Source organism: Bubalus bubalis, chromosome 16 (genome assembly GCF_019923935.1).
Source record: "Bubalus bubalis isolate 160015118507 breed Murrah chromosome 16, NDDB_SH_1, whole genome shotgun sequence".
In the NCBI taxonomy this organism is placed as follows: Eukaryota; Metazoa; Chordata; class Mammalia; order Artiodactyla; family Bovidae; genus Bubalus; species Bubalus bubalis.
Genome location: NC_059172.1, coordinates 78,596,220 through 78,884,577, shown reverse-complemented (window position 1 = coordinate 78,884,577; position 288,358 = coordinate 78,596,220). Strand labels below are relative to the sequence as shown.

General features: G+C 38.3%; 3 protein-coding genes and 1 non-coding gene across 12 annotated transcripts; 1 reads left to right on the top strand and 3 right to left on the bottom strand.

Annotated features, from left to right (window-relative positions):
• Nucleotides 1-4,189: 4,189 nt before the first annotated feature.
• CFAP300 (cilia and flagella associated protein 300) lies at nucleotides 4,190-32,553 on the bottom strand. Of its 3 annotated transcripts, XM_006044796.4 has the most exons (7): nucleotides 32,359-32,543; nucleotides 32,073-32,154; nucleotides 18,322-18,397; nucleotides 15,467-15,633; nucleotides 11,700-11,872; nucleotides 5,916-5,982; nucleotides 4,190-4,857 (listed from the first exon to the last, which is right to left on the bottom strand). In XM_006044796.4, the coding sequence occupies exons 1-7, from the start codon at nucleotides 32,466-32,468 to the stop codon at nucleotides 4,729-4,731; spliced, it is 804 nt and encodes a 267-aa protein (XP_006044858.1). In that variant the 5' UTR covers nucleotides 32,469-32,543; the 3' UTR covers nucleotides 4,190-4,728. The 3 variants fall into 3 exon arrangements, with proteins under 3 accessions (XP_006044858.1, XP_006044857.2, XP_025122780.1); XM_006044795.4 differs by lacking the exon at nucleotides 5,916-5,982 and having other exon boundaries at nucleotides 32,359-32,548; XM_025266995.3 differs by lacking the exons at nucleotides 5,916-5,982; nucleotides 11,700-11,872 and having other exon boundaries at nucleotides 32,359-32,553.
• A 48,854-nt stretch (nucleotides 32,554-81,407) lies between these two features.
• CEP126 (centrosomal protein 126) lies at nucleotides 81,408-212,823 on the bottom strand. Of its 5 annotated transcripts, none has more exons than XR_006640104.1 (11): nucleotides 212,441-212,821; nucleotides 205,229-205,348; nucleotides 173,761-173,906; nucleotides 162,660-162,771; nucleotides 145,555-145,750; nucleotides 136,298-138,440; nucleotides 124,052-124,164; nucleotides 120,665-120,740; nucleotides 118,902-119,111; nucleotides 91,354-91,532; nucleotides 81,408-81,633 (listed from the first exon to the last, which is right to left on the bottom strand). XR_006640104.1 is itself a non-coding variant. In XM_045163016.1 (11 exons), exons 1-10 carry the CDS (start codon nucleotides 212,566-212,568, stop codon nucleotides 112,502-112,504), a joined length of 3,297 nt encoding a protein of 1,098 aa, XP_045018951.1. In that variant the 5' UTR covers nucleotides 212,569-212,820; the 3' UTR covers nucleotides 106,122-106,519; nucleotides 112,491-112,501. The 5 variants fall into 5 exon arrangements, 4 of the variants coding, with proteins under 4 accessions (XP_045018952.1, XP_045018951.1, XP_045018953.1 ...); XM_045163016.1 differs by lacking the exons at nucleotides 81,408-81,633; nucleotides 91,354-91,532 and adding exons at nucleotides 106,122-106,519; nucleotides 112,491-112,554 and having other exon boundaries at nucleotides 212,441-212,820; XM_045163017.1 differs by lacking the exon at nucleotides 91,354-91,532.
• Nucleotides 101,790-101,939, bottom strand: LOC112579739. The gene has a single exon (XR_003104075.1). It is a non-coding gene; the product is annotated as a small nucleolar RNA SNORA57 (small nucleolar RNA).
• ANGPTL5 (angiopoietin like 5) lies at nucleotides 211,967-238,172 on the top strand. Of its 3 annotated transcripts, XM_044929803.2 has the most exons (9): nucleotides 211,967-212,442; nucleotides 221,178-221,368; nucleotides 223,284-223,428; nucleotides 225,111-225,214; nucleotides 226,134-226,227; nucleotides 229,689-229,789; nucleotides 232,829-232,949; nucleotides 235,201-235,386; nucleotides 237,621-238,172. In XM_044929803.2, the coding sequence occupies exons 2-9, from the start codon at nucleotides 221,273-221,275 to the stop codon at nucleotides 237,938-237,940; spliced, it is 1,167 nt and encodes a 388-aa protein (XP_044785738.1). In that variant the 5' UTR covers nucleotides 211,967-212,442; nucleotides 221,178-221,272; the 3' UTR covers nucleotides 237,941-238,172. The 3 variants fall into 3 exon arrangements, with proteins under 3 accessions (XP_044785738.1, XP_044785739.1, XP_006051514.2); XM_006051452.4 differs by lacking the exon at nucleotides 211,967-212,442 and having other exon boundaries at nucleotides 220,988-221,368; XM_044929804.2 differs by lacking the exons at nucleotides 211,967-212,442; nucleotides 225,111-225,214; nucleotides 226,134-226,227 and having other exon boundaries at nucleotides 220,987-221,368.
• Nucleotides 238,173-288,358: the final 50,186 nt, after the last annotated feature.

Genomic DNA, 288,358 nt, shown 5'->3' with positions numbered 1-288,358 from the left:
TGGCAGAAAGTGAAGAGGAACTCAAAAGCCTCTTGATGAAAGTGAAAGTGGAGAGTGAAAAAGTTGGCTTAAAGCTCAACATTCAGAAAACTAAAATCATGACATCCGGTCCCATCACTTCATGGCAAATAGATGGGGAAACAGTGGAAACAGTGTCAGACTTTATTTTTTTGGGCTCCAAAATCACTGCAGATGGTGACTGCAGCCAGGAAATTAAAAGATGCTTACTCCTTGGAAGGAAAGTTATGACCAACCTAGATAGCATATTCAAAAGCAGAGACATTACTTTGCCAACAAAGGTCCGTCTAGTCAAGGCTATGGTTTTTTCTGTGGTCATGTATGGATGTGAGAGTTGGACTGTGAAGAAGGCTGAGCACCGAAGAATTGATGCTTTTGAACTGTGGTGTTGGAGAAGACTCTTGAGAGTCCCTTGGACTGCAAGGAGATCCAACCAGTCCATTCTGAAAGAGATCAGCCCTGGGATTTCTTTGAAGGAATGATGCTAAAGCTGAAACTCCAGTACTTTGGCCACCTCATGCGAAGAGTTGACTCATTGGAAAAGACTCTGATGCTGGGAGGGATTTGGGGCAGGAGGAGAAGGGGACGAGAGGATGAGATGGCTGGATGGCATCACTGACTCGATGGATGTGAGTCTGAGTGAACTCCGGGAGTTCTTGATGGACAGCGAAGCCTGGCGTGCTGCGATTCATGGGGTCGCAAAGAGTCGGACATGACTGAGCGACTGAACTGAACTGAATGCAGCTTTTACTGTAAAAGACACATACTTCTCTGTCTTTAATTCTTTCATGTATTTTTTTTTTTTAAACTAGAGAAGTAGAGAGCAGTTGCCCAGCCATGGATTTGCCCACCAGAATGAATATATATTATCAAGGAAATATACATAACTCAATGTTCCACCTCATAAAAAAGTCAGAACAATTAAAATAATAATTAACATTTCATACAGATTGAAAATAATAAAAATTATGTGTGTCATTTCTCCAACAAAACTTTAAGCCTTTGGAGAGTAACTGGGTATTTCTCTCATTGCTCCTCACAAATGTTATGGGTTCTAGAATGTAAACTCACCAGTATAGACATTTTTGTCTTTTTTGTTTATCGCTCTATCTGTAGTACCTAGAAGGGCCCATCCGGTGCATAGTAAGTAACCAATAAATATTTGTGAAAGAATGAAGGATATTAGTTCTTAACAAACATTTGCTGATTGACTGGATGACTGAAAAGCCTTCAGTCAGTTTTCAGCAACTTCAGACCTAGGTTTTTAAAGTTGTAAGGAGCAAAGTTGGTTGAGCATGGGCTGGGGCAGGCAGAATGAGCGATTTCCCCTCTCTGACTATAGCTTCCTGACACAGTTCCCACTTCCCAGTTCTTAGTGCTTCAACTACCCAACACTTCATAATTCACTCAGGGGCTAAGTTTTAGGGCCCATGGTTAATTTTTCCTAATGAGCTACTCTATTGTCATGTACTTTATGACACTCAGAAAGGTCTCTATTGTTATTAACTCAGATCACTCAATTTTGTGTTTCAACAATTATTATAATCTTCTATTTAACCTTTGGACATTGAACTTTCTTCATGCCAATTTATAACTGACGGACTAATCTTTCCAGAGTACCACTTTCATAATCCTACTACCCTGCTCAAAGGTCTTTCATGACTTCTATACATCACCTACTTAAAAGATTTAAATTTCTTAGCTTTGTACCCATAGCCTTCAGTGACCAGGACCCCATTCCCTTGTCTTCCCTGTGTTATTACCCAGAACTCCTGGACAGAACTCCTCAGTCCCAGTTAGTCCAGATGTACTTACGTCCTCTTCAAATCACCTTGTTTTTCTATGTCTCTTTATTTATTTGCTTGCTCATGGGTCTTAAGAGTCCCAAGTTCTCTGTTTTTCAGCCTAGGGCCCTTTTTTGAACATCCAAATTATAATTCTGTGAGCCTTCTCTCTTTAAGTTACTTTCAGAATTTCTGAAGAATGCTCTCAAATTCTGGAAAACCATTCTGTTGTTGCTTGCCACTATGGTTTTTTTTTTTCACCCCAGAAAAATCCTCCACCCTCAGCTGATCACAGTTGACTCTTTCAAAGCTGGCTTTCACAGGCTGTTACTGTTCTCCAGGGACAATTTTGTCCCCGGCATGTTCCCAGGCTGCATATCTAATCCCACACAGTACAGCTAAATCCAAATTATAGTAGTTTGCAAAATCTTACAAAAGGCTTGGGAACAGTGAGAGGAAATACTGCATTATTGATACTCCTGGTCCTTACTCGCCCACCCTTCACCCCCCTCACACCACACCTGCAGTCACACTTCAAGAGCCAGCTTCTCTCCAGCAAGTGGACTCAATCAGGAAACAGATATTGAGTGTCAGTTAAGTACCAGGCAGTGTGCTACACGTTGGGGATGAACCAGATAGACACAGTTCCTGTTTTCAAGACAGATAGTAAATAAATTATTACAAATAATTGGGAAAATAATTCTAAGTATGCAAAATGCTGCCAAAGAAATCCCTGGAGTACAATTTTAAGTCCTCTACATTCTCCAGGGGCCCCGGGGTAGGGGGGCCAAATTAGTAATGGTATAATCTGTAGAAAAGCAATTCTGACCTTAAGGAAGATAGTATTTTACATTATGCAAACAATTTAGTGCCTAGTTTTTTTTATTTCCTCCATGGAGAATGAAAAGAGCCAAAATGCAAGAACACTTAAACTATGTTCTTGGTACCATTCTAAGCCCAATATATATTAATTTATATAATTTTGACAATAACCAATGAAGGGAGTCCTACTCTTTTCCCCATTTCCCAGATAAGACAACTAAGGCACAGAAAGATTGTAACTAGCTCAAAGTCACACAGCAGGTAATGGCAGAATTAAGAATCCAGGCAATCCGACTGCCAGCCCAAATTCTTTATTACTGGGCTATTACACCTCTCAATACAGAGAATTTGCATAATCTTTTCTCAACAGTGCATTCCTGTCTTCTGCCTCTGCATGTGCCCCCCAGGGCCAGGCTTAGAGCGCCCCGCCACATCACGCTTCTCCACCAACTGCACTGTTTCTCCTAGTTGCTGACAGCCCACGAGTTCCTCTACAGAAGCCAGAGGAGACCCTTCCTAGGTCTAGTTCACAGGGCTCACTCATCTCTGAATTCGTGTACAATCACTGTGCACAGATACACTCTTACAGATTATGTTCTCTACTAGGTTTACAGCAAGTGTATGTTTCCCCAAAGTAAAGAGCACAGTGCCCTGTACAGAACTGGTACTCAGAAATATTAAGAGAGGGTCCCTGGGTTGTAGGGGTCTGTATGATAGGCAGCAAAGTCAGTGGCAAATGGACAGTTTAGTTCTTGATTTTATGTTTTTTATGATTTTTTTTTACAGAAGTCTATGGATATTAAGACCATACCTGGAAAATACTCTTTCAATAAACATTTAACATACCAAAGCATTGTGCCAAGTATTAGAAGTAAAACTGACTTTCTTTCCTGAACTGTATACCTAAATTGCCGGCTGCCTTCCAGGTACAACCACAGGTTCAAATCCAAGACTATTATCCTGATCCCTGCAACTCAGAAACACATATTCCAAATGGCTCTTCCAAGGTTTCAGCACTTCTTGCAGGCTCTCCATCATCATCTTTGGGGTACATGTCAATCATTAAAAAGATCAAAGTTATATATTCATTGTATGATGGTAATGAGGGGCTTCCCTAATAGCTCTAGTTGGTAAAGAATCAGCCTGCAATGCAGGACACCCTGGTTCAATTCCTGGGTCAGGAAGATCTGCTGGAGAAGAGCTAGGCTACCCACTCCGTTCTTCTTGGGTTTCCCTGGTGTCTCAGCTGGTAAAGAATCTGCCTGCAATGTGGGATACCTAGGTTCAATCCCTGAGTTGGGAAGATCCCCTGGAGAAGGGAAAGGGTATCCACTCCTGTATTCTGGCCTGGAGAATTCCATGGACTTTATATAGTTCATGGGGTCACAAAGAGTTGGGCATGACTGAGCGACTTTCACTTTCAATGAGGGGACAGTACTAGACACCCTGTACTTTACTCATCTGCCAACTTAATAATACCATGAGGGCAACTCTCTTTGTTTATACAGCTCTTGAATTAGTGGTGGGGCAGCTCCAATTTTATTACATAATAAAAGAGTTTTCAATTATGCTCAGAACATTATTTTTTTTATTGAGAATTTAAGTGGGACAAATGAAACACAGGAATTGTTATGCTTTTCACAGTTCCAGAAACAAATCTTCATGCAATGAAGAAACATAATTAAATGAAACTTAAATTTTAAAAGCTAACGATTCACTTTAATGATTCATGGTTAGACATGTTTTCCCCCACAATTTCAATCCAGAATTAATTGGCTTCTAAAATAAAATACATGGAATATTGAAGACTCACTTGAAACTTAATGCAACAAATATGAACAAGATTTTTAGTTCTTTGTGACTTTCTGTAAAAATTCCATAACTGTATTGGTGTAGATTACATTAGAGATAAAATTTGGTTCCTGTGTTGGTATTCTACAAAAATTTAAAGAAAGGCATCTTGGTATTTGTTTTCTTCTGCTCTGCACAGGTTCTTTACATTTTACTTGAATTAACTTGCAGGGTAAATGTTTATATGTAAATCAGTGTTAAAATAAAAAATTGGTAAAGAAAAAACAGTAAGTATAGATAACCTGAAAAAATATTAAGACACTTCCCCCACGCCATAACAGTGATATAAAACATGAACATGACGCTTGATAGGATCCACAATGAAGTAAGAAAATGTCTGTTCATGACTCTTTGTTGAAGGGTAGCACACACCAACAGAATCCTGAAAAAGATAAACTTATTTAATATACAGCTACATTTAAATAATAAATACATTTAGCTATTATGTATTTTCTATTAAAATACCATGAAACACATATCAAATCTTTGACAATCAGTTGGACAGCACAGTCTACTATGCCAACAATACATATATACTATACACACATGCGTACTTGACCTTAAGGAATTTATAATCCAGAGGAAACTCTATCTTTTAAAAAAGTGCTAATATAGAAAAAATAGTTTTGTATTTTTCTTCTATCTTTGCTTTTGTTAGAACATAGTCTGTACATACTATTTGGGCTGGGACTATGTTTCTTTTGTTTAACCCTGGACCCTAGCCCAGCACAGTAGCTGATGCACAGTAGGAATTTTAAAAATAATTATTCAGTGATTGAATAGTTACAAATTGCTTCATATGTATAATAATATTTTGTGCAATGCTAAAATTCAAGTATCAGATTCTGTGATATAAAAACATTTATGTCATTCTTACTTATTTGTCCTATAAATTATGGTTTGACAAGTTTAAGGAACTGTGTTCTACCTCATCTGAGCTACAGATTTAGCTCTAAAAGAAGTAACTATTATTAGGCATGGATAACAGAAAAGCTGGGGGGAAAAGTTCATCCCGTTCTCCAAATAAAGCATAGCTCATCAACTTTTAATTTAAGAGAAAACTATTAAGTTTATGTTAACTATGTTCTGTGCATACATGTATGAAGTAAAAAAGTAAAAGTGTTAAGTCATTCAGTCACGTCCAGCTCTTTGGAAGACCCCATGGACTGTAGCCCACCAAGCTCCTCTGCCCATGGAATTCTCCTGGCAAGAATACTGGAGTAGGTAGCCATTCCCTTCTCTAGGAGATGTTCCCAATCCAGGGACTGAACCTGGGTCTCCTGCATTGCAGGCTTATGCTTTACTGCCTTAGCCACCAAGGAAGTGTATACATGTATATGTTCTATTAACCATGTCTCTCCTAGTTGCTAACTCCAGTTACAACAATCCTTTTAATAACAAGTAATTAAATTGGCTGCAAATTTCCCCCTCAACACTTACATATGCTGTAACTTTAAAAATAGAAGAGGTAATTTGTATTTTCTTGGTTTGAGGATTCTTCCGAACACTAAAATAGGGGGGAAAAGGGAACATTTTAAAATTCAGCAAACACTAGCAAAATATATTTAAGATACTGATCCCTTTTAGTACTTGGGTGTCCTCGTTCACATATAACATGGAAATATAAAATATCTAATTAAGTAGTTTGAAAAGGACAGCATCTGTGGTTTCAGCAAGGTTGACCGAATTGAAATTGCAGAAAATGGAATTTTTCAGTTAGAGGGTTTGAGGTCAGTTTGAGACTCAGATGATAAAAGCAGTCTCAGGCCAGAGACAATTATTGACAAACAAGAATAGGTTAAAGTTAGACTCAATGGTAAACAGCTGAAAGGGGTAGATAAAAGCATACTAAAGACTTAAACAGCCTGAACATAAATGCCAGTTCTGTCACCAATTTGTTATCCTACTTTAAGCAAGATTAACCTTTTTGAACATCAGTTTCCTCATATGTGAACTCATGATATAGTTCCTTTTAGGATTATATGAAAATTAGGTGGAATAATATCTATGAAAACTATTTGTTAAATCATGTATTGCTAAATTAAAATCACTTTCTCTCCTAGCTCTCTTTCACTTATTCTCCCCACAAAAGATAATCGTTAGTAACATGTAGTATGGAAGCAAACTGAGGATTGGGGAAATAAATGACTTAAAATATATATAAATAAATACACATTAAATTTATAATGCTTTACAATCTGCAAAAAACCTTTTTATACCTTACTTCACATAAAGATCACACAACTCAGTGAGGTAGGCATCATTTTGCCAATTTAATAGACAATAGAACTAGAGAAGTTAAATGATATATTTAAGACATTCCAACTAAAAGTGACATTTCTGGAAATAGAATGTAGGTGATAAGGAGTCCAGTTTTCTTTCTCTACATTTCACCTGTTTATCCTATACTTATGCTATAAATTCATATGCATCAAAGGTATTGTTCATGTGTTATGTGTGTAGTTTAAATTTAAAGGAAGGGAACCCTCTTCACTTTGTCAGGTGAGATTACTGCTTTCCCTTCACTATGTATGTAAAAAAAATGGGGGAAAAGAGAGACAAGCAGGAAGAAGGGGGACTCTGGGGGACGGTATGCATGTACATGTGTGTTTGAGCTTGGGTACCTGTTGGAGGTGGCCCCACATAGATCATTTCAGGGTTTAGGGTTCAAGATTCTTAGGGAGTTATCATCTCAAAAACATTTCACTAAGATTTAAACCCAGGAATCATGCAATTATATTGATTTCTATCTATTTCTGTAACATGAATTGAGGTCATCTTCTTTCATTTCTTTTTTTTTTTTCTTCTTTTTTCTTTCATTTCTAATGCCTAAGATACACTGCTTGAAAGTTGGAGACTACATTTAAAACTTCTTGCTTATCATAGGGAAGACTATAACCACTACATATAAAACATTTATATATACCTATATGAACACCCAGATTAAAATACAGAACCTATCTATAGTTATATATAATTTTAAATCTTGATCTGGAGGTGGTTATTTGGGTATAAACATATATAAAAATTCACTGAGCTTATGTGTACTATGATTTGTTGAGATTACTGTATGCAAATTACTCCTTAGTTTAGAAAAGTCTAAAAAAAAAAGAACCCTTGTAAATGTTTGTGCTTATCAGATGAACTCGGAGGGAAATTTAGTATTTGATACCACCTATATAATCACTTAACACCTACAAACACGTACCATAGATGTCTTACTTTTAAAAAGAAACTGCATTGGTACATTAATAAAAGTTGGTTCTTAATAGATATATTATTCCACTTTACTACCTCTGATCCTGTATTACTGTTACTTTAAAGTATCTCTAAGACAATTTGTCTAATTTTTTATAAATCAAGCAAAGTACAGTATTATCTGTCCTATATCTCATAAGAAAAAAAGAAAAGGAAATGTAAAGTGATATTCATTTGTGCCCTGGGGTGTTCTACTAACAATTGCATTGTATCAGATTTTTAGCACTCACTAAGTCACTCTCCAAAAACTGGTTCCAAATCGGGAAAGGAGTACGTCAAGGTTGTATATTGTCACTCTGCTTATTTAACTTATATACAGAGTATATCATGAGAAACGCTGGGCTGGATGAATCACAAGCTGGGATCAAGACTGCCGGGGGAAATATCAATAACCTCAGATATGCAGATGACACCACCCTTATGGCAGAAAGTGAAGAAGAACTAAAGAGCCTCTTGATAAAAGTGAAAGAGGAGAGTGAAAAAGTTGGCTTAAAGCTCAATGGTGTGCTCACTCACCTAGAGCCAGACATTCTGGAATGTGAAGTCAAGTGGGCATTAGAAAGCATCACTACGAACAAAGCTAGTGGAGGTGATGGAATTCCAGTTGAGCTATTTCAAATCCTGAAAGATGATGCTGTGAAAGCACTGCACTCAATATGCCAGCAAATTTGGAAAACTCAGCAGTGGCCACAGGACTGGAAAAGGTCAGTTTTCATTCCAATCCCAAAGAATGCTCAAACTACCACACACGCTAGTAAAGTAATGCTCAAAATTCTCCAAGCCAGGCTTCAGCAATTTGTGAACTGTGAACTGCCAGCTGTTCAAGCTGGTTTTAGAAAAGGCAGAGGAACCAGAGATCAAATTGCCAACATCCGCTGGATCATGGAAAAAGCAAGAGAGTTCCAGAAAAACATCTATTTCTGCTTTCTTGACTATGCCAAAGCCTTTGACTGTGTGGATCACAATCAACGTGGAAAATTCTGAAAGAGATGGGAATACCAGACCACCTGACCTGCCTCTTGAGAAACCTATATGCAGGTCAGGAAGCAACAGTTAGAACTGGACATGGAACAACAGACTGGTTCCAAACAGGAAAAGGAGTAGTATGTCAAGGCTGTATATTGTCACCCTGCTTATTTAACTTATATGCAGAGTACATCATGAGAAATGCTGGACTGGAAGAAACACAAGCTGGAATCAAGATTGCTGGGAGAAATATCAATAACCTCAGATATGCAGATGACACCACCCTTATGACAGAAAGTGAAGAGGAACTAAAAAGCCTCTTGAGGAAAGTGAAAGAGGAGAGTGAAAAAGTTGGCTTAAAGCTCAACATTCAGAAAACTAAAATCATGGCATCTGGTCCCATCACTTAATGGCAAATAGAATAGATGGGGAAAGAGTGGAAACAGTGTCAGACTTTATTTTTTGGAGCTCCAAAATCACTGCAGATGGTTACTGCAGCCAGGAAATTAAAAGATGCTTACTCCTTGGAAGGAAAGTTATGACCAACCTAGATAGCATATTCAAAAGCAGAGACATTACTTTGCCAACAAAGGTTCGTCTAGTCAAGGCTATGGTTTTTCCAGTGGTCATGTACGGATGTGAGAGTTGGACTGTGAAGAAAGCTGAGCGCCGAAGAATTGATGCTTTTGAACTGTGGTGTTGGAGAAGACTCTTGAGAGTCCCTTGGACTGCAAGGAGATCCAACCAGTCCATTCTGAAAGAGATCAGTCCTGGGTGTTCATTGGAAGGACTGATGTTGAAGCTGAAACTCTAATACTCTGGTGACCTGATGTGAAGAACTGACTCATTTGTACAGACCCTGATGCTGGGAAAGATTGAAGGTGGAAGGAGAAGGGGACAACAGAGGATGAGATGGTTGGATGGCATCACCAACTGGATGGACGAGTTTGGGTACACTCCAGGAGTTGGTGAGTGACAGGGAAGCCTGGTGTGCTGCAGTCCACGGGGTTGCAAAGAGTCGGATCTGACTGAGCAACTGGACTGAACTGAAGTCACTCTCCAGGTACCATGGTTTTTAAGGATATTGGAACATAATTTCCACATAGTTCTTTTAAAAAATATGATTAGGTAATTCCCTCATGATCCAGTGGTTAAAACTTGGCACTTTCACTGCCAGGGCTCCTTGTTGGATCCTTGGCTGGGGAACTAAGCTCCTGCAACCCTCATAGCACAGCCAAAAAAAAAATTGGATGTTAACAGTATGATTATATTAATGGTTTAGAAATAAAATAATATGATTGATTTCTTATCAATATCATTTGTGCTAATTTCTAAGGATTTGTCCCATATTGATTCTAAATGTCATGGTGTACAGACCATTCTAGCTAACTCTGCTCCTTTTAAGAAACAATAATCCTATTGCTTAATAAGCATCAGAAGGCCATAATCTAAGCTGCTGCTGCTGCTGCTAAGTTGCTTCAGTCGTGTCCGACTCTATGAGACCCCATAGATGGCAGTCCACCAGGCTCCCCCGTCCCTGGGATTCTCTAGGCAAGAACACTGGAGTGGGTTGCCATTTCCTTCTCCAATGCATGAAAGTGAAAAGTGAAAGTAAAGTCGCTCAGTCGTGTCTGACTCTTAGCGACCCCATGGAGTGCAGCCCCCCAGGCTCCTCTGTCCATGGGATTTCCCAGGAAAGAGTACTGAGTGGAGTGCCATTGACTTCTCCTAAACCAGTTCAAATCATAAATCTGGGGGAGATATATAGTTGGGGAACCTCTCCAAAAAATCTGACAAGAGTGTGTTTAATGTCTAAAATAGTAAAGACAGAGGCACTATTAGTGCGTATAGAATTATTTCTAAGACATTTTTGAAATGTAATGAAACAATTGATCATTTACTCTGATAAAATGATTCTAAAGTATTGCCTATGTGATTTAAAGAAGCCATAATCCTTGAAAATAAGGCATTTCCCAAAACATTTAAAAGATGTCTATTATAGGATTTATATTAATAATTAATATAACTATGGATGAGGGATAAAATACCTTAAGAATGTTTTTATCTTGATGTAGGTATGTGCATGCTGCTTCTGAAACTGTTTCTGTAATTTCTAATAATCTTTATGAATTGACACAATAAGTGTTTCATAAAAATCAGAAACAGATTATAGAAATATTTTTGTTTTTAAAACTGTATCAGAAATAAACTCAGTAGAGTAACTGAGCCCTGCAGTTTGTTGTACAGCTGTATGACACGTGTAATGGTTATGAGAATCAAGATGTTGAGGATAGTAAAGTAATAAGAGTCTAATAGGAGGCTAGTTCTACTGTTTGCCTATTAAAGTAAAAATCTGCAACCAAACTCTGGGAACCTTTGCTTTTACTTTTTCCTATCCTGTTTGCCTATGAACATGATCCAATATCTTCATCATTGAAAAACCCAACCATAGAATGTTCACTCAAATTAAAATAAATCAAAGTTCTTATCCTCACATGATCTTCAAAAGGAAAAAAAGCCCTAGTCCAATACCAAAAACAAACCTAGGATTAATTTTGAAAAGATAAACACCTTGGTGAAAATTCTTCCCCCTTCCTTAGAACAAAGGTAATTTTTTTACTATTATTTATTAGTAATAGTCAAGCAAATTCAAACATCCTGAGGGATCTCATGTCTCCTTGAGATTTAAAAGGAGGCCTGGGGGGAAAAGGGAGACCTGGAAGACAGCAGTTGCCAGTAAGGGATAGAGTGAGTGACAGGCCTGGCTGAGGAAAGGTCAAGAGGCAGAAGACAGAACTGAGGACCAAAACAGGGTCAGGGAGATGAAATGTTCTAGTTTGGAAGTGAAGGAGGAGGCTCTGAGGAGAGAGCCAGAGAAGTGCTATTTTTGTTCACTTTGGTTATTAATAGATCCACAAATGGAGGCTGGGTAATCTCACCAGAGTTAAACAATTTCCTCTGCTCTTCAGAGATTTACATATTGTAACAGAGCAACATTACCTCACTAGATCCTTATAGATAAGCTTTGTTGTTTCCAGATATGGATTAATTACATCTTCATATTGACAAAGGGCTCCACCAAGGCAAAGATGTTTGAAAAGACAAAACAGGAACTCTTCTCTCTCTGGTTGGCTGAATACTTCATATTTTTCTGAGTCTTCCACTAGCAAAACCTATATAAGATGATAAAATTCATCTTAATGTAACATAATTCGAGGTTCTAATTTTTATGCTTTCAAAAGTTTCAATTTATATGTTTAAAAGTGACTTTAGACCTATTTTAAGAACCAATCCCGAGGCCATGGAGAAGGAGATCTGTAAGACCTGTGCTTATTTCCCCTCCATTAGGTAATAACACTCAGTGGAAGGAATAAATCTAAACCTAAGCCTTCTCTTCTGTTGCTCTGTTCTAGTTTAATCTTGAGTAATTTCGTGCTACTGCAATTTTAGTCTTGAGTCACTGTGAATCTCATTTGGAAACAATGGGAGTATAAATAAATGGAGAAACTTCTCCATCATAGTTTTTGCTTCCACCAAGAAACTAAACAAAAATGTTCATTTTCTAAGCCCTCTCATGGTGTTCGGATTACTACTTTCCTTATGCCTGCAGTTACTCCATTTTGAACTATTCTGGTAGCTGGAGCCTCATAATCACCTCTCTTTTTTTCCTGCTCTCCTCTAATAATATCACCTTACACATCACCAACCTACATGGACTCTTGCTCTCTTGAGCCCTTGCTACCTCTTTCGGAAAACAGTTGGCTAGCTCTGATGTGGAGGATTTTCTTACACCTTTGTGCATTACCGACGTTGCTTAATTTGTTGACTGCGGTGGATATAAACAGGTGATGAATGTACACTATAAAATATATTCCTTTTTATTGAATTGCTTATACACCACTTACTTGAAAAAAAGAATGTGAACTAAGCTAACAATAAAATATATATACACTAAGATAAAAATAATAAGAAACAAAAGAATGTAACCAAGACATAAATTGGGAAGAGAAAATAAATACATAGAAGGAACTCTAGATGGAGAAAAGCTATAAAAATTGTGTGTAACATTTAATACTGCGATACAGGTAAAGGAGGGACAAATGAGTCATATAACAATCACAGTCTAGCAGTAAGAAGCACATTTTTATTAGGAAAATTGATTAAACTTAACCATTTTATTTACCTTAATCTCAAATGAAAATCACTCCAAGGTCATTACATAAAGAGGCATTTAAAAGTAATAAACTTTATGGTACTGTCTGTATATAATTTACTTATAATGACTTGATGAAAGCCAAAGTATATAGAGTAAAAGATAGGTGAGGGCTTCCCCGATGGCTCAGTGGTGAAGAATCCACCTGCCAATGCAGGAGACATGAGTTTGATCCCTGGTCTGGGACAGTCCCACATGCTGCAGAGCGACTAAGCCCGCGCGCCACATCTACTGAGCCTGTGTTCTAGAGCCCAGGAGCCACAACCACAACTAGCTGCTGCAAATACTGAGGCCCACACACCCTAGAACCCACGTTCCACCACAAGAGAAAGCCTACATACTGTACCCAGAGAGTAGCCCCTGCTTGCTGCAAGTAGAGAAAAGCCCACCCCGCAACGAAGATGCAGCACAGCTATTAAAAATAATATTAATAGTAATAAAAAAAGATAGTTGAGAGGAAGTGGGCCACAGTTTATTATTCTGTGTGCTTCATGTAACACTTGCACATCTCCCCTCCATCTCTTCCTCCCTCTCGATAAGGAAATGATGTGATACTAAAACTCAGGTTTGCAGCTCCTTAAAGCTCTGGCCCTTAAAGAACAGTTCATACATTTCTAACACAAGGACTCTCATATACTGAACTGATTAGGCTGTGCAATTAAAAGACTGCAATAGAAAAATTTTGTAGTGAATGTTAAAACAATAATGCTTTATGTCTGAGCTCCCTGTTCACATACAGATCTGTTCAGTTGTGTAGCCCTCCAAGAGTAGATATGCAATAGTTAGTAAGTCCAACTTCTGAGCCCCAGTCAGGAAGGATACTATGATCAGTTCTTACCTGAGAGCTGGCCTACAGAATCTGTATTGCTACACAGTGGGAGGGACCTTTCCAGTTCAGGCTAAAGCTAGAAGCAATTTTGGCACCCTACTCCAGTACTCCTGCCTGGAAAATCTCATGGACGGAGGAGCCTGGTAGGCTGCAGTCCATGGGGTCGCTAAGAGTCGGACACGACTGAGCGACTTCACTTTTACTTTTCACTTTCATACACTGGAGGAGGAAATGGCAACCCACTCCAGTGTTCTTGCCTGGAGAATCCCAGGGACAGGGGAGCCTGGTGGGCTGCCATCTATGGGGTCGCGCAGAGTCGGACACGACTGAAGCGACTTAGCAGCAGCAGCATTTATATATATATTTTTAGCCAGAAAGCAACAAAGTTAAATAAAGCCTTCTCTGTTGCCACAGAATGGCAAAGAACACAAGAGCAAAACATAGAGGCAAGCAGCAAAAAACATGGAGCCCCAATACTTCCTGAATAGAGGCGCTATTCACCACAATAAATAAAACAGGCAGCAACAGGTGGTTTTGCAGAGTATTCTGTTGAAAACTAAACCCTTTTAAAAAGTCCATTGCTGAGGCTCTCTCTATAGAGGTGAGGGCATAGGAGTGAGAGTTCTTTTAGGTACTGTTCTAGTGAAGATCAATATATAGACTGGTGGGATGCCCTCTGGTCTCCTTCAGATAAGCTTTCTGTGTCCAGAATGGTATAGGAGTGGCTTCCCTAGTTCATTTTTATCTGGATTTGTAATATATTAGATTTGTACATCTCTCTTAATGTAGAATAATAATAATAATTAGTAGTAGTAGTAGTTAATATTATTGAAAGATTACTAAGCGCTGGGCATTGTACAAAGCATTTTAAATGCATTATCTAACAAAATTCTTACATTATTCTGATTTCATATAAGAAATTGAAGCTTAGAGAGGTTAAGTATGACCAGGATTAAGTGGCACAGCCTGAATTGGAACCTACATCTACTTGATAGCCCTAAATTTTTACCACCTTTAAATAATAATAATTCATTTCAACAGGATTTCATAAAATGCTTTCTCAACTCACTTTCTCAACAATTTTAGGAAGAGAGTAGAATGGGCATTTTAATTTCCATAGTGTATAGATAAGATCTTGAGGCTCAAGATACAGAATGACTTGCCTAAGGTTATTATTCTCTTGTAAATAAGTCAGGAATTAGGTGAATAATCCATGTCTTCTGATGTCAAGTTTAGTACACCTCTCATTAAAACAAAAATTAGCTTGGTTAATCAAATAGCTTTTTGATCTCAGCAATGAGACTGACAGATTATTTCACTCCAGGGATGTTTTTAAATACTCATTTCATATGTTAAGGGAAAATTTGAAAGAAAAATAGTCATCAATTTAATAGGTCAGTGTTTCTTGAGCTCAGGGTTTACTGACATTATGGGCCAGATAACTTTGTTTTGGGGACTGTCCTGTGCATTGGTTAATGTTTAACATCATCCCTGGTCTCTACCCGTTAGATATCAGTAAAACCCCACTGAGAACTAATGAAATATACAAATGAACAAGTTGATAAGAAAAGTGCCATTCAATAAGACACCTATGTGCAATGATTATTACTGATCATTATTCATTGATAAGAGGTATTTTATGGGTTTTAGGCAGGCAGAAGTTTTTGACATTAAGCATTTCCTGAGATGAAATTCTATCGTGAAAATTTTAAATTCTGTACTTACTTTTCGTAACTCATCAGAAATAAGGAAGGGATCACAAAAAGAATCTAGACATTTAACAATATATCCATTGTCTCGTACAATAGCTTCATCATATAACCGATTAAAAAATGACATTGAAAGCTGTGTGCAAGGAACGTTTATAGCTTCAACTTTTTTCACTTCAGTTCCTGAATAAAGAGATATAAAATTAATATAGTATTCTCAATTACTTCCAAAACAAATATCACTATGCAGAGATTCTAAGAATTAATAAAAAATGACATATGTTTTGATATATTTAAAAGACACATTAGTTTAGGGGTTTTATTAAATTCTTATTTTGCAGGTTATTTTTATTAATTATTAAAAATTTATAACAAAATTTCACCATTTCAGGCCTAGATGAAGAATATGTAAATTAGAAAATATCAGTACTTGAAAATGAAATACATTTATTGAGTAGTAGGAGGTTCTTAGATCACTTTTAATGAATGATATCAGAACTACCTGTAAAAACATAGAAATTGCTTCATATGATTTTGGATTTGTATTATGTTTAAGGCTTTATAATTCATAATACGAAAATTTCAATCAATGTAACAAGTGTGTTTCTAAAGTCATTGAGGGTGTTTTGAAAATATTTCTCTCCATTAAAAAATTTCCTCCTCTGATCTCACTGATATTGTTTATTACAAAAAAAGTTTTCTCCAAGCCAAGGTAAATTTTGAACCAGGTCCTACTCAAGTTATTACAAGTATGGAATTAGAGAAATTTGAAATCTATTGATCTAATCTGGTATTCTATTTTTCTCTTTCAGCTCTAGTTCTTCCCCCTTCCAAACCTGCACTCCCTCCCTGACATTTCCAGAATGTGTCTTTCAGGAATGTATTTTCTGTTAGTAGAGGTTCTATTAAGTGATAGAAAGATATAAAGATTAAGGTGAATACTTTTATTATTGCCTCAGTGAATCACTCAGTCAGTTTCTCTCTTTTGCGCACCTACATATGAACACGCACTCACTCAGATATAAAGGGATGGGGTTCTCCTTCTGCAAAGTTCTAGGAAGACTGCAGACAGACGTGGTATGTCCTCTCCCCAATACATTTGCTGGATCTCTGATCTGAGAAGCAGTTTGAGCTTGAGAAGAGTAATATTGGTGATTATTTGCAATTTCTCTCTCTTGTCCACCCAGAGTCCTGGCTAGGCACTATTGCTCTCGTTCTGATCCTGAGCTGGGCTAGTGTGGAGGAAAGAAGACTGTCTGGAGCCAAGAACTTGTGTGTGAGTCATTCAGCTGTGTCTGACTCTTTGTGACCCCATGGACACAAGGCTTCTCCAGTGGCTCAGATGGTAAAAAACTGGGTTTGCCTCAGTTATTTCAAAAGCTATGCTGCTAAGAAAAGCTCCTTTTGTTTCAGAGGCAAAATTCTCTGGGGGATTAAAGTGAAAAGAAGATCCTGGAAAGTGATAAAGTAGGTCTGAGCAATATTGGAAAACCAAAGAACAAGAGCAGTATAAAACCAGACAATCTTTGAGCATGAGTCGGTGGCCAGAGGATGAGGGACTGATACTGGGCAACTTGCCACTTTAATAAACCTACCCTGGATCTGATGTGAGGAGTGGCAGGAGGGTATGGATGGTGAGAGAATGTAATTAAATTCAAACCACTTAGTCTGAGACACAGAAATAGCATTTGCTATGGACTGAATTGTGTCCCTCCAAAACTCATAATGTTAAAACCCTGTCCCCAAAAGTGATGGTAGTTTAAGATGGAGCCTTTGGAGAAAGTAATGAGGTCACGGTGGGTTAGGAGGACCTCAACATATGAAGTTTGAAGGGACACATTTCAGTCCATAGGCTTCTGCCCTTGTCCCCCTCCCAAATTTATTTTATCCTGACAACCTCAAAAGTCTCAATTCATTCCGGCATCAACTAAAAAGTTTAAAGTCCAAAGAGCCATCTAAATATCATCTAAATCAGATATGGGTTGAGACTCGAGGTATAATTTGTCCTGAGGCAAAATTCCGCTCCAGCTATGAACCTGTGAGAGGAGACGTTACAGGCTTCCAGAATACAATGGTGAGACAGGCATAGGACAGACATTTGTAGTCCAAAAGGGAGAAATAGGGAAGAAGAAAAAGGTGATGCTCCCAAGCCAGTCTAAAACTTGACAAGGCAAATTTCACTGGACCAGAGAGGATTACTCTTGAGGAAAAGCCTCAAGAGTAATCCTCTCTGGTCCAATGCTCTGCCTGCCAGACCTACTGGATGGGGGGTGGCCCCGTGTTTCTCCCTCTGAGGGAGTGTGTCATTGAAACTGAGGGGTGGCCCTGATGATTTCTGAATTGCCTTCTCAGTCCTTCTTCTCTTTGCTTGCAGCTATGGGCCGCCCCAAATAAGATTTCACCCAAGCACCCTCGTGTTAGTGGACTCTTACCTGACCCTCTTCCCTTGGGTGGAATTGACCACTCCCCTCCTTTTGCTCCCATTGCTATGGGATATACCAGAGATATATTACTGCATATATCTTCAAACATATCAATGAGTTCCTTGAGTACAGGTTTTCTCTTATTCTAATTTCTCTTATTTCTCATTCCCTGCATCTGTCAGAGTTCATGGATGGTGCACAATAAATACTTTCCAAATGAATGTAAAGAGAGAAAAATTGCTCTTATGTGCTAAGCCAGGATATGTATAGTGGACCCTTTGGGGGAAGATGTATGGCAGGCCTGGCACAGACGATTATTTTGACCTTGATGTTATCAAACGTGAGTCACTATTCATAATTTGTATTTTAATAATGAAAATTCCTGAAGTGAAATTTTGTTATAATAGTAAAACAGTAATATGAAGAGATGAAAATAAATTTTGTTTACCTAATGTAAGCCACTCTCCAGAATATTCTGAAAGTAATTTCAAATTGGGAATAACATTTGGATCTTTGAAAAAGGCCTAAAATACAAATTTGAGGGGAACAAAGTTAGTTACATTATTATCAACAATAATAAGAATTAACTTTTAAAATAACTATAGTAGAATCTTATTTAAGTTGGGGAAGGGAAATCTTTAATTGGTAAAATATCTAAGTAATTAATGTGTCATAAAGAAATGAAGTTTTGTTACCTTCACTTTAGAACAGTATTAACAATAATGTCCAAGTAGCTACTTTTGGAACTTAATAAATAGAAAGTTATGATTTATAGTGAAAAATAGGAAGTTAAATAATGTTTGGAAATTTTGTTTTCTTTTAACCTCGTTCTCTCAATTAACTGACTTAGTAATCATTACTCCCACTCTCCCTACCTCCCAAATCTAAAAAGTAAAGCGAAAGTGAAAGTTGCTTAGTCATGTCCAACTCTTTGTGACCCATAGACTGTAGCCTGCCAGGCTCCACTGTAGCCTGCCAGGCTCCTCTGTAGCCTGCCAGGCTCATCTGTCCATGGAATTCTCCCGACAAGAATACTGGAGTGGGTAGCCATTGGCTTCCCTGGTGGCTCAGACAATAAAAAATCTGCCTGCAATGCAGGAGACTAGGGTTTGATCTTGGTGTCAGGAGAAAGGAATGGCTACCTACTCCAGTATTCTTGCCTGGAGAATTCCATGGACAGAGGAGCCTGGCAAGCTACACAGTTCATGTGGTCACAAAGAGTTGGACTTGACTGAGAGACTAACTAAATCTAAACCTAATTGTCAATTTAATTCTATCCAAGGGGCACACAGAAAAGTGACAGATTTTGCTTTTTAAAAATGAAAACTTTCTGTATAGCAAAAGAAGGAAAAGTAGCCATGAGTTTTATTTTTAGGCACTTAGCAGCTGACTCTGGGCAAAAAGATCTGAAGAGAAACTTGTTACAAGTATCTCAGGCAGTCCACATAATTTTCAGGAGATACAGAGAATCAGGCTAAGGCACTGGGAATAATACAGAATCATATGTAGAGCAGCCCTGATGAGGAAACAGTCTCCCTTGCTACAGCCTCGCCAAGCACTAAAAAATGCTATCATGATCCCTTCTTCACCAAGGCCACTGCTGTGCCAGGACTGCCCTGCCTGAAAGCTGGATGCCTCGGCCACCAACCCTTAGGGTTCTGTGTACAGAATCTTTCCTGAAGTTGCTCACTTTTTTTTGGTAGTAAATTTATTTATTTTAATTGGAGGCTAATTACTTTACAATATTGTAGCAGTTTTGCCATACATTGACATGAATCCACCACGGGTGTACATGTGTTCCCCATCCTGAACCCCCCTCCCACCTCCCTCAGTTGCTCACTTTTGAAAAACTGGTTTTGTACTGATGAGTCATTAGTAACACTAGATCCTAGGTTTGCACTTGGAGTGCAAAAAGAGGCAAGTATTACAAAATGAAATAAACCATCAACAAAATGAAAAGGCAACCCATTGAAAGGGAGAAGATATTTGCAAGTCATACACCTGATAAGGGGTTAATCCAAACTATATAAGGAACTCAGTTCAAATAATTAAAACTCATAACTCAATAACAAAAAAACTAAAAATATGATTTAAAAAATGGGCCGAGAGTCTGAATAGACATTTTTCCAAACAAGACATGAAAAGATGCCCAAACTAATGATCAGGGAAATGCAAATCAACCCACAATGAGGTATCACTTCACATCTATTGGAAGTGCTATCAACAGTAAGACAAGAAATAACTAGCATTAGCAAAGATGTGAAGAAAAGGGAATCCTCACGCACTGCTGGTGGGGATGTGAATTGATGCAGCCATTATGGAGAATAGTATGGAGCTTCCTCAAAACACAAGAAGTAGAATTAACATATTACCCAGCAACTCCACCTCTGAGTATTTATTCAAAGAATATGAAAGCTCTAATTCAAAAAGCTATATGCACCCTATGTTCACTGGAGCATTATTTACCAAGAATCAAGATATGGAAACAACCTAAATAACTTACATGTCCATATATGGATGGATGGATAAAGCAGCCATGTTTATATATATATATATATATATATATATATATATGATGGAATATCAGTCATAAAAAGATTGAAATCTTGCCATTTGTGACTACATGGAAGGACCTTGAAGCTATTACACTAAATTAGTGTAATAAGTCAGACAGAGAAAGACAAATACTCTATGGTTTCACTTATATGTGGAATCTAAAAAACAGAATAAATGAACAAACCAAACCAAGAAAGTGAGCTTCCCAGATGGCTCATTGGTAAAGAATCAGCCTGCAATGCAGGAGACATAGGAGACAGGGGTTCGATCCCTAGGTCAGGAAAATACCCTAGAGGAGGAAATGGCAACCCACTCCAGTATTCTTGCCTAGAATATCCATGGACAGAGGAGCCTGGTGGGTTACAGACCAAAGGGGCACAAAGAGTCTGACATGAGTCACTGACTGAGTGAGTGAATACAAACCAAACCAACAGATACAGAGAACACATTGGTTGTTGCCACAGAGAAGGGCTGCGAGGTAGATGAAATGGGTGAAGGAGGTGAACAGGTACAAATTTCCCATTATAAGATAAGTTAGTTATAGGGTATGCAATGAATAGCACAGTGACTATAATTAATGTATTGCATATTTGAAAGTTCTAAGTGAATAAATCTTAAAAGTTCTCATCACAAGAAAAAAGAAATGTAACTCTGCATGGTGACAAAAGATAATTAGCCTTACTATGGTGACCATTTTGCAGTATGTGAATTGCAGTATATTATACACCTGAAACTAGTATCGTATGTCAGTTAGGCACGATCACTCACTCAGTTGTGTCTGACTTTTTGTGACCCCATGGACTGTAGCCCTCCAGGCTCCTCTGTTCATGGACTTTTCCAGCAAAGAATACTGGAGCATGTTGCTAGTTCCTTCTCCAGGGGATCTTCCTGACCCATGGATCGAATGCATGTCTCTTGAATCTCCTGCCGTGGGAGGCAGATTCTTTACCACTGAGCCACCTGGGAAGCCCATGACAATTATTCCTAAAAAAAAAAAAAAGCAAATGTTTTGGATTCTGCTTTGGACTTCCTAAAAAATGAAGGGTGAAAATCACTCCAAATCACATGTATGTTCAAAAAATATTGGGCAGTCAGAAAACATAATGATGCCCAGGATGAGCAATAAAAGAAAAACAACAGATTGGTAAGAAATATTTGCAACAAATATGATTTTTAAAGAGAGGGAGACTGATATCCCTACTGGCTTAAAAAAGCCCAACATTTATGATAAGAAAAACTGACAACCTGATTTAAACACAGCCAAAAGATAACAAAAAGCCATGTAAAAAAATACAAATAGCCAACAAACTTATGAAAAGATGCTCAACTTTAAGAGCAGTGAGAAAAATAAAAACAAAAGCCAGAAGATATCATTTTTACCTACTATATTGGCAAGATTTAAAAAGACTAGTAACTTTTGGTAGGAGTACCAGAAAATATGCACTCTTACATACTGCTGGTAGAAGTGTGAATCTTTTACATGTTTCAATGCCATTCTCCCAAATCTTCCCACCCTCTCCCTCTCCCACAGTGTCCATAAGACTGTTCTATACATCAGTGTCTCTTTTGCTGTCTCGTACACAGGGTTAATATCATATATGAAACGAGTTGCCAGTCCAGGTTCGATGCACGATACTGGATGCTTGGGGCTAGTGCACTGGGATGACCCAGAGGGATGGTATGGGGAGGGAGGAGGGAGGAGGGTTCAGGGTGGGGAACACATGTATACCTGTGGCGGATTCATTTTGATATTTGGCAAAACTAATACAATTATGTAAAGTTTAAAAATAAAATAAAATTAAAAAAAAAAAGAAGTGTGAATCTTTATAACTTTATATCCAAGGAGAATTGGATATTATCTTTAACATTAAAAACATGTAACTTATGACCCAACAAATTCAACTTTTGGGTACGTTATACAAAAATTAAACCATCAGTAGGTAAAATTTATGTACACGGAATTTTTTAATAGTATTATCTGTAGTGTTAATACCTGAAAATTTCAATGCCCATCAGTAGATTGACTGAATAAAATGGCTGAACAATAATAAAATAAAACGGCTGAATACAGCTACACCAGATGGCATGCAGTTATTGAAAAGAAAGTAACAGAATAGAATGTAAGCTCCAGAAGCTTGTTTTTCTTATTCACTGTTACATTGCCAGGACCTGGCATATAGCAGTTACTCAATTTACTGTTTTGACTTTGGAAGAAAGCTGTTAAGTATTTTGAGTAAAAAGAGTAGTTTAAGAGTAATATATATGAAAAAAAACAAAAATCTTTACACAAACATAAAGAAAAGTATGGAAGAATATATACCAAACCGTTGCCAATAGTCACCTAAGAAGTGATAGTTGTAGGCTTGTGGGAAGAGACGGGTTGAGAGGGTTGGATTTGATTGGGGTATTAGATTGCTGACTCTGTGAATTGTTCTTTGCTGTTCAGATTATTTCAATAAACAATTCTCTTATTGCGACACTTTCTTTAAGCTAGTGCTCTATTTTCTTAAGTAGTTTCTTGAAAGAGGAGTCTATCTTGTTTCACTTCTCTGTCTTCCAGTTATTCTTCTATATCTGGCTCCTGCTCCTAACACTCAACTGAAAGTATCCTAATTCCCAAAATCAAATGGACATAGTCCCACCCTCATAGAATCAACAGACTGAAAGGAGAGATGTTAAGATATTAATGCAGCATGAATGTTATGAAAAAATACAGGGTGCTAATATTGAAGTATATAGTAAGCAGACAGACTCTAACAGCTGTGGGATGAAAGCTTAATGCAGAAAGAACATTTAGGTTCCGATCTAAAAGCTGAGTAGGAGTCAGCTGGAAAAAAGGTCTACTGGTAAATGCTTAATAACTGAAACCCCTTCCTCCCCACAAAGCCCTGATTTGTAGCATTTGATGATTTCCAGGGTGGATTTCAAATTGCCAACAGTTTAACAGCCAGCAAAGATTCCTGAACATTTAGCAGTTGAGCTGTCCTGAGCTGGTTCCAGCATGACACTGGAAAGACTATCTTTTTAGGGTGGAGAAAATGGCGAGTTTAAAATCTTTAAGGTGAGAATGGAGGGGACATCCCATTGAAGAAAAATAATGAGGTTCATGGGACTTCTCTGGCAGTCCAATCATTAGCCGAGCAGTGCTGCCAAAAAAAAAAAAAAAGTAACAAGGTTCAGTGTGACCAGAGTCGATGGGCCAATGGGTCTGATGAAGTTGGGGAGTTAAACTGAACTTTGGAGGTCAAAAGTCAAAAATTTTTATCTTAATCTCACACTGCTCTCGATTGATCAGTATTTTGAGCTAAGGGCAGTTGGAAGACAATGAAGAGATTTAAACAAAGGAAAGATGTGATTCGAGTCATATTTTTAAAAGTTCATTCCTTCTGTGGTATGGAGAATGAAGTGAGGGGCTGTAAAGAGACTGGTTAAGAGAGACGGGACGGTACTGCTGTAATCCAGGAAGGTCTGATGTTCACATGTCAAAATGATAGCAAGTGGGGAGGGAGAGAAGTGGATGGAGTCCATGAATATTTAGAAGAAAGGGACAAGATGACTCCCCAAATTTTTGCATGAAAAATCAGGCAGAATGAATGTCATTTAATGAGAGGCAACAGTGGAGAGGACCAGGTATGTGGGTGAAGATTAGTACAACATTCAGCAAGTACTCATGAACAATGTCTACATTATGCCAAGCAAGACAAAGTCCCTGGTCCCATGGTGTTTACATTCAAATGGTGGAAATTAAAGACAACACCTTACAGGTATCATATATGTCTAACTACAAAAATATCTTACTCAGAAAAAAGGAAGTTACCTTATAACTTTAAAAAGTCAAATAAGGAGTATTTGTGCAACTATTTTAATTCATATAACACACATTTTAAAAAGATATGTAAGCTGGAATCAATCCCAATTAATACTGGTTTTGAATGCTTTTTAGAAGTCTTCTGAAAGAATCACAAAAGGGGAAATTTAATTCAGATTTAGTAATTATACCTGGGGGGAATCCACTTACATTTTAAATGTCACTATGAATGGAAGTAGGTTAAGTGGCCTGCGGTGAATTGGCCTGGAGCCAATGGAAGTAAGTCTTCACAAAAGGTCCAGTGATAACAAAGATACTGATATAAATGCAGGAGGAGAAGGGGAACAACAGAGGACAAGATGGTTGCATGGTATCACCAACTCGATGAACATGAGTTTGAGCAAGCTCCAGGAGTTGGTGATGGACAGGGAAGCCTGGCATGCTGCAGTCCATGGGGTCACAGAGTTGGACACGACTGAGCAGCTGAACAACAACAATAACAAAAGGCCCCTCAAATAAAGCAATAGTTGTTATGGAAATTATAATTATACATCTGAAGAATGAATTTTCTTAAAAAACACAAGAACAGCCTGACTTAATAGGTACAAATGTTATTTTGGGTTTGTTATAGAATTTCCAGTGAGGCATTAGAAGGGATTCTCTGAATCTCGGATAGCTTTAAGAAAGCTGACATGTTTTGGAATTTTTTATTCCCAACTAGGAGTGATAACAAAGATACTGATATAAACAGTATGAACATGTATGAAAAGGCAATGAACCATGAACAGTATGAAAGGCAAAAAGATAGGCTACTGAAAGATAAACTCCCCAGGTTGGTAGGTATCCAATATGCTACTGGAGAAGAGTAAAGAAATAACTCTAAAAAGAATGAAAGGATGGAGCCAAAGCAAAAATAACACCCAGTTGTGGATATGACTGGTGATAGAAGTAAAGTTTGATGCTGTAAAGAGCAATACTGCATAGGAACCTGCAAGGTTAGATCCATGAATCAAGGCAAATGGGAAGTGGTTAAACAGGAGATGGCAAGAGAGAACATTGACATTTTAGGAATTAGTGAACTAAAATGAACTGGAATGGGCAAATTTAACTCAGATGACCATTATATCTACTACTGTGGGCAAGAATCCCTTAGAAGAAATGGAGTAGCCATCATAGTCAACAAGAGTCAGAAATGCAGTACTTGGATGCAATCTCAAAAACGACAGAATGACCTCTGTTTGTTTCCCAGGCAAACCATTCAATATCACAGTAATCCAAGTCTATGCCTCAACCAGTAATGCTGAAGAAGCTGAAGTTGAACAGTTCTATGAAGACCTACAAGACCTTCTAACACCTACAAGACCTACAAGACCTAACTAACACCCAAAGATGTCCTTTTCATTTAGGGGACTGGATTGCAAAAGTAGGATATCAAGAGAAACGTGGAGTAACAGGCAAATTTGGCCTTGGAGTGAAGAATGAAGCAGGGCAAAGGCTAATAGGGTTTTGCCAAAAGAACGTACTGGTCATAGCAAACACCTTCTTCCATCAACACAAGAGAAGACTCTACACATGGACATCACCAGATGGTCAATACCTAAATCAGATTGATTATATTCTTTGCAGCCAAACATGGAGAAGCTCTATACAGTCAGCAAAAACAAGACTGGGAGTTGACTGTGGCTCAGATCATGAACTCCTTATTGCCAAATTCAGATTTAAATTGAAAAAAGTAGGGAAAACCGCTAGACCATTCAGGTATGACCTAAATCAAATCCCTTATGATCATACAGTGGAAGTGACAAATAGATTCAAGGGATTAGATCTGATAGAGTGCCTGAAGAACTATGATGGAGGTTTGTGACACTGTACAGGAGGAAGGGATCAAGACCATCCCCAAGAAAAAGAAATGCAAAAAGGCAAAATGGTTGTCTGAGGAAGCCTTACTCTTCTGTGAAAAGAAGAAAAGTGAAAGGCAAAGGAGAAAAGGAAAGATATACCCTTTGGATGTAGAGTTCCAAAGAATAGCAAGGAGAGATAAGAAAGGCTTCCTCAGTGATCAATGTAAAGAAATAGAGGAAAACAATAAAATGGGAAAGACTAGAGTTCTCTTCAAGAAAATTAGACATCAAGGGAACATTTCATGCAAAGGTGGGCTCAATAAAGGACAGAAATGATATGGACCTACCAGAAGCAGACGATATTAAGAAGAGGTGGCAAGAATACACAGAAGAACTATACAAAAAAGGTCTTCATGACCCAGATAATCACGAAAGTATGATCACTCACCTAGAGCCAGACATCCTGGAATGCAAAGTCAAGTGGGCTTTAGGAAGCATTGCTACAAACAAAGCTAGTGGAGGTGATAGAATTCCAGTTGAGCTATTTCAAATCCTAAAAGATGATGCTGTGCAAGTGCTGCACTCAGTATGCCAGCATATTTGGAAAACTCAGCAGTGGCCACAGGACCTGAAAAGGTCAGTTTTCATTCCAATCCCAAACAAGGCAATGCCAAAGAATGCTCAAACTACTGCACAATTTCACTCATCTCACACAGTAGGAAAGTAATGCTCAAAATTCTCCAAGCCAGGCTTTAACAGTACGTGAACCGTGAACTTCCAGATGTTCAAGCTGGATTTAGAAAAGGCAGAGGGACCAGAGAGCAATTGCCAACATCCGCTAGATCATGGAAAAAGCAAGAGAGTTCCAGAAAAACATCTGCTTCATTCACTACACCAATGCCTTTGACTGTGTGGATCACAACAAACTGTGGAAAATTCTTCAAGAGATGAGAGTATCAGACCACCTGACCTGCCTCTTGAGAAATCTGTATGCAGGTCAGGAAGCAACAGTTAGAACTGGACATGGAACAACAGACTGGTTTCAAATCAGGAAAGGAGTACATCAAGGCTGTATATTGTCACCCTGCTTATTTAACTTATATGCAGAGTACATCATGAGAGAACTAAGATCATGGCATCTGGTCCCATCACTTCATGGCAAATAGATGGGGAAACAGTGACAGACTTTATTTTTTTAGGCTCCAAAATCAGTGCAGATGGTGACTACAGCCATGCAATTAAAAGACACTTGGTTCTTGGAAGAAAAGTTATGACCAACCTAGACAGCATATTAAAAAGCAAAGACATTACTTTGCCAACAAAGGTCCGTTTAGTCAAAGCTATGGTTTTTCCAGTAGTCATGTATGGATGTAAGAGTTGGACTAAAAATGTGAGAGTAGAAACATATTTCTAAATTAACATTTGATATAACAATGGTTTAAATGTATGTTTGTTAGATGACACACATTTGAAATATAAGTAGATGTCTGACTCAGTCATGTATCTGGCAGACTGCTGATTTCTGATCCAATATCATATCTCTCCTTCCTTAAGGAATCTCAATTTTATTTGAAACAGCAATGTGCTCAGCTAAACGTCTACAATTCCTAGCAATCTCTGTGGCAAGTGATCCTGAGATATATGCAGAGTCTGGTCATGAGATACAAGCAGAAGCTATGTGCAGACCTTCAGGAAGCTCTGTAAACTGAGGAGCTCCCCTGCAGTAAATTTGGAGGGTTCCTGTCATCTCTAATCCATGCTGAGAATGCCAGTATTATATTCTAAGCACAGAGCTCTCTTGAGACTCAGTGAGATCTTATATTCAACTATCTAGGATACTGCCACTTGGATACACCTCAAATTTAGGGTGCCTGAAACTGAAATCATTTTCATTATTTATTCTTTTCCATTTTCTATACATTTAAATCTTCCACTCTAGTCAACCAAATAAAAAACTCGGTCATCCTCCATTTCATCCTTTGCCTGTCAGTTATCTTATCATTCCTTGAGTACTACCTGTCTCATAAACATCTCTTCAGGCAATCTCAGTGCTTCTGTCTTAATTCAGGGCACCACCATATACGGTCTGGAAGATAAGTTTCCAATTTAGTCTGTTTCCAGACTCAGTTCTAACAATCCACCCCCTATACTTCTGCCAGGTGATCTCATTACTTTAAATTTTACTGTTTTGCTGAAAACCTTTCAGCAGCTCTTCAGCTACATAAAGACCAAACTCCTTTGCATGGCACAGGAAGTCTTAAAAAGTATTGTCCCACCCACCTGTTTAACAATACCCCTCTCTGCCTACCTGACAAATTCCTATTCATCTTTCAGGCCAGAGTTCAAGTGCCCTGTCTTTTGGAAGGGCACTTTTTTAACCTTTTTTAAGGTTAACTTTTTAACCTTTTTAACCCTTGGGTTAAAAACCTTTTTAAACCATCCTTTAACCACCTCAGTCAAAAATGACCACTTTCTCTTTTGTGCCACCGCAGTACCTTGTGCATTTTATATTATACAGCTTCTCATTCTACAATGCACTTTTTGGTCTGTTTCCCTCTTTAACTGTGTCCTGCTCATCTGTACAGACTAAGGAACTAAAGAAATATTTGCTGGATGAATATTTCCTTCTTTCCATCCACTTACTACCTTACAAACTTCTGAAACCTAATTTGTTTCTAAATTTTAAGGGAAAATTCAAAATCTGGAATCCTACTTTAAGCAGCACTCTTTGCTCAGTTATGGGTTTTGTAGTCAAAATGACATGGAAGTTGGAGCCAAAAGGTCTAGGTTTTGCTATTTGCTGGGCAAGCTTGCACAAATTATTTAGCCATTCTGAGCTTCAGTTTCCTCATCTGTAAGCTGCTGCTGCTAAGTCACTTCAGTCGTGTCCGACTCTGTGTGACCCCATAGACGGCAGCCCACCAGCCTCCCCCTTCCCTGGGATTCTCCAGGCAAGAACACTGGAGTGGGCTGCCATCTCCTTCTCCAATGCATGAAAGTGAAAAGTGAGACTGAAGTGGCTCAGTCGTGTCTGACTCTTAGCGATCCCGTGGACTGCAGCCCACCAGGCTCCTCTGTCCATGGGATTTTCCAGGTAAGAGTACTGGAGTGGGGTGCCATTGCCTAAAGTGGGGGCCAAAACACCAAATCTACCAGATTGTTGTAAAGATTAGTGATAAATGGATAAAAAGTGCTGAAAGCTAAATCTGGCACATAGGAGTCATTACTGCTTTGGGAAAACATTTTGCAAAGTAGTATATAAATGTTAGTAACAATAACAGCACTTATTATGAGCCAGGCATTTTGCTAAATATTTTTATATTTCATTCAATCTTCATAATAATCTCAATATATATTCAGCATTATTTTCATTTTCAGAAAGTACTTGTGTTAAGCACTGTGACAATTTTGTAGGAAAGCAAAGGTTGAAGAACCTTAAATAACTTGCCCAATGTCATACAGCCAGTAAGCAGCAGAGTTGGACAGACAGCTATCTAGAGGTCAAATGAAGGGAGGATCCGGCTTCTGTAGTGTCTTAAGCATGTACAATTTTAGGGGTTCTAAGAATATACAAGGTCTTTCCTTGGGGCTCAGCTAGCAAAGACTCTGCCTGCAATGCGGGAGACCTAGGTTTGATCACTGGGTGGGGAAGATCCCCTGGACAAGGGAAAGGCTACTCACGGTTCTGGCCTGGAGAATTCCATGGGTCCATGGGGTTGCAAAGAGTCAGACACGACTGAGCGACCTTCACTAAGAACACAAAACATTTAATTTTGAAAAATTCCCAAAACATATGACCATGTGAGTATGCTGCTGGAGTAGCTCAGAGTTCCTTGGAAGGGGATTCTGAGTGAGGAGCTTGAGCTGGTGAGGGGCCTGAAGATTCAGTAGCTTCAGGGTAAATCCCCTTCTGGAGGCCATGCTCTCAGCCACAATGCTTTTTCTCCAAATTAGTTACATGAGTAAAATTAATGATTGTATGAATACACTTCTTTATATTAAAATATGAGAATACTGCCTACTCATCAGAAAAAAAAATTAGGATAAACATGAAGATATTGAAAATTAGTTTGAAAAAACTGCCTATTACAGAAATTTATTGTGCTTTATGGATTAATATTGATTCTGTTGAAGATCTCTGTGTCTACTGAACAAAGCAAATTAATTCTACACTCTGTCTATGAAATTTTTCTGATACCAATGCCCCTCCATTGAGTGATCTTTTTCCTTGTGCCTAGGGCACCTTATACAGCCTTCAATATAGCAATTATTTTGTCTTGTAGAGAATTTTCTACACTTCTAGCTTCCAAACCTATACACATGACTTACAAGCTGGGATCAAATCTCTTTTTGTCTTTTTAACACCTCCCACCAGGGATACAGTAAGTATTCGAAAAATATTTGTTGAATAAATGACTTATATTAAAATTTTTACAGCACTCTAAAATTCAGTTAATTAAAATCCTGATGATCTTAAAAAAAAATTCGTTTGAGAGCCAGTCCTGGCATAAATGAAACACATCAAAAACTATAAAAATCTAGCTGAATGAGAAATGTCATTAATATTATAATCAGTAGCATATTATATTAACATTATAACAATCTGAGGTAAAGAGAAATAGACTTTAAATAATCTACCCTCATTTTAGAGTTGAATAGTATTCCCTCAGCCTCCTGCCCAAAATTCACGTCCTTGGGGCCTTGGAAAGTGACCTTAGTTGGAAACAGGGTTGTTGTGGATACAATTAGTTAAAATGAGATTATACTGGAATAAGGTGGGCCCTTAATTCAATATGGCTGGTGTTCTTTTAAAAGAAGCGACACAGCTAGGAGGGAGATAAGGAAGGAGAGCTAAGGGACTTTGACAGGAGTAGAGATTCACGTTTTGGAGCTGCAAGCCAAAGAATGCCAAGGATTGCTGGCAACCATGAGAAGCTAGGAAAAAGATGAGGAAGGATTCCTCTCTACAGATTTCAGGGAGAGCAAAACCCTGTTAAGCACTTGGTTTTGGATATCCACCCTCCAAAACTGTAAGATAATACATTTCTCTTGTTTTAAGCCACCCAGTTTGTGGTACTTCTCTACAGCATCCCTTGAAAACTAATACACCCTCATAGTAAATATTTTGGTTTATTAATTAGATTAGTATTTTGTTCACTGCACTATCACTCTGTATGAGATGATCTGATTTTTTTAATGTATTGGCAGTCTTGCCAGGAGTCGGTAAGATCCTTGAAAGCCAGGCTCCTGTCTTCTTCCTTCTGGCATACCCACTACTTGACAGAATTTCTAGCACACGGTAGGCCCTGAGGAAGTGTTTATGAATGAGTGAATAAACTGTTCCAACTATACACTACAGTCAATGCCTGAGGACATGAACGGCAAAGATAATATCACAAACAATAAAAGTATTTTTCCATTTAACTGAGGACTAAAAAACCCCTGGGATTTTAAATAACGTGAATGAAATACAGTGAACACACCAGAATCTGTACTTTGAAATACGTTTTTCCCCCTTTCAAAGCAGCCACCTCTACCAGCTAAAGATTTATTTCAATAACTTAGTCACTGCTTAAAACTTTTTCTGGAATTCTTCATGTGGAACTGCTAATAGAGCCTCTTCTCACAGGGTAGATTTAATTTTGAGAAACTACCAAAAGTAATTTGAAGCTAAGCCTAGTAAATAAAGCTGGTGATAAAGCTGGATAAGATTTAAAAATGAGGTGTGCCTACTAAAAAAGAGACCGATTTTCCAGGGAGAGACGAACTTTCCAAAATTGAAAAGTTCTTTATGGCGGCATACTGAAGAGCTAATTTATGGTGATGGAAAACATAAAAGTTCCTGTGAAACAATAGATTGGACCGTTTTATTATTCTCAAACTTCAAGAAAACGTCGTCACAGAATAATGCAGTGTTCACCAGAATCTATGCCAAAGTAGAAAAAAAAGTAACATCAGCAGTGGTTCAAGGAACGCTCCGACTTCCATACCAACCATAACGAAATCATCCTTGCGATAAGTCTGAAACGTCTGGTCAAACCCGAACGCCTGCGCCTCGATTCTACCCAGCATAGACCTGGGGCAGAGAAGAGAAGGACGGTCAGCTCGGGGTGGTACCCTCTGGGCAGCACGTTCATCCGTCCCACCCACGGAGCCCGCCCTTCTAGAGGGTAACGCTGCCTCTGGGTTTCACTCAGGACGGGGCCGCCTCGACGCCCGATCCGCGCCTCCACAGCCGAGAAGGCCAAGGGGCATGGAGAAGAGCCCCTCGGCCTCTCACCACTGGCGGAGCCGGCTGGTAGTCTGCGGGGTGCTCAGAGACTGGAAGGTTTTCTGAGGCAGGAATCGGAAGCTATAGACGCCCAAATCACTCGGCTCCCCGGCCGCCATCTTGGTCCTCACTGCGAGGAGTTGGGGCCGTTTCCCAGGCGACGCGGCGGCCTCGGGTGGACGACGCTGCGGGGGCGGGGCGGGGCCACAGCGGGGCGGGGCCACGGCTCTACTGCGATCAAGGAGTCCGCGGAGCCGGCGGAGGAGGAAACTAGGGGTCTGCGGCAGAGAATTAGCGCCAGTACACACTTGTTGGCTTTAACCGTTAATAATAATTACTCCGCGTGGGTTAATTTCTTAGTTTCAAACCTCTAATCTTAGATTTATAGCCGTCTAAGTTTAGTGACTCAACCATTTGTGAAGAAAAAGTTATTCTGAACTAATTATTTTCAAGAGAGATGTCTGTATAATTACTTGGGAAACTGTTTCACCCTCTGGCTTTTTTTTCCTTTGAACGTTACATCTTAAGGCTAAAAAAATTTTTCCAAATACACTACAGTACGACGTGCTGTTTAATAGAAACATATATTTCTGATTTTGTATTGACAATTGCGTTTCGTATGTGTAGTTTTGTTGTCGTTTTGTTTTGTCTAATAGCTGTGTATCAGAAGGAGCTGAGAAATGGCAGGATGTCGTTCTTTGCCACCTCTTTTCTAACTCCCTTTCCTTTTCCCTTAGTCTTCCATAATCTTGATTATTCCGTTTTCAGCCAACAGCAGTAGGAGAGAGAGGGAAGGAAACGCGCGCACACACACACTATTCGTCTTCATTGTTGACTTGATTGTTTTCATTAACCGTCTTCTTCTAAATATTTATATTAGTCCTTATGTCATGAACATGGTTGAGTTTAAGACTACCATCTTATGTATTATGTTTGTTGTTATGTATTTCTGTTCTTTTTCTCCTTTAATCCAAGAAAGAAGAAATAATATTATTTCATTTTTCTCCTTTTTAGCTTTTTAATTGTATGTTTTAGTGTAGCTTTTAATGATTACTCTAGAGATAAAATATGACTACTTGATTTATTTCATTCCACCTTAAGTCATCAATCACTTTAACCATGTTTCAAACAAGAACCTTACAACAGGTAAAAATCGATTCACTTTTTACCTTTTGTTTGTTGCGGGGGATCAATATTTTACTTCTACAAAATGTCCAAAACACATTATTTTGTTACTGTTATTTTAAGCAGTGGATATAATTTCATACTTACTAGTATATTTAGCAGAGAAGGCAATGGCACCCCACTCCAGTACTCTTGCCTGGAAAATCCCATGGGCGGAGGAGCCTGGTAGGCTGCAGTCCATGGGGTCGCTGAGGCTCGGACATGACTGAGCGACTTCACTTTCCACTTTCATGCCCTGCAGAAGGAAATGGCAACCCACTCCAGGGTGCTTGCCTGGAGAATCCCAGGGACGGGGGAGCCTGGTGGGCTGCCGTCTATGGGGTCACACAGAGTCGGACACGACTGAAGTGACTTAGCAGTAGCAGTAGCAGTATATTTACCCTTTGCATTTGTCTTATTCCTTCTAGCAGTTCTGAATTTATAATATGGGATTTTCATTGAAATTGAACATCTTCCTTTAGTATTTCTTTTAATTCAAGTCTTCTGATAAGTAAATTTCTCAGTTTGTTGTCTGAAAGTGTCCTTATCTTTGTGTTTTAGTGATATCTTACATCAGGCTGCGCAGAATTCTAAGTTGACAATTATTTTTCTCAGCACTTTAAATATGTATTCTATTGCCTTCTGGATTCCAAATTTTTGTTGTAAAGTCAACCATTTGCTCCTTTCAAAGCCACGTGTCTTTTTTTTTGCCTTTAATTTCAGCAGTTTGGCTATTCCCTCTCTCTTTGTGTGTGTGTGTGTGTGTGTGTATCTTGTATATATGTGTTTTTGTGTATGTCTTGTGTTTTCATCCTGTTTGGGATAAGCTTCTTGATTTCTTTCAGTGATCTCTTTTAATCAGTTTTCACCAACTCAGCCGTTCTCTCTTCAAATATTCTACTTTGTCCTTTTCTTTTGGACTCCAATTACATGAATATTAGAACTTTTAACTATTTCCTGTATTTCTCTGTTACATCTTTTCAATTCTTTGTCTCGTCTTGTGCTTCATCTTTTTTACTCTTTATTGATCTGCCTTTGAATTCACTAATCTTTCCTGCTTAATTCTCAAGTTTAGATATTTTATTTTTTATTTCTCAAATGTCCATCTTAATCTTGTTTATTCTATTTAAGTCTCCATTTTTCAGTCATTTAGTACACATTTTTCTTAACAGATTAATTGAAGTTATTTTTAAACCTTTGAGTGCTTCAATAGAAGAATTATTTTTGGATCCACTTCCTCTGCCTGCTTTATTTCTTGAATATAAATCATGTTTCTTTGCCTTCTCACACATTTAACAACTTTTTGTTTTAGATACAACACTGTGTATTTGAAAAGCATAAGAGATTCAGAAGACGTATCTTCCACCAGAAAGTGTTCACTATTTGCTTTAGCCAATAACTTTAATATAATCAGGGATTCGGTGGGTCAAAGCTGAGTTTTAGACTGAACTGCAGTCTTGTCTATTTTGTTTCTATACCTTGAGCAGGGCTGATTGAAATTCTAATAGATCCTTATCTTCTGTGCCCCCCAAAATGAGAACATTCAGGTCTTCTTTTCAGAGGTATTGAACTTGCATTTCAGCTTCCTACATTCTTGAGCACTGAAATCTAGCCAATGTCTTGACGGGGATACTGAATGTGTGTTTGAGACAGGCCCCAGCTCTTCACTAAGACTTTGTTTTCTAAGCACCAGGAAATTATGGAAAATCTCACTGTGCTTTAAAAGTTTCTGCAGAGCAACTCCACATCCTACACAATAGTGCCCAAACTCAGCAAATTTACTTTGGGAGTATAGCCATGTTCAACCCTTAAAATTTCCTTGCATGACTACCAAAAGTCATTCAGTCTTAACTTTGCATCAGTCAGTCAGTGAGTCAGTTCAGTCACTCAGTCATGTCCGACTCTTTGCAACCCCATGAACCACAGCATGCCAGGCCTCCCTGTCTATCACCAACTCCTGGAGTCCACCCAAACCCATTTCCATTGAGTTGGTGATGCCATCCAACCATCTTATCCTCTGTCATCCCCTTCTCCTCCTGCCCTTAATCTTTGCATATCAGTCACTAAATGAGACTTTTGAAAACCTCAACTCATCTTGGAAGGGTTTTCTAGGGGAGGTATCAGAATGCAGATTCCTTGATTTCACCACCAGAGACTGAGATTCCTCAACTATTGGATGGTGCGTAGGAATTTTATTTTTAATATGCACTTTGGATAAATTTGATGCAGATTTTCCATACTATTCAATGAGAAAAGCTTTCCAACACATTCTTTAAAATCTATATTACATATCATCTCATGAAGAAATTTAATACTTCTGTCTGACTTTGTATAGATTTGGTTCTTTCTAGACAATCAAGTTCAACTGGAATTCCATCACCTCCAACAACTTTGTTCATAGTGATGCTTTCTAAGGCCCACTTGACTTCACATTCCAGGATGTCTGGCTCTAGGTCAGTGATCACACCATTGTGATTATCTGGGTCATGAAGATCTTTTTTGTACAGTTCTTCTGTGTATTCTTGCCACCTCTTCTTAATATCTTCTGCTTCTGTTAGGTCCATAACAGTTCTGTTCTTTATTGAGCCCATCTTTGCATGAAGTGTTCCCTTGGTATCTCCTAATTTTCTTGAAAAGATCGCTAGTCTTTCCCATTCTGTTATTTTCCTCTATTTCTTTGCATTGATCACTGAGGAAGGCTTTCTTATCTCTTCTTGCTATTCTTTGGAACTCTGCATTCAGATGCTTATATCTTTCCTTTTCTCCTTTGCTTTTCGTTTCTCTTCTTTTCACAGCTATTTGTAAGGCCTCCCCAGACAACCATTTTGCTTTTTTTCATTTCTTTTCCATGGGGATGGTCTTGATGCCTGTCTCCTGTACAATGTCACGAACCTCAGTCCATAGTTCATCAGGCACTCTGTCTATCAGATCTAGGCCCTTAAATCTATTTCTCACGTCCACTGTATAATCATAAGGGATTTGATTTAGGTCATACCTGAATGGTCTAGTGGTTTTCCCTATTTTCTTCAATTTAAGTCTGAATTTGGCAAAAAGGAGTTCATGATCTGAGCCACAGTCAGCTCCCAGTCTTGTTTTTGCTGACTGTATAGAGCTTCTCCGTGTTTGGCTGCAAAGAATATAATCAATCTGATTTTGGTGTTGACCATCTGGTGATGTCCATGTGTAGAGTCTTCTCTTGTGTTGTTGGAAGAGGGTGTTTATTATGATCAGTGTGTTCTCTTGGCAAAACTCTATTAGCCTTTTCCCCACTTCATTCCGTATTCCAGGACCAAAGTTGCCTGTTACTCCAGGTGTTTTTTGACTTCCTACTTTTGCATTCCAGTCCCCCTATAATGAAAAGGACATCTTTTGGGGGTGTTAGTTCTAAAAGGTCTTGTAGGTCTTCATAGAACCGTTCAGCTTCTTCAGCGTTACTGGTTGGGGCATAGACTTGGATTACTGTGATATTGAATGGCTTGCCTTGGAAACAAACAGAGATCATTCTGTCGTTTTTGAGATTGCATCCAAGGACTGCATTTTGGACTCTTTTGTTGACCATGATGGCTACTCCATTTCTTCTAAGGGATTCCTACCCACAGTAGTAGATATAATGGTTATCTGAGTTAAATTCACCCATTCCAGTCCATTTTAGTTCACTGATTCCTAGAATGTCGATGATCACTCTTGCCATCTCCTGTTGGACTACTTCCAATTTGCCTTGATTCACGGATCTAACGTTGGAGGTTCCTGTGCAATATTGCTCTTTACAGAATCAGATCTTGCTTCTATCACCAGTCACGTCCACAGCTGGGTATTGTTTTTGCTTTGGCTCCATCTCTTCATTCTTTCTGGAGTTATTTCTCCACTGATCTCGAGTAGCATATTGGGCACCTACCGACCTGGGGAGTTCCTCTTTCAGTATCCTATCATTTTGCCTTTTCATACTGTTCATGGGGTTCTCAAGGCAAGAATACTGAAGTGGTTTGCCATTCCCTTCTCCAGTGGACCACATTCTGTCAGACCTCTCCACCATGACCTGCCTGTCTTGGGTGGTCCCACGGGCATGGCTTAGTTTCATTGAATTAGACAAGGCTGTGGTCCGCGTGATTAGATTGATTAGTTTTCTGTGATTATGGTTTGTGTATCTGCCCTCAGCAGTGGCCACAGGACTGGAAAAGGTTAGTTTTCATTCCAATCCCAAAGGAAGGCAATGCCAAAGAATGCTCAAACTACCACACAATTGCACTCATCTCACATGCTAGTAAAGTAATGCTCAAAATTCTCCAAGCCAGGCTTTAGCAATATGTGAACTGTGAACTTCCTGATGTTCAAGCTGGTTTTAGAAAAGGCAGAGGAACCAGAGATCAAATTGCCAACATCTGCTGGATCATGGAAAAAGCAAGAGAGTTCCAGAAAAACATCTATTTCTGCTTTCTTGACTATGCCAAAGCCTTTGACTGCGTGGATCACAATAAACTGTGGAAAATTCTGAAAGAGATGGGAATACCAGACCACCTGACCTGCCTCTTGAGAAACCTATATGCAGGTCAGGAAGCAACAGTTAGAACTGGACATGGAACAACAGACTGGTTCCAAATAGGAAAAGGAGTACGTCAAGGCTGTATATTGTCACCCTGCTTATTTAACTTCTATGCAGAGTATATCATGAGATACGCTGGGCTGGAAGAAGCACAAGCTGGAATCAATATTGCCAGGAGAAATATCAATAACCTCAGATATGCAGATGACACCACCCTTATGGCAGAAAGTGAAGAGGAACTCAAAAGCCTCTTGATGAAAGTGAAAATGGAGAGTGAAAAAGTTGGCTTAAAGCTCAACATTCAGAAAACGAAGATCATGGCATGGGGTCCCATCACTTCATGGGAAATAGATGGGGAAACAGTGGAAACAGTGTCAGACTTTATTTTTTTGGGGTCCAAAATCACTGCAGATGGTGACTGCAGCCAGGAAATTAAAAGATGCTTACTCCTTGGAAGGAAAGTTATGACCAACCTAGATAGCATATTGAAAAGCAGAGACATCACTTTGCCAACAAAGGTCTGTCTAGTCAAGGCTATGGTTTTTCCAGTGGTCATGTATGGATGTGAGAGTTGGACTGTGAAGAAAGCTGAGCACCGAAGAATTGATGCTTTTGAACTGTGGTGTTGGAGAAGACTCTTGAGAGTCCGTTGGACTGCAAGGAGATCCAACCAGTCCATTCTGAAGGAGATTAGTCCTGGGTGTTCATTGGAAAGACTGATGCTAAAGCTGAAACTCCAATATTTTGGCCACCTCATGTGAAGAGTTGACTCATTGGAAAAGACTCTGATGATGGGAGGATTGGGAACAGGAGGGGAAGGGGACGACAGAGGATGAGATGGCTGGATGACATCACCGACTCGATGGTCATGAGTTTGAGTGAATTCCGAGAGTTGTTGATGGACAGGGAGCCCTGGCGTGCTGCGATACATGAGGTCGCAAAGAGTCGGACAGAACTGAGAGACTGAACTGAGGCAATCAAGTATTTGATCATATACTATTTTGAATGTTTATGTTTCTGATTGTTTGGAAACTTGTTTCCCTAGAGATTCCATACTATTCAGTATGGAATTTGACATTTTATAGAAACATGTTCCATAGGACCTAAGCCTGTGTATTTGTTTAGTTAATTTTTTTCTAGATTTTTCTAGCTTCATTGAGGTATAACCAACTTATAAGGAACTGCACATGTTTAAAGTGTAAAATGTGATGAGATTTGATATATGTGATCTTGGTGTTTTTTAAAAAGCCCTCAAATAAAAGTAAAGATATACTTATTTTGAATTTAGGATACTAATTTAAAAACTTCTTTGCTTAGTTTTGTATTACTCAAAAGTAAATCATTTTTACTTGTGTTGTTGATGAAATTCATCCTCTTTTTTTCAACCCTGTAATCAGTGATTATACTTTGCCCGTATAGTCTTAAGTTCAGTATTTACTTGGAAATTGATAGTTTTCTAGTTGTTATTTGTTACTTAAATGTGCATGATTGGTGTATGTTCTATACAACCTTTATTAATTCAATCTTGAGAGTAGTTTTTTATTTTTATTTCCCCATCACCTGGTCTTCCGTGATGGCTCAGCAGGTTAAAAAAAAAAATCTATCTGCAAGGCAAGAGACACTGGAGACTCAGGTTTGATTTTTGATGAAGATCAGGAAGGTCAGGAAGATCCTCTGGAGGAAGAAATGGCAACCCACTCCAGTATTCTTGCCTGGAGGAACTCTGACAGGCTAAGCACAAGCACAATCATCTTTAAGTTTTTTGTTTATTAAAAAATTACACAACATGTTTAACACAGGATAAAAACAAGTAAGCAAAAAGAACAGAAATATCCATGATCCCAGAACTATAATTTTTCAAGTTCATGGAGCAGTGAAAAACATTTTCCATAGGGAGATTTTCCAGAAAAAAAAAGATGTTTTCAGTCTGAATTTCTGTTTTCAGTTTTCAGTCTGACACACTAAGTAGGGAAAACCACTAGACCATTCAGGTATGACCTAAATCAAATCCCTTATGAGTATACAGTGGAAGTGAGAAATAGATTTAAGGGCCTAGATCTGATAGATAGATTGCCTGATGAACTATGGAATGAGGTTCGTGACATTGTACAGGAGACAGGGATCAAGACCATCCCCATAGAAAAGAAATGCAAAAAAGAAAATGGCTGTCTGGGGAGGCCTTACAAATAGCTGTGAAAAGAAGAGAAGCGAAAAGCAAAGGAGAAAAGGAAAGATATAAGCATCAGAATGCAGAGTTCCAAAGAATAGCAAGAAGGGATAAGAAAGCCTTCTTCAGCGATCAATGCAAAGAAATAGAGGAAAATAACAGAATGGGAAAGACTAGAGATCTCTTCAAGAAAATTAGAGATACCAAAAGAATATTTCATGCAAAGATGGGCTCGATAAAGGACAGAAATGGTATGAACCTAACAGAAGCAGAAGATATTAAGAAGAGATGGCAAGAATACACACAAGAAGTGTACAAAAAAGATCTTCATGACCCAGATAATCACAATGGTGTGATCACTGACCTAGAGCCAGATATCCTGGAATGTGAAGTCAAGTGGGCCTTAGAAAGCATCACTACGAACAAAGCTAGTGGAGGTGATGGAATTCCAGTTGAACTATTCCAAATCCTGAAAGATGATGCTGTGAAAGTGCTGCATTCAATATGCCAGCAAATTTGGAAAACTCAGCAGTGGCCACAGGACTGGAAAAGGTCAGTTTTCATTCCAATCCCAAAGAAAGGCAATGCCAAAGAATGCTCCAACTACCGCACAATTGCACTCATCTCACATGCTAGTAAAGTAATGCTCAAAATTCTCCAAGCCAGGCTTCAGCAATATGTGAACTGTGAACTTCCTGATGTTCAAGCTGGTTTTAGAAAAGGCAGAGGAACCAGAGATCAAATTGCCAACATCCGCTGGATCATGGAAAAAGCAAGAGAGTTCCAGAAAAGCATCTATTTCTGCTTTCTTGACTATGCCAAAGCCTTTGACTGTGTGGATCACAATAAACTGTGGAAAATTCTGAAAGAGATGGGAATACCAGACCACCTGACCTGCCTCTTGAGAAATCTGTATGCAGGTCAGGAAGCAACAGTTAGAACTGGACATGGAACAACAGACTGGTTCCAAATAGGAAAAGGAGTTCATCAAGGCTGTATATTGTCACCCTGCTTATTTAACTTATACGCAGAGTACATCCTGAGAAATGCTGGACTGGAAGAAACACAAGCTGGAATCAAAATTGCCGGGAGAAATATCAATAACCTCAGATATGCAGATGACACCATCCTTATGTCAGAAAGTGAAGAGGAACTCAAAAGCCTCTTGATGAAAGTGAAAATGGAGAGTGAAAAAGTTGGCTTAAAGCTCAACATTCAGAAAACGAAGATCATGGCATCCGGTCCTATCACTTCATGGGAAATAGATGGGGAAACAGTGGAAACAGTGTCAGACTTTAGTTTTCTGGGCTCCAAAATCACTACAGATGGTGACTGCAGCCATGAAATTAAAAGATGCTTACTCCTTGGAAGGAAAGTTATGACCAACCTAGATAGCATATTCAAAAGCAGAGACATTACTTTGCCAACTAAGGTCCGTCTAGTCAAGGCTAAGGTTTTTCCTGTGGTCATGTATGGATGTGAGAGTTGGACTGTGAAGAAAGCTGAGCGCCGACGAATTGATGCTTTTGAACTGTGGTGTTGGAGAAGACTCTTGAGAGTCTCTTGGACTGCAAGGAGATCCAACCAGTCCATTCTGAAGGAGATCAGCCCTGGGATTTCTTTGGAAGGAATGATGCTAAAGCTGAAACTCCAGTGTTCTTTGGCCACCTCATGCAAAGTGTTGACTCATTGGAAAAGACCCTGATGCTGGGAGGGATTGGGGGCAGGAGGAGAAGGGGACGACAGAGGATGAGATGGCTGGATGGCATCACTGACTTGATGGACGTGAGTCTCTGTGAACTCCGGGAGTTGGTGATGGACAGGGAGGCCTGGCGTGCTGTGATGGGGTCGCAAAGAGTTGGACACGACTGAGTGACTGATCTGATCTGTTCTGAAGGCGCCTTGGCCAGTCAAGTCTATGTATGAAAAAATCCCTCCCATATTTACAAAACAGTTCTCATATTTAATTTTATGTATGTTTATGGTTTGTTTTTTGTTTATTTTTATTATCAGTTTCGGTATTTTCAAAGTATTGTTACTGATCAGGGTCCCTGGACTCTTTAATCAAAAGAAATTGATAAGAGACCAGACAAGGAATTCAGACAAGGCTTTACTGGGACTCCTGCTGCAGCCCAAGGAGGTAAAAACAAGTAACAGTTTCTCTTGCTCACTCCCTGAGGGGCTGCTAGCTGGTCCCTGAAAAGGGGGGAGGGCGGAGCTGATGGGTTGTTTGGGCCAGAGGGGCTGCTTAGGTGGTCTGCCCACCCACTTGGCGGTGCTGTGTGCAAGGATCATTTACGGTGCCCGGCTTTTGCTCTCTGCACCTCAAAAGTGGAAGCTGGATTTTGGCCTTTTTGTATCTTGTTGTTCATAATATGCCCCAACTGGGACTGGTGCAATTATATTTTCTTTGTATTCTGTTGTTCTAGGAGATGCTTGTATGTGTAAACACTACAGCAAAGGGTCTCAGGCCCCAGGTCCCAACCTGTGTCAGTATAACTGTGTTTAATAGCATGGACAATGAAGTTAGATCAGAAATCTAACTCTAGCTCCGGTGTTTAGGTTTCTTCATCTATAAATTGAACTTTTTTTTTACTTTATGGTATCATCATGAGGATTAAATCAAGTAAGTTGCATGAAGTGCTTATCACAGTGACTGGCACTTAAAATCCCAGTGTGTGGTAGTTGTTAATATTAATGGCTATTTTCACATGGGCTTCTAAGAACAGAATATCAGTATATAGTTTGTATATATAGGAAATAAGATTTGAGTTGATATATTTCAGTTTGTGTCTCTCCCTTAGAGATTCATTGGATTTGTTGTTTTTGTTGTTCAGTCACTAAGTTGTGTATGACGGTTTGTGATCCCATGGACTGCAGCATGCCAGGCTCCATTGTCCTTCACTATCTCCAGAGTTTGCTCAAATTCATGTCCATTGAGTCGGTGATGCTATCTAACCATCTCATCCTCTGCCACCTCTTTCTCCTTTTGCTTTCAGTCTTTTCCAGCATCAGGGTCTTTTTCAATGAGTTGGCTTTTTGCATCAGGTGGTCAAAGTACTGGAGCTTCAGCATCAGTCCTTCCAATGAATATTCAGGTTTGATTTTCGTTAGGATTGACTGGTTTGATCTCCTTGCCATCCAAGGGACTCTCAAGAGTATTCTCCAACACAATTCAAAAGCATCAATTCTTTGGCTCTCAGCCTTCTTTATGGTCCAGCTCTCATATCTGTACATGACTACTAGAAAAACCAAATTATTGTTTTTCTCTCCTTTAGCTGTTTATAGTTTTCCATCAATTGCTATGAATCTCAGTTTGCATCCTTAAAACATGAACTTTGCTTCATTGGATTGTAAATTGTTGCTAAAGTAGTTTAGTTGCTAAGTTCTGTCCGACTCTCGTGACTCCATGGATTGTAGCCTGCCAGCTCCTCTGTCCTTGGGATTCTCTAGGCAAGAATGCTGGAGTGGGTTGCCATTTCCTTTTCCAGGGGATCTTCCTGACCCAGGGATCGAACCCAGGTCTCCTGCATTGCAAGCAGATTCCTTATGGACTGAGCTACAAGGGAAGCCTTATGAATGTGTAATTATTACTGTTGGCTCTCATGCATTCACGTAACTGTAAAAGATTGCTAAGTAAAACATTACCATTGTTCTGATATTTGGTCATTAAGTGAAGTCGCTCAGTCGTGTCTGACTCTTTGTGACCCCATGGACTGTAGCCTACCAGGCTCCTCCACCCATGGGATTTTCCAGGCAAGAGTACTGGAGTGGGTTGCCATTTCCTTTTCCAGGGGATCTTCCCAAACCAGGGATCGAACCCTGGTCTCCCACATTGCAGGCAGACGCTTTAACCTCTGAGCTACCAGGGAAATTAGCTGTTATTATTTGGTCATTCAGTTCAGTTCAGTCGCTCAGTTGTGTCTGACTCTTTGCAACACCATGAATTGCAGCACGCCAGGCCTCCCTGTCCATCACCAACTCCCGGAGTTCACTCAGACTCAAGTCCATCGAGTCAGTGATGCCATCCAGCCATCTCATCCTCTGTCGTCTCCTTCCCCTCCTGCCCCCAATCCCTCCCAGAATCAGAGTCTTTTCCAATGAGTCAACTCTTCGCATGAGGTGGCCAAAGTACTGGAGTTTCAGCTTTAGCGTCATTCCTTCCAAAGAAATCCCAGGGCTGATCTCCTTCAGAATAGACTGGTTGGATCTCCTTGCAGTCCAAGGGACTCTCAAGAGTCTTCTCCAACACCACAGTTCAAAAGCATCAATTCTTCGGTGCTCAGCCTTCTTCACAGTCCAATTCTCACATCCATACATGACCACAGGAAAAACCATAGCCTTGACTAGACGGACCTTAGTTGGCAAAGTAATGTCTCTGCTTTTGAATATGCTATCTAGGTTGGTCATAACTTTCCTTCCAAAGAGTAAGCATCTTTTAATTTCATGGCTGCAGTCACCATCTGCAGTGATTTTGGACCCCAAAAAATAAAGTCTGACACTGTTTCCACTGTTTCCCTATCTATTTCCCATGAAGTGATGGGACCGGATGCCATGATCTTCGTTTTCTCAATGCTGAGCTTTAAGCCAACTTTTTCACTCTCCATTTTCACTTTCATCAAGAGGCTTTTGAGTTCCTCTTCACTTTCTGCCATAAGGGTGGTGTCATCTGCATATCTGAGGTTATTGATATTTCTCCCGGCAATTTTGATTCCAGCTTGTGTTTCTTCCAGTCCAGCGTTTCTCAGGATGTACTCTGCATAGAAGTTAAATAAGCAGGGTGACAATATACAGCCTTGATGAACTCCTTTTCCTATTTGGAACCAGTCTGTTGTTCCATGTCCAGTTCTAACTGTTGCTTCCTGACCTGCATACAGATTTCTCAAGAGGCAGGTCAGGTGGTCTGGTATTCCCATCTCTTTCAGAATTTTCCACAGTTTATTGTGATCCACACAGTCAAAGGCTTTGGCATAGTCAAGAAAGCAGAAATAGATGTTTTTCTGGAACTCTCTTGCTTTTTCCATGATCCAGCAGATGTTGGCAATTTGATCTCTGGTTCCTCTGCCTTTTCTAAAACCAGCTTGAACATCAGGAAGTTCACAGTTCACGTATTGCTGAAGCCTGGCTTGGTGAATTTTGAGCATTACTTTGCTGTGTGTGAGATGAGTGCAATTGTGCGGTAGTTTGAGCATTCTTTGGCATTGCCTTTCTTTGGGATTGGAATGAAAACTGACCTTTTCCAGTCCTGTGGCCACTGCTGAGTTTTCCAAATTTGTTGGCATATTGAGTGCAGCACTTTCACAGCATCATCTTTCAGGATTTGAAATAGCTCAACTGGAATTCCATCACCTCCACTAGCTTTGTTCATAGTGATGCTTTCTAGGCCCACTTGACTTTACATTCCAGAATGTCTGGCTCTAGATGAATGATCACACCATCATGATTATCTGGGTCATGAAGATCTTTTTTGTACAGTTCTTGTGTGTATTCTTGCCACCTCCTCTTAATATCTTCTGCTTCTGTTAGGTCCATACCATTTCTGTCCTTTATCGAGCCCATCTTTGCATGAAATATTCCCTTGGTATCTCTAATTTTTTTGAAGAGATCTCTAGTCTTTCCCATTCTGTTGTTTTCCTCTATTTCTTTGCATTGATCACTGAGGAAGGCTTTCTTATCTCTTCTTGCTATTCTTTGGAACCCTGCATTCCGATGCTTATATCTTTCCTTTTCTCCTTTGCTTTTCTCTTCTCTTCTTTTCACAGCTATTTGTAAGGCCTCCCCAGACAGCCATTTTCTTTTTTGCATTTCTTTTCCATGGAGATGGTCTTGATCCCTGTCTCCTGTACAATGTCATGAACCTCATACCATAGTTCATCAGGCACACTATCTATCAGATCTAGGCCCTTAAATCTATTTCTCACTTCCACTGTATAATCATAAGGGATTTGATTTAGGTCATACCTGAATGGTCTAGTGGTTTTGCCTACTTTCTTCAATTTAAGTCTGAATTTGGTAATAAGGAGTTCATGATCTGAGCCACAGTCAGCTCTGGTCTTGTTTTTGCTGACTGTATAGAGCTTCTCCATCTTTGGCTGCAAAGAATATAATCAATCTGATTTCGGTGTTGACCGTCTGGTGATGTCCATGTGTAGAGTCTTCTCTTGTGTTGTTGGAAGAAGGTGTTTGCTATGACCAGTGCATTTTCTTGGCAAAAATATTAGTCTTTGCCCTGCTTCATTCTGTATTCCAAGGCCAAATTTGCCTGTTACTCCAGGTGTCTCCTGTCTTCCTACTTTTGCATTCCAGTCCCCTATAATGAAATGGACATCTTTTTTTGGGTGTTAGTTCTGAAAGATCTTGTAGGTCTTCATAGAACTATTCAACTTCAGCTTCTTTAGCATTACTGATCATTGGCTGTTATTATTCTTTCAGGTTTTACATTCTTTCATTTGGCTAGTTTGCACATACCCTGCATATTACTAGGCACTATGAGAGTTCCAAGATATATGAAATATTGATCCTGCCTGCAAAGCTCTTACAAATTAGTTGAAAATTATAGAACAGTCCTTCTCATCTTGTATGCATGTTTAGTTGCTCTGTTATGTCTGACTCTGGAACCATGTGGACTGTAGCCTGCCAAACTCTTCTGTCCATGGGATTTTCCAGGCAAGAACACTGGAGTGGGTTGCCATTTCCTACTCCAGGGGATCTCCTGATCCAGGGATCAAACCCAGGCCTCCTGCATTGCCAGGACAATTTACGACTGAGTCACCTGGGAAGCCCATGTTATCTTGTCTTTCATGTCATAAACTCTGCTTAGTTCCTCTCATTCTTCTAAAATTCAATCTAATCTTCGCATTGATCATTTATCCTCTGTCACTGTTTAAGGTTGCCAAACTGCCAGCTTTTACCTGATAATTTACAATACACATCTATTTGACCTAAAATAAGTCTGACTTAAAAACATTCAATAAATTGAGGAGAGAGCTAATTCTAATATTGGCTTATATCAATGTGTCAAAATAGCACTTATGTTTTTTCTATAATTCTACGTGGTGTGAATTTTCTATGATTCTAATGATGTGAAAAAGATTTATGGAACACAGTTAGTAGCCAAGAATAATATTAAGTTGGTTTAGTGGTTGTGTGTTCCTAATAAATAAGAATAGAATTTTTACTTTGGAGGAATGAAATAGTAACTGTGATCACAACTATTTGAAATTTGAAAAATGTTGTTTATAAATAAGTTACTTTGCTTAGATTAGTGGCTATTCAAAGTCAGTTCATAATAATAAATTCATTTCATCTGTGGCCAAATGAACAAACTAAGCATGATATACTTTTTCATAAAATTAAATCCCTTCATATTAAAGAAGATTCTTTATTTCTAAATTATGCTGTCTTTTTTTTTTTTTGTAATTAAAATCTCCTTTCCTTAGGAAATGGGCTTCCCTGGTGGCTCAGTTGGTAAAGAATCCACCTGCAATGCAGGAGTCCCCGGTTCGATTCCTGGGGCTGGAAGATCTGGTGGAGAAGGGATAGGCTACCCATTCCAGTATTCTTGGGTTTCCCTGGTGGCTCAGCTGGTGAAGAATCTGCCTGCAATACAGGAAACCTGGGTTCGATCCCTGGGTTGGGAAGATCCCCTGGAGAAGGGAAGGATGACCCACTTCAGTATCCTGGCCTGAAGAATCCCATGGACTCTCCATGGGGTTTCAAAGAGTTGGACACAACTGAGCGACTTCCACTTCCTTAGGAAATAGTGATATTAAATAAAATTTCATAACCCTATGTCTATTAGGTTGGTAGAATCTTGCTGCTCAAAGTGTGGTTGATGGTCAAACAGCATTGACATCATTTGTGAGCTTGTAGAAATGCAGTATCTCTGACCCCATCCCAGACCTATGGCATCAGATTCTGCAAGTGGTTCATATACACATTAAATGAGAAATGCTGATCTAGAAATACACATCCATCGGCCCTATCCCCTTTTATTTTCAAGTTATTCTGTCCTTCGTCTACCCATTTGCTCAATTCAGAAACCTAGGCCTTATCTTTGACCCTACCTGTCTCACCCCTCCCCTATCCTCTCCCATGTCAAGCTCATCATTAAATTTCATAATCTTCTAAATATAGAAGATATCCACTTCTCTCTAGTTTCCACTGTTGACACTTCAGTTTAAGCCACCACCATCTTTTTGATTGGATGATGATCAGCAAGGCTTCCTACCTCCTCTCCCTCTTTCACTTCTGCCATCCTGACCTCCATTCTGTACACAGCAGCCAGATTGAGCTTATGAAAATAATAAATCAGATTCTACAACTTCACTGTTGAGAACCTTTAATGGGTTTCCATTCAGTTCAGTCTCTCAGTTATGTCCAACTCTTTGTGACCCCATGGACTTCAGCAAGCTAGGCTTCCCTGTCCATCACCAACTCCTGGAGCTTGCTCAAACTCATGTCCATTGAGTTGGTGATGCCATCCAACTCTCTCATCCTCTGTCGTCCCCTTGTCCTCCTGCCTTCAATCTTCCCCAGCATCAGGGTCTTTTCCAACGAGTTGGCTCTTCGCATCAGGTGGCCAAAATATCGGATCTTCAGCTTCAGCATCAGTCCTTCCAATGAATATTCAGGATTGATTTCCTTTAGGATTGACTGGTTTGATCTCCTTGCAGTCCAAGGGACTCTCAAGAGTCTTCTCTGACACCACAGTTCTGTTGCTCTTAGGTAAAATCCAACTCCTGGTGGTCTATATTCTTCATTTTCAGCCTCATTACTCACCTCCCTCTTCAGCTCCCTACTCAGAGATCATTGGTCTAGAAAAAGCCAAGCTCTTTTCTTGCTCAGGGCCTGGTAAAAAGTATATCCTTTGCTTGGAACACTTTTCTTCCTTTTACTTTCAGCCTAACTACTTCCTATGCATCCTTCACATTTTGAATTATTAATTGCTTCCCTCGAGGGACCTTTCTGACAGCCTGGTTAATATTGGTTTTCCTGGTTATTCACTCATAACACATACTTGTCCCTCATAAGCTTTAAAACAGTGTACAATTATTCAAATATTTGTGTGCTTCCGTGGTTAATGTTTGTCTTCCTCACTAGCTGTAAAAATTCAAGAGGTCAGAGACTGTTCAACACATGTTCTTGGTCACTGGCACACTGAAGGAAATTCCAAAAACATCCATTGAGTAAATGAGTCAGTGATTCTGATTTTACTGAGCTATTTCATGTTACATGGGCTTCCTTGGTGGCTCGGTGGTAAAGAATCCACTTGCCAATGAAGGAAATGGCAACCCCCTCCAGTATTCTTGCCTGGGAAATCCCATGGACAGAGGAGCCTGGACGCCTAAGGTCTGTAGGTTCACAACTTAGCAACTAAAGAACAACAGGAACACCACCATTTCCTATACAAATAAGACAAATAATTTGACTAAGTTGTGTTTTTGTTGTAAGCTTCCTGGATGGCTCAGTGGTAAAGAATCCGCCTGCAGTGCAGTTGACACAGGAGACGCAGGTTCAGTCTGTGGGTTGGGAAGATCCCTTGGAGGAAGAAATGACAACCCACTCCAGTGTTGTTGGCTGGAGAACCCCGTGGACAGAGGAGTTCATAGGGTCACAAAGAGTCTGACACGACAGAGCCTGAGCACACACGAAAGCATTAAGTTTAGCTCCAGGCAGATTTGCTGCCTTCTTCTATCTGTTTAATTTAAAGCAATTTGAGCTCTTACGAATTAAGTCTATTTATAGATAACTTTTTTTAGATGTTTAATTTACAGGTAATTAGTACTGTGGGCTAAGCATAGATTTTTTTAGGTCAAGCTATCTGCTCTTTACTCTGCCACATACTCATCTCTAAGCCTCAGTTTCCTCGTCTGGGTTGTTGCAAGAATACACATGCTATCACAGTGCCTGTGTGTGCTGACTAAGGGAGCATTATCGTTATTTGCTTACTGGCTTTGACTGTGTTTAGCACAGCAGCAGCCTGTAGTTCATCAACTCATGTATCTGCAGCAGTTAAAAGGTCCTGTGGTAAAGGAAAGGGTTAAACCTGACGCCTTCTGTTTCTGGAAGATTTCTGCCTCCAGTAGTGTGGAGGGGGATGGGCAGGGCCCCAGGAAGAGATAAACAAGTTGGGGCTGGAACTTGTCTCTGCTCTGTGACAGGGCCGCTTACTGTCTTTGACGTTAAAGCTTTTCAGGACTGTCAAGAAAAGCAGTTCCTTTGCCTTTCTAATAGTTGGGTACAACTCTTGTTAGTCTTGTTTGGCTTCTATAAAAATATTTTTTATTGCAAAATCCTGGTTTTGGTTGACACTTGTTTAAACAAAATTTATGAAATGGTATATAGTAAGGGACCCTGATTTCTGACTCCAATCAGTCCACCATGCCTCCAGCCCTGCGAAAGGGGTAAGGCCCAGCGAGGGGTGTTACTCTTGCCTTCGATGGAGGAAAACACTAAGAACCGAAGCAGGAAACTGGTGCTCAGAAATGAAGGTTGAGGGGGAGGAGTTGCACTTGATTATTATTTACAGGTTTTTCTTTATGGGTACATCTGTAGATAAACCTCCACTTAGTCCAAGAACTGACTGTTCTGATTGCAGAAAGGGACGCTGAGCTGTTTCACACTAGTTTTGTATTGGGAATGGAATTCTGGTGAGAGATCCTCCGTGTTAACCTGTTAACCATGACCACCCTTCACCCCCAACCGTGTCCTCCCACCTCGATTGCCTTTCCTCACCTCCTGAGATGTTCTGGCTCAATGTGTTGTTTCCTATTTGGAGTTAGGAACATACTTGTGCGGCCCAGTCCATAGCTGTCCCTGCATGCTTCTTCCTGAGTGTAATATTTATCTAGCTTCTCACGCAGGCAGGCCCAGCTCCTCTTTCAAGGCTATAGGGAGTCTTTCATTTGTATGTTGCAAGGTCAGGGAGCTGCAGGAATGGGGTGGGGTGTCTCTCAATCAGAGCAGGTCTCTCTGCAGACCCAAGAAGACAAATTCTCAAGATGTAAAAGGTTATTATTACTATTATTATTTTTTACAAGAGATATGGACTATTGTTGATACTTTAAAGATTGTTGTGGTTTGTAAAACACGGCTCCTCAGAAAGCACAGTGATTTGTTAAGCCAGCTCATCATGTTCTTTTGACACATATTTAAATAATTATTAATGCAGATGATAAGATGAGGTCCTTGAGATGTGCTAGTGTGTACACCAGTCTTTCTTGGCTATAGGGTCACACTGTTTTCTTACCCATGCATTTCTTATCTTTGTAGATCACTGTGAATGCTTTTAAATGATTTGGTTTGAATAAGCTGTAAAGGCAAATGGAGCTGTACATGTGGCTTTTTGATGTTTTTTTTCCTCTGCAACTTCTCCTTCCCCTTACCTTGCACACAGAGTGATGTCTGTAGATTTTCAGGTGTGTCCAGGCCCCAGTGCTGCAAAGGAATAAACATACCTCCTCTCATTCATCCAGTCAACTGAGGTGGTGGATTGCAAGGATTAATGATTTAACACATGGAATGTGCTTAGACCAGTCTTCTGTGCACAGAAAGCTCTCAAGTGTTAGCCATTGTTATTATTTATTGGGTGCCCATTATTTACACAGGGGCTTTCCATGCTTCTTAGAGCCCAGTCTTCTGAAAGTTTACAATATAATAGGAGAGACAGGACATGTGCATAGCAGCTAGAGTTACTGCTTTAAAAAAAAATGTGATCATACCTTTTGTATAAAAATCTTCAAACTCTTTTATCAGGCCTCTAGTCGTCTGTCTGCTTGTACCTACCGACACAGTCATATCTTGTACCAGTTTCTCCTTTGTTCTCTAAACTCTGGCTATATTGGATTATTTCACTTCCTGGAATGCAAACTCCATTAGGAGAAAGAATTTTCTTCTGTTTTTGTTTAGTGATGAAACTCCAGCACCTATGATGTAGTCTGGAACACAGGACGAGATCTATCTTCTATCATTTGTTATTGTTGTTGAAAAAATGTTAGTGTTAGCATTTGCGACTCTCTTGGCTCAGCGGGCAAAGAATCTGCCTGCAATGCAGGAGACAGCAGAGACTTGGGTTCATCTGGGTTGGGAAGATCACCTGGAGGAGGAAATGACAACCTGCTCCAGTATTCTTGTCTGAAGAATCCCATGGACAGAGGAGCCTGGTGGGCTACAGTCCACAGGGTTAAGAAGAGTCAGACATGCCTGAACGACTAAGCACAAGCACTTACTTGAATGCAACCCACTTATCCCCATCACCTTCTTTCACTGAGCTACTCTCTACTTATCCTTTTGGCCTGTGTTTAATATCTCTCCTTTGGAGAGTTGTTCCCTGACACCCTTGTTTGCATTAGATTTTGTGCTACATGCTCAAATTTAATTTTGTGCTACTGTGAACTTTAAAACTTGCAATTGTTTAAAGTATCGAGAGAATCATATCTGTTTTGTTCACTTTGTATCCTCAGGTCCTAGTTTATTGCCCGGGTCATTGAAAGTTCTTAATTATTCAAAGTGAAAATAGCTCTAATAGAAGGTTGTTGTTGTTTAGTTGCTAAGTCATGTCTGACTTTTTTGCAACCCCACGGACTGTGGCCCATGAGGGTCCTCTGTCTAGGCAAGAATACTAGAGTGGGTTGCCGTATCCTTCTCCAGGGGATCTTCCCAACCCAAGGATTGAACCCATAACTCCTGCATTGCAGGCAGATTCTTTACTACTGAGTCATCAGGGAAGTTCCTAATGGAAGGTAGACTAAGATAAACGCTATAGTGCCATAAGAGGAATATAGATAAAGTGCTTGAAATTTAGAGGAGAAAAATATTATTTACAATAATAAGAATCAGGGAATGCTCAAAAGAAGATGTAGTATTAGAGCTAGGCTTAATGGATGGGTAGGATTTGGAGGTGGTGAGAAATGTCCCCCTTGACCATAGCCTGAGCCAGTGTGTGAAATGGTGTAGACACTATGTGTACCACCCAGAGTCCCTTGCGGAACTGAGGCACTCATTGCCCCAAAGAATGGAATTATGATCTTTCTCCAGGAAAGGCCCACAGCTCAAGAGAGCTTCTCCACTCAAGTTTACTTCTCAGGGCAGTCACAATCCAATGCCTGGACAACATTACCCCTTACTTCAATTTGGGACTTCTCATTTGAGTTTCAGAGGTCATTCTAGTTTTTCCTGGAATCTCTGTTGTAACTGTTTCAGAGTTCTAACATCTCTTTCTGTTTTCATCCTGCTTCCTTCACTCCTTTACAGGACAGAACTCCTCGATAAACCTTTTGTGCACAGATCTCTGCCTCAAAGTCTGTTTCCTGTGGACCTCAATCTAAATAAGCAGCAGACATTACAGGAGGATCTAGAAAATGGAAGGTTCCTGCCCACCCCCCCCACCCCCCCACCATTTAAAGCAGTTGAATCTCTTCAACAAAATTCTTGTCTGGAAACATCATCATGTAAATATGGTGAAAGGGGAGTTTCTGTACTTGAAGTGGGAGGGAGTCCTACTGTTTTTGCCTATTTTGGCTCCCTTATTCTGTGCCAAGATAATTCTCAGAGGGCTTTACACACCCACTAGGTCTCATCTAAGTACAGTTCAAAAACCAGTAGGAAAATCACAGAATCCATGGAATAGAGTAGGCGAGAAAACAAGGTCAGGCTGTTGAGTCCTTTGAATGTCAGGACAGGAAATCTGAACATTATTCTGGAGGTGAGGGTAGAATACTGACAGTAGTAAATTCAGGGGCTAACGTGATCAGAACTGCATTGAGGCAAATGGATAAACATAAGGGAAATAAATGAAATCTCTTCCTCACATTATATAGCAATTTCCAGGTAGATTACATACATACATGTAATGAAGTCATAAAATTAGTATAAAATATATAAATGTGTACAGAGTCTTTGGGTTTTCCTTAAAAACATGATACCACAAGAGTTACCTGGGGGGGCATTCTTTTTAAACATGATATTCCAGAAAGAAAAAGATTGACAGATTTAGATGAAAAATTAGAAACATCTGCACATGTAAAACACCCTAATTAAAAACCCCAAATGATAATTGGAAAATATATTTTGAAATAGATTGAGAATTACTATCCTGAATACATAAAAGGCTCATGAAAATCAACTTAACAATAGAAAAATATGTACAAATAATTCACACACACACAAAAATGACCAAAATAAAAAAAATTCTAGTAATCAAAGAAATACATATAAATTGAAATAATGATGTCCCTTTTTTCACTCATCAAACTGGCAAAGTATGGCAGGTACTGTTCTTTGCTTACCCCAAAGCCACCTCCTAGTCTCTTCCTTGCTAACAGAATCATAGCTATGTTTTCAAATTGGGTAGCAGTTTACTGTTCTCAATGAAGGTGGTTCCAGTCCCTGGTTTAGGGGTAAATCTGAGGTCCATTTAGGCTGCTGAAATAGAAGAGTAAATCATCAACCCTGAATATTCATTGGAAGGACTGATGCTGCAGCTGAAGCTCCAATACTTTGGCCACCTGATCTGAAGAGCTTACTCATTGGAAAAGACCCTGATGCTGGGAAAGGAGAAGAAGGGGGTGACAGAGGATGAGATGCCTGGATGACATCACAGACTTGATGGACATGAGTTTGAGCAAGCTAGGGAGATAATGAAGAGCAGGGAAGTTGGGTGCGCTGCAGTCCATGCGGTTGCAAAGAGTCAGACACAACTGAGTGACTGAACAACAACAACTCCTGCATTAGCCTTTTAGCTCTACTTGTTTCTTTTTTTTTCTACTTGCTTCTTTACTTAATCATCCATACAAATATGCACCATTATCTTCCATCCTAAAAACAACATGAAAACAAACCTATAAAAACTTCTTTGGATTCCATATCCCCATCTGGTTCCCATCCCATTTCTTAGCTTCTCTTCACAGCAACACATCTTGAAAACTTGTCTTAGTCACTGTTTAACTTCACATTTTTTCCACCATCTGCTCCAGTTAATGAATCTGTATCAATTCATTAAGATTTATCATCCAGATCATTAGTGACATCCAATGTCTCTAAATCCTACTGTCTTCATTATTCTTTAAAAATATGAATGTATATCATATATGATACATATTATACATATATATATATATATCATATGGGTTTCTCAGGTGGCACTAGTGGTAAAGAATCTGCCTGCCAATGCAGGGGATGTAAGAGACAGGGGTTCAATACTTGGATCGGGAAGATCCCCTGGACGAGGGCACAGCAACCCACTTAAGTATTCTTGCCTGGAGAATCCCATGGACAGAGAAGCCTGGTGGGCTACAGCCTGTAAGATCGAAAGGAGTTGGACACGACTGAAGAGATTTAGCATGTACACATATATATCATATAAATAAATATGTGATTTGGCTGCACTGGGTCTTAGTTGCAGCACAGACTTAGTTGTGGCATGTGGGATCTAGTTCCCTGGCTAGAACTAGAACCTGGGCTCCTTGCTTTGAGAACTTGGAATCTTAGCCACTGGACCATAAGGGAAGTCCCTCTTCTTTATTCTCTTACTTGACCTTTTAGTATCTGCTCACTCCTGATGTCTCTTTCTCTCCGTATGAAGACACCAGTGCTGTGGATTCCAGTTCCACGCTTATGACCTCATTTAACCATAATGACTCCCTTAGAGGGCTTCCCAGGGCTTCCCAGTGGCAAAGAACCCACCTGCCAATGCAGAAAATTTAGGAGACGTGGGTTCAATCCCTGATCAGAAAGCTCCCCTGGAAGAGGGCAAATTCTTGCCTGAAGAATCCCATGGACAGAGGAGCCTGGTTGGCTACAGCCCATAGGGTCGCAAAGAGTCAGACGTGACTGAAGCAACTTAGCACGCTCCATGCATTTCCTTAAAGGCTCTATGGCCAGTTACAATCACACCATGGGTTAGGGCTTCAACCTACGAAATTTGGAGTGGTAGAAACAGTCTTGTATAAAAAAAAAAAAAAAAAGAAAGAAAGTTTTGTACATAAGCAGTTATTTTAGTCTTAAATATCATGTCAACTTAGAATAAAACCCTGACTCTGACCTCTTTGAAATTCCAGACTTGTATCTCCAAATGCCTCCTTAACATCTTGCATGAATGTCTAACAAGCACCTAAATTTAACATGGCCTAAACATGAAGTGACTTAGCAGCAGCAGCAGCAAACGTACATCAAAGCTGTATATTGTCACCCAGCTTATTTAACTTATATGCAGGGTACATGTGAAATGCCAGGCTGAGTGAATCTCAAGCTGGAATCAAGATTGCCAGGAGAAAGACCAAAAACCTCAGATATGCAGATGATTCCACTTTAATGGCAGATAGTGAAGAGGAACTAAAGAGCCTCTTGGTGAAGGAGGAGAGTGAAAAAGCTGGCTTAAAACTCAACATTCAAAAAACGAAGATCATGGCATCCGGTCCTATCACTTCATGACAAATAGGTGGGAAAATGTGGAAACAGTGTCAGATTTAATTTTCTTGGACTCCAGAATCAATGTGGTTGGTAACTGCAGCCATGGAATTAAAAAATGCTTGCTTGGAAGAACAGCTATGACAAACCTAGACAGTGTATTTAAAAGCAGAGACATCATTTTGCCAACCAAGATTCATGTACTCAAAAGCTATGGTTTTTACAGTAGTCATGTACAGATGTGAGAGTTGGACCATAAAGAAGGCTGGTCCAAAGAATTGATGCCAATGAATTGATGCTTTCAAATTGTGGTATTGAAGATTCTTGAGAGTCCCTTGGACTACAAGGAGATCAAACCAGTCAATCCTAAAGGAAATCAACCCTGAATATTCATTGGAAGGACTGATGCTGAGGATAAACGTCCAATACTTTGGCCACCTGATGCAAAGAACTGACACATTGGAAAAGACCCTGATGCTAGGAAAGATTGAAGGCAGGAGGAGAAGGGGTGATAGAGGATGAGATGGTTGGATGGCATCACTGACTCAGTGGACATAAGTTTGAGCAAACTTCAGGAAATAGTGAAGGACAGGGAAGCCTGGCATGCTATAGTTCATGGAGTTGCAAAGAGTCGGACATGACTTAGCGACAGAACAACAACAACAAAGATGCTTTCTCCACCACTTTCTAGTTTTTTCCATCCTATTCAACAACTTCTCCTTCTTTTTTGTAGTTTAAGCTCCCAATATAAGAATTCCTGTCTTTTCCCTATCTTTCACAGCATATCTACTAGGAGTTTCTATCAATTCTACTTGTAAAACATTCCAAATATGCCCATTTCTCTTCCTGTCTCCTATTCCCCTGCCAGTACAAGCTTACATTTTTTTCTCCCTTTGATAAAAGGTTCCTAATTGATCTGATTCTACTTTTGCTTCATAGTAATCCATTCTCATGGCACCTACGTGATCTTGTAAAAAGACCTTGCTACTCTTCTGCTTAAAATCCTCCAATGGATCATAGAACTAAATGTAAAAACAAAATAGACAAAAGATTTGAGTGGGCACTTCACGAAAGATGTTAAAATGAATGGCAAAGAAATGCTCAACATCATTAGATATTAAGGAAATGCCAGTGAAAACTACGATGAGATCTTGTCACTCTTTTACTTAAAACCCTGTAGCATTGGGCCTAAAGGTTAAACAGCAAAAACAAAAGAGCAACAACAGTAGGTCAAATGATTTAAATGGAGACTTCACTTAAGATGATAAAAGGCAAATAAACTCTTGAAAAATGCTCAGCATCGTTAGTCATTAGGGAAATGAGAACCAAAACCAGAGTGAAATCTTGTCATTCCTGTTGCTCAAACCTAGGCCCAGCTTCCATCACTTCTCCCTTGTACTGTAGATAGTCTTCCAGCCGATCTATCTGCTTCCATTTTTGTGCCTCTTATTTCCCTTTATTGCACTTCAAAGATAATGCATTTTTTACAAATTGAAGGTTTGTGGTGACCGTCTGTCAAGTAAGTTTACCTGTGGTATTTTCCAGTGGCATTTGCTTTCTTCCTGTCTCTTTGTCACATTTTGTTAATTCTTACAATATTTCAACCTTTTTCTTATTCTGTATTTGTTATGGTGATTTGTGATCAGTGATCTCTGAAGTTCAGTTCAGTTCAGTTCAGTCACTCAGTCGGGTCCAACTCTTTGCAACCCCATGAATTGCAACACGCCAGGCCTCTCTGACCATCACCAACTCCCGGAGTTCACTCAAACTCACGTCCATCGAGATGGTGATGCCATCCAGCCATCTCATCCTCTGTCATCCCCTTCTCCTCCTGCCCCCAATCCCTCCCAGAATCAGAGTCTTTTCCAATGAGTCAACTCTTCGCATGAGGTGGCCAAAGTACTGGAGTTTCAGCTTTAGCATCATTCCTTCCAATGAACACCCAGGGCTGATCTCCTTCAGAATGGACTGGTTGGATCTCCTTGCAGTCCAAGGGACTCTCAAGAGTCTTCTCCAACACCACAGTTCAAAAGCATCAATTCTTCGGCATTACTATTGTAATTATTTTGGAACACCATAAACCACATCCACCCAAGACCTCAAGCTTAACTGATAAATGTTGTGTGTGTCCTGACTGCTCCACTGACCAGCTGTTGTCTGTCTCTTTCCCTCTCCTCGGGCCTCTATTTCCTGAGATACAACAGTATTGAGATTAGGCCAATTAATAACGATGACCTCCAAGTGGTCAAGTGATAGGAAGAGTTGCATGTCTCTCACTTTAAATCAAAAGCTAGAAATGATTAAGCTTAGAGAGGAAGTGAAGTGAAGTGAAAATTACTCAGTTGTGTCTGACTCTTTGTGACCCCATGCATTGTAGCTAGCCAGGCTCCTCTGTCCATGAATTCTCCAGGTGAGAATACTAGAGTGGGTAGCCTTTCCCTTCTCCAAGGGATCTTCCCAACCCAGGGATGGAACCCAGGTCTCCCATATTGCAGGTGTATTCTTTACCAGTTGAGCCACAAGGGAAGCCCAAGAACACTGGAAAGGGTAGCCTATCCCTTCTCCAGCTGATCTTCCCGACCCAGAAATCAACCTGGGTTCTCCTGCATTGTAGGTGGATCCTTTACCAACTGAGCTATCAGGGAAGCCCTTTAGAGAGGAAGGCATGTCAAAAGCAGAGACAGGCCCAAAGCTAGGCATCTAGCCAAGTTGTGAATGCAAAGGAAAAGTTCTTGAAGGAAATTAAAAGTGCTACTCCAGTGAACACAGGAATGATAAGAAAGCCAAACAACCTTATTGCTGATATGGGAAAAGTTTTAGTGGTCTGGATAGAAGATCAAACCAAACACAACATTCCTTTAAGCCAAAGTCTAATCCTCACTAAGGTCCTAATTCTCTTCAATTCTGTGAAGGCTGTGGAAGGTGAGGAAGCTGCAGAAGAAAAATTTGAAGCTAACAGAAGTTGTTGAGCCTTAAGAAGCCATCTCTATGACCTAAAAGTGCAAGGTGAAGCAGTATAGAACTTGCAGCAAGTTACTGACATCTAGCTAAGGTCGTTAATGAAAGTAGCACCACCAAACAATAGATTTTCAATGTAGACAAAGCAGCCTTATAATGGAAGAAGATGGCATCTTGGACTTTCATAACTAGAGAGGGGGAAATGCTGACTTCAAAAGCTCTGAAGAGCAGGCTGACTCACCTGTTAGGGTCAAATGCAGTTGGTGACTTTAAGTTTGAAGTCAATGCTCCATTTACCATGCCAAAATCCTAGGGCCCTTAAGAATTATGGTAAATTTACTCTGCCTATTCTTTAGAAATGGAATAGCATAGCTTGAGTGTCAGCACATATGTTTACAACTACTTAATTCAATTTTTTAAGCCCACTCTGGAGACCTACAGCTCAGGTTAAAAAAAAAAAAAAAAGAGATTCCTTTCAAAATATAACTTCATTGACAATGCACCTGGTCACCCAAGAGCTCTGATGGACTTGTACAATGAGAATTTTTTTTTTTTTTTCATGCCTGCTAACACAACATGCATCTTGCAACCCGTGGATCAAGAAGTAATTTTGAATTTCAAGTCTTGCTATTTAAAAAATACATTTCATAAGGCTACAGCCACCACAGACAGTGATTTCTCTGAGGGGTCTGGGCAAAGTAAGCTGAAAACCTATTGGAAACCATTCTAGATGCCATTAAGAACATTTGTGAATTGTGAATGGGAAGAGGTCAAAATATCAACATTTACAGGAGTTGGAGAGAAGCTGAATCTAACCCTCATGGATGACTTTGAGGCGCTCAGAACTTCAGGGGAGTAAGTAACTGCAGATGTAATGCAAAAAGCTGAAATTAGAGGTGGAGTCTGAAGATGTGACTGAATTGCTACAGTGAAATGAAAGTGAAAGCTGCTCGGTCGTGTCCGACTCTTTGTGACCCAATGGACTATACAGTCCATGGAATTCTCCAGGTCAGAATACTGGAGTGGGTAGCTGTTCCCTTCTCCAGATCCTGAGGGGATCTTCCCAACCCAGAGACTGAACCCAGGTCTCCTGCATTGCAGGCAGATTCTTCACCAGCCGAGCCACCAGGGAAGCCCTGAATTGCTACAATCTCATGATAAAACAGTGTTCTTGCCTGGAGAATCCCAGGGACGGCGGAGCCTGGTGGGCTGTCGTCTGTGGGGTTGCACAGTCGGACACGACTGAAGCGACTTAGCAGCAGCAGCAGCATAAAACTAGCGTGTGAGAAGTTGTTTCTTATGGATGAACAAAATGGTTTATTTCTCTCTTTTTTATATTTGTTTATTTAGTTGATTATTTTTGGTCGTGGTGGGTCTTTGTGGCGGTGCGTGGGCTTCTCGCTGCAGTGGCTCGTTGCATCGTGGGGCACAGGCTGTAGGAACGCGGCTTCAGTAGCTGTGGTCTGCACTCTAGAGCACCGCTTCAGCGGTTGTGGCACACGGGCTTAGTTGCTCTGCAGCATGTGGGGGTTTTTCCAGACTAGGTGTCAAACCAGTGTCTCTTGAGTTGTAAGGTCGATTCTTAACTACAGGCCCACCAGGGAAGCCCAAAGAAGTGGTTTCTTGAGCTGAAATTTGCTCCCAGGGAAGCTGCTGTGACATGTGTTGAAGTGACAACAAAGCACTGAGAGATTACATGAACCCAGTTGCTAAAGCACTGGCAGGCTTTGAGACCATCAAATCCAATTTTGATGTGGAAAGAAGTTCCACTGTAGGAGAAATGTTATCTAACAACACTACATTTCACAAAGACATTATTTATGAACGGAAGAATCAGTCTATGTGGCAAACTTTATTGTCTTATTTTAAGAAATTGTCACAACCACCTCAAGTTTCAACAAAATACATAAATATCTTACAGAACTCAATATAAAAAAATCAGACAATCCTATTAAAAATGGGCAAAATAGCTCAATAGAGATTTTTCCAAAGAAGATATACGCATATCTAACAGGTACACAAAAAGATGCTCAGCATCACTAATCATTCAGTTCAGTTCAGTTCAGTCAGTCAGTCGTATCCGACTCTTTGCAACCCCATGAATCGCAGCACGCCAGGCCTCCCTGTCCATCGCCAATTCCCGGAGTTCACTCAAACTCACGTCCATCGAGTCAATGAGGCCATCCAGCCATCTCATCCTCTGTCAGCCCCTTCTCCTCCTGCCCCCAATCCCTCCTAGCATCACAGCCTTTTCCAATGAGTCAGCTCTTTGCACGAGGTGGCCAAAGTTTTGGCATAGTCAATAATCACTAATCATTAGGAAAATGCAAATCAAAACCACAATGAGGTATCACCTCACATCTGTTAAAATGGAGATTATCAGAAAGACAAGAAAGGAAAGTATGTGGAGAAATGGAGACACTGTGCATTGTTGATGGGGTCCAATCTGATGCAGTCACTATGGAGAAAGGAACAGAAATTCCTCAAAAAATAAGAAAATAGAACTATCATATGTTCTAGCAATTCCACTCTTGAGTATTTACCTGAAGAAAACAAAAACACTAACTTGAAAAGATGTATGCACCCCTGTGTTCATTGCAGCATTATTTACAGTAGCTGAGATATAGAAATAACCTAAATGTCCATTGGTGGATGAATGGATAAAGCAGTTGTGTGATAAATACACACAAACACACATACACACGTATGTATCTCAGTGAAGTCAATATGCTAAATGAAATAAACTAGAGAAAGACAAATACAGTATGATCTCCTATATATGTGCATACTAACCCCCCTCACCCCCAAGCTCATAGATGCAGAGAACTGTTGGTAAGACGTGAGGGTTAAAAGGCGTAGAAGAAGTGGGTGAACTGGTTTTTTGTTTTTAGTTTAAATAAATTGATTTTTAAAAAAACAGCAAAAAAAAAAAAAAAAAAAGAGAGAGAGAGAGAAAAACAGCTAACTGAAATTAGTACTTCTAGGATACTTGCCAGTCGTCAGTTCCTTTCCTGTATGTGGCTCAAGAAGCAACAGAACCAGACATGGAACAACTGGCTGGTTCAAAACTGGGAAAAGAGCACATCACGTCTGTATACTGTTACCCTGCTTATTTAACTTCTGTGCAGAGTATATCATGCAAAATGCTGACAGAGGATGAGATGGTTAGAGTGCATCACCGACTCAATTGACATAAATTTGGCATACTCAGGGAGATAGCAGAGGAGCCTGGCATGCTACTGTCCATGAGGTCACAAAGAGTTGGATATGACTTAGCAACTGAACAACAAAGTTCCTTTCCTATAGCTAGAGAATAAATAAAGAATTTTGAATCATACATTGTACCACATAAAAATGTGCTTTAAATAGAGCATAGATTTAAATTTAAAATGGTGAAACTTCTGAAAAAAGTTGAGAAATCATCTTTGTTATCTTGGGTTAGGCAAATATTTGTTAGATTGGAGATAAAAAGTATGAATCATGAAAGAAAAAAGTTGATAATTTGGATTTCATTAAAATTAAAAGCTTCTCTTTAAAAGACCTTACACAAAGACTTGTATGTCAATGCTTATAGTAGTTTTATTCATAATAGCTCCAAACTGGAAATAGCACATATGTCTTTTCATTGGTAGGTAAATAACTTGTGGCATGTTCACACAATGGAATACTACTCAGCAACAGAAAGGGAAAAACTACAGATCCAGGCAACAACATGAACGAATCATCACGCTAAGTAAAAGAAGCCAGATGCTAAAAACTGCATACTGTATGCAGGGCTGACTTCAGAGGTGCATGATGTTTGTAGCCACATGGGCTCCATGCTCAGAAGGACCTTGTGTTTGGTTTAATGCTATGTGTTTGCTGCCTTGAAATTCTTATTAATTTTGTAACAAGGGGTCCCACATTTAAATTTTTTTCTGGGCCCTGCAAACTATGTAATTGTTTTCACTGTGTGATTCCATTAGTATGAGATTTTAGGGAAGCTGAAATTCTGGTAACAACAAGTCAGTGGTTAGAAGAGAGGGTATTGATGGCAAAGAGGTGGAGAGAAGCTTTTTGGAGTGATGAAAATGTCTTATATCATAGATTGTGGTGTTCATTACACAATTCTATGTATTTATTAAAACCAGTCAAATTGGAATTTAAAGCTGGGAGTTTTTACTGTTTATGAATTATACTTATTTACAATAACTAAACAACAACAGCACAATCAGTAAAGATCACACTCACATTTTCTATAAAGTAAACTCTGATGGCTTCCCTTCACATTTGGAACAGAACTCTGAACTCTTTTCAATTCTGCAGGGAGATCAGGTCTTCCTAGCCTCTGTCACCTCACCTCCCTTCCCTACTACACTCAGTCACTTGGCCTTCTCCCTGTTTCTTACACAGACTGAGCTTCTTTCTACCTTAGGTCTCTGTACTAGTTTCCCGTGTGACTGTGATTCCTTACCTTCATCTTTGCATGACTGGGTCTTGTCATTTGCTCTCAATGTAAGTCTTCTTCAGTGAGGTCTCCTCTAACCATCCAATTGATAGTAGCCTCAGGGACTCAGTCACATCACCTCATTGAATTCTTTGCCTAGCTCCTATCAACCCCTGACATTCCCAGCTTATCATTTATTTATCTTCTCTGGTGGTTTAGTTCTGTCCCACTCTTGTGATCCCATGGACTGTAGCCCACCAGGCTCCTCTGTCCATGGGATTTTCCAGGCAAGCATACTGGAGTGGTTTGCTCTTTCCTTCTCCAGGGGATCTTCCCAGCCCAGGGACTGAACCCAGGTCTCCTTCATTACAGGCAGATTCTTTCCTGACTGAGCTACCAGAGAAGCCCATTAAGAAGACTGGGAACCTAATCTGTGGCAGTCACCACTCTATCGTTGGTGTCTAGGACAGCACCTGACACGTAGTGTGTGCTCAGAAACATTTGCTGAATGAGAGAGTTGATAAAACATGATATGATAATTTAATGATATTAGAAGGGCTTAAGGGCTTCTTATTACATATTTTCATACTGGTCATGGACAAGAATACTGAAGTGGTTTGCCATTGCCTTCTCCAGTGGACCACCTTTTGTCAGAACTCTCCATCATGACCTGTGCATCTTGAGAGACCCTACATGACATGGCTCATAGTTTCATTGAGTTAGACAAGGCTGTGGTCCATGTGATCAGTTTAGTCAGTTTTCTGTGATTGTGGTTTTCATTCTGTCTACCCTCTGAGGAAAAAGGAAAAGAGGCTTATGGAAGCTTCCTGATGGGAGAAACTGACTGAGGGGGAAACTGGGTCTTGTTCTGATGGGCGGGGCCATGCTCTGTAAATCTGTAATCCAACTTTCTGTTGATGGGCAGGGCTGTGTTCCCTCCCTGTTGTTTGACCTGAGACCAAACTATGGTGGAGGTAATGAAGATAATGGCAACCTCCTTCAAAAGGTCACACGCATGCACTGCCATACTCAGTGCCCCCAACCCTCCAGCAGGCCACTGCTGACCTACGTTTCTGCCAGAGACTCCTGGATACTCATGGGCAAGTCTGGGTCAGTCTCTTGTCAGGTCACTGCTCCTTTCTCCTGGGTCCTTGTGCACACAAGGTTTTGTTTGTGCCCTCCAAGAGTCTGTTTCCCCATGTCACTTAAAGTTGTTACTCTCTTCAAATTAAAGTAAGCCAGTCAACTACAGGGAGGGACCTTGAGACCCAAAAAAAGAGGCAAAAAAGATCTTCATGACACAGATAACCACGATGGTGTGATCACCCACTTAGAGCCAGACATCCTGGAATGTGAAGTCAAGTGGACATTAGGAAGCATCACTATGAACAAACCTAGTGGAAGTGATGGAATTCCAGCTGAGCTATTGAAAATCCTAAAAGATGATGCTGTGAAAGTGCTACATCAATCTGTCAGCAAATTTGGAAAACTTAGCAGTGGCCACAGGACCAGAAAAGGTCAGTTTTCATTCCAATCCCAGGAAAGGCAATGCTAAAGAATATTCAAACTACCACACAGTTGCACTCATCTCACATGCTAGCAAAGTAATGCTCAAAATTCTCCAAGCCAGACTTCAAAGGTATGTGAACTGTGAACTTCCAGATGTTCAAGCTGGATTTAGAAAAAGCAGAGGAACCAGAGATCAAATTGCCAACATCCACTCGATCATTGAAAAAGCACAAGAGTTCCAGAAAAACATCTACTTCTGCTTTATTGACTATGCCAAAGACTGTGTGGATCACAACAAACTGTGGAAAATTCTTCAAGAGATGGAAATACCAGACCACCTGACCTGCCCCTTGAGAAATCCGTATGTAGGTCAAGAAGCAACAGTGAGAACAGGACATGGAAAAACAGACTGGTTCAAAATTGGGAAAGAAGTATAATCAAGGTTGTATATTGCCACCTAGCTGACTGAACTTCTATGCAGAGTACATCATGTGAAATGTTGGGCTGAATGAAGCATAAGCTGAAATCAAGAATGCCAGGAGAAATATCATTAACCTCAGATAGGCAGATGACACCACACTTATGGCACAAAGAAAAGACGAACTAAAGAGCCTCTTGATGAAAGTGAAAGAGGAGAGTGAAAAAGTTGGCTTAAAACTCAACATTCAGAAAACTATGATCATGGCATCTGGTCCCATCACTTCATGGCAAATAGACGGGGAAACAATGGAAACAGTGAGAGACTTTATTTTGGCGGACTCCAAAATCACTGTATATGGTGACTGCAGCCATGAAATTGAAGGATGCTTGCTCCTTGGAAGAAAGTTATGACCAACCTAGACAGCATATTAACAGCAGAGACATTACTTTGCCAACAAAGGTCCATCTAGTCAAAGCTATGGTTTTTCCAGTAGTCATGTATGGATGTGAGAGTAGGACTATAAAGAAAGCTGAGCACTGAAGAACTGATGCTTTTGAACTGTGGTGTTGGAGAAGACTCTTGAGAGCCCTTGTACAGCAGGGAGGTCCAACCGGTCCATCCTAAAGGAAATTGGTTCTGAATATTCATTGGAAAGACTGATGCTGAAGCTGAAACTCCAAAGAGATGGACACAATTGAATGAGTGAACTGAACTGATTACATATTTATGTAAAAAACAGGCAGCAAAGAGAAGTTGTGTAACAATGATCCCTTTATTTACAAAACACAAACATTGTTCAGTCACTCAGTGTGCCCAACTTTTTGAGACCCCATGGACTGCAGCACGCCAGGCCTCCCTGTCCATCACCAACTCCCAGAGCTTACTCAAACTCATGTCTGTTAATTCAGTGACACCATCCAATCTTATCTTCTGTTGCCCTGTTCTTGTCCTGCCTTCAATCTTTCCCAGCATTAGAGTCTTTTCTAATGAGTCAGCTCTTCTCATCTGGTGGCCAAAGTATCTGCATATCTGAGGTTATTGATATTTCTCCTGGCAATCTTGATTTCAGCTTGTGCTTCATTCAGCCCAGCATTTCACATGATGTACTCTGCATAGAAGTTCAATAAGCAGGGTGACAATATACAGCCTTGAAGTACTCCTTTCCTGATTTGGAACAGTATGTTGTTCCATGTTCGGTTCTAATTGTTGCTTTCTGACCTGCATACAGATTCTCAAGAGGCAGATCAGGTGGTCCGGTATTCCCATCTCTTGAAGAATTTTCCACAGTTTGTTGTGATCCACACAGTCTTTGGCATAGTCAATAAAGCAGAAGTAGATGTTTTTCTGGAACTCTTGTGCTTTTTCAATGATCCAATGGATATTGGCAATTTGATCTCTGGTTCCTCTGCCTTTTCTAAATCCAGCATGAACATCTGGAAGTTCACAGTTCATGTACCTTTGAAGCCTCACTTGGAGAGTTTTGAACATTACTTTGCTAGTGTGTGAGATGAGTGCAATTGTGTGGTAGTTTGAGCATTCTTTGTTATTGCCCTTCTTTGGGACTGGATTGAAAACTGACCTTTTCTGGTCCTGTGGCCACTGCTGAGTTTTCCAAATTTGCTGACAGATTGAGTGTAGCACTTTCACAGCATCATCTTTTAGGATTTTCAATAGCTCAGCTAGAATTCCATCACTTCCGCTAGGTTTGTTCATAGTGATGCTTCCTAAGGCCCACTTGACTTTGCATTTCAGGATGTCTGGCTCTAGATGAGTGATCATACCTTCGTGATCATCTGGATCATGAAGATCTTTTTTGTACAGTTCTTCTGTGCATTCTTGCCACCTCTTTTTAATATCTTCTTCCTCTGCTAGATGGATACCACTTCTGTCCTTTATTGTGCCCATCTTTGCATGAAATATTCCCTTGGTAGATCTAATTTTCTTGAAGAGATCTGTAGTCTTTCCCATTCTGTTATTGTCCTCTATTTCTTTGCACTGATCACTGAGGAAGGTTTTCTTATCTCTCCTTGCTATTCTTTGCAACTCTATTCAAATGGATATATCTTCCCCTTTCTCCTCTGTCTTTCGCTTCTCCTCTTTTCTCAGATATTTGTAAGGCCTCCTCAGACAACCATTTTGCCTTTTTGCATTTCTTTTTCTTGGGGATGGTCTTGATCCCTGCCTCCTGTACAATGTCATGAATCTCCATCCATAGTTCTTCAGACACTCTGTCTATCAGATCTAATCCCTTGAAGCAGTTTCTCACTTCCACTGTAAGGGATTTGATTTAGGTCATACCTGAATGGTCTAGTGGTTTTCCCTACTTTCTTCAATTTAAGTCTGAATTTGGCAATAAGGAGTTCATGATCTGAGCCACAGTCAGCTCCCAGTCTTGTTTTTGCTGACCGTATAGAGATTCTCCATATTTGGCTGCAAAGATTATAATCAGTCTTATTTTGGTATTCACCATCTCATGATGTCCATGTGTAGAGTCTTCTCTTGTGTTGTTGGAAAAGGGTGTTTGCTGTGACCAGTGTGTTCTTTTGGCAAAACTCTATTAGCCTTTGCCCTGCTTCATTCTGTACTCCAAGGCTAAATTTGCCTGTTACTCCAGGTATTTCTTGACTTCCTACATGTTTACTGCAGTCATTGATGCTTGCTCCTTGGAAGGAAAGCTACGACAAACCCAGACAGCATTTTCAAAAGCAGAGACATCACTTTGCTGACAATGGTCCACATAGTCAAAGCTATGGTTTTTCCAATAGTCAAGTACAAATGTGAGAACTGGTCCATAAAGAAAGCTGAGCACTGAAGAATTGATGGTTTCAAATTGTGGTGCTGGAGAATACTCTTGAGAGTCCCTTGGACTGAAGGGAGATCAATCCAGTCAACTCTGAGTATTCACTGGAATGACTGTTGCTTAAGCTGAAACTACAATATTTTGGCCATCTGATGTGAAGAGTCCACTCACTGGAAAAGACCGTGATGCTGGAAAAGATTGAGAGCAGGAAGAGAAGGGGATGACAGAGGATGAGATGTTTGGATAGCATCATAGACTTTATGAATATGAGTTTGAGCAAACTCTGGGAGATAGTGAAGGACAGGGAAGCCTGGTGCGATGCAGTTCATGGAGTTGCAAAGACTTGGACATGACTTAGTGACTGAATAACAACAAGAAATAGTGGCTAAGTGGTTTCCCATGTTTCTCAGTAGTAAAGAATCCACTTGCAGTGCAGGGGACACTGGGGATGTGGGTTTGATCTCCATGTCACGAAAATACCCTGGAATAGGAAATGGCAACCCACTCCAGTATTCTTGCCTGAAGAACCCCACAGACAGAGGAGCCTGATGGGCTATAGTCCAAGGGGTGGCAAAGAGCTGGACACAACTGAGTGACTGAGCATGCACTCAGGCATAGTAGCTAAGAGTGTAGGTTCTGAGATCAGATAAGCTGTTGTAGAATCCACACATTCTGTGTGGCTTTGGGCAAGTTTCTTAACTTCTCTATGCTTCACTGTTTCATTTGTTAAAAGGGATAAAATTGTCCCAACCTCATCATAAGGTTTTGAGAGTATTAAATGAAATTATCATGTACTGTGTCTAGCAAAATGCCTGACACATTGTAAGTGTGCAATAAATTGTCCTTAAATTATATAGTCAATTTTAATTGATGTCAATCATAAGTGTCAAGAAATTATAGTATCAATATAGTAACTCATCCAAAAGTTGCCCTTTATGGCATACCACTGTTTATGTCTGAAAAATTATCTAGAGCATCTTAATTTTATGAGGGCTTGACATAAAGTGGGTCTTCAATAAAAGCTGACTGAAAATTTAGTTGGAGCTGTTGACTTAAGAAATACTTAAATTTGAGAGTTATGTATTATTCAGTGGAAATTTTTAGGACTTTAAGCCGGGCAGGCAGAAACTCAAGTAACCCTGAGAAAACTGCTCTAAGGAAATGAAGTGAGGAACCAGGTTATGTAGAAATTTTGCAACAAAGGGTAGGTAATCTGGTCATCAAAAGATTATTGTTAATTAAAGGAAATCAGATATCCCAAGTTAAGGAATGTAGCGCTTTTCTGTGTATGGGAAAATGCAAGAGTCCAGACTCACTGAAATCATTCCTTTCATATGCATCTCAGCTGTCTGGGCCAGTATCCTTTGTGTTTCAGTCCGGAGCTTCCTTTCCTCAGGGCTCACTGTGGGCAGTGGCTGTTAGTCGGATGGCTGCTAGATCGCAGGTATTCGTCTTGTGTTCCTTTGGGGCTCACAGGGTCAGGTTGGAGGGCTGTAATTGCTGATGACATCCTTGTTTATTGACATGGCAGAAAATATTCCATTTCTGTTTCCTCCTCTTGGTCAGGAATTTGACCAACGTTTGGAGACATGTCATTTTTGTCCCATGGCACTGGGAGGCTCATCCCTGATCAGGCAATAATTTTCATTGATAACTCCAGGTGTTAATTCCTGGATTAGGCCCATTGATAAATCATAAAAGATTCTCTGGATCCTCTTTATTCTAACCTACTATGATCCACAAGATATTTCCCTTGTTGCTTCTTCCAGTGCCTAGAATCACACAAATACAGTTACTGATCACACACAGAACTATACATATGATCAACTGTTTCAAGCCACTGAATCATTGCTACATTTGTTGGAGGCCTGCTTACACATTGTGTGTGTTATACACAACAATCATATAAAATAGATATAAGCAATGTTGCTAGTAACATCGACAAAGTTATAGTGGAGCAGACACATGAAGCATAAACAATTTGAAAACAGAACAAATTAAAACAATGATCAGTGTAATTAGTTGTAATCCAGTTGCAGTAAACCATCAATTCACAGGAGAGCCAGCTGGAGAAGCCAAATTCTGGCAGGATCAGGTAGAGAGAAAAAGATAAATGTTTTATCTTTGTTTACAAAGGTATACTTTGTCAGCTTGTAGGTCATAGCATAAGAGAAAAAGGTTTACTGGAAAACAGATTCAAACTAGTATATTTTCAGAAATCAAAGTTATAAATAATATTCAGCAGTTTATTCAGTAATTAATTCCTGTTGGTCTGCATGAGGTAATCAGGTTTTCCATTAGCGTTTGTCATTTGTTACCCAGTTCAGTGGTATTATATAAAGGCTATCAGAAACTTATATTTGTTTAAAAAGTTCTTTTTATGAGACTTCTTGAAAATTTTGTAAAGGCAGTGTAAAGTTATGATAGTCTATAAAGGACAAAACAAAATAACATGGTTAAAGATTTGAGTACAATGCAATTAGCAGGAAACTTGGATATTTCTGTAACATATAACATTTTAGGATAATGACAAATTATGACTGATAACATTGTATCAGGACATATCATATGTTAGGGATTCCATATAAATTTTCCTTCTCCAGGGGATCTTCCCTACCCAGGGATCAAACCCAGGTCTCCTGCATTGTGGGCAGATGCTTTATCCTCTAAGCCACCAGGGAAGCCCGTATCTGTATTAATGACATTTATCCATACTAGTGAAATTGTGTGGTGGGTCTGTGTGCTGCTTGTGAACTTAACTCCTCCAGAGTCATTTCAGCTCATCTTACGTGTCTTGGTTGCTCCCTTTGGCAGTTTAAGACCACCATGGGTGCTTGGATAAATGAATGATCAATTCTTATTTGCGACCTCCGGGTGAGCAAGTGTTTTAATTAATGAGTGGATTTCCCTATGGGACCACTGTGAAGTTCGAAGGGTCAACCTCCATCACTCCTGTAAATGTCTCAGTCAACTGAGAAATCCGTAACTGGCTGGGATTAGTCTTGGCCCTTTTTGTCAGAGCCTAGTTCTCATATAATATCTTCACTTTTGTCCTGACAATTCTATTAAGGAAGCCAAATTAAGGAAAAGTGTCAGATCAGGCTTTTACCTAACCATTCAGCCAAGACCACTCAGTCTCCTATAACTGAGCAAACCTTGGTGCCTTTCAACCAGCCCCTTTCCTCAATGTCTTTCAACTGTGTGGATATTTTATCTTACAACCAAGCCCCACCCAGTATTTTCTCCACTAGGTGAGTATTCTCTGGTATCTTTCAACTGCCTTCCCCCACACTGTCCTTGAGAGGGGCCATGTACCTGCCATACCCCACCAGATAAAACTCAGGATCATTAGTCAGTTCAGGAGACTCACTCAGATTCACGTGGACTCCTGAAGGAGGTGGATAGGTGCAGGAGGCCTCTGCTGCACCAAGGCTCCAGACCCTTGTAGAGTGCAGGTGGAGCACAGAAGTCCTTCTGGGTCCCTTCATCGTCTCCAAAACTGTCGACTTAAAAAAGGGTCACAGCCTTAAAGTTGAGCGTTATCTATTATTCAGTGGAAACTTTTAGACGTCAGGCCTGGGAGGCAGCATCTCAAGCAACCCTGAGGAAACTGCTCTGAGGCGGTGAGGGAGGAACCAGGTAATGGAGAAGTTTTGCAACAAAGGGCAGGTAGTCTGAACGTCAAAAGACTATTGTTAATGAAAGAAAATCAGATATCCCAAGTTAAGGAATGTAGCGCTTTTCTGTGTATGGGAAAATGCAAGAGTCTGGACTCACTGACATCGTTCCTTTCATATGCATCTTAGCTGTCGGGGCCAGTCTCCTGTGTTTTCAGTCCGGAACTTCCTTTCCTCAGGGCTCGCTGTGGGCAGTGGCTGTAGTCTGATGGCTGCTAGATCGCAGGTATTCGTCTTCTTAGGTTCCTTTGAGTCTTACAGGCTCAGGTTGAAGGGCTGTAATTGCTGATGACTGCAACATCCTTATTTACTGATAGGGCAGGGAATATTCCATTTCTGAGAGCTTTCTTGCCTTTCTGTTTATGGGATATGTGATTCTATTTTCAGATCATATATGTTAAATGAACTGTCATTTGAATTATTTTTATTTTATTCCTTTAATCTTAAAAGAGGGCATATCAAAATATTTCAATAACAGAAAGTTTGAAATTTACCTTAAAATATAATTTATTCTGGAAATTGTGGGACAAAAAAGTAATCAGTATTTTTCATAATGAGAAAGTCTTAAAATAGCATACCTGAATATAAATATTTCAGATTATTTTAAGATTTTAATAGGAGCATGGTCATAATACATAGACTTTAATATTGCTATAGCGTTTTTCAGTCATAAGAATAAAAAATAGACTCATGGTCTTGACATATGTATTATCTAGGCTTATTCAGAAGTCTTACCACACTCTTGCCTTCCAAAGACAGGAAATGCTGTGCTTGTACCTTATTCCTTAAAATGATTCTGTTTTTTGTTATATTTTCTCTTAAATTTTTTTCAAAGTGTTTGTGTTTTATTTAATGTTTATTTAGGTACCCAAAATGAAAGGTGAGGTTCCATGAATTATTTAAGAAGTGATCTGACTGAAATAGAATATGTGTCAGTGAAACTCCACGTATGAGAAATACTGTAGCAGATGTTTCTGTCAGGAGATTATCTCCAGTTTATATCAAACTTACAAATATGCCTCAAAAGCTTAAAAAAAACTAATCTTGCCAATTAAACCCCATGAATTTTAGCTTGTTTGTCATGGAAATAAACTGGAAAGTGAGGATATGATCATACTGAAGAGGCTGATTTCATTCTCTCTCATGAAAATGATGCTTTTGGCTCATGATTCATTTGGATGCATGAATTCTTGGCTCCCTGTCCAAGCACTCTTTCCAGGTCTTTTCTTCTAATGCTCTGATAACATCTCTGGGTCTTTGATGGTATTTTTTGCCTTCCCAACTCATTTGGCAAAAAGCCAACTGAAAACTGTACTCACTTCAGGCAATATGCACACTTGAGAAGCAACCTCAGTATTTGCACTGGGGTAGTTCAGCTAGATTCTCCTAGAAATGTGGTATCTGCTTGCTAAATGTGTGACTTTAACAGTTTTTTTTTTTTCCCCCCCAATCCATTTGTTCTTTGCTTTTCTTCTCAGGTCAGGGAGAAAATAGTCTTCTCTTTGTTGATGAAATAGATTTTGTCATAGGTTTTTATTCTAATTCCTGGCCCTTAAAAATATTTAAAAAAATCTTGAACTATTTGAACATTCAGTTCAGTTCAGTTGCTTAGTTGTGTCCGACTCTTTGCGACCCCATGAATCGCAGCACGCCAGGCCTCCCTGTCCATCACCAACTCCCGGAGTTCACTGAGACTCACGTCCATCGAGTCAGTGATGCCATCCAGCCATCTCATCCTCTGTCGTCCCCTTCTCCTCCTGCTCCCAATCCCTCCCAGCATCAGAGTCTTTTCCAATGAGTCAACTCTTCTCATTAGGTGGCCAAAATTTGTGATAATCAATATGTAAAATAAAATATTTTGCATACAAAAATTACACATTCAAATGCATATTACTTATTTGAGACATAAATTTCCATGTGTGATACCATGAGTGAGGATCTTTATAATTTAACATTCATTTATTTAACCATGAAACACATTTGCTGGAATTGTGGCTTCCTGCTTTTCTTCTGTTTATTTTTCTTTCAGTTTTACTATTTTCTGCTGCAGATTTCTTTTCTCGTCTCTTTTTTTGGATTTTTTTTTTATGGTGGTTTTAATTTTACAACAGCTTTATTGAAATATATTCTCATACCATAATACTTGCCCTTATAAAGTATACAGTTCAGTGGTTTTTTAATACCTTCATAGAGTTGTGCAATCATCACCACTATCTAATTTCATAATATTTTCACAATTCCATAAAAAAACTCCATACCCATGAGCAAAAACTCCCTATTTCCTCCTCCACAAGTCTCTGGCAACCACTAAACTATTTTCTGCTTCTGTGGATTTGCCTGTTCTGGACATTTCATATAAATGAATCATACAATATGTGACATTTTTTGACTGACTTTTTTCATTTAGCATGTTTTCAAGATTCACTCATGTTGTAGCATGTGTCAGTACTTCCTTTTTAATCACTGAATAATATTCTACTACATGGATATATTGCATTTTATTGATCCACTCATCAGTTGCTGGACATTTGGGCCCATCAACTTTTTTTAGCTATTATGAATAAGTTGATATGAATATTCATGTACAAGTTTTTAATGTGGAAATATGCTTTCAATTCTCTTGGGTATAGATCTAGACATAATTTCATTACTGTTTTAAATTTTTTTTTTTTTAGGATTTTCTTACTTTTTATTTTTATTTTATTTTTTAACTTTACAATATTGTATTGGTTTTGCCATATATCAACATGAATCCACCACAGGTATACACGTATTCCCCATCCTGAACCCTCCTCCCTCCTCCCTCCCCGTACCATCCCTCTGGGTCGTCCCAGTGCACCAGCTCCAAGCATCCAGTATCATGCATCGAACCTGGACTGGTGACTCTTTTCATATATGATATTATACATGTTTCAATGCCATTCTCCCAAATAATCCCACCCTCTCCCTCTCCCACAGAGTCCAAAAGACTGCTCTATACATCAGTGTCTCTTTTGCCGTCTCGTATACAGGGTTATTGTTACCATCTTTCTGAATTCCATATATATGCGTTAGTATACTGTATTGGTGTTTTACTTTCTGGCTTACTTCACTCTGTATAATAGGCTCCAGTTTGCTGTCTCGTATACAGGGTTATTGTTACCATCTTTCTAAATTCCATATATATGCATTAGTATACTGTATTGGTGTTTTACTTTCTGGCTTACTTCACTCTGTATCATAGGCTCCAGTTTCATCCACCTCATTAGAACTGATTCAAATGTATCCTTTTTAATGGCTGAGTAATACTCCATTGTGTATATATACCACAGCTCTCTTATCCATTCATCTGCTGATGGACATCTAGGTTGATTCCATGTCCTGGCTATTATAAACAGTGCTGTGATGAACATTGGGGTACACATGTCTCTTTCATTTCTGGTTTCCTCAGTGTGTATGCCCAGCAGTGGGATTGCTGGATCATAAGGCAGGTCTATTTCCAGTTTTTTAAGGAATCTCCACACTGTTCTCCATAGTGGCTGTACTAGTTTGCATTCCCACCAACAGTGTAAGAGGGTTCCCTTTTCTCCACACCCTCTCCAGCATTTATTGCTTGCAGACATTTGGATCGCAGCCATTCTGACTGGCATGAAATGGTACTTCATAGCGGTTTTGATTTGCCTTTCTCTGATAATGAGTGATGTTGAGCATCTTTTCATGTGTTTGTGAGCCATCTGTATGTCTGCTTTGGAGAAAAGTCTATTTAGTTCTTTGGCCCATTTTTTGATTGGGTCATTTATTTTTCTGGAGTTGAGCTGTAGGTGTTGCTTGTATATTTTTGAGATTAGTTGTTTGTCTGTTGCTTCATTTGCTATTATTTTCTCCCATTCTGAAGGCTGTCTTTTCACCTTGCTTATAGTTTCCTTTGTTGTGCCAAGCTTTTAAGTTTAATTAGGTCCCATTTGTTTATTTTTGCTTTCATTTCCAATATTCTGGGAGGTGGGTCATAGAGGATCCTGCTGTGATGTATGTCTGAGAGTGTTTTGTCTATGTTCTCCCCTAGGAATTTTATAGTTTCTGGTCTTACATTTAGATCTTTAATCCATTTTGAGTTTAATTAATTTAATTAGAAATAAAATGTTTTTATATTTAATTCATATTTTCAGTTTTTAATGAATTATTTGTTTATTCACATTGTTTATTTTTTATTAATTTCTAATAACTATATATTCTACATATGCAAATTGCTGATTTTTAATTATTATTTTTATTTTAAACTTTACCAAATGTACATATAGCTTAAAAATCTACAAGTGTTGGGGCTTCCCAGGTGGTCTAGTGGTTAAGAACCCACTTGCCAATGCAGAGGACATGTATGGGTTCAATCCCTGGTCCAGGAAGGTTCCACGTGATGTAGGGCAAGTTAGCCCATGAGCCATAACTACTGAGCCTATATGCAGCAAGTACTGAAGCCCACACCTAGAGCCATACTGCAACTACTGAGCTCACATCCTGTGAGTACTGAAGCCAGCATGCCTAGAGCCCATGCTCTATGACAAAAGAAGCCGCTGCAATGAGAAGCCCACACACTGCAACAAAGAGTAGCCCTTACCCGCTGCAACAAGAGAGAGCTATGTATACCAATGAAGACTCAGCACAGTCAAAAATAAATGACGAAAAAGTCTTAAAACATTACAAGCGTTATCATGAAATAATCACCAGCTGTATCTCCATTCTTTCTTCCCGGTGATGATCACTTTTAATTCTTTTAGTTTTTTTTCCTATTAATATTAGTATTTACCTCCATATTTCTTTTTTTTTTTTTTTTTTTTTTTTTTTTAATTTTATTTTATTTTTAAACTTTACATAACTGTATTAGATTTGCCAAATATCAAAATGAATCCGCCACAGGTTTACATGTGTTCCCCATCCTGAACCCTCCTCCCTCCTCCCTCCCCATTCCATCCCTCTGGGTCGTCCCAGTGCACCAGCCCCAAGCATCCAGTATCGTGCATCGAACCTGGACTGGCAACTCATTTCATACATGATATTTTACATGTTTCAATGCCATTCTCCCAAATCTTCCCACCCTCTCCCTCCATATTTCTGAGCAATGAGCTTATGCTGTCATTCTTGATAGTTCAGTTGTGTATGTGATACATTCACCTCCTACTATAGTTCTTGGCCTTCCTTGTCCCTCAGACAGTAAAGAATCTGCCTGCAATGCGGAAGATGTGAGTTTGATCCCTGGGTTGGGAAGATCCCCTAGAGAAGGGAAAGGCTACCCACTCCAGTATTCTTGCCTGGAGATTTCCATGGGCAGAGGAGGCTGATGGGTTATATTCCATGGTGTCACAGAGTTGGATACAACTGAGTGACTAACACTTTAACTTTTTCACTTCATTGTAGTTCTTATAGCATTCTCTACCCTTTTCCACATACCACATTTCCTTTCAACCTGTAAAATATTTACTAATATATTAAATTAATATTTAATAATTGACTATATAAGTAATGGGCTTCCCTTATATAAATAATGGGCTTCCGTTGTGGCTCAGCTGGTAAGGAATCCACCTGCAATGTGGGAGACCTGGGTTTTATCCCTGGGTTGGAAAGATCCCCTGGAGAAGGAAAAGACAACCCACTCCTGTATTCTGGCCTGGAGAATTCCATGGATTGTATAGTCCATGGGGTCACAAAGAGTCGGACATGACTGAGCGACTTTCACATAAATAATTTTTTGCTCTTGTCATATAGTGTCCTATGAACATATTTATTTCTTTTTCGACCTTTTGTTTTGGTTTTTACTAAGAAATCACGATTTTCTGTTTAGCTTTTAATTGCATTTCATGCTCTTCCAGATTGCAGAGTAATAAATAACATCAGAGTAGACTTTCTACCCTTTTAATGTTTTTTGTTGTTGATTTTTTTCCCAGCTGCACTACTTGTGGGGTCTTAGTTCACTGGCTATGAAAACGTGGAGTCCTAACCAGTGGACCTTCAGGGAATTCCCTCCTTTTTATGTTCTTACAGTCATCTCTTCTGCATCTGTCTAAACTATTGCTTTCTAGGCTTGGTGCTCAGCTGGAATCTTCCTTTATCATTATCCTGGGAATTTAAGAAAAAAAATCCTTTTCCTGTGTTGGCTTTGGGTCTTCTAAGAACTAAATGCCAAGATGTGGATAAATGAGCAAGTAATGTATTAATGAAATGCCTCTGAATAGAAACAAGGATATTGGACAGGCTGAGGGAATCTATCAGATCAGAAGACAAGTCTGACCCTCAGGGATGGAGGATTCGATGGAAGGAAGGTTAAATAAGCTTTCGTGTGGCCCATGAGAAGAGTTCTGGGTCTCCCAGGAATAAGCCTTTCTGCGACCCCAAGGACCGTAGCCTACGAGGCTCTTCCTTCCATGGGATTTTCCAGGCAAGAATACTGGAGTGGGTTGCCATTTCCTTCTCCAAGTAATGGAATAATTTGCTGGGACCAGTGTGTGGAAAGCGCAGGCTGGGCTGGGTTTCTGAGCACAGCAGTTAGGACGCTTGGTCAATATTCTCCTATAGTTTGGAGGGTTGCCAGATGCATTCTCGTTGCCACTAAGGCCACCTTGTTTCTTAGTTTTCATATATTTTTTCCCCCTTAGTTTATTCCCTTGTTTTGGTAGATCATATCCTCTAGTTGCTTAAGATCATGGTGCACTAATATCCTGTGCAATATTCCTTAATATTTGGTTTATCCCCCTTTTCTCAGTGTTTATCCCCCTTTTCTCAGTGTTTATCCACTAAAACTGTCCCTCTAGGCAAGGACTGAGGGAATCTTTACAGTATATATTTGCTGGATGTATTGCAGGGTCCTTCTTCCTGGGAACCTAGCTATCTCTTCATTTGGTGGTTCCATACCTGAAAATGGGCTCAGGTCTGGGGACTGAGCAAGGCACTGTGACTCTTTGCTGGGATCACTGTCCTCAGACAGCTGCTCCTCCATTTCTACCTCTGATTGCAGATGTTAAGTCGTACCTTTGCAGGGTGCCTGGGCATTTTGTCCCTAGAAACCTAAATTTCTATTAATTCTCTCTCTGCCAGCTAAGTTCTCTCAGCTGCTACTTTGGCCTTGCTGGTGGTTATGGTAACTGTGGTCCCTTGACTTCTGCAGTTAAGTGCTGCTACCTGGCTCCTCTTATTCCGGGGATTCACCATGTTGTCACCATTAGTGAGCCTGGCTCTGAGCCGTCTTCTCCTACATTTGGGCATGGATTACAGATAACCGGTACTAAAGCTCTTAGTGACAGCACTGGTTTCTGTAAGCAGCAGCACTTACCCCTTGTAATGGACAGGAAGGAAGGGGGCAGGGCACAAGCATGAAGAGGATGCCACAACTATCGAGAAGACCAGGATACAACAAAAACCAGTTAGAATCTACTAGGCCCAAGATGGCTTCCCAGGTGGCACTAGTGGTGAAGAACACGCCCGCCAATGCAGGAGATGGAAGAGTCACAGGTTCCATCCCTGGTTGGGGAAGACCCCCTGGAGGAGGGCATGGCAGTCCATTCCAGTATTCCTACCTGGAGAATCCCAGGGACAGAGGAGCCTGGTGGGCTACAGCCCATAGAGTCACACAGAGTTGGACATGACTGAAATGACTTAGCACGCAGGCCCAAGATGGCAGGAGACTGGACTTCAGGAGACCTGGAGCCTCATTACATGCTCACTGTAATACATCAGCATGCTAACTGACTCACCCACGGGCACCATGACAGTTCTGAGGTCAACCATAAAAGGCCAAAAAGTGGGTGATGGCCCATTTCCTGGAAATCTCCACCCCTTCCCCAAAATAGTTGGATTAAGAATAATCCTCCCACTCATTAGTCTATGAAATTATTCAGTCCATAACATACATTCTGAGAATGGTTATTCTCCCTGAATAAAACTGCTTTTACTTCCTTAAGGCTCGCTCTTGAGTTCTTTCCTGTTCAAAGCCAAGGACCCTGACTTGGTGGCCTGATGGAGGGGCTCACCTAAGACTTGGGACACGATCATCCTTTTTTGCCTCATTTCTCCTATGACAGTAAGCCCCTACTGAGGCTTCTCTACCACAGCCCAATGAATACCCCTCAGAGTTGTCCCCATTTCCTCTCCTGGCTGCTAGGCAGATAACTGTTATTACATCCCAACACAATACAGCTGGGAAGTGCTGGACCTGAGGGTCTGCAAAGCAGCATCTGGTGAGAGAGGTACCAGCATCACCAAGAACTTCAGCGCTGGCTCCTCTCTGTAGTTTGGGGCTGGTGGTAGGACAGTGAGCACAGAATTGGGGGTGTGTTCAGCCTCAATACTGGGGGACATCCACCTAGATGTCCCCATCCCACGTTTCAGGGCTTGGACCTTAGTGTAACAGAGTGTTTAATCATCTCTGTGGCTCCCAGTTGTAAATCTGCAAAGTCCTGTGATTGCTCCTGAGCTGTGTTCTCTGCCACTGCAGGGAGATAAGGATGGCTTTGTAAGAAGTACCACCACAAGCACACGCTGGCTCTCATACTTAGCCTTGAACTTCTCATTAACTGCCTTCAGTTTCTAGTTATCCCTCTGAAGGGCTTCCATTCACTTGTAAAGACTAGCCCCTGTCTTTGCAGGCGCTGGCCCTCTTGTGTCTTTTAAAGGCCTCATTCATTGCATGGGTAAGCTTGATTTTCTACACTGGGTATGTTTCCTCAGGCCATCATCTGTGAAATACTCAGCAGCTGAGACACCGCCTTGTGCCAGGGACGATTTGTGGCCCACATCCCACTGAGGTTGGGGTTTTCCTTGCCGGCCAGTGAGCAATCCACTCTCTGCCCTAGAGGCTGCCTTCTCAGACCATTTGCTAGTACCAACTGTTCAGTTCAGTTGCTCTGAAAAGCAGATACTGTGATGGAGTGGAGATGTACAAGGTTTATTAGGAGGAAACACCTGTGAAGGATAAAGTGAACAAGAGCAGGTGTTAGCTAGGAAACTGTTGACATTATGATGTGGGTCTGACAACTGAAAAAGGAGAGCAGGAAGGAAGCAGCAGCTCAGAGAGTCTTGACCAGGCTGGTGAGCCAGCTGTGAGGAGTCCCCGCTGGCCAGAACGGTCCTCCTTAAGTCCACTCACTATCAGTCACGGTGAGAGGCCTAGGCTGTGAATGTGGTGCTGGATCCTGCAGGTACAACATGTGGAGGCTGTCAGCCAATATCCTCCTGGGGTCAAAGGTGTCTATCTAAAGAAAAACAAATGACGTAAAAGCTGTGAGTCAAGTTTTATTCAGGAACCTTACTGAGGACTATAGCTTGGAAAATAGCCTTCTCAGGAGAGACTGCTCTAAGAGGCAGGGGAGTAGCTAGTTAGTATATATATGAATTTTCTGGCTGGGAAATATTGTAGTCACGTGTGTGTGTGTGTGTGCGTGCGCACGCACACCCACGTGCACTCAGTTGCTAAGTCGTGTTTGACTCTTTCTGACCCTATGGACTGTAGCCCACCAGGCTCCTCTGTCCATGTGATTTCCCAGGCAAGAATACCGGAGTGGGCTACCATTCCCTTCTTCAAAGGATCTTCCCAACCCAGGGGTTGAATCCATGTTTCCTGTGTCTCCTGCATTGACAGGAGAATTCTTTACCACTGAGCCACTTGGGAAGCTCCAAAAAATAACAGATGTCTCAATTTAATGACTAGTGCTTTTCTATTGTAAGAAGATTCAAGATTCTGGGGTCATTTAAATTCTCCCTTAGGTATGCATCTTAACTATCCAGGGGCCCAAATATCCAAAAACACAGAACTTTCATCTTCTTTTCCAATCCTGAATTCCCCTTCGGGTGCACTGTTGCTGTGTTTCATCTTAACCCATTTGTATGATCATGTGTGATTTGTATGATCACATTGCTTTTATTCACAAAGGGAGATCTGAGCAGTGCACACCCCTGAGGGTCACTTCCATCCTCCCCCACTGCTCTGTCATAAATCAAGTTTCTTTGTTTGTATGTGTTTATTTTGTGATTCTCTAATCTGTTCCATTGATTGATTTTATAAGTATATCTGTGCTACTACCACATGATTTTATTTTGTAAGGACTTTCTATTAAGTCTTGTTATTTATAAAGCAAATACATCTGTGTTTTTCTCCGTATAGTGTCTGGGCTATTCTCATTCATTTCCTCACTCACATACATTTTCAGATTAGTTTGCTAAGTTCTAATGTTTTAGCTGGAGTTGCATTCAATAGTTAAGATCAATGGGAAGCATTCTGTGTGACAGTGCATCTTTAAATCCAATGATATGGTATATACTTTCATTTATTTCTTTTAAAATGTCTTTCGATATTATATGTATAAATTTTTCCCAGAAAAGTCTTGCATATCTTTTTAAAGATTCAACATTGATAATTTAAATTTTTGTCCCCTATGTAAATGGTATCTTTTCTTCAAAAAACGTTATATTTTCTGTTTCTTGATGGTGTGTAGTCATGCCTTTCAGAGTTGTCCTACCTTCAGGCAAGGGGGCCTGGCCTTTATACCCCTTATCTACCAATTACTGGCTGAAGACTGCCCTCAGGGACTGGGTGTGACCCTGTGCGGGGAGCCTTTTGGCCTTAGGTCAGTGCCTGGAGAATGACTCAATTGAGCTGCAGACATTGCCACCAGCTGGGCAAATACCACCCTGGCCTGAAGGGGGGTTCTCAGCATTTAAGAGTCACAGAGATGTTCAAGGCCCCTTAGCAGATTGGAGAATTCTCTTTTATTCTTAGGTTTGTTACATGTTCCTGGGTTGGTAAAAGAAGAGGCCCAGCCTACCTGTATGTGTGTGGAATTGGATGTGGGGTCCAGCCATTTTTTAAAAAGGCTTTCTACTCCTCCTTTGTCAGCCTCCCCTTGCCTCGGCTAGCCCAAGCCTCTTCTGTGGTTTTGGCCATGCCTACCTGTATGGTGTGCGGAACTGGATGTGGGGTCCAGCTGTTTTTTAAACAGGCTTTCCCTCCTCCTCTGTCAGCCTCCCCTTGCTTCAGCTAGCCTGAGCCTCTTCTGTGGTTTGCAGGAGAGACGGCTGGCTCTCAGGCTTCTCTGACTGCAGCACAGGGTTTTAGCTTTCCTCCATCATCCAAGTCAGTTCCCACTTGACCTCTGCTTTCTGGCCTTCTAAGGTCTGATGCTGTCTCCTCTGGTCTCTCTTTTTTATTCCTTAATTGTCATTTAAGTTGGGTTCGAAAAGGAGCACAGGTAATTCATGGGTTCAACTGTTCTTGCTGAGAAGCTCTCTCAGTGTACTGATTCAGAGAATTATGAAACAAAGGTAAATTGGGCTGGGACTTCCTTGGTGGTCCAGTGGTTAAGACTCCACACTTCCAGTGCAGGGGGTGTGGGTTTGATCCCTGGTTAGAGAACGAAGATCCCACATGGCTGTGGCAACCAAAAAAAAAAAAAAAAAGAAAGTGGGCAGAGTTTGACATAGGCTGTTTCTTAAGTTTGAAATTACCCCTTTTTTCTTCTCAATCTTTGCTTGTCTAACCCACCCTTCAGGTCTCAGTCACATTCTCCAGGACACGTACTTTCACAGCCCAAGTCTGGGTTATATACTGCTTCTCTGTGTTGCAGTGTAAACTTACTCTTGTTTCCTCCAAATATGAATGGTAATATTGTATTTTTGCCTACCTAGTGTGCACTCTGTAGTGCAATACTAATAGTATTTTACTATACTTTGTTTGAGGCTTCCCTGGTGGTAAAGAATCTGCCTGCAGTGCAGGAGATCCATATTCAATTTCTGGGCCAGGAAGACCCCCTGGAAAAGGGAATGACTATCCAGTATTCTTGCCTGGAGAATTTCATGGACAGAGGAACCTGGCGGACTGCACAGAGTTGAACATGACTGAATGACTAACGCTTTCACTTTTTACATACTTTGTTTTCAAGAGTGCAAACCACAGAATAAAAGTCATTCTGATGTAACCTTTCCAAGGAATTTCTTGGAGAATGTATTCTCATTGATATTCATATATCAGATCAGATCAGATCAGTCGCTCAGTTGTGTCCGACTCTTTGCGACCCCATGAATCGCAGCACGCCAGGCCTCCCTGTCCATCACCAACTCCTGCAGTTCACTCAGACTCACGTCCATCGAGTCAGTGATGCCATCCAGCCATCTCATCCTCTGTCGTCCCCTTCTCCTCTTGCCCCCAATCCCTCCCAGCATCAGAGTCTTTTCCAATGAGTCAACTCTTTGCATGAGGTGGCCAAAGTACTGGAGTTTCAGCTTTAGCTTCATTCCTTCCAAAGAAATCCCAGGGCTGATCTCCTTCAGAATGGACTGGTTGGATCTCCTTGCAGTCCAAGGGACTCTCAGGAGTCTTCTCCAACACCACAGTTCAAAAGCATCAATTCTTCCACGCTCAGCCTTCGTCACAGTCAAACTCTCACATCTATACATGACCACAGGAAAAACCATAGCCTTGACTAGACGAACCTTTGTTGGCAAAGTAATGTCTCTGCTTTTGAATATGCTATCTAGGTTGGTCATAACTTTCCTTCCAAGGAGTAAGCATCTTTTAATTTCATGGCTGCAGTCACCATCTGCAATGATTTTGGAGCCCAGAAAAATAAAGTCTGACACTGTTTCCACTGTTTCCCCATCTATTTCCCATGAAGTGGTGGGACCGGATGCCATGATCTTCGTTTTCTGAATGTTGAGCTTAAGCCAACGTTTTCACTCTCCTCTTTCACTTTCATCAAGAGGCTTTTTAGTTCCTCTTCACCTTCTGCCATAAGGGTGGTGTCTTCTGCATATCTGAGGTTATTGATATTTCTCCCAGCAATCTTGATTCCAGCTTGTGTTTCTTCCAGTCCAGCATTTCTCATGATGTACTCTGCATAGAAGTTAAATAAGCAGGGTGACAATATACAGCCTTGACGAACTCCTTTTCCTATTTGGAACCAGTCTGTTGTTCCACGTCCAGTTCTAACTGTTGCTTCCTGACCTGGATACAAATTGCTCAAGAGGCAGATCAGGTGTTCTGGTATTCCCATCTCTTTCAGAATTTTCCACAGTTTATTGTGATCCACACAGTCAAAGGCTTTGGCATAGTCAATAAAGCAGAATAAAAGCAAATTTATGGTTACTCATCTTCGGATTCTGAAGGTACAGGAGACTTCCTGTTTAACCTGGAAGGTGCTTTTGTGACAAGCAAACTCAACCTGCAATATGGGAAAACTGTCACAGGACCTGTAATTCAGTTTCATAGGAAATTTGGAAAGGCAGGCCTTCAGGGGAATTCTTTAGTTTTTCATGCGTACATTTTTGTCAAAGAAGACGTTCTCATTTGCTGTTAAGTTTTTGACTTACCTGATTTAAAAAAAGCAATAAATGCACAAGGTAGATAGTGTGAAAAATATACTGCTGAGAAACCACTACTGCTAAAGCTTTGTTGCATACATTTCCTGCTTTCATTTCTCCACGTTGGTTTCCTCTCATAGTTAAGACACTGTTTAAGTATAGCTCCCTCTTTTCTCACGTAGCAATGAATCATTGTTTTTTCTCCGTTTCATTAAGTATTCTTTACAAACATGATCTTTATGGTTGTGTAATGGTCATCAGAAGAATGCATGTAATTTAACAATTTTCCTATTTTCATCTAGGGTGTTTTATTACATTTTTTTTGGTAACAATAAACTTTGTTACATATATTTGAATTGCTATTCTTGAGGAAATTTAGTCTTTAACTCTGAAGAGTAAAAGTGGAGAGGCTTTTCATAGACACTTTGAGATAATGCATGTGAAATGTATATAAATTAAAAAACATAATATATTTACCTGGTTTAGCTTTCTATTAGTATTAGTGCATGGAGTAAGAAATGGCAACCCACTCCAGTATTCTTGCCTGGAGAATCCCATGGACAGAGTCTGGAAGGCTACAGTCCATAGGATTGCAAAGAGTCAGACACAACTGAAGTGATTTAGCATGCTTGGAGACTTTTATTTATATTATTTGTATTATTGAGCTTAACTAACTTACTGTTTGGAGAAGAAGGTAGATCATATCTACATTCAGAGTGAATTATATCATTAATCATAGTCTATGATATATATATAAATATGTAAAGTGAAAATAAAGTGTTAGTTGCTTAGTCGTTTCTGACTCTTTGAGATCCCATCAACTGTAGCCCACCAGGCTCCTCTGTCCATGGGATTCTCCAGGCAAGGGTACTGGAGTGGGTAACCATTCCCTTCTCCAGGGGATCTTCCCCATGCAGGGATTGAACCTGGGTCTCCCACGTTGTGGGTAGATCCTTTGCTGTCTGAGCCACCAGGGAACACCAAATATATAAAACAATATATTAAAATGAAATGAATATTGTCAGAGACCACTGATTTTCTTTTTTAAAATTTATTTAGGTGGAGGATAATTGCTTCACAATGGTGTGTTGGTTTTCGCCTGTATACTAGTGCTAATCAGCAATAATGATTATATGTCTCCTCCCTCTTTAGTCTCCCTTCCCCTCATCCCTTCCTTCGAGGATATTATAGACGTGAGGGCTGGGCTCCCTGTGTTTTACAGCAGCTTCCCACTAGCCATCTAGTTTACACGTGGTAGTGTGTGGATGTCAATTCTCCTACCTTCTCTTTCCCCTCCTGTGTCCACAAGTCCATTCTTTACATTTGCATCTCCATTCCTTCCCTGAAATAGGTTCATTAGTACTATTTTTCTAGACTTCATGTATATGCATTAATATACAATATTTTTCTGTTAATTTCTGATTTATTTCACTGTAAAACAGGCTGTAGGTTTAACTATCTCACTAGAACTGACTCAAATTCATTATTTTTTATGGCTGGGTAATATTCTATTGTATATATATACCACATCTTCTTTATCCATTCATCTGTCAATGGACATCTAGGTTGCTTCCATGTCCTGGCTATTGTAAATAGTGCTGCAATGAACATTGGGGTATGTATCTTTTTGAATTGTGGTTTACTCAGGGTTTTGGAGAAGGAAATGGCAACCCACTCCAGTGTTCTTGCCTGGAGAATCCCAGGGACGGGGGAGCCTGGTGGGCTGCCATCTATGGGGTCCCACAGAGTCAGACACGACTGAAGCAACTTAGCAGCAGCAGCAGCAGCAGCAGGGTATATGCCCAGTAGTGGGGCTGCTGGGTCATACAGTAGTTCTATTCCTAGCTTTTAGAACAATCCCTGTACTGTTCTCCACAGTGGCTGCACCAATTTACATTCCCACCAACAGTGTAGGAGGGTTTCCTTTCTTGCACATCTGCTCGGCATTGATTATTTGTAGACTTTTTGATGATGGCCATTCTGACTGGGGTGAGGTGATACCTCATTGTAGTTTTGATTTGCATTTCTCTAATAATGAGCAATGTTGAATATCTTTTCATTTTTCATGTGTTCATTTGCCATTTGTCTGTCTTCTTTGAAGAAATGTCTATGTCTTCTGCCCATTTTTTGATTGTTTTTCTGATATTGAGCTGTATGAGCTGTTTATATAATTAGGAGATTAATCCTTTGTCTGTTGCTTCCTTTGCACTGATTTTCAAACTGAATGGCAAGATATCAGTGAGTGAATGTATATTATTGGTTGTAACTAGCATAGCTTTGTTTTTGAAGTGAGATATGATTGATGGGTCTTCCCTTAGTGGCTCAGTGGTAAAGAATCCGCTTGCAATGCAGGAGACATGGCTTTGATCCCTGGATGGGGAAGATCCCCTGGAGAAGGAAATGGCAACCCACTCCAGTATTCTTTCCTGGGAAATCCCTTGGAGAGAGGAGCCTGGAGGGATAGTCCAAAGTGTTGCATAGAGTTGGCCACAGATGAGCAACAAAACAATTGATGTGTTACATTGTATTACTTTTATGTGTACCAAATAATACATTCATTGCAAAGTGATTACCACAATAAATTTAGTTAACTTTCAAGCAACTTTCAAATTCCTCAAAAAATAAAAAGCAGTACTACCACATAACCAGGCGATTCTATTTCTGGGTATTTATCTGAAGGAAATGAAATCACTATCTCAAAAAGATGTCCAAACTCCCATGTTCATTGCAGCATTATTTTCAATAGCTAAGGCATGAAAGGAGGATCCCATGGACGGAGGAGCCTGGTGGGCTGCAGTCCATGGGGTCGCTAGGAGTCCGACACGACTGAGCAACTTCACTTTCGCCTTTCACTTTCATGCACTGGAGAAGGAAATGGCAACCCACTCCAGTGTTCTTGCCTGGAGAATCCCAGGGACGGGGGAGCCTGGTGGGCTGCCGTCTATGGGGTCACACAGAGTCGGACACAACTGAAGCGACTTAGCAGCAGCAGCAGCAGCAGCAGCAAGGCATGAAAACAACTGCATGTTCTTTTTTAAACTTTTTATTCTGTAGCCAGTTCAATTGCTGTCATCTCCGACTTTTTTCGACCCCGTGGACTGCAGCACGCCAGGCCTCCCTGTCCATTACCATCTCGCAGAGCTTACTCAAACACACGTCCATCCAATCATGGTTGATGCCATCCAACCACCGCATCCTCTTTGTCCCCTTCTCTTGCCTTCAATCTTTTTTTGTAGTGGGGTAGAGCACTTCACTTTCACTTTTCACTTTCATGCATTGGATAAGGAAATGGCAACCCACTCCAGTGTTCTTGCCTGGAGAATCTCAGGGACGGGGGAGCCTGGTGGGCTGCCTGTCTATGGGGTCTCACAGAGTCGGATATGACTGAAGCGACTTAGCCGCAGCAGCAGAGCAAATCCGGGTGAAACTACTGGCATTCATTGTGATAGAAAGCCTATTGTTTCCCAACCACTAGAGGGCAGTATACTACATTAGTTAAAAAAAAAAATCTGACAGTACAGTGGATCTAGTTTTACAACTGATTATGAGAGACATAAAATTACACGTAATTTTGTGTTGAACTATTAATGTATGTGAGAACCTACCACATAGCATACACTGAGATAGGGATAAACTGGTGAATAAGACATGTTCTATAATTTAGTAAGAGGACGAGACAGTTACACACTTTGGTTTGGCTCCTGTCCACCTTTCTAGCTTCATACACTGCCACTCCCCAGCTTGCAACCTGACCTGTGGTTGTGCTCAACTCCTCCTAATGGTCTTGCACATGCTGTTCTCTCTTCCTGAAATACTGTGCTTCTCTCTGCCTGTTGAACCCTAACTTATACCTCAACCTCCAATATCTTGACTTTCCCAGGCAAAGTTAAGTGCAAGCATGTGTTTTCTCCATTTCACTCACTCAACTTTAATCCTCTTAGAGCTGGTGACCTCTTTTCCCTAGGAAACTGAACTACTGGAAGGCAAAAGATGTGTTGTTCATTTTCATTTCTCTATTTGTGTCTGTGACATAGTGCTTAAAATGCACAATAAACGAGCCAAGAAAAGTGCTATGAACAGATGCTGTGAGGAGATAATTTCCTCGTAATCTCTCCATTAGTTCTTCCATCCTCTCCTTCTAACCATGCCACTAAAAAGCATCTATCTAATTTCCATAGCAAACCAGAGAGGCTTTTTTGACTTACTGATGGTTAGGGTGAGTTAGGCTTTGTTAAACAAGGGAAGGGAAGGGAAAAGAATTTTGGAGGAAAATTTAGGTTTCCCTAATATTTCCCCATGACACCCTGGGGGATGATCTTCACTTTAGCAACACACAGCTGAGACTGAATAATCTTTGTTCTTCCATCCCTTTATTAGACTAGCCAAGTAGGCGAAGTGGTTACGTTTGTCATTTGGCTAGCAGTTAACAACCCTGACACTTTAGCATTAAGAAGACAGGGTGCCTAGTACATTCCATTGTGATCTACAAAAGCTGAAGGAATCAGAGTCAAGTTTCAACCTGTTCCAAGTCCTCATATGGCAAATTAAACAGTTCTCCATCCAAGTGGTATTTGTACCTGTTTATAAAAGTTTTTGTTATATGTTCACTTTAGAAGTTTGCAAAAAGATTAAAACATATTTTTAGCTTGCTTACAATCTTGTAGGTATGCCCATACTCAAGTGTGTTAATGTATGCTAGTGTGTGTTAGTTGCTCAGTCGTGTCCAACTCTTTGCAACCTCATGGAGCCCTCCAGGTTCCTCTGCCCATACTCATATCATCTGGGAAATTCTGCTCTGTAGAGAGACCTGGTTGTATATTACAAGCGATAAATGAAGTCTAAAGTCAAATGGACTTTTGTGTGAGTCCTGGATATGTCTTTTTTTTCTAGCTTTGTGAACTTGGGCATGTTTCTCAACCTCACTTCACCTCAGTTCCTTCATTTGAAATATGGACACAGCAGTTCTTCCCTCAGTGGGGTTGCTAGGAGGATTAGACAAAGGTCTACATGTAAAGAGCTTTACACAAGATTTGGCATATTGTGAGCTTTCAGTAGACATTCAGTTCAGTTCATTTCAGTCGCTCAGCCATGTCTGACTCTTTGCGACCCCATGAATTGCAGCACGCCAGGCCTCCCTGTCCATCACCAACTCCCAGAGTTTACTCAAACTCACGTCCATTGAGTCAGTGATGCCATCCAGCCATCTCATCCTCTGTCGTCCCCTTCTCCTCCTGCCCCCAGTCCCTCCCAGCATCAGGGTCTTTTCCAATGAGTCAAACCTTCGCATGAGGTGGCCAAAGTACTGGAGTTTCAGCTTTAGCATTAGCTCTTATTATAAGATGAAGATCTTCAGTGCAAGATAAAATCATTTTTTCTTTGCGAGTTTTTCTTTCTTCTTTTTCAAATAACCAGTGCTTGATGGATTCCCACCACCCCTCATTCCACTGCTATGGCAGTAAGAAGTTTATTTCCCCATTCTGATAAAACATAATCTAATGGGGGCTTGCAAGCATGAGAACCTTGGTGGAGATGAAGTGAAGGCCCTGCTGTGGGTGCTATAGTCGGACTTTGTGGGCCTCAGAAAGTCTCTTCCAATGTTTTCCCACCCAGAGAGCTCTTACCTTGGCTGTCCCTGCAAATGCAGTGAGGCATACAGCCTTGCTATTAAGCATTCTTGAGGCTCTTCTACTACTTTGGCAAGAGTGAGCTTTCTCTTCTTCAGCATCACTGATGTTGGCTTGGAATATGGTTTTCAGAGAGATTGTCTAAATTATCAACTCCTGTGGGTAGGAATGTTGCTCTGTACAATACATATCAAAATGACATATATATTAATACATAAGTATGTGTGTATGTGTGTGTGGTCAGTTGTGTCCAACTCTTTGCCATTTTATGGATTGCAGTCCACTGGGCTCCTCTCTCTATGGGATTTCCCAGACAAGAATACTGGAGTGGTTGCCATTTCCCGACCCAGGGATCGAACCTGCATCCCCTGGGTCTGCTGCACTGCAGGCAGATTCTTTATCCCTGAGCCACTAGGCAAGTTACATACGTAAGTACTTAATATATTTTTAAGCTTACTATTAATTATATGTTTTAATGTTTTATATAACTATAGTGCCATTTGTTCTGAGCCAAAAATGATAGCTCAGTTGGTGAAGAATCCGCCTGCAATGCAGGAGACCCTGGTTTGATTCCTGGGTTGGGAAGATTTGCTGTAGAAGGGGTAGGCTACCCACTCCAGTATTTTGGCCTATGCAGTCCATGGGGTCGCAAAGAATTGGACACCACTGAGCGACTTTCACTTTCATATGGTACAACAAAAATTTTAAAACATTTTAGCCTTTTAATTTTGAGATAATTTTAGACTTACAGAAGAGTGGCCATGACAGTACAGAGAGTTCCTAAATACCCATTACTCAGCTTTCCCTAATGTTAACATCTCATATAACCATGGTGGAGTTATCAAAACTTAGAAACAAACATTTGTACAGTACTATTAACTAAACTACAGATTTCATTAGGATTTCACCATTTCCACCCCCCAGTAATGTCCTTGTTCTGTTTCTGAGTCCCACCCAAGACTTCATGTTACATTCGTTCTGTCCTTTAGTCTTTTCTAATCTGGGACAGTTCGTCAGCCTTTCCTTTCATTTCACAATCTTGGCACTTTTGGAAAATACTGATCAAGCATTTTGTAGAATGTCCTTAATTTGTCTGAGTTTGTGTGATGTTTTTCTCCAGATTATTGAGTTTGTAGAGTTTTGGGAGGAGTGCCACAGAAATGACACACCCTTCTCAGTGCATTAGATAAGGCAGTATAACATGACACTGCCATGCTCTCTTACTAGTCATATTTAGTTATTCACTGAAAGATTTCTCTTAATTGAAAAAGAAAAAATATATGAAACTGAGAAAATCTGATACATGTAAAAATTTATCTATCTATATACTTATACACACAAACACAATGTAGTTTTCTCTAAAAGCATCGGCATTTGTAGGAACACAGACATTGTCATTCTGACTTAAACTAACAAGGTTTTGTTCTTAGAAACAGACCCAGAGGGATGGTATGGGGAGGGAGGAGGGAGGAGGGTTCAGGATGGGGAACACATGTATACCTGTGGCGGATTCATTTCGATATTTGGCAAAACCAATACAATATTGTAAAGTTTAAAAATAAAATAAAAAAAAAATAAAAGGCTATAAAATTAAGAAAAAAAGTTACCTACATATTTCTTTTAAAAAATTATTTTTAATTGAAGGGTAATTGCTTTACAGAATTTTGTTGTTTTCTCTCAAACCTCAACATGAGTCAGCCATAGGTACACATATATCCCCTTCCTTTTGAACCTTCCTCCCATCTCCCTCCCCAGCCCACCCCTGTAGGTTGATACAGAGCCCCTGCTTGAGTTTTCTGAGCCATACAGCAAATTTCCGTTGGCTATCTATTTTACATATGGTAATGTAAGTTTCCATGTTATTCTTTCCTTACATCTCACCCTCTCCTCCCCTCTCTCCATAAGTCTATTCTCTCTGTCTGTTTCTCCACTGCTGCCCTGTAAATAAATTCCTCAGTCCCATTTTTCTAGATTCTGAATATATGCATTAGAATACAATATTTATCTTTTACTTTCTGACTTACTTCACTGTATAATAAGCTCATCAGAACTGGCTCAAATGTGTTCCTTTTTATGGCTGAGTAATATCCTGTTGTGTATATGTACCACTTCTTTATGCATTCATCTGTCAGTGGACATCTAGGTTGCTTCTATGTTCTAGTTATTGTAAATAGTGCTGCAATGAACAATGGGGTACATGTGTCTTTTTCAATTTTGGTTTCCTCAGAGTATATGCCTAGGAGCAGGATTGGTGGGTCATATGGTGGTTTTATTCTTAGTTTTTTAAGGAATCTCCATACCGTCTTCCATACTGGCTGTATCAGTTTACATTCCCACCAACAGTGCAAGAGTGTTCCATTTTCTCCACACCCTCTCCAGCATTTATTGTTTGTAGACTTTTTGAGGATGGCCATTCTGACTGGTGTGAGGAGATATCTCATTGTAGTTTTGATTTGCAATTCTCTAATAATGAGCAATGTTGAGCATCTTTTCATGTGTTTGTTAGCCATCTGTATGTCTTCTTTGGAGAAATGTCTGTTTAGGTCTTTTCCCCACTTTTTGATTGGGTTGTTTGTTTTTCTGGTATTGAGTTGCATGAGATGCTTGTATATTTTGGAAATTAATCCTTTGTCAGTTGTTTCATTTGCTATTATTTTATCCCATTCTGAGGGTTTTTCATCTTGCTTATAGTTTCCTTTGCTGTGCAAAAGCTTTTAAGTTTAATCAGGTCCCACTTGTTTACTTTTGTTTTTATTTCTGTTGCTGTAGGAGGTGGGTCACAGAGGATCTGCTTTGATTTATGTTATCGAGTGTTCTGCCTATGTTTTCCTCTAAGAGTTTTATAGTTTCTTACATTTAGGTCTTTAATCCATTTTGAGTTTGTCTTTGTGTATGGTGTTAGGAAGTGTTCTAATTTCATTCTTTTACATGTAGCTGTCCAGTTTTCCCAGCACCATTTATTGAAGAGGCTCTCTTTGCTCCATTGTATATTCTTGCCTCCTTTGTCAAAAATAAGGTACCCATAGGTGCATGGGTTTGTTTTTGGGCTTTCTATCTCATTCCTTTGGTCTATATGTGTGTTTTTGTGCCAGTACCATACTGTCTTGATGACTGTAGCTTTGTAAGTATAATCTGAAGTTAGGAAGGTTGATTCTTCTTTCTTAAGACTAATTTGGCTATTCGGGATCTTTTGTGTTTCCATATGAATTGTGAATTTTTTTGTTCTAGTTCTGTGAAAAATGCCATTGTTAATTTGATTGGGTTTGCATTGAATCTGTAGATTGTGTTTGGTAGTATAGTCTTTTTCACAATATTGATTCTTCCTACCCAGGAACATGGAATATCTCTCCATCTGTTTATGTCATCTTTGATTTCTTTCATTAGTGTCCTATAATTTTCTGTGTACAGTTCTTTTATCTCCTTAGGTAAGTTTATTTGTAGATATTTAATTGTTTTTGTTGCAATGGTGAATGGGATTGATTAGTTTCTCTTTCAGATTTTTCATCATTAGTACATAGAAATGCAAGTGATATCTGTGTATTGATTTTGTATCTTGCAACTTTGCTAAATTCACTGATTAGCTCTAGTAATTTTTTGATACTATCTTTAGGGTTTTCTATGTACAGTTTCATGTCATCTGCAAACAGTGAGAGCTTTACTTCTTTTCCAATCTGGATTCCTTTTATTTCTTTTTCTTCTCTGATTGCTGTAGCTAGGACTTCCAGAAATATTTTGAATAATAGTGGTGAAAGTGGACACCCTTGTCTTGTTCCTGATCTTAGGGGGAATGCTTTCAGTTTTTCACCATTGAGAATAATGTTTGCTGTAAACTTTTCATGTACAGCCTTTACTATGTTGAGGTAGGTTCCTTCTGTGCTCATTTGTTGAAGAGTTTTAATCATAAATGGGTGCTGAATTTTGTCAAAGGCTTTTTCTGCATCTATTAAGATTATCATATGGTTTTTATATTTCAGTTTGTTAAAATGGTGTAATCACATTGATTGACTTCCATATATTGAAGAATCTTTGCATCCCTGGAATAAACCCAACTTGATCATGGTGTATGAGTTTTTGATGAGTTGCTGAATTCTGTTTGCTGAAATTTTGTTGAGGATTTTACATCTATGTTCATCAGTGATATTGGCCTGTAGCTTTCTTTTTTGTGTTGCCTTTGTCTGGCTTTGGTATCAGAGTGATGGTGGCCTTGCAGAATGAGTTTGGAAGTGTTCCTTCCTCTGCAATTTTTTGCAAGAGTTTTAGAAGAATAGGCATTAGCTCTTCTCTAAATGTTTGATAAAATTCTCCTGTGAAGACATCTGCTCCTGGGCTTGAGATTTTTGATCACAGCTTCAATTTCAATATTTGGGTTGTTCATAATTTCTATTTCTTCCTGGTTCATTCTTGGAAGATTGAACTTTTCTAAGAATCTGCCCATTTCTTCCAGGTTATCCATTTTATTGCCATGTAGTTGTTCATAATATTCTCTTATAATCCTTTGTATTTCGGCACTGTCTGTTGTAACCTCTCCTTTTTCATTTCTAATTTTGTTGATTCTTCTTTTTTTCTTGATGAGTCTGACTAGACGTTTGTCAATTTTATCTTCTCAAAGAATCAGCGTTTAGTTTTATTAATCTTTACTATTGTTTCTTTTTCATTTATTTCTGCTCAGATCTTTATGATTTCTTTCCTTCTGATAATTTCGTTGTTGTTGTTGTTGTTGCTGTTCTTCTTTTTCCAGTTGTTTCAGGTGTAAAGTTAGGTTGTCTATTCAGTGTTTCTCTTATTTTTTGAGGTAGAAACAAGGTAGTTCTTAGAACTGCTTTTGCTGCATCCCATAGGTTTTGAGTCATGTTTTCATTGTCATTTGTTTCTAGAAATTTTTTGATTTCCCTTTTGATTTCTTCAGTAACCTGTTGGTTATTTAGAAACGTATTGTTTAATCTCCATGTGTTTGTGTTTTTTAGTTTTTTTCTTGTAATTGATATTCTAGTCTCCTAGCATTGTGGTCAGAGAAGATGCTTGATATGATTTCAGTTTTCTTAAAATTACTGAGGCTTGATTTGTGACCCAAGATGTGGTCTATCCTGGAGAATGTGCACTTGAGAAGAAGATGTACTCTTCTGCATTTGGAGGGAATGTCCTGAAGATATCAATGAGATCCACCTCATTTAATGTATCATTTAAAACTTGTGTTTCCTTATTAATTTTCTGTTTTGATGATCTGTCCATTGGTGTGAGTGGGGTGTTAAAGTCTCCTACTATTATTGTGTTACTGTCAATTTCTCCTTTTATTTCTGTTCATGTTTGCCTTATGTATTGAAGTGTTCCTATGTTGGGGGCAGAGATATATACAATTGTTATGTCTTCCTCTTGGATTAATCCCTTGATCATCATGTAGTGTCCTTCCTTATCTCTTGTAATCTTCTTGATTTTCAGATCTATTTTGTCTGATATGAGGATTGCTGCTCCAGCTTTCTTTTGCTTCTCATTTGCATGGAATATATTTTTCCATCTTCTCACTTTCAGTCTATATGTGTCTTTAGATCTGAAGTGGGTCTCTTGTAGACAGCACATATATGGGTCTTGTTTTTGTATCCATTCAGCCAGTCTGTGTTTTTTGGTTTTTTATTTTTTTTTATTTTTTATTTTAATTTATTTTTATATATTTTATTTATATATATATATTTATATATTTTAATTTATGTTTAAATTAATTATTGATAGATATGTTCCTATTGCCATTTTCTTAATTGTTTGGGGTTGATTTTGTAGATCTTTTTCTTCTCTTGTATTTCTTGACTATCTAAGTCCCTTTAACATTTGTTGTAAAGCTGGTTTGGTGGTATTGAATACTCTTAACTTTAGCTTGTTTGAAAAGCTTTTTATTTCTCCATCAATTTTGAATGAGATCCTTGCTGGGTACAGTAATCTTGGGCTGTAGATTTTTCCCTTTCAGTACTTTAAATATATCCTGCCATTCCCTTCTGACCTGCAGAGTTTCTGCTGAAAGATCAGCTGTTAAATGTATGGGGTTTTCCTTGTATGTTACTTGTTGTTTTTCCTTTGCTGCTTTTAATATTCTTTCTTTGTGTCTAGTCTTTGTTAGTTTGATTAGTATGTGTCTTGGCATGTTTCTCCTTGGGTTTATTCTGTATGGGATACTTTGCGCCTCTTGAACTTGATTGACTATTTCCTTTTCCATGTTGGGGAAATTTTCAACTATAATCTCTTTAAAAATTTTCTCATATCCTTTCTTTTGCTTTTCTTCTGAGACCCCTATAATTTTAATGTTGGTGCATTTGATATTACCCCAGAGGTCTCTGAGACTATCCTCAGTTCTTTTCATTCTTTTTACTTTATTCTGCTCTTAAGAAGTTATTTTCACCATTTTATCTTCTAGTTCACTGATTCATTCTTCTGCTTCAGATATTCTGCTATCAATTCCTTCTAGAGTATTTTTTAATTTCAGTAATTGTGTTGTTTGTATGTTTATTCTTTAATTTTTCTAGGTTTTTGTTAATTGATTTTTGCATTTTCTCCATTTTATTTTCAAGGTTTTTGATCATTTTTACTATCACTATTCTGATTTCTTTTTCAGGGGGTTTGCCTATTTCCTCTTCATTTATTTGGACTTTTGTGTTTCCAGTTTGTTCATTCATTTGTGTAGTATTTCTCCTTCACTGTCTTTTTCTTTTAAATTTTTTTTTAAACTTATTGTGTTTGAGGTCTCCTTTCCCCAGGCTTCAAGTTTGGATTCTTTCTTCCTTTTGGTTTCTGCTCTCCTAAGGTTGGTCCAGTGGTTTGTGTAAGCTTCATATAGGGTGAGATTTTTGCTGAGTTTTTGTTTGTTTGATTTTCTTCTGATGTGCAAGGCTGAGTGAGGTGGTATCTTGTCTGCTGATGAGTGGGTTTGTATTTTTGTTTTGTTTGTTGTTTAGATGAGGCACCCTGCACAGTGTGCTACTGGTGGCTGGGTGCTGTTGGGTCTTGTATTCAAGTGGTTTCCTTTGTGTAGGTTCTCACTATTTGATACTCCCTAGGGTTAGTTCTCTGGTAATCTAGGGTCTTGGAGTTAGTGCTCCCATTCTGAAGGCTCAGGGCTTGATCTTTCTGTCCATGAGAAGATGAAAGGTAGACTTATTGCTTGAGGTGATGAGGCTGTGAATCTTTGTGGAAGAGTTTCAGTTTTGAGGAATTTGAGGAATAGGAGTGAGAAGAAAGCACTCAGGTGCAATTACACCTCAGTTCTGTAGTCAGTGCCTTGATCCAGAAACTGCACTGGACAGAAGGACTTCACAGAGGGACACTGACCTTGAGGTGACATAAAGGGAAGGGAGATGAGAGTCAGAGAAGGGTTTGGAAAGCAAGAGTATCCTTTATGCAAATCTATATATTTCTTGTGTTGACTGGTGTTAGTGCATTTTACTTCCAACATGGATTTATTTATTTTAAAATTTTTTATTGGAGTATAGTTGGTCTACGATGTAGTGTTCATTTCTGCTGTACAGCAAAGTGAGTCAGTTATATGTATGCATATACCCACTCTTTTAAAGATTCTTTTCCCATGTAGGTCATTACAGAGTACTGAGTAAGGTTCTCTGTGATTCACAGTAGGTCCTTATTTGCTGTTGTTCAATTGCTCAGTCATGTCCAACTCTTTGGGACTCCATGGATTGCAGCACTCCAGGCTTCCCTGTCCTTCACCATCTCCCAGAGTTTGCTCAAACTCATGTCCTCTGAGTTGGTGATGTCATCCAACCATCTCATCCTCTGTTGTCCCCTCCTTCTCCTGCCTTCAGGTCTTTATTAGTTATCTATTTTATATATAATAGCATGTATATGTCAATCTCAATCTCCCAATTTACCCCTCCCACTCTTTCCCCCTAGTAACCACAAGATTGCTTCCTACATCTGTGACTCTATTTCTGTTTTATAAATAAATTCATTTGTGTCATTTTTTTAGATTCCACATATAAGCAGTATCATATGATAGTTGTCTTTATCTGTCTGACTTACATCACTCAGTATGACAAGCTCTAGGTTCATCCATGTTGCTGCAAATAACATTATTTCATTCTTTTTAAAGGCTGAGTAATATTCCACTATATATATATATATATATATATATATATATATATATATACATTCCACTATATATATATTCTTTATCCATTACTCGGTAGATGGACATTTAGGCTGCTTCCATGTCTTGGCTATGGTAAACAGCACTGTAATTAACAGTGGAGTGCATGCATTTTTTATAATTATGGTTTTCTCTGCATATGTGCCAGGAGTGGGATTGCTGGATTATATGACAACTTATTTTCAGTTTTTTTTGAACCTCATAGAGGTTGTACCAATTTACATTCCATCAATAGTGTAGGAGGGTTGCCCTTTCTCCACACCCTCTCTAGCGTTTATTGTTTGTATACTTTTTGATGAATTCAGACTGATGTGAGGTGATAGCTCATTGTAGTTTTGATTTGTATTTCTCTAATTTAGTGATACCTCATGCTAAGAGTTGACTCATTCAAAAAGACTCTGATGCTGGGAGGGATTGGGGGCAGGAGGAAAAGGGGACGACAGAAGATGAGATGGCTGGATGGCATCACCAGCTCGATGGACGTGAGTTTGAGTGAACTCCGAGAGATGGTGATGGACAGGGAGGCCTGGTGTGCTGAGATTCATGGGGTCGCAAAGAGTCGGACATGACTGAGCGACTGAACTGAACTGAATTTAGTGATGTTGAGCATCTTTTCATGTGCTCTGCCAACATGGATTTAAAATGAGGTCATTGGTAATCATCTCTGATGCTAATTTTATTTTAATATTATATATATGTATATATATATATTTCCAGTATTATTTTATTTATGTAAAGGCCCAAAATGGACAAATTAAATCTCTGGTGATAGAAATCAGAATGGCAATTGTCTTCGGGGGTAATGTATAATACTTTGGGGTGCTAGTAATGTTCTATATCTTCATGTAGGTGGTGGTTACATAGGTGTGTCCACTTGATAAAATTTTATCAAGACATAGGACGTATCTATCTATCTATAATTTGTCCCCCCTTTATAATTTTATAATTAAAACATCTATTTAAAAAATTTCCAGACTCATCCTTAGTTCAAATATCCAAATATTTTTCATGCTCTTGGAAGCAAGTATCCTGACACCAGTTTTAAAGATAAACCTAAATTTTTATCAGTTATTAGAAACTCTGTGTCTCACAGATGTGTCTAATTTTTAAAAAAATTTTTTGATATTCTTTGCTTAAGAGATTATTGTACCTTCTGGTAATTTTATAAGTTTATTCACTGAGGAAAGTGGTATTTTCTTTGGTTTCTTCTAAGTTTACCTTCTCAATTTGAAAGAGAATTCTTTTTTTCCCCTAAAAGTTAAAACTCAGTGTTATAAGGCACTTTTCTTACATTATTTGAAATGTATATATTATCACATTCTTACTTAGTGTTCACTTTGGTCGCATGCAAAATACTATTCACTTTCACTTTAATTTGCAAGGAATGTATACTTTTGTCCTTCTACTTTTCTCATTTAATGAAGCCACTCTGGTCTAAAATTATAACATCTCTTTTTGGAGGAGTTAGGGCCAATAATGGGCTTCCCTGGTGGCTCATACAGTAAAGAATCTGCCTGGAATGCTGGAGACCAGGTTCAATACCTGGGTCAGGAAGATCCTCTGGAGAAGGAATGGCTACCCACTCCAGCCATTCCTCCAGCAAGAATGGTTATCAATTCTTGCCTGGAGAATTCATGGGCAGAGGAGCCTGGCAGGCTATAGTCCATGGGGTCACAAAGAGTTGGACATGAGTGAGCGACTGCCACACATACACATACACACAGGGCCAATTCTGCATGGGGATTCTGGTCACATTGCAGTTTCATAAAAGGACAATGTCATAATGTATTAGTAAAGTACAAATCTTGTCCTCCTTTACCAGTTTACTAGTGAGGTTGTTCTGGTCTAGCCTGACTTTGGATTTTTAATTATTTTTAACTATCCCTTGTTTAGAGATATTCTTTGATGTACAAATGAAAGGGATTAAAGTTAGGGATTATTAACTGTGGAGTTGCTTTAGCATGTAGAAGGCTGATGAATACATTTACAGCAACACATAAATATGAATCCTTGTCTTAAAAAATAAAAAACACACCATGTATTCATTTAAGATGTTTGAAATGCTTCACAAACATCATGGCACACCCATCTTGCCTGATTACCCCATGGGAATATAATTTTGTTTTATTTATTTTCCTGTAGAACAGCCTTCATTGTTTGAAATGTGAAGTGGGAGAGGAGAGGCTAGCACAGTTCAGGCTCCCAGGTCGGCTCCACAGACCTGATATCAAAGGAGAACGAATCAGTACCTTGGGGAGGAGCCTGCTGAACCCTGCTGCTCCTTGGAGCCTGATGTCCAGGTGCTCGAGGTTAGTACTCATGGACTGGAAGCCACCGGTACCAAAGGCATGACACAGAGAAGGCCAGAGCCCTTTCTGGACCTCTGCACATGGCCAGGACTGAAGGGAAAGTTGTTTAATGCTATTCTGATTCACAGAGGTGTATTGATGGCATAAAAAAATGTCCAAAATGTTTACTGGTAGAGGCAAGCAACTTTCTATTTTTTAAAATCTGAGCTGTAAATTTTCTGTTACCTTATTAAATTCTACTCTTATACACTCCAAATAAGACTGTACAAAATACTTTTTCTTTCAGTTGGTCATGATCTTGGGTGGGTTTAAGCTGTCTCTGGACTATGGTAACCGAATCAGTTCAGTTTAGTCGCTCAGTTGTGTCCAACTCTTTGCGACCCCTCAGCATGCCAGGTCTCCCTGTCCATCACCAGCTCCCGGAGTCCAGCCAAACCCATGTCCATTGAGTCAGTGATGCCATCCAACCATCTCATCCCTTGTCGTCCCCTTCTCCTCCTGCCTTCAAGCTTTCCCAGCATCAGGGTCTTTTCCAATGAGTCAGCTCTTTTCATCAGGTGGCTAAAGTATTGGAGTTTTAGCTTCAGCATCAGTCCTTCCAATGAATATTCAGGACTGATCTCCTTTAGGATGGACTGGTTGGATCTCCTTGCAGTCCAAGGGACTCTCAAGAGTCTTCTCCAACTCCACAGTTCAAAAGCATCAATTCTTCAGTGCTCAGCTTTCTTTATAGCCCATCTCTCACATCCATACATGACTACTAGAAAAATCATAGCTTTGACTAGATGGACCTTTGTTAGCAAAGTAATGTCTCTGCTGTTTAATATGCTGTCTAGGTTGGTCACAGCTTTTCTTCCAAGGAGAAAGTGTCTTTTAATTTCATGGCTGTAGTTACCATCTGCAGTGATTTTGGAGCCCAAAAATATAAAGTCTCTCATTATTTCCATTTTTTCTCCATCTATTTGCCATGAAGTGATGGGACCAGATGCCACGATCTTCGTTTTCTGAATGTTGAGTTTTAAGCCAACGTTTTCACTCTCCTCTTTCACTTTCATCAAGAAGCTCTTTAATTCTTCAGTTTCTGCCATAAGGGTGGTGTCATCTGCATGTCTGAGATTACTGATATTTCACCCAGCAATCTTGATTCCAGCTTGTACTTCATCTAGCCCAGCATTTCTCATGATGTACTCTGCATATAAGTCAAATAAGCAGGGTGACAATATACAGCCTTGATGTACTCCTTTTCCTATTTGGAATCAGTCTGTTCTTCCATGTCCAGTTCTAACTGTTGCTTCTTGACCTGCATACAAATTTATGAACAGGTGGGTCAGGTGGTCTGGTATTAACATCTCTTTCAGAATTTTCCAGTTTATTGTGATCCACACAGTCAAAGACTTTGGCAAAGTCAAGAAAGCAGAAGTAGGTGTTTTTCTGGAACTCTTGCTTTCTCGATGATCCAACAGATGTTGGCAATATGATCTCTGGTTCCTCTGCCTTTTCTAAATCCAGCTTGAACATCTGGAAGTTCATGCTGTTGAAGCCTGGCTTGGAGAATTTTGAGCATTACTTTGCTAGTGTGTGAGATGAGTGCAATTGTGTGGTAGTTTGAACATTCTTTGACATTGCCCTTTTTGGGATTGGAATGAAAACTGACCTTTTCCATCCTGAGGTCACTGTACCTCATTCACATATGCACCCAAATGTCAGTTTCTCAGAGCCCTTCTCTGAGCACTTTACCTCTCTGTCTAAAATAATACTCCCATCATTCTCTGTCCCTTACCATGCTCTGATTTTCATTCAGTGTTATCTGATATTATAGTATGTTATAACTATCTAATATTATAGTCTTATGTTTTAAAATCTGTAATTCTCACTAAAATTTAAGTTCCATAGTGGCAGACAGTTAGTTTTGCTTTTTATTATATCCGTAGCACACAAAGCAGTACCTAGTACACAGTAGGGGCTCAACAAATTGAACAATTGAATATTCTTTCCTTGTTATTTTGATCTGCCACTATGTACCTTATTTTAATTTCAAAGGGCACAAATTAAGGACAATTTCTACCTTCTAGAATTCTCTTGATCTAGAAGAACAGACATTTATGCACACAAATAATTATAATGCAGGGTACAAATTTATATGTAGTGGAGATTTATAGGTAGTGGAGATGATTACTTGAAAAAATTGGGAAGAAATTTAACCTAAACAGAATTTAAAAGAATGAATTAAAGTTTATCAGCAGATGTAAGTAGAGTGAAAGGGAAGGCATTCCAAGATAGTATCAATGGTATATGTACAGGCAGAGAGGCATGAAATAGCAGGTTGTATTTGAGGGTCTGTAAGCAAGAGAGTTCCAGAAAAACATCTATTTCTCCTTTATTGACTATGCCAAAGCCTTTGACTGTGCAGATCACAATAAACTGTGGAAAATTCTGAAAGAGATGGGAATACCAGACCACCTGACCTGCCTCTTGAGAAACCTATATGCAGGTCAGGAAGCAACAGTTAGAACTGGACATGGAACAACAGACTGGTTCCAAATAGGAAAAGGAGTACATCAAGGCTGTATATTGTCACCCTGTTTATTTAACTTATATGCAGAGTGCATTATGAGAAACGCTGGGCTGGAAGAAGCACAAGCTAGAATCAAGATTGCTGGGAGAAATATCAATAACCTCAGACATGCAGATGACACCACCCTTATGGCAGAAAGTGAAGAGGAACTAAAAAGCCTCTTGATGAAAGTGAAAGAGGAGAGTGAAAAAGTTGGCTTAAAACTCAACATTCAGAAAACGAAGATCGTGGCATCTGGTCCCATCACTTCATGGGAAGTAGATGGGGAAACAGTGGAAACAGTGTCAGACTTTATTTTTTTTGGGCTCCAAAATCACTGCAGATGGTGACTGCAGCCATGAAATTAAAAGACGCTTACTCCTTGGAAGGAAAGTTATGACCAACCTAGATAGCATATTCAAAAGCAGAGACATTACTTTGCCAACAAAGGTCTGTCTAGTCAAGGCTATGATTTTTCCAGTGGTCATGTATGGATGCGAGAGTTGGACTATGAAGAAAGCTGAGCGCTGAAGAACTGATGCTTTTGAACTGTGGTGTTGGAGAAGACTCTTGAGTCTCTTGGACTGCATGGAGATCCAACCAGTCCATTCCAAAGGAGATCAGCCCTGGGTGTTCTTTGGAAGGAATGATGCTGAAGCTGAAACTCCAGTACTTTGGCCACATCATGAGAAGAGTTGACTCATTGGAAAAGACTCTGATTCTGGGAGGGATTGGGGGCAGGAGGAAAAGGGGACGACAGAGGATGAGATGGCAGGATGACATCACCGACTCGATGGACATGAGTTTGAGTGAACTCCAGGAGATGGTGATGGACAGGGAGGCCTGGCTTGCTGTGATTCATGGGGTTGCAAAGAGTTGGACATGACTGAACTATTGAACTGAACTGAAAAATTTCAGTGTGCTGAAATAAGTGGTGTGGTGAGAGAGTTGGTAAAGATGATGCAGGCAAATAGGGAGGACTCAGGATATGAAGAGCCTTATATGCCATGCTCAGGTGTGTAAATTTTCTCTAGCAGCCAGAGAGGAAGCTCTAAAGACATTTAAGTTGGGATTGATATGATTTTCATTCTGGTCACTTCACTCACACTTTAGAAATGCCACTCTAGCAGCCTTATTGGTGCCAGAGGTAAGAGATTCATCTTGAAATACTCCAGATGAGAGGTGATGAGAGCATGAAGGAGAAATACTTGATAAAAGGATGTGTGCTGCTCATGTACTCAGTCGTGGCCGACTCTGTGATCCCATGGACTGTGGCCCACCAGGTTCCTCTGTCCATGGAATTTTCCAGGCAAGAATACTGGAGTGGGTGGCCATTTCCTTCTTCAAAAGGATGTATGAGACTATTATAATTTTATGAAAACAATTTTTTTTATGATCATACAACTTTTGGTTTTGTTTCTATAACTTAAAGAAACAACCTTCTAATATAAATCTAGTTTCACCAATAGACACTCTCATTGGGAAAAGAACATACTGATCAGACAATTTAAGTAATCCAGTTGGGATTGAGGTTTACTTTTGATATTTATCATTTGCCTCATGAGCTTTGCTAGTAAAGCCAATTCTTTAGAGGCTAATCACCCCTTTAAAATGTGATAACTTTAATTTCTGAACATGCAGAATTGAGAATAAGACCCTTTAGTAACATCTCCAAAGTACAGAGATCCTTCAAAGTCTTAAACAAATAGAATTACTATTTATGAGAGGTATTATTAATCATAAACTTTTTACACCATTCTACAAAAACTTAGAATTTATTAGGAATTTCAGCAAAACAAGCTCCTGAACTATAGCTAACACATAATTTGAATAATAAAATATCTTACTTTTAAATACAATGAATTTATTTCCAGTAGCATTCTCATTAAAAACAGTGAAGTATTTTCATTTATTAAAAATGTATTTATCAATAAAATACATAAAGTATTATAAGCATAAATGTAAATCAATTTATCTCCATTGTTCATGTTATTTGATGGTTATAGTATTTTAATAATTAACAGACGCATAAATATATATTTATAGGAGATTCTCAAAAATAATGATTCCATTTAATAACTACTGTTATACTCATCAGTATTTTCTCTGTGATCTGGATCCAACATCAGGAGATGGACTGGTCCTTGGCTGGCTGTTCTGTAACATAATTTCAGAATATATTCTTTTACTGTAGTATTCATAGACTTTAAGGTAAAATCTGTTAGGTGGATCTCCTTACAGATTACAGATTTTAATAAGACTGAACTCATAATTCAATTTCTCAAATGCTACATAAACATCAATCTCAACATGATGACTATCACTTTATATAAGGCATCATACTAATTATAATGGTTCATAATCTTTACTCTTTGCTATTGGCAAGATGTTTACAGGTGCTTTTTAAAAATCATAACCTGCTGTGTAAATGGTCAAAATTTAATAATTTTAGTTTCTACAGGAATCACTTGGAGCCCATATAATACCCCAGGAGTAGTTTAACAATGTTAGGCTAAAGAAGTTCTTGGGAAAGTGATTGTTAAAAATTCATTAATTTTATTTAAAAAGCAGGTAAAATATTCCAAACTGAAAATTCTGCTTCTAAGATTCCTAGTTTTTATATTGAAAAATCATGGGAGGGCCTGGAGGCTGCCCTGCAGTAACCCTTTTATCCTATATTGTTTGCATTTTATCTGTATGTCCGTGTTATAATGCACAGACTTACTTCCTTACTTGAGGAAAGGAAAGTGTTTTCTGCTTTCGAGTCCCAGCCTGACACAGGGTAAGAACTGAGCCTTTATTTGTTCAGTGAATAAAAATAGGCAAATATAATAATTTTTACAAAAAGAAAAAATCAGACTGCTACGGTTTCCAAAAAGAAGAACTTCTAAATTTTGGGTAAAACAAAGTCTGAGCTTGGTAAGCCTATCAGGGGGATGACACTGAAGTCAAGTCTTAAAAGAATAGAGGAGAGAGGAATTTAGGAGCACTCCTGTGAAGCAGTGGGAGCAGTGTGGGCCCGGGATGCTGCAAGAAGTTCCAGGGAGACCTGCTTCTTACTCAAGAGTATGTAAATTATGACCTGTAGAGCAACTGGAGATGAGGGTGAAAAGCTCTTGAGTGTAGTTCTCTGGAGTTTTTTAAAATTACTTTTCATTATCTATTTATTTATTTTTGGGTGCACTGGGTCTTCGTTGCTGCACCGGCTTTTTCTAGCTGCAGCAAACAGTGGCTGCTCTTTGCTGCATTGGGGTGACTTCTCTTGTTGCAGAACACAGGCTCTAGGTGAAGGGGCTTCAGCAGTTGTGGCCCGTGGGCTCTGCAGTTGTGGGTCACAGGCCCTAGACCTAGAGTGCGGGCTCAGTAGTTGTGGTGCATGGGCTTAGCTGCTCTGTGGCATGTGAAATCTTCCTGGGCTGGGGATCGAACCCTGTCCCCTGCACTGGCAGATGGATTCTTATTGAAGGTACCACCAGGGAAGTCTTAATTTTATCTTTCAGGTGATGGGTAACTACTGAGATTGGGTTTTAAGAAAGAGAGTGTTATGTTCCTACTTGGCTCTTTAAAAAGATTACTCTGATGGTGATGGTGTGAAAGACACAGTGGTGAGAGCAAAAAGGGAGGCTGTTGAAATGGTCTAGATGAGACATGGTGAATTCTTTAACTAAGATAATAGTAGAAATGGAGAGGAGTCAACAGATTTGAGATGTACTTTATTATTGGGAGGATTTATTGACTAGGGGTTAAGGGAGAATGAGAAGTCTGGATAAGATATAAATTTCTCTCTGGGAAATTTGGTGGATAATGGTGTCATTGATTGAAATAAGGATTATAAAAGGTAGAACAGATTTTGGGGGGAATATGGGAAAGTGTAAATCCTGACTCATCACTGAGAACTCATCACCAGAACTCATCACAGTTCTGAGAGTTGAGAAAATCACTTAATGTCACCAACTTAGAAGATTAAACAGAAGAGTATCTATGAGACCATTTGGTACAGTGCTTTTCAACGGTAGGAGCCTAGTAAGTGTGAGTTTCCTTTCTTCTACTTATATCTCAAAAATGTTCAGTTGCCACAAAGACTGTATTGATTAAATGTTAACACTCAGGGGCTTCCCAGGTGGTGCACTGGTAAAGAATCCACCTGCCAATGCATGATACAGGTTCGACCCCTAGGTTGGAAGATCCCCTGGAGAAGGAAATGACAACCCATTCCAGTATTCTTGCCTGGAGAATTCCATGGACAGAGGAGCCTGGCGGGCTGCAGTCCATGGGTTTGGAGTTGGACACGACTGAGTGAGTACACAACAACATTAACACTCAGGGACTTCCCAGGTGGTCCGGTGGCTGGGAGCCCACAGGGCTGTGGGTGTGGTCGTGGTCGGGAAACCAAGACCTCAGCTGACAGGACAGCTGAGCCAGTGTGCTGTGGAGCCTGCGCTCTGCAACCAGAGGAGCCTGTGTGCCCACAAATGGAGAAAGCCTGTGCAGCCAAAGCAAGCAAACAGATAAACAACATTCAGTAGAGGCCTTTGGAAGAACGCTAGAAACAGCGGTACTTTTATGGAGCATAAAATCCTTAGAATATTAAAAAAGGTTTCAGGTTCACTGCATTTCATTGAAGTCTGAAAAATGTGGATAATTTATATATTCACAGACCATGAATAAAAAAGCCATATAATCTCCACCAATATTTTCAAGGATTGAGTATGTGCAAATTTCTATGAAGTGGGCAGATAAGTGAAAAAAATCCTCTGAGATCCAAAAAAGATTATTCACTTAGAAAGACAACTAACAAAGCACATATGGAGTATACATGTGTAAAACCAGATATACTGCAGTAATAAGTTCAGAGGAGGCTTAGAGTATCATAGATGGATTGGTCACAGCATGCTTCATGGGAGAAGTAACATTAAACTGCAGCTTAGAGGGTTGTGTCTGAAGAGTAGAGAAAAATATAGTGCAGATAGGAATTGGGCAAGAACGTAAGTAAAGCATGAGAAAAACATGAAAGCAGAGCAGAGCATTGCAAACTTAATTCACATTAAATATATTAAACATATTTGGCTAGAATAGATCGACATTGTACATTGTGGGATTAAAAATTGTTGTTAGAATAATTCATATTTTTTAGAAGAGAAGTTATATTCTGCATGTAAATTTCATGTAAATACTTTTTGGAATGTCACTTTTTTTGGAGATAATTTAAACTAGTAAGATGACCATGTGCATTAGTTGCTCAGTCGTGTCTGACTCTTTGTGATCCCATCGACTGTAGCCCACCAGGCTCCTCTGTCCATGGGATTCTCAAGGCAGGAATACTGGAGTGGGTTGCCATTTCCTTCTCCAGGGGATCTTCCTGACCCAGGGATTGAACCCAGGTCTCCCACATTGCAGGCAGATTCTTTACCGTCTGAACCACCTGGGAAGCCGAGGTGGCAATAATAATAATAGTGCAACTTAACATGTATTTAGCACATGCTATGTTATAGGTTCTGTTCTAAGTGCTTTACATGGGTGATTACCTCACATAATGCTAATCAGTACTCTATGGGGGTGGATACTATTAAAGTGATTATGAGTGTTCAATGAAGGAATACAGGAAAGAGTGGGTTGAATACTTCTCTTCTGAAAAATCTCAGAACAGTACTTGCTCTAAGCAATAGCAGTTGACTGTGCTATGAAAGATACTGAGGTGGCTCTCCTGCTTACAATTATTCCTCTAACCCAAGTATTAAAGTGCCTGAAATCTCACTATTAGAAATCCATTATTGTTCTTTCTAGACAATGGTTTCAAATGATTTAAATGGTTTTATACCTTTCAGAATGATTTTTAAAATTATAAAGTATCTTTTAAAATTCATACTAAACACATTGCTTGCTTGCTTGCTGTTGCTGCGTCGCTTCAGTCGTGTCCGACTCTGTGCGACCCCATGGACTGCAGCCTACCAGGCTTCTCCGTCCATGGGATTCTCCAGGCAAGAACACTGGAGTGGGTTGCCATTTCCTTCTCCAATGCATGAAAGTGGAAAGTGAAAGTGAAGTCGCTCAGTTGTGTCTGACTCAGTGACCCCATGGACTGCAGCCTACCAGGCTCTTCTGTCCATGGGATTTTCCAGGCAAGAGTACTGGAGTGGGTTGCCATTGCCTTCTCCACTAAACACATTAGGAAGAAAAAATACATCAGTTTACTTCTATGCCTGAGATGAGAAACCCAGATCAACACTATCAAGCACTGGTATGGGGGAAACATCCCAAAGGGCAATTGAATGGGGTAAATATGCAAACAGCAACAACAATAAAACCATATATGTGGGGTGGAGGGTGGTGGATTAATATATAAACTTTACTCAAGTTGTGAATTTTCCAGAGAGATATACAACTTCTGGGAATGAAACATCAATTCTCCAATGTTAAACCAATGACATTTGGGTTTTTAGTACTGGGGTACCTGATAGATATTATACAATTAGTGTTGCTAGGTGGAGAAATTTAGTTTCTGAATTAACTACATAATACTTGTACATTGTAAAGCTATAATATAGCATTATAATTTAAAAACAAAATTCTTGTTCATATGGATAGGAAAACATTGGAGATGAATGAAAAACAAAAAAACAATGATAAAAAGCTTATCTGCAATATCTCCAAAATAACAAATACTTTTGAACAAACATTTTTGCCATTTAAAGAGATAGAAATATTTTTTGGAAAAATCTCTATTGACTAGAAATAGGCTATACTACAGGTGTCCTGGTAAATACAATTTTAATGGTCTCTTGAACATACAGAAAGTGTAAGAATATGGTTATATATTGCCTTTTTAGAACTTTAATATTAAATAATTTTACATATATAAAATACAATGAAGATCCAAGAACAAATTTTGAAATCTTTTAAAAGACCAAAGTACATCGAAAGCCCATGCACTTATTCCAAAGGGAGGAACTAAGCTTGGACATCTAAAAGTGTGGACATCTGTTTTTGGGACTATAGATAACAAGCAGTTAAATAGAATTGGGCAAGACACAGGTAGAAATAAGCCCAAGTGATTAAAAGAAAAACAGGCTACAAAAACATAAACTGAGAACTCTGCATTCATAATAACCTGAATAAAAAAATAAGCTGAATCTAATCATGAGAAAACAATCAGACAAATCCAGACTATAGGGTATTCAATATAATCGGTCTGGATGCTTCGCAAGTGTCAATGTAGATGAAAGATTGAAAAAGAGGAGACTTTTCTAGGTTAAAAGATACAACAACCAAATGCAACATTATAATCCTGGGTTAGATCCTGGATCAGAGAAATAAAATAGCCACAGAGAGTTTTTTTTAGACAACTGAAGAACTTTGAATGTGGAATGTGTATCAAATAATATGTGATATTAAATTTCTCGGGTGTGATAATTTTGATGATGTAGGTGAATTTCTGTATGCTGGGGTATTAGAGGGGAAGTATCACCATGTCTACACTTTTAAGCAGTTCATTAAAATATATGTTTGTGTGTGTGTAACTATGCATCTTCTGTCCCATCTACCCTGTCCTATCCAAGTCCACCTATTCTACTTTGCTCTTTCATCTGCCCATCCATCCATACATGAGATAAACCAAAGATGGCAAAATGTCATCAGCTGGTGAATCTAAATGAAGAGTAAAATAACATAAAATAAAAACAGCAGACAGACGGTCAAACAAAAATAAAATGTTCAAATCTCCAGGCAGAATATGGCAAATGAAACCGTATTGATGGAGGAGGGGGATGGAGTAATTTTGATGTCATAACTCTGTGAATTTATACCATTTTCCCTGAGAAAGGAAGGTTGCTGACCGATGTTACTGATGTTAAAATAAGGAAGAGTAACGTGTTTAGAGCGAAAGTTAATGGTTACCATCTGTCAACTGATGAAATGCTCTCAATGTAAAAATCTTTATGTTATGATTTTTTTAAATGAGAGGATACTTGCTTGATTCTAAGAAAACATCTTATAATTAAAAAGTTGATTGGGGAGAAAAGCTTCCTAGAAGTCAATCTCAAGAAAAATTATTACCAATAAAGGATTTTTACATATAAAAACATGATGTTTCCTAAAAAAAGAAAACAAAAAATACTCTGAAAATACTTACCAGAAGTGGTATTATTTGTAAAGTACTTTTGATGATGGATTTTTGCAAATGGTTTCTTGTATATCTGAAATAATTATACCATGATATATAAATAATTTAGTTATATATATTGAAAGGACTGGCTAAAGAATCAAATATTAAATTCTGATGTATCAAAATATTCAAAACTGAATAAGAAACTTTTTTCCTTATTGTCCTCAGAAACAGTTGAGTTAATTTGATTAAAAACTATTATTATACACAAAATTTATGTTCCTAAAAAGACATTCCTAGTACTTTGACTGTTCCATACCAATCTTTATTCAAATGCTAGGTTATTTTTTCTTTAAAAATTTTCTATCTTCTTGTTTTTTTCTTTTTTAATTTTTCTATCTTTTTAAACAAAAAACAAATTTCATTCTTGGAGGATCTCAGGAAAAAGGATGAGATGTTTAGCTACTGAGGTGCAAAAAGTTTAGTAATTTGGTCAGCTCTTGCCTTTTCAATGTTTTTGCTTTTGTCCATATAATAGCAAGGATCTGGACAAAAGAAAAAAATTAAGACAGAATCTTTTATATGAAGCATTTAAGATATGTGGAAGTATCTAAAGGTAAAAAAGAACCCTCCAAAAAAACTGAGTTGATGCTTTTATTCTATATCTGCTTAATTTTTGGAGAAGGAAATGGCAACCCACTTCAGTATTCCTGTCTGGAAAATCCCATGGACAGAGGAGCCTAGTGAGCTATGGTCCATGGGGATGCAAAGAGTTGGACACTACTGAGCACAGCACAGCTGCATAATTTTACCTTAAACCTACAGCTTTAGTTATGTATTGCTTTTGTAGATTCAGTACACTGTCTTTTATTAATGTATTAAGCATTTAATTTTGAAATTAACACAGAGTATGTAAAACATATGTGCATATTTATTCAGTAATAATAAAGCTAATGTCTTGTGTAACTACCTAGACTAAGATATTTGAACATTATCATCACTTTGGAGAAATCCTGGAATACCTCAGATGCTCTGGGGATTGCATTCTCTTCCCTGCTCACAGAGGTAATGCACTAAACTGGCTTTGCTTCTTTATAGATTTAATACATGTATGCATATCCCCCAAATAATTGTCTAGTTTTGCATGTTTCTTTACATAAATGGTATTTCATGAGATTTGCCTTATTTTTGTTCAAAATTACATATTATTTGGATTCATCCATGATGACGTGTGTAGATCTAGTTTTCCATGTGTGTAGCTGTTCATTTTCCTTGTTGAATAGTAATTCAGAACCTGAATATACCACATATATGTGTGTGTGTATATATATATTTTAAAATTTTTGGCTTTTGTTGTTATGATGATCTCTATCCGCTGGAGAAAGGAATGGCAACCCACTTCAGTATTGTTGCCTAGAGAATCCCATGGACAGAGGAATTTAACAGGCTACACTCCATGGGGTTGAAAAGAGTCGGACACAACTAAGCAACTAACACACACACACTACACATACTTATACATGTTTCCTGATACACAGGTGCAGTTTTCTCTAGATATGCACCTAGAAGTAAAATTGCTAGGTTGTAGGGTATGTTCATGTTCAATTTATTACATGCGTAGCAAAACATTTCCTAAAAGATTGCCTCAGTTTACGTTCCCATCAGCATTATCAGAGAGCTCTAATTGCTGTATGTCTTTGCCAACACTTAGCATTGCCATGCTTTTAAACTCCTGTCTTTCTGATGAGTATATAACTGTATCTCATTGTTTTATTTTGCATTACTAAAAATGTTGAATAATCTATTAGTGCTTATTGTCATTTGCATTTTCGTTGTTGAGACGTTCCTGTTCATCTTCCCACACCTATTTTTCTACTAAATTGACTTTTCTTATTGATACATAGAAGTTCTTTATATATTTGAACGATGTATTAAATTTTCTTCTGTTTTGTGGCCTGCCTTTTCATTCTTTTAATGTTCTGATATGAAGAAAAGTTTGTAACTTTAATACAGTAAAATTTATTATCTTTTTCCTCTATGGGTTATGATCCTTGTGCTCTACTTAAGAAATCTTTCCTTGAAATCCTGAGATTACAAATATTTTCTATACTACCTCCTAAAAGCTTTATATATATATTTCATATTTAATCTTTAATCACCTTGTAACTGATTTTTACTTATGTAATAGGAGCTCAATTTAGTTTCTATTTGGTGCCCAATTGTTGCAATATGAAGTGACAAACAACTTATCTCAGAATGACCCCAGAAGTTCTTCATAGCTATTTGGGACCAAAGAATGGGTTCTCATCCTATGTGAAAAGGCTTTACCTAAATCCAATCAGTAGCTCATTCCAGTGAAAAAGGCTGCAGTTTCTCACACTGGGATCTCAATCAGATGTTTGTTAGACTGGTTTATATTGTCCCATGGCTCTTAGATCCTCTGTTCTGGTGTTTTCCTTCAAACGTTTTGGTGTTTCAGTTTGGAAATTTTCTCTCACCTATCTTCAAATTCATAAATTCTTCCCTCAGCTTTGTTGAATCTACTGACAAGTACATAGAATACATTACTAATTTCTGTTACAGTGTTCCTATTTCTCACATTTCTATTTGACCCTTTTGTATGGTTTCCATCTCTCTGATGAAATTCTTATCTGTTCAGGCTTGTAATCTCCCATGTGGCCCACCTTTTCCACTATAACCTTTAACATATTAGTCATAGTTATTTAAAATTATCTATCCAACAGTTTCAACATCTGGGCCATCTGTGTCTCACTCTGTTCATTGCTTTGTCCCTTGACTGTGAGTTTTTTTTCTTGCTTTTTAAGTTTTGACTGAATGCTGAACTTCTTGTTTGAGGTAAATATGTTTGTGCCAGAAAATGGGCATGTCTTTTCTGTTAGACAATTGGTGTGTATGTACGTGTGTGTGCGTGTCGTTAATCAACTCAGTTTGAGTTTTATTGTTGCTATGGTTACCTTCAGTACATCAATGGTTTCAAAATTCTCTAGTGTTATTTTGTGCTTTTTCAGGTGTCCGAGGTTTTTCCCTTAAATTTTCCCCTCTACTTTCAGTTTTTGCCTCCCTGTGTGTCTGCACAGTACCACGAGACTCTCTATGCTCTTGCTTTTCTCCAGCTGATTTCCATTGCTTGTTCTTTGGTACTCGCTGGCGTTGTAGTGGGGGAGTAGTGGAGTTTTTCTGTTTTCTTGTTCCAGGCTTAGTCTTGGGCATGTCCCCTATGCCTCCTCAGTCATTCTGCTCCTCCTTTTCAGGGCAGTCCACTTTGTGCACTGTATCTTTGGAAGGTTTTGTGCAAGAAAATTTTGTGCCCCTTCTCCAATAACATGATACCTCTAATAATATGGGTCTCTGCCTCCTTTTTGCCCCTTCTCCAACAGTAGAAGCCTACTTCTCTTACCTTTCCACTACACCCAGTAAGTCTTCACTTGTGCCCTGGGGGCAATCAGCAAAGTTTGCTGCCTCTATCCCAATACCTCTGTGTGTGTGTGCTGAGTTGCTCAGTTGTGTCCAAATCTTTGCACACCAATGGACTGTAGCCCACCAGGTTCCTCTGCCCATGGAACTTTTCAGACAAGAATACTGGAGTGGGTGCCATTTCCCACTCTAGGGGATCTTCCTGACCCTTCCTGACCCAGGCATCAAATGCACATCTCTTTTGTCTCCTGCTTTGGCAGGTGGATTCTTTACCTCTAGTGCCACCTGGGAAGCCCAGACCTTCATTCTGCAGGAAAGAAGGTTCTGCATGGAGCTTGATACCTTTCCTACTGTGATGGCTGCTCCCCTTCTCCAAGACTGCGCCACTGAGAAAGGATTTCTCTAGTCTCCTGTTCTGCTTTTTTCTTAGGAATACACAGTATAAGTTTATAAAGAAGAATCTGTGAGCTGTGTGAACTCTTGTGTCTGTGACTCCCAGGGGTTTTATATTCCAGTAATAGCCCACATTTATCTGTTAGCAATTTAAACATAATTCCTAACATCAGCTTATATGGAATCTGGCATTGCACCATATTCTGCCACAGCGAGCCAATGGTCATGTTGTCTCTCCTTGGAAGTTCCTGTCTTTCCTTGAATGTCAGGCTACTTGGTTGTGCTGGGATCTCAGCTCTCTAATGGGTTCAAGAAAACCTACGCTTTTGTTGCTTATCTGTTTTTTCTCATTCTTAGTGTGTGATTGATATATTCCAGTTTTCTACATTTTATGCAAATGTGGAATATATACATGCACACAGTAAATACATATATATTTTTATATATATGACATATAAAAAATATTCAGTAGTTCTCAACCATAGGTAATTTTCTTTTTGCCATTCAGAGGACATCTGGCTATGTCTGAAGACACTTATCATGATGGGTACATTCTATGATTTTCGAAGCCAGAGATACTGCTAAGCATGGTACAAGGCACAGGAAAGCCCCCCACAACAAATGATTATCAACCAAAAATGTCTGTAGTGACAAGGTTGAGAGATCTTGATAAATACATACATACAGAAAATATTTTTATTATTGTTCACATCTAAATAGTTTGTAATTTCTATTATAGTTAATTTTCCAGAACATTGGTTTGTTTAGAAATGTTCTTCTTAATGTTATTTTTTGTTACTCATGTTTAGTTCAATTGTATTGTGGTCAGAGGATGTGCACTACTCCAATCCTTTGAAATGTGTCATTGTGTTTTATAGTATAATATTGGTTCCTTTTAATAAATGTTCTAAGTGTGCGCTTACAAAGAATGTGTCCCTTTGATCAAGAATGTTAATCATGTTTGATTCCTAAATATCAATTTTTTCGGTCTATTTGTTCTATCAATTACTGATTGTAATTAATTATAATTAATGTTAAAATATCCCCTAATCATGGCTAAGAAATACTTTATACATTTTGAGGCTATGTTTTTAAATGTTTATACAATGAAAATATTTTATAGATTTTTCCTGTATTAAAACTTTGATCATCATGAAGTCATCTTTTTTTATGTCTAGTAATGTTTTCTGCTTTATAGTCAATTTCATCTGATAATAATTCATCTAAACTAGTTTTCCCCTGTGACCTTAGTAATTAGCACAGACATACTTTATTCATCAACATCTAAAGTTAATTTCTGTCTCTCATGGACAGAGGAGCCTGGTGGGCTGCAGTCCATAGGATTGCTAAGAGTAGGACATGACTGAAGTGACTTAGCAAGCATGTACAAAGTTAATCTCTATCTTTACTCAATTCTATAAGCATACGAGAGTTCTAGTACACTTTAACACCATTTATGTTCTCCAATTTATGTAATATTTTTGATAGGTATTTAAACTCTGTTTTCTCTTTGAATCACGTACTACTTTTTAATTACATTTATTTTTTTTATACAATGTTTGTTCAAATTTACCCTCTCAGACTATCCATCTGAAATCACTTTCGGTTTGCTAAAGTACAATTTTTAGAATTTCCTTTAGTAAGAGACTGTTGTTGACAAAAACCTCTTAAAGAGTTACATAGACATACAGAGGGGTGAAAAAGCTTGCATGTCTTTGCCCCTCATCTGTTTAATTCTGAGACTTGTTAGGCAAGCTTTTTTTTTTTAACCTCTCTCTTTGTCTCTCTGGGAGTGTAAGACTGCATAGGATGTAGCTCCTCGGTAGGCCCAACTTTAGGGTGGGAGGGTCTTCCATGGGACTACTCATCTTTAAGTAGGCTATGGATTTTGTCTTCTGTTCCCATTTTTCCATGAGGCCATGAAAAGCAAAGCTCAATTTCACTCTGTGGGTTAAATGTTCTCAAGAGAAAAGCTAGCAGCAGCACTCTCCTTATCACTCTAGGCTCTTATTTATATTTAGTTCCTGGTCCTGTGAATTTCTGTATTCTCACCATCTTATTGCTATATTTAAGATTTTAAAGTACATAACCCTGAATTTATGGTTGTTTTTGATGGATGGTAAATACAGAGGATGAGATGATTGGATGGGATCACTGACTCAATGGACATGAGTTTGAGCAAACTCAGGAAGACATTGAAGGATGGGAAGGCCTGGCATGCTGAAGTTCATGGGCTGACAAAGAGTTAGACAAGACTTAGTGACTGAATGACAACAATAATCCTGAATTTATGGTTGTTTTAGATGGATGGTAAGTACAGATAACTAGCTTGTCACATTGCTGAAATGGAAGTATATTCACACATTGCCAAAAGACAATTAAGCCTGCCAGTGAAACTGGTATCATTGTAAATGATATGAATACAGTATACTTGAAATAGTATATACATTCAGATAAATTTTAAATTGTTATATACTTGGTTCAAATAGGTGATAATCTGGACACATTTTGCATTTTCATTTTCAATTTTTAAATTAAATTTTAAATAAAAATTGTCTAAGAATAAAATACAAAATTTCCTGTACACAAAAAGTGTTCTTCCATACTTACAGTATAATCTTTCATTGAGATGATCAAGGGACTGTAGGATCTTTTGTTCTTCAGCTGATAGTGCACAGATGTTAAATTGCTGCGTTTTATTTAAAGCCAGATTTGTTTGCTGTAGCTGCTTGCTATTCATGACAGTTAGAATCTCATCCTCAGGCACTGAAGCATTCACTAGATTTTCAGCCATCAAAAATTCAGAAGTACTGCCTGAAACTACAGAAACTTTATATTAACTATTCTTTGATCCCTTTTTGTCTTTGGGATCTGTCGTTATACATAACTGACATGCCTGTATGTATTAATTTCACAAACAGAAACCCAGTAAATCTTTTGTTACTTTGCATTTTATTTATCAGGGTCTTCTATATCTAGCATTTTCCCATCCCTAAGTAAAAAACAGATACTCAAAATGATGGCAGTGAGGTAATAAAAGTTATTAGGTGTTAGTTTAACTAAGGAAAAAATACATTATGTATATGTAGATTATTTCTGTGTTGTTTTTATTATTCATTGGTAGAATAAAGAGATGAAGTAGATTGTCTTATAATAGCAATTATGATGATAAGAGAAAAGGAACTTACAGAAATTTTAGAAAATTAGATGATCAGCTGGACAGAACTGAAAGCTTAGAAACTGACCAAATAAAAGACCATATGACTATAGAAGGATCAAATACTTCAAAGAAGATGAGTCAAATAACTTAGCTTGTTGCTTATAAAATAAGCACTTTGGAGTTTCACTTCACATCATCTATTTAAACAAATTTCAAAGGAATTAAAGAGTTAAGTTTAATGAATCAAATCATTAAAGTAATCTAGAGGGAAAAGAAACATTTCTAACTTTATTCATGGGGAAGTTTCTTTGGTAATGCACAAATCACTAAGACAAAACCAAAAACAAATTTTTTGAGGTTGGTCTTCCCAAATAGATATTAAATTCTGAAGGCCAAGACTTTTTACATGTTTGATTAATTATTATGTATCCAAAATATTTAGTTGCAGGCAGGAAATTAGCTCTCAATAATTATTTGTTAAATGAAAAAATGTAAAGTAAGACTTCTATATGTGAAAATAAAACATAAGTGGAATAAAATGCACATAATAAAGTAGTAAAAACATTTATAACTAGCATAAGGATCAGAATCCTTGATATTTAAAGAGTTTGCAGAAATGAGTGAGAAAATACTAAAACGCCAATATTTATAGGAAAAAAGAATATGAAGAAATAATTCACCAAAATAAATACACATACAGAAACAATTAAGCTTATTATTAGTAAAAGGTACTCAAATAAGAACTAATAACACACCATTTCTCTGTCATATATGCAAATAAGAGATGTGATATTTACCTCAAGTTCACATACACCCCAGAAGAATTTTGAATGATAATACTTTTCATGAAAATGCTACAGGAATATATAAAAAAATGCCACAACAGAATTTATTTCCTTTGACCTAGTACTCATTTAATACACAGAGTTTCATTCAATAAATATTAGTTGGGTGCCAATTAAGCCAGGTATTCTAATTTTAAATAATCAAATAGTCAGGAAAAAATCTGATGTAGAAAGATGTTCAATATATTATTATTTAGAACAAATAAAAACTGGCAACAGTCTAAATGTGCAGGGTGAGGAGAATTCAGGTCCTAATTGGTGGTATAACAGTCATGTGATATGTAAGAACTTTGGAAAATATGTAAGAACAACAAAAAAGAAATCATTGGGAACAAAGCTGAGAAGAAAATGTTTAAACTAAAACATACCTTCTTCAATATTAGAAGTACCCCTTGTAGTTTGTTTTGGCTCACTTGAACTTAGCTGGATACTTTGTCCAAAATTCTATAAAAATACAATATTAAATCAGAATATAATTCCATATTTAAAATTAGTGATATATATTGGCTTAAAAACTTTTATTTGCTGTTTTTATTTTCAATTATCACTATTCATATAATACATATTTCCTTTTTTTTGGAGCAGAAATTAAGAATTACTAAATTAGTCCTTTCTATGGAAACTAAATGGCTTCCCTGATAGCTCAGTAGGTAAAGAATCCACCTGCAGTGCAGGACACCCCTGTTTGATTCCTGGGTCAGGAAGATTTCCTGGAGAAGGGATACACTACCCACTCCAGTATTCTTGGGCTTCCCTTGAGACTCAGCTGGTAAAGAATCTGCCTGCAATGCGGGACACCTAGGTTCGATCCCTGGGTTGGGAAGATGCCCCGGAGAAGGGAAAGGCTACCCACTCTAGTATTCTAGCCTGGAGAATTCCATGGACTGTATAGTCCATGGGGTCCCAAAGAGTCGGACACGACTGAGTAACTTCCACTTTCATGGTAACTAAAGATTAGAAAAATGTTTTATACCAATTTTGGTACATTTTCAGATTACAATATCATCTTGGACATTTGGAAGAGGGAAGTAAGTTGGGTGTTAATCAAAAGGATTAACTAAAGGAAAGGTAAAAAATTACACTAAGGCTGGTTTATCATTGTAAGGGTAGGTGACAATTACTAACTGAAAAGTCTCTGATTGTGGCTTTATGCCAAGGATAAGCAAGCATCTTAGATGACAATACTTAAAAAAGAAACAGCTGCCTCAATGCTGCACAGAACTGGGCAATAAGAAATATCAGAGCACTGGCAACTAGCATTTCCATTCGACACTCATGAGTGATACCAACTCTCCTTCGCTGGATATGGTCTACTTTGATTCTTTACTCTCGTTCTGTTCCACTTTAAGAAATGATTCTTAGATAAAGTTGCCTGGCTATGACTATACCTACCCTTTGTTCAGTCTAATTGGAAGAGTAACTGAGGCAGGTTTCTGCAAAAACCCTGCTTCAACAGCTCTCATAGCCTTGCCTGATCTCCATTATAGACTTGAGACAACCTGGACTGAGACCATGGCACAAAGTGGCAATTGTGCATTTTTTTATCTTTCATTGTGTTGGAGAAGACTCTTGAGAGTCCCTTGGACTGTACGGAGATCCAACCAGTCCATCCTAAAGGAGATCAGTCCTGGGTGTTCATTGGAAGGACTGATGTTGAGGCTGAAACTCCAATATTTTGGCCACCTGATGTGAAGAGCTGACTCATTTGAAAAGACCCTGATGCTGGGAAAGATTGGGGGTAGGAGGAGAAGGGGACGGCAGGGGATGAGATGGTTGGATGTCATCACCGGCTCAATGGACATGAGTTTGAGTAAACTCCGGGAGCTGGTGATGGACAGGGAAGCCTGGCGAGCTGCGGTTCACGGGGTGGCAAAGAGTCGGACACGACTGAGCGACTGAACTGAACTGACCTCTTTTCGATTCTCTCCACACAGAAGTAGTGGTTGGGAAAAATCCAGCGTGATGAAATACATGTCCTAATAACAAGGTGACAAGAGCCAGTGCTATAGAAACTGGATTCTTGTTTACCCTCTTGAGTGAAAACAAAACCAAACTCAAGCCCAAACCAAAAATCAAAACAAAACAATAGGGATGAAAAAAAAGAAACTTCAAAACTTGGTTTTGAGTCAGGAAACACTGACCTATTTTAAAGCTAATGAGATTTTTGTAGATGTATAAGTGGAGTGAGTATGTGAAAGTGGAAGTGGAGCTTCTGGGAAGAACAGAAATGGACTCTAAAGGCAGCAAGATAGAATGCAAAGGAGCAACACACAGGAAAACAGAAAAAGACACAGGAAGATAGAGATGAATTTAGAGAGGACAGTGGTAATGGCATTTAAAATTCAGTTTGTTCATTTTTTGTTATAATAACTATACATTACTTATAAATTTAATATATATTGATAAAAATAAAGAGAAAATAAAGATAAAAAATTTGTTGACTTTAGAGATTTTGAGATGTTTGATATGAACAACATGGAAGGTAAAAAGGAAGGACTTATTAGGTATTATTCTATTTGTAATCAGGAAGTTATATTTATAATTAAGTACTATGTTATTAAACAGTAAAAATGTACTGGTAATGTGACAGCATTATTTACATAAATAAAAAAACTAATGATTTGTTTTGCTAAATCATGATTGATTGTTCTCCATATTAATAACTAGCCATATACAAATTAATAGTTTCTAAAATATTCAAACAATAGGACATTCTACCTTTAACTTGAAATACCAATTTTTCATAAAACATTCTATTTTCAATTCTATTAAAAATCAGAGGTGGTATTTAATGCTCTTCACTCATCCATCTAGGTTTTAAAAAATATTTTAAATACAATCCTTGGATCAAATTACACCTCTAGAAAATGTTGTATTTAGGTCACATTTACTTGGCTCTCACAGAACCACCTCCACTAACTTTTAAATCCACATTATTATGCTTCTGACCTTTACTTGAAGGCCTCTATTTCAAACAGCACAGGAAACTCCTATTTGTTGCTGACTGTTAATAGGGATATAGCTATTATGAACTTCAAGGTCCTGTATAGGAGATCCTCAATGATATAAACAAAGTCATTATTGATATCCCCTGAGAACAATGCAACATTCTATTTTCCTTCTTGGCATGTCTTCCAGGAAGTGCAGGTTCAAGGAGAGCATTTAAACACACTGGAACTATATTAGTCTTTATGATAAGCACATTGCTTTATTTTCAATGGCTCTGGTTTACTTTTCTTTTTTTCCCTTTTTTAATATATAGCTAAATATTAATATTGTTGTGAATAAATTCAGCTTTTCCCCAGAGCTGACTATCAGATCAGATCAGATCAGTCGCTCAGTCGTGTCTGACTCTTTGCAACCCCATGCACTGCAGCACGCCAGGCCTCCCTGTCCATCACCAACTCCCGGTGTTCACTCAGACTCATGTCCATCGAGTCAGTGATGCCATCCAGCCATCTCATCCTCTGTAGTCCCCTTCTCCTCTTGCCCCCAATCCCTCCCAATGATGTGATTTCTTAAGCTTGGTTTAAAATATTCATTAGTAACTGATCATTTAGGCAAACTAGAATATAGCATTTATGTATAGTACAATAAGCTCCTAGCATAGAGAGTTCCAGTGCTTCACAATGGCTTCGGCTATATCATTTATGTTGTGGAACAATTTGCAGGCAGAGCACAGACCTTTAAGAACATTCTGTTTTCCAAGCAACTTTTTACTATTGAATAGAGATGTCTACTAACGCTATACTTACATTCATCTGCTCACTGTACTTTTGTCCTACAGATCCAGGGTTTTGTCTTTTTTGCTCTAAAAGACTTTTGTGCTTATTTTCGACAATTCGTTTTCTTCTTGTAACACTAGAATCTTAAACAAATACCATGACAAAGTCAAAATTTACATGAGTAGACAGTATATATCCATCATAAACTTCAAAGTTACCTTCATACATCACAGAAAACCCTAAGTTTCATTCATTCAGTTGGCAAGCTTTTATTGAACTTCTCTTACATGTACCATGCATGACACAGGTACCATAAAGATTTAAACAACATCTCTGCTTTTGAGGGGTCTATAGTTTAGAGCTGCTGCTAAGTCACTTCAGTCGTGTCCGACTCTGTGCGACCCCACAGATGGCAGCCCACCAGGCTCCCCCGTCCCTGGGATTCTCCAGGCAAGAACACTGGAGTGGGTGGCCATCTCCTTCTCCAATGCATGAAAGTGAAAAGTGAAAGTGAAGTCGCTCAGTTGTGTCTGACTCTTAGCGACCCCATGGACTGCAGCCCACCAGGCTCCTCCGTCCATGGGATTCTCCAGGCAAGAGTACTGGAGTGGGGTGCCATCGCCTTCTCCGTAGTTTAGAGCAGTGACCTCTAAAGTGTTGTGGCAGAACACCAGGAGGATATGCAAAATAAATCACTGTTGCACAGGAAGAACATGTTAAAATTTCATTTTCTATTAACTAACAATTAGAAATTTAAAATTTACTGTGGTAACACGATTGATACTGGCACCCTTGTGAGTTTGCAAGGTAGATGCATATAGTAGGCATACAAGGTATGCACATTGCATACAGTAAACTGTTATCTTGGAGGAAGTGCAGAGGTTCTAAGTGTGTGAGGTTGGCAGTGTTATCTTCATTAGTGTTCTTCTGTGTCCTTCAATGCACTGAATTTCATGTGTGCCCTGGATTTATGGATATCTCATAGTCTCTGAATGAATCCTCACAAAGTAGAAAAGAGGCTAAAATGACTTTTGTAGGGCTTTTATTGTATGTGTAATGTTTTATTATTATTTTACTTATTATTTTCTCTATGACTAATTAAAAACATAGTCTTGCAAAATCATAAAGACAATACTAATAGTGCAAGTGCAGGTGAATAAGAAAGACAGAGCTGATACACATCTTATTCTCATTACAAACTCTTTGCCACATAATAACAATGACAGTATAGTTATATTATAACAAAGGATCATGAATCTAAAAATAGTAAAAAATAACAATAAACCTCACTCTGTGTATTATGCCTTGAGATATCTAAGGATGGTATATAGAATGAAGTCATCATAATTGATAAGACATTTGAAACCATTCAGAAAATTATTAATACTGTATGAGAAATTTTGCATGTTAATACATAAAATATTTTTATAATTATTATTTTAAAATGTATGATTTATAAGATACAAAATATAAAAATTATTTTTAAAGTCTGTATTTCATCCTTGTCTCAGTTAAAAATTTTTTCTATTTCTGGCTAAGGTGCTTAATGTATATATTAGTAGAGTAATATGTGTGTATGTTATGTATGTATGTGATATTTGCTCAACATTTTTGTTAATGGTGGTACAATAAAAACTCTTGCAGTATTCCAGAAGAATGGATATAAATTTAAATGGATTATTACACTAAAGTGAATAAACTGTATGTGAAGTTGTAACAGAATTAAGTGAAAACACAGAGCCTTTTATGAGAATCAAGAAAGCTTTGATAGAGGTTATGTTTAAGCTTGGTCTTAAAGGAGTAGTAGGCCTCCAAGTATAAGGATCTTTGAGTCAAAAGGAACATTATGTTCTAAGTACAAAGTAACAATGATACATAGTTAATAAGATTCTTGGACTGAAAGGTAGAAAATGCAATGAGTGTGTATAAGCACACAAATGTCTTGGGAGTGTATATGGGTGCTTCTGTCATACAGGCTTAGGTAGGAAAAAATATACAAATATTTTTAGCTGAAATTATGTACCAAAAGAACACAGATATTTACGCTACCATAGCTAACTAACTGTATATTTTCTCTATATAACATATATATAATTATATACATACACTATAAGTAAGTAAATATCTATATCTATATAACAACAAAGACAAAAAAGCTTTCAAATTTCAAGAAAGCTGGCTAGTAACTGAGCATCTGACTTTTTAGCGTAAGAAATACTAACATAATTTTAGCTACTGTGTTGAACATTTATAGTTGTCCAGGCCTTGTTCTATACTATAGGCACTATTATCATCACTATTTTTATAGATAAAAAAACTGAGGCACAGGCAAGGGTTAGTAACTTGCTCGAGGTCACAGAGCCAGTAAAGGGCGAAGATGAGATCCAGCTCAAACAGTCTCTAAAATCTAGAATTCTAGCTCTTACTCTCTATGCTAGTAATTTTCATTTTGATTTGACTGTGTCTCATAGAAAGATATCTTCCATTGTAACCTGTGATGCACATATAGTTTTGTGAACCATATTTACTCTTAAAATATACAGTGCCCTCTGGTAGTTTCTATTCTAGAACATTCTACAGTTATATTTCATTAAAAATTTCTGGTTACTACTCATTAACAGATTTATAACCTGCTAATGAGTCATGATCTATAGTTTAAAAAACACTGTATTATGTTTATTCTAATATGGGGATGCTAAATATGTTAAATGCTGCTGCTGCTAAGTCACTTCAGTCGTGTCCGACTCTGTGCGACCCCATAGATGGCAGCCCACCAGGCTCCCCCGTCCCTGGGATTCTCCAGGCAAGAACACTGGAGTGGGTTGCCATTTCCTTCTCCCATGCATGAAAGTGAAGAGTGAAAGTGAAGTCGCTCAGTCGTGTCGGACTTTTAGCAACCCCAGGGACTGCAGCCTACCAGGCTCCTCCGTCCATGGGATTCTCCAGGCAAGAGTACCGGAGTGGGGTGCCATCGCCTTCTCCATGTTAAATGCTAGATATGTTAAATGTTAATAGCTTATAGTGAGATAATTTGGGTACCAATGAAGTTTTAATACTGTTTATTATGCTTGGATTGTCTTCTAAATTTTGAAGAGTCTCCATTTTTCTATTTTTGAACAGCTCTAAAAATATCTTAAATGAAAATTAACTTGGTTACATGACTGCTGTATCAATAATTTTTCTCTTCCTTCAGCCTGTTAATAAATCTTCTGGAGGCAAGATCTACCAATACTTTTGTACTTTCTTGATTTGTAGCATAATTATTTGCTTTTGATTGTTCTTTGTGTAGATGTTCAGTTCTGTGGATTATAGATTGATCCTAAGAACAGATGAAAATATATGCTTAAAACTGTTCATGTTTTGTTCCATTCACATACATGAACTTAAATACTATTTACTAATTAATATAATAGCTGAGAATATAGGTATTTTTGCAAAAATAATATAGTTTGTACTGGCATCTCTAGCCAAATTTCTTGTCTCATATGAAAATTCTAAATATGATAGAATTACTACCAAAACTCAAAATAAAGCTACTAATCTTTAGGAAAGTATTACATATTTTAAAATTTGTAGTATTGTTAATTATAAACAAGGGGAAATTCTGGAGACATTCATGAAATTATAACTTTGGAAGAAATCTTAGATGTTAATTAGTTCAACCTCTTACTCATAAACCTAAATCACTCAGAGGTGGACAATCAACCTGTGCTTGAATGCTTAAGTGGTGGGGAGCCACTTCCCCATGGGGTACCTTCCTCAGTTGTTGGTGGTATTAGCTCAAATTCTTCCTTATGCTGAGCTGAAAGCATTTTTGCACATTTTACCCCTTCACTTAGTTCTGTTTCCTCCTTTTTTTTACATAATAAACCTTCAAACATTTGTACAGAGCCTGTACATGTCTCTCTGGCTTGAGCTCCTTTAAGTGGCCTTCAGACACAACTCCTCCTTCCAGAGTTCTGGCTCACTCCAGTTTGTTTATATGCAGCTCTTAAAATATATAGCCTAAAATAATGTAGACTATCGCAGTACTTCCAAAGATCTGGTTATTATTGCCTAAAATTATATTAAGTTTCTAACAGATATAGTAAAGTTTTCTTTTTTGTTTGTTTAGTTTTGTCTTGATTTTTTCTTTTCTTAAAGAAAAATTGTCAAGATAGATATCTTGCTTCTGTTGTTAAAAAAAAAAGCCAAACTAAATAGAAGCAAAATGCAAAAAAAAAAAAAAAAGACCACACAAATCACAAATTTATGCAGAAAATATATGCAACACATATAACTGATGTAGAATCCTAGAATATATTGATATAAGGAACTTCTATCAATAAGGAAGAAAAACTCAGAACCCAAGAGCAGACATTTCACAAAAAAGGAAATGCAAATTGTGCATAAACATATGAAAAACGCTTAATTCATTAGTAACAATGCAAACTGTTATAATTAGACACCATTTCTCACCCATACTTTTGAAAATATTAAAAAGTTTGACTACTGGAGGTTTAGTGAGCATGTAGTAAAGGCAGTCTCATTTATTGCTTCGGAAAGTAATTTGGCATTACCTGTGGCAGTATACTTAACCTGGGTGAAATACACATACCCAGCAACATGTGTATCAGCAAATGTACAAAACTGTTCCTAGAAGCACTATTCACAAAGGTGAGAAACTGAAAGACCCCAAACGGCCAGGAGTAGGAAAATGAAAAATTTCCATAGACTGTAATATAGCAATTTTAATGAAATGTAATACAAAACAAATACAAATGAAGTGCAGCTAAACTAATCAATAATAATGAATCCAAAACAAAATTAACTGAAAAAAAGAAAATCATAGAAGTATATAGATGAAATGGTTCTATTTATATGAGTTACAAAACTAAAGCAAAACTAATATATTGTTTGAGATATATTTACATATAAAATTATAAAGAAAAGCATGGAATCATTTATACAAGTCTATATAGTGTCATTTTGTAAGAGAGAAAGGGGATGTAATTAAGGAGAGGCATGTGAGATTTCAACAATACCAGTGATTTTCTGTTTTTGAAACTGGGCATTGGGTTCTTTTATTATTAGTCTTTAACTTGTTCTTGTATATTATGTACATTATTTTGTATGTAAGATACACTTCACAATTGAGAGACTTAAAAAAGTATATTGAATGCAGAGAAGGAAGAATAAATTGGAAGATTGGGATGATAAATACACACAACTATATATAAAATAGATAACTGAAAAGGACCTATTGTATAGCACAGGGAACTCTGCTCAATATTTTGTAATGGCCTATGTGGGAAAATAATTTTAAAAGGAGTGAATATATGTATAACAGATTCATTTTGCTATATACCTGAAACTAAAACATTGTAAATCAACCATACTCCAATTAAAAAATTTTAAAAATTGTATTGAATGCATATACATGACTATAGTTATCTCTACATAGTTTTTTAGTTTTGGTTTATCACTTCAACTGGTAAAGATGATTTTAAATCTTCATGCCATTATTCATTTGATTAATGACTTCCTTTGTTACTCTGTACTTTTGACAAACTGTATTAGATGAATGTACTATTTTAAAAATGTGTATCACTGAAAAATTTGTGGTTATTCAGAGTTTTAAAAATTAATTTATACTCTTCAGCTTTAGTGAAATATTGACAATATAACATATCTAAGTTTAAAGTATACAATGTGATTAGTAGGTAACATATATATTTCAAAATAATCACCACGATAAGATTATCTCCATCTTCTTACAGAGAGAGGTATTTTTGTTGTTTTTGTTTTTAATTACAAGCATAATAGCTAAGTAATTAACAGCAGAGATAATAGAGACAGAATGCCTGAATTTTAACCCTGGGTCTGCCATTAGTCCTAGTCATGTGACTTACACAAGTTATTAGCCCTCTCACTGCTTCATTTTCCTCATTTATAAGATGGGAGTATTATTATTTACTCACTAAATTATTGAGAGAATTAAACTTGTTTCCACATGTAAAGTGCTTACAATAGTGACTGGCACATAGTAAATGCTACCTAATTTATATCTAGAATAATTTGCTTCAGTATCTCTAATTACATTTCTGATCTCATGAAAACTAGATTTATTCTACGGTAAGAATAAATTCAGCTGCAATACAAAATTCTGGCTCTGCTTTGAACTACCTGTGTCATCTTGGGGTATATAATCTCATTATGTGTATCAGTTTCCTCATCCATAAAGTATGGGAGCTAAGCTCAATTATATCTTTGATCTTTTCTAGTAATCAAATTTTTGATTCCTTGAAGGTATTTTTAATACTCCCTGGAGAAGAAAACAAAGCATTCTTTTTGAAATCAGATTTCAAAGTATTTAGTATGTCAACATCATTTGGATTTTTAAAAAACTGAAGTACAGCTGACTATAGAAACATGTGCAAATTGTAAGTATTCAGGTAGACACACCCAGATGGCAGACACCCAAGTCAAGAAATAGAACATTACCAGCACTGAAAAAGCTTTCCTTCTTACCTGTTTCCATATAACCCCATCCATGGTTTTACCTATTCTTCAACCTGATAGAAATGGAATATAATATGCATTTTTATGACTGGCTTCTTTTGCAGGATATCCTGATGTGAGATTTAGTCATGTTACTGTTTCTTAGTAGTGGCTGATTCATTTTTTATTATGGTATTACACTGACTGAATAACTTTTACTTTACATATTATAGCACTGAAGAACATTTGAGATCATTCTAGATTATGGCTATAAAACTGCTATGAAAGTTCTGGTACATATCTTCTGTTTTACATATGAATGAATTTCACACACACACACACACATCTGCTGGTCTGGAATTGCTGAGTCATAGGATATGCATATATTCAAATTTAGTATATGTGAGCTTCCAGGCATCACATATCCTTCTTAACAGCACTGTAGCTTAAAAATTTTAGCCCTTCAGATGTAATTTCATCTAATTATTTTAATGTGAATTCTTCTGAGGACTGAGGTTGAAGTCTTTCATACGTTAATTTACTATTTGATAAGCCTACTTTATGAAAAGCTAATTCAAATATACTGCCTTTAAAATAAATTGGTGTGATGGTTTTTTTGATATGTCACCTGTCTACAGTCCCCAGTTGTTCAATTAGGCACTAATGTATTGCTGTGAAGGTATTTTGTAGATATTATTAAAGTCTATTATCAGTTTGCTTTAAGTAATGGAGATTATCTTAGATAACCCATGTGAACTTGAGTAAATGAAGTCAAAGGCCTCAAAGGTAAGTCTTTTTTGAGAGAATACAAAATTCTGCCTGTGAATGGCAAGTTTCATCTATTGATGTGAGTTTCTGCCCTTCTTCCTGACCTGCCCTAAAAATTCTGTACTTGCTTAGATTCCCTGTTCCCCATATTTACGTAAGCCAATCTGTTGCAATAAACAATATATCTTACTGGTTCTGTTTTGTTGGTTCAAACATGACTCATATAACTATGTTGTCTTTTTCTTATTGATCGTAGGAGTTCTTTATGTATTTTGGACATGAACTCTTTGTTGGTATTATGCATTATAAATATCTTCTTTCACTCTACAGTTTAATGGTGTTTTGGATGAAAAAGTTTCAGTCTTATCCTTAATGGTTAGTGCTTTTTATGTCTATATAAAAAATCTCTGCCCATCCCAAAGTCATAAGCACATTCCCTGTATTATCTTCTAGAAGCATTTCTTTTTCACTTTCCATATTCATATATATAGTTCACTTGGAATTGATTTTTGTGTATGGTGTGAGCTAAGAGTCATTTTACTAATTTCATAAAATCATTCAATTGACTCAGTACCATTTAATAAAAAGACAAATACTTTCTCCCTGCTATGCAGTACCATCTTTGCCAAAAATCAAGCATTCAAATATGAGTCTGTTTTTAGACTGTATTTTATTCCACTGATGTAAAACATCTGGTGCAAAAACCATATTGCAGTCAGAAAGAAGAATGTAAATTAAATTACTAATTTTAGAAGTAAGGAAGTTATTGATGTTAACCCAGTCCAAAGTATGACAAAGGGAACGGGTACTTGAGGCAGAAAATCACTAGAAAATCACTAGTACAGAAAATCACTAGAGGTGAGAAAGGATTGAGAGAGATCAGGGTGTTGGATCATTTGCTCACATGAATGCTGAGTCACCAGTATATTGGCAAAGACTTTTCCAATAAAGGAAGACTGTGAACTAGATATCAAAGTCATCTTCAGGGGAAAATGACTTGAAAGGTCAGAAGTTGGTACAGTTGAATGGCTTGGGTTTCATGGAATAGAGTTTTTACTGAAAGTTTTGCTGGAGAGTTTTGGATATGCTAACAGAGAGCAAGACACCATCCATAACTGTCAACTCTGGGTACACTGACTATGAGAATAAAAATGCCCTAGCAAATAGTAGAGTAGAAAAAAATGAATAGATGCTCACTGAACTATAATTCATGGGCTTTCCAGGTGGCACTAGTGGTCAACAACCAGCCTACCAACACAGGAGACATAAGAGATGTGGGTTCGGTCCCTGGGTTGGGAATATCCCCTGGAATAGGAAATGACAACCCGCTCCAGTATTTTTGCCTGGAAAATCCCTGTGGATAGAGATCCTGTGGATAGAAGATCCTGGCAGGCTATAGCCCACAGGGTTGCAGATTCAGATACGAAGTGACTTAGCCCTGAGAACTATAATTCAGTATTAACAAGGGGTTCACTTGAAATGTTTAATATTTAAAACAGTTTTAAAAAATGTTTGAATGACTGAACATACAAAGTTTTGTTAGTATTATATTTTCTAAGTATAACTACAATAATAAGAAGTATAATATCATATATGAAATGAGCCGCCAGTCCAGGTTCGATGCACGATACTGGATGCTTGGGGCTGGTGCACTGGGACGACCCAGAGGGATGGTACGGGGAGGGAGGAGGGAGGAGGGATCAGGATGGGGAACACGTGTATACCTGTGGCAGATTCATGTGGATATATGGCAAAACCAATACAATATTGTAAAGTTAAAAAATAAAAAAAATAAAAAAGAAGTATAGAAATAAACAACAAAACAGCATGGTACTGGCACAGAAACAGACTCGTAGATCAACAGAACAGAACAGAGAGCCCAGAAATAAACCCACCCACTATGGTCAATTAACCTATGACAATTAACCTTTTCTGCTTTTCAATAGAGAAAAGACAGTCTCCTCAATAAGTGGTGCTGGGACAACTGGACTACTAAGTGTAAAAGAATGAAATCAGAATATTCTCTAACACAGTGTACAAAAATAAACTCAAAATGGATTAAAGATCTAAATATGACTGGAAATCATAAACTCCTAGAAGAAAATATAAGTGTAACACTCTTTGACAGAAATCATAGCAATATATTTTTTAAGATTTGTCTCCTAAAGCAAAGGAAATAAGAGAAAAAATAAAGAAAATCCAGTTAAACTTAAAAGCTTTTGTACAGCAAAGGAAACCATCAACTAAACGAAAAGACAACCTCATGAACAGGAGAAAGTACTTGTAAATTATAGGACCAATTGCTGCTGTTGTTCAGTTGCACAGTCATGTCTGACTTTGTGATAAGGGGTTAATATCTAAAATATGTAAACAGCTTGGATAACTCAATAGCAAAAAAGTAAAATAAAATAAATAACCCTAATAAAAAAAAAACACAGGCCAAAGACCTAAATAGACATTTCTCCAAAGAAGACACACAGATGGCTAACAGGCACACGAAAAGATGCTCAGTATCACTAATTTTTAGAGAAATGCAAATCAAAACCACAGTGAGGTATCATACCAGTCAAAGTGTTATCATTAAAAAGTCTACAGATAATAAATTCTGGAGAGGGTGTGGAGAAAAGGAACTCTCCTGTACTGTAGGAATGTAAATTGGTGCAGTCACTATGGAAAAGGGCATGAAGCTTCCTCAACGAACTAAAAATAAGACTACTGTATGACCCAACAATTCCACTCCTTGACATATATATGATGAAAATGAAAACACTAATTTAAAAAGCTATGTGCACCTCAATGTTCATAGCAGCATTATGTGCAATAGCCAGGTTATGGAAGAAATGCAAGTGCCCATCAACAGATGAATGGATAAAGAAGATGTGGTACACACACACACACACACACACACACACACACATACACACACAGAGGAATATTACTCAGCCATAAGAAGAATGAGATTCTGCCATTTGCAATAACATGGACAAACTTAGTATTATGCTTAGTGAATGAGGCAGACAAAGAAAAACACTATTGTTATCACTTTCTTGCGGAATCTAAAAACTAAGACATATGAAAGTATATAACAAAACAGAAATGGACTCACAGTATATAAAACAAGCCAGTGGTTACCAGTGAGAAGTGTGAAGGGGGAACAGGCAAGATAGAGGTATGGAATTAAGAGATACAAACTACTATGTAAAACATAGATAAGCAACAAGGATATATTGTACAGTACAGGAAAATATACCCATTGGCTTTTAATAACTTTAAATGAAGTATAATCTATAAAAATATTAAAGCACTGTGATGTATACTGGAAACTAATATGATATTATAAATCACTATACTTCAATAAAAACAAAACAATGAACAAAAAAGTATGGATATATACAACACTTTCAACATTTCTCTTTAAAAACATGGCTAAAAATATTAAACTTTTCCAGTATTTCTTATACAAAGGCCCCTACTTTGATTATATGTTAGAAAAATATTTGTTTCTCAGATTATATATACAATATATATTTTTTCTTTTTATCAGAGAATGAGAATATAATTTTCATGTTATATTTTTATATTTATGTTATTGGGAAATTATATTTCCTAATGCTTTTCCTGATCATCTCAGACATATGTTTTCTTAATGATTATATTTATTACATAGTTTTAGTAGAATAAGCATGGGACTTGGAATCATAGATATTTGGATGAAAATATTATTTTTGCTATTTATTGATAATAGCTCTTGACTTTTGGCAATTCTATTTCCTTCTTTGCAAAATGAGGTTTTAAAAAATGCATATTTGTTAGGATTGCTGTGAGGTTTAAATGAGATAATATGTATAAAGCACTTATTACTATAATTGGCAAAGAGTAGAAATTCAAAACAGTTAACCATCATAATTTATTCATTATAATTTCCTTTAAAATACCAAATCTACATGATGCTTTCATTTTTTGGAAGTAGTGTGAAAACTACACTGTGAAGTGGCTGGATAAAAATAAAGCAAAACTTTTAGTGAGAGAAATAATATTTAAAAATCTAGTTTAAGACTAGAGTCTTTGCATTTAGCTTCCCATCTGCTAACATGGCCTGTGTCCATTCAGTTTAAGAAAAGTTTGGGTGCTTATTAAGTGCCAGGCATTGTTAAAATCTGGGGATAAGGTAAAGAAGTCAAAAAAATTCCCTTGTTCTTAAAATCTCATGGTCCAATTGAAGAAAGGTGTAAATATTAAATCTAAACTAACTCTCACTTTATATCTTAATATTTATTCATACCTTTGGGAAAAGAAAGAGTTGCTTTTCTGATTTTTTTCTCAAATCTTATGTATTTCTGACTAGTCATCTGATTTCTACTAGTAGAAAAATGTATGGGCCTATAGTCCACTCTTTAGAGGAAAGTAGCTTCATGAAGAGTCAACCAGGCCCACTAAAGGCAATGGCATAACACAGAGAATTAATTTTCAAAAACGTTTAAAGGAATTCTATATTTTTTCCCTTCAATATGAAACCTTCCATACATAGCCAATTAAAACAGAGCTGCCCCTCTTTTGGAAAGATAATTAGAGGGTTAGGCACACCTGTTGTTAGCAAATAACAATTTAACAAATATTTTAAATAAGAATAAAGAAAAGTATTATAATCACATTTATTCACCTGTTTAGAATAATTTAAGCAAATATTTTCCACTGTGCTTACTTTGACAGAAATTTTGACTAACACTGCAGTAATAACAGAATGATATGGGATAAGAATCAAACCACATTTCTTGTCTTCCCTCTTTTAAACTAACAAGTCATGGGAAAAACAGAAGTTAGCAAAAGTTTCTAATTTTAGTTAAGCAAAGGTTGGGTCATTTGCTTAAAAGTGTTAGCTACTAGACAGACAAGGGTACAATATTATTGGTGATGTTATTTCTATAAGGCTGTTATTGTTCAGTTTTAATATATTGTAAGGTACATTATCAAACCACAATAAGAAAAACTTCACATTTTACCTATAAAAATATATAAATTTATTCTTACCAGCAGCCTTTTCATTTTGACCCAGAATATTATGCTGTCTTTTCCACAAGGGAACCAGTTCTTCTCTAGTAGTTTTAAGAGTCACAGAGGGATGACTTTCTTCATATGTTGGACATCTTTGGGGGCAATATAACATCCCATCTTGTGGGGCAACAGTTTGCCTGCCATGTGAATGATTTATTTTCGTTAACGTTTGGCACTCCGAAGAACAATATGGCAGAGCTGGCATCACAGTGACTAAGTCAGAGCAGACATGAGGGAGTGGAAGACTACTTTCTTGATTCCACTGATTCAACTTGTATTCTGTTCGAAGCATATGTTTTGAATTAAAGTAGTTACATGTACTGATGTTTTGAGAATTTTCAGGCATTACAGACTGACACTGAGATGCTTGTATATTTTTACAACTTCTAATATTTAAATGAGATGTAGGAGGAGGATGAGGTACAATTAATTTACCCTGAGCTTGTACAAATGTGTTGGCTTTGCTCGCAGACTGTGGTCGAATAACAGTGCCTTTTCTGTTCATACATACAAAGCCCGACTGGACTTTAGCAGATCTTGTTCTTCTAATGACTTTCGCTTCAGTCCTTTGTGGATTAGTTTTCTGAGTTTTGGAACCACCACTCTTCACAGGGAATATACTTTCCTCCTCTGTGGAGTCTGGCCAGGCTTGTTTAGCAGTGTTATAACCTGAAGGTATAAAACAGTTCAAAGGCACATGGTCTGTTCCAGATCCTCCTAAAGCAGTGACATTTTCAGAGATAAAATCGTCCTTGGGCTCTTTTTTACTAGCAGAATCCACAGCAGAAGCGGGAATACTAGGCATGTTGCTGGAAGCACCACTTTTAGCTCGAATGTGGGATGGCTGAGACCACTGTTGAGATACTCTTTTTCTACTCTTCAGCAAATGACTATCTTCAGCATTTTTCCTTGTATTGCCAGTTTCATCAAACCATCTCAGTTTTTTAATAGTTTTTGGAGTTTCTGCACTTTTCCCTTTTTCTTTTGTTAATTCAATACTATCTCTGATATCTGCTGCTTTTTGATTTCCTAACTTAAAGCCTTGGTTTGTAACCAGTGCCTTAAAATAATCATGCTCGTATTTAGATTCTTTCTTTAAAATACTTTTAAGAAATCTCACACTATTCTTCTCACAAATATTGTATTTCATTTTCTTGTGCTGACTGACTAAGTCACAATTAGAAATTATATTAGATAATGATTTTGATGCTTCAGGTATTTTCTGTTTATCTTCTGAATCAGAGTTGTGAAGTATACAGGCTACTTGAAAATTATCTGAAAATAAAGACAACTCTTCCTCATTACAATTAAAATATTCTGTCTTTTCATCTTTAATGTCTTTCATTTCCCCTAACTTATCAGAACACTGCACTGGGTCAATTTCTTTTATGTGTATACTGCTCTTTGGTAAAGGCCTAGCTGATTGTGTATTCGACGGCAAAACTAAAGGTGTTGCCAAAGGTACAAATGAAGTAGGAATTGAAGTAGTTCTATTTTCTTGAGTCATTTCAGAATATTTCTCTTGGTCTGAAATTATTGTGATTTCTTGGGTTAGAGAATCTGGAGTGGCCCAGGCTTTGCTGAATTTAAATTTTGGGCTCTCAGTAACTAACGGTCTCTCCCTTTTGAATGCTCCAGAAGAGGAGTCAGTTGTCCTTATAACACTAGTTTCAGATGTGTTTTTGCTTTCTTTATCTTGTACAAATATGGATGGGCTATGTAGAATGGCTACTGAATTATTAGCAGTATTTACGGCTCTTTCCTCAGTTCTACTCAGAGCAGATGGATTTTGTTCTTTACTATTAAAACATTTACTTGAATCAGGGAGAACATTAGGTTTACTAAAAATATCTGAGAAAATATTTGGATCATCTATATTTATAAGCCAATTATTTATGTGTTGAGTTTTAGAGAATGACAGTTTATCTTCATCAAAGCAGCTTAGATTAGTTGATTGCAGATTTGCTGATTTGAGAGAAATAGAATTCTGCTGCTGGACTGATGTGGAAGGCTCCTTATTAAGTGTTAAATATATTTCTTCACGTTCCCCAGCCTCAAGACTGTCTATACTTGAGAGGGTTTCAGAATTTATTATCTGATTAACTTCATCACGAAATTTCTGAAAGAAAAAAAAGAACATTGTTTTATAGCTTAGAAATTTTAAGTGTCAACAAAAATGATTCAACATACCACCGTTACTTGGCACATAAAAGAGAGTAATATGACTACAGACAGTATAGGTATATAAATAATCCATATCCCTGGAGCAGTCCTCACAGTGAAAAAGAGGGAGCCAACAAAGACAATAAAACGTATTTGCCTTAGTTTCTTCACCTTAAAGTAACTGCTCAATTATCCTAGCCATTAGTTATAGCTTAGAAAATAATTTTTGCTATTGCTGTTCCATTCAGAGAATAGTTTCCTGAAGGTTTCATAACAGCATGTGAAATTCTGAAAAATAGTTATTTACAAAGGGTATTTTTTTTTCCTGACACTCAGACTGGACTTGAATGAGGCTCTTAAAAGCCCTATGACTCTAATATGACTTTCCTATTGGTAAGGCTATACATTCTTATAAAAGTTAATCTCATGGTCTATAAAAATATAAGATGTTTATGAAAACATGCCTGGATCCTGCTGATTTAATACTTAGATGGAGTGCATGCACTGGTATTATTATTTTTAAATTCCCCAGGGAATTCTAATGTGGATTTAGGACTGAGAACTATTGATTTTAATAGCTCATTTTTGGAGATTTAGCACAGTAATAATTTCCATGAATTCTTTACAGTAAGAGTCTCATCATTACTTCAATGGAATCTAATGGAAATCATCAGTTTTTAATAAAATTTAATGATCACTTCAAAGTATTGTTGTTGTTCAGTCGCTCAGTCATGTCCAACTTTTTGCCGTCCCGTGAACTGCAGCACGCCAGGCCTCCCTGTCCATCACCAACTCCCGGAGTTTGCTCAAACTCATGTCCATTGAGTCGGTGATGCCATCCAACCATCTCGTTCTCTGTTGTCCCTTCCCCTTCTGCCTTTACTCTTTCCCAGCATCAGGTTCTTTTCTAATGAGTCAGTTCTTCGCATCAGGGGCCCAAAGTATTGGAGCTTCAGCTTCAGCACCAGTCCTTCCAAAGAACATACAGGGTTGATTTCCTTAAGGATTGACTGGTTTGATCTCCTTGCAGTCCAAGGGACTCTCAAGAATCTTCTCCAGCACCACAGTTCGAAAGCATTACTACTTCAGGGCTCAGCCTTCTTTGTAATCCAAATCTCACATCATACATGACTACTAGAGAAACCATAGGTTTGATTATATGGACCTTTGCCAGCAAAGTGATGCCTTTGCTTTTTAATACACTATGTAACTTTGTCATAGCTATTCCAAGGTTGTTGTTGTTCAGTCACTTAGTTGTTCCAACTCTGCAACTCCATGGACTGCAGCATGCCAGGCTGCTCTGTCCTTCACCATCTCCTGGCACTTGCTCAAACTCATGTTCATTGAGTCAGTGATGCCATCCAACCATCTTGTCCTCTGTTGTCCCCTTCTCCTCCTACTTTTAATCTTTCCCAGCATCAGGGTCTTTTCTAATGAGTCTGCTCTTTGCATCAGGAGGCCAAAGTATTGGAGCTTCAGTTTTAGTATCAGTCCTTCTAATGAACATTCACAATTGATTTCCTTTAGGATTTCCTGGTTTGATCTCCTTGCAGTCCAAGGAACTCTTAAGAGTCTTCTTCAGCACCAGAGTTTAAAAGCATCAATTCATCGTTCAGCCTTCTTTATGGTTCAACTCTCACAAGCATACATGACTAATGGCAAAACCATAGCTTTGACCAGATGAACCTTAGTTGCCAAAATAATGTCTCTGCTTTTTAATATGCTGCCTAGGTTTGTCATAGGTTTCCTTCCAAAGAGAAAGCATCTTTCAATTTCGTGGCTGCAGTCACCATCTGTAGTGATTTTGGAGCCCAAGAAAATAAAGTCTGTCACTGTTTCCATTGTTTCCCCATCTATTTGCCATGAAGTGATGGGACCGGATGCCATGATCTTCGTTTTTTCAATGTTGCTTTTGAAGCCAGCTTTTTCACTCTCCTCTTTCACCTTCATCGAGAGGCTCTTTAGTTCCTCTTTGTTTTCTGCCATAAGGGTGGTGTCATCTGCACAACTGATTTTATTGATATTTCTCTCAGCAATCTTGATTCCAGCTTCCTCCAGCCCGGCACTTTCAATGATGTACTCTGCACAGAAGTTAAATAAGCAGGGTGACAATATACAGCCTTGACATACTCCTTTCCCAGTTTGGAACCAGTCCTTGTTCCATGTCTGTTTCTAACTGTTACTTCTTGACCTGCAAACAGGTTTCTCAGGAGGCAGGTAAGGTGGTCTGGTATTCCCATCTCTTTCAGAATTTTCCACAGTTTGTTGTGATCTACACAGTCAAAGGCTTTAGTATAGTCAATGAAGCAGAAGTAGATGTTTTTCTGGAATTCTCTTGCTTTTTCTGTGATCGAACAGATGATGGCAATTTGATCCCTGGTTTCTCTGCCTTTTCTAAATCCAGCTCGAACATGAAGTTCTTGGTTCATGTATTGTTGAAGCCAGGCTTCCTTGGAAATTTGTGGTTGCAGTCACCATCTGCAGTGATGGTATAGTCAATGTTTAAAACTATTTCTAATTTCACACATATAACACAGATATTTAAAGAGCATTCATCTGCATAACATATGTAGAAATAAATTCAAGAAGACTTTAATCTGTTAATCTAGTGAAAAAGTTAAGTGAACTCAAAGAAAATTACTTCCCTTAGAATTTTACACAAATTTTAGAAAATTTAAATATTCTGATATTAAACAAAAATTTAGTATTTTTTTTAGCCCTGAAAATAAACTGAGAAACCAATGAAGTCAGTTACAGAGTAAAAATATTTTAGTTTGTATAGTTAGTACTTATTGATATACTACTGTAAATGTTTTGCAAATGGTTTATAAGAGTTTGATATTACTAGCCTTTATTCCCTGCCTGTCACTTCCTTCAACTTAACTTGAACAAAGCAAAGCACAGCTCCTTCAAAGTCTGCTTTTGGAACAGAGTTATTTTAATTGATAATGAGGCTCCTAAAAGCTCTATGACTCTAACAAGAATTTCATTGAGACTGCATCTAATGAGATATAGAAATCTGGATTAGAAGGTCCTTTTAGACATAAGTATGATGTCTGTGGCTTTAACATTTCTCTTTGCCTAGGTCTGTGGTTGCTTCACTTCCCAAAGCACCTAAAAAGAAGTTCAGCAAACTCTTTTTTTTACTCAGAATTTTTCACTAAATCAAACTTTTTTTCACAGAATTTTTCTTATCACTAAAAAAAATGAAACACTGTGATCAGCTTCAAGCTTTGCTTGTAAGTTACTGATATAAATTGTACTAGACTTAACATTGGAGAAGGCAATGGCACCCCACTCCAGTACTCTTGCCTGGAATATCCCATGGACAGAGGAGCCTGGTGGGCTGCAGTCCATGGGGTCGCTAAGAGTCGGACACGACTGAGTGACTTCACTTTCACTTTTCACTTTCATGCCTTGGAGAAGGAAATGGCAACCTACTCCAGAGTTCTTGCCTGGAGAATCCCAGGGATGGGGGAGCCTGGTGGGCTGCCGTCTATAGGGTTGCACAGAATTGGACACGACTGAAGTGACTTAGCAGCAGTAGCAGTAGCAGCAGACTTAACATGCTTTGTCTTTTAATTTTTAAATCAACTCTATTGAGATATACTTATCTACAGTAAAATGCACTCATTTTTTGGTTGTTATTGTATGTTTATGGAGTAAAATTCCATAACATAGAAGTTGGCTTAAAGCTTAACATTCAGAAAACTAAGATCGTGGTATCTGGTCCCATCACTTTATGGCAAATAGATGGGGAAATAGTGAAAACAGCAGCTGACTTTATTTTGGGGGGCTCCAAAATCACTGCAGATGGTGACTGCAGCTGTGAAATTAAAAGATGCTTACTCCTTGGAAGGAAAGTTATGACCAACCTAGACAGAATATTAAAAAGCAGAGACATTACTTTGCCAACAAAAGTCCATCTAGGCAAGGCTATGGTTTTTCCAGTAGTCATGTATGGATGTGAGAGTTGGACTATAAAGAAAGCTGAGCACTGAAGAATTGATGCTTTTGAACTGTGGTGTTGGAGAAGATTCTTGAGAGTCCCTTGGACTGCACGGAGATCCAACCGGTCCATCCTAAAGATCAGTCCTGAGTGTTCATTGGAAGGACTGATGTTGAAGCTGAAACTCCAATACATTGGCCACCTGATGCGAAGAGCTGACTCATTTGAAAAGACCCTGATGCTGGGAAAGATTGAGGGTGGGAAGAGAAGGGGACGACAGAGGATGAGATGGCTGGATGGCATCACTGACTCAATGGACATGAGTTTGGGTAAGCTCTGGGAGTTGGTGATGGACAGGGAGGCCTGGCGTGCTGTGGTCCATGGGGTCGCAGAGAGTCAGACATGACTGAGCGACTGAACTGAATTGAATGGAGTGAAACTAGTAATAATCAAATAATTTATTATTTTTAAATATAAAATGTATTTATTCACATCTTTGAGAAGTTACCATTTCTTCAAAAAATTTATGTACAAAATGCCAAGAAAAATTACAATAGCACCTTATTTCAAACCAAAAATACACACATGATGTATACAAACTTTAAAAAACAAAATACAAGCAATGTGAATCTAGATTATTTCAAAAATATTTCCAATGATATAGCTACAACTTAAATTATGTTAAGAGAAATAAATGACAGTGTTACCTGATATATTTACATATTTTTGTGTTATATTTTTTTGATGTGGACTATTAAAAAAAATCTTTACTGAATTTTACAATATTGTTTTATATTTTAATTTTTTGGCCATGAGGCATGTGGTATCTTAGCTTCCTCACTAGGGATTGAACCTACACTCCTTCATAGGAAGGTGAAGTCTCTATCACTGGACCACCAGGGAGTCCCTAAATTATCATATTTTAAATGTATAGTTTGATAGGTTTTAACAAATTATTTACCCATAACCGTCATCCTGAAATCTTTAAGAACTTTCCATCTGTTGAATGGAGGCGGCAACAGCACCCCACTCCAGTACTCTTGCCTGGAAAATCCCATGGATGGAGGAGCCTGGTAGGCTGCAGTCCATGGGGTCGCTAAGAGTTGGACATGACTGAGCGACTTCACTTTGACTTTTCACTTTCATGCATTTGAGAAGGAAATGGCAACCCACTCCAGTATTCTTGACTACAGAATCCCAGGGATGGGGGAGCCTGGTGGGCTGTCTATGGGGTCGCACAGAGTCAGTCACGACTGAAGCGACTTAGCAGCAGCAGCATCTGTTGAAAGTTCCCTCATGCTTCTTTGTAGTAAATACCTATCCACCACTGACAACTACTAATCTGTTTTTTGTTACTATATATATCTGAGTTTTTATTTGATATCATTTTCATTCTGCCTGAAAGACTTTCCAGAGGATCTTTTATTGCAGATACTGTTGTGTTCAGCTGTTGTTCATTTGAAAATGCCTATTTGGCTTTCATTTTAGAAGGACATTTTAGTTAAATATAGATTATAGGTTGGTAGTTTTTTTTCCTTGTCAGAACTTTGAAAATGTTTCACTGTATTCTGGCCTGAAATTAGTGTGGTTCATCTTACCTTTGTTAACTTGCATGTAATACATCTTTTACTCCCTTTATCTTAATTTAATTTTGATAAGGTTTTTTTGTGATTAGCTGTGTGCACATACATATGAGTGTATACTTACTTATCTTGGAGTCTGTTGAGCTTCTTTAATTTATGGATTTGCAGTTTCATCAAACTTGAAACATTCCCAGCCACTGTTTCTTTAAATGTTCCCTCTCCTCTTTGTGAGATTAATTAAATGTATGTTAGATTTAGATATTGTCCCTCATGTCACTAACTTTTGTTAAATATATTTTTTCCAACTTTTTTCTCCCAATGCTTCAGACTGGATGATTTCTGTCCACTGATCCTTTTGTCTATAGTGCCTTCATTGATAAGTCCAACTAGTATAATTTTAATTTCAGGTAATGTTTTTCAGATCTAGAAATTCTATTTGGTTCCTCCAAAAATTTCATTCTCATTATGTTCACTTTTCTTTAATTCTCTGAACACACTTGTAAAAGTTACTTTAAACTCTTGCCTGATAATTATCTCTGTCATTTATGATTATATTGACTATTTTTTCTCCTGATTATGGGTCCTATAGCTTTCTGCTTTTTCATACCTAGTGAGTTCTGAGTGTTGGACATTATGAACATTATGCTGTATGTCTAAATTTCAGTCTTCTTTAAAAGAGTGTTTCTTTTTTTGACAGGTAGTTAAAATACCTATGGATTTTTTCTGAGGCCTGTCAGGAGGATATGTCCAGGTAAAAAGCCTATGTGATTATAGGGCTTACCTCATTTGTTTCTCTTTATTCAAGACCATCTCTTATACTACCTGTTCTGCACAGTTTAAAAATAACTGTTTCATATATTTTATTCAGAATTACAGTTGTGTGTGGCAGGATGGCACTTCTTCATAGCCAGATGAAGTCTCTTGTTTTGCTTTTCTAGCCTTGCCACAATTGCTCAGTTACTGGATAAACTAGGCCAAGGTTACAAATTTAATCTTGATATCAGCATACTAAGAATCTTATAAATGTGGGCAATTACTCATAAAAAATAAAGTGCATGAACATTTCAGGAAGTTTAGTATGAAATCCATACTCATTTGTAGGAAAAACCAAAGTAAACACCATACTAGAGAGAAGAGAAACACCATTTCTAGCTAATTATGCCATTTATTTATCAAGAACTTAATAGCCACATGTATTATAATTTTCAATTTGTATTTTATAATCCAATCTATAATGATACTTAAGATACATTATACTTTCAAATAACTTTAATATTTTTCAAAAAATAACATTCATAAAGCATATTTTTCTATGTATGAGATGTGGAAAAAGAAGAATAGCAGCAGAGAGAAAATTGGAGCAAAAAGCTAAAAATGCTAAAACCTTCTCTCATTAGTATCTGTGATGAATCTGTGCTGATTCATCCAAACATACCCTTGGCTAGCGTTATATATTTCTTTAGTGGATAACAATGCAAAAATGGGACAGAATTATTGCTAGATATTAAAATATTAATAATGTATTTAGAGTTTCATACTTGCAAACTGCTTAGATGCTGATCTTCTAGGAGTTTCTGCGTTTCCTCCAGTTTAAGCTGGAATGCATCTTTGTTAGTAGTCAAGTTTGCCTTGCTGTTTTCCATTTCTTGACCACAATTGATTTTGGATATGAGATATTTTTGATGCTTATGATCATTTTTTGACAATGATGAAGGCAAGTCATTATCTATAGCTCTGTGAACCACACATAAAAAATGTTTAGTATACTTAAAGTTAACATACAAATGACATATCATGTAATATGTGTTTGTGTGTGTCCAGATAATCATATATAAGGATATTGGAGAAATATATAGATATATTAGAATGGGAATTTAAAGGAATCAATAGTAGAATAAAAATGGATGTAGGATTATAGTGTCAATAAAGCAGTCCATCTTCATGTAGGAATGCCCAATTTTTCATGGCTTTGTTTATTAAATCCTATTCCTCTACTGTTTGGGATAGATATTGAAGTAATTACTATAGATGTACAGAGTCAGTCCTCAGTTCTTTAAGAGCATCCCTATCTGGATAATAATATGCTGCACTACCCTTAGTTCTGAGTTGATACCATAGATGGTGCTATCCCTATAACCCTAAAAGAGTTGGTTGAAGATTCAAGCAGTTAGAAAATATGAAAATTTCTTGTCAGGGTAGACTAGAATTTCCATCTAACTTTATTACGTTTGGAAGCTTGGATTCCATCTAACTTTACTAGGTTTGGAAGATATTAACATATTTTTCTCAGTTGTACCACAAATATAAGCATGGTTTTCATGGCACAGAGGGGGCACCTTTAATGCAGAGTCTATTTTTAGTGTGTTAAAGTGCCACCTCCAAATTATCAGTGGATGATATCATCCTGCTTCAGAATTTTGCATCTTCTGGAAACTTACAGCATGTTACACTTCAGTATATGAACAAAGTGAAAATAAAAAAAAAAAAAAAGGAAAATTTTTTTGGGGTGGGTGAGAGATGAAAGTATATCAAAAGCTGACTGCTATTGCATTAGGTCTGGCAGTATGAATCCCAAGGGTATTTATCCCCAATTCACTTGAATTATCCTCAATTCAATGAGGATTAAAATACTTTGAAAAGTGACTTGTGGCCACATGTGACATATATCTATCTCCAATACCCATATATATCTTTATTTGGACAGACTGGAATAGTCAAAGTCAATGATTACTAGATTCCTGACTATTCTTTTGCAACCACAGAGAGATCAAGGAGAGCAAAAAGGTATCTAAGTTCCTGAACACTGAGATTATGTTTCTCTTACCTATTCCTTCCCTTTCAGTCACCCTTCCCAAATGAAGTATTGCTAAATCTACAAAAATATCTAATAAACTAAATTTATTTACCTTTTAAGTTGTCGTCTCTCAACTTTTTCTTCTCTATTTCTTTCTTGCTTCTCTTGCTTCTCTTCTCTTCTCTACTTTCTTCCCCCAGTGAGGAGGATTGAAGGAATGTATAGGAATAAAAGGAGATGGAGAGGCAGAAAGACAGGAAGAGTGAAGCACAGGGGGAAAGGAAGAAGAAATCATAAAAGAAGAAGAAACAGAAGGAATAGGAGAGGGGAAATCTAAATTTGCTGAAGGCAAATATGGAGAGGGAGATGAATACAAAGGAGAGGAAAAAAGAGGGATAGACAAAAGAGGTAAGAATGGAGAGGTAGTAGGGGAAGGTGAAGGAGAGGAGGAAAGAACAGATGAAGAGGAAGAAAGCTGTAGAGAGGATGAAGAAGAGGATATGGAATTAGAAGGTGAAGACAAAGAGGAGGATGGAGAATTACAGGGAGGCGGATTGGACAGAACTGACACAGATGGATGACCTACAAAGGCCTGGGGAAGATTTGACAATGCTATGGTTTGTGGGACAAATTGCTGGACTGATGGAAAAGGATCTAACTGAGCAGGATGTTCAGGCAATGGAGTGACAGCAGAAAGAGTGGGGACTGTTTGATGAGGGGGATGACTGGCTAAACAGGAAGGCTTCAAAACAGGAAAACCTTCCAAAGGGGTTGGAGGAACAGTCAGTCGAGCTGGAAGGGAACGACGGACAAGGGCAGGCATTAGAGTTGTTGGGGTTGAATGCTGTGCCGGAAGAGTATGTTCGGATCTGAAAGTTTTGTAAAACAACTTGCTCTGTGAGTCTGAATCAGGAATGACTGGTGAACCTCGGGGTGGGTGGGGTAAATGGTCAGGTGGGCCAGAAGGAATTGGGGTTGGTAGATGAGGGAAACTGCCAGGAAAGCTGGAAGTAACTGAGGCTGGTGGGCGAGGAAGATACTTGATCGGGTAGGATGGTAACGGGGCTGGTAAGAAGTTCTTTGGAAGAGCAGAGGGGACAGATGGATGGATAGGCTGGCAGGTGGAAGAAATGGTTGGATAGCTAGGAAGAATTTGGGAATGGTGGGATAGCAATGGGGCTCTGAAGGGAGATAGCTTATTCGGTAAGTGGGGATCAGGTGTGGAGGTAGCTGGACAGGCAGGAATGGATCTGCACAGGTGGAAAAGCATTTGAACAGGAAGTAGAGAGACAGCCTTATTAAGATGGTTTTTCGCTGTATTGGGCTCCCTCTATGTTCATACCATGCTTTGTTCTGAGGGCCCATGCATTACTTCCTTCTGATCAACCAGTGTCCTCTCATGAGTTGAGAAATGTACATAGGTTACTTATTCAGGTTCCCCTTTTCTCATTCCTTGCCCTTTAACAGTATTTTCACCTCTCAGAAGTCTGATAGTCATACACATAATGAATATGGGCTAGAAAATCTGGTTGAAAGTGATGATACAAAGGGCAAATAGAGGTCAAACAGATCACTGCTCAGCTTTGGTCAGATTTCTCAGGGTAGGTAGCCTGTGGTTCAGGATCAACTGTCTCACCACAAATACATGGATATTGGAGATAGATATCTAACAACATTATCTTAAAGTATAAAAATATGGGGAAAATGTAGTTTCTTTTGCTCTATGTGTGCGTCTACCAAAAGGGTCAAGTATATTATCTTTGTGATAAGGATTTGGTTGTGATGGAAGGCTTTTATTTTTATTAGTCATTGCTTATATCTCATTATTTCTTGAAGTAGTTTTTATTTTCATATGGACATAAGTATTTTTCTTGAGGCTTAAGCACTGAATGCCTTCCATTTTTAATACAATTCTTCTCTCCTTTAGATTATCACATTACAGCATCTTAAATTATTTTTATCTACCACTAATATTTTCTACATTAGAACAATCATTTGTGAGTACAGATATATCTCCCCTTCTTTGGAAGGCCCCAGTTTCTTGGTATTACTTTATTGTTTAACACATTTTAGGTTTATATTGTACAGAAAATGTATTTTTAATGTGATAACCACATATAAGTATTTGTAGCCTAATTACATTTTTAATCATAGTACATATAAATATTTCTATGAACTTAACACCTGATCTTTAATATTCCAAGCTTTCACATTTGTAGTACAGCATTTTTATAGTTTATAAAGCATTTGCACATACATGATTTTAATACTGTCAGTTATCTGTGGAGAGCAGCTTAACTTTGTAAGTAAACAAGGGTGTTCTCTCTATAAATTGTATACATTTGTTGTATTCCAAATACATAAAATTTATGTATGTGTATATAGAGATATAGACATCATGAAGTCATAGTAATAATAGCATATTACAACAATAACTGAAAACTTATGTATTCTAGTTTAGAATGGAAATAATTTCTTGTAAAAGAAAATTGGTACAATGGTCCTAGCACAGATTTGGTACAACAATAACTCCATGTTTGTTTGCTACAGTGAAATCAAAGTTGTCTGATGTGTTATCTCTTCTAAGACTTTAAGAAAGTGTATACTGTTGAACAAAAATGTCTATCCTTTTATTCATTGTGCAAAAGAGTTTTTTTGATTGAAAATAGTTGATGTTATCAGGATAATAATACACAGAAAAATAAATCTAGTAGAGCAGAAAACCTGTATATAAAAATGCACATTACTTCCATACTGAATTACTTGAAATTTTTTATTCCTCTAAATTCCCCTGGACCCTAAACCCCCTCTAATTGTCTGTCATCTTCCTTTTTGAGACAAAAATTTCCAGTGAGTACTCTAAAATTACACTGTGTTCACTGCCTCAGCTTCCATTTGTTTCTTAATCTACTGCTGTCTGGCTTCTGTCTCTACCATTCCAATGTACTGCTTTTGCTAGTGATTAACTAATTGACCTAACTGCAAAAAGAGACACTTCTTGACCACTATCTTTCTTGACTTTAATTCCCTCGGTTTTCATATTAGCATATGTTCCTGGATATTTTATAACTTCTCTGGTTGTTCCTCCTCAGGCTCTTTCTTGAGCCCCTCTTTCTTTGCTTGGATATGCTAGATTTTTTGAGAGTTATGCAATCCTCTGCTTGCCTATCCATATTCTCTGTGTAATCTTATTCATATTGTCTGTGTGATCTTATCTGTATCTGTATGTAAGTGAAGGGTTAATCCATCCTCTGTGGACCAATTCAACTCTGGGTTAACTCTTTATCTCTGTCCCCTGGATTATTAGCAGAACTAGGACTGTGTTTCAGGCACACAGATATAAAAAATGACCCTTCATGGATAAACTGTCTGTACTGACAGGACTATGAATAAGTCATAGGAAGGACTTAAAGGAAGGACTGGTAGCAAGCTATAGCTTTGGGTTTCCCCAAGTGTGGTAATTCTTAAAACTGAACATATCGCTTGCATGGAAGCTATTCATATAGTCATTACAAGAAATATTGGCTCCTGTTTAGAACAGAGGATTTCTAACCCAGGTTGTCTGTGCATTGTGTGAAGAGGGGGATAGCAACGATGAGCCCTTTAACTATTTCGCAGCATGCCATGAGGATTCCGCCTACTGAAGAATGTTGCCTGTTGGCATGCAGTGTTTTATGTCTTCTAATTGAGGTCAAACCTGGTCTACTGCAGTCATGAGTTTGAGTGTTCAGCTGAACCAAGACCACCACTAGTGGGTAATAAAGTGTTAGTCACTCAGTTGTGCCTGACTCTTTGTGACCCTGTGCACTATAGTCCACCAGGCTCATCTGTCCATGGAATTCTCCAGGCAAGAACACTGGAGTGGGTTGCCATTCCCTTCTCTAGGGGACCTTCCCAACCCATGGATCAAACCTGTGTATCCTGCACTGCAGGCAAATTCTTTACCATCTGAGCCACCAGGGACTGAACTATGGCTTTAACTTATCCATTCATTGACAACTATCATACCTACATTCATGGCCCAGACATCTTACCGATGAGAAATTGACTCCAGAATAGCTCATAAGTGTCTCAAACTCACAATTTATCATCATCCTTCCAGTTACTCTCTCCCTTAAACCACTTTGTCCTGAACAGCCCTTATTTTGATAAATCGTTTCGCTATCCATTAACTAACCAAATCCATTCTCCACAGTCATTCTTGATTCCTCCCATTCACCTTTTGGTTCTTAAAAAGTTACCAAATCATGTTGATTCTACCTACTAAGTAGCTCTTCATAAGTCATTGTTTTCATTAACTAAACTACCATTTTGTCTGATTTTTCGACCTTTAGTCTTACTATATTCTTCCTCATCCTGACAATATTCATAAAATATAAATGTTATATGCTTGCTTAAAATCTCTCAGTAACTGCTTTTAGGACAAATTCCTTAACAAAGCTCTTCATGTCTTAATTCATGGCTTCCTTTCTAAACAACCTATCTGTCTACAATTTCTCAATGTACACATTAGTCAAAATAAATTACCACAGACTTATAGTTACCAGAAGGGAAGAGATAGATTGGGAGTTTGGGATTGACATGTACACACTGCTATATTTAAAATAGATAACCAACAAAAATCTACTGTATAGCACAGGGAACACTGCTCAATATTCTGTAATAACCTAAATGGGGAAAGAATTTGAAAAATAGATACATGTATATATATATAACTGAATCACTTTGCAATATACCTGAAACTAACACAACACTGTTAATCAACTATGCTCTGATATAAAATAAAAATTAAAATGAACAAAATGAACCACCTCTTTCAGCTCTCTTAATACAGCATGTCCTTTTATACCTTTGTTCTTTTTCACATACTATTTGTTCCATCTTTCCGGAGTTCCCTCTCAATGTCTCTGATAAATATCTTCCTCATTTATTAAGCTTCAGGTCATGTTTATATCCTCTGAGTTTTCATAATGCCAGTGATGTTTCTCTGTTTAAAGTATTTGTTGAATACTTCCAACATGCACAGCACTGAACTAAGCATCATAGGGAATATCTGCATGAGTGAGATTAAGCTATTGTTCTCTACCATATTACAGTTTGGTGGGGCAGGCATAACTACACATAAAAATTGAGCAATAACATATACAATCATGATTTTAAAATTTATTTCTATAGCCTTAAGCTCTTGTTTCATCTTACGTTCAACTGTTTTTATACATTTCTACTTGGATATTTACTCTCTAAATTCAGAAAGCTCAAATGAAGTTTAATAATATCTTGTTAAACCTATACACTTTTATTACATTCTTTATAATTTTTAAAGTCAGGAAATTCCCTCAATGATCAAGATTCAAAATTTCACCCTCTTTTGATTTTTTTACTTCTTTCATTTTCTTTATCCCACCATACACCAAAGCTATAATACAGTCTTTCCACGAAATATTTTTCTTCTGTCTTTCTTTTGTATTTCACTACCACTCTTTTAACATAAGTCCTTTTAAACTCATTGCTTGAATATCTCTTGATTTTCCTGCACTATCCTCTCCATACTCCAATTATTTTTATATCAAGAGATACTTTATTCTATATGAAACTTATCACATTATTCTTATTCTTTAATTTATTCTTTGATGATTTACATTATTACGTTAAATTCATGTACACAGCACCTGATTCAGTATTTTTGCAGGTTATACTCAATTATAGGTTACTGTAAGATAATGGGCATAATTTTCTATACTATACAGTATATTCTTGTTGCTTATCTATTTTATTTTGTTATTATTTTTTTGATTTACACAGCATGCAGGTTCTTAGTTCCCTCACCAGGGATGGAACCTGGGCCCCCTGCAGTTTAAGGGAGTCTTAACCACTGGAATACCAGGGAAGTCCCATTTATCTATTTTATATATAGTAGTTTGTATCTGTTAATCTCATATCTCTAATTTGTCCTTCCCCCTCTCTCTGGCAACCACAAGTTTGTTTCTATATATGTATGTCTGTTTTGCATGTACATTTATATGTATTTTTAGATTCCACATATAAGTGATATCATATAATACCTGCTTTTGTTTGACTTATTTCACTAAGCACTGTATTCTCTAGGTCCATCCATGTTGCTGCAAATGGTAGAATTTTATTCTTCTTTATGGCTGAATAATATTCCACCATTTACATAACACATCTTAATCCAATCATCTGGAAAACTGGGATGCGATTTCTAAGTATTAAACTGAGCTGTTTATGTATTTTGGCTATTAGCCCCTTTTCAGTTATATCATTTACAAATATTTTCTCCAATTTTTAAAAAGTTATCTTTTTGTTGATGGTTTCCTTTGTTGTGCAAAAGCTTTTGCATTTAATTAGATCATATTGTTTTATTTTTGCTCTTATTTCCACTGACTTAAGAGACAGATTCAAAAAAAATTGCTATGATTTATGTCAAAGCGTGTTATGCTTATGTTTTCTTCTAGGAGTTTTATAGTTTCTCATATTACATTTATGTCTTTAATCCATTTGAGTTTTTACTTTTGTACACTGTGTTAGAGAATGCTCTAATTTCATTCTGTTACATGTAGCTGTCCAGTTTTCTGGACAGCTTGTCTTTTCTCTATTGTGTATTCTTGTCACCTTTGTCATAGGTTAATTGACTGTTAAGTGTGTGGGTTTATTACTGGGTTCTCTATTCGGTTTCATTAGTCAATGTGTCTGTTGTGCCAATAACACTACTGTTTTGATTACTGGAGCTTTGTAGTATAGTCAGAAGTCTGAGAGGGTTATATCTCCAGCTTTGTTCTTTATTCTCAGGGTTTGTCATTTCTGGATGTTTTGTGATTCCATATAAATTGTAGTATTATTTGTTTTAGATCTGTGAAAAAATGTTATAGGTATTTTGATAGAGATTGCATTAAATCTGTAGATTGCTTTGGGTAGTATGTCCGTTTTAATGATATTACTCCCTCCAATTCAATAGCATGGAATATCTTTACATTTCTTTGAATCATCTTCAATTTCCTTCATCAGGTTTACAGTTTTCAGAGTACAGGCCTTTTACTCTCTTGGCTAAGTTTACTCCTAGTTATTTTATTTTTTGATGTGATTTTAAACAGGATTGTTTACTTTATATTTCTGATATTTCATTATTAGTGTATAAAAGACAATAGATTTCTGCATATTATTCTTATATCCCACAACCTTGCTAAATTCATTAGTTTCTAATATTAATAGTTCTTGGGTGGAGGCAGAGCGAGTTTTACCTCTTCATCTTCAAATTTGGATTCCTTTTATTGCTGTTTCTGTGGTTAGGAATTCCAACACTATGTTAAATAGAAGCAGTGAAAGTGGACATTCTTGTCTTGTCCTTGATTTTAAAGGAAAATTTAAAAAATTTTCACAATTGAATATGATGTGGGCTATTGGATTTGTCATAAAATGGCCTTCATTATGCTGAGATATGTTCCCTCTATACACACTTTGATGAGGGCTTTTTATCATAAATAGACACTGAATTTTTTCTGTTTTTCTCTTATCTATTGAGACAATCACATAATTTTTCTTTCCTTTTGTTAATATGGTTTATCAAATCGATTGATTTATGTATCTCAAACCATCCTTGTGACCCTGGAATAAATTCAACTTGATCATGATGTATGATTATTTTTACGTATTGTTGGATTTAGTTTGCTAACATTTTGTTGAAGATTTCTGCATCTATATTCATCAAAAATATTGGCCTATAATTTCTTCTTTTTTTGTAGTGTCTTTGCCTCATTTTGGTATCAGGGTAAGGATTGTCTTGTAGGATGAATTTGGGAGTATTCTAATAAACTCTTCAAGTTTATGAAATAGTTTGATTAAGACAGGTATTAATTCTTCTTTATACATTCAGTAGAATTGCCCTACAAAGCTGTCCTGTTCTGAATTTTGTTTGCTGGGCATTTTTCTTTTTTTAAAAATTCAACTTCACGTCTAGTGAATGGTCTTCTGTTCAAATTGTCTATTTCTTCTTGACTGTCTTGGCAGCTGTATGTTTCAAGATATTTGTCCACTTCTTGTAGGCTATCCAATCTGTTGGCATATAAACTGTTCATAGTACTCTCTTATGGTTTTTTTTGTATCTCTGTGGTATTGGTTGTTATTTATCCTCTTTATTTTCTTATTTTATTTGGATCCTCTCTCTTTTCTTCTTGGTGAGCCTGTTTATTTTTCAAAAAACTAGCTCTTGGTTTCGTTCATTTTTTTCTACTGTTTTTTTCTCTCCTAGGAAATGACTTTTTAAAAAATTGAAGCACAGTTGATTTACAATATGGTATTAGGTGTACAGTAAAGTGATTCAGTTATATATATATTTTTTTCAGATTTCTATTATAGATTATTATAGATATTAACTATAGTTCCTTATACTATGCAATAAATCCTTTTTGCTTGTTTATTTTATATATAAGTGGTTTGCATCTGTTAATCCCATAATTTATCCTTCCTTTCCCCTTTGATAACCATAAGTTTGTTTTCAATGCCTGTGAGTTGGTTTCTGTTTTGTATACATCAATAGATTCATTCCTATTATTTTTCAGATTCCACATGTATGTGATATCATTATTTCCTTTCTTCTGCTAACTTTTGACTTTGTTCTTTTTCTAATTCTTTTAGGTGATAGGTTAGGTTGTTTTCAGATTTTTTCTGTATCACATAAATTGGAAAATTTTGCTTCCCATTTCATTTGTTTTGAGATATTTTCTGATTTACTCTTTGATTTATTCGTTACCCTCTTTTTTTTTTCAGTAGCATGTTGTGTAGTCTCCACATGTTTATTCTTTTCTGTTTTTCTTTCTGTAGTTGATTTCTAGTTTCATATCCTTGAGCTTGGAAAAGAAAAAGCTTGATATAATTTCTATCCTCTTAAATTTGTTGAGTCTTGTTTTGAGACCTAGTATGTGATATATGTTAGTTGTTCAGTCATGTCTGACTCTTTGAGACTGGATGGACTGTTACCCACCAGGCTCCCCTGTCCATGGAATTCACCAGGCAAGAATAGTGGAGTAGGTAGTCATTCCCTTAACCAGGAGATCTTCCTTACCCAGGGATCAAACCCGGATCTCCTGCATTGCAGGTGGATTCTGTACAGTCTAAGCCATCAGAGAAGCCCCTTGGACTGCAAAGAGACCAAACCAGTCAATCCTAAAGGAAATCAACCTGGAATATTCATTGGAAGGACTGATGCTGAAGCTACAATACTTTGACCACCTGATGCAAAGAGCTGACTCATTGGAAAAGACCCTGATGCTGGGAAAGAAGAAGGCAAAAGAAGAAGAGGGTGGCAAAGGATGAGATGGTTAGATAGTATCACTGACTCAATAGACATGAATTTGAGCAAACTCCAGGAGATAGTGAAGGACAGGAAAGCCTGGCATGCTGCAGTTCATGGGGTGGCAAAGAATTACTTTACCACAATTGCCTTATTGATTTTCTTTCTGGATGATCTGTTCATTGATATCTGTGGGGTGTTAAAGTCTCCTGTAATTATTGCACTATTGTCAATTTCTCCTTTTATGTTTGTTAGTGTTTATACAGTTAGGTGCTACTGTATTGGGTATGTATATGTTAAACAGTATATATCCTCTTCTTGTACTGATCTCTTTTTATCATTACATAGTACTCTTTTTGTCTTTCATTAAGCCTTTGTTTTGTCATCTCCATTTGCATAAAATATACTTTTCTGTCTCCTCACTTTCAGTTTGTATCTTTTGCCTTAAATGAATCTCTTGTAGGCAGCATATAGAAGGGTCTTTTTAAAAATCCAATTAGCTAGCTGTGTCTTTTGATTGAAGCATTAATCCATTGATATGTAATTTATTAATAGGTATATACTTATTACCAATTTATTACTTGTTTTCCAGTTGTTTTGTCATTTTTCTTTCTTTTTGTCTCTCTCTTTTCCTGGCTTGATGATTTTCTTTTGTAGTATGCTTGAGTTCCATGCTTTTTGATTGTTGTGTATCTATTTGTGGTTACCATGGTGTTCATATACGTTAAACCTTAATTATGTCTACTTGCTTTAAACTCATAGTCATTTAAATTCAAACACATTCTAAGAGATCTACATTTTTTACTACTCTACCCCACATTTTGTATTTCTGATGTAATTATTTATTTATTTTTTGTAGTTACAGTTGTTTTACAACTTTTGTCTTTTAATCTATGTGCTAGCTTATTTCGGAGAAGGCAACGGCACCCCACTCCAGTACTCTTGCCTGGAAAATCCCATGGATGGAGGAGCCTGGTGGGCTACAGTCCATGGGGTCACTAAGAGTCGGACACAACTGAGCGACTTCACTTTGACTTTTCACTTTCCTGCATTGGAGAAGGAAATGGCAACCCACTCCAGTGTTCTTGCCTGGAGAATCCCAGGGATGGGGGAGCCTGGTGGGCTGCCTTCTCTGAGGTAGCACAGAGTCGGACACAACTGAAGCGACTTAGCAGCAGCAGCAGCTAGCTTATTTAAGTGATCTTCAATCCCCACTATACATGTCTTTCCTACTGGGGTTTTCCCTTTCCTATAGATTCTTCTTTTTCATTTTGAGAAGACCCTTCAACATTTCTTTTAGGGTAGGTTTATTATTGCTGAATTCTTTTAGTTTTTGCTTGTCTGAGGAGTTCTTTATCTCATCTTCTATTCTAAATGATAATCTCACTGGGTAGACTATCTCAGGTTGCAAGTTCCTCTACCCTTTTATTTTACTTAACTTTCTGTGTCTCTGACTTTAGGTGAAACAGTTACCTATTACAGTCTTGAAGGGGTGTTCTTATGTGGGTGTGTCCCTATGCAGACTGTGTGTGCCCAATGTATTTGGGGGGAGGGCTGGATTAGATGTGGATGCAAGTCATGTCTTTCCTCATGGTATGCTGGCCTCTACCACATTGGAAAGGGGGTATGGCTGGTAATGGAGGAGTCAGAGTCTGTGCAGGGTGTGGGACAGTACTTTTATGCTCAGTGGCCATCACTGTCCTGTCAGGGGTGAGATCTGCTCCTAAGTGGTGGGAGCAAAAGCCCTCAAATTTGGGTTCAAGCTGGTTCTGCTTCCTTTAAGTGTGTATTTTTCCTTCTCCCTGCACGAGGCAATCCACTCCAGCACTCTTGCCTGGAAAATCCCATGGACTGAGGAGCCTGATAGGCTACAGTTCATGGGGTTGCAAAGAGTCGGACACGACTTCACTTTCACTTTCAAATGCCTTCTATGGAGAAGGCAATGGCACCCCACTCCAGTACTCTTGCCTGGAGAATCCCATGGATGGAGGAGCCTGGTAGGCTACAGTCCATGGGGTCGCTAAGAGTCGGACACGACTAAGTGACTTCACTTTCATTTTTCACTTTCATGCATTGGAGAAGGAAATGGCAACCCACTCCAGTATTCTTGCCTGGAGAATCCCAGGGAGGGGGAGCCTGTTGGGCTGCTGTCTATGGGGTCGCACAGAGTTGGACACGACTGACGTGACTTATCAGCAGCAGCACTAGGCTTGAACATGGCCTAGTGGTTGTGGGAATTCAAGTCTGGGCTATTTCTTGGGTGCTATTTGAGTAAGCACCAGCAATGGACACTGCTCTATCTAGACTACATCCCTGGCCCCCAGGACACCTTTGTATCTTTAGATTGACTCTTTCCCAGGTCCTGAATGCCTGAGATCCAGGGCCAAGCTGTGGCTTGGAGTGAGCAGGGTAACATTCACTTGGCTCAGACTAGGGGGTGTGGCATGGCGGCAGCTACTAGGGTACACCTCTCTCTGCCCTGTCTGGTGGCAAGCTAACACTTGCACTCTCCTCGAGTGGAGTCTAGGCTTCTCTAGCCTTCTCAGTGGTTCTCCAAGCAGCCAAAGGGGCTTGTCTCCTATGTGCAGGACTCTAGGATGGGGATGCCCAGGCTATGGTTGGACTCACTCACTTCTCAGGGTGAGTGTCTGCCTGCATGATCTCCCTTTTCCTTTCAGTCCTCTCCCAGAGGCACAGACCCCTTACCTGATGCTTTCTTCCTATCCTGCCTGATTACACGTGTATCTTACAACCTTGGTTATATAAGGGTCCTTCTGCAAGTTTCCAGTTAGCTTTCCATGAATTGTTCCACATGTGGATGTATTTTTGCATTGTTTATTATGGGAGGTAAGCTCAGGTCCTCTTCAGCTCCCATTTTTTATACTCTACTTCTTACACTTCTGATTGATCAACATTCTTAAACGTTTATGTTTCTTCTCTGCCATAAAGGGCATTTTCATTTTTTCTTATTCTCTCATCTTTTCCTTCTAATCTCTCAAAATAATTTTATTCTTTATTAGATCTGTCTTTTCCTTTTTTTAGAAGTGTTTATTGAATCTGTTACAATATTGCCTCTGTTTTGCTTTTTTTGGCCATGAGGCATGTGGAATCTTAGCTCCTCAACCAGGGATCAAACCTGCACCCTCTGGAAGGCAAAGTCTTAACCAATGGATGACCAGGGAGGGCCCTCCTTTTCTCACTATACAAAACAGTACTATTTTAGTTTAGGTAGTAATGATCTGTCACTTGGATTAGCCCATTAAGTTTTTCTAGTCTTCTTGTTTCCAGTTTCTTTCCATTCTTTTCATTCTCCAACATTCATACCAATTATCTTCCAATATAAAGAGGACTATGTCACTCTGTTTAAAAACCTCCATTGGCTCTCTACTAGTTATAGGGTGAAATAAAAACTTCCTAGCTAGAAATAAAGCATTCACATCTGACCTCAATCTACATTTCTAGATAATCTCTCATCCTACCAGCAACATATACTACAGTCTTGTTACTCTGAACAAATTCTATGTCCTCAGGTGTCTTTGCCTTTTACAACACTGTAGACCTGAACATGCCAGAAATCAACCTGTGCTTATTTAGTAGACAATATGTACTCATCCTTTAAGTCTCCTCTCCAACTTTAAATTTTGTACTTTATCACTTGTGTGTGTATGCTTAGTCACTCAGTTGTGTCCAACTCTTTGTGATCCCATGGACTGTACCCTGCCAGGCTCCTCTGTCCATGGGATCCTCCAGGAAAGAATACTAGAGCAGGTTGCCATTCCCTTCTCCTGGGGATCTTTTGACCCAAAAATCAAACTCGGGTCCTGCATTGAAGGTGGAGTCTTTACTGACTGAGCCACCAGGAAAGCCCTTTATCACTTTGCTAGTATTTCTGTAACTGCCCACATTACACAGTCTTGTTCGAGTCTTACAGTGTAATTACCATTACACAGTATTATAATGTAACTGCAAACACTTATTGGGCAGCGGACCATACTTCATTCATATTATAACTCTAGCTAATCAATGTACAGCATATAATAGGTACTTAAGACTTCACATTTTTATTCTCTACCTTTCTAGACTGCATTTCTGTTACTCATTAGTTTAACATCCATATTTAACAGGATAATATTTCTTCCATCATAAGGGAAAAAGCCATATTCTGGCTCTACATCCCCTTTGGCTACTGTTCTACCACTCTTTTCCTTTCACAGCCAAGCTACAGTTGGTATTTTTTCTTTCTCACTCTGCAGTTTCCTTTTAACTCATTGCAATCTTTTTTCTGTCTCCATCCCTCCACTGAAATTTGACAAAAACTGCCAGAGTGACTTTTCTATTTTGAAATATATGGGACATATTCCCTCTAAGCTGGATATTTTCTCTTTATCACTCCATATTCATTTGCCACACTTATCTCTGCTAGGCAGAGACTGAATGATACCTGCCTTTTGATTTATGGCTGTTTTGACCAATGAAAGGTACTAGCAAGAGATGGGAATGTGACAGAACAAAGCGGTTTTTGATAACCGCTCCTCTGGCTTCCTCTCCGCTTGGCTTGGTTTAGCAGTGGCAATGCTCCTCTGCCTAGTAGCCCTCTCGTACAGCTACAGCTCTTTTCAGTTTAAAGTTTGTTATGATAATACTGAGTTTGCTGTCAGTTTTGGGGTTGCTTCATCATCCTTTGTTGGCATCCTAGTCTCTTTAATAACCTCTTTTCAGTTACCCCTTTTAAATGCTACATGTTTTCTGCCAGTATCCCAACTGGTAAAACTTTTTATATTAATGATTACCTAGAAGCCATTTGATTTCCATAAGCTTTTATTCCCCATGAAAGTCTATACTTGCTTAGTTCCATCTTCTCCCTATATATAGTCTCTACCAACTATTCTGTTCCTATCTGCAGGCTTCTCTTTTTTCACTTCCTTATATATTGCTCTTCTGTAGTGCTCTATCCTAGTTCTGCTGTCATAGTACATACTCTCCACTGCTGACTTCATCCATTGTTTTGGCTTCTAATATCTTAAGTCTAAATCTTTCTCTTGAGCTCCAGACCTATGAATTTTCAGTTACAGATACTGAAATAGTCTGTTTTGTCCTCTTTCAATCAGTTATCCACACTTGTTCACAACAGATTAGAATGATATGTTAAACAGGAAAGAAAAGGGAAAGGGAAGTCGCTCAGTCATGTCCGACTCTTTGCGACCCCATGGACTGCAGCCTACCAGGCTCCTCCGTCCATGGGATTTTCCAGGCAAGAGTACTGGAGTGCGTTGCCATTGCCTTCTCCAGTGGATCTTCCTGACCCAGGGATTGAACTGGGTCTCCTGTATTGTAGGCAGACGCTTTACCGTCTGAGCCACCAGGGAAGTCTAAACAGGAAAAGTTGATCTTATTACCCATCCTTAACCAACTCCTCTTAAAACTCTCAGGATAAAGCTTATATTCCTTAGCATACAGGTGTATTTACTTTTCCAATCTTGTATCTAGTGAAGCTATTGCTATTTTGCATTCTGTTATTCAGCCATACTCTTATTCCTGGAACATATCATTCCTTCTACTACTCTTGGCCTTTCCACACTCTCATCCCTCTGTCTGGAATACCATCTACCCACTTGTTTCATGATTAACTCCTATTTTCTTCAAAGCTTTGCTGAAGATTCTTCTATTCCATGAGGTCTTTCTTGAACTATAATAAAGACTTGAGAGAATGAATTTAATTGTTCTTATATCTGATTAAGGGAACAGTTTGCCACAGGTATTCTAAAAATGGAAATACTTTAATATATACATTATTAACAGTTAAAATATTAACATACTTTACATATGAATTATGTATATATATCTTTATATAAGTAAACATTAAATATTATTATTATTACCCATTTGGTACTGTTCTATAATTTTTAAAGCATTATTTCACTTTCTCCTAGATTATACTCTTGGGATTATATTTTTGAATATCATATTTCTCCATATCCCCTTCACAATGGCTGATCTACTGCTGTGTACATAGTAGGTTCAAGAATCTATAGTAAATAAATGGAAAATACAGGATGTCAGAGGGTACTCTCTAGATGGTTGGTCCATCCTATTGAATCAAGATGATTCATTTAAACTAACCTAGAGAGGAACCAGGGGGCATTGTAGTCGATTTTTAAAAGATATCCATCCAGGAAAGATTTTCAGTGAGGAAAACCCCATTTCTACCATAAAGTTATTCTTTTTATCTAAATTTATATCACTGTTATTCAACTTTTTTTTCCTCTCAGTAAAACCAGTATCACTACTTTTAAATGGTTTTTATTATAGCTCCCATAGAAAATTACTCAACATAGGCAACACTAAAACTAAAGACAAGAAACTAAAATTTTACTTACTCTTGAAGAAATTTATATTACACTCCAATTCAATGTGTGAAAATAAAATAGTATACTATAAAATAGAGGTGAGGAGTAACTGATGAAAAGGCTTGTAAACTCAGCAACTAGAGAGCTATTTAATTACTGTATATTAGTAACTATAAATGATAATCATAAGTTACTTACCTCCAGTTTATTATTGGTCTGTGGGAAGAGGGAATGTTTACTTCTGATTTTAAGTTGGATTCCTGAATTTGTTTGAGGGCATCTTCTAATGGAAGAACTGGTCTTTGAAGAACTAAGGAAATAATAGAGATCATATAGTACAGAATCACTTCAACAATCTCTTTATACATAATTTAATTGGTCAATGATAAAATGCTATCTTAAAACTTTTGTGACAAATTTATTTTGAACAGTATATTTTAAATTTAAACATCTACTTCCCAATAAGAAATAGTTATCTCAAAATTCTCATCACCAATTTTAAGAATACTTATTTGGAAAAATGAAATCTGAGAAATGTCCAGGCTCTTTGATCTGGCATGCTAACCCCATTATATCTAGCCTCATAATTCCATAAATTTCTGACAAAATTTACAAATATCCTTACTAAGAAAAGGGGAAGATATAAAAATAGCAGTTAACATTTATTGAGCATTTATTGTTAAAGACATTATTTCTGAGCACTGTATAAGTTATTAACTACTTTATTCTCACTAAGGCCTTTGAAAGAAAAAGAGCGTTAATCACTAAGTTGTGTTCAGCTCTTCGGAATGCCACGGACTGAAGCATGCCATGCTCCTCTGTCCATGGGATTCTCCAGGCAAGAATACTACAGTGGGTTGACACACTCTTCTCTAGGAGATCTGCCCAACTCAGAGATCGAACCTGGGTCTCCTGCACTTCGGGCAGATTCTTTATTGTTTGAGCCACCAGAGAAGCCCCAATCTCCATTTGCAACTGAGGAGACTGAAACATAGCTAAGTAACTTATTCAGGGTCATACATTATATGGACAGTCATCCACATATCATTCTGTACAACCTCTAATCCAACCCTCACTCCCATAAGTATCCACTTTTCCAAGAATTTCCACTGTGCACTTTGGTACACACCTTCTTGTTCAAGTTGAAACATACCTTCTATTTAAAGGATATTGCTTTCCCACAGCCCTCTTAGGTGGAGATACAAGTAACTACAAAACTGAAGGCCTGGAGATAGGATAGCTGACTTTCTAGCTCTTCGATGATGCTATCAAATTATTTTTTTCTCCTTTCTCCTTAAAAAAAACCCATATCATCATGATTCTGATGTTTGTTATTCACCTTAAAATTTTTAAGCAAAATCAGTATATTATTATGAATAGGTTAGTTCAAACTTGAACTCTAGAGTCAAGTGGTGATTGCATAAAATACTAGTGAAAAATGCCAGTTATGAGATGGTTTGCTGGATATTCTAACCATGAAGGACCAATCCTCTTGAGGTAGAAACTATCAAGCTTTAGATTTTGATTGTTTTTCTAATGAGCATAAGCAATATCACAAATGATTGTTTATTGGTAAAATTAATGGCTACCTGCATAGCCTCATGAATATTAAAAATGAACTTTCTTTGTTGCAATTAAAGATATTCAAGACAGATGGACTTCCCTAAAGTATTTTAATCATTCCCTACCCTTGCATGAACAGAGAATAAGAATCTAGGGAGTCTATACCCTTTACCTTTACAGATGGCATTGAGGTTTGACCTCTAATTAGTCTTGGCTCCAGCTGTTAAATAGGAACATTCTTGATTGTGCAGTACCAGAAGACACATAATTTTGTCTCTAGAATGTGACTGTGTAAGTCTAAATGGATCTTTCACATAAAGTGTAGTCAGAGCACCTAAGATAACATAGAGCTGGGACTTTATTGAACTTAGTGAACAATTACACTGATTATTTTGTGCATGATTTGTTAAAAAAATGTTTAGTTGAGCTAGATGATAGCTTGAGATTTGCTTTAATTAACACTCACCACTTACTATCAAAGAGAATTTAAAAACTACTTTTAAAACTAACTTGGGTCATTTACACTCAGTGCTGTTTATTGTTGCTATTATCTAATGATGTCCTAGTCAGTACCTCCTACTCACTGAGGAATATTCAAGTATACATTTTTTGAATATTTATTGTGTATTAGGGCTTTATTTGGAGAAGGAAATGGCAACCCACTCAAGTATTCTTGCCTGGAGAATCCCAGGGACAGAGGAGCCTAGTGGGCTGCTGTCTATGGGGTCGTACAGAATTGGACACGACTGAAGCGACTTACCAGCTTACCACCAGGGCTTTATTATTCCATTTAAACTACTAGGCTCCTCTTTCTAGCTCTTTTGCCCTGATAGTCTAACTCCAACAATTCTCTGAGTCCGACAATTTTCTGACCTCATTAAAACCCACAATCCATCCCTTTTTCATAGCAAGGGGAAGGATTAGCTATCATGCATTTTGGGTGAACCTTTGGTGTAACTCTAATATTTGAGAATAAACTAAATGAATAGACAATTAAGTAAACAGTTGTTTATCACAGCTTTGTTGTTCTTCATTCATGACAGTAAACTTTCTTAAAATTTTAATTTAATATTTTTTACAGGTAACATATTAATATTTAGAAATTAAAAAATATAATACAAATTTGGAAGTTTTGCTCTAACTGGTATTTGTGTATTCTTTCACTGTTTATGCAGATATAAACATACATAAATATATATTCTATTTTTAAAAGTTGAAGTATAGTTAATTTATAATACTATCTTAGTTTCAGGTATGCAATCAGACATTTTATATTTTTATAGATTATATTTAAAGTTGTTAAAAATAATGGTTATGTTTCTCTGTAAGGTATAATATATCCCTGTTGCTTAACTACTTTATTCATATTAATAGTAGCTTGTGTCTTTTAACCCATATCCCTATTTGTCCCTCTTTTTTCACTCTCTCCACCGGTAATCACTAGTTTGTTCTCTATATCTCTAAGTTGTTTTTTATTTTATTTTATTTTATTTATTTATTTGGGCTGCTGCTGGGTCTTCGTTGCTTTGTGCAGGCTTTCTCTAGCAGTGGTGAGCGGAAGCTACTCTTGGCTGCAGTGTGCAGGCTTACGGCAGTGGCTTCTCCTGTTGCAGAGCACAGGCTCCAGAGTGTGGGCTCAGTAGTTGTGGCATGTGGGCCTAGTTGCTATGTGGCACGTGGAATTTTCCCGGACTAGAGACTGAACCCATGTCCTCTGCACTGACAGGCAGATTGCTAAATGCTGCACCACCAGGGAAGTCTTGTTTGTTTTTTTAAAACATACATTCATTTATTTTTTAAAGATTTTCATATAAGTGATAACATATTTATTTTTAAATGTAAGTTTGTCTATGACATTTTAATAGGCATAACACTAAGTCGATCCACATTGCTGTAAATAGTGGAATTTCATTCTTTTTATGGCCAAGTAATACTCCATTACTGTTCAATATCCCATGAACGATATGAAAAGGCAAAAAGATAGGACACTGAAAGATGAACTTCCCAGGCTGGAGGGTGCCGAACATGCTACTGGAGATCAGTGGGGAAATAATTACAGAAAGAATGAAGAGATGGAGCCAAAGCAAAAACAACACACAGTTGTGGATGTGACTGGTGATGGAAGTAAAAGTCCGATGCCGTAAAGAGCAATATTGCATAGGAACCTGGAATGTTAGGTCCATGAAACAAGGCAAATTGGAACAGTGAACACTGACATTTTAGGAATCAGCAAACTAAAATGGACTGGAATGGGTGAATTTAACTCAGATGACCATTATATCTACTACTGTGGGCAAGAATGCCTTAGAAGAAACAGAGTAGCCATCATAGGCAACAAAAGAGTCCAAAATGCAGTACTTGAATGCAATCTCAAAAATGACAGAACGATCTCTGTTCATTTCCAAGGCAAGCCTTTCAATATTACAGTAATCCAAGTCTATGCCCCAAACAGTAATGGTGAAGAAGCTGAAGTTGAATGGGTCTATGAAGATCTACAAGACCTTCTAGAACTAACACCCCAAAAAGATGCCCCTTTTATTATAGGGGACTGGAATGCAAAAGTAGGAAGTCAAGAAATACCCAGAGTAACAGGCAAATCTGGCCTTGGAGTACACAATGAAACACGGCAAAGGCTAACACAGTTTTGCCAAGAGAACACACTGGTCATAGCAAACACAATTATACAGTGGAAGTGACAAATAGATTCAAGAGATTAGGTCTGATAAACGGAGTTTCTGAAGAACTATGGACAGAGGTTCATGACATTGTAGAGGAGGCAGGGGATCAAGACCATCCCCAAGAAAAAGAAATGCAAAAAGGCAAAATGGTTGTCTGAGGAGGCCTTACAAATAGCTAAGAAAAGAAGAAACGTGAAAGGCAAAGGAGAAAAGGGAAAATATATCCATTTGAATACTGCATTTGAATGCAGAGTTCCAAAGAATAGCAAGGAGAGATAAGAAACCCTTCCTCAGTGATCAGTGCAAAGAAATAGAAGAAAACAATAGAATGGGAAAGACTAGAGATCTCTTCAAGAAAATTAGAGATACCAAGGGAACATTTCATGCAAAGATGGGCTCGATAAAGGACAGAAATGGTATGGACCTTACAGAAGCAGAAGATACTAAGAAGAGGTGGCAAAAATACACAGAAGAACTGTTCAAATGAGATCTTCACAACCCAGATAATCAGGGTGGTGTGATGACTCATCTAGAACCAGATATCCTGGAATGCAAAGTCAAGTGGGCCTTAGGAAGCATCACTATGAACAAAGCTAGTGGAGGTGATGGAATTCCAGTTGAGCTATTTCAAATCCTAAAAGATGACGCTGTGAAAGTGCTGCACTCAATATCCCAGCAAATTTGGAAAACGCAGCAGTGGCCACAGGACTGGAAAAGGTCAGTTTTTATTCCAATCCCAAAGAAAGACAATGCCAAAGAATGTTCAAACTACTGCACGACTGCATTCATCTCACAGGCTACTAAAGTAATGCTCAAAATTCTCCAAGCCAGGCTTTAACAGTATGTGAATCATGAACTTCCAGATGTTCAAGTTGGATCTAGCAAAGGCAGAGGAACCAGAGATCAAATTGCCAACATCTGTTGGATCATGGAAAAAGCAAGAGAGTTCCAGAAAAACATCTACTTTTGATTTATTGACTATGGCAAAGCCCTTGACTGTATGAATCACAACAAACTGTGGAAAATTTTTCAAGAGATCAGAATATCAGACCACCTGATCTGCCTCTTGAGAAATCTGTATTCAGGTCAGGAAGCAACAGTTAGAACTGGACATGGAACAACTGACTGGTTCCAAATAGGAAAAGGAGTACGTCAAGGCTGTATATTGTCACCTTGCTTATTTATTTTATATGCAGAGTACATCATGAGAAACACTGGGCTGAATGAAACACAAGCTGGAATCAAGATTGTCGGGAGAAATATCAATGACCTCAGATATGCAGATGACACCACCCTTATGGCAGAAAGCAAAGAACTAAAGAGCCTCTTGATGAGAGTGAAAGAGGAGAGTGAAAAAGTTGGCTTAAAACTCAACATTAAGGAAACTAAGATCATGGCATCTCATCCCATCACTTCATGGCAAATAGATGGGGAAACAATGGAAACAGTGAGACTTTATTTTTGACTCCAAAATCACTGCAGATGGTGACTGCAGCTGTGAAATTAAAAGACGCTTGGTCCTTGGAAGAAAAGTTATGACCAACCTAGATAGCATATTAAAAAGCAGAGACATTACTTTGCCAACAAAAGGTCCATCTAGTCAAACTATAGTTTTTCCAGTATTCAGGTATGGATGTGAGAGTGGACCACAAAGAAGGCTGAGTGCTGAAGAACTGATGCTTTTGAACTGTGGTGTTGGGGAAGACTCTTGAGAGTCCCTTGGACTGCAAGGAGATCCAACCAGTCCATCCTAAAGGAGATCCTGGGTGTTCTGGGAGTTCATTGGAAGGACTGATGTTGAAGCTGAAACTCCAATACTTTGGCTACCTGATGCGAAGAAATTACTAATTTGAAAAGACCCTGATCCTGGGAAAGATTGAAGGCGGGAGAAGGGGATGACAGAGGATGAGATGGTTGGATGGCATCACCGACTCAATGGACAGAGTTTGAGTAAGCTCTGGGATTTGGTGATGCATAGGGAGGCCTGGCGTGCTGCAATCCATGGGGTCACAAAGAATTCGGACAGGACTGAGCGACTGAACTGAACTGAATATTCCATTATACATATTTTCCTTAATTCAGTTAGTATCTTATCACTATTGCTTTGAATCCTCTGGTAAACTATTTCTGTTTCATTTTTTTTTTCTCTTGCTCTTTCCATTAAGATCAATTCCTCTGTTTTCTCAATTTGCTTAACAGTCTCCATCTCTATGAAATTAGGCGAAACAGTTACCAATTGCTGTCTTGAAGGGGTGTTCTTTTGTGGGAGCAACCCTATACCGCCTGTGTGTCCAATGGTTTTGGTGGGAGAGCTAGATTTGACATGAACACAGGTCACATCTTTTCTCACGCTGTGCTTCCACATTACACAGGGCATGCTTCCATATCACTTTGGAAGGATTGGGGCTGGGGAGGAGAGGCTAGGGCCAGAGCTAGGGCTTCCTCTGTTGTCAGGGACTATCACCACCCTATCAGGTCCAGGGTTGGGTCCCAAGTTCCTGGAATAGAAGCCCCGAGGAGCAGGTCTGAGCTAGTTCAGGTGTGAGCTTTCTCTCTCCCAACATCAGCACTCTGGCCCGAGGTGAGCGGTGCTGGAGCAAGAGCGGCCAGTATGAGCTCCTAGTGTGTGACCAGGTGCAGGTTGCAACAGTTTGGCCACATAGCATTTAGGCTGCTTCTGATGTGCTGCCTGTGCAAGTGCCCATAATGGCTGTCCTTGCCCAAAAGATGCCACTTTGGTTCTGAGCTACCTCTGTGTCTCTTGGCTGAGTTCTTCCTTGGCTGGGGCAACCCTCACTCCAGTATGGAGCTCTGCATACTCCAGAGCAGTTTCAGGAGACCAGCCAGTCAACTGTGCAGTTTCAATCTGTCTTCTCTGCCCTCTTTTGGGAATAAGAGTGCACTCCTTGTGCACTCCTCCCAAGTGGAGTCCAGGCTTCTTGCAGTCCTCCTGTTAGTCCCACCAGCCCTTCAATCAGCCTAGGGGCTCATCTCCCTTGTGCTGGATACGCGGACGGGGGGGTCTAATATGTGGCTTGAACTGTTCACTCACCCAAGAGGATTTCTGCCTGTGTAATCTCCCTTTTCCTTTGGGTATCCCTCCAGACACAGGTCCCCAACTGACTACTTCTCTTTCCTTCCTATCTTATTCTATGAGGATCTTTTTTTTTCAGCCTTAGTTGTATAGGAGTCTTTCTGTCAGTTTCCAGTTAGTTTTCAGCGAGAATTTTTCCATATGTAGATATATTTTTGATGTGTTTGTTGGGGGAGGTGAGTTCCATATCCTCCTATGCCACCATCTTGATCTCCTCTCTTAACATACATTCTAATTTCTTCCTTTTCTTACAAAGAAGTCAGAATACTAAGTATACTCATCTGAACCTTATTTTTATACTTAATAAAAAATATATCCTGGAAATTGTATTAAAAAGCAGAGACATATTTTTCCAACAAAGGTCCATCTAGTCAAAGCCATGGTTTTTCAATGGTCACGTACAGATGTGAGAGCTGGACCATAAAGAAGGCTGGGTGTAAGAACTGATGCTTTTGAACTGTGGTGTTGGAGAAGACTCTTGAGAGTCCCTTGGACTGCAAGGAGATCAAACCAGTCAATCCTAAAGGAAATCAACCCTGAATATTCATTGGAAGGACTGATGCTGAAGCCCCAATAGTGTGGCCACCTGATGTGAAGCGCCGACTCATTGGAAAAGACCCTGATGCTGGGAAAGACTGAGCGCAAGAGAAGGGGGAAACAGAGGATGAGATGGTTGGATGGCATCACTGACTCAACAGACATGAGTTTGAGCAAACTCAGGGAGATAGTAGAGGACAGGGAAGCATGGCATGCTCAGTCCATGGGGTTGCAGAGAGTTGGACACAGTGACTGAACAACAACAAATCCTGGAAATCAGGGATAGATCCGGGTTTTACGAAAGTATAAGGCTTATACAATTTGAGGGCCCAATTAAGAAAAAATAATACAAAATTACTAATACAAAATTAGATGTAGGGACCATGACAGAGAGAGCTCCTGAAACTTGAACCTTATTGACTTCATGGTAAATCTACGTCTGTTGGACATCATTCCATATCAGTCTGTAAACTGTTTCCTCTTCTTTCAATAGCTGCATAATATTCCATTGAGTGAATGTACATGCCATTTGTTTTTACTAACACTTCTGACTCTCTGTACCTAGGCCGTTGGGTAGTCAGCACTCTTTCTGGGTGAAGGATACCCAGGAGGGGTGAGTATTCTGAGGCATTTATCACAACTAAGCACATCCTCTTTCTTAAGAAAAACTACCTTTTCTTTTGCCTCTTATACAATTTCCTTTTATTTCCCATCCTGTTTTCCTGATAACTACTTCTCAAAATCCATTTTCAGTTTTTTTCTACCTATAATAAATGCTAGTGTGCATTTAGGTCTTATTTTTAGGCTCTATCTTCAATCTGTACTCTATATCTAATATTCACCTTATCTTTGCACATGGCTTCCTTTACCAACTACGTATCTTTTCATCAGTGACTCAAATACAATTTCTGTTCTATATCTTTTTCTTAATTTTCAGTTAGACTTTTCTAGTTGTTGACTTGATTTCCTCATTTGCATGAATCAAGGAAGACTCAAAGTCATTGCATTTAAAACTTAACGATCTTTCATACCTCTAACTTAATTCTTTTCCTTTATTTGTAGTCTTGATTAATATCATCATCCAGGAAACTAATTAATTCATTAACAAAAGTAGTTATCGAGTGCTAAATATTTGTGAGGTTTTCTGCTAAGTCCTAGGGGCACTGTTCTCCTAGTCTTTGTTCCAGCACTCTTGATAAATCAGTAACTCAATCTATTGATTATATATCCTGAATATATTACCTCCTATCTCTATATAAAGAGCAGTGCTTTAATTTAGCAACTTAACACTTCTTGCCACAAATACTGAAATAGTCTACTATTAGTCTACTTTAATATATCTCTACTTCAGCTTCCATGTTGTACTGAGAATTATCTTTCTAACAAGCAAATCTAATTTTTAGTAAAGACCCCTCGTTTCCTACCTAATATCCATTTTTCCCTTTGTTCTTTGGTATGTAATGATGATGTGCGTGCAAGCTCAGTTGTGTCTGACTCTTTTGTGACCCCATGGACTATAGCCTGCTAGGCTCCTCTGTCCATGGAATTTTCTAGGCAAGAATACCTGAGTGGGTTGCCATTTCCTACTCAAGGGGATCCTCCTGACCCAGGGATTGAACTCAGGTCTCCTGTATCTCCTGCATTCGCAGACAGATTCTTTACCACTGTGCTACCTGGGAAGCCCTTATTCCTGGGTAGCACACTCTATATTGTTAGGGGTGGCAATATAGCCACAATAAAGATACTAAAATGGTAAACAAGGATTTTGCTACTCTGAACATTAAGTTTAATTTTCATATTCTGTCTATGTTATGTATGTGTTTAAATAAATTATTTACTGTTGAAAATAAAGTTCTAGAATATTGAAAAAAAGTAAATCAATACTTCAATTAAGTACCCCTATATTTTCCAGTCTCCCTTGCAGATGGAGTTGCCAATTAGACATTAATATAAGCAGATAGATGGGGGCTTTTAGGAAAACAGTTTAACAGGAGTTCAGAGGTACACCCTTCTCTCCTTTATATATTCCTTCCTTCCTGTCTACAACGCTGACAACAGTGACACGAGGCTGGAGCTCTAGCTGTTCCCAGGTGACCAATGAAGGTGAAGCTATAAATCATATACTAAGGGTAGCCAAACTGAGACAGGAGTCCGGGTTCCCTGTGGCATTGCATGATCTTCAGACCAGCTCCTGACTGCCTACCTGAGTATTTCACATTATACAAGAGAAAAAGCAACCTCTATCATGTTTAAGCTGTATTAATTTTAGCAGTGTTACCAGTTGCTCTTACTTTCAGTAAGCTCTCTTATTGACATAGTAAAGGCTTGCTTTCCAGTTAAAAATCTTTAAGTGGACCGCATACTGGATAAAGATGAAATTCCTAGCACGGCATCCAAATTTCTTAGAGAATTGTCCCAATTCATTTTTCTAGTCTTGTATCCATTTTTCTTTTCTTTTTTTTTCCTCCATCCTATGCTTTGGATACACTTTGGATTTGCAATTCATAATTTACTTGCAAAAGTTGTTCCTTATGTCTGGGATTTTAAAAACTGCCTCTTTGCTTGGCAAAATGCTTATTCTTTAAGATTCAAATTAAGTCATTTTTTCAGGGATGATAGGCTGCAAGTTCCTATATATGTCCAGTGTTCTTTGTGCTTCACAGTACTTTACACATTCTGCTGCTACAGCAATTAGATTTATTGACATTACTTGTTTACATTACTCTCATCTCCAAAATAAACTGTGAGGTCTTTAACAGCAGAGTACAATTAGATTTTTCTGTATCTTGGCATCTTCGCTTACCCCAGACTGGTGTACAATATAGCAGCACAACATGTGTTTGCTAAATACTCAAAGGTTCTGCTTGTCCTTTTTCTTTCTGAAGCTTTGACATTTTGTTGCTAATTCTGTGTTACTATTTAAGGCATAAAAATGTAGATGTGATACTGAAGAATCAAACATAATCATTTTAAAATTTTTAATTGGCTCCAGTCTTAGATTGTTGGATTATGTACCCTCTTTATGGATCTCTTTATTTTGCTGGTCTCTCATATGTGAATTTGAACAAAAATGTGGACAAAATGCCAAAATGAATCTGATATTAACTTACTACATCTAAATGTTAAATTGTATTTTAATGTTAAGCTATTTACTAAATCAGTTTTAAAAAGACAACACATTGTAAGCCAGTATGAAGTATAATCAAACTTGTATGCTTTTCAAATTTACCAACAGATCCAACAAAATATTAATTCTTCAAATTAAACCTATATCAAATTGCAATTTTCCATTTGGCAAAAGTCTTATTATTCAAAACATATAGGCTGAATTTCCACTTTGTTTCTTAATTTATTTTACTGTCTACTCAAATTGAATGTGATTACAACTTTCGTTTTTATTTTTATATTGCTCTAGAAATTAAGGCACCTGTTCTCCTCCGCTGTGAAAAAGGAATATGAGCACGCTGGAATTTTTCAGTAACTTCTTCAACCTTCTGTTTTCGTTGTTGAAGTATCTGTTCTCTGATTTGGTGTTCTCTTTCTTCTTGTTCTTTTCGTTTTTCTTCAAATGCTCTATATTTAAAACAATGCAGAGAACAGAATTAGGTAGTATATTAAAAAAAAATCTCAACACAGAAATAGTTCTTAAACAATGCATTTATTATATAATAGTGCTTTCATGTTTCAAACATTGAAAATAAAAAAAAGGTTTAATTACTTAGAAAAAACAACTTTTAAGTAAAAAAAAGGCCATTTGTTAACAGTTTAAATATCTTTGCAAGTAGTAATTTCAGAATCTTACCTGGGCCTTTTGCAACTAAAAGAAGGCATGTAATGAACCGCTTTCTAACTTGGGACAGGCCTGCACACACTTCCCATTTTCATTTTCCAAACCCTGCTGTGGAAAAAATCTCTTCTAAAAAGCTACATTATTTTCTGTACTGTGAAGAAAATAAATGATTGGTAAAATAATAAGCCTTGCAAATTATGTAGTAGCCAGGAAGATAATATGTATTTCTCTTTTAGCCAAAAGTTTAAAATTGGCAGTCATGTTAAGTCTGAGTTGTGCTAAAAATTCAGACAATTTACATAAAAATAGTGATTCTCAACTTCTTTTGAAAACAAGGAAGACTTGACAACCCTGGACTCTTTATTCACTTATGGTTAGAAACATCTTCCCATAATTCTTCCCATCCTCTATTTTTCTTTTTTTTTTTTAATAGTTTTTTAATTTTTTAAACAATGGAGGTATAACAGATTTACAGGAGAGTTAGGAAGTACAGAACAAGGTTACATATAATTCCTCTATATACCACAACTGTATTCTTAAGTAGATAAATTAAGATTTTTAGTTGGAGTTTCAATCAAACTCTCAAAAATTACTAGAATGACTATACAGAGAGGTAGAAGGATACAGTAGATCTGCAAAGCACTATGAATCAATTCAGTATAATCAAGATTTATACAATTTTCATACAAATTCTATTCAAGTTCTCATAAACTATAAATTAGGAGACATTGGAACATATACAGAGACATAAAACAAGGTGCAAAAATTTCATGGTCTAAAGGTATTGAAATCGTACAGAGTTTGTTCCCTTATCATTGTAGAATTATACTAGAAATTGTATTTGAAAATAACCAACATATTTTCAAGTGCAATGTGACATTTACCAAGAGAGATCTTTGACTTAGCCACTGAAAACCTCAATAAAGTTAGAAGACTGAAAAAACACAGAGGGTGATTGCATAGAAGACATATTGAAATTAGAAAGTGAAAGTGAAGTCGCTTAGTCATGTCCGACTCTTTGCGACCCCATGGAATGTAGCCTACCAGGATCCTCAGTTCATGGGATTTTCCAGGCAAGAATACTGGGGTGGGTTGCTATTTCCTGTATCAAAATGAAAAATTAATATCAAACACATTTTTAAAAAATCCCGTGGATTTGGAAATTAAATGTCCACTTTTAAATGGTGGGTGTATCTAAGAAGCCATAACAAGGAAAACTAGAAAATATTTGTAATATAATAAAAATGAAAAGAGAATATACTAGAATTTGTTGCATGCAGCTGAAGCTGCTCAATGCAACTAAATACAATGTGGAGTCTTGAATAAGTAATGAAAACAAATAATGGACACTTTCATAAAATTTTGTGAAATCTGAACAAAATCTGTACTTTAGTTAATAATACTGTATCACATGTTAATTTCTTGTTTTTTTTTTCTTTTGTTGTTGTTGTTAACAACATAGTATTCTTTATATCCTCAGAACTGAATTAGAAGTTTCAAGCCTCATTCAATTTTTTTTTAAATTACTAAGATAATAAATTTTCTAGACTATTAGCAGTAATACTAAATGCCAAAATACATGGAACTATATTCAAAGTTTTGAGGGAACATAAATTAGAAATCTAGTATTCTATTCATACTAAGTCAAACAAGTGGAATCAAAATATCATAAATCTTTTAGCTCAGCAAAAATTCATAAATTTTCTAAAAACATATATATCATACACTATATATATATATATATACAAAAGCTTTCCTACTACCTTTGATAAAGGTTTGAGAAAGAACAATAACAACAACAAAAAAAGAGATGGAGAAATTGGAAAACATAAACTAAATGAAATGGGAGCACTAAATATGAAACAGAAAAAGTGAAACAAACTAGATAAAAGTAAAAGGTCATCATATAGTCCAGTTGTTTTTAAACATGCCTTCTCATTAGAAGCACAATTGGAGCTTTGGATAAAAAAGCAATACCTGGACATTTTTATTTTTCAAAATTTCCAAGAGAATTCTGATATGCGTCTGGATTTTAAAAAGTAATTCCAAGTTTTTGTATTAAATGGTAGTTTTAGTGATATAGAATTCTATTACTTTCTACTGACCAATGGTACTGACCATGATCCAATGGGATTAGGCGAATAACAGTTACATAATCACAATAGTAAAAGATGTTTATCAGTTTTCACAATCAATAGCCAGACCAAAAATAAAAGATAACTACAATGGCAAGTCATAATGGAAGCATGATTAACCTAACAATATAAATAGTTACATATAAGTTGGTGGGTTAAGTAGACTGATGTGGTAAGTGAAAGTTCATACATGCACATGTTTTCATTTGCCCATCCAGTTTATGTCTTTTGGTTGGTGGATTTAATCCAATTACATTTAAGGTAATTATCGATACGTATGATCAATCTTATTACTATTTTCTTAATTGCTTTGGGTTTCTTTTTTTTTTTTAATTTTATTTTATTTTTAGACTTTACATAACTGTATTAGTTTTGCCAAATATCTTATAGGTCTTTTCCTACTTTTGTGTTTCCTGCCTCGAGAAGTTCCTTTAGCATTTGTTGTAAAACTTATTTGGTGGTGCTGAATTCTATTAATTTTTGCTTTTGATTTCTGGAAAGTTTTTGATTTCTCTGTCAAATCTAAATGAAAGTCTGCGGGGTAGAGTATTCTTGGTTGTAGGTTCTTCCCTTTCATTGGTTTAAATACATCATGCCATTCCCTTCTGGCTTGTAGATTTTCCGTTGAGCAACCAGCTGATAACCTTTATCATCTTTCCTTTGTTTCTTTTAATGTTTTATCTTTGTCTTTGATTTTCAGCATTTTGATTACTATATGTCTTGGTGTGTTCCTCCTTGGGTTTATCCTACCTGGGACTCCGCACTTCCTGGACCTGACTGACTCTTTCCATGTCAGGTAAGCTTTAAGTCATTATCTCTTCAAATATTTTCTCAGGTCTTTTCTCTCTCTCTTCTCCTTTTAGGACCCCCTATAATGTGAATGCTGTTTAAATAGGACCCCCTATTCATGTTGTGTTTCATGTTGTCCCAGATGTCTCTTGGGCTATCTTCACTTTTCTTCATTCTTTTTTCTATATTCAGTTGTGCTGTAGTGATTTCCACCATTCTGTCCTCCAGGTCACTTATCCGTTTTTCTGCTATTGATTTCTTCTAGTGTATCTGTTTGTTCTTTAGTTTTTCTAGGTCTTTGGTAAACATTTCTTGCATCTTCTCCATTGTTTTCCCAAGATCCTAGATCATCTTTATTATTCATTATTCTGAAGTCTTTTTCTGGAAGGTTGCCTATATCTACTTTATTTGATTGTTTTTCTGGGATTTTATCTTGTCTCTTCATCTGGGACATAAACCTCTGCTTTTTCATTCTGATTAACTTTCTGTAATGTGGCTTCCCCCACCCCCCCCACTGGAAATTACATGTTTATTCTTAGGAAGGTTGCATAAACTGAAACATTAAGTTTCTTTGCTTCTGGTGGTAATGTGGCTTTTGTTCTAGCTGCTGTGGGATTGTGGTTCTTCTTGCTTCTTCTGTCTGCCCCCTGGTGGATGAGACTAAGAAGCTTGTGTAAGCATCTGATGGGAGAGACTTGGGGTGCATAAAAACTGGGTCTTGCTTTGGTGGACAGGCCCATGTTCAGTAAAACTTTAATCCAATTATTTGCTGATGGGTGGGGTTATGCTCCCTCACTGTTAGTTGTTTGTCTTGGGTCTATTGGCTCTACTGGCAACGTCCAAGAGGACTTACACCAAGAAGCATCTTCCAGGACTGCTACTGCTGCTACCACTGCTCCTGTCCCCGTGGTGAGCCACTGCAGACCCATGCCTCCACAGAAGACTCTCTAGCACTAGCAGGTAGGACTGGTCAGTCTCCTTTGGGATCACTTCTTATTTCCCCACAGAGGGGGGAAGCAGTCTTGGTGGGTCTTGATGCATGCAAGATTTTGTTTTGCCCTCCAAGAGTGGAGTCTCTGTTTTTCCCAATTGTGTGGAAGTTCTATAATCAAATCCCACTGGTCTTTAGATTCCTTGTGGATTCCCGGTCCCTTTGCTGAATCCCCAGGCTGGGAAGCCTGACATGAGGCTCCAAACCTTCACAATAGTGAGAGAATTTCTTTGGTATTATTCTCCAGATTGTGGGTCACCCACACAACAGACATGAAATTTGATTTTATCATGTTTGTGCCCCTTCTACCATCTTGCTGGCGCTTCTTCTTTGTCTCTGGATGTGGGACATCTCTTTTTTTTTTGGTTGGTTCCAGTGTCCTCCTGTCAAAGGTTGTTCGAGAGCTAGTTGTGAGTCTGGTGCTCTTGAAGGAGGAAATGAATGAATGTCCTTCTATCTACCATCTTGAACTGGAAGCCTCCCATTCTCTATTTTTATCTTTCCTATTTCATTTATTTCTGACTGTCCCTAGGCACTTGATTTTATATTCAAAGAACTAATATAAAAAATTAATTTTGTTCATAAAAATATGTGTGTTTGAGTGTGTCAATAATATCTCCTAGGTAATGAAAAAAGTGAAGGCGCACTGGTATGTCTTACTGGTAGAGAAACTGTCAAGTATCTCTTGGGAGTACATGGTGTTGGGAGGTGGTTGGCAAGAACTCTTTAAATTTTTTAATGCCATAGGTCACTATTAACCAACCTTCCAAAGATCTCCACTGGCTGGAACTATCTGAATGACTATTATATTTATGAAAAGACCCAGAAATTACAACTGTTATCAAGGATATGGAGAAATTGAAACCTTTATGCATTGCTGGTGGGATTGTAAAACAAGCAGCTGCCGTAGAAAACGGTATAGTGAGCCCTCAGAAAATTACTTTTAATTACCATATGATTACACTTCTGGGAATATACCCTAAAGAAGTGAAATCAGGGACTCAAATATATGTTTATATACTTATGTTAATAGTTGCATTATTCACAATAGCCAAAAGATGGAAGTAACTCAAGCATCCACTGACAGATGAATGGATAATCAAAATGTAACATTCACGTATGATGGAATATTATGCAGTATTAAAAATAAGGAATTCTGACACATCCTATAACATGGATGAACCTTGAAGATATTCTGCTAAGTTAAATAAGTCAATCACAAAAGGAAAAATCTTATATAATTTCGCTTATATGAAGTACCTGGGCTTCCCAGGTGGTGCTAGTGCTAAAAAACCTGCCTGCCTAATGCAGGCAGATATAAGAGATGTGGGTTTGATTCCTGGGTTAGGAAGATCCCCTGCAGGAGGGCATGGTAACCCACTTGAGTATTCTTGCCTGGAGAATCTCATGGACAGAGGAGCCTAGTGGGCTACAGTCCATGGGGTTGCAGAGTCGGACACAACTGAAGCAACAGCATGCATGCATACATATGAGGTACCTAGAGAAGTCAAATTCATAGAGACAGAAAGTGCAATACTGGTGGCCAGGGGCTGGAGGGAGTGAGGGTATGAGAAGTTAGTAATTAATAGGCACAGAGTTTCAGTTGAGGAGGTGAAAAAGGTCTGGAGATGGATGATGGTGGTGGTTACACAACACTGTGAATGTACCTAATGTCACAACTACACACTTAAAGGGCTTCCCTTGTGGCTCAGCTGGTAAAGAACCACCTTCAATGCAGGAGACCTGGGTTGGGAAGATCCCCTGGAGAAGGGAAAGGCTACCCACTACATGAGTCTGGCCTGGAGAATTCCATGGACTGTATAGTCCATGGGGTTGCAAAGAGTCAGACATGACTGAGCGACTTTCACTTTCACTATACACTTAAAAATGGTTAAACTGGTAAATTCTATGTTATACATATTTTATCACAATAAAAAATAAGAATCCCCTCAGGTATTTGATATGAAGGATGTTTTCTCAACCTTATGTAATGTACAAAGCAAGTGTAGCTATAAGGTCCTTTGTGCAACTGTGCAACCAGATGAACACTTAAACGTCTCCATACTGAGATATAATTTATCAGCACTGTCGATTAGAAATAAAATGTAAGCTGTATATATAGTTTTACATTTTCTAGTAGTCACATTGAAAACCAGGAGAATTTCAGTATTTATTTAACTCAGTATGTCTCAAATATTTTCATTTCAACACATGCATCAATGTAAAAATTATTGAAATATTTTATATCCTTTTTTGTACTAAGTGTTGCTTTATATTTAAATTTGGACTAGTTACATCTTAAGTCCTCAATGGACATATCAGACTAGCAGCTATTTTAATAAACTTTTCTGGTAGGCAGTTTGGTTTTCTGAATAAGGAAGAGCTTTCACAGCAGACAAAGACTTAATAATAAGGAAGCTAGGTTAGAAAATAAGAAGGCCTATAAAAGGATTAATACAACTTCTTAAATAGGAAAACACATAGCTGTCATTTAATTTTATAAAAATTTTGTTTTAAAACAGAGTTTCCTTTAATTATTCTAATACAGTGGTTCTCAACCCTGGGATATTTCCCCTTCCCTGGGTGCTTACAAATTTGTGAAGGAGTATTGATTGTCACAAAAATTAGGGTGGGCGAATGCACTATCTGTCCTTTTTAATCTGGCCAATGTGAAGCTTACTCTAGACAAAACTATATATCTGAGAGGTGGCTTGAGAAATCCATGGCTGTCCAGATGCTTAAGGGAATTTGTCAAATAAAAAATTTTTTTTCTGTAATTCAAATGTGTAAAGTGGTTCATTAATAGCTTATATTTGAGTCATCAGATAAGACACTAAACATTTACTTGGCATAGCAGACACAAAAATAGGGAAACAAGTTATTTGTTGTTTAGAATCTTAAAACAGGAAAAATGAATTATAACCACTTTACTGTTACTGAAAAGACAGAAGATTCTGAAAAGATTCTAGTAAGCAAGGAATAATAATTGCAAATTTGTTATATATTATTTCATGGCAAATAAATGGGGAAACAATGGAAACAGTGACAGACTTTATTTTCTTGGGCTTCAAAATCACTGCAGATGGTGACTGCAGCCATGAAATTAAGACACTTGTTCCTTGGAAGAAAAGCTATGACCAACCTAGATAGCACACTAAAAAGCAGAGACATTACTTTACTAAAAAAGGTCTGTCTAGTCAAAGCTATGATTTTTCTAGTAGTCAAGTATAGATGTGAGAGTTGGACCATAAAGAAAGCTGAGCGCTGAAGAATTGATGCTTATGAACTTTGGTGTTGGAGAAGACTCTTGAGAGGCCCTTGGACTGCAAGAAGATCAAACCTGTCCTTCCGAAAGGAAATCAGTCCTGAATATTCCTTAGAAGGACTGATGCTGAAGCTGAAACTCTAATACTCTGGCCACCTAATGGGAAGAACTGACTCATTAGAAAAGACCCTGATGCTGGGGAAGATTGAAGGCAGGAGGAGAAAAGGATGACAGAGGATAAGACGATTGGATGGCATCACCAACTTGATGGACATGAGTTTGAGCAAGCTCTGGGAGTCAGTGATGAACAGGGAAGCCTGGTGTGCGGCAGTCCATGGGGTCACAAAGAGTCAGACATGACTGAGCGACTGAACTGAACTGATCCATTATTACTCTTGTAAGAGAGTGAAAATATAATTGATGTTTACATTGGCTTTATATTAGCAGATTGTTATTGTTTAGTCACTAAGTTATGTCTGACTCCCACCCAGGCTCCTGTGTCCATGGGATTTCCAAAGCAAGAATACCGGACTGGGTTGCCATTTCCTTTTCTGAGGCTCTTCCTGACCCAGGGATTGAACCTATGTCTCCTGCATTGGCAAGAGGGTTCTTTATTACTGAGTCACCAAGGAAGCCCTTGTATTAGGAGATACAGACTAGCAAATGCATGAGAACTTTTTATAGCTTGAATACTTAAAGGGAAATAAAAACGTACTGAGGAGAGAAATGAAAGTTATTTTTAAAAGGAAATAAGTGGAAATTTGGGGGCTGAAAAATTACATCTGAAAGAAAAATTTCCACTAGTAGGCTTAGTAGCAGATTACTGATAGCACAAGAGTCAGTAAACTTGAGGACTAATTAGAAATCATTTAGTCTGAACAACAGCACAGATGAGAGGTCAAAAGAATGAGTAACAACTTTAATTACCTGTGGGTCACCAAATGGTAAGTGGTCATTATTATGTGTCTGTAGTACAATATATGTATAATTGGAGTCCCAGAAATAGAAGGGAAAGAGAATAAGGCAGAAAATGTCTGAAGAACTATGGCCTGAAATTTTCCAAATTTGGTGAAGAACATTAAATTACAGATAAGAGCAGCTCAGTGAACTCCTATAAAGATAAATACCAAACCACAGACCTAGGTAATTTAAGTCAAACTAATGAAAACCAAACATAAAATATTAAAAGTAGTTACAGAAAAAAAAGGTATACTACATATACAGGAATAAAACAGGAATGACAGCTAACGTTTCATGAGAATGACAGCTAACTTCTCTATGAGGAACATGGAGGTCAGAAGACAAGAGAGTGGCCTTTTTATAGTGCTAAAGAAAATAGCTGTTAACTCAGAACTGTGGATTCAGTGCAACTGTCTTTTAAAACTGAAAGTAAAATAAAGTTATCTTCAGATAAACAAAAGCTGAGAGTATTGCCAGATGTCCTGTACTACAAGAAATGCCAAAGGAAGTTCTTCAGGCTAAAGGGAAATTACACCAGATGGAAGCATGATCTACGCAAAGGAATGAAGAACACTGAAAACAATAAATATGCAGGTAAATGGAAAAGGGTATATTAATTCTCTCTTCCTCAACTGTTAAAAAGACAACTGGAGGTTTAATACAAAAAATACAATACTGTATTGTGGGTTTATAACATGTATAGGTATAAAAGAAATGACAAAAACAGCACAAAGGATGCCAGGGAGGTGGGTAAACATAATTAAAATGTTGAAATGATCTAATATTAATTAACTATAGGAGCCACTGAAAAAAGGAACACTTAAAAAAAAAACTTTTTTTTTTTTACTAAGTCAAAGGAAGACAGGAAGGAGGAACACACAAACAATAGAAAAAATAAAGAATTAATAGAAAACAAAGTTAAATTTTAGACCTAAATCAAACCATTTCAATAATTATTAAATGTAAATGAACTAAACACACCGTTTAAAAAGCAGAGTCTTGGTTTTGGGAGATAATTCTCTATGAATATTTCATGTTTCTACACAGTTCAGGTCCTCTTTGAAGGCATTTACAGCCTAGTTAAAAATGTTTGTATAAGGAGACATTCCAGGATAGTAAAGCTTAGAAAGGTCTTTCTTCCTGGAGACAATCTGGGGTAGTAAAGATAGAGATCTCTACTTGTTTACATTCCAGAGTAAAGATAAGATGTCTCTCTCTCTGGAGGGGAGGATGGGCAGCAGCAATGTATAAGATTAGACTTGCCCAATTCTCTGCTTCCTACTCTGTAATGAACCCTACTGCATATATAACTGCTGTGGCCTTCACTGCATTGCCCTTTGGGGCCTGAAGGTTGGGAATTGACACAAGATATTCTTTGGCTATTGCTTTTCCTATGGAAAGTCTATCTTCGAATTAGGGGGGTTATGTTTTTCTTTTAGCCTACCACAACATATATGAAATTGTGTAAGCTAAATCATTAGCTTGTAAGCCGGTTAAAAATCCCAGACCTTTCATAGTTATTCACAGTTTATAACTGAAATGCTTGCTAAATTTGTTATAAAGCAAAACCCAAGAGGACCACTGCAGATACAGATAGGATGAAAGCCAAAGGATGAAAAAGCAGGAAAAAAAAAAAAATCTATATATATATATAGATATATAATATATATTAATACCAGATGAAGTAGGCCTTAAGACAGGAGTATTACAAGATGAAAAACAACATTTCATAAGGAGAGAAGGGTCAGTTTATCAGGAAAACATAACAATCATAAATACGTCTGCAATGAAATAACAGATCATCAAGATACATCACACAAACAGAACTAAAGAGAGGAAGTGATAAATCCACAATCACAGTTGCATATTGTAACATCCCACTATTAATAACTGATAGAACAACCAGATAAATAATATCAGTAAGAATATAGAAGATTTGAAGAACACTATCAACTACTTTGACCTTGTTATTTATAGAACTGTTTATAACCAACAACTATTTTAGAAGCAACATATACATTCTTTTCAAGTACACCATAAGAAATCTTAGGTAGGGCCATAACATATATGCCAATGAATCTCATAAAATTTAAATCCTACAGAACACGTTCTCTGACCAAAAAATTAGAAATCAATTATGATATCTAAGAAAGCTCCAAATAACTGGAAATTAAAAACCACCACAGCAATATACTCCTGGATAAGCCACAGGTCAAAGAAGAAATCAAAAGTAAAGAAAACTTTTTAACTAACTGAAAATGCAAATACAGCATATCAAACCTGTAAATGTAGTTATAAGATTGTTAAGAGGGAAATAGCTTTAAAAGCATATATTAGAAAAACAGAATGGTTTAAAATCAATAATTTAATTTCTATTTTAAGGTGTTAGAAGTAGAACAAATTTATTCTAAAGAAAGGAATAAACAAAAATTGGAAAAGAAACCAATGAAATACTAAACAAAAAATAGAGACCACAGAGACTAAATTTGCTTATGAAAATCTAAATACAATTGATAAACTCTTATCAAAAGTGATGAAGAAAAAAAAAGCAAACAAAAATGATCAATATCATGAATGAAAGATCACTACAAATACCCCAGGCATTTAAAAAATAGGAAAATATTATGAACAACTTTATGCTAGTAAATTGAACAACTTAGATAAAATGGACTAACTTCTTAAAAGAAATAAGTTAGTAAAACTGCTATAGAAGAAAAAACATGAAAAATTTTCCTCCTATAATGCTACAATAATCAAGGCAGTGTGGTATTGGTATGGAATATATAGACCAGTAGAACAGAATATGCAACACAGAAGCAGACCTTCCCATACATGGTTCATTGATTTTTGAAAAAAGAAAAAAAAAAAAAAAAAAATAAAAAAAAAATAAAAAAAAATAAAAAAAAAAAAAGAAAAAAGAAGCCAGGGCCACTAAATGAAAAAAGAAAACAATTCCAACAAATGGTGCCACAGCAACTAGATACACTTACAGGAAAAAACTACCTCAACCTTTGTATCACACCACACACAAATTGAGATGAATGATAACCTAAACTAAAAAGCTAAAACTACAACTGTTTTGGAAAAAAACAAGAAGGCTATGTTCATAACCCTGGAGTAGACAAAAATGTCTTACAGAGGACACAAAAAGAACTATCCATAGAACAAAAAATTGATAAACTGTTCTTTATTAAAACTTGCAACTGCTTTTTGAAAGATTTCATTAAGTAAATGAAAAGGCAAGCCATCAACTGGAAGAAAATACTTACAATACATATCTGACAAAGAAACTGTATCCGGAATACATAAAAAAAATCTTACAATGACAAGAAGATGAAAATCCAATTAAAAAATGAACAAAGTATTAGGACAGGGACTTCACAAAAACTATACAGGAATGACTAATGAGAGAATTGCAAAATAAAACTATTTAAAGTCTATTATATGGCTAAATGTGAAAAGGTTGAGTCAGAAGGTTAAAAAGCTACTGGGGCTCATGTACATTGTTAATGGGTATGTAAAATGGTTAGCCCTTTTGGAAAATTGTTTGACAGCTTCATACACCGATAAACACACATATACCCTAAGATGCAGCAATTCTACTTTTAGGTATTTACTTGGGAGAAATGAAACACACATCTACAAAAAAAATTTCTTATCAATTCTTGCATGTTTTACCACTTCAGCTTGAATTATCACAGCCAGTAGCTTTATTAATAGTCCTAAATTAGAACAACTTCATGTCCATCAATGGGAAAATGGATAAACAAATTATGATATATTCTTACAATGTAATGCCACTCAACAATAAAAAAGAATGACCTACTGATATATATAGATATATATATAATGATGAGGATGACTTTCAACATTAAGAAAAAGAAGCCAGAAACAAAAGTACAAAAACAGGCAAAATGAATTCTGATTATAGAAATCAGAACAATGGTTGTTATAAAGGTAGAAATTAACTACAAGGGATTTGGAGGTATTAATACATGTAAGGGAATGATAATGATAGATCACTTTATTCAGTTTGAATAAAAGCGAGGATATAAGGGATGGAATGAACAGGGGCTTCTCACGCGGCTCAGTAGTAAAGAAACTGTCTGCTTTCCAGGTAGTGCTAGTGGTAAAGAACCCGCCTGCCAATTCAGGAAATATGACAGACAAGGTTCCATCCCTGGGATGGGAAGATCCCCTAGAGGAGGGCAAGGCAACCCATTCCTGTATTCTTGCCTGGAGAATCCCATGGACACAAGAGCCTGGCAGGCTACAGTCCATAGGGTCACAGAGTTGGACATGGCTGAAGCAACTTAACACGCATGAATGCAGGAGACACAAAGAAGTGGGTTCGATCCCTGGGTGGGGAAGATCCCTTGGAGAAGAAACTGGAAACCCACTCCGGGTTTATTGCCTGGGAAATTCCATGGACAGAGGAGCCTGTGGGCTATAGTCTATGGGGTCGCGAAGAGTCGGACATGACTGAGCACACAATGAACAGAAAAACGGTGGTAAGACAAGTGGACTGGGGTGGGTTCTTAGTTGCTGAATTCAGAGTACTAGGAGGAAGTGATATGGAAAGATAGGAGGTATAGAGATTGAAATGCTTGAAATTTAGGTTTAGGAGGTAGAGAAGCAATTAGTAACAGCTGAGGTCAATGACAGGGTGAAGTTCAAGAAAATAACAGGCCATCAGGTTGGATGGGTGGTTTAGGCAAATACTGAAATTACAAAGAACAATCACTAGAATAGTGGTAGGGAGACAAAAAGAGCCAGGTGCTAAAATTTTCAAGGGATGACATAGAGGATCTATAGATAACCACAATCAGAGAGTGGTAAGCAACATAGTTTGACTGGATGTGCTTCAAAAGAGCTGGAGGATTTTAAAGAAAACAGACAGGTTAGGAGTGATAAGGAGGGGCAACAATGATTCCTCGTACTCCATCCTTTGCTGCTGCTAAGTCGCTTCAGTCGTGTCCAACTCTGTGCGACCCCACAGACGGCAGCCCACCAGGCTCCACCGTCCCTGGGATTCTCCAGGCAAGGACACTGGAGTGGGTTGCCATTTCCTTCTCAAATGCATGAAAGTGAAAAGTGAAAGTGCAGTCACTCAGTCGTGTCTGACTTTTCGCGACCCCAAGGACTGCAGCCTACCAGGCTCCTCTGTCCATGGGATTTTCCAGGCAAGAGTACTGGAGTGGGGTGCCATTGCCTATCAAATATTTGCTGCTGCTATTGCTAAGTCGCTTCAGTCGTGTCCGACTCTATGCGACTCCACAGACGGCAGCCCACCAGGCTTCCCTGTCCCCAGGATTCTCCAGGCAAGAACACTGGAGTGGGTTGCCATTTCCTTCTCCAATCAAATAGCTACTAGTTTCTTTTTACCTTCTATTTTCCTCTCACATACTTTATCATAGAGAAAAACAGAAGCTGTTAAGCAGAGAACTTGTTACACACCTAAAAATTTACTTTTATCCATATTAATCTAAATTTGAGGTTCTAGGAACAGTTTCTAATACAATCACATCTTCACCTGTTTTAAGCCTTCATTTTGCTTTGGAGGGGATGAACATTTTCCACGTTTATTGTGTTCTGAAAGGCACTCTGCACATGGGTAAGAGTTTATATAGCTGACCTTTGTATTCTGGACGGGATACAATCAGGATTCTAGGGACTGATTTAAAAAGGAAGTTTGGGTGAAGACTGCTGGGAAAGAAAAGTTCATTACTACACATGTCAACCTGTGAAAATGACATAATAATAATAATCATTTATTCCAGGTGCTACTATGGTCAGGCATTGTATATGATAGGTATTTTATGTGTATTATCTTGTTTTATCTCACAACAGTTCTCTGAGTTAAGTATTTTATAGATGAAAAAACTCAGTCTTTGAAAGGTTAAGTACTTTTTTCTAAGGTCACATTAATCACTAAGTGGAAGAACTGGTAGTCTAAACTAGGCAGTCTGGTTTTGGCTGGTTTTTAATCATTATACGATATACTATGTAACAGCCTTTTTGGGGTAATTTTTCTTTTTCTAAAGCATTTCTGTCTCTGACATCACTTGTAACAAAACTGGCTTCCCAAAGAACACTAAGCTTGATTTTCTTATAGTATTTGTCCACTAACCTGTAATCATCTCTTCAGTTTTCTGTATTACTTGTTAGACTCTCAGTATCTTAAGAAGGACAGTTGGGTCAGCACACAGCATCCTGCTTGTAATATTCATTGTTGAATCAAAGAATTAATCTCATAGGAACTGTCTCTCCCCCATCGTATTCAGTTCTCTGGGTACAGGGACTGAAAACTTAATTTCTAGAATTCCTGGAATTTTGGTATTTCTGGAATACCAAAGCCTTGCACTTGGTGGATGCTCAATAAATAATTGTTGAACAAATGTCTGACCACATGTTAACATCAATAGATCAGCGCACATTTAAAAGCAGTTACTTATTATTTTAACTTAATAATTTATCTGCTGGGGATAAGTAAAACAGATATGGTCTATGTAGTTATTTATAATTTACTGAGGCAATCTACTCAAGTAAACAAAGAATTCCTAATTGTCATAGTGCTCTGAAGTAAACAAACTTTAGTCCATGATAGGGAACCAAGGAAACTCACTTTAAATAAAGTAAACAGGGAATATGTCTCTGGAGACATGACATTTAAGCTACAATTTTCAGAATAAGGAGGCCAGTCATGAAAAGAATGAGGGGGAAGGATATGCTTTAGGCTGAAGAAATAGCATGCGAAAGTTCTGAGCTGAGAAAAAAAAAAATTAGCAGTTTTTCAGATTGAGAAAATACTGAGAAAATAACACCAGTTCAACAATTTGGCAATGAGGAATGATGGCTTTCCAAAGCTAAGAAGTGATTATTTTCCATGCTATAATCAGAAGGTCATTTTGATAGCAAACTACTATCACTATAATTTTATAATGTTCCACAGTGGCCCTGTTCTCTGGGATAAAATGCATAGAGGTAGTAAAAAATAATTTCACACAGCACTTTCTTGTATCATAGGAAATATAGGCTGTGATAGACCGAATCAAATTAAACAAGGGATGGAATGTGATCAAAAAGCAGACGTTTCTACTCCCAAACTTAATGACAGGCTCAATAAAACAAAGTCTTACTAAAAAACTTTGCTTATTAAAAAAGTGATGATTAATGTAGTTCCTTCCTTATTCACTTAATGAGTAGTTACTGATTTTCTTTTATGTTAATATATGTCAGGCACTGTGGTAAGGACTGTGGGAATAAGAGGATCTGGGGATGAAAACGAGAGACAGCTTCTCTGCCATTGCAGAATTCAGCACTGGAAGGGTATGTTGCTGCCTCCCATTTACCATGGAATTACACTTTTTCACAGAAGAAACATGGTCTTCTTTGGCAACGTAAAAATAATTTTTTTGGATAAATAGAAATTGTATGTATTAAAGATTTACAACATGTTTTGATATACATGTACACACTGAAATAATTACAACAATCAAACTAATTAACACACCCATCACTTCTGATTACTTTGTGTGATAACTTGGGCTCTATTCTCTTAGCAAATTTCTGGCATATAATACATTATTATTTTTTATAATACATTATTATTAATATTAACTACAGTCACCAGGCTGTACATTTGGTTTGCAAACTTATTCACCTTATAGCTGAAAGTTTGTATTCTTTGATCAATCTCTCTCCTTTTATCCCCAATTCTCCCCACCAGCCTCTGGAAACCATAATTCCACTTTGTTACCATGAGTTCAATTTTGTTTTTAGAGTCTACATATAAGTGTAAGTGAAAGATGATGCAATATTTGTCTTTCTGTGTCTAGCTTATTCACTTAGTGTAATGTCCTCCAGGTTCATTCATGTTGTCAGAAATGATAGAATTTCCTTCTTTTTTTAAGGTTGAGTAGCATTCCATGGTGTTTATTTATTTACTTATTTTTTACTTAAAAATTTTTTATTTTGTATTTGAGTATAGCTGATTAACAGCGTTGTGATATTTTCAAGTGGACAGCAATGGGATTCAGCCATACATATACATGTATTCATTCTCCCCCAAATTCCCCTTCCATCCAGTCTGCCATATGACATTGAGCAGAGTTCTTTGTGCTATACAGTAGGACCTTATTGGTTATCCATTTTAAATATAGTAGTGTGTACATGTCGATACCAAACTCCCTAACTGTTCCTTCCTCCCATCCTTCTCCCTGGCAACCATAAATTTATTCTCTAAGTGTATAAAGATATACCCATTTGAATGCAGAGTTCCAAAGAATAGCAAGGAGAGATAAGAAAGCCTTCCTCAGTGATAAATATAAAGAAATAGAGGAAAACAATATAATGGGAAAGACTATAGAGATCTCTTCAAGAAAATCACAGACACCAAGGGAACATTTCATGCAAAGATGGGCACAATTAAGGACAGAAATGGTATGGACTAACAGAAGCAGAAGATATTAAGATGAGGTGGCAACAATACACAGAAGAACTGTACAAAAAAGATCTTCATGACCCAGATAATCATGATGGTGATTATTCCAGACATCCTGGAATGCAAAGTCAAGTAGGCCTTAGGAAGCATCACTATGAACAAAGTAAGTGGAGGTGATGGAATTCCAGTTGAGCTCTTTCAAATCCTAAAAGATGATGCTGTGAAAGTGCTGCCCTCAATATGCCAGCAAATTTGGAAAACTCAGCAGTGGCCACAGGACTGGAAAAGGTCAGTTTTCATTCCAATCCCAAAGAAAGGAAATGCCAAAGAATGCTCAAACTACCGCACAAAATACTACTAACATTACTCATCTCACACGCTAGCAAAGTAATGCTCAAAATTCTCTAAGTCAGGCTTCAACAGTATATGAACCATGAACTTCCAGATGTTCAAGCTGGATTTAGAAAAGGCAGAGGAACTAGAGATCAAATTGCCAACATTGCTGGATCATCGAAAAAGCAAGAGAGTTCCAGAAAAACATCTACTTCTGCTTTATTGACTGTGCCAAAGCCTTTGATTGTGTGGATCACAACAAACTGTGGAAAATTCTGAAAGAGATGGGAATACCAGAACACTTGACCTGCCTCTTGATAAATCTGTATGTAGGTCGAGAAGCAACAGTTAGAACAGGACATTGAAGAACAGACTGGTTCCAAATTGGGAAAGTAGTACATCAAAGCTGTATATTGTCACCCTGCTTATTTAACTTCTATGCAGAGAGCATCATGAGAAACGCTGGGCTGGATGAAGTACAAGCTGGAAAGAAGACTGCCAGGAGAAATATCAATAACTTCAGATATGCAGATGACATCATGCTTATGGCAGAAAGTGAAGAAGAACTAATGAGCCTCTTAATGAAAGTGAAAGAGTAGAGTGAAAAAGTTGGCTTAAAACTCAACATTCAGAAAACTAAGATCGTGGCATCTAGTCCCATTACTTCATGGCAAATAGATGGGGAAACAGTGAAAACAATGACAGGCTTTATTTTGGGGGTTCCAAAATCACTGCAGATGGTGACAGCAGCCATGAATTAAAAGATGCTTGGTCCTTGGAAGAAAAGTTATGACCAACCTAGATAGCATATTAAAAAACAGAGACATTCCTTTGCCAACAAAGGTCCATTTAGTCAAAGCTATAGTTTTTTCCAGTAGTCATGTATGGATGTGAGAGTTGGAGTATAAAGAAAGCTGAGTGTTGAAGAATTGATGCTTTCGAATTGTGGTATTGGAGAAGACCCTTGAGATTCCCTTGAACTGAAAGGAGATCCAACCAGTCCATCCTAAGGAAATCAGTCCTGAATATTCATTGGTAGGACTGAAGCTGAAGCTTAAATTCCAATACTTTGGCCACCTGATATGAAGAACTGACTCATTGGAAAAGACCCTGATGTTGGGAAAGACTGAAGGCGGGAGGAGAAGGGGATGACAGAGGATGAGATGGTTGGATGGCATCACCGACTCAATGGACGTGAGTTTGAGTGAACTCCGGGAGTTGGTGATGGACAGGGAGGCCTGGCGTACTGCCATCCAAGGGGTTGCAAAGAGTCAGACATAACTGCGTGACTGAACTGAACTGATGATTCTGTTTGTTTTGTACATAAGTTCATTTTTATCATTTCTTTTTAGATCATGCATATAAGGGATGTTATATATTTCTCTTCTGTTTGACTTCACTCAGTATGACAACCTCTAGGTCCATCCATGTTGCTGCAAATGGCACTATTTCATTCTTTTTAATCGCTGAGTAATATTCCATACCACGTCTTCTTTATCCATTCTTCTGTTGGTGAACATTGAGGTTGCTTTCATGTCTTGGCTATTGTAAACAGTGCTGCAACTCTCTGACATAAATCTCAGCAATATCTTTTTCAATTTCTCACCCAAAATACTACAAGTAAAAACAAAAATAAAGAAGTGGGACCTATTTAAATTCAAAGGTTTCTGTTCAGCAAAGGAAACAATAAACAAAATGAAAAGGCAACCCAGAGATTAGGAGAAAATATTTGCAATTGATGTGACAGACAAGGGATTAGTCTCCAAAATCTACAAATAGCTCATGAGGTTTAACATCATCAAAACAAACAACCCAATCAAAAAAATGGGCATAAGACTTAAACAGACATTTCTCCAAAGAAGATGTACAGATGGCCAAAAGGCATGTGAAAAGATGCTCAACATCACTAATGATCAGAGAAATACAAATCTATAATGCAATGAGATACCATCTTACACCAGTCAGAATGACTATCATCAAAAAAAGAATCCAAAAAACCCACAAACAATAAATGCTGGAGAGGATGTGGAGAGACAGGAACCCTTCTACACTAGGGGTGGGAATGTAAGTTGGTATAGTTACTATGGAGAACAAATTCCTTAAAAAACCAAAAATAGAGCTACCATGTGACCCTGCAATCCCATTCCTGGGCATATATACAGAAAAAAACATGGTTTGAAAGGATACATGCACCCCAATATTCATTGTTGTTTACAACAGCCAAGACATGGATCCATGGTATTTATATTCTACTTTTTCTTTATCCATTCATCTGTTAATAGACTTTTGGATTGGGTATTATAAATAATGTGCCTTAGCAACTTTTGAAGAGTCTATTTAAAATGTATAATTCTGAAAGATGTAGACCATCTTGATGTAGACCATGAAAGATGTAGACCACCTTGATGTAGACCATGAAAGATGTAGACCACCTTGATGTAGACCATGAAAGATTCAGACCACGTTGACTCAAAGCGATACACTTCATAAAATGATGGCTATTTGCTAAACTGTTTGCTTGGTTTCCACAAACAAACAGTTTGGGAATCTACAATTATGGAGTAAATTTTTTTCTTTATATACTTCCTTAAAAAGTATATAAATAACCACCATGACAATTACTTTCTTTAACAACAGAACCAAAACAATAGTGACTAAGAGTAACTTCAATCAGAATAACACAGGCAGAACACAGCTCTCCTGCAACACAGGAGAGTTGGCCTTCTGTGATGCAGTTTTTTCTATTTGGAACTATAATTCAGATTTAGGTAATTATAACTTTTTAGAGATATGATCACATATAAGTTTAAAATTCAACTATATTTTGAGATAATTAAAGATATTTAAAAATAGAATAAAACATTTTAAATTAATGCAATTGGAAAAATAGTTTTTAAGAATAAAGTATAACATTTTAAACAAACAATAATGCCAATATCCTATAGGAAATAAAACAGCTCCAGAACATACTGTCAATTTTCACTGCATGGCAAAGAAACACATCTTGTACTTGAAAAGAGTGAAACTTATTTGGAATGCCCCAAATCTATGTTGAATATCATATTTCCAACTTATTATCTGTCATTTAACTGGAAAAGAAAACAACAAAAAATGAAAAATTATCCTTATTGGAGGGGAAAATACCCAAACAACAAAGATTCATATTCTAACTTAACACATAGAATTAGTAATGTACATACTACAAAGGGAAAATATAATAGCACCTCATTTCTCTATAGGCTGAGGTATTGGCTAAAATAAATATCAATATCAACTAAAGCACATAAATGTCAATCATAAGAGTCTCAAGTCCTTATTCACATAAATTCTTATTAGATTCAGTTCCGACAAAATCCTTTGTTTACTTAGGTAATACTGCATTAGAAATAAAAGAAGAAAGGTGAACAAGCATCTAGAGGGAGAAATGTGTGTGTGTATGTACGTGTTCAGTGTCAGACTCTTTCTGACCCCATGGATGTAGCTTGTCAGGATCCTCTGACCATAGGATTCTCCAGGCAAGAATATTGGAGTGGGTTGCCATTGCCTCCTCCAGGGGATATTCCCAACCCAGGGACTGAACTCACTTCTGTGGCTCCTCTATTAGCAGAGATATTCTTTACCACTGAGCCAATAGGGAAGTCCAGAAGAAGAAATACTAACATCAAAAAGAAATTTTGCTTCTGAGAAGAGGAGGTAAACAGACTTTCTGCTATGTCTTTCACTAAGTACAAATAAGAATCTTGGACATTACATTTAAAAAAAAAAATTTAGAAGAGTCTGAAAGATGGAGAAAAGGAGGTAAACTGGCTAGGGACCTCAGGATCCAAGGGAAGACATGATCGTAAGCTCCCTGAGTTTTCTTTTGGCTTCGTATATCCCATACCTGGAGTGGGAGAAATAGGCAACATAGAAATGTCAACAGGACAAAAACGCACCATCTCTCACTTCACTACCACCACCACCAAAAAAAAAAAAAAAAAAGAGTCTGCTATCTCTAGCTCCATAAGGAGGAAAAGGCCAGTGTAGCAAGACAGAAAACTTTCTGACAATAATCTTATTACTCCATCCAAACTTCACAGAAAAAAAGACCTGTGGTTTTTTTCCCATCTAAGCCAAGATTGAGTAGGGAGCCTAGATTTCATTTCCATCCTCGCCAGAATGTAGCCAGAACTGGCTGTCAGAGCAGCTCAGTAGAGTGCTAGGCTTTCATCCCCATCCAGTGATAATGAGGTCCTTCCTAGTCCCAGTATTAGCAGTAATTAACTGGAGAGTCTGCACTATCACCTGCCTTGCAGTGATGAGCTAGCCCCTACTTCCCCTGGTTGGATTCTGTTCAGGAGGCCTGTGGAAAGACAAAACTTTTACCAACTTTCACTAACAGTAATGAGGCCACTCCCAATGTGGTGCCAGTGGGGACCACGTGAGGAGCTGTAACTCCAACTGCCCAGAAGTGATAAGAAGTCTCTTTCCCAACCATGTCAACAGAGGGGTAAACCTAGACTTCCACCTCCAACAGTCAGCAATGAAGCAGTGTCTCCCCCTCCTACTCCCTTCCTCTGCTGGCACAGTGCCAGAGAAAGCCAGCTAAGGCTGAAGGTTTAAGTGAGTTTCAGAGTCTCATAACAAGATATGAAAATGTCTGATTTCCAGTAGAAAAATCACTTGTCATTCTAAGAACCAGGAAGATCACAAACTAAATGAAAAAAGATAGTCCATAGGCCAACACCAAGTTGACAGGTTTGCAAATGAAAACATAAAGTCTCAAAAACTAAACAGAAGATACAAAGAAAACCCAAATGGAAATTTTAGAACTAAAAAATACTATTGAAAGAAAAATACTCAGTGGATTTATTAGGAGATTCAACATAGAAAGTATGTCAATTCTTCCCATACCCTTTAGATATACAAGTATAAAGCAATTCCTATAAAAATCCTAGTGAAATTTTTTACAGATACAAACTAGATTATTTTAATTTTATATGTAAAGGCAAAATAATTAGAATAAAAGAATTTTGAAAAAAAAAAAAAAAAGAGTAAAATGGAAGGAAGTGATTTGAGGACTTACAGCCACATTAATCAAAACTGGGTAATAGCCTTGGTGGAGGGATGAAAGTGAAAGTGAAAGTGAAGTCACTCAGTCATGTCTGACTCGACTGTAGCCTATCAGGCTCCTCCGTCCATGGGATTTTCCAGGCAAGACTGTTGGAGTGGATTGCCATTTAGAGAACCAAGAAATAGACCCACATAAATATGCACAAATGATTTCTGACAAGGGTGCAAAAAATTCATGGAGGAAAGATAGTTTTTGAACAAAGAATGCTGGACTAATTGGATATCCATAGGTTAAACAAAACAAAACCAAAAAACCATGACCTATGTCTCACACACTATAAAAAAATTAACTTAAAATAGATCACACACCTAGACTGTAAAAATACTAACTTTTTACAGTTTGTAAGTCTATAAACTTTTAGGAGAAAATATTCAGGACCTAGAACTAAGCAAAGGCTTCTCCAAAAACGCAATCTATAAGAAGAAAAAGTGATAAACTGGACTTCATAAAAATGAGAAACTTGTTCTAGGAAAGACTCTATTATTAAGAAGGTGAAAATATAAACTCCAGTGCAGAATAAAATATTTGCAAACCACACATTTGACATAGGATTTGTACCTAGAATATACAGAGGGCTCTCAAAACTCGACAGTAAAAAGGAAAATAATCTAATTAGAAAATGGATGAAAAGTCAATCTAAGACAAAGGAAAAGACTCTGATGCTGGGAAAGATTGAAGGAAGGAGGAGAAGGGGACGACAGAGGATGAGATGGCTGGATGACATCACTGAATCATTGGACATGAGTTTGAATAAACTCTGGGAGTTGGCGATGGACAGGGAGGCCTGGTGTGCTGCAGTCCAAGGGGTCGCAAAGAGTCAGACACAACTGAGTGACTGAACTGAACTGAAGACAAAGGAGGCAAGGCTATACATGGAGAAAAGACAGTCTTTTCAAGAAGTGGTTCTGGGAAAATTAGATGGCTATCTGTAAAACAATGAAATTATAATATTCTCTAACACCATATAAAAATAATCTTAAAACAGATTAAATATCTAAATGTAAGGCTAGATACTGTAAAATTCCTAGAGGAAAACATAGGCAGAACACTCTGACACAAATTATAGCAATATTTTTGGAGCCATCTCTTGGACTAATGGAAATAAAAACAAAAATAAACAAATAGGACCTAATTAAACTTAAAAGCTTTTACACAGCTTTTGCACATAAACAAAATGAAAAGACAATCTATAGTCTGGGATAAAATATTTGCAAATGATGCTACTGACAAGGAATTAGTTTCTAAAATATAAAAACAGCTCACATAGCTTCAATATCAGAAAAACAAACAACCCGATTAAAAAAATGGGCAGAAGACTTAAAGAGACATTCCTCCAATGAAAACGTACAGATGGCCAATAGACACATGAAAAGATGCTCAATATCACTAATTATTAGAAAATCACAACTACAGTTAGGTATCATCTCATACCAGTCAGAATGGCCATTATTAAAAAGCCTACAAATAATAAATACTGGAGAGAGTCTGGAGAAAAAGGAACTCTCCTAAATTGTTGATGGAAATTTAAACTGGTGCACCCACTGTGGAGAACAGCATGGAGGTTCCTTAAAAAGCTAAAAATAGTCACCATATGATTCTGTAATCACACTCCTGGGCATATATCTGGAGTAAACTCTGATTTGAAAAGATACATGCACCCCAATGTTCACAGCAGCACTATTTACAATAGTCAAGACATGGAACTGTTAGGTAGGAAGTTAGGCATGAGCAATGAGGGGTGGCTTAAGGGAAAGGGATGCAAGCTGATCTCTAAACCCCACCTCAGACACTCCCAGGAGAGCTCACAGATATGCTACAAAAATAGCCACAGAGACTTTTCCAATTCTTGCCCATGTGCCCTAGGCCCACAGTGGATACAGACTCACCACAGGGCTTCTCCAACTCTGGCACATTCTCTCTTGTACACAGCTGTGTCCTCAAGTATCCTTAGGCAGCCAGGAGCCCATTAAAGGTTCATAAATATTCAATACATATATATGATTATAACAGACTGAAATATGGGAAAGCAGGACCAATAAAGCCTGTTATGTAACTTGCAACTATTAACAAAGCTCCCAGCCCACCCCCACCTAGATGAATATGTAAAAATGCTATTTTTGCATGTGCCCAGACACGCCCCCTTCCCTGATTGACCTAGAGCAAACAGCCATTTGCATTCCCTTTCCTCATTGGTGGTAGGTACACAGGGCAGAACCAAGAGGAGGAGATGGGAAGTATAAAAATGGAAGCCAAGAGGACCGTACCCACAGCTGCTGCCAAGTCTCCAGAGTGTACTACCCACTCTTTGGTTTAATAAAAGTTCTGTCTGCTTGAGCTGTAGTTGATCTGTAACTAGTCTGTTGTTTTAAATTCTTGCTATTATGAGACAACAGTTAAGATATCCTGCCTGCTTTAGCTGTAATTAGTCCATCATTCCAAATCTTTGTTATGGATGAGACAAAAATGAAGAGAGAGAAATAAACCAACCTGACAGAAGCAACCAAAATGTCCAGTAACAGATGAAATGGATAAATTAGTAGTATACATATACAAAGGAATATTACTTGGCCATAAAAAGAAAGAAAGAAAACCATTTGCTTATGGACCTAGAGATTACCATATTAAGTGAAGTTAGAGAAAGACAAATATATGATACCACTTATATGTGGACTCTAAAAAATGATACAAATTAACATATTTACAAAACAGAAGTAGTCCCAGACATAGAAAACAAATTTATGGTTACAAAAGGGGATAGTGGGAGGGGCAGGAAGATAAGTTAGGGGTTTGGGATTAAAATATATTCATTACTATATATAGACTAAGTAAAAAACAAACAACAAGTTTGTAATACTCGATATTACAGGATATCAAGTACAGGGAACCTATAATGGAAAAGAATCTAAGAACGTGCATATACGTATAACTGAATCACTTGGCTGTGCACCTGAAACTAACATAACATTGTAAATTATCTATACTTCAAAAAATTGAAAATGGATAAAAGACATTATGAGAAATTTCATAGATAGGCAGATGGCAAATAAGCACATTAAAAGATATTCTGAATCAATAGGCATTAAGAAAATATCAGTTAAAACCACACCAAGATATTATTACGCCTTTGTTGTTGTTGCTATTTAGTTGCTAAGTTGTGCCCAATTCTTTGCAACCCAATGGAACTGTAGCCCACTAGGCTCCTTCTGTCCATGGGATTTCCCAGGAAAGATTACTGGAGTGGGTTGCCATTTCCTTCTCCATACTATACCTTTAAGAATGGCTAAAATACAAAATAGTTACAACATCAATGCTAATGAGGATGTGGAAAACTGGATCACTCTTACACTGCTGGTGGATAGTCACTCTGAAGACCAATTTAGCAGTTTTTTACAAGACTAAACCACCATATGATCCAGCAATTGTACTCCTTCATTTATTCCAGAGAAATAAAAATGTTCAGTTCAGTTCAGTCACTCAGTTGTGTCCAACTCTTTGCGACCCCATAGACCGAAGCACTCCAGACCTCCCTGTTCATCACCAACTCCCGGAGTTTACTCAAACTCATGTCCATTGATTCGGTGATGCCATCCAACCATCTCATCCTCTGTCATCCCCTTCTCCTCCTGCCTTCAATGCTTACACAAAAACCTATACATGAATATTTATAGCAGCTTTATTCATAGTAACTCCAAACTGGGAACTACCCAGATATCCTTAATGGGTGAATGGTAACAATACAATACAATAATACTCAGCAACAAAAAGGAATAAGCTATTCATCCAGCGATCTGGATGAATCCCAGAGAAATGGGTTGAGTGAAAAAAGGCAATTCTGAATCATACAGAAATCATCATATATATAATATATACACTATACATATATATGATAGTATTTATAGAATACTCTAGAAATGAAAAAAAGTACAGAAATGAGAACAGATTAGTGATTTCCAGAGGATGGGAAGTGGGTATGGGTATAAAAGGGCAATGTGAAATAACAGAAATGTTCTGTGTCTTGACTATATAAATGTCATTATCCTGGTTGTGAGATTGCACTACAGTTTTTCTAGATGTTACCACCGGGGAAAACTGAATAGAGAGTATTATGTGATCTTGGGCTTCCCCAGTGGCTCACCGGTAAAGAATACAACTGCAAGGCAGGAGCTGCAGGAGACGCAGGTTCATCTCTGGGTTGGGACGATCCCCTGGAGAAGGGCATGGCAACCCACTCCAGTATTCTTGCCTGGAGAATCCTATGGACAAGAAGAGCCTGGCAGGCTACAGTCCAAAGGGTCGCAAAGAGTCAGAAATGACTGAAGCAAGTCAGCATGCATGCATGGGATCTTTCTGTATTTTTTTTCACAACTGCAAGTGAATCTACAATTACCTCAAAATGGAGGCTCAGTGGTAAAGAATCTGCCTGACAATGCAGGAGACCTGGGTTTAATCCCTGGGTGTATAAGATCCCCTGGAGAAGGGACTGGCAACCCACTCCAGTATTCTTGCCTGGGAAGTCCCAAGGATAGAGGAGCCTGGTGGGGTACAGTCTATGGGGTCTCAAAGAGTCAGAAATGACTTAGTGACTAAACAGTAACAACAACAAAGTTAAATTTAACTTTAAAAAAAAAATTACAGCTATGCAGTAAGGGAAAAAATCTTTTAACAAAGAATTCACCAAGCTAACCAGTAGAGGCTAGTATTGTAAACTAATTAAACTTAATAGCTCAAGGGCAACACAGTAACATAACAGAGTAAAATATTTTGATGCCCATAATGATTCAAAGGCATGAAGAAAATATCAAACACATTTATCATAATCTATATAAAAGATGACAGAAATATGCATTGTAATTTAGATTTGTATTAAAAATGTCAAAATAAGGTTTGCATAACTGATGAGTATTCTACTTCTGACAATGCTCTTCATGAGCCACCCATAACTGACCTTTGACTCCTACTGACCCTACTACTCAATCCCGACTCTGCCTTCATAGGCCAGCTTCATACCTTCTCCTGCTTAGATCCCCATAAGAGCTTTCTACTCCTCTTCTTTGCCTCAAGCCTATGCTTTCAATTCATTCTCTACCCTTTGTTATAATGAGATAAAATATGAACATGAGCATCCATCTCTCTTTTACTCTTTCAACAGCATCTCAGGATAGAGTTTAATTTCTTTAGACTGGCACAAAAGTTATTTTAGTAATGTCTCCTGTCAGCTCTATAGTTTCCTCTCCTGATACCCTTCCACATTTTCCAGTGCCTAAATCACATAAAACTATTTTTTAATGTCTTTTATTTCATAACATTTAAGTTTTTTCACATATTGTTCTCCTTTGCCGCTCAAGTGAGCTAACTCCTCATTTATCTAATAAGAATTTACCCTTCCAGGAATTCTTTGTCATGTACTATGTGAGATGTACTTCCACAGTACCTTGTTGGTGACTCAATTGTAGTATTTACTGTACAGCACTACCATCCTTTTTGTTTTTTACTACTTCATTATTAGTAAATAGAAAGCAAGAATGATGCATTTTATTTTTTATCCTCTGGTATACGAAAGGTGGCTCAGATGGTAAAGACTCTGCCTTCACTGTGGGAGACCCACGTTTGTTCTCTGGGTTGGGAAGATGCCCTGGAGAAGGAAATGGCAACCCACTCCAGTATTCTTGCCTGGAGAATTCCATGCCCCGAGGAGCCTCATGGCCTATGGTCCATGGGGTCGCAAACAGTAGGACATGACTCAGACTGAGAGACTAACACTTTCACTATACTTTCAAATGTTTGTTGAATGAATAAATGTTATCCTTTATAACACTTTCAATAGCTGAAAATAACTTCTAAATATCCTGAATTCCTTTCATTTCTCTTGAATATATTATGAATATATTATGGATAATATGGGCTTCACTGGTGGCTCAGTGGTAAAGAACCCGCTTGCAATGCAGGAGACGTGGGTCTGATCCCTGGGTTGGGAAGATCCCCTGGAGGAGGGCATGGCAACCCACTCCAGTACTTTTGCCTGGAGAATCCCATGGACAGAGGAGCCTGTGGGCTACAGTCCACAGGGTACCAAAGAGTTGGACACAGCTGAAGCCAATGAGCACGCATGCATGGATAATATATCCAGGGATATTTAAATCTACTGATAACTGGATTTATTTGAATCTGTTTATATTTTTTAGCTTATTCCATACATCTATATATGTAGGCTTGATTAATGTGACTTAAATTGCTTAAAGTATAAGTCCTTATTTATTCTAAGGTACAGTTTTCCTGCTTCATGGGGAACTCCATACTCCACCATTCTCACAAATAGATAATGTAGCTACCTCATACTCTTTCAACAGCATCAAATAATTCATCCTGTTCACCAAATAATTCATCCTGTGATTCTCTAGGTAATTTTTTTTCTGCCTATAGGATATTTAAGGAAGCTTCTTTATTACAGGTTTTAAAGATTCTTCCAAAGTGCCTGACCCTCACCACTTGCTAGTGTTTCCTCTTTGCTTTATTTGGGCAGTTTTCCCCATTCAATCCTTTTCTTTCTTATTATGCCAGTTGGTTATATAGTTACATAGGAGTTTTGTCTGATCATCTGAACTTTTAAGCCTACATACTTACATTATATTGTTTTAAAACTATTTGAATGTTTCTTTCGAGTTCTTTACTTCTTAAAATTTATTTCTATTTAGTTTCCTCAAGAAGCCATATTGGATCTGATTATTGACACTTCTAACTTATGATGATGAAACAGATTAACCAAAATTATTTTTTCTCCTAATATAGTATTTAATAATTGGTACTGAATTAGCTATGCTGTTGATGAATAAATGCCTCTTCACTAATTTATCAAAAGATAGTTCTAAGTTGAAAATTAAAAACAATGTAGGAAATAAGTTAATATTCTTTAAGTATGTGTATATATTAAAATTACTTGGTCCACAAAGCAGCCTAACTAGAAAGTTATTTGAGGTTGTGTTCCCACAAATATTATAAAACAAATCAAAAAAAGGGATGCTATGGAAGACAAGAAACTGTGGCTCTAATTGCTAAGAGCAATTAAGGGAAGTCTCAGGATGCCTACTGTGATTAGGTCTATGGGTGAATCTATTGCAGCAGTAACTACTGGTGGAGGAAGGTCTTGGAGAGAAACCAAGGGGACTTCACTGTATGAATACTGAGTGACAGAATGGAAAACTTAAGAATGCGATAAACACATACAAGAAAAATACTGGCAACAGAAACGCAAAAAATGGTTAACAAGAAAATAAAATGTGTGTGATTTTTAGGCAATTAATAAAAGTAAAAAAGAGCACTTGGTGCTATGAAGATCTTCTGAGTACTACTGGGGAAACTGTATTGACAATGTCAAAGCACAAATTTATCTCATTTTGTAGGAAAAAACCTAAGTGTTAGGAGACTATCTCTACCTGTAGGAAAAATAGTTTTTCTAAACTCTGACCATAATATGAATAGACACCATAAACTCAGATGATGTAAAGCATAAATGGATAGATAATGGCAAGGCCAAAAAAGTCACAATGATAGATATATTCTGAAGTTCAGAAGTGTATCTAGAATTTCATTCCCTTTATAAAAGGTGAATATAGAAATAAATGATTAGTGTTTAAAAAAATACTTTTATGTGGCTTTACATCAAAACAGGTTTTCTTTACCCATCTGTAGGGCAACAGAAAAGGAAAACATAATGAAATTATATTGGAAAATGTACTGCCTCTTAGAATTTTAAACCCCAAATTTTCTTCTATATTTTCTACATCAGAATTCTTATGGTATTTGATGAGACAAGATAGGTTGGAACTTTATGAATCAAATTCCACATATAAAGCCTGCCATTTCATTACAGCAAGACTATTAAAAATGTACAACTGACAGATACTAATTTGTTAATAAAATAAGCTTTAATGTTGAAGCACTACATGACAAATATTTTGTATATGTGTTCTCAACTATTTCTATTATTAAACGTTTTTGCTCTACATAATAATTCCTTGAAACATATAGTATTAATTCCAATCATAAATGAGAAACTAAAGCTCAAAGAGCTTAAATAACTTGCTCTAACTGATGGAGCTAGGATTTTAACCTAGATCTCTAACTCCAAAGCCAATGACTCTTTCAACATAAGATTATTCATCTTTATTGAACATCTATCAGTGCCTTTTATAAGCTTCAGGAGCTGAAAGGTAGGGGAAAAACAGAAATACACAAATAAAAAACAGAAACAAAATGAAGCTTCATTAAATATTATCAACTACACCAGGCGGTATAGAGCTACTCTAAAGAGAAATACAGCGCCAGAAAAAAATTACAGGTAAACAATTTTGTATTCCCCAAATGGGATTTGCAACATATGCCCAATGATGTAGTTGATAAACTCTAGGGATTTTCTGCTATTCAGCTATTGCAGAAATATAAACAAGGTAGAAAGAAACAACAATAAAAATGGCATAACGACTCTGCATTAAAAAATAAACCAGCAATTCAAATGAATTTTGAGAAATGTCAAGCAGAGATAGGCTTGTTTGCATTTGCGTTTTTACTTTATTTAGTTGCCAGTTTATACTAGAAAGCTCTTTTTTTAAAGTGGCAATCATTTATAAAATTCTTTTTATAATATTTCCACCATTATTCATATTTCCCCTATTTTTCTGACTGGATGAATGAGGGAAGTACGTATATAAAAATTAGATATAAGTGAATAATAATTAAAATAGAATATATTCTATTAAAGCAAATGCTAATTGGTCACCTTTTATCATAAAATGACACAAAAAATGAAGAATATATTTTATAGTTATTTTAAGAAGTAGATATGACACTAATAAATTCTATGACAAGAAAAGACTGCCTCAGTTACATTTACTAAACTAGATGATACATCATTCTGTGGTGTGGCAGAAAAACAATAAAATTTAAAAGTCACAAAAATTTTGATCAATTTTATACAGAAATCACTGTCATGACTTAGGTTCATAAAATGCTACAAAGTAGAGAAATTATTAATTTATAAAGACTGAGTTTCTATGCTTTTGAATAAAATATAATTACTTACTTTTTTCTCCGGTTTGACTCCACAAAATATTTACGTGCTCGATTTCGACATATTTTTTGTTGCTGCAGTAATATTTGGCGCTCTTCTTCTAAATTTTTCTCAAAATGAATTTTCATATCTCTAATAACAGCATAAAGTTAAGGACAGTGGTTTACGTCTTTAGTGGATGAATGTCAGTGCTACCTGATAAATAAAATATAATTACAGTCTCATATAATGATGTAATGATTTTTTGTGGAATAATTAGTATGTGTACACATTAGTGTCAGTGTATGAATGGCAGATGTTTTATTTTTTCTTGACTTGATAATACAACTGAAGATACATCTCATTTTCTTTGAGGAAAAATTACTTTTATACATCATGAGCCCAGATAAAGAGAATGTCTATCTTTTCTTTCATTATACAGATATTTGGGTACTTATTGCTGCTAAGTCACTTCAGTCATGTCCGACTCTGTGCGACCCCATAGACGGCAGCCTACCAGGCTCCTCCGTCCCTGGGATTTATTAACAAGTTGCTATCTTAGGAATGTTGGGCTTCCCATGTGGTGCTGGTGGTAAAGAATCTGCCTGCCAATACAGGTAGATGTTAAGAGATCTGGGTTTGATCCCTGGGTCAGGAAGATCCTCTGGAGAAGGAAATGGCAACCCGCTTCCAACATTCTTGCCTGGAGAATCCCATGGACAGAGCCTGGCAGGTTGCAGTCCATAAGGCTGCTCAGAGTCAGACACAACTGAAGTGACTTAACACACTTCACATCTTAGGAATGTATGTAGAAAAATGAAAGGAGGTTATATTTCACTAATATAAAGTAGATGAGTTAAATGTTTTGGTTGACATTTTCATGGGATTTTCCAGGTGCCATTGCCTTCTCCAATTCACATTATGAAAGTCATATTAAAATATTAAAAATCAGTTAGCAATATAACTGGGAAAATTTGGTGATTTACTCATAGGTTATAAAACAAACCATCAGGAAAACCATACATAGCAGTGTTTACAAGAAGTTTGCCAGATAAAGAGTATTTTAGTTATCTAAATCATCCATTTATTTGAAATTTATTTCTTTAAATAAGTTGAATTGCTGTGGTTAACTGATGTCTGCGTTTACTCAGCTACATTTCAACTGGCATTACTGAATGCCTTTATCAAGTTTATCATAGTATTTTTATGTTTTTAATGATTCTGAAGTTTTAAGAAGTGGTCATTGAATTACCATTTCCAGTACCTCATCATTCAGCTTAGTTCAGTTGCTGAGTCGTGTCCGACTCTTTGCGACCCCATGAATCGCAGCATGCCAGGTCTCCAGATGTATATAAGATTGTATTGAGGTTATATATTGCGAACATGCCTAGTTGTCTTTTTAGAATAAACTATGTTTAAACCACTCCTCCCCCCAAATAAAGATTTGAAATTCTCTTTAAGAGGTCTATTTAATCAAAATTTTTATAAGATATAAATATTAGTGGTAAAACAACATATTAAATAATAAGTTAAGCAGTACATAATTTGTTAATTCAAAATGTCTTAATTTTAGGATCCTACAGTGTTTCAGTATCAACATAGTAAAAAAAAACTATCCAATACTATATATTTCAAACCAATCACATTTATTTGAATGTTTTAGTCATTTGAAACTTTGCAAATGGGCACTTTCAATTATGTTGCTATTTATCTATTTTTATGCCATTGGCCATTAATAATTTATTATAAAATTTTGTACCTCACCATAAACAAATACATGCACTTGCATACATGATATTTTTGCTTAATGTTTCTTTTGAAGGATTTATAAAATTGAAACAAAAAAAAAAAAAGGAAAGAATCTGGTTCATTGTTAGCATGGAAAAAGCTAAAGATTTAGCTTCTTCTTCCAATAGAGTAATTTATTAGAAGGAGTCAGACTTCAACAAGATGGCTAACTGCTAAGTCACAACATCTCAGTGGAGGAAAGTGCAACTTCCTTTCAGGGTACCCAAGATCAACACTGTTGGGTGGGAGCAAAGGGAGAAGTTGCTTCGGTTCAGGTGAGAAATATGAAGGAGTATGATGCACGTGGAAACAGTTGTGTTCAAGGTTTTAACATGCTTGCAGTCTCACCACAGTAACATAATCACAAATGTAATGTTTGTAATAATGTTCTGGCAACTATATGTTAGATTTAATTAAATCTCTCTCTACATATATATATATATATATATATAGCTAATATATATATATATATAATATTGCCTGCTGAGTTATAAAAAGTGCTTTGCCTTTGCATCTCTTCAAAGTATGGTATTCAAATTTAAAAAATATTAGATGGCTGGTTAAACTTTTATTTTCATACAAGCTGTACCGTAAAGGTAAGATACTTCCATAAAAACCAGAATTAAATACTTGTTCAAAGAAAGGTTATATACTTATAAAAAAAAAAAAAAAACAATCAACAACCAAGAAAATTATAGGTTGTAGTACTGGCTAAGTAATACATAATGATTGTAACTTAAAAGCATAGCCTAATGCACCCTACCTCATCCTCTCCCAATATAGTCTTTTTCTAATTGTAGCTCATTTAGGTTTTTTCAAATATTGTACCACCACTAATAACTATGAATCATATAACCAATACTCTTGTCAAATTATTAGAGCTATCCTGATTCTTTTTCTTTTCTGTACCTTCTACAGCCTTGACTGTGATGCTCTAAATCCCTTGCCCAGACCAACTCAGTAGTCTTCTAACTCATCATACTACTCCTAAACTTGTCATCCTCCATTTGAACATCCAAAAAATCAGCTAAACACAAATCTCACTATGTCTCTCATTCTTTGCTGTTCTCCAAAATCTCCCTGTTACTTTCATGATAACATTAGAATATAAGGCATCCTATAATCTGGTCTGTTTTTTCATCTTCATTTTTCAACACTTCCCTACATGACTCCTAGCTCAGTCACACTATCACACTAAGATACTTATTAACAGAACAAGCCATGACATAGTATGCCATTATATTTTGGAACATGCTGGCTAACTCTACCCATCCTTTCAGGGACACCTCAAACAGTTCTTACCCTATGAAGCTTTTTCTAACCCTCACTGGAAGATATGACACTCTCATGGGTACATCATGTGTATCTCCTCTACATTTCTATAAAATATAATATGCCTGGCATGGTGCTTAGAATATGGTAATGGCGTAATAAAAGCTTGCTGAGTGATTTCCTTGGAGAAAATTCTCAGCAGATAAACTAAGACAAAAGGTATACATATCTTTATAGCTTTCAGTGTCTCACAGACAAATTGATTTCCAAAAGGGTTATATAAATTTACATGTCATTAGAAATATATGAATATGAGGTAAAACCTCATGAGTATAAGGTAGTACTTTTAAAAAAAGAAAGACCACGTGGAAAGTCAGGTTATAGTATGTATGCATTAGCAAAACAGAAAAATTGTCTTATTTGATACTAATTTTATTTTCCTCTTTGGTGAATTGTTAGTTCAGAGTCACTGATCATTTATCTATTGAGAACTTCATTTTAAAAATCAATTTCAGTAAATTCTATAGAGAGAGAATAGTATAAATATTAACCTTCTATCATAATTACAAGCATTTCCTCCAGATAATTCATTTTATTTAATTATATAATTTCCCCTTACACTAAAGTTTTAAATTAACAAGTTATCTTTGAAATATTTTTCATTTGAAATTGGTTCTTGCTTTTCAAAAGGTAAAGTTACTATATCTTCAAGTTATGAAAAATGTGAAAATCTATTTTCTGTCAGTTTTTCTTTACAATTTTGTATTTATTTTTTATGAACCTCCCAGTAGCTCAGATGATAAAGAATCTTCCTGCAATGCAGGAGACCTGGGTTCGATCCCTGGGTAGGGAAGATCCCCTAGAGAAAGGCATGGCAACCCACTCCAGTATTCTTGCCTGGAGAATTCCATGGACTGAGAAGCCTGACAGACAACAGTCCATGCCTTTTTTTTTTTTTTTTTTTAAATCAGTTCAAGTATATTTTGGAATGAAGTATAAAGTGTAACTCAAGGTAGAGACAGTGAATTTAGACTACTCTTTTTTAGTGGTTTGAATAATGAGACAGGAGATATTAAAACAGTTAAGAGTTCTTTTGATCAAAAGGTTTGATTTTTATTTTTAAGGATAGCCAAGACTAGAGGGTGTTTATAGGCTTTAGGGAAAGAAGGCTATTAGAGAAGAGTTGGAAGTAAATTGTAATAGAGAGTTAGGATAATTTACAATCCAGGGTTACTGGAAAGAGAGGTGATGAAAACAGGACATAAGTGAATGCATTCACCTTCTACAGTAACAGTGATATATCTTATCAATGAGCCTGGATAAAAAGATAGGGTAGGGGATTGAGGTTGGGGATGGGAGTAGGATGGTTTGTGTTGTTTGTTGGGAGGGACCTGAGGGAGTTTATGCATCCATTCTCTTATGAAATAGTAAGACAGGGTATTAAGAATGAGGGAAGGTGATCAAGATCTGGCACAGAAATTAATTTAAAAGGAACAAGACAGAATTCCGTTCTTGTTCTGGTGAAGCTGAGAACAATCAAACCACAGCAATCTTGTGACTTTTCTCTGACAGATTTTTTATTATTGAGTGAAGGACCAGAAATATAGGGTGGTAATAGTTACTGGATGGTTGAGAAAGAAGAACAGGAGTAAAAAGAACCAAGGATGTTATTGAGAGAATATGTGTAGATAATTAAAAACAGGGTTAAACTGGGTAGGGAATAAAGAGAGGCAAGGTGCTGCTGCTAAGCCACTTCAGTCGTGTCCGACTCTGTGTGACCCCACAGACGGCAGCCCACCAGGCTCCCCCATCCCTGGGATTCTCCAGGTAAGAACACTGGAGCGGGTTGCCATTTCCTTCTCCAATGCATGAAAGTGAAAACTGAAAGTGAAGTCGCTCAGTCGTGTCTGACCCTCAGCGACCCCATGGACTGCAGCCTTCCAGGCTCCTCCATCCATGGGATGTTCCAGGCAGGAGTACTGGAGTGGGGTGCCATTGCAAGGTGGGTGCTAGGATAAAACAGAAGGGGAAAAGACTGGAGATACTTGTGAGAAAAAAGAGGCATAGTGTGAAGGGGACATGAGAGACCTTCCCTCCTTTTTTTGAAAACAAATTTTATTCTATTTCCTTTTGAATTGTTTTAAGAAACTGAAATTATAGAACTTCATCTAATTTTAATTAGATAAACTTCATGAAGTTTTGTTCTTCCATAGCCTTTAGAGTTAGGAAATTCCAACTTAAGTAGAGAAATATAGCCTCTGAGTACTGAATTCGTATTTAGAAGTCACATGTAGAAATTTTACCAAGCCACTTCCTAAGTCTACAGTTCATTTTTTAAAATTTAGTTATTAATAAATTTGCACACCTACTCTGTACCAGGTATCCAATATGCAACATTACAGACACTGAGAATGTACAATATGACACAAGTGCTTAAGTGTTTCTCCAACTAGTAACAATAATATTCTTGATTTGCTAGCAAATATATATGTAAAAACGAGGAAAAAATGTATATTATATATAATATATATAGATGCATACACACACACACACACACACACACTAGCAAAAGTTGTTGGATTTTAGCAAAGGCTCAGGGTATCTATTGAAATGATTATTTACAACTTTCATAATTTTAACTATATATTTAGTATTTAAGTATATTTTTAGTAATACATTTCTTTATAGGAAACCAACATTATAATTCTGGAATTATATCTATTTGGTTTTGTTCATTTGAGGTACTGCCAAATTTATTTTACAACTATTTCCTTTGTTGTATCAACATTCATACCTTAAAAATTTAAAACTATTAAGTCTATGATCATTTCACTAATGAAAATGATGGAAAGATACACCTTGTCAATGAGCCACTTACAGTGCTTCTCTATTTTCTGATTTACAGATAAATCAGGGTCAGTGTAATAGGAGTTCAGGGTTCAATTAAACACAGTGTCAAGGGGGCAGAATCAAATCCATACTGAAAGCAATCCGGTTTATTTCAGATTACACCTTGAGTCAGGATAGTTTTGAGGAGCAGCAAGGGCAAAAGCCAAAGTGAATGGAGTTAATAATGAATAGATGAAAAGAATCAGAAGCTGTCATTGCAGGTTAGCATTCTGAAAAGTCGACTAAAGCAAGAAAAGATGGGATAAAAGCTTGAGGAAGCATGATCAGAAGAGGGATATTTACCATTATTTAAATAGCTTTGTATGTACCTTATTTAAATAGCTTTGTATGTACTCTTCCTTACTAGAGTTGTATCCCAAGCACCTAGCCAAAAAAGGAAGCACGAAATGAAAATTGCTTGTTTACTTGCTTTTAAAAGTGCAACTCCCAGAACCCGGAGACAATAAGAAAGTGGGAATTAATTTGAAAAGCAGAGACTCTCCAACAAGAATGAAGATGATTACATAGCATCATCACTACCAACCAAGTCCTTTGAGAATACAAACGTTACACTCTAATTATCATAACATTCTCTGAATGAATAAGCATGGTTTACATATTCTGAAAACAGAACTGTTTAACATTTTCAATTTTCTACAATGCAACCAGTAATAATGTCAAAGGTGGGCTAGACCAATTCTTAGGTAGGGACAAGTCAGTGATAAACCAGTGTGAAGGCTCCAGGTCCTTCGCTTCTTATTTTGTCTGTTGTCTCTCTGACAACAGACTGGGCAGAGGATGGAAAACAAAACAAATTAACCAACTATGTTAGGCTTTAGCAGCTCTGTAAAATAAAAGAAGTGTTAGGTTAACCGTTAAGACGGACTATTTCAGGAGACCAAAACATTTTATTTACTTGCGGCATTCTTTTCTCCAAGCAGCATGAATTATCAGGAGATGGATAATATGAAGAAAAGAACATAATGACCTAACTCTACAAGAAAACAATCCCCAGAGAACACGTTTACCTATTTCAAAACTCATTAAAAAAAAAAAAAATTACCGCAAAGTTGAAAACGGGGGAGATAACAAGGCGGCCGGGAAAGTGGTCCTAGAATAGAAGATGTTATTTCAGGTTTAAGGGGAGCAGCGACAGTTGCCGAAGCAAATACCCGCATTAAGATGACTGGCCGGTTTCTCTCATCTAGCATCTGTGATAATGGGAACAGAACAGAAAAAAGATGGGGCTCCCCACTTCCAACACCGCCACCCAGGCAACCACGGCTGGAAGGATACAGGTAGGCGCCAGGTCGGTAACGACCGCCGCTCAAGCGAGGGCTGAGGGGGGCTTTGACATGGGTGTCCGAGGATTCAGCGCCCAGTCCTGCGACCGCGCTCCGGGCTCCAGGCCTCCTGGCCAGCATCCTTCACCTCAGCACCGCCTCCCGGCTAGCCCCCAGAGCCTCCCTCATGGCAGCACCCGCGGCCTCCTCCGGCCCTCCCAGCACTCCGTCTCTCAAGCCTCGCGTCACTGAGGCGGGAAAGTTGGCCGCCGCAGCTCCGGTTCCCGCACAGCGGCGCTCTCGGCTGTGGTGTCGACGGCAGCTGCCGCAGCGGCGACCTTGCCTGGAAACGGCAGAGGTGGCGACGCCGCCGCCATGTTGACCAGCAACCGACGCCGCGTCCTTCGCGACGGCGACCAGGGTGTGGGGGCGGGGCCCTGGAGACAGCCAATAGGAGGCGCGGACCGCTCCCCGTGCCCCGCCTCCCGCCCCCCCCCCCCCCCCCCACGCCAACCCCCGAATTGCCCGCGGGCGGCGGCCAGGAAGCTTGCATCCTCGGGGACACGAGTCCTCTCAGGAGGGCGTGCTGACTTGTGCCTCGGAACCTGACTCCGTTCCACCTAGCTTTTATGAGACTGTTTTAGTAGGGGGTACTAAGAGTGATGAAAGACAGTGAGATGCAAAAATCCCCAGATATTGGCAAAAGCCACCGTGGGGATTTGAAATGATTTCCTCGGAGGTAATTCAGGGTAGGATTTGTTTAACTACCGAGTGCTGATGTGTGATTGAAGTTCTGTCTTTCTGGAGCATCACTGTTACCAATCACCATCTCTTTTAAAAAGCTTTGGGAGTGGAAAATTCCTTTCTCCGCATTCCATCACTCCCTCCCTGAAGCTTCTGCCATTCCGTCTGCAAGTCGTCTTCCTTGCCATTTCCCTACTTATAAGGTCTGCATTTCAAAGACTTTTAATGGTGCCAGCCTTGTTGCCAGATTCTGGAAATAGACCATCAAGCATAGGCGGCCAGGAAAGTAGTGCAGATTTAATTTAGTAATCTCCTGGGAAGACATGCCAAAAGAGATCATCATATTGAAACTGTTTCAGGAGGTATGGAAAATTGAATGGATTTTTGAGCCATCGGTTCAGAAGTTTTGCAAGTAAAACATTTGAAAAAAGGCTGAAACTTTTTGTTGGAGTTCATTGTAAAAACACATGTGAGTTCTGAGTATATTTCAGCGTGTTTTTTTTTTTTTCTTTTTGTGTGGAAAAACCTCCCATATTGGAAGCAGAATGTACAAACCAAATGAAAATCACTCACCCAGCATTCAAATGCCTATGCCTTTGTGAATCAATTTGTTCATTTTTAGAGTTCAAAATAATAAACTTTTCCAGTTGAAGCTATTTGAAACAGAGTTTTTGCAAAGTTGGATGCAATGATTCAAACTGGAATGTGTTCTGATTAAAACTACCACAACAAATCGAGTTTTGACTTAAAACACAAAGCACGTAAGCCCCCTTCAGGATCATGCCAAGAAGATACAATATGTAATCTTGGCAAAGAAAGCCTAACTGTGTACACTAGGAGGATTAGTTATCTTTGCAAATTTTTAACTGACTTAGTCACAGGAATTTACATTGATTCTATTCCCACTGGCTATCATCACAAGTCTGTTTCTCTAGAGCCAATTTGAGAGAGAGTAAGCAATGTAGGGGAGTTTTCCCCAGTGGTTCAGTGGTAAAGAATCCACCTGGAATGCAGGAGCCTTAGGAGATGTGGGTTCAATCCCTGGGTAGGGAAGATCCCCTGGAGGAGGGCATGCAACCCACTCCAGTATTCTTGCCTGGGAAATCTCATGGACAGAGGAGCCTGGTGGGCTACAGCCCATAGGGTAGCAAAGAGTCAGACAAAACTGGAGTGAGTTAGCATGCAAGTAATGTAGGTCAGTAAAGTGCGAATAAAAGTGAATGCTTGCTGTTTGAAGTATTTGGGCATGGTTAGCCTTCCTGATCCAGTACTCTTGCCTGGAAAATCCCATGGACGGAGGAGCCTAGTAGGCTGCAGTCCATGGGGCGGCTAAGAGTCGGATACTACTGAGCAACTTCACTTTCACTTTTCACTTTCATGCATTGGAGAAGGAAATGGAAATCCACTCCAGTGTTCTTGCCTGGAGAATCCCAAGGACGGGGGAGCCTGGTGGGCTGCCGTCTATGAGGTTGCACAGAGTTGGACACGACTGAAGCAACTTAGCAGCAGTAGCAGCAGCAGCCTTCCTGAAAGTCTAGTTTTTGCTATATTATTAGTTTTGTATGTCATGACTTCTAGGCACCTTATTGTTTTGTCACATGGTGTATTAGCATTAAGAAGCATAATTTGGTTTCTTAGTTTCCTACAAATGCTTGCCCATATAATCATTCTTCATTCAAATGTTGCTTTACAATGATACTTCAAGAAGGAAAGAAATTTTAAACACGATGTTACCAATTTTTAAAAAAATTACAGGATTTTTTGATCTTTAAATTATTCCCTTCTTCAAAATGTTAAGCAGGCTTTTCACGTTTTAAGTAGTACAGTCCTTTATTAAGTTGCATACATTCTAGAAAAACTTTTAAGATTAAATATTTGGATAGTAGATAATTTGAAGCATTTATAAGCTTTATCTTTTGGCAGGAAAGATAAGTATGATTTAAGCAATAATAATCTACTTCTGCTTTATTGACTACGCCAAAGCCTTTGATAGTGTGGATCACAACAAACGGTGGAAAATTCTGAAAGACATGGGATTACCGGACCATCTGACCTGCCTCTTGAGAAATCTGTATGCAGGTCAGGAAGCAACAGTCAAAACTGGACATGGAACAACAGACTGGTTCCAAATAGGAAAAGGAGTACATCAAGGCTGTATATTGTCACCCTGCTTATTTAACTTATATGCAGAGTACATCATGAGAAATGCTGGGCTGGGTGAAGCACAAGTTGGGATCAAGATTACTGGGAGAAATATCAATAACTTCAGATATGCAGATGACACCTTATGGCAGAAAGTGAAGAAGAACTAAAGAGCCTCTTGATAAAAGTGAAAGAGGAGAATGAAAAAGCTGGCTTAACACTCAACACTCAGAAAACTTAGATCATTGCATCCGGTCCCATCACTTTATGGCAAATAGAGGGAGAAACAGTGGAAACAGTGTCACTTTATTTTTTTGGTCTCCAAAATCACTACGGATGGTGACTGCAGCCAAGAAATAAAAAGACACTTGCTCCTTGGAAGAAAAGTTATGACCAATCTAGACAGCATATTGAAAAGCAGAGATGTTACTTTGCTAACAAAGGTCCATCTAGTCAGGGCTATGGTTTTTCCAGTGGTCATGTATGGATGTGAGTTCAGTTCAGTTCAGTTCAGTCACTCAGTTGTGTCAGACTCTTTGCAAGCCCCATGAATCACAGCATGCCAGGCCTCCCTGTCCATCACCAACTCCCGGAATTCACTCAAACTCATGTCCATCGAGTCGGTGATGCCATCCAGCCATCTCATCCTCTGTCGTCCCCTTCTGCTCCTGCTCCCAATCCCTCCCAGCATCAGAGTCTTTTCCAATGAGTCAACTCTTCGCATGAGGTGGCCAAAGTACTAGAGTTTCAGCTTTAGCATCATTCCTTCCAATGAACACCCAGGACTGATCTCCTTTAGGATGGACTGGTTGGATCTCCTTGCACTCCAAGGGACTCTCAAGAGTCTTCTCCAACACCACAGTTCAAAAGCATCAATTCTTCAGCATTCAGCTTTCTTCACAGTCCAACTCTCACATCCGTATATGACCACGGAGAAAACCATAGTCTTGACTAGACGGACCTTTGTTGGCAAAGTAATGTCTCTGCTTTTTAATATGCTATCTAGGTTGGTCATAACTTTCCTTCCCAGGAGTAAGCATCTTTTAATTTCATGGCTGCAAACACTGTCTGCAGTGATTTTGGAGCCCCCCAAAATAAAGTCTGACACTGTTTCCCCATCTATTTCCCATGAAGTGATGGGACCAGATCCCATGATCTTCGTTTTCTGAATGTTGAACTTTAAGCCAACTTTTTCACTCTCCTCTTTCACTTTTTCAACAAGAGGCTTCTCAGTTCCTCTTCACTTTCTGCCATAAGGGTGGTGTCATCTGCATATCTGAGGTTATTCATATTTCTCCCGGAAATCTTGATTCCAGCTTGTGCTTCTTCCAGCCCAGTGTGTCTCATGAGGGACTCTGCATATAAGCTAAATAAGCAGGGTGACAATATACAGCCTTGACGTACTCCTTTTCCTATTTGGAACCAGTCTGTTGTTCCATGCCCAGTTCTAACTGTTGCTTCCTGACCTGCATACAGATTTATCAAGACGCAGGTCAGGTGGTCTGGTATTCCCATCTTTTTCAGAATTTTCCACAGTTTGTTGTGATCCACACAATCAAAGGCTTTGGCATAGTCAAGAAAGCAGAAATAGATGTTTTTCTGGAACTCTCTTGCTTTTTCCATGATCCAGCGGATGTTGGCAATTTGATCTCTGGTTCCTCTGCCTTTTCTAAAACCAGCTTGAACATCTGGAAGTTTACGGTTCATGTACTTCTGAAGCCTGGCTTGGAGAATTTTGAGCATTACTTTACTAGCGTGTGAGATGAGTGCAATTGTGCAGTAGTTTGAGCATTCTTTGCCATTGCCTTTCTTTGGGATTGGAATGAAAACTGACCTTTTCCAGTCCTGTGGCCACTGCTGAGTTTTCCAAATTTGCTGGCATATTGAATGCAGCACTTTCATAGCATCATCTTTCAGGATTTGAAGTAGCTCAACTGGAATTCCATCACCTCCACTAGCTTTGTTCGTAGTGATGCTTTCTAAGGCCCACTTGACTTCACACTCCAGGATGTCTGGCTCTGGGTGAGTGATCACACCATCCTGATTAATGGGCCATGAAGCTCTTTTTTGTACAGTTCTTCTGTGTATTCTTGCCACCTCTTCTTAATATCTTCTGCTTCTGTTAGGTCCCTACCATTTCTATCCTTTATCGAGCCCATCTTTGCATGAAATGTTCCCTTGGTATCTCTAATTTTCTTGAAGAGATCTCTAGTCTTTCCCATTTTGTTGTTTTCATCTATTTCTTTGCATTAATCACTGAGGAAGGCTTTCTTATCTCTCCTTGCTATTCTTTGGAACTCTGCATTCATATGCTTATATCTTTCCTTTTCTCCTTTGCTTTTTGCTTCTCTTCTTTTCACAGCTATTTGTAAGGCCTCCCCAGAGAGCCATTTTTCTTTTTTGCATTTCTTTTCCATGGGGATGGTCTTGATCCCTGTCTCCTGTACAATGTCATGAACCTCCGACCATACTTCATCAGGCATTCTGTCTATCAGATCTAGTCCCTTAAATCTATTTCTTACTTCTACTGTATAATCATAAGGGATTTGTTTTAGGTCATACCTGAATGGTCTAGTGGTTTTCCCCACTTTCTACAATTTAAGTCTGAATTTGTCAATAAGGAGTTCATGATGAGCCACAGTCGGCTCCCAGTCTTGTTTTTGCTGATTTTATAGAGCTTCTCCATCTTTGGCTGTAAAGAATATAATCAATCTGATTTCAGTGTTGACCATCTAGTGATGTCCATGTGTATGTTGGACCTTTATACATATGAAGCTGAGCATGGAAGAATTGATGCCTTTGAACTGTGGTGTTGGAGAAGACTCTTGAGAGTCCCTTGGACTGCAAGGAGATCCAACTAGTCCATCCTAAGGGAAATCAATCGTGAATGTTCATTGGAAGGAATGATGTTGAAGCTGAAACTCCAATCCTTTGGCCACCTGGTGCGAAGAACTGACTTACTGGAAACGACCCTGATGCTGAAAAGATTGAAGGTGGGAGGAGACGGGTTTGACAGAGAATGAAATGGTTGAATGGCATCACTGACTCGATGGACATGAGTTTGAGTAAACTCCGGGAGTTGGTGATGGACAGGGAGGCCTGGCGTGCTGCAGCCCATGGAATTGCAAAGAGTCTGACACAACTGAGCTACTGAACTGAATGGAAAGGAAAAATCTCTATATTTTGTTAAAAGAGATAAATGAATTAAATATAATGATTAGTTTTTCACATCAAAAGCCATAAAGTAATCCATTCTTTTATTAAGAAAATAAATATTGACCAGTTACTATGTGCCAAGTACTCTCTAGTGGTGGGATACAGCAGTGAGCGAAACTTCAAAGCCCCTGTGCTCTTTAAGCTTGTATTTATTTTTTTTCTTGCTAGAATATGTTAGGTAATGAAAAGTACTATGAGGAAAAATGGAGTAGTGTAGAGGGATAGAGAACTGATGTCAGCTCTATTTTAGATAGTGTGCTCAGGAAAAGCCTCCCAAAATGGGAAATTTGGGAAGAGGTCTGAATGAAGAAAGAAGGTTGCCACTCAACTATATGGATGAAGGTTGTTATTCAGAAGCAGTGGGGGCTTTAAGTACAAAAGGCTCTGAGGGCAGAATTTTAGTTGATATATGCAAGGAACAACAAGGAGACCACTGTATCCAGAACAGAGTGAGGTAGGGCAAGTGTCCTAGGACATGAAATTAAAGCAGTGTACGGGGGATGTCCTTCCAATATGGTGGTGACTTACGTAGTACATAAGGAATTAATATAAAATCCAGCTTCCAATGGAGGGAAAGCCATTGGAAAATTTTGAGTAGGAGAGTAAGCCCTAATTTAATCTTTCAAAAGGATCTCTCTAGTGGCTGTGGGGAAACTAGTCTACAGTTGATAACACTAGAAACAATGAGACCAGATTGGATGTTGCTATGGTAGGTTGGTTGAGAGATTATGGAGGCTTTTACTAGGTAGTCAAAGCAGTAGCGAGAAGTTTTCAAAATTTTAACCTGAGTCATTAAGATGTGTTGATCATGGTTGTGGCAAGTGAGTAGAATTTTTTTTTTAAAAGAAGAGTCAAATGTGACTCTCAGATATGGGACTAGAACCAACTACATAAGGAATATTGCCATTTACTAAAATAGGTTGAGTGTGGGAGAAGGAATAAGATTTAAGTTTCAAGTATGTTAAGTGTGAGGTGCCTATTAGACATCTGACTTCATTAACATGGTTTCAGAAATTGTTAATGATGTTCTGTTTACAGAAGAAAATATAGTAACCACTTTATGGTTGTAAAATATTTTCACATAGTAATCTAATTTGGATACTGTCATAACCTTGAGAATTATGTGAGGCAGTGTGTGATGGACAATTTCTTGAGCTTTCAGTTTCTTCTTGGCTGAGGCTATTTTTTTCTTCTACTAAAGTATTTTCTTGCTGAGGCTATTACTTTTTCTGCTGAAGTATTTTCTTGCTCAAGTAAGAATTTCCTGAATTTGTCTGTGGGCAAGCTGTGAAAGAACCAAGTATTTTAACGTCTGGCTGCTTTAAAATTACTAAAAATCTGCCATCTTCTTTTCAATTTTATAAGACTTCAAGTAGAAATTTAAGATTAAAGATTAATACTCGAAAATAATGATGACAATAAAAATTATAATGATACCACCTAACACTTGAATACGTGTCATTTCTCTTGCACTGTGCCTAGTGCTTATGTACATCAAATAATTGAATCCACACGACAATCCCCATTTTACAGAGAAAGTAAGCTACCATGATACTAGGTAACTATGCCCAAGTTTCCAGAGCAATGGAGTGGTGAATCAAGATTCATCCCAGAATTCTGGTACCAGAGCCAGCACTCTCAACTACCGCATATTGCCTCTTGGGAGAAACTGAGAAAATTTCAGCAGAATAAGAGATGAGAGTGCTTGCATTTAAGCAGTGCATAGTGAGGATGTAAAGTAAGAAAATAATCTAAGATATTACTTCCTTAATTACTATCTTAATACCTAGACCATACCACTCACTATGGAAGTGCCATAAAAACTGTCATCTCTACCTTGTGGTTCTTGGGCTAGGAATGGAAATGGAGATAATAATACCTTGAATTGGAAATAAAACTCAGGAAAGTCTTAATTTTAGGGTAATGAAGACTTAGGCATGTTTCTATAGGGAAAAGAAGGAGCCTCTATCATGGAGAATTTGAAAATTCATCAAAGATATTGATCTGTCAGAGAGATCAATCAGCTTTCAGAGAGTAGTGATTTTCATTAACAACAGTGCCCTTATATTCACAATTGTTGAAATTTTAACACTATTGATATAAACATACAAATCAGTTACAGTCCTTGGAATTTGGTTTAGGTGGTTAATATGACCATCATCGATAGCTACATTCAGTTGTAAGAATGTTTTAAGTCTGAATTATCTGCTCTGGGTGTCCACACTGATTAAATTTCTATTTAGTATTTTGTAGAAATAGTTTTAATGTATTAGTCTTCCACTCCATCATTTAAGTAGAAACTTAACTTCTACTTTCTTACTACTTTTATGCAAACTGGTTCACAGTAAGAGAGTTACACATTATCAAAAGTATTTGTTTCTGAGGAAAAAAATTCCTGGCTCATAAAACTTGGAGAACTATAAATTCTTGGTTGCTTGCTTGATTTAGTTAGCTAGCTGGCCAGCTATTGCTTATATTCCAAAAGCATGAATTTACAATGCAGACATGTAGTGATAAAAAGGGTTTGTATAACTTAGAATGATGGGATCTCTGGAGGCTACCTTATTCCTTATATGAAGGGTGTTGTTTCAAACGAGGGCATGGAAACCAGTAAGTACTGGCTTCTGTTTTTGTTGTACACCTTCCAGAAATTTTCGACTGAAGACTCAATGTACTGGAGCTCTTTCCACAGAGAGCTAACTGATATTTGAAGAAAATTTTCATTTCTCCAACCAAGAAAAATATGATTTATCTTTTCCAAGCCTCACTCTTGTTCTTAAATCTATGTATTTTTACTTGTGGAGAAGCTATACAAGATAACTGTGAGCATCATTCTACGGTAAGAATTTCAACAATGTTATTTTAGCTAAGAAAGCATGATTATATAGTTTTTAAGATATATATTAGGTGTTTGACAAGATTAATTACAGCACTCAATATAATTTATGGAAAAATTAAGTGTTTATTTAGAAATGCTGAGACATGCTTAAATAATATTCTTTTTAAACTTAGGAAACTATAAACTGAAGATTGACTCTTAACACATTTCTTGTAAAAAATTAAAGAAATTGCAGACCTAGGTTAGAAACTAGCCAACAACTTTCCACTTAACTTTAAAAATGTAATATCTGATAGGCAAGTTAATTTTACTAAAAAAAAAAAACTGTTCTATAAACTTTCATACTTCAGATATGATCTTGTACCTGGTTACTCAGGAAATTTTAAAATTTAAAATGAAAAAATTGTATTCTGAGCAATGTCAGAGTGATAGCTAAGACTGTATGCAATACTATGAGTAGATGGTGATTTCAATCCCTATAATTTAAATATTGGTTTATAATATTTAAATGTTATAAAATGTATTTACCACTGTATCAATACCAAATTCCAAAGTTGAAGCAAGAATAAATTCTAAGAAAGCTACAGAAATATTAGTAAGAATTCTCTGTGCTAAAAATTTAAGAATCTTATTTAGATCTAAAAACTATAGTTGTAAACTATAGCTGTTTTTGAAAACATCTAATTGTCAATTGTTATAGGAGTATAGGGGAAAGAGCAAAAGTTAAAAGTAGATCTTTGTAGCAAAATGTATTTTGGGCAAATATCTTTTAAATTATGTGATTAGCTCTTCACTTTTCTCTCAATATCCATGTCAAAGATGACAGATCTTGTTATTATTTTCTTTTAATTACAGTTATTTAAATCTTATAACTTCTACCAAAGAATGTTTTAATAATAAAAAACTGGTAATGTATGCTTTAACATTAAAAAACACAACAATGTACCAGTAAGAACCGATACATTTGGAATGACAGCTGTAATCGGCTTTTTTTCTTTTTTTTTGAACATAGTAGTCTGTACTTTATACTCTCCTACTCCCTACCTTGTCCCTTCTCCTTCCTTCTCCCCACTGGTATTCAAAAGTTTATAGTTGGTTGTTAGCTTTTGATTTTAGTTTAATTATTTAAAATGTATTTTATTGAAGTGTAGTTGATTTATAATGTTGTGTCAATTTCTGCTATACAGCAAAGTGATTCAGTTACATATATTTATATCATACATATATAAAATATGTATCCTTTTTAATATTCCTTTCCATTGTGGTTTATTATAGGATATTGAATATAGTTCCCTGTGCTACAGAGTAGGACCTCATTGTTTATCCATTCTAGATACAACGTTGCTGGCTTTTCAAAATGACATCTGTTGTTGATTTTGCAAAGAAAAATTCCATTCTTTGTTTCTGTTATTATTATTGTTGCCTTTTAAGTCTATGAATACTTTACCTTTCAAATCTGTAAATACTTTAGCTTATACAAAAGCGACAAATCTCCTACACATTTTCCCCTCAGCCCACATCACAATTCCTACAAATCGGTGGCAGAATGTCCTTCTGGCATAGAAATGTAGGCCTCTCAGGGAGCCTTCTTAGTATCCACAGAAGGAATTTCAAATGGCATGATTCCTGAAAGAGGAATGGCTCAGCACTCTATCACACAGGGAAATGTGTAACAGTCAAGGCCATAAAACCACTGTAATGGAAAGTAGGCCCTAAATGAATCCTTTTGGAATTGGAGAGGAAAAAAGAGAGCAAAAGATTTGTTTGTGGAAGTTTGAATTAACAATTAATTATATAGTCTTTCTTTGTGTATGTGCTAAAATCTCATTTTTTTCTAGAGTCTTATTTATGACATATTAGGTAATATAACATACTTCATATATTTTTTCTTCTTCTTTTTTTTTTTAATATAAAGGATTCTCCAGGAGTTAACATTGTAGAAGATGAATCTAATTCAAAAGGTGAAAGTAAAAGTAATGCTACTGTTTACAAAGAAGATTGTGAGGAATCATGTGATATTAAAACTAAAATTACACGAGAAGAAAAATATTTCATGTGTAGTAAGTATTAAAAATAATACAGAATTATAAAAGTATATGATTTATTATATGGTCGAGATGGACCATGTTCTATGGTCGAGATGGAAAAATATACTTTAACATTTGTTGAGTCATTTACCATATATCCTGATCATCCTAGGTTAGAGGTATATGTCTTGGGCACATAGTAGGTGCTTCACACCTAATTTACCTAATTTGTAAATGAACAATTCCTTCTTCTATATTATATAGACCAGTAACATCAACTGACCACAGCAGGCCCTGATACTATCAATTTGCCTAGGACTGTTTTCTTAGTTCCGTCTGAATCAATAGGAAATTTCACCTAAATTTTGAGTGGGGAATTCATTAATACTGAATAACTGCTACAATAGATATAATACAAATTCATAGCCAATTTATGTAGCAAAGCATAAAAAATAAAGAATTTAAAAAATTTTGCTTTTGTTTAAAACTATTTAGTAGCAGCACAGTAATTCTCATGAGTAATTCTCTTATATGAGTAACTCTCATATGTACCTAGGGGATGGGATGAGAAGGGGGATCAGAAGGAGAGGGAGTTCTGAGCCAGTTCTTATAGAACTTTAACTCCTAGGTCACCAAGTATAAAAAGCTCACTTTATTGTGTTTAATTCTGTGTGTAACACAAATATCTCAGGCTTCTCAAACCAATGAGTGTAGGTTTAGATCCATTAAGACAAATGTCTAAATCCAGCAAGTATCTAATAGAAAGTGAGAGACCGAAAGTAAAAATGACAGGTGAAACTGAATGAGGCAGATTTTAAACTATCAAGAGTTATTAATGGGATTCTACTGCTAGAGTGAAATTTAAGAAAATAGAAATGATGAATTTTTAAAAGAATAATTATGCAACAATAGGGGACTTCTTTTGTTATAAAGGATATCATCAGTATAATTGAATAAACTTGGATTAAGTCTGAGAAATACATGGTAATCAATGCATAATTCCTGATTTTGATGGTTGTGTTGGAGAGAATGTCTTTGGTGTAAAATACCCTGAAATATCCAGAGGCATCATGGTGGCATGCTCTCAAAAGAAGAAAAAAATTCTTCACACTGTTCTTACAACTATTCTATGAGTAAGATTGTTTTAAAATAAAAACATTTTTAAAAAGAAAAAATACATGGTAAAAAAGTTTTACCAGAAACCAACCAGTCAAAACTTTTGACTGAGGTTTATTATGGGTGTATATGCTTGTGTGTTTGCATTTTCTTTATACAAAAATATAGCATTAATAGAAAAAAATTAAAAGAAAGATTTAACTTAGAAATTAACTTTCATGATATGGAATTATTGCCTTTTACTTCTTATTAATAAGAATTGATGAATTTTTGACCTCCTGCTTCTTTCTCTCTCATGAAGTGAGAATTGATATTCAGAATGTTGTCTCTCATTTATATCAGATTAAATTAGGGGGTTAAAATAGATTATTAGGAAGCATATTTTCATTGGGATGTACTGAAACAATTGTTTTCTTCGTTAATCTTGAGTTAAACAAAAAAGTCCTAAGCAGAATACGCAACTCTATGCATTTAGTTAGATTGAGATGTTATTGCATTTACATATTTATCCAAAATCATTTAAAAATTCTTTATTTTTTACTGTAGTTATTTTCTATAACAATATAATGTTTAGCAAACACATTTTATTATGATTTAAGGGAATTTGCAAAATTCTATTGTTTCTTATACACGAAGTACCAAAAAACTACTAAGAAACATGATGGATGAGCAGCAAGCTTCCTTGGATTATTTAATTAATCAGGTATGGCTTTTTTTTTTTTAGAATTGTGCTCTTATTGTACGTATGGGGTTGCACAGAGTCGGACACGACTGAAGTGACTTAGCATAGCATAGCATAGAAGTATAATTGTTTGATTTTTTTAATGTCCAGAAATCTATTTAGTGCCTACTATGTCAGAGACACCATAGTAAAGTGCAGGCAAACAGAAGGCAATAACAAAAAAAAGGATCTTCACTTAAAGCTTATTCAGTCTGAGCAGGGGCGTTGTGGGGTGGGGCAGAAAAATGTATTGAAAATGTTGTGAATGCTGTTAGAAAGTTGCACAAAAGCAATTCAAAATCTGAGCTGTGGGAAATTTTCCCAGATTATAGAGATTATGAACTGAGTCATGAAAGATGGATAAATACTTCAGAGGTCACAAAATTTGGGTAAGAAGACTAAGAGCAGGACGTTCCATCCTTGGGGAACTGCTTGAAGTGGTGCAGGAGTGGAGTGACTGGTGAGGTAGAGAGTATTATAAGGAAAACTGACTCAAAGAAATAGGAACTAAATCATGCCACACCAAGAAGTCATTGAAGTGTCTGAGCAGGGAAATGCAATGACTAGATTGGCAGCTGGTGTGGAGGATGGCTTGAGGAAGAGCAGATAACAAACTACAGCAAAGGAGCAGACAAGATATGAAGAACAGATCTGTAAGAGTAGTCAAATATAGAAATGGGCAGATTAAGGCAGTGTTCAGGGGAAAATGGCACTGAATTTAATGAATGCTATTTAGCAATCTACTGCTTTATTATAGCAGTGAGAAATTCAAAAGAAAGATGAGCATTATATATGTTTCAAAGCTGGATTTATAAGAGGCTTAGGGATATCAGTTACAGAATTCAGCTAAAAAAGTTTTGTTCCAATACATATTCGCTTAAATGTATGCCTGTGTGTTTAGGTTAATGAGCTCATGAATCGAGTTCTCCTTTTGACAACAGAAGTTTTTAGAAAACAGCTGGATACTTTTCCTCACAGACCAGTTCAGTCACATGGTGAGAACTTTTTGTATTTCAGCCTTTTCATATTTGTCTTTTGTTACTTAAACATTTCATGGACAGGTTGGTACATCTAGAAGTTTTGTTTAAAAACTATAGCTTGTTATCATCTAACAGGCTGGAGGAGTAACACCTGTCATTAAGCAAATTTCGGCACAGACAATGCATACTTTTCTGAATTGGCAAACTTTTCTGACCATTTGAAAGCCATGGCTATAGACAGATATTTAGAATCTGTTGAAAATAGCATAGTTTTATTAATATGTAAGCGACTGTAGGCTCTCCTTTTACATTTTAGTAATAATCAGTCTTTGCTTAGAAGACAAGGTCTCAGAATTCCTCCCACCTGTAAAAAGTATTTTTGACATGCTTGAGATGTTTCAAATTAGAACATAAAATTTGAAGAAGAAGCTTGACTCAGAAAGAAACTGGAATTTAGCTCTTTTGATGCTAAAACACAGTATAACAGTATAGTAATTCCTAAAGGAATAGGTTTCTAATAAAAATGCCCTATATATCTTACAGTTGTAAATTAATACCAAAGTTTCAAAGCAAATAAATGTTTATTGACGGCCTAGTAAGTGATCTTTCTTTTTTTTCCTTGCAAAGAGAAGGAAATAAACTGTTACTGAGAGCACTTATGTGTCAGGGACTATGACAGGCACTTTCACATGTTATTGTGTTATTTTTTATTATGTTATTTTACCTCATTTGTGAGTAGTGAAGATAGTGTAACAAGGTGGTCATGAGCATGGACTCTGGTGTCAGATCATTTGTCTTCAAATCCCCGATCCACTATTTCCTGATATCAGTTTCCTCATCAGAAAACTAATAGTCTCCTCTGTCCATGGAATTTTCCAGTCAAGAATACTGGACTGGGTTGTCATTTCCTCCTAAGGGGAATCTTCCCAACCCAGCGATTAAACCCAGGTCTTCTGCATTGTGCCCTGGAAAAGGAAATGGCAATCCACTCCAGCACTCTTGCCTGGATGGAGGAGCCTGATAGGTCGCAAAGAGTCGGACATGGCTGAGCGACTTCACTTTCACTTTCTCTTTCACTCCTGCATTGCAGGCAGATTCTTTATCATCAGAGCCACCAGGGAAGCCCAAACTTATAGTACCTACCTTGTATGTTTCTTGTGAGACTTAAATGAGTAAATACATCAAAATCTCCTAAAGTATTGCCTGAGCATAATAAGACAGTATAAGAGTTTGCTATGATGATGATTTGGAGAAGGAAATGGCAACCCACTCCAGTGTTCTTGCCTGGACAATCCCAGGGATGGGGGAGCCTGGTGGGCTGCTGTCTATGGGGTCGCACAGAGTCGGACACGACTGAAGCGACTTAGCAGCAGCATGATGATGATTATCATCAGCTAAGGAATATGAAGTCCAGAAAAATCTAGACAATCTGTTCACATTTATTTGGATGGTGATGGCAAAGCAGATACTCTATCACAGATTAGTCCTTCGCTGTAAGCTTTTATCATATCTCTAAGCATAAGCTTATAAAAATATCTCTTAGCAACTCAGAAAAAAGGCAACAAATGTATATCTTCTGGAAGTAAAGGGGAAAGCAAATAATTTTTTACAGCTAACTTTTTGTAGATGATATTTTCTGTATATTTACTGTGTGCTAGGCACTATGCTAAGTGCTTTACATAATGTCTTATATGTATATTGTCAGAATAACACTATGAAGTAGATAGTATTATAACAATATTGCACATGAAGAAAAGTAGTTAAGAAACTTAGCTAATAGTTCTGACTAGTAAAGAGTAGAACTAGACTCTAACCCAAGCTTCTGGCTCTGAAGTCTCAGGCTTTGATGTGTTTGTTCTCTGGGTAATTGATATTGTAAGATTAAATTTATTTTATTATATTTATAGGAGATAATACAAAATAAAGCATCTAGAGTAAAATATAGCATCATATCTGCATGATAGTTATGTTTACAACCTGGAAAGTGGAATGCTTTAGAGGGGGTGATTATAGACTGCTACAGTTCTAGCTATTGTCAACAGAACAGGCTTTAGCCTCAGCATCAGTTCCTCTGGTGAAGAACATGATTCCTCTTTCCTCTCCCTTTGCTTGTTTTTAATGGGGGCCCCAATACACCAGAATATCTGAAGTTTCAAATAGTGGAGAAAGGATGTGTCAATAGTAGCTAGCCTACTTATTCTTTTGGATTTTCTCCTTGTCCTCATTACAGATTTCTGTCACATATTATGTTCTCAAGATAAGTCTAGATTTCTGAAAAGACATTATTTATTGAACAAGAGAGTGCATAATTGTAAAACATGTTAAATAAATGTTGATACCAACTGGGCAAATAATCAGTAACAGTGAGCTATCAGTGAAGGTTTATTTAGTCCCAGTTCCTCTGTTCATCTAGATTCTTATTTTTAATGATGAGATGATTTTTCTTTTTAAGAAGTTAAAATCATCATATCATTGTTGCTGTTGTTCAGCTGCTCAGTCATGGACTGCATGATTCAAGAACCTCATGGACCGCAGCACACCAGGCTTCCCTGTCCATCGCCATCTCCCAGAGCTTGCTCAAACTCATGTCCATTGAGTTGGTGATGCCATCCAACCATTTCATCCTCTGTCGTCCCCTTCTCCTCCTGTTTTCTATCTTTCCCAGCATCAGGGTCTATTCCAATGAGTCAGCTCTTTGCATCAGGTGGCCAAAGTATTGGCGCTTCAGCTTCAGTGTCAGTCCTTCCAGTGAATATTCAGGGCTGATTTCCTTTAGGATTGACTAGTTTGATCTCCTTGGAGTCCAAGGGACTCTCAAGAGTCTTTTCCAACACCACAGTTCAAAAGCATCAATTCTTCAACGCTCAGCTTGCTTTATAGTCCAACTCTCACATCCCTACATGACTACTGAAAAAACCATAGCTTTGACTATTACAGATCTTTGTTGGCAAAGTAATGTCTCTGCTTTTTAATATGCTGTATAGGTTTGTCATAGCTTTTCTTCCAAGGAGCAAGTGTCTTTTTGTTTCATGGCTGCAGTCACCATCTGCAGTGATTTTGGAGACCAAGAAAATAAAGCCTTGTCAATGTTTCCATCGTTTCCCCATCTATATTCCATGAAGTGGCGAGACTGGATGCCATGATCTTAGTTTTCTGAATGTTGAGTTTTAAGCAAAAATTTTCACTCCCCTCTTTCACTTTCATTAAGAGGCTCTTTAGTTCCTCTTCGCTTTCTGCCATAAAGATGGTGTCATCTGCATATTTGAGGTTATTGATATTTCTCTCAGCAGTCTTGCTTCCAGCTTGTGCTTTATCCAGCCCAGTGTTTCTCATGATATACTCTGCATACAAATGAGCATATCATTAATGAACATTTCAATAATAATTTCACATAACACTGTCAATTCTTTATAATAAAATGATTGTCTTAAATGTATATGTGGAAATATCCTAAATAACTAATTTTACTTTTATAGGTCTAGATTGTACTGATATTAAAGATACCATTGGTTCTGTCACCAAAACACCAAGTGGTTTGTATATAATCCATCCAGAAGGCGCTAGTCATCCATTTGAGGTAAAGTTTTCCCTTATTATATATGGAATAGGATAGGCATCTAATCTATTTAAATAATATTAGTTTTAATTGTTTTACTATTTTATTTCTTCTTAAAAATTTTCAAATAAATTAGTATAGGTTCCAGTTTCGAAAGTTTTGTTTTCTGGAATGCTTTGCCCAAACCACAAACCAGTAAAAGAATTAGAGAGTCTTTCACTTTTCTATTTGAATGTTTCTGGTTACATTCTTTAAAGTGAGTCCATTTGGTGCTAGATCTTATCCTTACAGTAGATGGAATTATGCAAAATAAATACTTATTTGCTTTAATTAGCTTATGGATATTAAAAAATAATGGTATACTTTGTCTTGGAGCTTAATAAAAATAATTTCTCTTCCTACACATGGATATACTTTGTATGGTAAATGACTTTTTGTGATTGTATAAAAAATTAATAATTTAAAAAACCTTTCACTAAATTGTCATAAAGATTGAGAATCTGATCCATTTCTTAAACTGCATAAAATAAATTACTCATATCTATCCTTAGTAGTTCTCTAACATGATATTTAGAGGCAATTTCAACTCTATGTATTATTAAAACTATAAGTTATTATATATTGTATATTAATATTAATATATAATTTTCTGGTTACATTTTTGTGCATTAGAAAGGTTGTAATATGAATATCATACCTTATTAATAGTCTTTATTACACAATAAAATAATTTTTCTAAGTAGATACTACCAGTTTCTCATCTCAGTTACTAACATTTTCTGACATCTATTAACAGGATGTCAAAAATTGGGAATTAAGTGGGAAATAATTTTAAATTACCTAAATTATCTCACCTACAGATTCAGATATGGGCCTGAACAGATGTGGAAAGGGAAGATTTCTAATTTTGTGAAGAGTGGGACGCATAATTACCTCTTTTGTGGGAAAGTGTTGGTTCCCTACCTTCCTCCACACTGCCTTTTTCTGTCTGTGTGTGGGAAGTTTCTGATGGGGAGGATTGCTCTGTTTTTTTTTTGCTTTGTCACTTCAATGAGTCTTCCATGGTGATCCTCTTAAGGGCATTTAGCAGAGCACCACAGAAGCATCTATGAGTGCCTGTTGAGATGGGGCATGTGCTAAGTTGCTTCAGTCATGTCTGACTCTTTGTGACTCCGTGGTCTGTAGCCCACCAGGCTTCTCTGTCCATGGGATTCTGCAGGCAAGGATACTGAAGTGCATTGCCTTGCCCTCTTCCAGGGGATCTTCCTGACCCAGGGATCGAACCTGCATCTCTTAGGTTTCCTGCAATGGCAGATGGGTTCTTTACCACTAGCGCCACCTGGGAAGCCCCATAAATGGGGCTTAGACCATGCTTTTCTCTCTGAAAATCTCAATCTGAACATGGGCCATCCAGGGTATGGAGAAAAAAAGCAATCAAAGACAGACACACAGGCATATTTGACATTGTTTTAAAAATCAGTGTTTTAATTAAAAGGAAAAGTTATTTATAACGAAATGCATCACTCTGCCACATCAGATGGATGTCATTTGTTTTTGTTGTTGTTCAGTTGCTAAGTCAACAACAAAAACAAATGACATCCATCTGATGTGGCAGAGTGATGCATTTCGTTATAAATAACTTTTCCTTTTAATTAAAACACTGATTTTTAAAACAATGTCAAATATGCCTGTGTGTCTGTCTTTGATTGCTTTTTTTCTCCATAGCCTGGATGGCCCGTGTTCAGATTGAGATTTTCAGACAGAAAAGCATGGTCTAAGCCCCATCTTTGGGGCTTCCCAGGTGGCGCTAGTGGTAAAGAACCCACCTGCCATTGCAGGAGACATAAGAGATGCAGGTTTGATCATGTCTGACTCTGAGACCCTATGGACTGCAGCACGCCAGGCTCCTCTGTTCTCCACTGTCTCCCAGAGTTTGCTCAGATTCATATCCACTGAATCGATGGTGCTCCCACCTCTGTCTCCTTTGCCTTCAATCTTTCCCAGCATCAGGGTCTTTTCCACTGAGTCAGCTCTTCACATCATGTGGCCAAAGTATTGGAGCTTTAGCTTCAGCATCAGTCCTTCCAATGAATATTCAGGGTTGATTTCCTTTAGAACTGACTGGTTTCATCTCCTTGTGGTCCAAGGACTCTCAAGAGTCTTCTCCAGTACCACAGTTCAAAAGCATCAGTTCTTCAGCACTCAGCCTTCTTTATGGTCCAACTCTCACCTGTACATGACTACTGGAAAAACCATAACATTGACTATATGCACTTTTGTTGGCAAAGTGATGTCTCTGCTTTTTAATACACTGTCTAGGTTGGGTTTGTCAAAGTTTTCCTCCCAAGGAGCAAGCATGTTTTAATTTCATGGCTGCACTCACTATCCACAGTGATTTTGGAGCCCAAGAAAATAAAGTCTGACACTTTTATTACTATAAAATCGGTCACTATTATTACTCAATTGAAAAATATTTATAAAGTTGAGGAATAAGAGCCTTAAAATGCTACAAACACATATATTGACTGACACAGGGACTGCAGTTATGTTTGTTTTATAACAAACAGTGTTATTTCTTGAGATTTAAAAAAAATCTGAATATTTTAATGACATACAGCTGCATTGAAACTTTCAGTGGTATTATCTTCTCTTTCTCTAGGCTTAGGGTGAAGTATGGGATTCCCTAATAGCTCAGTTGGTAAAGAATCTGCCTGCAATGCAGGAGACCCCAGTTTGATTCCTTGGTCAGGAAGATCCGCTGAAGAAGGGATAGGCTACCCACTCCAGGTTCTTGGGCTTCCCTTGTGGTTCAGCTGGTAAAGAATCTGCCTTCAATGCAGGAGACCTGGGTTCAATCCCTGGGTTGGGAAAATCTCCTGGAGAAGAGAAAGGCTACTCACTCCAGTAATCTGGCCTAGAGAATTCCAAGGACTATAAAGTCCATGGGGTTGCAAAGAGTTGGACATGACTGAGCGACTTGCACAAGCTTGACGTATGAGTTTTATATCAAAGAATGAAAATAATAGCATGTTGTTTTTGTCTTTTCTGGGTTTATTTCAGGTTATGTGTGACATGGATTACAGAGGAGGTGGATGGACTGTGATACAGAAAAGGATCGATGGGATAATTGATTTCCAAAAGTTGTGGTGTGATTATCTGGATGGATTTGGTGACCTCTTAGGTCAAATTTTATTCAATTCTCCTCTTTTTTCTTCTTTTTGGTATTATGCCTATAGACTGTTTGTATTGGTCAAATTATTAGTAAAAATAGCAAATCCTGTGAATATAAAAACATGACAAACTACTCTCTGGTCATTAGCCAAATTATTTAAAATAAGTAGGTCTTCAGTTGGGATCTAGATATCTTTATTTTTAGATGCCTGTTGAAATGTGATTTGACTGAAAATTATACGTTGGGTATTTATTAAGTATTGATTATACACCCAGCAGCGTTCTGGCAGATGGTTAATAGTTATTTGTAGAATTAAAAACTGAATGAAAAGGGACCTTGAAATTCTTGAGATTTGTGCTGTGTCTGTACAAACAAATGAAATGGAAATTTGGGGTACATTGTGTATAAGCTCAAATAATGTGAACTGAAAGTAGTGCTTTATAAAAGCATCAGTAAAAATCACTATGCTCAAAATTTGGCAAATGGAAACCCCAGGTGAACTGTAAAATCTGTTCCCAATATTCCATGGCAACATCACTTTGGCTGTTGAACAGAAGCATTAGTATTTCTGAACACTGCAGAATTTTACATTAATTGGAACATTTGCAGGTGACTTTGATCATTTTTATGCTATTATTTTAAGTTGCTGTTGTTATAACTTAAAATATTTAACATCCTATAATAATGTCATTCAAGGATTTAGTAAGTGGTGGTGTTAGTCCCACTGCTAAAAACCCGGCTGCATGTCAGTGAGGTTAGAAAGTGTGTGAAATGTAATAAAATGTCACAAAGAAGGCCAAATAGCTGCCATACTATGGAGTGCAGTTGATATACTTGTGTTTTTTCAGCATTACCTTCAATTTTCCAACAAGCCCGGCCATCTGAATCGAGCAGTCATAGATCTGCATACTCTAAATTGTTATTTTCCTTACATAATCTTTATTTCTGTAGGGAGATAATTTTAGTTTTAATGAAAAATGTCTTCAGGCAGATATACTTTGGTAAACAGACTGCTTTGTATTTGGCCTATTAAAGAAATAAACAGTATTAAGGAAAGTATCTTAAGTTACACTTGGGATTTGGGGTATAGGGGAAGTATGGCAAGGACATTTAATTGGTGTCAGACTAGGAGAAACCAAGCAGTCCTGTCTTACTTGTCCATCTTTCTTACTTCCTTTCTTCCTGTACTTCTTCAGAATGTCTTTAGTTCTAGGTGGGTATGCCGCTAAAATGCTCCTGCAAGCCCTTGAGAGTGACTTAATGTCTTAGCTATGGTTTTAAGAGTCTGAATGCTGTCACATCGTCCCCAGCTCTTTGAAGTTAATTTTACTAGACCTTACTTCCTTTGGTAATTTCATGATTCAGGCAGAGGGACGTGCTTCAGAGCAGGAGTGTTCACATTTAGGCCATGACAGTGAGTAGAGGGAGGTAGAAAGCCAATGGCTAGAACATGCAAATATGCAGTTTGTATTACGGAGTTTAAGAATTCATCCTGGATCTACAATCATCTTGGAAATACTGACCCTAACCTGAGGATACTCTGGTGTTTCTACCTTACATTTTCATTCATTCAGAGGTAACTGACAAGCTGCATTATAACAAAGAAATATTAGTTCACAAAACATTATTCTCAAAGACAGAGAAAGAATAATTTCTATTGAGCACTTTCAGGAAATATTTCTTTAGGAGTTGCTGATATGGAGGTTAAACCTCTTACATTTACTGGTACACATCATTTTGTTGTTGCTGCTAAGTCGCTTCAGTCGTGTCCGACTCTGTGCGACCCCATAGACGGCTGCCCACCAGGCTCATGGGATTCTCCAGGCAAGAACACTGGAGTGGGTTGCCATTTCCTTCTCCAATCATTTTGTTACTTGCCATAATATTTGAACTGGTAGTTTTTGTTGATATGCCTTAAGGTAGAACTTGACTTTTTACTTAATCTTTAAATGACTTTTTGAATTTAATTTAGGCAGATAAAAAATGAAACAATCTAGTTATCCTTGGTCTAGAAAAGCAGAAGTGGGAAGATATACACACACACACACACATATATATATATATATATATATAGGCAAATTAGGCACATAGTGATAATTTGAGCTAGGGCCATCTATTCCCTCAGATAATTTATGTGTACCATCTCAGAGTTATTGAATCACCAAACAACATCAAGCACTTAATAACACAGGGTTATGCTAATAAAACGAGTTATTCTAAATATGCTATAACATATTTAAAAAAGCATTTTTTTAAACAGGTGAATTTTGGCTAGGACTGAAAAAGACTTTTTATATAGTGAATCAGAAGAATACCAGTTTTATGCTGCATGTGGCACTGGAATCTGAAGATGACACATTAGCTTATGCATCATATGATGATTTTTGGATAGAGGATGAAACAAAATTTTTTAAAGTGCACTTAGGACGATATTCAGGAAATGCTGGTAAGTTTTTTATTCCTAAAATTATCCAAAAGATTTAAATCTAGCTGATTCAATATTAGATGAAGATAAAAAGTAATATATTTATTTTGGCATATATATATATTTATATAACTGTTGACAGATTAGATTAAGAATGAGAAAACTGTTTAAATCTTGAGTTTTGAAACTGCTATGATGGTTGAATCATCTCATGGTTTTGAGCTGCTTTATACACTTTAAAACAACTTGCCATATGTAATCTCAATTGATTCTTTAGATAGCAATTCTGTGGGACAGGCTGGGAAGGCATTATTTCCATTTTCATGTTCTGAGAGGCCAGCATTTAGAAGTCTTAGAATGTTAGAGCTGATCTTCACTCTTCTTGCTTCACAGGTGAAGAAAGATTAAGTGACTTCCTGGGATGCCAGCTCATGACATCTGAGCCATGGCAAGGACCCAGGCTGATAGAACAACTAGTTTAATGGGTTTTTAAGGGTCTATATTTCAGTGCATCTACTTTCCACCCCCCAAAATTATGTTTGTTAGCACTTTAAAATACTTGATGTTAAATTTATATTTTTATGTTGATATTTTAAACTTGAGTTAATATTAAATTTAGCTCTTCTGTTGATTGTTCATGATGGTTCTTGTTCGGTAGGTATGATTAGTGTTAGAAATCCAAAAATGAATGAGTTATGCTTCCAGCTCTTTAACTGATCACAATATAGAGGGGAAGAGTAAATAGAACTGAAAACAGAATAGAACAGAATACTGATACATCTTTGGAGGTTAGTTCAGTTCAGTTCAGTTCAGTTGCTCAGTCGTGTCCGACTCTTTGCGACCCCATGAATTGCAGCACGCCAGGCCTCCCTGTCCATCACCAACTCCCGGAGTTCACTCAAACTCATGTCCATCGAGTCGGTGATGCCATCCAGCCATCTCATCCTCTGTCGTCCCCTTCTCCTCCTGCCCCCAATCCCTCCCAGCATCAGAGTCTTTTCCAATGAGTCAGCTCTTCGCATGAGGTGGCCAAAGTACTGGAGTTTCAGCTTTAGCATCATTCCTTCCAAAGAACACCCAGGGCTGATCTCCTTTAGAATGGACTGGTTGGATCTCCTTGCGGTCCAAGGGACTGAGGTTAAGAGGGAGAGAATGATTCCGACTGATTGCATCCAGGAAATCTTCATGGAAGGGTGATTTTCAACAAAGGATTAATGTTAGATTCAACCTGGGATGCTTTTTGAAAGCACATACTTGTGCAGAATCTGATGCAGTAAGTTTGGGCCCAGGTATTTGTATCAACTAGATGGATATTTAGCATCCTTATAGCTGAGAATAAGTGATTTGTACTTGGAGGAATGGATGGCATTTGGGCAAACGAATGTTGGCAAAGAGAATAGTTTGAGACAAGGCACAGAAATGGAGAACACATTAGTGAATGCCAGATAAAGGGGATAGGGCAGAGGTGGGGCAGGATGGTGTGCGGCAAAGGAGCAGCACAGATCCTTGTGATAAGAGAATGTACAATGAAGTTTACATTACCCTTTCATGATTCAAAGATTCAGAAAAAATTCCAATGTTTGAAAAGTGCCATATCATTGCTATATATAGGATTTTTTTGGACAAAAAGGAAAAGAGAGAACACAAAATGGGCTAGTTGATAAAGACATATTTAGGGAACTCGATTTGGCATTTCTTTCCTAAAGTGAGATGTATTTTCATGTTTCATTTGTTTTTAAAAAATACAAAAGAAGTTATCATTCAGTTCATACTGCTACTGTTTGACCCTTTTATAGAGTTAGCAAAGATGTAATAGTTTTCAATTTAACTGATAATATGCAGAGTTTTACCTAGGCCATCACAGACCTCTGTAATTTGGGCCATTAAATGTCCACTTGTGGAGAAGGGCATGGCAACCCACTCCAGGATTTTTGCCTGGAGAATCCTATGGACAGAGGAAACCAGCCGGCTACAGTCCGTAGCGTTGGAGAGAGTTGGACACGAGTTGGACACGACTGAGGCAACTTAGCACGCATGCAATGTCCACTTGAAGATGTTTGTTATGTTGAGGAATTCATTACCAGATTTTGGCCTATTGCTCCTGGAGGAGAGATTTTAATCTGATATCTAGTAAAAAGTAATTTAAGCCTTAGTTTTAGATGCAATGCTTTTTCATGATTGGTTGGTAAAGGTTGATTAAAATTACAAAAAGTGCCTTTAAATTTAGTCATCAAAAAAAAATCTATTTTACCCAGGTGATGCATTCCGGGGCTTCAGAAAAGAAGATAATCAAAATGCAATGCCTTTCAGCACACCAGATGTTGATAATGACGGGTGTCGTCCTGCATGCTTCATCAGTGATCAGTCTGTGAAGAGCTGCAGCCACCTCAGTAACAATACCGGCTGGTGGTTCAGCCAGTGTGGTCTCGCAAATCTGAATGGCATTCATCACTTCTCTGGAAAGTTGATTACAACTGGAATTCGATGGGACACATGGACTAAAAACAACTCACCCATCAAGATTAAATCTGCTTCAATGAAAATTAGAAGAACTTACAATCCGTATTTTAAATAATCTCATTTAAAAATTTAATGCTATTTTTGATAATATATAAGAGTCTACATAGTTCTATTTTTACTGTTTTAAGCACATTTGCCAAAATTTAACCATAGATGACATCTAGGTATTATGAATCTAATTAGAAATCTTTAATTTTGTAGGGTTTTAATAAAGGAAAACATGGCTCAATATATGCTTTTACTACTATCTATATTAGTAATATATAATAAAATTTGTTTTGAGTGAATTGCAACTTGTCTACCTGAAATCTATTGTCCTTTTAAAGGATTTTCCCTTTTCTTTAGAGCATATATAACCATAGTAGATTGTTAGGAAAATTAAAAAGGCATTCGATTTATTGCTATATTTATTTGAAATAGTTACCCATATAATCCACAGATAATTTCTATAGAAGACAATTATATGAAATAATTTTGTGCAGATTAGTATATAAACTTCACATGGTTTAAAAATCTATTTCTGAGTGACTCCATAATATACAATTAATAAGAGTTTGCTGCAAAAATAAAGTCTTCCTTGTTATTTTATTGTGGCTAATAAATTTATTTGTAATAAACTGACTATACATTTGTATCCTGAGCAGATGAATTCTGATAGTGGCTTCTCTGGTAGCTCAGTAGGTAAAGAAACTGACTGCAATGCCGGAGACCAGGGTTTGATCCCTGGGTTGGGAAAATTCCCTGGAGAAGGAAATGGCAACCCACTCAGTATTCTTGCCTGGAAAATCCCATAGATTTTCCCATATCCTTTCCTCCTCATAGGATAGAGGAGCCTGACAGGTTACAGTCCATGGAGTCACAAGAGTTGGACACAACTAAACTACCAGTTGCATTTTAAAACACATTTGTATCTCAACTCTTTTTAAGCCAATAGGAATGGTGTGAACTTTAAGTGAAGAAGAAAGAGCAATGAATCAGTGGGTTAGAGGTGACTCTAGGAGCAAGCGTATCCCTTCTACTTTTCATGAAGTTGGAAGGAGTTGGAATGGTTAGGCTTCTATAGGAAAACATAGCAAGGAATGTGCTGGACCAAATTTCAATTAATTAAGAAAATTAGGGTTGAACGGAAAAGTATTTTGTCCAGAGTTAGGATTATACAATGTACAAAGGAGGGTAGAAGTATCTGAAAAAATGAAGTGAGAGGAGGTCTGAATTACAGGCAAAGACAAATATCTTGTGATATCACTTATATGGGGAATATTAAAAAAATGGTACAAATGAACTTATTTCCAAAACAGAAATAGAGACACAGATGTAGGAAACAAGCTTATGGTTACCATGGAGGAAAGAGTGGGGATAAATTAGGAGACTGGGAATGACTTATACATACTACTATACATAAAATAGATAACTATCGAGAACTACTGTATAGCACTATTCTATATACAGGATCTTCCCTGTAGCTTAGATGGTGAAGAATCTGCCTGCAATGCAAGAGACCTGGGTTCGATCCCTGGGTTGGGAAGATCCTCTGGAGAAGGGAATGGCAACCCTCTCCAGTATTCTGGCCTGGAGAATCCCATGGACAGAGAAGCCTGATGGGCCACAGTGCATGGGGTCGCAGAGTTGGACACAACTAAGTGACTCACACTACACTACTTTTATAGCATAGGGAACTCTACTCAGTACTCTGTAATAGCTTATATGAGAAAAGAATCTAAACAAGTGGATATATGTAAGGTGTAAATGCTTAACTTTGCTGTACAGCAGAAAATAACACAATATTGTAGATCAGCTATGTTGTTTTGTTGTTTAGCTGCTAAGTCATGTCTGACTCTTTGAGACCACATGTATTGTAACCTGCCAGGCTCTGTCTGTGGGATTTCCCAGGCAAGAATACTGGAGTGATTTTGCATTTCCTTCCCATTTGATCCCAGCCCAGTGATCAAGCCCACATCTCCTGCTTTGTAGTTCGATTCTTTACCACGCATGAAGGTATAGAGATCACAGTGCATTATCTAAGTCCAGCAAAAGGCTTAACTTGATTAGAACACAGACATTGATTTAAGCTCAGGGATGAGCAAAAATGACATGTTCACCTCTCAAGATTGCTTTCACTTTGATCTCCTCTCCAAGCAGTGAATAAATCATGTACACAACATGCACAGGATATAGTTGCAAGTGGGTAAATATGGTTTCCCATGGCCTTCAGTCCACGGATAAATGGTCCCATTTAAAAATACAAATGCTTTGTTATTTTGTCAACTTAATTATCAGTAAACATTGAAACTGTGTCCAGTTTAAAAATCAAAAGAAAAATATACAGATCAAAAAACTTTGCTCTACACCAGCATGTGAAATTCACTCAGTCGTGTCCATGACTCTTTGCAACCCCGTGAAATATACAGTTCATGGAATTCTCCAGTCCAGAATACTGGAGTTGGTAGCCATTCCCTTCTTCAGGGGATCTTCCCAACCCAGAGGTCGAACCAGGTCTCCCACACTGCAGGTGAATTCTTTACCAGCTGAGCCACCAGGGAAGCCCAGCATAGATTAGTTATAAATAAAAAAGTTAACATTCATAATATTTTTTTTTAATTTTTTTTTATCTTTTCTTTTTTAGCTTTGAGAGCTAAAGTGCTTAGAAGTAGGTTACTAATCTATTTTAAAACTGAGAAACATAAATGACTCTAAATGGCAGCATAGTCATATTCTTTGCAGAGGAGATTTGGTGCAAATGGCTCCAGGCTTTCCAGGTGGTGCTAGTGGTAAAGAACCTGCCTGCTAATACAGGAGATGCCACAAGGGCTTCTCTTGTGGCTCAGCTGGTAAAGAATCAGCCTGCAATGCGGGAGACATGGGTTTGATCCCTGGGTTGGGAAAATCCCCTGGAGAAGGGAAAGGTTACCCACTCCAGTATTCTGGCCTGGAGAATTTCATTTGTAAGTTCCCTGGTGGCTCAGAAGGTAAAGTGTCTGTCTACAATGCGGGAGACCTGGGTTCAATCCCTGGATTGGGAAGATCCCCTGGAGAAGGAAATGGCAATCCACTCCAGTACTATTGCCTGGAAAACCCCACGGACAGAGGAGCCTGGTAGGCTACAGTCCATGGGGCTGCAAAGAGTCGGACATGACTGAGCGACTTCACTTGTCACTTTTCACTTAAGAGATGCAAGTTCATCTCTGGGTGGGAAAGATCCCTTGAAGGAGGGCATGGCAACCCACTCCAGTATTCTTGCCTAGAGAATCCCATGGACAGAGAAGCTTGGTGGACTACAGTCCATGGAGTAGCAGAGTTGGACTCGATTGAAGCGACTTAATCAGTTCAGTTCAGTTCAGTCGCTCAGTCATGTCCGACTCTTTGACACCCCATGAATTGCAGCATGCCAGGCCTCCCTGTCCATCACCAACTCCCAGAGTTCACTCAGATTCAACGTCCATCGAGTCAGCGATGCCATCCAGCCGTCTCATCCTCTGTCGTCCCCTTCTCCTCCTGCCCCCAATCCCTCCCAGCATCAGAGTCTTTTCCAATGAGTCAACTCTTTGCATGAGGCGGCCAAATTAGTAGAGTTTCAGCTTTAGCATCATTCCTGCCAAAGAAATCCAGGGCTGATCTCCTTCAGAATGGACTGGTTGGATCTCCTTGCAGTCCAAAGGACTTTCAAGAGTCTTCTCCAACACCACAGTTCAGAAGCATCAATTCTTCGGCGCTCAGCCTTATTCACAGTCCAACTCTCACATCCATACATGACCACAGGAAAAACCATAGATACTCACGCATATATTAATAGATGCAAAATTGTAAAAAAAAGAGAAAAAATTATCACTGTGATAAGAACTCATAGGACTTACTCTTATCAACATTTATATATAATATATATAGCAGTACTAATTACCTTTATCATGTATTAGGTTGGCCAAAAAGTTTCTTTGGATTTTCCATAATATGGAAAAACTGAATGAACTTTTTGGCCAACTCAATATATTGCATCATTACTACTTATTTGTTCTGTAAATGGGAGTTTGTACCTTTTGACTGTCTTCATTCAATTCCCCCTCACTGCAACCTCTTCCTTGGATGACCACAAATCTGATCTCTTTTTCTATGAGTTTGTTTTTGAAGTATAATTTTCATTTGCTTTTGAAGTGCAATTGGCCTACAACACTATTTAGCACCTGTTACACAACATAGTAATTCAGTATTTCCATATCATGATTGTCTAGTTATGATCAGTCACCATACAAAGATACTGCATGGTTATTGACTATAGTCCCCACACTGTACCTTTCACATCTGTGACTCGATCATATGGTAGTTTTATTTTTAATTTTTTGAGAAATCCTCATACTATTTTCCATAGCAGTGCACCAGCTTACATTCACACCAACAGTGCTCAGGGCTCCCTTTTCTCCATATCCATGCCAATACTTCTTATTTGCTGTATTTTTGCTAATAGCTTTCTGATGGGTGTGAGGTGATATCTTATTGTGGTTTTGATTTGCATTTCTCTGTTGATTAGTGATGTTGAGCATCTTTTCATGTGCTTGTTAGCCATCTGTAGGTCTCCTATTCAGATCCTGTATGTCTATTTAAATTCTCTGCCCATTTTAAAATTAGATTGCTTGTGTTTTGATGTTAAGTTGTATGAGTTCTTTGTGAATTTTGGATACTAACTCCTTATCGGACATATCATTTGCAAATATAGTCTCACATTCATTAGGTGGCCTTTTTTGATGATAGTTTCCCTTGCTGTGCAATAGCTTTTTAGTTTGATGTAGTCCCATTTATTTTTTTGTTTTTCTTGCCTGTGGAGCAATATCCAAAAAGTATTACCAAGAACAATTTAAAAAAGTTATTGCCTATGTTTTCAGGTCTTGCATTTAAGTCTTTAAACCATTTTGAATTCTTTTTTGTGCATGGTGTGAGAGAGTAGTCCAGTTAGATTCTTTTGCATGCAGTTGTCCAGTTTTTCAACACCATTTTTTGAGGAGGCTCTGTTTTCCCCATTGTATATCTTGTCTCCTTTGTCATAGATTAATTGCCTATATAAGTATGGGTTCATGTCTTAGCTCTCTAGTCTGCTCTATTGATCTGTGTGTCTAATTTTGTACCAGTACCATACATTTTGATTCTTATAGCTTTGTAGTATAGCTTGAAATCAAGGAGTATGATACCTCCAGCTGTATTCTTTTTTTTTTTTATCAATATTGCTTTGGTTATTTGGAGTCTTTTGTATTTCTATACAAATGTTAGAATTATTTGTTCCAGTTCCATCAAAATGCAGTTGGTATTTTGATAAGGATTGCATTGAATCTATAGATTGCTTTGGGTAGTATGATCATTTTAACAGTATTTATTCTTCCAGTCAGTGAACAAAGTGTATTTTACCATCCATTTGTGTCTTCAATTTATTTCATCAATGTCTTAAAGTTACTAGTACAGGTCTTTTTCTTCAGCAAGATTTATTTTTAGGTATTTTATTCTTTTTGATGTGATTTTAAATGGGATTATTTTCTTAGTTTGTTTGATATGTGGATATTGAACCATCCTTGCATCCCTGAGATGAATCTCACTTGATCATGGTGTATGATTCTTTTACTGTGTTGTTGAATTTCATTTGCAAATATTTTGTTAAGGATTTTTGTATTCATGTTCATCAGATATATTGGCATGTAATTTTCTTTTTGTGTGTGATCTCGCTCTCTCTTTTTTTTTTTTTGTATCAGGGTGATGTTGGCTTGGTAGAATGAATGTGTAAGTGTCCCTACAACTGCAACTTTTTTGGAATTGTTTAAAAATGATAGGTGTTAACTCTTTTCTAAATGTTTGGTAGAATTCACATTGAAGCCATTTGGTCCTGAACTTGTGTTGGTTGGGAGTTTTTTTTGTTTTGTTTCCCTGGGTTGGGAAGATCCTCTGGAGAAAGGAAAAGCTATCCACTCCAGTATTCTGGCCGGCAGAATTCCGTGGACTGTATAGACCATGGGTCACAAAGAGTCAGACATGACTGAGTGACTTTCATTTCACTTCTTTATCTTTAATTTTTTTTTGCCATTTTGTTTATAGCATATCTGGGTGTAATCTTCTTTGGACTGATCCTGTTTGGTGTTCTCTGTGCTTCCTGGACCTAGATGCTTGTTTCTTTTTCCAGGTTAAGGAAGTTTTCAGCTATTATATCCTCAAAAATGTTCTCTTCCCAGTTTTCTCTCTCTTCTCCTTCTTGGACCTCTAGAAAGTGATTATTATTATGCTTTTGAGGTCTTCTTCAAATCTGAATGTTGATGTTGTCCCAGAAGTCTCTTTAACTGTCCTTACTTCTTTTCATTCTTTTTTTTTTTTTTCTATTCAGCTTTAATGATTTCTACCTTTCTGTCTTCCAGTATGTTGATCTGTTCCTCTGTATCATCTAATTTACTGTTGATATGCCAGGAGAAATATCAATAACCTCAGATAGGCAGATGGAACTCAAAAGCCTCTTGATGAAAGTGAAAGAGGAGAGTGAAAAAGTTGGCTTAAAGCTCAACATTCAGAAAATGAAGATCATGGCATCTGGTCCCATCACTTCATGGGAAATGGATGGGGAAACAGTGTCAGACTTTATTTTTTTGGGCTCCAAAATCACTGCAGATGGTGACTGCAGCCATGAAATTAAAAGACGCTTACTCCTTGGAAGGAAAGTTATGACCAACCTAAATAGCATATTCAAAAGCAGAGACATTACTTTGCCACAAAGGTTCGTCTAGTCAAGGCTATGGTTTTTCCTGTGGTCATGTATGGATGTGAGAGTTGGACTGTGAAGAAGGCTGAGAGCCGAAGAATTGATGCTTTTGAACTGTGGTGTTGGAGAAGAGTCTTGAGAGTCCCTTGGACTGCAAGGAGTCCAACCAGTCCATTCTGAAGGAGATCAGCCCTGGGATTTCTTTGGAAGGAATGATGCTAAAGCTGAAACTCCACTACTTTGGCCACCTGATGCGAAGAGTTGACTCATTGGAAAAGACTGTGATGCTGGGAGGGATTGGGGGCAGGAGGAGATGGGGACGACAGAGGATGAGATGGCTGGATGGCATCACTGACTCGATGGACGTGAGTCTCAGTGAACTCCGGGAGTTGGCGATGGACAGGGAGGCCTGGCGTGCTGTGATTCATGGGGTCACAAAGAGTCGGAGATGACTGAGCAACTGATCTGATATGATCTGATCTCTACTGTATTTTTTATTTCAGTGATTGTATTCTTTATCTCTGTTTGTTTTTTCTTTATATATTCTAACTCTTTGTTGCAAAATTCTAAGTTCTCTGGTTGTGGTATCCTGGGGTCCTGCAGTTGGTCTGTCAGCCTTCTGAAGGGTGGGGCTGGGGCCCAGTGTGTCTTGAGGCTAGTGCATGCCCACTAATGAATAGCTGGTCTCAGGACTAGAGAGTGTGTCTGGGACCCAGAGTCTCTGGCTGTAGGGCCCTGGAGACCCTGGGCCTAGTACTGGTGCCCTGGTATGCAGGGCTGGATCTTGGGCCCCTGGAAGGCAGGGTTGGATCCTGAGGCTGCTGTGGGCTAAGGGGATCTTAAGGCAGCTGGTCTGCTGGTGGATGGGGTCCTCATGTGGTTAGTGGCTTGGCCTGAGGGTCCCAGTACTGATGCTGATAGGCTCATTGGTGGGGCTAGGTCCTGGTGCTAATAAACTAAAGGGAGGATTCCAAAATGGCACTTGTCAGTACCAGCATCCTTGTGGTAGAACAAGCTCCCCCAAATAGGTGCCCCCAGGGTTTATATCCCCAGGGTGAGCTCCAGTTTTTTCTTACCTTTCCCAATGAGACTCCAAGATCGGCAGATGGGTTTGACTGACTCCTTTCAAATTTCTGCTTCTGCTCTGAATCCCAGAGCATGTGAGATTTTGTGTGCATTCATTAAAAGTGGAGTCTCTTTTTCTCATAGCACACAGGGTATCCCTACAGTAAGCCCTTCTGGCCTTCAAGTCCAGATGTTCAGAGGGTTTGTCTTCCCAGTGCAAGAGCCTCAGGTTAGGGAGCCCAATGTGGGGCTCAGACCCTTCATTCTTTGAGGAGAACCTCTGTAATTATCTTCCAGCTTGTAGGTTGCCCTTCCAGAGGTATAGGCTTGACTATTCTGTATCTCTACCCCTCTTACACATCTGATTTTTCCTTCTTTATATCTTTATGTATAGATTTTTTTCTTCTAGCCATCCAGTCTTTCTCATCAATATTTGCTTTTAAATAGTTGTAATTTTGATGTGTCTGTAGGAAGAGGTGAGCTAGGGGTCTTTCTACTCCATCATCGTGGCCACTCCCCACTGAGCACAGGTCTTCTGAACCTCTTCCACATGACAAACAGCTGGATGGAGTGACATACGGAGGCTTACATAAATCTGGCCCTGCCCCTAAATATCTGTTGTCTACATTGTACTACTGTGCAGTGAATATTTCTTATGCTGCTGCTGCTAAATCGCTTCAGTCATGTCTGACTCTGCGCGACCCCATAGACGGCAGCCCACAAGGCTCCCCCGTCCCTGGGATTCTCCAGGCAAGAACACTGGAGTGGGTTGCCATTTCCTTCTCCAATGCATGAAAGTGAAAAGTGAAAGTGAAGTAGCTCAGTCGTGTCTGACTCTTAGCGACCCCATGGACTACAGCCCACCAGGCCCCCCATCCATGGGATTTTCCTTATGCTAGTCTGAAACAGATTTTCAGTGCTTTATATAGAAAGACTTGGAAAGCCATTAGTTGATGTAATAGAAGATATGAAAGTGAAGTCACTCAGTTGTGTCCAACTCTTTGTTGACCCCATGGACTATACAGTCCATGGAATTCTCCAGGCCAGAATACTGGAGTGGGTAGCCTTTCCCTTCTCCAGGGGATCTTCCCAACCCAGGGATTGAACTCAGGTCTCCTGCACTGCAGGCAGATTCTTTACCAACTGAGCTACCAGGAAAGATGCAGGAGATAAAAAGGTAGCTAGGAAAAAGCAAAAGCAAAACTATATTTTCTATTGAAATTTGCCCCAACCAGGCTTGCCGTCAGGCTTGCAGTGATTGCTTACAATCCAAGAAATTATGTAAGAGTTTCACAGGACTTGTGCTTTCAATTAAAATAAACAAGTATAACTACAAATGTTGAGAAATAGAGATGAGAAAATTGGGCAATATTGAAGCTTATAGAAGGCTATTTTCATTTCGTGGTTCCTAGTATTATACATTTAATGTAGTCATACTGTTTGTTTTCTATAAATGAGTTTAAGAAATCAAATACTTGTTATGTGGCATTTAAAAATTTAATGCATTAAACAGCTGGAAATAATATGAGGTATTTCATTTTCCACTAATGCCTGAAGCATTTTGTGTTTCAGTAAGGCTAGTCTTTTGAAACTGAAACAAATGGTTTAAGGAGAATTGTGATCCTCTTATAGTCAACAAAAGAGTCCGAAATGCAGTACTTGGATGCAATCTCAAAAACGACAGAATGATCTCTATTCGTTTCCAAGGCAAACCATTCAATATCACAGTAATCCAAGTCTATGCCCCAACCAGTAACACTGAAGAAGCTGAAGTTGAAGGGTTCTATGAAGACCTACAAGACCTTTTAGAACTAACACCCAAAAAAGATGTCCTTTTCATTATAGGGGACTGGCATGCAAACGTAGGAAGCCAAGAAACACCTGGAGTAACAGGCAAATTTGGCCTTGGAATACGGAATGAAGCAGGGCAAAGACTAATAGAGTTTTACCAAGAAAATGCACTGGTCATAGCAAACACCCTCTTCCAACAACACAAGAGAAGACTCTACACGTGGACATCACCAGATGGTCAACACCAAAATCAGATTGATTATGTTCTTTGCAGCCAAAGATGGAGAAGCTCTATACAGTCAACAAAAACAAGACCAGCAGCTGACTGTGGCTCAGATCATGAACTCCTTGTTGCCAAATTCAGACTTAAATGGAAGAAAGTAGGGAAAACCACTAGACTATTGAGGTATGACCTAAATCAAATCCCTTATAATTATACAGTAGAAGTGAGAAATAGATTTAAGGGCCTAGATCTGATAGATAGAGTGCCTGATGAACTATGGACTGAGGGTCATGACATTATACAGGAGACAGGGATCAAGACCATCCCCATGGAAAAGAAATGCAAAAAAGCAAAATGGCTGTCTGGGGAGGCCTTACAAATAGCTGTGAAAAGAAGAGAAGCAAAAAGCAAAGGAGAAAAGGAAAGATATAAGCATCTGAATGCAGAGTTCCAAAGAACAGCAAGAAGAGATAAGAAAGGCTTCCTCAGTGATCAATGCAAAGAAATAAAGGAAAACAACAGAATGGGAAAGACTAGAGGTTGCTTCAAGAAAATTAGAGATACCAAGGGAATATTTCATGCAAAGATGGGCTCGATAAAGGACAGAAATGGTATGGACCTAACAGAAGCAGAAGATATTAAGAAGAGAGGGCAAGAATACACAGAAGAACTGTACAAAAAAGATCTTCATGACCCAGATAATCACAATGATGTGATCACAGACCTAGAGCCAGACATCCTGGAATGTGAAGTCAAGTGGGCCTTAGAAAGCATCACTATGAACAAAGCTAGTGGAGGTGATGGAATTCCAGTTGAGCTATTTCAAATCCTGAAAGATGATGCTGTGAAAGTGCTGTACTCAATATGCCAGCAAATTTGGAAAACTCAGCAGTGGCCACAGGACTGGAAAAGGTCAGTTTTCATTCTAATCCCAAAGAAAGGCAATGGCAAAGAATGCTCAAACTACTGCACAATTGCTCTCATCTCACATGCTAGTAAAGTAATGCTCAAAATTCTCCAAGCCAGGCTTCAGCAATTCGTGAACCGTGAACTTCCTGATGTTCAAGCTGGTTTTAGAAAAGGCAGAGGAACCAGAGATCAAATTTCCAACATCCGCTGGATCATGGAAAAAGCAAGAGAGTTCCAGAAAAACATCTATTTCTGCTTTCTTGACTATGCCAAAGCCTTTGACTGTGTGGATCACAACAAACTGTGAAAAATTCTGAAAGAGATGGGAATACCAGACCACCTGACTGCCTCTTGAGAAATCTGTATGCAGGTCAGGAAGCAACAGTTAGAACTGAACGTGGAACAACAGACTGGTTCCAAATCGGAAAAGGAGTACGTCAAGGCTGTATATTGTCACCCTGCTTATTTAACTTCTATGCAGAGTCCATCATGAGAAACACTGGGCTGGAAGAAGCACAAGCTGGAATCAAGATTGCTGGGAGAAACATCAATAACCTCAGATATGCAGATGACACCACCCTTATGGCAGAAAGTGAAGAGGAACTCAAAAGCCTCTTGATGAAAGTGAAAGAGGAGAGTGAAAAAGTTGGCTTAAAGTTCAACATTCAGAAAACGAAGATCATGGCATCCGGTCCCATCACTTCATGGGAAATAGATGGGGAAACAGTGGAAACAGTGTCAGACTTTATTTTTTTGGGCTCCAAAATCACTGCAGATGGTGACTGCAGCCATGAAATTAAAAGACGCTTACTCCTTGGGAGGAAAGTTATGACCAACCTAGATAGCATATTGAAAAGCAGAGACATTACTTTGCCAACAAAGGTCCGTCTAGTCAAGGCTATGGTTTTTCCTGTGGTCATGTATGGATGTGAGAGTTGGACTGTGAAGAAGGCTGGGCGCCGAAGAATTGATGCTTTTGAACTGTGGTGTTGGAGAAGACTCTTGAGAGTCTCTTGGACTGCAAGGAGATCCAACCAGTCCATTCTGAAGGAGATCAGCCCTGGGATTTCTTTGGAAGGAATGATGCTAAAGCTGAAACTCCAGTACTTTGGCCACCTCATGGGAAGAGTTGACTCATTGGAAAAGTCTCTGATGCTGGGAGGGATTGGGGGCAGGAGGAGAAGGGGACGACAGAGGATGAGATGGCTGGATGGCATCACTGACTCTATGGATGTGAGTCTGAGTGAACTCGGGGAGTTGGTGATGGACAGGGAGGCCTGGCGTGCTGTGATTCATGGGGTCGCAAAGAGTCAGACACGACTGAGCAACTGAACTGTAAGTTATACAGATTTCTTGGAAACACGTATGAAAACACAATTAATTTACATTTTAACATTACTATAATTTTCCACTTTGAGTGTTTTGTTACAAAAATACATTTTGGGGGTGATGAAACTCCATACATATCTCAAATAGGACACCTAAAACCTGCCAGATATGGAAGAAGTAAACAGATTTAGTGTAATAAATAAAAAATGTCAAAACAGCTGATTATCTGACGAGTTCTATCATCTGGGCAGCAGTACTTAAATTTAACTATTAATTCTAAATAAGTCTGAATATAAGCAGATATATATTTCTTTATAGTGCAACTGTTGTATATGTCAACCACTGTCTTGTCTTGTCAAATGCTTCCACTCAGTCAGTTCCCTGCTAGGTGTTTGTATCCCACCAGTGTTCTTAAGTGTTCTGAGCCCTGAGAGCAGATGCTTACATGAGCAGCCAGATGACACCTCATGGCTTAGGCTGCACATTGCTCCTCTTAGGTGCTCAGCTGGTGATCCACTCTTTTCTCATTTGCCTTCATAGGTAGAGTCATTTTCCTTGGAACTGGGACTAAGATTAGGGCCTTCTCCTAGCAGAGTCTTTGGAGAATTTTTCCTCAGTGTTCACTCTCTCCCCTAGGAAACAGGTGGTCCTGAAGGAAAGTTTTCTTGACGAGCTCTCTAGTCTTTCCCATTCTATTGTTTTCCTGTATTTTTTTTGCATTGATCACTGAGAAAGGCTTTCTTATCTTTCCTTGCTATTCTTTGGAACTCTGCATTCTGATGGGAATTTCTCCCTTGCCTTTCACTTCTCTTTTCTCAGCTATTTGTAAGGCCTCCTCAGACAACCATTTTGCCTTTTTGCATTTCTTTTTCTTGGTGATGGTCTTGATCCCTGCCTCCTGTACAATGTCACAAACCTCCATCCATAGTTCTGCAGGCACTCTGTCTATCAGATATAATCTCTTGAATCTATTTGTCATTTCCAAGCTATGGTTTTTCTAGTAGTCATGTATGGATGTGAGAGTTGGACTATAAAGAGAGCTGAGCCCCGAAGAATTGATGCTTTTGAACTGTGGTGTTGGAGAAGACTCTTGAGAGTCCCTTGGACTGTAAGGAGATCTAACCAGTCCATACTAAAGGAAATCAGTCCTGAATATTCATTGGAAGGACAGATGCTGAAGCTGAAGCTCTAACACTGTGGTCACCTGATGTGAAGAACTGAGTCATTGGAAAAGACCCCGATGTTGTGAAAGATTGAAGGCAGGAGAAGAAGGGAACAACAGAGGATGAAATGGTTGTATGGCTTCACCAACTCAATGGACATGAGTTTGAGTAAACTCTGGGAGTCAGTGATAGACAGGGAAGTGTGTTGTGCTGCAGTCCATCAGGTTGCAAAGAGTCGGACACGACTGAGTGACTGAACTGAACTGAGCTGAAGGAAAGGTTAACTAGATTATTTCACCTCCAAATATTAATCAGTGAAAACAACATATTTCCTTCTCTCTGTTGTCAGCTTTTAAAGAAATACTCAAAAATAGCTCAAAGAGTAAAAATGAATTCATTGTCCAGAGGGATTTACACTGGGATTGATTATTCCCTGCGTTAGGGCTCTTGTAGGCCACGGGAATCCCTTCTGTCACCAAGCAAGTGGGAAGAACAGGTTGCTGAGACCAGAGTTCTGTCTGAATACAAGGATCTTAGAGCCATATGGTTCCAAATGGTGAGATCTAGAATATAGTCCTGTGTTGATATTTAGTCGCTAAGTCGTGTCTGACTATTTTGCGACCCCATAGACTATAGTCCTCAAGGCTCCTCTGTCCGTGGGATTTCTCAGTCAAGACTACTAGAGTGGGTTACCATTTCCTTCTCCAGGGGATCTTCCTGATCCAGGGATCGATCCTGCATCTCCTGCATTGGCCAGTGGATTCTTTAACCACTGAGCCACTTGGGAAGCCCTATAGCCATGACAGTAAATGACAAATACAAGCCGGTGTCTTGAGAACCAGCCTATTATTGAAATTCTCTAGAGTGGCAGCAAGCCAGGATGTCTGGCTGGTTACATTTTGGGTGAAAAAGACAGCAGGTCATCATGATAGAATGAATACGGGTGGTTAAATAGCAACTAAAGTGGCTGGGTCTGGTGGTTAGATTCAGTGGGCAGGTAATTAGAGTCAGGCCTTTCCCTGCATACTTTCTTGACAGTGTGAACTGAGGAAAAGCAGAGGGAAGCATCTAAAGTTTACTTCGAATCTGTGAGGATATGGCACCGTGTGCCCTGATTCTTTTTCAGTGGTGGAATTTGGAGAAATTTGAACACCTGTGTCAGAGAGCTAAGATAACATGTGAGGAAGACTCTGGTGGGTGCAGCGGTGCCCAACATTTTTGGCAGCATGAACCAGTTTTGTGGAAGACAATTTTTCCATGGACCAGGTTGGGGTGATGGTTTTAGAATGATGCACCTTATTTCTATTATCATTACATCAGCTCCACCTCAGGTCACCAGGCATTAAATGCCAGAGGTTGGGGACCCCTGGTCTAGAGGAGCTAATTGTGAATTGTGTGGAGGATGGGGGGATGTTATCCTCCTGAATTGAATGTTTGGGCTCCAGGATTATTCTGGGAAATTTTAACCCTAAACCTTTTCCAGCCCAGGCATGACCAGAGATGATTGTGATGTTTGCTGAAGTGCCTTGGAAGAGTCTTTCTCTGAGATCTGTGTTCTAGATGGGCTTCCCTGGTGTCTCAGACAGTAAAGAATCTGCCTCCATGTGGGACACCCAGGTTAGATCCCTGAGTCACGAAGATCTCCTGGAGAAGAGAATGGCAACCTATTCCAGTAATCTTGCCTGGAGAATCCCATGGCAAGGATCCTGGTGGGCAGGTTACAGTCCATGGGGTCACAAAGAATCATAAACAACTGAGTGACTAACACTTTCACTTTATGGTCTAGATGCTAGACGATGTGAGGTGGGTTGGTACGTTAAAAGTAGATTCTTAGCTTCAGGGGTTGGTTGTCTGACCCTTAGTTCTTGGACTTACTGAGAAAGTTCTTCAGCAGCATAAGCTTCTCTTTCATAGATACAGGTCTTATACCCATGTCTATCAAATGCATCACTTGTGGCGGCTTGAATTGGGTACCCAGGTTTGACTTTCCACGTTTGGGAAGAGATGCATTCTCTTTGAAATCTCTTTTCACGAACAACTCCTGGATATGTTGGCACTGCCCCAAGAATGGGACTACTCTCTGCTTGTATTCACAGTGTGAGAGCCTCACTGGAATAGAATTTCTTTTTCTTTTCTTAATTAAATTAATTAATTTATTTTAATTGGAGGATAATTACTTTATAATATTGTGATGGTTTTTGCCATGCATTGACATGAATCAGCCTATCGAATAGAATTTCTGAGGCTTGTTTTCCTTTGCTGCTGCTAAGTCACTTCAGTCGTGTCTGACTCTGTGTGACCCCATAGACGGCAGCCCACCAGGCTCCCCTGTCCCTGGGATTCTCCAGGCAAGAACACTGGAGTGGGTTGCCATTTCCTTCTCCAATGCATGAAAGTGAAAAGTGAAAGTGAAGACTCTCAGTCGTATCTGACTCTTAGTGACTCCATGGACTGCAGCCTACCAGGCTCCTCTGTCCATGGGATTTTCCAGGCAAGAGTACTGGAGTGGGGTGCCATTGCCTTCTCCGTGTCCTCCTTTACTTTTATTAAAAAAAGATGTGCAGTAAGGACTGCATTACTAGTACAATAAGTACATTAGATTGGATAATTGAAAGACTTGCAAGGCATCACAGATCATGACCTACAGAGGCAAATTATTTAGTACAGCAGGAGAAAGAGAGTGCAAGCAAGTATCTGGAGCCCAAGAAACTTCCCAGTGCGGCTCCCCATTCTTATTTGCACAAGGATGCATTTTGTCTCCAGACTGAGTTACCAAGAATTGTGTGATGATAGATTTTTGAGATAGGAATTTGAATTTCCATCTTCGTCTTTTATGACTCTCCTGGTCACATAGCCAAGCCAGGCTGTCTGACTGGTTACACTGGTATAAACAATCAATGCAAAAAAAAAAGAAACTGGTCCTGGCTGACACCAGGATAGTTCAAACTCTAAACAGCACATCATAAATCATTAGCTTACTGCCCTTAGCTTGGCTAAAAGTCAGAGCTAGAATCCCAGGCATTCCCAGAGATAAGCATAGAGCTGTCCTGGTCCAGCAGTAACATAATTATCCTATATAATCTATGCTTTGACTAATGGTCATAGTTTTTAAATTATATGTTGCATATTATTCTTTTCCCTGAAACTTGGGCAGGGAACCAAAAACTAAGAAAAGACATTTTCCGAAATGATACCTGTTTCCCAACAAGCATTGTTTTAAATAGGTGGTGTTTTAAATATGTTTTTAAACCAAGTTTAGTAAATTTCTAGCATAATCATGTACAAACTTAATAATAATTTTATCTCTTTCCATCAATAAAAAATTTGGGGAAGACAGAGTTGTTTTTTTTAAGAATTGAGACATAATTTACAAGCCATAAAGGTCATCCTTTAAAAGTATACAGTTCAGTGATTTTCAGTATATTCACAAGATTGTGTAAGAATTTCTACTATGTAATTGAAAATTTTCATCATTCCCAAAAGAAATCCTATACCCATTTTAGGGCATAGGACACTGCCTATTATGAACACTTCATATAAGTGTAACAATGCATGATTTTTTTGTAACTGATTTCTTTCACTTAGCATAATGCTTTCAAGTTTCACCTATGTTGTAACAAGTAACAGTACTTCATTTTTCTTCTTTAAAAAAAAAAAAACAGTTTTATTGAGACTATAATTTACATACTACTCAAATTCACAATTTAGAAAGTACAGTTCAGTGGCATTTAGTATGTTCAGAGTTGTACAACCATCAGCACAATCAATGTTAGAACATTTTTATCTGATCTTTGAGTGTATCTTATTTAGAGTTTCTTTCAAATTGTGGTGCTGGAGAAGACTCTTGGGAGTCCCTTGGACTGAACAGAGATCAAACCAGTCCATCCTAAAGGAAATCAGTCCTGAATATTCATTGGAAGGACTGATGCTGATGCTGAAGCTCCAATACTTTGGCCATCTGATGAGAAGAGCCGATTCATTGCAAAAGACCCTGATCTTGGGAAAGACTGAAGGCACAAAAAGAGGGGCAGGGGGTTGGGCAGCAAATGAGATGGTTAGATAGCACCACTGACTCAATGGACATGAATCTGGGCAAACTCCAGGAGACAGTGAAGGGCGGGGGAGCCTGGAATGCTGTAGTCCATTGGGTCACAAAGAGTCAGTCATGACTTAGTGACTAAACAACAGCAACAAAGATTTTTGAACATGTAGATGAATAATTTTCATCAGATTTGGGAAGTTTTTGGTCATTATTTCTTCAGATTTTTTAATGCTTCTTTCTCTTTCTTGTCTCCTTGGATTCTCAGTGTGCTATATGTTGGTACAGTTGATAGTGGCCCACAGGTTTCTGAGACTTGATTCATTTTTTAAAAAATTATTTATTTGTTTGGCATTGTCAGGTCTTAGCTGTGGCCGTGCATGGGTGCTCTACTGCAGCATGGCAAGTTGTGGCTTAGTTGCCCTGTGGCATGTGGGATCCCATGTTAGTTCCTCAACCAGGGACTGAACCCATGTTCTCTGCATTGGAAGCAGATTCTTAACCACTGGACCACCAGGGAAGTCACTCTATTCATTTTCCTTTATTCTTTTGTCTTTCTGTCCTCAGACTAGGTAACCTCAGTTGACTTCTATTCAAGTTTTCTAGTTCCTTTTTCCTGCCTGTTCAAATCTTCTGTTGGGCTCCTAATGTGAGTTTTTTAGTCCAGTTATTATATTCTTTGGCTCTAGAATTTAGTGATTTTTTAAAAAATAATTTCTATTTTTAACTTATAATCTCTGATGAGGTATCATTCTTATGCTTTCCTGTGAATCTTTACATATGGTTTTTTCCCTTTATTTAAACACTGAATTTAAAGTTTTTGTCTACTAATTCCAATATCTGGGCTTCCTCAAAAGCAGTTTTTATTGAATGGTGCTTTCCATTTGTTGGTTTTGTTTGTTTTTGTCCTGTGTTTTGATCATACATTTTTCTTCAGTTTCATGTCTTATAATATTTTGTTGAAAACTGGACATTTAAAATAATATAGTGTGGTAACTCTGGAATTCAGATTCTTTTTGAGCTTCAGGGCTTGTTGTTTTTTGATGCTTTTATTGTTATTTGTAATTTTGTTTAGTGAGTTTTCAGAACCAGTTTTGTAAAGTTCTTATTCTTTTTCATATGTGGTCACTGAAGTGTCTACTTGATTAGCTTGGTGGTCAAATAATGATTGGACACAAATTGTCCTAAGTGTCTGGAATCAATAAGGATCCCAGTCTCTACTAAGTGCCTCTGTATATGTATTGGGGGCCTGCCTTAAACACTCAGCCAGGCATTTGACAATGAGACCTTAATCTTTACTTTTTCCTTGTGCAGAAACTCAAGGTCAGTCAAAGGCAAGAATTTAGGGCCTTCTTATATCTTTCCTGAGTATGCACATAGCCTTGTGAGTACACACAGCTCTACACATTCAAATGGCCTTCTAGATTCTCAGAAATCTAGAAAAATCCCAAGAAGATTTCCATGTTTTATACTAAAGTATATACAGCTTTTTAAAGACTTTATGGACTTTTACTTGCCAGTTTTTCCTTTTAAGCTTTTTGATTAATCTAGTTTTTCCCAATTCTTATCTGTTGCTTTAGACAACTGCATGTTAAAAAATTGTCTCTAATTGTTTTCAACAAGTGGCCCTATTTTTTTCTTCCATTTGAATGAATATGCTTATGGGTCTATCTTGGGTTAGTGTGATCCCTAGGGTTCTATCTAACTAGCTCATTAAATCTCCTCTTGTGTCTGAAAAGCTATATTATCTGTCCAGTCTCCTTTCACTCTTCCCCTTCCTCCTAAAACATGGGCTGATAAGTTTTCCCTCAGGATGTTTCTCTTCTTTAAAGATAAATCTGGCTTGATCTAAGACTCCTAGACACCCAGGGCTCTTATACAGTATTTTGGCCAATGTTGGATTATTCACCTACTGTGTCATTGACATAGAGCACTTGGGGATTTTTGAATATATCGTTTGGACTTCAAAATGTTGAGTTCTACAGGATAATGCCACAAGGGTAGCGGTGGGTCAAAATATAGTTTGATTATGCCAAGAGCTTCCCATAGACGCTTTAAGCAGACAATGGGCTATTAGTAGTATGTATATAAGCCGACCAAGTCATGTCAACTGACATTGGTTTGTTTGCCTAGCATTCTTTACCTTGATTATTGCTCTTTATCTACAAAAACATGATCTACAGGCATTAGGGTACATGACGCAGTGACAAGTTGGGCGTGTAGCCAAGCCATCATATTTGGACACTTTCTGTATAATTCAGCAAATAAGTTAATACTTACACAGTGATCTGTGACTCTGCTACTGAACAAAATTTTTCTTTGGCATTTGAGGAGCAATAGTTCCCACTTGTCATCTCTGAAAGCATCTTTTGTAACAAATTAACTGGAGGCAATACATGTGAAAGATAAAGGAAATGGGAGGGGGGCTGGAATAGAAATGGAATAGGAATGTGATATAGGTCTGACACCCATAAAAGAAAAAGAAGAAAGATTGGATAAGAAGAACCTCAGATTGTGGCTCAGATTCCCCAGGTTTGAGAAAGACTTGGCTAGCTATCAGGGAGCTAAAGAGCAAATATTCTCCTTTAGAGTTTCCAATACTGGGCAGAAAGAGCCAGGCCTTATGATTCGCCCCATGATCAATCACTTCCTGGAGCTGCTCAGGAAGAGTGTGGCCTCAAGTCAAACATTGAGAGATCCTGAACGCATGGACAGTGGAGGCTGTTGGTTTCCTAACTGTGCTCCGTGCAGAAGGCTTTCCCTCTTTCTCTCCTCAACCATGTCTGCTCTCCATATTTTTAATTACGTTATCTAAAGAATGTTGTGTAAATGAAGTCATATAGTGTATTCTTTTGAGATTTTGAGCTTTATTTTCTCACTCACAATTTCCTTGAGTTTCATGTAAATTGTGTGTATCAATAGTTTCATACTCGTTCTTGCTGAGAGGCATTTCATTGTTGGATCCATCACCATTTCTTTTACCACTGTAAAATTGATTTTTGTGTATTGGTTTTATATCTTGTAACTTTGATAAACTTGCTTATCAGTTCTAGTAACTTTTAAACATGTTTGATTAGATTTTCTACATTGATAATCACATTGTTTATGAATAAAGTTTCTGTAGATGCCCTTTATAAGGTTGAAAAAATTCCCTTCTAGTCCTATTTTGCTAATTTATGAATTGTATTACTAGGTTCAGTTCAGTTCAGTCACTCAGTTGTGTCTGATTCTTTGCAACTCCATGAATCGCAGCACGCCAGGCCTCCCTGTCCATCACCAACTGCCCAAGTTCACTCAGACTCATGTCCATCAAGTCAGTGATGCCATCCAGCCATCTCATCCTCTGTCGTCCCCTTCTCCTCCTGCCCCCAATCCCTCCCAGCATCAGAGTCTTTTCCAATGAGTCAACTCTTCCCATGAGGTGGCCAAAGTACTGGAGTTTCAGCTTTAGCATCATTCCTTCCAAAGAAATCCCAGGGCTGATCTCCTTTAGAATGGACTGGTTGGATCTCCTTGCAGTCCAAGAGACTCTCAAGAGTGTTCTCCAACACCACAGTTCAAAAGCATCAATTCTTTGGCCCTCAGCTTTCTTCACAGACCAACTCTCACATCCATATGTGACCACAGGAAAAACCATAGCCTTGACTAGACGAACATTTGTTGGCAAAGTAATGTCTCTGCTTTTGAATATGCTATCTAGGTTGGTCATAACTTTCCTTCCAATGAGTAAGCGTCTTTTAATTTCATGGCTGCAATCACCATCTGCAGTGATTTTGAAGCCCCCCAAAATAAAGTCTGACACTGTTTCCAGTGTTTCCCCATCTATTTCCTATGAAGTGATGGGACCAGATGCCATGATCTTCGTTTTCTGAATGTTGAGCTTTAAGCCAACTTTTAGGTTTATGTTCTTTGATCAATTAATTGCTTTATTATAATAAAAGGACCCTCTTTATTTCTGAAAATATCCTTTTCTCTGAAGGATCCTTTGTTGGTTATTAAGGTAGCCACACCAGCTTTAGTCTGATTAGTGTTGGGATGGAAAAAGATATACCATGCTCTATCTTTATATTTACAGTGTGTTTTTGTAGGTAGTGGTGTAGTTCAGTTTTGCTTTCTTATCCAACCTTAAAATCTGTGCCTTTAAATTGAGGACTTTCAGCCATATGTATTTAATGTATTTATTGATATGATTAGTTAAAATTATCTTGCTCTTTGTATTTTTCTCATGTATTTGTTTTCTCTACCTCTCTAGTTTTCTATTAATTAAATCTTTTTTTTAATAATTCAGTTTTATCTCATTTTTTTGGCTCATTACCCCATCACTTTGCTAACGTACTCTAGCCATTGGTTCTTTTTTTCTCTAATTTTTGAGAAAAATTTAAAATATAATGTATAAATTTAAGGTGTACAATATAATGATCTGATACATGAGAAAAATGAAAGTGAACATGCTCCATTGGCTGCTCCATTGTGTCTGATTCTTTGCAACTCCATGGACTGTAAATGGAGCCCACCAGGCTCCTCTGTCCATGGAATTCTCCAGGAAAGAATACTGGTATCCATTCCCTTCTCCAGGAGATCTTCCCAACCCAGGGATAGAGCAGACTCTTTACTGTCTGAGCCAACTGATACATGTATGCAATGTAAAATGATTACAACCACGAAGTTAGCACATTCTTCTCCTCACAAATTGTTTTTTTTCTGGTTATTGTGAGAAACTTAAGATCTAATCTTTTAGCAACTTTCAAGTATACAATACAATATTGTTAACTATAGTCATTATACTATGCATTAGATTCCTAGAACTTATTCGTATTGTAACTGAAAGTTCGTACCTTTGACCAACACGTCCCCATTTCCCTCATCACGCGTCCCCTGGCAGCCACCATTATACTCTGTGTTTCTATGAGTTTGGTGTTTTGTTTTTTTAATTCCACAGTGAGATCATATAGTATTTGTCTTTCTTTGACTTATTTCACTTAGCATAATGCCCTCAAGGGGCTTCCCAGGTGCACTAGTGGTAAAGAAGCCTCCTGCTAATACAGGAGATGTAAGAGGCATGGGTTCGATCCCTGGGTTGGGAAGATCCTCTGGAGGAGGAAATGGCAACCAACTCCAGCATTCTTGCCTGGAGAATCCCCTGGACAGTGGATCCTGGTGGGCTATAGTCCACAGGGTTGCAAAGAGTCAGACATGACTGAAGCAAGGGAGCAAAGGCCCTCAAGATTCATCCATGTTATTGCAAATGGCAGCTTTTGCTTCTCTTCTTTTATGGCTGAATGTTGTTCCATTATATGCATGCACACATCTTTTTATAATCCATTAATTTGTCAAGGGATATTTAGGTTGCTATAGTCAAGGCTATGGTTTTTCCTGTGGTCATGTATGGATGTGAGAGTTGGACTGTGAAGAAGGCTGAGTGCCAAAGAATTGATGCTTTTGAACTGTGGTGTTGGAGAAGACTCTTGAGAGTCCCTTGGACTGCAAGGAGATCCAACCAGTCCATTCTGAAGGAGATCAGCCCTGGGATTTCTTTGGAAGGAATGATGCTAAAGCTGAAACTCCAGTACTTTGTCCACCTCATGAGAAGAGTTGACTCATTGGAAAAGACTCTGATGCTGGGAGGGATTGGGGGCAGGAGGAGCAGGGGATGACAGAGGATGAGATGGCTGGATGGCATCACTGACTCAATGGACGTGAGTCTGAGTGAACTCTGGGAGTTGGTGGACAGGGACAGGGAGGCCTGGCATGCTGTGATTCATGCGGTCACAAAGAGTTGGACATGACTGAGCGACTGAACTGAACTGAACTGATGGTGAACATGGGGTGCAGATATTTCTTTCAAATAGTGATTTCATTTCTTTTTGATATATATCCAGAAGTGGGATTACTGGACTATATGGCAGTTCTATTTTTAATTTCTTGAGTAACCTCCATACTGTTTTCAGTAGTGGCTGTACCAGTTTACATTCTCACAGTGTAAAAGTGTTCTTTTTTCTCTACATCCTCATCAGCATTTATTGTTTGTAGACTTTTTGACGATGGTCATTCTGAGCCATTGATGTTTGATTTCAAAATCATTCCTGGGACTTCCAATCCTTGTTTACTTGAAGACAGAATCCCTGATCCTCCCTGATGAATGGCACATGTCTCATTCCCTCAATCAAATCTTCTTAGAGAACAAGACATCAAACAACTAGTTATGAGCTCTGGAACCCGTGCCTCATTGTATTGTAGCGATCTTTTGCTACTCAAGGTGGGGTGAGGGAAAGAGCTCTGATCCCTAGTTACTGCTAGGCCTCTTCTTTTCTGTTCTTTATTACTCTGAGTTTTCATTATGATGTTTCAATGGAAGCACTCTTCTCCTAGATTCCCAAGATACCCTGGTCTCAGCTACCTTCAGGCCTGACCTTATGTTATATCTGCCTCTTGTTCTAAGGGATGGAGAAGGCAATAGCACCCAACTCCAGTACTGTTGCCTGGAAAATCCCATGGACGGAGGAGCCTGGTGGGCTGCAGTCCATGGGGTCGCTAAGAGTTGGACACGACTGAGCGACTTCACTTTCACTTTTCACTTTCATGCATTGGAGGAGGAAATGGCAACCCACTCCAGTGTTCTTGCCTGGAGAATCCCAAGGACGGGGGAGCCTGGTGGGCTGCCATCTTTGGGGTCACACAGAGTCGGACACGACTGAAGCGACTTAGCAGCAGTAGCAGCAGTTCTAAGGGAATGAATTATCCTGGGTGATGGGTCTGTGGTCAGCTGTGGCTTTCCTGAGCTGCCAGATCCTTACTATATCCAGGCCTGAGGCTCCAGAGAGAAGCAGCTTCTCCAGCTGTGGACAGGGGTAGAGGTCTGTGTGTTTCCTCCTACTCCAACATAGGATCAGGAGAACCCTTTTACACATGGCCTTATCCATCCTTTATGCTAAATACTTTGCGAGACTTGAAGTTTCTGCCTGAGCTAGAGAGTTCCCAGCTGAGGAAGTAGAGATATGCCTTGAGTGGGACTTACACAGTGGGACCTCTGTGGTCCTACTCTTTCCTTGTCTGGTTCATTGTACCAGAAAAGGCATCATGGTAGGGAGGGATGGTGGGAAATGGGGCAGGGTCTCACAGTCACTATGATTCTTGGTTTGGGTGGATGATGTTCAAATGGATCTACAGGATGTAGTAACAGTGCAGGCCCTTACTCAAGGAGGGCTTAGAGGTAGGTTTTCTCCTAAACAAGGATTTTATCTGCCCAACTTTAGGAATGATTATTTAATATGAGTAGCAAAGATGTTTCTAGTTGAACTAGAAGAAACTACTCTCATTTCTTATGAAGAAAGGGCCTCAAATGTGGGAGAACGGCTGTAGACTTTACTACATCCTTTATTTGCTTGGTGCTTTGATGGAAGATTCTCCTTTGAATATCCAAGGTGTACTGCTTTAGAAGCATAAATCACTGGGGCAGAGAAATCTTGGGCTTTCAAATGATCTCCTTCTCCTAGAAGTCAGGGAGAAGCTGTGGGTGAGCCTCTGGTGATCCAGACTGAGTGAAACTCGTGGGCATGGGCAGAAAATCACCTTATGCTGGGGAATCTTCAAAAGGGACTCTGACAACTAATTATGGCTGTAGCAACCATTAACCTGGGAAGGGAGGAAATTCTCTAAACCTCACTAACAACTATCTAGTGAGTGTTTCCATCCTAGTGACCACACCTTCAGAATTCATGATTAGGATAAATGAGAAATGTGAGATGTCAGGGTCCATGGCATGTATTTAAAAGTCACACCCAGTTACCAGCAAGGACAACAGCAAAGTGGGGACAACTGGAGTATCAGCTACAGTTAAAAGCCTGGCCTTGCTCGGCACAAGGATCAGCCAATTCATAGTAGCCCTGCATTCCATCCTGGGAATTATTGTTCATTATATTTAACCACCACTCTAGGACTTTAAAGATGTCTCCTTTCTTAAGTCTTGATGGAAAGAGTATGCCTTCTGCATCCTTTAATAGGATGTAATTGAAGAGATGTGTGTGCATGCTAAGTCGCTTCAGTGGTGTCCCATTCTTTGTGACCCTATGTACTATAGCTCGCCAGGCTCTTCTGTCCATGCAATTCTCCAGGCAAGAATACTGGACTGGGTTTCCATGCCCTCCTCTAGGGATCTTCCTGACCCAGGGATCAAACCTGAGTCTCCGGCAGCTCCTGCATTGCAGGCGGATTGTTAACCCCTGAGCCACTGGGGAAGCCCAATTATTTAGATAGTGATTTCCTAATTCATATATTATAAATCCACTCAGGATTTCTATATTGTGAAGTGCTGAATCGACAGAAATTCTTTGTTTACAATATACAAGCCAGAACCTAGCTAGGACCACCTTTGAGTTCAAATTTCTGAGTTTGTTCAGAGGCAAGCTGGCTACTTCAGCTTTTATAGTCAAATCCATAATCTGGTAATTCCACCCATATCGCTAAATAAAGCCTAAAGTAAAGATTAGAACTTGCTTGGTCTAGCAGCTTCACATTTTCTAGTTCAATCTCATACATGTTCCCATATTTTGCAAATTCAGGTAGCAATATTCTGCAGTTCTTTTGGCTGGTAAATTTTCCATTTATAATCGCAGACCATTCTTCCTCTACTGCCACCATGTGGCAAACACAGAGATGTGCCACTCAGGTCTCTTGCTGTCAGGGTTTCTAGCCTCATTGTGGGGAGTTCAGGACACAGCAGCTTCTAGCTGTGAGATCCTTCAGGATCTGCCTCTGTGGTCACTTTCCTCACCCACGATCACCCCCTTGCTGGGAAAGTTCATATCCAGTGACTGAATAGGAGAGGGTGAAAAAGGCTGGGCATTGCAGCCCGAAACAGGACAACTCTGGTAAGCAGTATTGCCTCTTGAGTTCCCCGCCTGTTTGGTTAGAAGATTTGTTGGGCTTGCATCCCAAATTCCGTCTCAGATTGGTTCTAGAAAATCCAACCTGCGACAGTTGGTACTAGAAGTGGTATGGACTGAAAAATAAGTGATAAGTTGTGGTTTGGAGCTGGGTTATTCACTGCCCCACTGGTAATGAGGACCTTATGCAAACTTTCACTGGTGGCATATGGTGGTGGTCTACCATGTGGCAGGGTTGGTTGCACTAGTGGGTGCGATGTGTCAGGTATTTGAGACATGGAGGAAATAGAAGCTATGATAAGCTTTCTTTCAAAAAGAAAATGAACAAGCAATTGAAATAGATGTGAGAGCCAGAGGACTTATTTCATTATATATAAAGAAATATCCATTTCCTGCATCAGGAAGGCAGAAAAAGATGTCCAAACTCAGGACCCAGTGGTCTGAGTGATAGAATGTGAAAGATGGTTAAAAAGCCCAATCTAAGCAGATGTGTTAGATCAAGTTTAGGACTGGCTGAGAGACTCTGGACTTCTAACACCTGAGATGGGACTATTTGGGTAGATAAATTTTGATGCCCCCCAAATTTCTGAAAGTGCAGAAATGGCTCATGTCTTCTTAATTAAGAGTTGCTCTTTTGGGGTTGGAAGACAGTCCATAAAAATTTCTGCTACAAATCTTCCCAACCCTTGTCTTGGCCAGTAGGTATATTCATGATTCAGTTACAGAATAATCTAGTTTGAGTAGTGCAGGGTTGGATTGGGAAGGGACAGGAGTATATCTCAAAGGAGTTGTAGAATTTCTAGTAGGAGTTATGGTGTAAGCCTGAGACTAGACTGTGAGGGTCCTTAACTTTGGGACTGATATCAATAACAAAATATGAAAGAATTTATTGACTTGGTAGTACTCTCCTGCAGTAAAAAATTTAAGCCTTGCAAAGACAGCAGGATGTGATGCAAACTTACTGTTCAGTTCAGTTCAGTCACTCAGTCATGTTCGACTCTTTGCCACCCCATGAACCGCAGCACGCCAGGCCTCTCTGTCCATCACTCCTTGACCCCACCCAAACCCATGTCCATTGAGTCGGTGATGCCATCCAGCCATCTCATCCTCTGTCGTCCCCTTCTCCTTCTGCCCTCAATCTTTCCCAGCATCAGGTTCTTTTCAAATGAGTCAGCTCTTGGTGTCAGGGGGCCAAAGTACTGGAGTTGCAGCTTCAAAATCAGTCCTACCAATGAACACCCAGGACTGATCTCCTTTAGGATGGACTGGTTGGATTTCCTTGCAGTCCAAGGGACTCTCTAGAGTCATCTCCAACACCACAGTTCAAACGCATCAATTCTTCGGCATTAGCTTTCTTTATAGTCCAACTCTCACATCCATACATGACCACAGGAAAAACCATAGCCTTGACTAGACGGACCTTTGTGGACAAAGTAATGTCTCTGCTTTTCAATATGCTGTCTAGGTTGGTCATAACTTTCCTTCCAAGGAGTAAGTGTCTTTTAATTTCATGGCTGCAGTCACCATCTGCAGTGATTTTGGAGCCCCCCAAAATAAAGTCTGACACTGTTTCCACTGTTTCTCCATCTATTTCCCATGAAGGGATGGGACCAGATGCCATGATCTTCGTTTTCTGAATGTTGAGCTTTAAGCCAACTTTTTCACTCTCCTCTTTCACTTTCATCAAGAGGCTCTTTAGTTCTTCTTCACTTTATGCCATAAGGGTGGTGTCATCTGCATATCTGAGGTTACTGATATTTCTCCCAACAATCTTGATTCCAACTTGTGCTTCCTCCAGCCCAGCGTTTCTCATGATGTACTCTGCATAGAAGTTCAATAAGCAGGGTGACAATAAACAGCCTTGACATACTCCTTTTCCTATTTGGAACCAGTCTGTTGTTCCATGTCCAGTTTTTACTGTTGCTTCCTGACCTGCATACAGGTTTCTCAAGAGGCAGGTCAGGTGGTCTGGTATTCCCATTTCTTTAAGAATTTTCCAGTTTATTGTGATCCACACAGTCAAAGGCTTTGGCATAGTCAATAAAGCAGAAATGGATGTTTTTCTGGAACTCTCTTGCTTTTTCTATCATCCAGAGGATGTTGGCAATTTGATCTCTTGTTCCTCTGCCTTTTCTAAATACAGCTTGAATGTCTGGAAGTTCATGGTTCACATACTACTGAAGCCTGGCTTGGAGAATTTTGAGCATTACTTTACTGGTGTGTGAGATGAGTGCAATTGTACAGTAGTTTGAGCATTCTTTGATGTTGTCTTTCTTTGGGATTGAAATGAAAACTGACTTTTTCCAGTCCTGTGGCCACTGCTGAGTTTTCCAAATTTGCTGGCATATTGAGTGCAGCACTTTCACAGCATCATCTTTCAGGATTTGGAATAGCTCAACTGGAATTCCATCACCTCCACTAGCTTTGTTCGTAGGGATGCTTCCTAAGGCCCGCTTGACTTCACATTCCAGGATGTCTGGCTCTAGGTGAGTGATCACACCATCATGGTTATCTGGATCATTAACATCTTTTTTGTAGTGTTCTTCTGTGTATTCTTGCTACCTCTTCTTAATCTCTTCTGCTTCTGTTAGGTCCCTACCATTTCTATCCTTTATAGAGCCCATCTTTGCATGAAATGTTCCCTAGGTATCTCTAATTTTTTGAAAGGATCTATAGTCTTTCCCATTCTATTATGAAACCATAATGGCTATAAAGTCAAAATGCTATGATTATTATGAAGACACTAGAGGACTGAATTGGAAGATTCAGGGAAGTAAGCATGGTATAATTAATATACTAGCTGCATCTGCAATACTCAAAGGATGATTATGTTCTATGTAAACATATGGACAATTTGCAAGAAGTAACATCAATTAGTTATGTGTCTGAAAGGAAAAAGACTGGAAAATCAGAGACAAGAATTTCTAGGGTAGTCATTTGGATGAATATGCTAAAGTGGGCACAACACGTGAAGAATTTTGTGTCCAGTGGTAGTGTTCACCAAGAAGTGTTCACCATGGAAGAAATACTGAACAACCAAAACTATAGAATGACTCAGTCACCTGACAGTAGGCAGCCTCTGTACCGATCAGCCCTGTGTTCAGATGGTGAGCACATGAATCAAACGGCAATTAGCCCACCAGGCTCTTCTCTCCATGCAATTCTCCAGGCAAGAATACTGGAGTGGGTAGCCATTCCCTTTTTTCAGGGGATCTTCCTGACCCAGACATTGAACCCAGATCTCCTGCATTGCAGGCGGTTTCTTTACTGTCTGAGCAACCAAGGAAATCCCATAGGGTCATTATATGAGCTATGTATGCCCCAATAAGGTGGACTTCATTTACCAAGGATGATCTACCTATTGTTGCCTCTGAATGTCCAGCCTGCCAGCCACAGACCCAATGCAAAGTTCCTGCTATGGCACCATTTGTGGTAGGCAACCACAAATGATGGTTTATGATGGCCCCATGTATCCTGGTGTTCTGCTTCCTGATAATGATGCTTTGTGTATTCCCCTCACTATTAGTTGGTTTGACTTAATGACATATTTTTAACAAATAGAATATGGAAAAAGTAATCGATTCAGTTCAGTTCAGTTGCTCAGTTGTATCCAACTCTTTGCAACCCCATGGACTGCAGCACACCAGGCCTCCCTGTCCATTCCCAACTCCCAGAGTTTATTCAAACTCATGTCCATTGAGTCGGTGATGCCATCCAACCATTTCATCCTCTGTCGTCCCCTTCTCCTCCCACCTTAAATCTTGCCCAGCGTCAGGGTCTTTTGAAATAAGTCAGTTCTTTGCATCAGGTGGCCAAAGAACTGGAGTTTCAGCTTCAACATCAGTCCTTCCAATGAATATTCAGGACTGATTTCCTTTAGGATGGACTGGTTGGATTTCCTTGCAGTCCAAGGGACTCTCAAGAGTCTTCTCCAACACCACAGTTCAAAAGCATCAGTTCTTCGGCACTCAGCTTTCTTTATAGTCCAGCTCTCACATCCATATATGACTACTGGAAAAACTATAGCCTTGAGTAGATGGACCTTTTGTTGGCAAAATAATGTCTCTGCTTTTTAATATGCTGTCTAGGTTGGTCATAGTTTTTCTTCAAGGAATAAATGTCTTTTAATTACATGGCTACAGTGATTTTGTAGCCCAAACAAATAAAGTCTGTCCCTGTTTCCACTGTTTCCCTATCTATTTGCCATGAAGTGATGGGACCAAATGCCATGATCTTTGTTTTCTGAATGTTGATTTTTAAGCCAACTTTTCCACTCTCTTCTTTCACTTTCATCCAGAGGCTCTTTAGTTCTTCTTTGCTTTCTGCCATAAGAGTGGTAGTATCTGTATATCTGAGGTTATTCATATTTCTCCCAGTAACCTTGATTTCAGCTTGTGCTTCATCCAGCCTAGCGTTTCTCATGATGTACTCTGCATAGAAGTTAAATAAGCACGGTGACAATATACAACCTTGATGTACTCCTTTCCCTATTTGGAACCAGTCTGTTGTTCCGTGTGTAGTTCTAACTGTTGTTTCCTGACCTGCATACAGATTTCTCAAGAGGCAGGTCAGGTGGTCTGGTATTCCCATCTCTTTCAGAATTTTCCACAGTTTGTTGTGATCCATACATTCAAAGGCTCTGGCATAGTCAATAAAACAGAAGTAGGTGATTTTCTGGAATTCTCTTGCTTTTTCAATGATCCAGTGAATGTTGGCAATTTGATGACTGGTTCCTCTGCCTTTTCTAAATCCAATTTGAACATCTGGAAGTTCATGGTTCATGAACTATTGAAACCTGGCTTGGAGAATTTTGAGCATTACTTTGCTAGTGTGTGAGATGAGTAAAACCATATGGTAGTTTCAGCATTCTTTGGCATTGCCTTTCTGTGGGACTAGAATGAAAAGTGACCTTTTCCAGGCCTGTGGCCACTGCTGAGTTTTCCAAATTTGCCGGCATATTGAGTGCAGAACTTTCACAGCATCATCTTTCAGGATTTGAAATAGTTCAACTGGATTCCGTCACCTCTACTAGCTTTGTTCATAGTGATGCTTCCTAAGGCCCACTTGACTTCACATTTCAGGATGTCTGGCTCTAGATGAGTAATCATACCATCGTGGTTCTATGGGTTAAGAAGATCTTTTTTGTATAGTTCTTCTGTGTATTCTTGCCTTCTCTTCTTAATATCTTCTGCTTCTGTTAGGTCCACATCATTTCTGTCTTTTATTGTACCCATCTTTGCATGAAATGTTCCCTTTGTATCTCTAATTTTCCTGAAGCAACCTCTAGTCTTTCCCATTCTATTATTTTCCTCTATTTCTCTGCACTGATCACTGTGAAGGCTTTCTTATCTCTCCTTGCTATCTTTGAAACTTTGCATTCAAATAGGTATATCTTTCCTTTTCTCCTTTGCCTTTTGCCTCCCTTCTTTTCTCAGCTATTTGTAAGGCCTCCTCAGACAACAATTTGGCTTTTTTTGCATTTCTTTTTCTTGAGGATGGTCTTGATCCCTGTATCCTGTACAATGTCATGAACCTCCATCCATTGTTCTTTAGGCATTCTGTCTATCAGACCTAATCCTTTGAATCTATTTGTCACTTCCACTGTATAATTATAACAGGATTTGATTTAGGTCATACCTGAATGGTCTAGTGGTTTTCCCTACTTTCTTCAATTTAAGTCTGAATGTGGCAATAAGCAGTTCGTGATCTGAGCCACAGTCAGCTCCCAGTCTTGTTTTTGCTGACTGTATAGAGTTTCTCCATCTTTGGCTGCAAAAAATGTAATCAATCTGATTTCAGTATTGAGCATCTGGTGATGTCCATGTGTAGAGTCTTCTCTTGTGTTGTTGGTAGAGGGTGTTTGCTGTGACCAGTGCGTTTTCTTGGCAAAACTCTATTAGCCTTTGCCCTACTTCATTCTGTACTCCAAGGCCAAATTTGCCTGTTACTCCAGGAGTTTCTTGACTTCCTACTTTTGCTTTCCAGTCCCCTATGATGAAAAGGACATCTTTTTTGGGTGCTAGTTCTAGAAGCTCTCATAGGTCTTCATAGAATCGTTCAATTTCAGCTTCTTCAGCATTACTCGTTGGGGCATAAACTTTGATTACTGTGATATTGAATGGTTTGCCTTGGAAATGAACAGAGATCATTCTGTCGTTTTTGAGATTGTATCCAAGTACTGCATTTTGGGCTCTTTTGTTGACCATGATGGCTACTCCATTTCTTCTAAGGGATTCCTGCCCACGGTAGTAGATATAATGGTCATCTGAGTTAAATTCACCCATTCCAGTCCATTTTAGTTCACTGATTCCTAAAATGTCAACGTTCACTCTTGCCATCTCCTGTTTGACCACTTCCAATTTGCTTTGATTCATGGACCTGACATTCCAGGTTCCTATGCAATATTGCTTGTTACAGCATAGGACCTTGCTTCTATCACCAGTCACATCCACAACTGGGTGTTGTTTTTGCTTTGGCTCTATCTCTTCATTCTTTCTGGAGTTATTTCTCCACTGATCTGCAGTAGCATATTGGGCACCTACTGACATGGGGAGTTCACCTTTCAATGTCCTATCTTTTTGCCTTTTCATACTGTTCATGGGATTCTCAAGGCAAGAATACTGAAGTGGCTTGCCATTCTCCTCTCCAGTGGACCACGTTTTGTCAGAACTCTCCACCATGACCTGTCCATCTTGGGTGGCCCTACCTGGCTCATAGTTTTATTGAGTTAGTCAAGGTTTTGTTCCCTGTAATCAGATTGGTTAGTTTTCTGTGATTGTGATTTTCAGTCTGTCTGCCTTCTGATGGAGAAGGATAAGAGGCTTATGGAAGCTTCCTGATGGGAGAGACTGACTGAGGGGAAAACTGGGTTTGTTCTGATGGGCAAGGCCATGCTCAGTAAGTCTTTAATCCAATTTTCTCTTGATGGGTGGAGCTGTGTTTCCTCCCTGCTATTTACCTGGGGCAGTGGTCATGTATGGATGTGAGAGTTGGACTGTGAAGAAAGCTGAGCGCCAAAGAATTCATGCTTTTGAACTGTGGTGTTGGATAAGACTCTTGAGAGTCTTGGAGTGCAAGAGTCCAAGAATCCCTTGGACTGCAAGGAGATCCAGCCAGTCCATTCTGAAGGAGATCAGCCCTGGGTGTTCTTTGGAAGGAATGATGCTAAAGCTGAAACTCCAGTACTTTGGCCACCTCATACGAAGAGGTGACTCATTGGAAAAGACTCTGATGCTGGGGGGGATTGGGGGCAGTAGGAAAAGGGGACGACAGAGGATGAGATGGCTGGATGGCATCACCAACTCGATGGACATGAGTTCAAGTGAACTCCGGGAGATGGTGATGGACAGGGAGGCCTGGTGTGCTGTGATTCATGGGGTTGCAAAGAGTCGGACAGGACTGAGCGACTGAACTGAACTGAACTGAACTGAAACAATGGTGGCTTCCCTGGTGGCTCAGAGGGTAAAGCATCTGCCTGCAATGCTGGAGACCTGGGTTTGACCCCTGGGTGGGGAAGATTCCCCTGGAGAAGGAAATGGCAACCCCCTCCAGTATTCTTGCCATTCTTTCCCATTCTTGCCATGGGAAAACCCCATGGATGGAGAAGCCTGGTGGGCTATAGTCCATGGAGTCGCAAAGAGCTGGACATGACTGAGCGACTTCACTTTCACTTTCAAACAATGGTGCAGGTAATGAAGATAATGGCAACCTACTTCAGAAGGTCCCATGCAGGCACTGCTATACTCAGTGCCCCCAAACCTCCAGCAGGCCACTGCCGACTCATGCCTCCGCTGGAGACTCCTGGACACTCACAGACAAATCTGGGTCAGTCTCTTGTGGGGTCGCTGCTCCTTTCTCTTGGGTACTGGTGCACACGGTTCTGTTTGTGCCCTCCAAGAGTCTATTTCCCAGTCCTGTGTAACTTCTGGCTGCTCTGTGGTGGGGTTAATGGCGCTCTCCTCCAAGAGGGCTTATTCCATGCCCAGGTCTGCTGCGCGTCTCTGCAGCAGCCCACTGCTGACCCACACCTCCACAGGAGATGCTCAGAGACAGTTCTGTCTCAGTCTCTGTGAGGTCTCTGGGTCCTGGTGTGCATAAGGTTTGTTTGAGCCCTCTGAATGTCTCTGGTGGGAATGGGGTTTGATTCTAAATGCAAATTTGCCCCTCTTACCATCTTGCTGGGACTTCTCTGCCCTTGGACGTTGGGTATCTTCTCAAAGTTGCTCTAGCACCATGCAGCTGCTGCTCCAGGTTCACGCAGCCGGCAACAGTGACAGGTAATAGTAAAAGATTATGTATAATTCTTACTATTACTATTACTGTTTTCTGTGAATATTCATGTCTTTTATCCAAGACTTTGAATCTTGAGAGCATCTATTTGAATGGGCGTAATGTCACAATCCCAAATTTGATGTTGGGGAAACAGAAGAAATGTCTGACTCCCATTGCCATCAACAGTGATATGCTGGGTACTGCTTCTGAGAAAGATTAAAACAATGAGGACTATCTCTGTGTTAGTTTATAATTGTTGTTTAACAAATTACTACAGCTTAGTAAATTACAACAGAACACATTTATTATCTCATGATTTCTGTGGGCAGGAGTCTGGGCATGGCTTAGGTGGGTCTTCTGCTCAGAATCTTAAAGGGTTCCATTGAGGTGCCAGCCACACTGAGTTCTCATTTGGAGGCTTGTTGAGCAAAGAATCCTTGTCCAAGCTCATTCTGGTTGTTGGCAGAATTCGTGTCCTCATTGTTATAGGACCGAAGCCCTCAGGCCCTCATGTAGCCTTCTCTGTAGGCCCCAAATGGTTGTTTGCTTCTTTAAGGCTGACTGGAGAATCTTTCCAGTTCCCTAAGACTGTGAGTCTTATATACTGTCAGCTGACAAGACAGTGACTTGCTAACCCCTTTGCCATTTTCTATTGGTATAAAAGTGAGTCATATACCCCACCTATATTCAGGGGAAGAAGACCTCAGCAGGGCTACAAAGACATGACTTTTAGGGTGACTCAAGGTGTACTAGCTACAACCTCCCAGCTGCTGATCAGCTAACCAAAAACAAAGGGCAAATGCATACTCCATAGCCAAATAACTTCAGCATATGAAGTGCCAAGAATATCTTATTCTTTGAAGCCATCGATTTCCCTTTCTGATGACAAATTTGGCTTTTTCAGTTACTTTGATGGGGAAAAAGTATTATGGAATAATATGTCTCATTTTAACTTATAAATGAACATTCTTTATAACTTTCGCTGACATAAATCCATTACTATGTGTATTAGTCATGGGGTCTCCAGAGAAAGAGAGCCATTAGGAGACCTCCTTCTCTTTCTATTAAAGTCTTCAAGTGATTGAATGAAACCCAGCCACATTATGGAGGTTTATCTGCTTTCCTAAAAATGTTTTAATGATTTAAATGCCAATATCATCTAAAAATAACCTTCACACAAATACCTAGAATAACATTTGACCAATCATCTGGATACCGTGACCGAGCCACGTGTGTGGTGGAATGGGCTGACATGCCCTCCTGGTGACCTAGCCACACTGAGACATAAAATTAAGGATCACACCATGAAAGGCCTAGTTTTCTTTGTTAGTCTGGTCAACTGCTTAATTTATAGAGAGAAATCAAAGATCAACTGACTTGCATCAGGCTACACTGCGAAATACTGGTATAGAAACTGGCTCTGAACACTTACAGCTGCCATGCTTTATTTTTAATCATAATAAATTATTCATAAAATTACACTGGTGGCATTGGGCTTCCCTGGTGGCTCAGACAGTAAAGAATCCACCTGCAATTTGTGAGGCCTGGGTTAGATCCCCTGTGAGACCTTGAGAAGATCCCCTGGAGGAGGCCATGGCAACCCACTCTAGTATTCTTGCCTGGAGAATTCCATGGACAGAGGAACCTGGCAGGCTATAGTCCATGGGGTAGCAAAGAGTCAAACACGACTGAGCAACTAAGCACAACACAGCAAAGTCTGTGTAGGTGTCTCTGTATCTCTAGCAATGGCTGGAAGTACATTGTCTAAGAGATAAGTGGAGGTCTGAAAGAGTGGTCCTACATTTAGAAAGCTAAGACACATGTGGACCCCTTCTTTGGGTTCCACAAAGTTTTTTTTTTTTTTTTGGTCAGGGAGGAAGAGGCAGGTAAATGAGAAGGCATAGAGGGTACAGCACTTTCTCGAAGCAGTATGGAGAGGGAGAGACAGCAGTGTCCCTCCTGGAGGCAGCCACCTTCTGGGGCAGAAAGGCCATCACCCAGCTGGAGCCTTGCATCCTTACTTTGAGCCTGAAGTCTTGGCTAATGTTCTCCTCCCTGTGTGTCAAGGAGGGAGTGGGAAAAACACCCCAGGTCTCTGCAGAGGGGAAAGTCACAGCACACTCCCAAAGCTGTTCCTCTTTCAAGCATTATATCGCTCTTCACCAGAGTCACCATGGACTGGAAGGGATTTCACATACCTATTTCTTTAGGACTAAAAGTCCAACTACATTCAGAGGTGTAGAATGACCTATATTTTTCTATACGAGTCCTAACTTTCCTCATAATATACATGTATCATTTGTGTAATCACATGCCTTTTCTCTCTGCCTTTCTTTCTGCTTTGGCACTAGGTGTAATTATGTGAGTACTGCACTCTGAGAATTCCCTAGAATCCTGGACTTGTCTTTAATGCCTTAGCAGAGAACCCATTTCTACTCCCCGTTGTTGATAACCTAACCGTGGCCAGGGACATGCTGAAGTATTCTTCAGTCTATTTTTCCTTTCAAGTTTCAGAGCGAGGTTTAATGTTGTGTGCATTCACACACCAAAGCTGTTTTCAAAAACATAAAGTCTAAATCGTGCTGTAGGTTTCCTCAAGGTCCAGCCCGAGAGCTTGGGCTGTTCCAGAGGCAGATGGAAGGAGGCAGCACCAACAGATACCAGAAGGGCTTCAGGGAGACTGATTTAACTCATCCTTGTTACACTTGTGATTGAGGTAGAACACCCTGGCCAGAGTCAGTCACCAGTTGGTGACCACACCAGCCCCATGCTGTCCCGGGGTCCCACATGCCACGATGGGAACCCAGCTTCTGGCCAGCTGGCAGCTGTGGGCTCAGGAAACAGCTCAGGGTGACCCCGGGCCCTTAGTCCAGGCACACTCTATCCTGCAGTCTTAGAACTGAGGATGACAGTGGACCAAACCCTGCATATAAATCAATACTCACAAATCCTCAGTTGTGTATTTTTCCAAAGCATATTTTGTAATAGGCCTTAACTATGTTCTGGTTTATATGATGATTCAAAGACTTTTTCTTATGAAGTTTTAAATTTTAATGTGAGATATACATTCACTGAAAACAATAGCAAAAAATCAAGTTTATCTTAAAAGAAATAAGCATTACATCATTATATGAGAGTCTTAAATTATTTACCAGCAGATGGCAATATAATCATAAATGCTACTGATCATAGGCAATTAGATAGTTTGTAAAATATGGAAATAGCATATTTCCATGTTTCCAAAGAAATAAAATTCAATTTCACCCCACAGAATTTTCTTGCACCAAGACTTTTTTGGTCTTTTTATATCCATTGAAAAGCTACAAAAAGTCATTAATTTTATGATCTTTATTTTATTTTTAAAGATAAATTTATAAAATTTTATTTAAAACATGAAAAAAAACCCCTAAACTATTACAGAGAATCTATGTTAATCAACAATAGACTCAATATTGTAATGATGAATTTTATGAATTTTAAAATGTATAGTATCATTAGAATAGGGCTTTCCTGATAGCTCAGATGGTAAAGAATCAGCCTGCAATGCAGGAGACCCTGGTTCAATTCCTGGGTCAGGAAAATCCACTGGAGAAGGGATAGGCTACTCACTCCAGTATTCTTGGGCTTCCCTTGTGGCTCAGCTGGTAAAGAATAATTAGAATAAGCTTTTGTTGTTGTTGTTGTTGTAGTGGGTCTTTAATTGCAAAATCAAACTAAATTATTTACGCTAATTCTAATTTTTTGACAATATGAACATGGTCTATATGCAAGTATTATTGACTTCTAAGGTTCAAAATACCCTCTTTTAAATATCAGAACCCTACTGGTTAAGGGAACCCTTCTATTTTTTTTCCCAATCAATTTCCCTATGAATTAAGCAACAGAAACTTTTGCAGTGAGCTGCTAAGTTTAATATCTGAGCACTTTGATAACTAGAAGAGCTTACACATATGATACATAGTTTTGTTCTTATCACTTCCTTCTATAACATATAAACTAAGCATGTGTATGGGTTTGTAATATGAAGTTAGTGAAAGATTAATCTGTTCTAATATTTTATAATTAAATGAAATTTCTTCAGATTTCTTTTGTCTTTATGGGACTATTAAAAACTATCAAGGAGCCCATATTAGTTTAGTATACTTATAAAGAATCAGGAAAGCCTGAAAATTGCTTAGATCCATGATTTGTAAATTTTATTGCCTTTTAGAATTATCTAGGAAGAATTTAAAACTCACATCCAGGTCATGTCCATACAAATTAAGTAAGAATCTGAGGATGAGATCCACTTATCAGTAATTTTTAAGTTCCTAGGGTGAAGCTAGGGTTTAGACTGAAAGGTTAGACTTAAAGGTTCATATAAATCAACTGAGGATCTTATTAATACATAAACATTCAGTAGATCTGGTGGGTTTTCATTTCCTGCTTTTGTAACCAGCTTCTAGGTGATGCTGCTGCATTTACTATGCTTTGGAAAGCATTGGCTTAGCTCTTTAAGGACACTGGTTCTCAATATTTTGTGCGTATCAGAATTACCTGGAAAAATTGGTACAAACAGGCTCAGAACTTAGTATACTTCAATGAACCCAAGTGATGCTGACTCACAAAAAGTTTGAGGATGATTGTTTTAAGATAACTAGATTTCCTATAGGTAAATATACCTAGACATTATCATTTGAACACTGTTTCTCTGATAGTAACTTCAAACTTGACTGGCAAGATGACTGGCCTGGCTGGATGCTCTTCTTAGTTGGAAATACCTTCCACCTCCTCTAGTTGTAGAAATTCTACCTACATTTAAGACCCTGCCCTAATGACAGTTGGTCTAGAAGGTCTGTCTGATAATCACTTCTAAGGGACTTGAACTCTCCTCCAGCTGTGCATAGTTCCATTGGCTCCATTGGCTCCATTGGCACCTTTTCTCTCCTGCTAGTGTTAAACTAAAACCAGAGGTTGAATTAACATTTCAATTTTCCCTTCCTTTCCTCTGAGTTCTCCTTCAATCAGATTTGATCCCTTTCCTCATTTTAAACTGTATGGTGAGTATATACTCTGTTCAGGAAGGAGTTAACATGATGGAGACTGTTAAATAAGCTCTATGACTCTGGGTCATGTGAGTCTTGCTACCCACCACATCCACTATACCTGACATATAATGGATATTCACAGGTTATCTTTGGCTCAAATAATGAGAGGAGTGGAAAAATGGGAGTCAAACCATAAAGACATTTTATGGTGAGCTAGGAATTTGAGAGTTGATCTTATAAATAATGTGACACAATTTTTCAATGGGGTATGGTGTGATTAATTTTTTTTTAATATAGAATTTTTGGCAAAAATAGGATGAGAATGAAGAGGAAAAAGAAGGCAAAGAGTCCCATTAGAAGGATATCATATAGTAAAGGTTAGATTAGACATTAAGGGATGGAACAAAGTAAACCACCACTTTTATCAAGCAGCTACTTTATACTACCTATAATGCTAAGTACTTACTGCACATAGTCTTTTATTTTTATAAATATGCCATATAAGAGATATTCTCATTTTATAGATAATGAAATCCAGGCTATGTAACTTCTCAAAGAGGTTAAGTAACTTATTCAAGACTCGTACGTGAGAACTAGAACTGGAACCCCAAAATGTCTAACTCCAAAACCTTACACTGCAGTAACAGTAATGATAGGGATGGAATAAAGAGGGCAGGTTCTGGAGGCATTTTCTTAAAAAAATATCAGTCCTCGGGTAATTTAAAAAATAGTTTACTTGGCTGCGCCTGGCCTTGGTTGGGTCACATGGAATCTTCCACCTTTGTTGCAGCATGCTGATCTTTCAGCTGCTGCATGTGAACATTTTAGTTTCAATATGTAGGATCTAGTTCCCTGACCAGGGATTGAACCCATGGCCCCTGCACTGGGAGTATGGAGTCCCAGCCACTGGACCACCAGGAAAGTCCCTGGAGACATTTTTATTTTGAGGAGAACTAACTCACTGGGGTGACTGATTCAGGCTTATGAAAAGCAAGGGAGGGGTATTGTGCAGCATCTCTGTGATTGTTTGTGTTTTGATATTGGCTGTAATGAATGCCATTATGTGTTGAAGACTGATGTGATAGGGTCTGGCTGTTACAGACTCCTAAGAAGAATGGCCCAGGAGAAAGGCAGTGGCTATATGATTCTGACATAGGCCCCCTCATTCGTTTTCTGATTCTCTTAGTGTATTTGTATGGTAACTTGGACACATTATGTTATAAAGATGAGTGTCTGAAAAAAGAGTTTCTGCTGATATTTGGTATAGGAGGTAAGGCAGAGAGCATCTCTTGTGACTCTTCCATTTTTCTGAACCTATTAAATACAGTATTTTAAGGAAAAATACAGTCAATACTGTGCCAAACAGTATGTTTTCAAATCATGAATTTAGAGCTATAATGTGAAAAAAAAAATCATCAATAAGGAATTTGTTCATATTGCATAAAATTTAAAATGCTCTGCCTATTTTTTACTTTCAGAGTCCAAATTAATTTAGTCCTGTTAAAATGTGAGAAGTTGTGATGTAATTCCAGATAAGAATAAAACTGATTGAATTTTCTGAGAGTTGTAGTCTGGCTCTAATTTAAAAAATTCTACTTCAGTTTGGTGGGCATTTAAGTTTTTAGCTTCTATACAGCAGTGTCACAAATGATCTCTTAGGTTTTTTTTTTTTTTTTCACATCTCTTGTACTTATGCCCATCAAACTGCTTCAGTCTATAAAGTACCTGAAACTCGGCATTATCATAGTAACTGACAATGTAAAAAAATGCTTCAATGCTGCTCAAAGGTGTTCTGTATCTTTTCCAATGTTCTTAATCTTTAAAATTTTTAAAAAATAATTAAAAATAATTTTGAAATAAAATATTAAAAATTATTTTCCTTATCACCATTTTCAAAAGAATGTTTTTTTGTAAGCTAATGAGATGACTGGTGACTGGGGCTCCCTAAATAGTGTCAGCACAAGATCTGGTCACTGGCAAGAACAAGGTGTGAACTTTCAGCATTACGCTTGACCTCAGGGGAAGGGAGAGGGGCTGGAGAATGAGCTAGTAAACTATCATGCTTACACGTGACAAAGCTTTCGTAAAAATATTTAAGCTATAGAGTTAAGAGAGTTTCTGGGTTGGTGAACACACCCGTGTTCGGGGAGGTTGCTGCTACTGCTAAGTCGCTTCAATCGTGTCCAACTCTGTGCGACCCCATAGATGGCAGCCCACCAGGCTCCCCCGTCCCTGGGATTCTCCAGGCAAGAACACTGGAGTGGGTTACCATTTTCTTCTCCAATGCATGAAAGTGAAAAGTGACAGTGAAGTCGCTCAGTCGTGTCCGACTCTTCGAGCGACCCCATGGACCACAGCCTACCAGGCTGCTCCTTCCATGGGATTTTCCAGGCAAGAGTACTGGAGTGGGTTGCCATCGCCCTCTCCATCAGGGAGGTTCAGTTCAGTTCAGTTCGGTTCTGTTGCTCAGTCGTGTCTGACTCTTAGCGACCCCATGAATTGCAGCACACCAGGCCTCCCTGTCCATCACCAACTCCCGGAGTTCACTTAAACTCATGTCCATCGAGTCGGTGATGCCATTCAGCCATCTCATCCTCTGTTGTCCCCTTCTCCTCCTGTCCCCAATCCCTCCCAGCATCAGGGTCTTTTCCAATGAGTCAACTCTTCACATGAGGTGGCCAAAGTATTGGAGTTTCAGCTTTAGCATCAGTCCTTCCAAAGAAATCCCAGGACTGATCTCCTTTAGGATGGACTGGTTGGATCTCCTTGTAGTCCAAGGGACTCTAAAGTCTTCTCCAACACAGCAGTTCAAAAGCATCAATTCTTCGGGGCTCAGCCTTCTTCACAGTCCAACTCTCACATCCATACATGACCACTGGAAAAACCATAGCCTTGACTACACGGACCTTTGTTGGCAAAGCAAGGTCTCTGCTTTTGAATATGCTATCTATGTTGGTCATAACTTTCCTTCCAAGGAGTAAGCGTCTTTTAATTTCATGGTTGCAATCACCATCTGCAGTGATTTTGGAGCCCCCCCTCAAAATAAAGTCTGACACTGTTTCCACTGTTTCCCCATCTATTTGCCATGAAGTGATGGGACCAGATGCCGTGATCTTTGTTTTCTGAATGTTGAGCTTTAAGCCAACTTTTTCACTCTCCTCTTTCACTTTCATCAAGAGGCTTTTTAGTTCTCTTTATTGTGGCGTTTCCTCGCTCTGTGTGGGTTTGTACAGGTGGCTTGTCAAGGTTTCTTGGTTAGGGAAGCTTGTATCGGTGTTCTGGTGGGTGAAGCTGTATTTCTTATCTCTGGAGTGCAATGAAATGTCCAGTAATGAGTTATGGGATGTCTATGGTTTTGGGGTGACTTTGGACTGCCTGTATCTTGGAGCTCAGGGCTGTGTTCCTTGTTGCTGGAGAATTGGCTTGGTATGTCTTGCCCTGAAACTTGTTGGCCCTTGTGTGGTGCTTGGTTTCAGTACAGGTATGGAGGCATTTGATGAGCTCCTGTCACTCATTATCAGAGAAATGCAAATCAAAACCACTATGAGGTACCATTTCACGCCAGTCAGAATGGCTGCAATCCAAAAGTCTACAAGCAATAAATGCTGGAGAGGGTGTGGAGAAAAGGGAACCCTCTTACACTATTGGTGGGAATGCAAACTAGTACAGCCACTATGGAGAACAGTGTGGAGATTCCTTAAAAAACTGGAAACAGAACTGCCTTATGATCCAGCAATCCCACTGCTGGGCATACACACTGAGGAAACCAGAAGGGAAAGAGACACGTGCACCCCAATGTTCATCGCAGCACTGTTTATAATAGCCAGGGCATGGAAGCAACCTAGATGCCCATCAGCAGATGAATGGATAAGAAAGCCGTGGTACATATACACAATGGAGTATTACTCAGCCATTAAAAAGAATACGTTTGAATCAGTTCTAATGAAGTGGATGAAACTGGAGCCTATTATACAGAGTGAAGTAAGCCAGAAAGAAAAACACCAATACAGTATACTAATGCATATATATGGAATTTAGAAAGATGGTAACAATAACCCTGTGTACGAGACAGCAAAAGAGACACTGATGTATAGATCAGTCTTATGGACTCTGTGGGAGAGGGAGAGGGTGGGGAGATTTGGGAGAATGGCATTGAAACATGTATAATATCATGTATGAAATGAGTTGCCAGTCCAGGTTCGATGCATGATATTGTATGCTTGGGGCTGGTGCACTGGGACGACTCAGAGGGAGGCTATGGGGAGGGAGGAAGGAGGAGGGTTCAGGATGGGGAGCACGGGTATATCTGTGGCGGATTCATTTCGATGTTTGGCAAAACTAATACATTATTGTAAAGTTTAAAAATAAAATAAAATTTTTTAAAAAAGAGGTTTTTTAGTTCCTCTTCACTTTCTGCCATAAGGGTGGTGTCATCTGCATATCTGAGGTTATTAATGTTGGTTCACCCTAAATGCAGTGTTCAAGACCCTTTAATCCTCACTCTCTGTGCCTTTTCATCTAGGGAACGTTTGTATCTTTTATAATATCCTTTATAATAAACTGGTAAACTTAAGTGTTAAAAATTATTTTTCTAATTCTGAAAAAATATTTTATAAAATATATAAAGGCATGAAGGAAAAAAAGTTTCCCATAATCTCATTGCCAGTCACTGGTAGCATACTCTAAGTAACTTTGGAGTGAAAATATATCCACCCCTTCACCTGATTTTGTAATAGAGTAAATAGTATTCAATATTGTAATTGACACTCTGTCAGATCAGATCAGTTGCTCAGTCGTGTCCGACTCTTCGCGATCCCATGAATCGCAGCACACCAGGCCTCCCTGTCCATCACCAACTCCCAGAGTTCACTCAGACTCACGTCCATCGAGTCAGTGATGCCATCCAGCCATCTCATCCTCTGTCGTCCCCTTCTCCTCCTGCCCCCAATCCCTCCCAGCATCAGAGTCTTTTCCAATGAGTCAACTCTTCACATGAGGTGGCCAAAGTACTGGAGTTTCAGCTTTAGCATCATTCCTTCCAAAGAACACCCAGGGCTGATCTCCTTCAGAATGGACTGGTTGGATCTCCTTGCAGTCCAAGGGACTCTCAAGAGTCTTCTCCAACACCACAGTTCAAAAGCATCAATTCTTCGGCTCTCAGCCTTCTTCACAGTCCAACTCTCACATCCATACATGACCACAGGAAAAACCATAGCCTTGACTAGACGAACCTTTGTTGGCAAAGTAATGTCTCTGCTTTTGAATCTGTAGGAACATATTAAAAGATGCAGAAAAAGAGGCATGTGGAAATGGATGTTTTGTGATACCAAAAGATCCAATAAGGAATTATTTTATTTCACTGAAGGGCCCAAGGGATGCATTTACAATCAGGAACGTATTGAGAGAAATCAGTATCAAGTGAAAGTGCTGTGGTGATTTCTCTGCAGGCCAAGGTTGACAGTAGAAAAATTGGTCATAGAGCTGGACTTATTAACTGCAGTGGAAATGACAGGGCCACAAAGCAATAGAGGTTGGTGGTGGTTAGCTTCCAGAAGCTAAACAATCACAATTATCATAAGAGTCAATAAGGTTGAAGTGTGTTTGTGTGTTAGTCATTCAGTCACGTCCAATTCTTTGTGACCCCATGGACTGTAACCTGCCAGACTCCTTTGTCCATGGAATTCTCCAGGCAAGAATACTGGAGTGATTTTCATTCCTTTCTCTAGGGAATCTTCTTGACCCAGGGATCAAACGCAGGTCTCCTGCATTGCAGGCAAATTCTTTACCATCTAAACCATTAGGGAAGCCCAGTAAGGTTGAAGGGGAGTCATCAAAATGGCTTGACCTTGAAGGAATTGCAAAGATGATTAAAGTACATAATGTCACCAAGGGAAAAACAGGTTTAACTGTACGTGCTAAAGGCAGAAGACAAAAATACATAAGCAGGAGACCGAAGTCAGTTACTCCCTGCTCTAACATAGTATCTTGCTCAAGACCTGGACTCAATCCACTTCTCAGATCTGGAATCTGTTGACTGAAGAGGTGTTCAGGATAGAGTTGCTAACTAAAATACTGGATGCCTAGTTAAATTTGAATTTCAGATAAACAACAGTGTTTTAGTATAAGCATGTTCTTTACAATACTTGGGAAGTATTTTGGCTAAATATTATTCATTGCTTATCTGAAATTTCAAATCTAATTGTGTCTTTTTTTTGTTGTTGTTGTTGTTAAATCTGGCCAGCATACCCCTAGAAATTCCACAACAAAACATATACTATGTTGATTCTTCTGATCTTTTCCTGAAGGGACATATGGCTATTTACTTGGATGACAGTGCACTAGATGTTCTGAGGAATCTTGGACACAAAATTTGGGTTGACGTTGATACCTGGAGACCAGGAGCATCACTGTGGTTCCATTCTGGGCAGTAAATGGAGTAGTGGCCATGTTTCAGTTTCCATTAGGTCTACTGAGTCCAAGACTGGGAGTCTCATGACCATTTCCTTGGTTTAGGAATGTATTAATGGCATTGATATACATAGCAGCTGAGGTAACTACCATTCTCTAGGCCTTACCTTATAGTGGGGAAGGCAAAGTGGGAGCCTTTAAAACTGTATTCATTCCTCTCCAACCTCTACCTTCTGCTAAGATAAAACAATCATTGCACATTTCAGGTGATATGGCAGAGATTATTTCCACCACTAAGGATAATAAAGATGCAAGGGTGGTGGTCCCCTTCATCTATCTCTTTAATTTACCTGTTTCTTTCCTCCAGCAGTTGGATGGATTCTCAGAAGAGATTATAGATTACTAAAAGCTTAACTAAGTATTGGTACCCACTCTGGCTGCTATGCTGCCTGTGGAATCATAGCAACAGTATGTTAATAAGGTCTTGGGCACATGGTATGCAGACACTGATTTGGTAAATATGTTCTTTTCTCTCCCAGTCAGAAAAAAAGTATCAGAAATTGCATGCACTGGGAATGAGCAAAAATTTACATGAGTTTTGCCATAGGGCTTTCTGTCACAATATGGTCAAAAGAGATCTGGGCCATCTGAACATCCTAAGAATATCACATCAATCCACTAAATTGGTGACATCATGTTGATTAAGCCAGATAAACAAGATGTGGCTAGCATGCTGGAGATCACAGTAAAAAAGTTACATTGAATGGGAAACAAAATATTCAAAGATTCCATAATGTGCCATTCAAGAAAATCTTAGAGATCCAGTGCTCAGGGTCATGCTGGAACACCTACTCCAATATGAAAGATAATTTGCAGCATCTTGCATCCTCTACTACAAAGAAACATAGAATCCATTTCTCTTTGGTTTTTTTGAGGGCAGCATATGCCACGCTCGGTAGTTGTATTCTAGACCATTTGCTGAGCGACCCAGAAGGTTGACAGATTTGAGTAGGACCCAGGCAGGAACTGTTTCCACATTAAGACCAGGCTCTGGTGTGATTAGCTCTGCTGCCTAGGCCATATTATTTGTCTGACCCATGATACTGAGAGAGTTAAAGCTTAGGCAGGTTGATTGGAAGTCCAAGGCCCTTAAGGGAGGAGGAGGCAAACATTCTTTTAAACATTTGTTTGCCTTAGTCAGGTAGGACATGTTTCTTTTACTCCCTGTGTTGATATAGCAACAATACATCTCACTCAAGACCTGGCCTTTCTTTAGGTCTGGAGCTAATGATTACACAGCACAATAATACATCTTACTCACTGGTATGCTTTTCTTAGGCTCTATGTTAATGATTATGTGTGAAAGTTGCTCAGTTGTGTCCAACTCTTGAATTCTTCAGTCCAGAATAGTGGAGTGGATAGCCTTTACCTTCTCCAGGGGATCTTTCCAACCCAGGGATCAAACCCAGGTCTCCCACATTGCAGGTGGATTTTTTACCAGCTGAGCCACAAGGGAAGCTCTACATGCAGAGTCTATCATATGAAATGCTGGGCTGGATGAATCACAAGCTGGAATCAAGATTGCTGGGAGAAACAGCAACAACCTCAGATACGCAGATAATACTGCTTTAATGGCAGAGATTTCAGAACTGTATTACAGTCTGAAGAATTTCCTTGTCTATTCCTATTTCCTTTCCCCTTAATTTTCATAGATACTACTTGTAGTAAATCACTGCAGATAGTGACCGCAGTCATGAAATTAAAAGACGCTTGCTTCTTGGAAGAAAAGCTATGACCAACCTAGACAGCATATTAAAAAGCAAGGACATTACTTTGCCAACAAAAGTCCTTCTAGTCAAAGCCATGGTATTTCCAGTAGTCATGTATGGATGTGAGAGTTGGACTATAGAGAAAGCTGAGCACCAAAGAATCGATGCTTTTGAACTGTGGTGTTGGAGAAGACTCTTGAGAGTCCCTTGGACTGCAGGGAGATCCAACCAGTCTATCCTAAAATAATTCAGTCCTGAGCATTCATTGGAATGACTGATGCTGAAGCTGAAACTCCAATACTTTGGTCACCTGATGTGAAAAACTGACTCACTGGAAAAGACCCTGATGCTGGGAAAGATTGAAAGCAGGAGGAGAAGGGGATGACAGAGGATGACTTGGTTGGATGGCATCACTGACTCGATGGACATGAGTTTGAGTAAGTTCTGTGAGTTGGTGATGGACAGGGAAGCCTGGCGTGCTGCAGTCCATGGGGTCGCAAAGGGTTGGACACGACTAAGTGACTGAACTGAACTTTAAGTAAGGGCTTCCCAGGTGGTTCTAGTAGTAAAGAACTCTCCTCAGGAGACATAAGAGATGCTGGTTTGATCCCTGGGTTGGGAAAATCCCCTGGAGAAGGAAATGGCAACTCACTCCAGTATTCTCTAGGCCTGGAGAATGCTATGGACAGAGGAGCCTGGTAGGCTACAGTCCACTGGGTCACAAAGAGTTGGACACAGTTGAAGTGAGTTAACTGAAAGCCTCTTGTTCATCTACCTTCTCCTGGGCATCTGTTTCCTGGAGGACCCAAGAGATGCACAGACTTTTTAGGTTTTCACTATTTTAATAATGAATGTGACTTTAATTTTCAAAGTACATGTTTGAATAATTCTGTTCCCTGTTGTTTGCCTCTATGCATTGACTATTTTATTATATAGTACTTTTTCACCCTAAATCAGAAATGTACTTGATTACTCACACAAATCATTCACAAAGATATATTTGAGTGTGTCAACAATAGTAACTTAGTATAACAATTCCACAGTGGGCTTCTGGGGTGAAAAATCTGCCAGCAGCGCAGGAGCTACAAGAGATGCATGTTTGATCCCTGGGTCAGGAAGATCCCCTGGAGAAGGGAATGGCACCCACTGCAATATTCTTGCCTGGAGAATCCCATGGACAGAGGAGCCTGGAGGCCTACAGTCCATAGGGCCGCACAGAGTCAGACACTACTGAAGCAACTGAGCACACAAAACAATTCCACCAGAAGTTAATTATAATATAAATTCCTGATGGGTAAATGTGCCTTCATTCAAGGATGTACACAGGTAGTATGGATGTGTCAAGTGGTAAAAGTATTCAGTAATTACAGAAACTTTAGACTGCAACCTAAATGTAATTTGAATATAATTATAAATTTATGGCTAAATAAATTTATAATTATAAATTTATGGCTAAATGTATTCCTGGCATAGTATATATTCAATATATATTTGTTGAATGAATGAATGAAATAATTGGCATACAATACTGACCAAATAATTATTTAGGAGTTTTAAAGTAGAATTAGAAATATTTTACTCATTTTTCTGAAACTATGTAATAATTATAAATTATTAACAAAATGTGGTAATTCCCAGGAAAATTCTCTTAGGAGCTCTTTGCACACAATCTCTCTGAATCCAATTACCATGCCTTTTTTCCACACTTTCAGGCCCAGTGGGAGTTTCTTAGGACATCCTGTTGGTGTTAGACTCTAGATACTGAATTATCTTTCACTGATTTCCATATGGCCTACCCAAACTATATAAATAATCTTTTCTGTTTCTTTTTCCCAGTTCACCAACTTGAGTGTGCCATCTGTTTCCTGCTATCCTGATTGAATAGAGGCAGAACAGCTCGAAAAGATTCCAACATACTCTCAGAAGAGATAAAAAGTTATGCTTCAGTTTTTAGGAAGACCCTCTGGAAGGACTGATCACACTCTGCTGAGTAAAGCTAGGTGAAACGTACCCAAGGCAAGGATTTTGAGGCATGTGGCTAAGATACTTCCTAGAGAAACTCCACAGGTATGTGATGCCAAAGTGCCACTCACAGTGTTGCCATAGTGAATTATCACAAGTTGATCTCTCTGGAAGTAGATAAGGAGATGGAGTTCAGTGTGAAAGATATGTGTCAGAGATCATCACCTGCAAAAGGAAGGAGGAGGAATTGGGTGGAGGAAGCATCATAGTTATCAGGGTGGTGGCCAACACCGTTGGGGGAAGAGGTGTTGCAGTGTGTGTGTTGTAGGGGGAAATAAGGGAGTGAGATGAGGCCCAGGTCAGGCCAAAATGGTTGGATCTTTATTCTTTCACTGCGTTCAGTCAGGGAATGCTGGCTGCCTCAGAAAGGCTAGGATGTTGGTCAAGTCACATCCTTCATACATTGGCTTGGTTGCCAAGGGCTGAGAGATGTACTCTCCACAGCTGGGTAACAAGCTCTTTCTTGAAGGGAATCTGTGTGGCTTATCATTTTGTGTACAAAACGTGTATAAGGCTACTAACAGTAGTCTTACAGCTGCCAGTTTTTTTTTTTTTGAGATAAAAGTTGTTCATTTGATGGCAAATAAATTTGAAGTGTACAGTTCAATATGTTCTGATAAATGTAAGTACCCAAACAACAAAACTATCCCAGTTAACGTAACAAATACTTTTCACTACTATACAATTTCCTCTCTCTTATTCCTAGTCAGTCCTCTCTTTTATATATTATTTTTTATTTCAATAGGATTTTAAAAAATTGTTTTTTAAAATTTTTATTTATTTTAAATGAAGTCTAATTACTTTACACAGTGTGGTGGTTTTTGCCATACATTGACATGAATTAGCCATAGGTGTAC

Bases quoted from the DNA above. Each gene is read 5' to 3' on its own strand.
- CFAP300 (XM_006044795.4), bottom strand. From the start codon at position 32,468: ATGGCGGCCGGGGAGCCGAGTGATTTGGGCGTCTATAGCTTCCGATTC. The intron at 18,398-32,072 runs GTTGGTATGGAA...TTTGTATTTTAG, and splicing joins GCAAGGATGATTTCGTTATG to GCCTTTTTCAAAGATCCAAA. The intron at 4,858-11,699 runs GTAATGTTGCTC...TATCTTTTTCAG, and splicing joins ATCTATAAGGATCTAGTGAG to GATTCTGTTGGTGTGTGCTA.
- CEP126 (XM_045163016.1), bottom strand. From the start codon at position 212,568: ATGCTGGCCAGGAGGCCTGGAGCCCGGAGCGCGGTCGCAGGACTGGGC. The intron at 205,349-212,440 runs GTATCCTTCCAG...TGCTGTTATTAG, and splicing joins TACCGACCTGGCGCCTACCT to AGATATGAAAATTCATTTTG. The intron at 124,165-136,297 runs GTAAGAATAAAT...TATTTGTTTAAG, and splicing joins TCAAAATGAAAAGGCTGCTG to ATTCTAGTGTTACAAGAAGA.
- ANGPTL5 (XM_044929803.2), top strand. From the start codon at position 221,273: ATGATTTATCTTTTCCAAGCCTCACTCTTGTTCTTAAATCTATGTATT. The intron at 226,228-229,688 runs GTGAGAACTTTT...TTACTTTTATAG, and splicing joins CAGACCAGTTCAGTCACATG to GTCTAGATTGTACTGATATT. The intron at 229,790-232,828 runs GTAAAGTTTTCC...GGTTTATTTCAG, and splicing joins GCGCTAGTCATCCATTTGAG to GTTATGTGTGACATGGATTA.